The sequence below is a fragment of the Mus caroli genome, unplaced genomic scaffold (genome assembly GCF_978045245.1).
Source record: "Mus caroli unplaced genomic scaffold, Mus_caroli_1 scaffold_13, whole genome shotgun sequence".
Classification (NCBI taxonomy): Eukaryota; Metazoa; Chordata; class Mammalia; order Rodentia; family Muridae; genus Mus; species Mus caroli.
Genome location: NW_028227268.1, coordinates 7,299,772 through 7,584,306, shown reverse-complemented (window position 1 = coordinate 7,584,306; position 284,535 = coordinate 7,299,772). Strand labels below are relative to the sequence as shown.

The 284,535-nt window shown below is 50.0% G+C and overlaps 6 protein-coding genes and 1 pseudogene across 13 annotated transcripts; 6 read left to right on the top strand and 1 right to left on the bottom strand.

The window, feature by feature from the left end:
- Positions 1-102,302: 102,302 nt before the first annotated feature.
- Positions 102,303-102,683, top strand: LOC110306235 (alpha-ketoglutarate dehydrogenase component 4 pseudogene; annotated as a pseudogene).
- A 3,566-nt stretch (positions 102,684-106,249) lies between these two features.
- Positions 106,250-110,100, top strand: Rpl38 (ribosomal protein L38). The gene is made up of 5 exons (XM_021177898.3): positions 106,250-106,368; positions 106,541-106,574; positions 106,666-106,726; positions 109,496-109,618; positions 110,036-110,100. The coding sequence occupies exons 1-5, from the start codon at positions 106,250-106,252 to the stop codon at positions 110,059-110,061; spliced, it is 363 nt and encodes a 120-aa protein (XP_021033557.2). The 3' UTR covers positions 110,062-110,100.
- Positions 110,101-114,175: 4,075 nt separating this feature from the next.
- Positions 114,176-160,060, top strand: Ttyh2 (tweety family member 2). Of its 2 annotated transcripts, none has more exons than XM_021177205.2 (14): positions 114,176-114,376; positions 124,874-125,046; positions 128,824-128,935; positions 135,607-135,827; positions 140,794-140,889; positions 141,256-141,328; positions 146,086-146,155; positions 146,429-146,484; positions 147,167-147,259; positions 147,523-147,615; positions 148,812-148,954; positions 149,600-149,785; positions 150,578-150,656; positions 158,193-160,060. In XM_021177205.2, exons 1-14 carry the CDS (start codon positions 114,248-114,250, stop codon positions 158,265-158,267), a joined length of 1,599 nt encoding a protein of 532 aa, XP_021032864.1. In that variant the 5' UTR covers positions 114,176-114,247; the 3' UTR covers positions 158,268-160,060. The 2 variants fall into 2 exon arrangements, with proteins under 2 accessions (XP_021032864.1, XP_085685563.1); XM_085829437.1 differs by lacking the exon at positions 158,193-160,060 and adding an exon at positions 155,865-156,213.
- Positions 160,061-166,366: 6,306 nt separating this feature from the next.
- On the top strand, positions 166,367-199,698 carry Dnai2 (dynein axonemal intermediate chain 2). Of its 3 annotated transcripts, XM_085829436.1 has the most exons (14): positions 166,367-166,727; positions 168,191-168,411; positions 172,331-172,545; positions 173,880-174,041; positions 175,252-175,373; positions 177,821-177,963; positions 179,511-179,624; positions 184,265-184,404; positions 185,118-185,240; positions 190,540-190,763; positions 192,134-192,269; positions 193,172-193,318; positions 194,661-194,888; positions 197,517-199,698. In XM_085829436.1, the coding sequence occupies exons 3-14, from the start codon at positions 172,363-172,365 to the stop codon at positions 197,664-197,666; spliced, it is 1,872 nt and encodes a 623-aa protein (XP_085685562.1). In that variant the 5' UTR covers positions 166,367-166,727; positions 168,191-168,411; positions 172,331-172,362; the 3' UTR covers positions 197,667-199,698. The 3 variants fall into 3 exon arrangements, with proteins under 3 accessions (XP_085685562.1, XP_021032284.1, XP_021032285.1); XM_021176625.3 differs by lacking the exon at positions 168,191-168,411; XM_021176626.2 differs by lacking the exons at positions 168,191-168,411; positions 185,118-185,240.
- A 9,153-nt stretch (positions 199,699-208,851) lies between these two features.
- On the top strand, positions 208,852-234,621 carry Kif19 (kinesin family member 19). Of its 3 annotated transcripts, none has more exons than XM_085829435.1 (20): positions 208,852-209,037; positions 210,599-210,679; positions 222,407-222,517; positions 223,272-223,359; positions 223,651-223,787; positions 224,813-224,938; positions 225,212-225,406; positions 225,855-226,001; positions 227,028-227,150; positions 228,812-228,977; positions 229,504-229,678; positions 229,804-229,999; positions 230,415-230,685; positions 230,771-230,892; positions 231,510-231,643; positions 231,839-231,920; positions 232,084-232,171; positions 233,144-233,541; positions 233,759-233,918; positions 234,136-234,621. In XM_085829435.1, the coding sequence occupies exons 1-20, from the start codon at positions 208,999-209,001 to the stop codon at positions 234,264-234,266; spliced, it is 2,970 nt and encodes a 989-aa protein (XP_085685561.1). In that variant the 5' UTR covers positions 208,852-208,998; the 3' UTR covers positions 234,267-234,621. The 3 variants fall into 3 exon arrangements, with proteins under 3 accessions (XP_085685561.1, XP_085685560.1, XP_021032440.1); XM_085829434.1 differs by having other exon boundaries at positions 231,839-231,944; positions 232,096-232,171; XM_021176781.3 differs by having other exon boundaries at positions 231,839-231,944.
- Positions 234,622-235,076: 455 nt separating this feature from the next.
- Btbd17 (BTB domain containing 17) lies at positions 235,077-263,301 on the bottom strand. Of its 3 annotated transcripts, none has more exons than XM_085829433.1 (3): positions 263,267-263,301; positions 237,850-238,126; positions 235,077-236,527 (listed from the first exon to the last, which is right to left on the bottom strand). In XM_085829433.1, the coding sequence occupies exons 2-3, from the start codon at positions 238,068-238,070 to the stop codon at positions 235,453-235,455; spliced, it is 1,296 nt and encodes a 431-aa protein (XP_085685559.1). In that variant the 5' UTR covers positions 238,071-238,126; positions 263,267-263,301; the 3' UTR covers positions 235,077-235,452. The 3 variants fall into 3 exon arrangements, with proteins under 3 accessions (XP_085685559.1, XP_021033871.1, XP_085685558.1); XM_021178212.3 differs by lacking the exon at positions 263,267-263,301 and adding an exon at positions 239,823-241,946; XM_085829432.1 differs by lacking the exon at positions 263,267-263,301 and having other exon boundaries at positions 237,850-239,790.
- Positions 247,491-250,749, top strand: Gpr142 (G protein-coupled receptor 142). Its single transcript, XM_021178334.1, has 3 exons — positions 247,491-247,521; positions 248,325-248,486; positions 249,890-250,749. The coding sequence occupies exons 1-3, from the start codon at positions 247,497-247,499 to the stop codon at positions 250,747-250,749; spliced, it is 1,047 nt and encodes a 348-aa protein (XP_021033993.1). The 5' UTR covers positions 247,491-247,496.
- Positions 263,302-284,535: the final 21,234 nt, after the last annotated feature.

Genomic DNA, 284,535 nt, shown 5'->3' with positions numbered 1-284,535 from the left:
CCGCCCCCTTCCTGAGATCTTTGGAGGACACTGAACCTGTACCTGGAAGAGAATCCATCTCCTTCCCAGACCCCAGTTGTCTAAAGAAGAAGACAGATAAATAAATAAATAAATAAATAGACACACCAAAGAAAAACAAGGACAAGAGGATGGAGTTGCTTGAATGGTGTTTAGGCTCCCGGAATAATAAACATACAGGCAAATTACAGCCTCGATACAGAGTAGCTAGCTAATCTCCATGCAATGGCTTTTTTCCCCTCGCACTGGTGGGGGCTGGAGGTGGGGCGGGAGGAAGGGAGAGAGCCACGGGTAAACAGGAGCAGAGGGAATCAATTCCCAGAGCACTTTGTTTACTGAAGGAGAGAATCTCTCAGCCTGTCCTTTGCTGTCTCCTATTAACTTTGTCCATCTCTCAACCCCTGCATCTCTGTGGGAGTTGCTGGTTTTGTAGTCAGGGTTTGTGGAGGGGGAGCCAGAAGAGGCATACAGATCTTGGGACCGAGATGTAGCCCTCTGAACCCTATGATGTCGAAGTTTGCAAGTGGCTGAAGGAAACCACAGAATGGGAGGGGCTTCTTTTTGGGATACCTATTTCAACCCCCAGATTTTACAGATTAGGAAAATAAATCTCTGAGGGGTGGAGGTCTAGCCCAAGGTTTCGAGCCGTGAGTGGCAGCCCAGTCCCTAAAGGGGCTAAAGGGACGGAGAGAACAGTAAGCGGACTTCTGTTAGGCAGTGCCTCTGGATTTTGTTTGAGGTCGAATGAAGAACTCTTCAAGGGATAATGGCTCAGTAACTCAGGCGCTAAAGTAATGGAAGCGAGAGGGAAGATCGCATCCTGACTCTAAATCTCGGGGGGCTGCGGGTGTTGGGAAAGAGAGAGAAGAGATGGGGGCCTCCCAGTGTCCCTGAAGAAGCAAATGCAGGAACAGTCCTTATGAACTAATTTCATCACAAGGGGAGGGAGGAGCGCCCTTCAGATGGTAAATCGCTCCTTTACCAAGGACAGCTCTCCGAGTGGAGTGCCTGAAGGCTCTTCCCAACTACCTCTGAGACACTGGGCATCTCCTCCCTTCCAGCAGGTACAGCAGGAAGCAGCCAAAGAGCTGGCTTGCCCCTGCCACTATAGAGGGGAGTATTAAAGGGCTGAGGTTTCATGCACCTTTTTTGGAAAGTTACTGACCCATGAGCCCACAGGATTTGTTATGTTCGGGGGAGACATTTCCAATGTTCTGACAGGGTTGTCAAAGCTCAAAGGACAAAAAGAAACACAAGACATGTGTGCACCTAGTAACCCAGCCACCTTCCCACCCCAGTCACAGACGGGATCGGCCTCAGTGTGATCATCCGCCTCCTTCTCCTGAGTGAACTCCATGCATGTGGGCCTGGTGGTCTGAGTGCATTTCCTAAGTGACTTCCCCCTCCCCGGAAGTCCCTCCATCACGGTGGAATACAGCACCATAGGCTTTTCTGACTCCTTTGGCCTCTTACCCTTTTGACCCCTGAAAAACTTCCTTGTGGAGGCAGGCTGTCAGAGAGGGAGAGGAGAGTTGACTTATATGCCCCAGAACTCCGGCATCTTCAATATTTAAAGTCTGAAGCATTCTCGAGAGATCAGATGTCTAGATATGACAAAAAAAATAAAAATGATAATTTAACAACCAACCAAAGAACTGTGCAGTCGGGGCTCCACCGTCAACCCACAAGGGAGACCCAGCAAGTTCTTTGACCTCCTGCGAGTTGCTCTCTTATCTGCTCAGTGGGGCCTGGCTGAATCTGAGGATGTGGGGGCTGGGGAATGGGGGTGGGTCAGGGGAGCAGAAATCAAAATGCTTTTAGATAGTAAACTACTATTCACTGGGATACCCACTGCTAATAAAACCAGACACAATGTGGCGTTGAGCTTCGTGCACACTAAACAGCTTGTATGCTTCGTCTCAAGCTCTCGCCATTAATCTCGAACCTTCACAAGCCTGTGGGGCAAAGTCTATTACAGCTCACGTTGTAGCTGATGAAGCACCAGGGTGCTAACTGCCCAGCTCCTCATTTACTTAACGAGAGACCCTGATTCCAGACCCAACACTCATCCATCCCCCTTTCAAAGACAACTTGATGAGCGATTGCTTTTGGCAGAATGCGGGCCACTGGGGTAGAAGCCACCCACCTCTTGACCCTCAGAGAACGCTTCGGAATCATGGCCACAGGAGAAAATATCACTCGGCAAAGGCAAGGCACCAGGCACTGTGTTGGGCACCTTACATGCTATTCCCATTTCATCAGTGATGAGGACAAGGCAAAACTGAGGAGACAGATAAGTTCAGTCAGAGGGCTGGCACAAAAGCATCTCCGCTCTAACCCAGGTCGCCCAACCCTCATTCCTTATCTCTCCTAAGCTTAAAAAAGCTACCCTCACTTCCTTCCTCTTCCTCTTCCTTATCCTTTTATTCTTCCTCTTTATTTTACTCTTCTTTCTCCTCTCCTTCTTCTGCTTCCCCTTCTCTTCTCTTTCTCCTCCCAGTTTTTTTCCTCCTCCTCCTCTTCCTCCCCCCAGCCTTCTCCTCTTCCTCCTTCCCCTTCCCTTCCTTTTTCTTTTTACTGCTGTAGCCCAGGCTATCCTCAGGGCTCAAGCTCCCAACTTCCGGGACTATAAAAGGGGCGACAGGCATGCATGAGCTAAAGAAAAGACATTTGTCACCCCTGTCATCATGGTTATTAACTGCTCAACTTAAACTCAAGGATAGGGGCCTCGGTGTCAAGTTTTTTAAAGTCAGGATTGTGCAGTCCCGGATACGGACTCTAGAAAATGCTTCATGGTAAAGGTCTGACACGTTCCTTCCAGAACAAAAGGAGAACATTCTGAGGCATTCAGAGCCAACTGGGGCTTCCAGTTAAGCTCCACCACACACACAATGGTGTTGCTGGGGCCCAGGCCCCCAGGTCCTCTCGGGAGAATAAGATCTCGGTTACAGCGCCCTTGCACACACATCTATCAGATCTGTGATGCTTGGGGCTCAGCACTCTTGAGTCAAGAAGAGAAGAGGCAGCCGCCACCACCCCACCACCCTCACCTGCAGCAGACTCATACCGCCCTTGTGGCAGATCCACCCAGGAAAGGAAAAATGCCTATGTGTTAGGAAGTGTATAATTCTGCATAATAAAAAGACGCCTGGCCCTCGTGTGTATAAACACAGCTTTGACTGAGTACTCTTTCCCAAACAGCCCTTCTGGCTCACTGTGCGGCAATCTAGCATCAGAAACATATGGCTGACATTCAGGCCTTCGGGCAGATTCAGACTTGGGGAGGGGAAAGAGACCTGGGTTGGGAGAACTGGAGAGTCAGGGTGGAGGCCATTTATAATCTGGACAGGGATCCGGCCTCCACCCAAGCTCAACTGTAGTTCTCTCAGGACCTCCACTCGGCATCCATGAAGACATTAACACTTTCAGCTGCATCACTCCTAAGAGAAGAGCCCTTGAGCTGGGTGGGCCTGGATACCAAGGATATGCTCAGGCTTCTATTTGGGGATCTGATGCCACTCCCCCTCAATTACCCAGTGCTGGTTTCAGAGCAGTCAGCTGCAGAGCCCTGTGCTAGGCGGAGCGGGGGATACCCAGCCATATACAAGAGTACTTAAGAGGGCCAATATGGCAGGAGAGCCAGGCAGCACCTCGGTCAAGTCTCTAGCCTTTGGATCTCTAGCCTTAGGTCTGGCTCTATACTTCTAGATGCTCATGACCAGACCAGTGACTCCCCTAGCTGGTATCCATCTTCCAAAGCCAAGTGTCCCAAGCCCAAAGTCATGATGGCCCCATGATGCATCCTGGGAAAGCCCACTCCCCTTAGTGACAGATTGGCTCTGTTCTTAGTGCTATACCTCCCTAGTTAACGGCCACCAAGGGGAGGAGCTGGTTCTAGATCGCTGTTCTCAACTTGTGAGTTGTGACCCCTTAGGCATCAAATATAACCTTCCATGGGGGCCACATATCTGATATCCTATCTACCCAATATTTACATTATCATTCATAACAGTAGCAAAGTGATAATAACAAAGTAGCAACAGAAACAGTCTTATGGTTGGGGGTGGCCACAACAGGAGCAGCTAGCTGGATTAAAGGGTTGCAGCATTAGGAAGGCTGAGAAGCACTGCCCTGGCTGGGAAAGCTGGCAAGGTAGCTGGGAGGAACTGTGTCACACCCAGTCCTTGTCTAGTGCTCCCCTGAGCTGAGGGTGATGACAGAATTCACACTGGCAGAGATGACTCTGACACAGCATTCTTTCTCTGCACCCCAGACACGCCTTTCATATTAGCCTAAGCAGAGCCTGTCACAAGGACAGGTATGCAGGTATGTGGGAGATGACCTGATGGAGGTGGAGCAAGACCAAGAAAGGAGGAAGGCAATGAAGGGCGCCCTCCCAGGCTCAGCCCCTTGGGGCTTCTCTACAGAGCAAGTTGGCTGTGTCTCTTACTGTCCAGCTGAGAGACCACAGACTAAAGCTGTTCACCTGGGCTCTTGCCCCACTGATGGGGGTGAAGTCTTCCTCCATTCCAAACATCCCTGCAGGACACGGTGTCTCCTCTAGAGAGAGTCCCGGACAGAGATTCAGGGTGCAGTAGTGCAAGGTGAGATGGGGTTCCATTTGTATGGAGCTGCCTCAACAGCGGCAGACAGATCAGACATGGTGAGGTGACAAAGACTGAGCACAGATGGATGGATGAATGGAGGAATAAAAGAGCAACTTTACCATTTTAGGGAGAGATGACTCAGCAATTTAAAGGGCTTCCTCCTTTTCTAAAGACCTGAGTCTGGTTCCCAGTACCCAGGTTGGGTAGCTTGCAACCACCTGCTTAACTCCAACTCCAGAGAATCTGATGCCCTCTTCTGGCCGCTGTCAGTACTGCATGCAGCGGTCATGCACATAGGCATGTATCAAAATAACATTAATTTAAAAATATAAAAGGACAGGTTCTAGGCCAGGCATGGTAGCCCGGGGTTCAGGATGTGAGTCTGAGGCTATCCTGAGCTACACAGTGAGACACTGTAGTCCAGGGAGGATGGGAAAGCTACCTGCTCCCTGCCTAGGTGGGGATGAAACACGGGGCATTCCCATATGCTAGGCAAGTGCTCTGCCACCAAGCACACCCCTGCCCATGAGCGGTTTATTAAAACAAGCAGAACATCACAGATATGAGAGCAGAGACCTGCTGGGCAGGGCAGGGCAGGAGGCTTGCCCTGGAGGAAGTAGTTGCAACTCAGTCTTGCTAAGCAATGAGAACTGTTTGCTACCAACCACAGGGGATGCCTGGGATAAGACAAGCATCACAGTCTGCTGTGGGGAGAGAAGTTACCTGCAAACCCTCCTTACTGGTTAGTGAGAGCACACACACACATCCTCAAGGGGTGGGGTGGGAGGGGGGGGACAGTGAGAGGGAAATATACTAATACAATTCTGAGATCTAGAGAAGGGAGGACGGAAGTGACAGATCCTTGCTTTAGAAAAGTCATAGAGCCACGTGGGATGATGATTCTGCCTGCAGTCCCAGCCACTCAGGAAGCTGAAGCAGGAGGATCGAAAGTTGGAGGGTCAGCCTGAACCACATGGAAGGAGGGGGCGGGGGGGGGGGGAATGAAGAGGGGGAAGAAGAGGAGGAGGAGGAGGAGGAGAGGGAGGGGCAAGGGGAAGAGAGGGGGAGAAAGAAGGAAGAAAGGAATAAAGAATTTAGAGTTAAAAAGAGTGCCCCCCCCAAAAAAAAAAAAAAAAGCCGGGCGTGGTGGCGCACGCCTTTAATCCCAGCACTCGGGAGGCAGAGGCAGGCGGATTTCTGAGTTCGAGGCCAGCCTGGTCTACAGAGTGCCAGGACAGCCAGGGCTACACAGAGAAACCCTGTCTCGAAAAACCAAAAAAAAAAAAAAAAAAAAAAAAAAAGAGTGCCCCCCCCCCAAGGAAAAAGGTACCAGACAAACACACACACCCCACCCCCAACATCTGGCTGGCAGCAAGTTATTTTTCTTTGGGGCCTGTTGTGGGGATGGGGAACCTGGCGGAGGCATTGCTGCATGGAAGGGGTGAGAGAGAAACGTGTTACAGTATACAAACTGTCCCCCCAGTAACAAAGAGTTCTCTGCTGTGTAGAGGATGACAGGGGCCACTCAGTGGCCTTAAAAGGAAGACTAGCCTGTAGGAGCCACTCCTGGGGCTGAAGGACACAGAGTCAGGTAGCAGTGGCCATCTCCACGGGTGGACTGTGGGCAATGGGTTGGGACCCACTTGATCTCTGTGGGTGGTCATCACAGAAAACGGCAATTAGCTGGTCTAGGCAGAGAAGGGGAAGGAACAAACGAGTCCAAGGCTTCTCCTGGGTCTTCCTGCGGGAATAAAAATGATAGGCAGGACGGGTGGGTGGTCCCAGAACACGGGGGGGGGGGGGGGGGGGGCAGGGTCAGGAGGGAGGGGCCTATTGCCGTCCTCACAACCTCCTCAGGGTTCCACATCAGAAAGAGATGGGTTTTTTTCAAGGCACTGGTAGCCAGAGGGGGATTGGAGATGCTAATTTCATTTCATTAGATCCCAGCAGCTTTGGATTACAGCAGGCAGGAGGGAGGAAGCAGAGCTGATGTGTTTTAAAAAGCTGCAGTTTTGCGCTGTTTTTAATTTAATGCTGCCGGTAAAAGATGCCGCCTTGGAGTCGCTAATGATGCTCGTGAATTATTTTGGTTGATTTACACACCCCTCCGACTTTAAATAACGAGGGAGGAAGGAGCGTGGGGTCCCCCCTGGAGCTGTGAACCTGCAGCTGAGAGTGGATGTTGCCAAGGCTGGGGCTGGGGCCTCCTTATGCCCAGTCCTACCTCCGCCCCCTCCTGCCCCTCCCTACCCCCACCCATCACACCTCTCCTTGGTATTTCTCTTTTGGATACGAGCTTGGAACGCCATTCGCCTTCAATCTTCTCATCTCCATTTCATGTGGTACCTACTGGCCCTTGCCGAATATCGACAATGACAAGTATATTAGGAGTCCTTTCTGTGTGTCACATCTGGGGCAAGGCTCTTGACCTGCACAAACGCCAGTCGCTCTCCTGTATGCTGAGAACTGATGCGATTTTTTTCCCTTGAGTCCCCAAAAGGAAAATGAGAGGTTACGGAGCTTGCTGCAGGTCATCCAGCCAGGAAATGACATAGACACTGCAGGGCAGCAAGCCTCTCTTGTTTGGCTCAGTCTGGTACCTGCAGAAGCTGGGGGTGGGGGTGGGGAGCCGGGTACAATAAGTAAGCAAATGAGCTTAAGTGTAGAGTCAAGCTACCTCCATGAAACCCGCTACTCTGCTTCCCAAACTGCAGCTGTCTCCAGAGTGTCTGAGTTGGCCAGCAAGGCTAGGAACTAAGGCAGTCAAGACCTCTTCTGACCCCTGAATCCTAAGGCATCCAGTCAGCCACCATGGCTAACCCCAGGGCACCCGGCAGGAATGTGACCAGGAGACTGTGGTCTAGAAAACCCAAGCTTGGTGGTCAGAGCGAGGACCAGAGAAAAGCGTCCATTTATCTTGATTCCCGGCTTGTCTCCACCAGGGAAAATGTCTCCTGTCCTCCCATGCCCCTTTCCTTCTCCTTCCTTTCAAAATGAAATTAGAGGCAGCCGGTAAAAGCATTAAGCCCCGTCCGGATTTTCCTTCCCCATCCATCATACTGGGGCCTGAGCCTCAGAGCCGCAGTCTGGGATCGAGGGTCTTTCTAGCGATGGCAGCAGGTGAGGGGTGCAGGCAAGGAAGGAGACAGAGAGGCCATGTCCTTTCCATCCCCAGGGAGGCGAGGCAGCTGCATTCCAGCTCCGCACAGCAGGAGGCTGGGCCAAGACAATCAGAGCAGCAGCCTGAATCAGAAGAAGAAAACTCCAGCCCCCAGGAAGGAAGCTGTGACTGGCTTGGTAAAGGGGAGGAAAAAAAAATCAGAGTCTATGCAATAATGCAAAGATTTCCCTCTCGGGCTCTTGATCACCTGATTCTTGGGACAAGAAGGAAGTTGTGAAGGTGGAAGGTTCAAATCTCAGCTCCTATGCTAGGAGGTAGTGGCACGCCTTTAATCCCACCACTGGGGAGGCAAGACAGGCAGATCTCTGAGCTCAAGGCCCGCCTTATCTACAGAGCAAGTTCGAGGACAGCCAGGACTATACAGAGAAACTCTATCTCAAAGGGGAAAAAAATCCCAGTTCTACTTCATGTGCGACCTCAGGCAGTCCCTGGGCGGCGGCTTCTTCTTCTTCTTCTTCTTCTTCTTCTTCTTCTTCTTCTTCTTCTTCTTCTTCTTCTTCTTCTTCTAGATTTATTTATTATTATACATAAGTGCACTGTAGCTGACTTCAGACGCACCAGAAGAGGGTGTCAGATCTCATTGTGGGTGGTTGTGAGCCACTATGTGGTTGCTGGGATTTGAACTCAGGACCTTTGGAAGAGCAGTCAGTGCTCTTAACCACTGAGCCATCTCTCCAGCCCCCACTGGGCTTCTTCTAACTACATTTATTTGATGTAAAACAGACTCAGCAGAGAGCAAGCAGCATTGTCCGACAGAGTGACCAGGTCAACTGTGTGCCCCAGTACAAAACGTAAATGCAGACCCTTGCTCAGAAGTGTTATTAAGAATCCCATATGTCCTAGGGGACCCATGAAACTAACCCTGGCACCAGGGAGCTAGAAACAAAAAGATCAGAAGTTCAAGGTCATTCTCAGATGTATAGCGTGTATAATAAGGCTAGCCTGGGCTACATGAGACCTTAACTCAGTATGTAAAGAATTTCAGGGTGAGCCAAAGGAATGACAGCTCCTGCTTATATCCCCAGCTCTCAGTAGGCAGTGGACCGAGGATCACAAGTCTGAGGCCAGCCTAGTCTACCTAAAGAGTCCTAAGCTAGCCAGGGACATAGTAAGACTGTCTGGGGGCTGGGGGCTGGGGGAATAATGTCTTAGTCACTGATTTACATTTCTGAAGAGACACCAAGGACAAGACAACTCACCCCCCCCCACCCCCCCCCCACCCCCCCGCACCCCTCAGCAGGGTTTCTCTGTGTAGCTAGCCCTGGCTGTCCTGGAACTCACTTTGTAGACCAGGCTGGCCACGAACTCAGAAATCCGCCTGCCTCTGCCTCCCGAGTGCTGGGATTAAAGGTGTGTACCACCATGCCCGGCTCCCAAGGCAACTCTTATAAAAGAAATCCTTTCATTGGGGCTGGCTTACAGTTTCAGAGATTTAGTCCATTATCATCATAATGGGGAGCAGGGTGGCACACAGGCAGGCAGACAAGGTCCTGGAGAGGTACCCAAGAGCTACATCCTGATCCAGTGGCCCAGAGAGATTCTGGGCTTGGCATGGTATTTTGAAACCTCAAAGCCCACCCCTAGTGACCTCATACTTCCTCCAACATGGCCACGCCTCCTAATCCTTTTCAAGCAGTACCACTCCCTGATGATCAAGCATTCAAACCCATGAGCCTAGGAAAGCTATTCGTATTCAGATCACCACAAATAATAATTTCAGGATGGCAGTGGGAGGACACTAAGCCAAGCAGACCACCACAAGAGCTATGTGCCTGCGACACTGACCTTGGAGGGGGTGGGGGTGCTGTTTGCCAAGAAGTGAGCCGGATGAGACCACTCCTTTTGTGGTAGTGTGGAGAGAACAAAAGGCACGGCGGTTCCCTCCCTGTGGGAGAAGGCCTGAGGCACTCGTGAGAGTAGACAAGATGAGAAGCCCACCCTCTTCCGCGTCTCTGCCCTGCCTTTTCAGCTGCAGCTGAGCCAGGAGAGCTGGGTTTCTGCGAGGGTCTGCTTGCAGGCACAGGGCAGGCAGCCAGGAACTAGAGATTTGGATTCAAAAGTAGTTAAGAGAACTCTGAGGATGTTTGAGGGGTGGGGTCCTGGGATCGCCCAGTCGGGAACGTAGCAGGTACTTAGGTAACTAATGTATATGTTGAAAAGATCTTGTTACAGGTGGAAACCACCTGCTTAGGACGTGTGTGTGTGTGTGTGTGTGTGTGTGTGTGTGTGTGCGTGTGCGTGTGCGTGTGCGCGTGTGCATGTGCATGTGTGTGTGTTGGGGGGCAGGGTGCTCTCACACTTACGGAGACCAGAGAACAACCTTCAGTGTCTGCTCAAGTGCTCCTTCTTCTCCTAACCCCCTCTCACTAGCCTGGAACTCACCAACCAGGCAAAAGTGACCGTTCTTCAGGACACAGCCACCTATACCAAGTGACATGGGAGAAGACACGCAACAAAGCAAAAGGAGTGAAAACCGGAGCTGACGACATTCAGGATGAGGAGCTGGTAGAAGCTGGGGTGCTTCCAGAGCCTGACACTGTCTTCCCTTCTCCTGTAATCCCTCGGGGGAAAACACTGCAGGGGGCAGCAGAGGGCCTCAGCACTGGGTGACCATGGAGTCTGCCCTGAAGTCACACCTTCAGCGCAGGAGTGAAAAGCTTCCTCGTGTACAGAAAGCTTTCAGCTTCTCCCTGCGGTGTGAACCGCAGACCGCACCCACGTCTCTCCTGACCTTCTTTCAACCCTTCCAAGCCACCCACGTCTCTCCTGACCTTCTTTCAACCCTTCCAAGCCGGGGAGAGAAAGAGAGCTGGCTCAAAGCTTAAAGCTAAGAGCAGAGCTGCTGGACCAAAGACCACGTTGCCTGGAAAGGCTCAGCGATGCTCCAAACTTGGGTCCAGTTTTGGAAGGCCCGCTAATTGGCTCAGCTCAGGAAACCAGCTCAATCCACCCCCACGGTCTGTGCTTTTGACTCAGCCCCAAACTCTGAGTTTTGGATTTGGCTCCACGCCTCTACCCCTCCCACCCCTCCGTGTACTGTGTTTGATGGCCGCCTCTTGGGCGGTCCTATGAGCTGAAGAGTACTTTGTTTCTCCTATTATCCAAATTCTGCCTCCCTGTGGTCAAGGTCAGGCTTCCCAAAAAGCAGACCCTGAAAGAAAGATTTGAACTTGAGCTGCTTGTTTGACCGGCAAAGTTCAGTCGGGGGCAGGGACATAAGGTCAGCACAGGAAGAAAGAAGAGGGTAGTGGGAATCCCTCAACACACCCATTGCTGAAGCAGGTGGCAGAGCTTAAAGAGAATTTCACACATGCATTTTGATCAAATCCGCTCCCCACCCTTGCCCTCCAATCCCTCCCCTTCCCCCTCCACCACTTTTTTCTCCCAGCTTCATGTGCTCTTCCTAAAACCCACTGTGTCCACTTGGTGCTACCTGTATGTGCTCAGATGCAGGACCATCTACTGGAGCATACTTAGCCTCTTAGGGGCTGAAGGAAGTTTCCTTTCCCTCCCTCAGTAGGAGTGGGGCTCGGTGATATCTTTGCCTCTCCATGCTCAGCTCTACATGGTACATCTCTATCACCCCTCTCTTCAAGGTTCAGAGATTGTCTCAAAAGAGGAAAGATTGTACGAGCTGGGGGAGGGGTGGTAAATGGGTGTCCACCATGAAAGGATCTTTGCTGGACATGACACGACCATTGCACATATGAACTGGACTGTGACTCCGTGCACAAGATCAATCAGCCACAAACTCTTTTTTTTTTTAAAGATTTATTTATTTATTATATGTAAGTACACTGTAGCTGTCTTCAGACACTCCAGAAGAGGGCGCCAGATCTCATTACAGATGGTTGTGAGCCACCATGTGGTTGCTGGGATTTGAACTCTGGACCTTCGGAAGAACAGTCGGGTGCTCTTACCCACTGAGCCATCTCACCAGCCCAGCCACAAACTCTTAACAGCAACGAAAACAACACAGATTTGAAACACGGCATCCAGGGTAGACACCAATTCTGCATGCCCTTGGCTGAGAGCTGTGCCTGGAGATGCCAGGTACAGGTCCTTCCAGCTTGCTGCCTCAGAGGAGGTCCAAGAAGAGAGAAGGAAGGAGCCCTGGAGCTTGCCAGGGTCCCTCCAGCCAGGCAAAGAGGCTGTGTCCCTCAAGACACAGCTAGCAGGCAATCAGTGGTACAGAGGAAGACAGCATCCAGGTAGGATTAAAAGTCATAGATGATGACACTTTGGGAGGATCCCAAGAAGGGAGATGGGTGTATGCCCGACCCAACATGGAGACAGGAAACAGTAGAGTTCTTTTCTACCCACAGGGCTCATGATACACTCCTGCCTTCCAAAGCCAGTTAATTGTTAATTGCCTATGGTCTGTGTCAGGGTCAGAAGCAGACCCAGAAAAGATCAAGTCACCTCAGAACCTAATGGGGGACACATGGAGTGAGCAAAGCCACCATGGGAACAAGGCAGAGTGCTGTGGAGCTCAGAGGAGGGAGCAAGAAGCAGGGCGCATCTCCACAAAAAGAATATTACTCATGAGGCTAGAGAGATGGCTCAGCTATTCCCAACAATCGCAGGGTGGCTCACAACCATCTATACTAGGATTGATGCCATCTTCTGGCATGCAGGTAGGTATACATGCAAACAGAGTACTCATATGTAAAATAAATACATACATCTTTTTTTAAAAAAGGATATCATTCATGGGCTATAGTGGAGGGGAGGGGAGGCGGGGGGGACAAACAAGTAAAAGAACATGACTCTTTTTCCTCTAGAGTGGATGTGGAAGGCTCAACACCCACACTGGCACTGGTCTCCCAGGCCTCTTTTCTTCTTGTTTGACACCAGATACAGTATGTCACCTCTGGGGCTCTGTTCTGGTTCTTTTCCACACCAGGGCCCCTTTCTCGGCATTCGGACACTTGGCACTAGGTAAATTACCCTCCCCTGCCAAGTCCTCCCCAGCCTCCCACGGATCACCACGTTCCCCTTTTCAGTGTTCTGGTTTTGCCTGAGGTAGAACACATGAGCATAACACCGCGGGGCTCGGTGTGGAACTCCTGTGGTGCCTGTATGTTGCTAAATGGACATTGTTTCAAACTGCCTTCTAAATTTGTATCTCTACATCCGTCCATCCGTAGATTAATGCGGTCCTTAGTGTCCTTGTGGAGTGGACTCTGGTTAATAGTGATATTCACAAGTGGTCCATGCACAGGGAATGTGTACCTATGGAATGCTCAGCTATAGGTGAGACATATACATCACAACCCCCTCCGCCCCCAAGATTCAGGGAACGTGGAGGGAGAGAGGAGGAAAAGATTGTAAGAGCTAGAGGCCAGGGAGGACTCAGGTGAGACAGAGGCCAGGGAGGACTCAGGTGAGACAGAGGCCAGGGAGGACTCAGGTGAGACAGAGGCCAGGGAGGACTCAGGTGAGACAGAGGCCAGGGAGGACTCAGGTGAGGCAGAGGCCAGGGAGGACTCAGGTGAGGCACAGGCCAGGGAGGACTCAGGTGAGACACAGGCCAGGGAGGACTCAGGTGAGACAGAGGCCAGGGAGGACTCAGGTGAGGCACAGGCCAGGGAGGACTCAGGTGAGACAGAGGCCAGGGAGGACTCAGGTGAGACAGAGGCCAGGGAGGACTCAGGTGAGACAGAGGCCAGGGAGGACTCAGGTGAGACAGAGGCCAGGGAGGACTCAGGTGAGGCACAGGCCAGGGAGGACTCAGGTGAGACAGAGGCCAGGGAGGACTCAGGTGAGACAGAGGCCAGGGAGGACTCAGGTGAGACAGAGGCCAGGGAGGACTCAGGTGAGACAGAGGCCAGGGAGGACTCAGGTGAGACAGAGGCCAGGGAGGACTCAGGTGAGGCACAGGCCAGGGAGGACTCAGGTGAGACACAGGCCAGGGAGGACTCAGGCGAGACAAAGTCCTCTCAGGTGACAAGACCATCAAACTCATGAAATCATAGCACCTATTGTTGCCTGCACAAGACCTGTATAAGAGCAAGCCAGTCAACATTGTAGCATTAATTAATTCATCCCAAAGTTGAGGACCTATTAATACTTGAAGGTTCCCAGGGAAGGGTGAGTCAGTTCCCTTTAGGGACATGGTCCCTGGTAAGGTGACCATATTCCAACCCATGGGCCGACACCTGTACACATATGGGCACCACTGGCTGGACTCAGTGGTGCATAAGTAGATAATAATAAAAATGAGGATAGAAAATTGGGAAAAGGACATGGAAGGGGGTTATCCAAGAAGAGTTAGAGGGAGGAATCTGGAGCAAATAAGATCAAGTTACAGTGTATGCATGTGTGAGATTCTCAAAGAAACAAGAAGAATATTTTTAAAAGAGTAATCACTGCAGCAGGTGGCATTCCGACACCATCTTCACAGTACTGACTCACATTTTTATATGGCGGCCTTAACTGCTTCCCCGCACCCATCCGACATTGCCACGTGGATCTTTAATTCGGATATGTGTCAGCTATCTGATGCCTGTGTAACAAGTGGCTCAAGGGACATGGATGATTTCACACTGTTTTTGAGGGCCAGGGATCCAGGAGGGGCCCGGCTGGGTGACCCTGGCCCATATCTGTCTTATGTGACATTTAGAAATCTGAAGGTTGGACTGGGGCCAAAGCATTAGGTCTGCCCCTGCCCCTCCAAAAGCTATTGGCTAGAAGCTGCTTCTGTTTCTACCCACATAGGTCTCTCCAGAGACAGTGTTGGACATCCCAGAAGCAAGGAATCGAAGCACGAATGCCAGATGAGATGAGAGTTCCTGTCTGTGGTCGCTATTGCTTTGAGGGGGTATCACACTAACTTTGCCTATCTTGTAGCCCAGACTGGCCTTGAACTCATAACCCTCCTGGCTCAGCCCCCTGAAGGCTGGGATCACAGGCATGTGACCCCACAGGAGGTCTTGTCTTTTACAACCTAATCTCCATAATGGCATGACATCACTTCTATCAGTCATTGGTCACACTGGTCAACTGGTCCAGTGTAGGAGGGGCTACATGGGTGTGAGAATTCTGTGTGAGTGGCAGAGTCACTAGGCCAGTCTTGATCTGATGACTACAGGACCTAATATTATACTATACTATACTACACTATACTATATTTATTAGATAGTATCTATAACCTACTTAGGTCACCCTCAAACTCCTTATCTACTTGAGGTGACCTTGAATTTCAGATCCTCCTGCCTCTGCCTCCTGGATTCTGGGCTTGCAGGCAAGTACCACAACCCCCAGTTTATGAGGTGCTCAGGACCCGACCTAGGATGTTGTACACACTAGGCAAGCATCCTTCCAACTGAGGTAAAATCCCAACTCCTCCATCTAGTTTTGTTTTGGAAAAAAAAAGGAAAAAAAAAAGCTTTATTATATTGTTTTTATTGTATGTATATATGTATGGATGCACGTGCCAAGGTGTATGTGGATAGGTCAGACAGTTCTCGCCTTTTACCCAGTAGAACCTGGGTATCAAACTCTAGTCCTCAAACTTAGCAGCAAGCCCCCACTGAGCCAGCTGGAAGGCCATTTCTTCAACTCCTTATGGAGCGCCACCTGCTGGTAGAGACCTACCTCTGCTACCCTATTTATGTACTCCTGTTTTCTCTGCCTTTGCTTTTCTTCTGAGCACTCTTCACCACCAGTGCGTTATTTATGCCTCCCACTAGTCTGTTTCCGTCACTAGCTCACAGGCTCCATGAGGATTCCTGTCTGCCTTTTCAACAATCTATTCCTAGCATGTAGAGTTGTGGCGGGCTCGTGACGGGTGCTAAAAAGTATTTATTGACTGACTAGGAGGAGGGACGGTGAAGGAACGTGTTTCAGTTGCCTATGGCTTCATTACAAAGCACCTTAACCAGGATCTTAAACAGCAACACTCATTTGTAAGCCTCTTGAGTCTTTAGTGTGGGCCAGGCCTAGGAAGAAAGCACATCTCCAATCCACATGGTATTGGCTGGGAAGACTCAAGGTGGGGAGAGGTCTGGAGGCATTGAAAGCTCTCTCAGTTTTTTCTGGCAGTTGTCACCTGCCATCATCTGTGAGCTTAGCTGGGGCCAGCAGCCAGAGCACCCACACTGGTCTCTTCATGTGGCGCTTTACTTCCTTACAGTATGGTGCCTGAGTTCTTAGAGCCACTTAGCGGTCACAGAACCCATGGACAAGTTTGTTGGTGCACACCATTAATCACAACACCCAGAAAGGCAAGAGGCAGGTAGATCTCTGTGAGTCCAGGCCAGCCTGGTCTACATAGTGAGTTCCAGGCCAGCCAGGGCTACACAGTGAGACATTGTCTCAAGAATGTGGGGAGGCGACAAATATAGATTTATGTATGTGAGTACACTGTTCAGACACACCAGAAGAGGGCACTAGATCCCATTACAGATGGTTGTGAGCCACCATGTGGTTGCTGGGAATTGAACTCAGGACCTCTGGAAGAGCAGTCGGTGCTCTTAACCACTGAGCCATCTCTCCAGCCCATACATGACTTTTGCTATGAGGAACCACCAAAATTGCAGGGCATCACAAAGGAAAAGATGAAGATGTTTTCAGGGTCTGACCCTGACCCTGTGGCTGGCCCAGCAGGGGTGTGGGTGTCACGTCCATCAGTTCATGAGAAGGGGCATGCATCATGATGCATCATAGGCCAGGGGACATGACTGGTATCTGGAGGGTTCTCTGTGGACTCTGGGCTCTTCCCTTTGGATCACTTGATTTTTTTTTTTTTTAAGTGAAAGAGGGAGACATTTTTAATAGGGAGAAAGCATGTGCTGAATTGAGAGGTCAGTAAAGTATGTGGAGATTGGATGGGGTCTCCTCTTCAGCCTTCTCTGTGAACCCCAGCTCTTCTTACCTCCCCAAATTTCCCAGGGTCTGCAAATGAGCCATCCCAGCAGCCTGCTAAGGCAATGGCCACACCTGCATGCTGTGTAGACTCAAGCTGGGCTGGTACACATGACAATGGGTGGAGTCTCAGGCCTGGCCTTTCTATCCCTCCCAGCCAAGAATCGCAGAGACAGAGACTCTGCCCCTGGCTGAGCATGCACAACCTTCCCAAGGGGGCTTACTTACTTACACTTGACTGAACTGACTTGCATCAAAGGTATTACTGTGTCTCCAGCCCAAAGGGAGGGTAGAGTGAGCCTTGTCCATGAGGATTCTCATGACATGTGGAGCCAGCTATGTTATTGGGGCCATCTGTGGCACTGTAGGGAGCCTCTATACTCTGGGAGCCACTACCACCGCCCCAGATGTGACATTAAAATGTCATAGATGTTTCTAGCCTTCGCCACTGGAGGCACATTGAGCCCAGATAGAGAGCCAGTGGTTGGAGAGATGAAGGAAGTGGTGTGTGCTCTATTTCCTGTGGTCTGGAGCTGTTCCATGTTCACTTCTCCAGCTGGGTTCTAATGCTGGTCCTTTTCATCTTCTGGACTCTGTGAACCATGCTGTGTGACCCAGTCACCTTCATTATTGGAAAACAGAACCAAGCCCGATTCAGCGTCCACCCCACGCCACGTGCATTTGTAGCGTTACTTTGGCTCTGGCTCGTCTCCTCTCTTCTTTGACCAAACATTTCATTTATGTCGGCCTTCTTATATCTTATGCATTCTTTATGTCTGCTGTATATCTCTTCTAGAGGAAGGGAGGGTATGGGAAGCTAAATAAATAACTGCTGTCTGGGTAAACACCCACAGGGAAGACATCATAGAGAAAGCAGACACGTGCCTGCAGGGGGAGGGGGTTGGGGGAAGAGGATAAACCAATAATAAGGGGCTGGCGGGGATGTGGAGCCAGGCGCAGGCAAGCTTGCAAGATGGAGGGAGGGGGTAGGACCACCCGGATGATTCCTGTAGAGGCAAATGATTGAAGAGGGAGCTGGCTAGGGCTCAGCAGTAGAACACTTGCTTAACATGCACAAGGCCCTGGGTTCCAGCCCCAGCACCACCCACAAAAAATAGAGAAGGAGCTACAGAAACGGCTCAGTCAGTATAAGTGCTTGTTATCTAAGCATGAGGACCTGAAGTTGGATCCCCAGCACCCACATAAAAGCCAAGAGGTGTCCATAACCCCAGTGCTGGGGTCAGATGGATCCCTGGACTCACTGGTTAGCTGGTGAGGCTATTGGAGAGCTCCAAGGTCAATGACTCTGTATCAAAAACGGAAGGTAGAGATGGATCCATTGAGGAAAATATTGACCTTTGGTCTCCATGTGAACGCACGCGCATGTGCGCGCAAGGATACACACACACACACACACACACACATACACACACACAGGTAGAACATGGGAGTGGTGGCGAGAGACTAGAGAAGAAGATAGCCAGATATTAGGAGTCACAAATCTCTGTTGTATTAAATATTTAAATCCTGGCCCAGGGTTTCCACCCTGCCTTTGGTTACTGAGTTCCCAGATTAAACACACACACACTGCCTTTATATTTTAATAAGCCTTAAGCAACACAAGAGCTGGGCAGATACCTAACCTCCATACTATTAGAATCTGCTTTCCTATCCATAATCTTGAGTTATTAGTTACTACTTACCATGTTTCATTTGGACTCCAATTGGGCAGCCCCAGGGCCATGCTCTATTGACCCTTAACCCATGGCTGCTTCTCCTTCCTCCTCTCCTGCACCTTCTTCCTCCTCATGGTCCTCCTCTCATCCCAAGCCCTCAAAACCTAAAACCCACCTATGCCTCTTCTGCCCAACTATTGGCTGTCAGCATCTTTATTCATCCATCAGAATTAACTTGAGGGCAGGGTTACAGGAGCTATGAGCAGACTCCAGGTCTCAAGGCCCCAACTTACTTAGCACTATAATAGACAGTAAAAGATAAAACCTCAACAAACCTCTCCCTAGGAAAGGTCACAGCAACCAACTCCTGTCTCCACAGTGGTGTTCTAGTTGGTGTGTGCCCATGGTCAGTCCCAACTTACAGCCATATGAATGAGTCATCTTACAAGAGGAATCCCAGCCCCAGGCTCGGAGAATGAAGAGGGCATGGGGTGCCCAATTGCAGATCCACAAACAGAAGGGATTGTTGGCTTGAGACACCAGCTTCTCGCCTCCAGATTGACTTGTCATGACTAAGAGATAACCAGAACCTGAGCCGGCAGCGTCTTCAATAGAAAAGGGCCTCTGCCCCTGTCAAGTAATACTAGTATTGCTGCAAAGGAGTGTGGGTAATAAGCTGAAAACAGCCATTCTCCAGTTGGAGAGTAAAACTGATGTGAATCTGTGGAGTGGTCATTGATTTATTCAGACATCACTGAGGGAGCACCTATTGCAGCCTAAGGAAGAGTTAGAAGTAAGAAGAGAGCATAGGTGCTCTACCCCTGGTCACTTTGCTCTTCTCTTTCATTTATTTCTACCCTGTGGAATACATATGCACACACAAGTGCATATCAGCATATACCATGAGTCTGAAGTCTGCATGCCCAGTCTTTCTTCCTGAATGCTTCAAAGACCCTCACCTTACACACACACACACACACACACACACACACCATCCTCAGTATGGCCTTCTGCTCCCTCAGCTCCATAAGTGGCTTTATCTAGGGCCATGAATCATTGGCAGCCACCCTGCCTCCCCCTCTGTCCTCCACATCCTAAATGTCGCTGAATCCTGATGGTTTTGCTCCTAAATACCATCCAGACCGGTCCATTGCTTCCCCTCCTACAAACGTCCTCCCTCCACTGCCTCTTCCATGGACCACTGCTGTGGCCTCTTTAATGGCTCTCCCACCACCTGCCTGTCTGTTCTCCACATAGCAAGAGCGAGCTTTTCAAAACATAAGACACATCAAATCGTTTCTCAGCTTACAACTTTGTCCTGAGATGTCAGGAGGCATCTCCATTGGGAAAGTGATTGCCAAGAAAACATGAAGTACTGGGTCTGCTCTGCAGAACTTGGTGACTGACATTGTGGTGCCAGCACTTGGGAGGCAGAGACAGGAGGACACCTGGGACTCTCTGGCTAGCCAGCCTAGCCTACATAGTGAGTTCCAGGCTAGTGGGAGACCCTGTCCAAACAGAAGAACATCACTCAAGGTTGTATCCAGGCCTGCACACACATGAACACATGGTACCTGAACACACCTACACACATATATAACAATGCCAATGACAGGTGTGGCCCTACCCAGACCCTGACTCTGCCTCATGCCGTTTCTTCATCCTAGCCTCACCAGCAACTTTCAGTTTCCCTCTCAACCTTCCCATGCCCCCTCCTGCCAAAAGGCTTTTGCACACACGGCTCCCACAACCTGAGATACTCTCCTGCATACTACCTTTCACGGAGCCTTCCTTGCCATTCCTGCCCAAAGCAACCCCCTCACCCCAGCCAAGGACCACATAACATCCTCCCGGAGGCATTTATTTTCCACAGCCTCTTTTAATAAGCGTTCCATCTCCTCTCTAGCCCACCACCCACCAGAGGTAGTGGAAAAGAAAGGTTATTAGGACATGGGGGAAGTGGACCTGTTTAGAAATAGTTCTTTGGAGCGATTCCAATCTTTGTTATTCTCAGTCCAGTCCACCAGCAAACACCACACATGAACCAACAGCTGCAGTAAAGTCCAGTCAGCAGACACCACACATGAATCAGCAAGGGCTGTTCAATCCAGAAGAAACCGTGTGGCTCACCAACCCTACCTGAGTCCGCTAAGAAACCACAGGAACCTCTCGAGAAGTTCTTTGGTGAGTTTCTCTCTATGAAGTCACCCCAAGCGAAGCTCAACAAGGCAACGTAAGGCAAACCAAGACATGTGTGTTGTCAAGGCAGAGCAAGGCAAACCAAAGCTCAAGTTCCCACCGTCTGTGGGGTCATATTTATATTCATGTGTCCGCTATAACAAAACATCCTTTCACCTGTGTCTGCTTCAGCCAAACATCCTTTCACCTGTGTGCCCAGCAAAACAACATTTGACATAATTGACTTTCCAAAGAAGCCAGAAGTTCCCACGCCATCCTCCTCCCTGCCAGACACCAATCTTCATTCCTTGTTAATTTCCTTTGTAGGCTTCTTTGGTGACTTCTTCATCTAGATTTAGAGACTCTTGGAGATTTCAAGTGGGTTTGGTTATGTTATAACCCAAGGAAAGAGTCCAGTGCCCTGACACACAAGAAGCACTCAATAAATATTTATTAAGTAAACAACAAAATGAATGGGTCGGTGGGCAGTGAGACGGCTGAGCAGGTCAAGGTTGATGACCTGAGTCTGATAACCTTGGACCTACGTAGTGGAAGAAGAGTTGACTCCTGGAAATTATCCAGTAATTTCCACGTGTGTGACGTAGCATAGCATGTGTATTGTCTTAGTCAGGGTTTCTATTCCTGCACAAACATCATGACCAAGTTGGGGAGGAAAGGGTTTATTTGGCTGACACTTCCATACTGCTGTTGATCACCAAGGAAGTCAGGACTGGAACTCAAGCAGGTCAGGAAGCAGGAGCTGATGCAGAGGCCATGGAGGGATGTTCTTTACTGGCTTGCTTCCCCTGGCTTGCTCAGACTGCTCTCTTATAGAACCCAAGACTACCAGCCCAGGGATGGTCCCACCCACAAGGGGCCTTTCCCGCTTGATCACTAATTGAGAAAATGCCTTACAGTTGGATCTCATGGAGGCATTTCCTCAACTGAAGCTCCTTTCTCTGTGATAACTGTAGCGGTGTCAAGTTGACACAAAACTAGCCAGTACACAGTACATGCATGTACACACACACATAAACAAATAAGCATAGTTTTACATTTTAAAACGTGGGGAGAGACAAGACCCTCAAAAATTGCTTCATGAGACAGGTAAGATGGGCTGACCTGGAAGGAGATGTGGGTTTTATACTGAGGGAGACATGTGGAAGAGTACTTGAGGTACACGGAACAGAAGAAACTGAAAGGTAAGTAATGACAATGTGTGTGTGTATGTATATGCATGCATCATGTATGTCTCTGTGTGTGGCTGTTGAGATGACAGGAGAGGGGTGGATGGACTGAGAAGATGGCCACACACCAGGTGGGACACAAGAACCCAATGGAGGAGATGGGTTGTAATGAGTGGTAGGTGGTTAGGGAGGCTGTGGCTCCAGAGGGTTCTCAACAGAAAGATAAGACACTGAGTCTCCTGGCAGAGGAAGTGAGGACAGCCAGAGATGTCTCCATGCCTAGTCACATGCTGAAGGGAACTTGCCATGGAGGGTGTGGGGATGCAGAGGCCAAGGTCACATCAAGGACACTAGCTTAGTGACAGCTGTCCTCAGAGGGCACAGAAAGGGGCCTCCTCCACTGTGGAGCATGAGATGGAGCCAGACTGTCAGACTGAGGGCAGAAATGACCAGTGCAATGTCTAGACTCTGTCCTCATGTGACTGCCCTCTGTTCTGTCCCCTCTCAGCCCAAACACAAGGGCTGGTGCCAGGGACAAAGGACAAGGTTAGCCTTCTTCGAAGAATTCACTGGAAGCCCAGCAGGGCAGAGTTGCCTGGGTGACTTATTGCTTATTAATAATATAAATATGTAAATGCTGTGAGGGCCATATTGATCCCGACATGGGAACCATCCATCACCAGGGGCAGGAACAGGGTGTTGTAAATATTAAATAATAAGTCTGCAGCCTGAGACTTGTCAGTGTGGGTGGGCTGAGGCTGACACCAGCTTCAGGGCAGTTATACTTGAGACCAACAATCCCTGGCTACCCGACTCAGTATGGGGACTTATGCAGGAGAGGGAAGGCTCAGAGTCTGTTTAAAAGAAGAGATAGTCCTGGACAGGAATCCCAGACAGAAGCCCTCCCTATCTCCTCCTCTACAGGCAGGAGAGGCAGCCATCAGAGGTCCTGAAATTGGACTCTAACCCCTTGGTAAATCCTCCCAGGTGTACAGAGACCCAGCCACCTGGAGCCACACCCTATAGGGGTCATTTCCATGTTAGAGCTTTGCCCTTCTATGGTCCCTGAGCTATGTAGACTTCCAGCAACCTGCAGTCTGTCTCATTCCCCTCTTTCCATGGGGGCTGAAGGACTCAGTCTAGCACCCTGTGAACCATCCCTTTTGTCCCTCGGGGCCTGTCCATACTCAGTGTCTCCTCCATTACAGGCCTTCTTCGTGCTGACTTGATTTTATTATTATGCCAACACACTTGCTTAATTCTCTGCTGTCTTTCTTCTGCACTGTTGATTTACACTGTTAGTGTTTTAATTATACAATTCAGCACTCCTTAAAACATGAAAAACTGCTCAACTTTTTCAAGCAATTAAAAGGCAGCGGAGTCTATCAGCAGATCCGAGGACGAGATAAGTAAATCAAGCAATTAAAAAGCTCATTTGGTAAAAAACGTTGCTACCCACCCAAAATGAGCCAGGCCGGTGGGCCCTGCGGAAGAGAAGTTCGGAGTGAGCCCCCTCCCCTCCCCCACCCCTGCCCCACCTGCCTCACCTGCCTCCTTGCTTCCCGGCTTCCCAGCCTGCTCCTCCCTTCCTCTCCTACCTTGAACTTGCTGCTTGGCTGATCTGGGCCTAAGCTCTTGGGTTCAGAAGAGCTTTAGGGGAGTAGAGAGAGCCTGGAACTGGGGCTGCTAAGATTGGGGTTTTTGCCTGGCCAGTGAACAGCTCAAAAATTTGACTTTAACCAGCCGAGTGTGGCGGGGCATGCCTACAATCCCAGCACTGTGGGTCAAGGCAGAAAAAAGCATGCGTTCAGTCAGGGTCAGCCTGGGCTACCTAGGGAGGCTCTGTCTCAAAATGAGGCAAGCTTTTTTATCCTCCTCCCATGTTTCTCATCTCTAAATGGGACAACAACACTGGCTTGGGCAGGGGGTGCACACGTGAGTGCATGTGTGTGCTAAAATACACGGAACCCAACTTCTCTTGAGGAAAGGAGATTTATCTTTTGATCACCCGTCCTAAGCTCACACCCGAAGCCTCTGTAACAAGACAGATTAACAGGGTGAAACCAGGCACATTTGTTTAAATGGGAGTTTTACACGACACCGGAGAGTTCACAAGGAAGTGACAACGAAAGACACAGTTAAGGCTGAGTATCCCTTATGCTAGCTGTGATGGAGAAGTGGACAGGAATACCAGAATTTATATATACATATACACAAATATATGTATGTGTGTGTCCACAACTATGCACATGTATGTGTGTGTGTGTGTGTGTGTGTGTGAGAGAGAGAGAGAGAGAGAGAGAGAGAGAGAGAGAGAGAGAGAGAGAAGAGAGTGCATAAAAGCACTTGCCGAGTACCTGTGAGGACCAGTGTAAAGGTCGCTTTTATTTCCTCAGAGGACAGGATCAGATGAGAGTCATATACAAGCTGTATGAATACACGGCTTGGGCTGAGCCCAGAGCGTTTCCTTCTCCGTCCTAATTATCCCCAAGCCTAGACCTAGAAACTTCCAGCCTCCCTACAATCTAATCTTCCAAGCTGACTGATTCAATCCCGCTTCTCTCGGCTTCGGACTGAATTGCTCTGCCTGGCCTCATGCTAACTTCAGCAATCTGTTCTAATCTTCTGGCTTCTTCTCATCCTCTGGCTCATTCTGTCTTCACCTGTGTCTAGTTTGTTCTCTCTGTAACCCATCTCTGTAAAACTGTCCTGGTAAAACTGCCACACACACACACACACACACACACACACACACACATATATCCCACCCACCACCCACTACCCACCACACACACACACAGCCACACACCACACACACACCACCACCTTTTCTCTCTCATTGCTTTTAAGTAGCCTCTCTTCCTTTGCTGTTCTCATATGTGTTGTGTGCTTCCTGTCTCTGACTCATTCTGTCAAATCTGTCTGATTTGTCACTTTGTCTGCCCCTCAGTTAGACATCATTTTCAAACATGACTGCTTTCTTCTACAAACTAACTTTACCTCCATGGTTAGGGATTAAGAGTGTGTGTTAAGGATATGTCTGTACTCCTTGCCAGAGCAGCCGAGTGGCTGGATTAAAATTCTTCTACAGACCGGAGTTCGAATCCTCAGATCCCGTGTGACAAACACCAGAAGAACATTCACTCTCGCGATGCAGAGGCCAAGCGATCCCTCCACAAACTAACCAGATAGGAGTAGTGGGAATCCATGAGCTCTGCGTTCAACTGAGAGACCTTCCTCAACGAATCAAGTACAGAGCAATAGAGGGAGATGCCTGAGCTGGTCGGGTTTTTTGGCAACTTGATCGAAGTCAGAACCGGTTAGGAAGAGGGAACCTCCATTTAAAAAAATACCTCCATCCAAATTGGCTTGTAGGCAAATCTGTGGGGCATTTTCTCTACTAAGGATTAATATGGGAGGACCCAGCTCACTAGAGCAGCGCCACCCACAGGCAGGTAGTCCTGGGTTGTATGAGAAAGCAGGCCATGGAGAACCAGACAGCCGCTCTCTGCTTCAGTTCCTGCCTCCAGGTTTCTGTATTGAGTTCTGACCCTGAAGTCCTTCCGTGATAAACTGTGACAGAGCAGTGTAAAATGAAATAATCCCCCACACATCCATTCCACACCCCCACCCCACCCCAAGTTGCTTGTTCAAATGGTATTTATCACAATAGAAATCAAATTAGGGGGCTGGTGAGATGGCTCAGTGGGTAAGAGCACCCGACTGCTCTTCCAAAGGTCCAGAGTTCAAATCCCAGCAACCACATGGTGGCTAACAACCATCCGTAACGAGATCTGGCGCCCTCTTCTGGAGTGTCTGAAGACAGCTACAGTGTACTTACATATAATAAATAAATAAATCTTTAAAAAAAAAAAAAAGAAATCAAATTAGGATGATACCTGTTGTCAACTTCAGGCTTACACACACACACACACGAATATGCATACATATATCTATGCCTCATACATATACATGCAGGTTGATTTAAATTACAAATCATTATCTACTCACCATAAACTGGAGGACTTGGCAAGGCCCATGTGTTGGCATCTCATTTGGCAGCCGCATCTTCAGAGATGTTCCCAGTACCGGGAGGTCACCTCTCACTCCGGGGTCTTCAGGCTTACCTCCAGGGACGTCAGAAAGCTCTCCCAAAGTTTATAATCTGCTTCAGGGAAGAAAGTGCCAACGGCCCTGCCTCCTGCTGTTTCCTCATATACTAAGGTGCCATTCTGAAGGAAGCCCCACTGATCTATCCCTATGCCGCACAGCTTTAAATGTGCGGCTTCGTGTTATGTCGCCCACACTGCACGGGCATGCAGCCTATGCTGCTGCGACAGCGGCCATCCCATCCATCCTCTCCAAAGCCCCGTCCTGCAACAACAGCTCTTACTGGTCTCCATGGAGCAACAGGTGCTGGTCTCAGGTTCACTAGGCCACCAAGGGCAGGAGCAGGCAGGAGCAGGCAGGAGCAGGCAGGAGCAGGCAGGAGCAGGCAGGAGCAGGCAGGAGCAGGCAGGAGCAGGCAGGAGCAGGCAGGAGCAGGCAGGAGCAGGCAGGAGCCAAGGGAGAAAATGAGTCTCCATCTTGGTCGTTTCTGCTCGTGAGCACCTGGAATTAGTTTCAACTGAGCACAAAAGCCCGTTCAAGTCATTTTCTTTTCTTTTTTAAAAAAGATTTATTTATTTATTATATATAAGTATGCTGTAGCTGGTTTTTAGGGCATCCAATCTCATTACAGATGGTTGTGAGCCATCGTGTGGTTGCTGGGATTTGAAATCAGGACCTCCAGAAGAGCAGTTCAGTGCTCTTAACCACTGAGTCATCTCTCCAGCCCCGCAAGTCATTTTCTGAAGCCTGAAAGTGGGTGCTGCTGTTTGATCAGGGTCACGGTGATCTGAAACTCAAGATCCTCCAGTCTCAGCCTCCTGGGTGCTGAGATTATTATATGTGTGTATCACCTGCGCCGGGTGTCGGGCCTGCAAGGATAATCTTAAAGCCTCTGGGCTGGAAGGAGCTTGCTGGCTGCTTTTCACAAGAAGAAAGCCCAGTCCACCAGCACAGAGGGTGAGGTCCTGCTCTTCTGAGGCCAGAGCAAAGCAGAAGGATGCCATGCATAGCAACCTAGCCTACTCCTAGCCCCAACCACTTCCTTCCCCGCATCTGAGAGTTTTCATGACTCTAGAGAAACAGTTCTCAAACTTCTGAAAGACCAGACCCTTTAATAACTGTTCCTTGTGTTATGGTGACCCCAACCATAAAATTTTTTTTTCTGCTTCATAACTGTAATCTTGCTACTGTTGTGAATTGTAATGTAACTATCTGCTAGGCACAGTATCTGATATGTGACTACCACCCCCAGAGTGATCCTGACCCACAGGTTGAGAACCTCTGTTTTACTTGTTTAACTATGAAAAATCCCCCGCTAACACTCCGTTCCAGGTTTGTGGTGCTGCTGTTTGTGGAAAGTTGTGGAAGGTTTAGAAAGGTAGAGCCTTGTTGGAGGAAGTTGAGTTGCTACGGGTGAGCCTTGAGTTCTTTATAGCCCAGCCCCAATTCCCGTTCACTCTCTGCTTCCTGTCTGTAGTTGTCATGTGACCAGCCACCTCATGCTCCTGACGCTGTCTTCCTCCTCATAACGGACTTGATCCTTAAACTGTCAATCAAAATAACCCCGCCTCCTTCAAGTTGCTTCTTATCCAGCATGTGGTCCTTCCAATAAGAAAAGTAACGAATGCAGAGGGCGGGGATTAGTCGAAGCAGGGTCAGGATGTACCTGCCCACTCATCCTTCAAAGGAGCGCACAAAGCTCCAGGATTCTAGAGCCCATTCACTGGGCAGTCGGTCTGGAGAAGGGTGTCTGTGGAGGAGAGGTAGCAGGTGAACAGAAAAGGAGCTAAAAGGAGATGGAAGGCTCAAGAGGCAGCCTTCACACCCCACTGCATATGGTTTGGGGACCAGCCTCTGTAAGAGCCATAACCCCCATCCCTGTCATCCCAGGCTAATTGTAAATGCTGAGCGGCAATGCCTGGTCAGGAGGAGGCAATGCCAGTGCCCCCAGCACAAGGCTCTGGGACCAAACTTGAGTTTTGTGCAAGAAACCAAGCATATACCAGGAAGGTACCTAGGGCTCAAGTTTTCCATGCTTGGGTGAAAGGGCCTAGTACCTGCTGGCTTCCCACACCCCAGGAAATGGAAGACTTCTTTGATCCTTTCTCCCCTATAACACCTGTGGAACCAGGCAACCAGGATCTGTTAAATGGAGCCCCTTCCAGATAACAGCTCTCTTCTGCATCTCTCTCCACCAGGTCCTGTTCTGCAAAGCAGGTCCTTTCAGCCGCTGCGCAGAGTGTGAGTTGTCAAAGAACACAAGCCCTGTACAGAGAGAAGATGGCAGAGGGACACACCCAGGTCCTGCTTCTGTGATCATAGGCCAGGTCAGAACTCCTTGGGGGGTCACCTGTTGGCACACAGAAAGCCTCCCTGACCTGTCCTGTGGCCTCCTCAAGGTCACTTCCCCTGAGCAATTTCTGTTCTCAATGGTTTCTCCTGGCTGCTCTTTGTAATTCCAGGGGCCCCATTAATCATTCTTAGGCTCTCTGAATGCAATATTTTCTCTAAGAACCTAGATTTCTTCACAACTGGGCTCCCTCCTGCCACCTCCAATTACCTGCTCTCATCCGTCATTAACACAACACATTAGCATATCTATAACTTCTGTATACCTTGATTAATCTGCCGTGGGTTTTGCTCTCAATTGCATCTAATTGGCTGAAGAGTGACCAGGCTGGGAGAGAGCATGTGCGCATGAGCTGGGGCTCACAGCACAGGGAGCCTGAAGGATGGACTCAGAGGCTTGCTGCTAAGCACAAAGACCTGGGTTTGATCCCTGGAACCCACCAGGTGGAAGGTGAGAACCGAGAGTTGTCCTCTGACCCCGTCACGTACATTGTGTCTGTCTGTCTGTCTGTCTGTCTGTATCTGCGTGTATCTGTGTGTGTCTGTGTGTATGTCTATGTGTGTGTTTGTGTGTGTCTGTGTGTTTCTGTGTGCATCTCTATGTGTGTCAGTGTTTCTATGTGTATCTGTGTGTGTGTGTGTCTGTGTGTGTGTGTGTTTCTGTGTGTGTCTCTATGTGTGTCAGTGTTTCTACGCGTATCTGTGTGTGTATGTCTGTGTCTGTGTGTTTATGTGTTTATGTCTGTGTATCTGTGTCTGTGTGTGTCTATATGTCTCTGTGTGTGTCTCTGTGTGTATGTGTGTTTATGGGTATGTGTGTATATCTGTGTCTGTGTGTTTATGTGTTTGTGTGTCTGTCTATTGTGTGTGTCTGTGTATCTATATGTGTGTCTGTGTCTGTGTATCTGTGTGTGTATGTCTGTGTCTGTGTTTGTGTGTATGTCTGTGTCTGTGTTTGTATGTATGTGTGTATATCTGTGTCTGTGTGTGTATATGTTTTTGTTTCTGTGTCTGTCTGTATGTGTTTGTTTGTCTGGGTCTGTGTGTATCTGTGTGTGTTTGTGTCTGTGTGTGTCAAACACTTGACCAACTGAGCCTTACCCTACCCCAAAGCCTGATAGCTTTAATTTAAAATGAAGACAAGGAGCTAAAGAGATGGCTCAGTTAGTCAAACACTTGCCAGGCAAGGGTGAGAACATTATCCCCCAAACCTACATAAAGACAAGCATGGTGTTTGTCTGTAACCCCAGCACCACTACAGGAAGATGACAGATAACAAGCCAATATCCAGAAGCCAGCAGCCAGACAGGATCACACAGTGGCGAACAACAGAGACTCCGCTCAACAAGGTAAGAGTAAAGAGTTTTGCTCTGACTTCTACACGTGCACTGTGGCCTTCCTGTGTCCACATACACACACACAGAAATATGCACACATATACACATTACACAATACTAAAAAAAAAAAAAAAAAAAAAAAAAGCTTGTATAAACATGATCTCTTTTAGTTTGGGGTTGTTTTTGTTTGTTTGTTTGTTTGTTTTCCCCCTCTAGGTCACCTATAATGAATTAGGCATTATATTTAAACAAAATCACCCTCAGGAAAGGGGGATAGAGAGATGGCTTGGCTAGTAAGAGAGCCTGCTGCTCTTTCAGAAGACCCAAATCATGTGCGCCCCCACCCCCACCGGGCACACATCAGGTGGCTCACAACCACCGGTAACTCCAGCCCCAGGGGATCTAATGCCCTCTTCTGGCCTGCATAGATATCTGCAGGCAAATGGTGCTCCTTTATACATGCAGGCAAACACTCAAACTGTAAAATTAATTAATTGACCTAAAAAATAATACCCCCAGACTACAGCTAAAAAACAGCAGGCTTTGTTTGTGAGAATCAGGAATGTGCCTCACCTGGAGACCTGCTTCCAAGATGGCATCCTTACCTGAGACTGATTGTCACCTGGAGGTCTCAGTTCCGCTCCGTGTCAGCTTTTGCACAGGGCTGACAGGAATGACAACTGGCTTCTCCCACAGTGAGAAGGTACTTTGTGAAGCCTGAAGAAGCCATGCTTCATCTTTTCTCCGGGTAAGCCATATTCTTTTTGGGAAAGCCGACACAGGGTGTGATACCAGGAAGTGGGAACCATTGGCTCCCATTTCTGAAACTAGCTACTAGGCCTCTGTTAACTCTACACATCTAGGGAAATATTGACCTTACTGAAAATGACTCTGGAGATTTTTTTTTTTTAAAGAAAAATTCCAAGAAAAGTTGATAACCTTGAATCTGCAGTCTAAACTGTGATCTGACACCACAGATGGCCTAGCCTGGTTCCTTCCTGGGAACAGGACCCCAGCACTTCTCTCCAGCCTAAGGTTTGACTTAATCCATCTTTCCATAAGGAAAAACCTTCTCCCTCCTGGCTGATCCAGGTACATATCTGGGCCTGGTGTCTCTCATACGCCAAAGGCTTCTGATCACCAAGAGGAGGCCAGAAGGCCACCTCGGTGAAAGCAAGACTGACTCTTGTTTCAGATGCACGGAGCTCCAGCCAGGCACTTTGGATTTCCTGTGGAAAAGCAGCTTTAAATTGCTCCCACTTACATACTTAGGGTCTGCCAGGCACCAGGCCAGTGGCTTCTCGGGCACCAGATCATTTAATCCCCACGAACTTAAGAAGTACTTTCTATATGCCTACTCAATGGCTTGGAAAATTGAGGCTCCGGCCAGATGAGAAATAGACCCAACAACAGAGCTGAAAGCTGAGATGAAACCGCGACCTTTGGAGCCCATGACCCCTCCTACTGCCTCCTAAGCCATCCCAAGGCACCTGTAAGGCAGGAATGTCTGAAACAGCTGAGCCTTGTCCTGGGGGGTGGGGGGATTCTTCTGGCTCTGTTATCCCTCTCCCACTTTCCTGGGGTTCTATGACCTCTCACCGCTCCTGGAGAAAGATGGCCTATGTCCTAATTTGCTTTCTGATACTGTGATAAAACACTGACCTAAACCAACATGGAAAGAAAGGGTTGATTTCCACGTATGCGTCCGGGAAAATCAAGGTAGAAACACAAGACAAGGGCTGAAGCAGAGGCCGTGGAGTGCTGCTCTCTACCTTGCTCCCCCTGGCTTTGCTCAGTCTGCTTTGTTATAGATCCCAGGACCTCCTGCCAAGGGGTGGCATTGCCCACAGTAGACGGGGCCCTCCCATATCAATCAGGAAAATGCCCCAGACATGCCCACAGGCCAATCTGATGGAAGCAATTCTTCAGCTGAGGTTCCCTCTTCTCAGGTGATTCTAGTTATGTCAAGTTGACAAAACCAACCCGAATACCATCATATTGTGTGTGTGTGTGTGTGTGTGTGTGTGTGTGTGTGTGTGTGTGTGTGTGTGTGTGTGTGTGTGTGTTCAGGGAGCACACCTGTGTATATGTGCTCGCCCCTGTGGAGACCAGAGGTTGACACTGTCTTCTCTCGGACCCCTCCCTTGTTTTTTAAGCCAGGGTCTCTCAGTGAACCTGGAGCTCCCTCATTCAGCTAGACCAGCTGGCCAGAAAGTCTCGGGGATCCTCCTGGCTCCACTTCCCAGACACCAGGATTACCTATGCGTGCCGCCATGCTTGGCCTTCCCTGCAGGTACTGAAGAGCCAGAGACACACTCATGATTATGCAGCAGGCATTTTACCAACTGAGCCCTCTCCTGAGCCCCTGAGTCATCAGATTTTAAAAGCTGAAACTCCACGGACAGATGTTCACTCAGACAAGCTCTGCCAACAACAGGAAGCCATTTCCCCAGCTGCTCCCTCCGAACACATTCCAAAAGACCGATTTGTTGAAAGGTAACTAGCTCGCTGTTGATATGTATTATATCTGCTGTTGTAAAAAGCGTAGTAACCGAAGAACAAAGGAACAGGTAGACGTTGCTCTTGCAAGGTTCTTACATTTCAGGTTAAACCTTGCAACATTGTCTAAGCATGCTGTGATAAATTAAGGACGCAGAGAGCAAGCATTTATAAAAAATACAAAGAAATACAAAATACAAAGAGATGCAGAATACAAGGGGAAAAAAGATGAAAAGCAGCTTAGGGGCTGGGGGTGGGGGGAGATGGCTCAGCAGGTAAAAGTGCTTGTCACTCAAGCCTGACAACCCATGTTCTACCCTGCTAAAAAACAAAGCTGGATACAGTGGCAAACATTTGTAATCCCAGAACTCCTATGGTGAGATGGAAGGCAGAGACAGGAGGCTCAGCCAGAAGTTCATAGGTTGCTAGCCTGGAGTGTGTAGCATAGAAGCAGAAACAAGAGAAGCACACACACACACACACACGTACATGAACGCACTTAATTAATTTAATAATTAATTGCTTAAAACGATTCAGGCCAAGTATGGTGACATACCCCTGTAAGCCCACATTTGGGAAGCAGAGGCAGGCAGAACTCTGTGAGTTGGAGGCCAACCTGATTTACATAGAGAGTTCCAGACTAGTCAGGGCTATACAGTGAGACCCTGTCTAAAAAAAAAAAAAAAAAAAAAAAATTTACTTTTTATTGCTTTTATTTTTGTTAGTACAGAGATAGAACCCAGGGCCTTAAACATGCTAAGCAAGTATTCTACCTCTGAACCACACTCACAGTCCTCCTGACTTTTTAAACCAAAAAAGCAAGAAAAGACCATAGAACAAGTGAGACAAGAAGAAATAGCATGTACCACAGAGAGACTTTAAGGTGAGCTCCAGCAGCCCCCACATTCTGTACTCACACTTGAATTAGAAAGTCCTTTGAGCATAGACAAAACCTATGACTTGTTTTAAGTCAATAGAATATAGAAAGGGTGATGAGACACCCCTTCCTCAATTATATTTCAGAAAAAAAGTTAATTTCCATCTGGTTAGAACAATTTCTCCCTCTTTAAAGTGAGAGAGAGAGAGAGAGAGAGCACATGTAAGTGTGTGTGCATGTGTGTGTTGTACATGTGAGTGGAGGCCAGAGGTCAACCTCAAGTATCATTCTTCAGGTCCTATCCACCTTATTTGATGAGACAGGACCTGTCATTGAGACCCAGGGCTCACCAATTTGTCTAGGCTGTCTGGCCAGGGAACTCTGGGCATCTGCCTGTCTCTGTCTCCCCAGTCTTGGGATTACAAGTGCATATAACGTGGATGCTAAGGATCAAGCTAAGGTTCTCCTGCTTGTACAGCAGGCACCTCACCAGCTGAACCATCTCTCCAGACCTACAAGTCTGCCTTCTTCTGACTTGGCTGAAATGAGCTATGTTATGAGTCCTGGAGACACCTGCTTGGTAAGAAACTGAAGAGAGCAGGGACCAACAGCCAACAGGAAACTGAGCCACTGCCCAGCAAAGCACTGGATTCCACCAGCCACAAGGTGACTTTGGAAATGAATGACTCCCTTAATCAAGACCTGGAAAGTACCTTAAGTGCAGCCTTGTGAGAAATCCTAAAGCAGTTAGACCACGCCCAGCTTCTTCACCCACAGAGACCACATGATAATGAGTATCTGTTGTCCCTAAAACTAAATGTGTGGCTCTCTATTGTACAACAGTCACAACAGCACAACAGGACAAAATCAACCATCTCAACAATTACATTAAATATAAATGAACTACAAATGTTAAACTAAGAGACTGTGGGGCTGGAGGAAGCACTTCGTGGTTAATGGTTTTTACTGGTTCTTACTGCTCTTGCAGAGGACCCAGGTTTGGTTCCCAGAACCCACATAGCAGCTCACAACCACTTGTAACTCCAGTTGCAAAGGATCTGACGCCCTCTTCAGTCCTCCAAAGGCACTGCACACGTGGGCTGTACATACATGCAGGCAATTACTCAGACCTATAAATTTAAAAAATCATATTTTAAAAAGAATACAGAGTTAGGGAGGTAGGGAAGGAATGGTGGATCTGGGAGGAACTGAGGGACCCAAGAAGTGGATATGATCAAAATACATTTTATAAAATTCTCAAAAAAAAAAAAAAACCCTAAAACTAAATTTTTTTTAAAAGAGATGCCTTAAATCCAAAACACAGCTACGTCAAAAGTATTGAAAAAGCTATAGGACTGGAGAGATGACTCAGCAGTTAAGAGCACTGACTGCTCTTCCAAAGGTTCTGAGTTCAAATCCCAGCAAACACATGGTGGCTCATAACCATCTATAACAAGACTTGATTTCCTCTCCTGGTGTCTGAAGACAGCTACAGTGTACTTATATATAATAAATAAAATAAAAATCTTTTTTAAAAAATAAAAGCTATATTGTATGAAGTTTACCCATTAGAAAGACCAGGTGCCTATATATACATGAGGGGAGCAAATTAAAAGATGGAAAGTATTACCTGACATAAGAAGGAACATTCTGTGAGGATAGATTGATCTATATATCAAGGAAATGCAGTAACCTCAAAATGCATGCACCCCATAACAGGCTGTCAAAAGATATTAAGAAGAAAATGCACTGACACGCATAAAGAAATAGACCCATAATCATAGCGAGAGGCTGCAAAGCCTCTCTCTGAATAATTGATAAAAGATCTTTTTTAAAATGAACACATATAAAGGAGTTCTGAATAACCCTGTCAATCAATTTGACCTAATTGATGTTTGTAGTGTTCCATCCAGTGACTTTGGAACCCACATTCCTCCCAAGCCCTTGTGAATTCACCACCAAAATAGATTATCTTCTACAGCACGGGTTTTGATAGATTTCAGTCATTGAACTATCGCAGTGTGCTTTCTGATGAATTAGAAATATCTACGTTGGCATCTAGATATCTCCCAAATATTTATAAATTAACAGAACGCTTCTCACTCAGAGGGGAATGGAAAACATGAGTTAAATGATGATAAAAATTTATCAAAATCTGTGGAACATACTCTCTTTCTGAGAATTAACTGTTGTAAGAATTGCCTGGGGGTGGAGGAATGTGGAGGTGGCTTTGTGGATAAGAGCACTTGCTGTGTAAAGATGAGGATCTGAGTTCAAATCTCTAGAACCCTTGTAAAAGCCACACATGGCTCCAGAGACAGGTGGGCTTCAGGAACTCACTAGCCAGATAGGCCAGTAGAAATGGTGAACTTTCAGTTCAGTGAGAGACACTGTCTCAAGGGAGTAAGTCAGAGAGCAATAGAAGATACCCAGCATCCTCCTCTAGCTTCCATATGCCTACACACACACAGAGACAGTCAGAGAGACAGAGGCATACACACATACATATACACAAAGAGACAGAAAGATAGATAGAGAGACAAAGACAGACACATACACAGAGAGACAGAGACAGAAGCATACATACATCCATATACACACACAAAGAGACAGATACAGGGAGATAGAGAGACAGAGAGACAGGCAAAGACAGAGAGAGGCAGAGACAGAGATAGACAGAGACAGATACACACACGCAGAGACATACATATTCGTAGGCAGAGAAACAGAGACAGAGAGACAGATAGATAGACATATATACAAAGAGAGAAAGAAACACACACACAGAAAGGGAAATGAGACAGACAGACAGACAGACAGACAGACAGACAGACAGACAGACAGAATTATCCAGTGTTATACAACATTTATAGCCAGGCATGATGACATACACGTTTAACACTCAAGAAGAACAGGCAGGTGGATCTCTTTGCGTTTAAAGCCAGGTCTACATAGAAAGTCCCAGACCCATCTAGAGCTATGTTGTAAGACCCTGTCTCAAAATAAAGCAAATAGATAGGTGGGTGAATAGACTGACAGACAGAGATATTTGTCTCTGCCCCAAATCCCTGGTGCAGAGTCCCTAGAACTCTTGTAGATGAGGGAATCTGGGGACTTTTGTGTTCTAACATCTGTGCTGGCTGTGGCCTCTAACACACTTGTCATTTTGTGAGTGGTAGGAAAGCCAGCTGGGTCCAGCTCCCAAATCCCTTGGAAATTCCCGGTGACAGGCAGACCCTTTTGTTCTAATGAGAAGACTTTTGTTGGGCTCCTGGGTAGCCTCAGGAAGGGGTTGCCAGGGGAACCAACCATGGATCAGAAGACTGTAGCTTCAAGTCCTCCTTCTGGGGAGGAAAGATAGGGGGAAAGTTTAGCAAACCAGCGGTGGCTAATGTTGGACACAGCCATGCCTGTGTAATGAAAATCCAGAAGGACTCGGTCCAGTGAGATTCCAGACTGCTGAACACAGATGCCTGGAGGGTGGGAAGCCCAGAGACAGCATGGATCCTCACAGCTCCTCCCACGTGCTTGCCCCTCTGCATCTCTTCCATATGGCTATTCATTTGCCTCCCTTGTCAAACACTAGCAAACAAAGTGATGTACTTTCCAAGGTTCTGTGGGACACTCTAGCAAATCAGTCAGACCTAAAGGCAGGGAACGGAAGATCTCTGATCTCAAGTTCTTCCATGAGGAGTGCAGGTCACAACCTGTCTTCAACTGAAGCTGAGGATTGCCAACCTGCGGGATCTGTTGTTACCGACGGATAGCATCAGACGGAGTTGGATTAGAGGATTCTCATCTAATGTCTACCAGAGATGAGCTTGGCATTAGGAGAGAGAAATTCCTTCATGTCTTGGCAGCTAGCGGCATCAGGTTCTATTAGTGTAAAGTGTTTTTGTTTTTGCCTTGCTGCTCTACCGTAATCACCTAGGAAATACGACAAAACATAGGGGAAACTGTTCTTAGACACTGGGCAACAGGGAGGGTATAACAGTGATCCCTGCTATAAAGAAACAAACAAACTAGGCGCCCCCTGCTCACTGCCAAGACTGTCTGCAAACCTCAGCAGAGGAAATCAGGCAATCTAACAGAGCAAAGGATATGTCTGAGACAAGAAAAGACACGTTGGACTCTGCAGAGTCTGTGCGGCTGAAACTGGGGACACAAACACTGGGCAGAAAAGAACTGGGAGGAGAGGGACGACCAAGCAGAGGCCTGTGAGAAGTTCACCCTCAATCTTCGGTCAAATATTGATGTTCATGGAGGGAGAGATAAAGAACTATAACTTGGGCCAGGGAAATGGCTCAGCAGGAAAACACAGATGCAGTTGAGCCTGCTGGTAGGAGTTCTGTCTCCAGGTACCACATGGTGGGGTGACAGAACATGCTCCAGCAAGTGCTCCGGCAAGTGGTCCTCTCACCACCATATGCAAGCCAGTAAAGTATAGTTTCAGCAAAGGAACATGTCTTCAAAAATATAGTGGCGCGCCTCTGAGGACACTGGATACCAGTCTCTGGCATCCCATATACACACACCTGCAGCACACAGAGACAGACACACACAAATACACATACAGATACACAAACACACACCTGCACCACACACACATACCTGCACCACACATACACACAAATACACAAACAGATATACACATACCTGTACCACACACACACACCCCTTCAACACACAAATACACATTCACATACAGATATACATACACCTAAACCACACACACACACACACACACCCCTGCAATACACAGACACACCCAGAAATACACAGATACACACATACAGATACACAAACACACACCTATACCAAACACACACACACACAGATAAACACATACCTGTACCACACACCTTCAGCACACACAAACATACATACACACACATACAGATATACACCCACTTGCAACACACAAAGAGATAGCACACAGACACACACCAAAAATAGGTCAAAAATCTATTAAAGCAATAGAAGCTCACACAAGACAAAGAACCTTCCTCAAGATGTTCCTTCCAGACACCAGAATGACAGGGCATCATAATATACAGAGTTGCAAATAGATGCCTCAGAAAAATATTGATTTTGCGATAAGACTGAACAAACAGATTAAACGACGCTCTCGGGATGTCTTCACGAAGACTAAATGCAAGTCTCACGGGGATCAGATTTATCCAATTAAGTTCATTACACCTCCTAACAAAACCATGAAGAAACTTTGCAGCACAATTTCACAATGTCCAGCAGCTAACAACAGCAAAAGTCCCAGAAGGAGGCAGGAGGCTGGGGAGATGGCTTGGTTGAAAGGTGCTTGCCACACAATTGCAAGGACCTGAGCTCCATCCCCAGGACAGCTGTAATCTCAGCACTGGGAGGTGGAAGCGGGCAGATGCCTGGAGCTGGCTGGCTACCAGTCTGAGCAGCGGGTGAGTTCCGTGTTAGGTAGGAGAGTCAGTCTAACAATAATCCTGCGGAAAGGGACTGGCGGTGCGGTTTAACAATCAGCAGCCTGTACTGCTCTTGTGGGCGACTGGAGTTCAATCCCCAGCACCCACACTGGGCAACTTAACAACCACCTAGAGCTCCTCCAGGAGACTGATGGCCTTTTCTGGCCTTCTCAGGTACCAGGTACGCATGTGGTTCACGAAACACTCACACGCATAAAATAAGACAATGAATCTTTAAAAATAGGAAGAAATAAAGTTAAACTGTTGTGATAAAAACTTACAGAAAGTATTTATTTTTGCCAAGTGGTAGCACTCGCCTTTAATCTCAGTACGCAAGGCAGAGGCAGGCAGATCTCTGAGTTCGAGGCCAGCCTAGTCTACAGCTTTTATGATAGCCAGGACTACACAGGGAAATTCTGTCTTGAAAAACCAAAATAAAAAGTTATTTACTTGTATTATTTTGATTATATGTATGTATATGGGTGTGTGCACAGATTTCTCAGCGTGTAAAACTGCTTGCCGTGAAAGCTGCACCACAGAGATTCGATCCCCACAACACACACAAACAAGGGAAGGGATTCCACAAAGCTGTCCTCTGACCTACACACATACACACACACACACACACACACAAAATGGTATGTAACCTCACACATATACACACAGTGGCATGCACCCTCACACACATACACACACACACACAGTGACATATCCCCACACACATATACACACTATGACATTCACCCTCGCACACATCACACACATGTACATACACTGTACTAACTATAATGTTTCAATTAAAATGTATCAAGAAAACACCTCTAAATAAGGGATATTTTATAAAAGGTCTGAATATAGACCTTTCAGACATAAGATAGCCTCCCACCAGCTTGCAGGCCAGCTTGCAGAGGCCATAACAAGAGAAGTGCCAGCCGACGAAAGTCTGAATCCACTCTAAGGAGGGGAGACAGTCAGAAATGACTAATGGCGAGTTTATAAATAACACATTCTCTCAGACATGGCGTGGTGGCTTACTTCTCTAAATCTCAGGAGACTAAGGCAGGAGGGTTGCCTTAAGTTTGTGGCCATCCTGGGCTATATAGTAAATCCAGACTTACTTGGGCTACAAAATGAGAGATTCTGTCTTTAAAAAAAAATCTCCATTTTCAATTTCTTTAAAATAAAATTGACTGCTCAAATCTAAATAATGGTTCTACTTTTGGCCAAGATGGAATAACAGAAAACAGATTTACTCTGAGAATACAAAATTATACAGTCACCTTGTAAAGTTTCCTGAGAAAGTAAATATGCATTTACCAGACGACCCAGAAACTCCTGTGTGTTTATCTAGAAGAAGTAAACACGCCATGTCCACTCGAAGACTTCACAGGGATGTCTGTAGCAGCTTTGCTTATAACAGCACTAAACCCGACACAACCCCAACATCCATCAACAGGAGAATGAGAAGAAGAGGCAGCATGAGGGAATTCTGCCTAGCAACATGAACAAACTGTGTACACACAAAGCATGGATGTCCATCAAAAGGACTCTGCAGAGCGGAAGGAGCCAGAGGAAAACGTGCTATACAATGCAACTGATGCAAAATTCTATGAAGAGCAAAGTTGTAGTAATAGAAAGGAAGTCAGTGGGGCCAGTGTGATGGCTCAGAGGGTGAAGGTGACTGCAGCATTCAAAACCAACAGTGAGCCGGGTGTGGTGGCACATGCCTTTTGTCCCAGCACTCGGGAGGCAGAGGCAGGCGGATTTCTGAGTTCGAGGACAACCTGGTCTACAAAGAGAGTTCCAGGACAGCTAGGGCTATACAGAGAAACCCTGTCTCGAAAAACAAACAAACAAACTGTAGGACCTCAAATTTAGGGACCCCACTCTAGTCCAGGGACGGGAAGCACCCACGAACACAAGAATCTCTCTTGTTGCAAGACGCACGAGGCTTTATTAGCAGAGCTCTGGGTCGATACGTACCTCACACAGGAGGCAGGGGAATCAACCACAAGGCTCAGGAGTTAGGGGTTTTTAAAGAAGCAAAGGGTTAGGAATACAAAGAATTTTGACAAAGGCATGGGGTTGATTCATTAACAGAAAGATTACATATCAGCAAAAGGGGCATCAGAGCTTTGTTCCAGTGGGCTTGGGGCTTATCTTTGTACCCGGCGCCAAGGGGTAATAGAAGGGAGGTTCCGGCCAGATGGTATGGACTAGATAAGATGACCCTGCCTGTCTTCAGATTGAGGGGAGATTCCGGCCAGATGGTGTTAGCTTAGATAATATAGTCCCATTTGTCCTTGAATACCGTTTCATCTTTACGGCCAAGATGTTCTTAGGAATGCCTTAACAACAGCCCTGCCCTGGCATGCCTGGAGGCTGTTCTGCTTTGTTCTCAGTCCCAGATCAGGGCTGTGGGATCTTAAACAAGTTACAATATTCCATCTTCCTTCAAAACAAACAAACAAAAAGCAACCAACAGTGGAGGGAGAGAACTGACTCCCACAGGTTGTTGGCTCTTCCTGTGTGTGCATGTGTGCACAGCTGCACACACTGGATGGGTGGATGGGTAGATGGGTACGAGGGTGGATGGGTAGATGGATAGATGAATGGGTGAATGGATTGGTGGGTGGGTAGATGGGTGGATGGATGGATAGGTGAATGGGTGGGTGGATGGATTGATAGGTGGGGTGGGTGGGTGGATGGAGAAACAGAGGAAGGGAGGGAAGGAAGGAGGGAGGCAGGCAGGCAGTGGTAGGAGACAGGAGGATTGCTGGTCACAGGAGGATTGCTGGTCACAGCCAAAACTGAGTGGATTTCGTTCTTTGAATTAGTGAGCTTTATTGCACCCAATTTGTACTTCAATAAACTCATATTTACAGACCTCCAGGATGCCTCCAAGGCAGTGGCTATAAGGAGATTTATACTACCTTTAAATGTCTTTGTTAGAAAAGAGGGGTTTGAAATCCAACACCTTGAGGCCAAAGTATGCATGATTAAATTTAAAAGCAAAGAGAAGATGTGCATGAACTAGGAGAGGGTAAAACCGAAAGAAATTTAACAAATCTCAAATTTCAAATAACAAATCAAATTTCTTCAAATTGATTCTGAAGAGCAATAAGAAGTGATAAACCTCACCCAAAATTAATAAGGAAATAAGAGAGGACCTGATGGGGGAGATGCAGGCAGGTATAAGGATCTGAGTTCAAATCCCTAGCTCCCACATAAAAACCTGGTGCTATGGTGTATGGCCATAACCCTAGTGTTGGGGGGAGCAAAAAGAGACGAAGCACTGAAGCCTGCTGGCCAGTCAGCCTAGCCTACTTGGAAGGGGCAGTGAGAGACTCCGTCTCAAAAATATAAACAGGACACCTCCTAAGAGATGACAGTCTAGGCTGTCCTCTGGCCTCTAAATCCACATGCCCACATTACTTTTTAAATGGAAGAAAATGGACCAATATATACCAGTAAGTAAATGGTTATCTCTGTGTGTGGGGGTGGAGGTGGGGGGGGTGGGTGGGGTGGGTGTGTGTGTGGTGGTGGTTTTTTGAGACAGGAACTCTCTACATGGTTCTAGCCATCCTAGAATTCACCATGTAGATGGGGCTGGCCTTAGGCACATTGTTATTAACCTGCCTTGCCTCCCAAGTGCTGGGTTTAATGGTGTGAATCACCACACCTGGATTTCTAGATCTTAAAAGTAAGACAGAAATTGGAAAATAAAATAAGAACGAATCCTATTAGCGATAGCATCCAGAAATGCAAATTACTTGGTCGTGGATTTAGCAAAAGATTTGCCAAGCTGTTCACTACTTTAATAACATTTAACACAGCTGAAAAAAAAATCAAAGAGGAGCTAATTAATTAGAGCAGTGTGCCACGTTCATGAACTGGACAACGCTGCAGTCAAAGATGTACTTTCTTTCTATATTGATCTGTATATCATAATCCCCGTAAAAATACCTGCAGGATGTTCTGTTTAAAATAACCATATTAAAGAAGCCAAATGTGTTGATCTGTGCTTGTATTCCAGTGCCCAGGAGGCTGACAGAAGAGGATTGTGAATTCAAAACCAACCTGAACTGACAAGCAAGCTTCAGTCCAGCCTAGGCTATGAAGCTGGAACTAGCTCAAATTAAGAGTCCTTGCTGTTCTTGCAGAAGACACAGGTTCAGTTCCCAGCACACACATGTTGACTCGCACCACATGTAATTGTAGTTCCTTAAAAAATCCAGCGCCCTCTTCTGGCCTCTGAAGGCACTACACACACGTGGTGCACATAAGCACACACAGGCACACACCCTTACACATAAGTTTTTAATTAAATCTCTGATAAGGATCTTGACTTGGATGGAATTTAAAGCATCTATCACCTCGGTGTAATCTTGAGTGTACCCCGTGTTTCCTATTTTAATCAAGTCGTGGTTTAAATGAGGAGCAATCAACGCAGCAAATTCTTTTTCACCGTGCAAACTGAATTAAAATGAAGGAGCCCTTCATTATGAGGACAGAGTCTTATTGGCTACACTCACAAGAAAGAGCACTGCATATCCTAAGAGACCTTCAGGGCAGCCATCCAGCAAACTTTAGGCAAAGCCCCCTCTGCCCTGGTCATTGAGGATAATAAATGGGATACTGCAACACACAATGATTCTTTTTTTTTTTTTTTGTAATTTATTTTTGGAAAGTTTCATACATGTCTCCAATGCATACTGATCACCTTCAACTCCCCACAGCACCTCTAACACATCTCCCTGCCTATTTCATGTCCTCTCTTTTTATATAATCCACTGAGTCCTACCAGCATGGATCATACACCCATGTGTGCAGGGTCACCCACAAGAGCATGGGGAACCTGCCAGGAGGCCACATTCCCAGAGAAAAGAGGCTCTCCTTCCACCAACAGCCATCTACTGTCAAACGTTCCTCAATGAGGGGTGGGGCCTGGGCATCCCTCCCCTCCCATGCTGGAATGTTTAACTGGCTTGATCTTGTGCAGGTCTTATGTGGGTAACCACAGTTGCCGTGAGCTTCTGTTTGAAAGCCACAGAGTGTCCAGAAGACAGTGTTCACAGCCATAGTGGTAGTAGGGTTAATACGGATGTCCCGTTAAGGGCTGAGCACTGTCTCACCTACTGCTGAGCACTCACAGTTGGTCATTCTCAACGTTTTACACAGTTATGGGTCTCTGCAGCAACCACTGCCTACTGCATAAACTCTCAAAATGTAAAGGACATAGAAGACCAAAAAGGTTTTGGAAAGAGACATCAGAGGACTCAAATGATCAGATATTTAAAACAATGTTGAGTCCAGAAATAGACTCCCACATCCCTAGTTCCTTGATTTTGTATGTGTATGTACTTGTGAGATGTACGCGTATTTGCATGGGTGTGGGATGTACATACATGTGTGTGCACCTGTGTGTAGAGGCCAGAGGTTGTTGATGTCAGATGTCTTCCTTGATCACTCTTCACCTTATAAATCAAGGTATGGTCTCTCTGTTGAACCCAGGGTTAGTCTAGCTAGCCTGCTTGCTCCAGGGATCCCACCACTGCCTCCCATGTGCTGGGATGGCAGAAGGGTCATCATGCCCCATCAGCATTTGATGTGGGTGCTGGTGGTCTGAACTCGAGCGGTCTTCCCAGTCCTAATGGACAGCAACATCCTCTGGGATGAATCAGTTCATCTTGGACGGAAGCTCCTGAAGATTAGTAATGTCTTAAAGGAAGCTTCTTAAGACTCAGGATGAAAACAACTCAGAAACTTCAGGAATTTCCTGAAACTGAGCAGATGCACTAGATCCCTCCCTCCCTCTCCAGGCTTATGTAAGCAGTAAGCATACATATTGAGAGGTATGCTTTGACCAGGCAAGCTGCCTGAAAGAGACAGTCTCCAACCTGTTGAGCTGTCTGGAAGTTATGCAGTAACTCCAGGTTCCCAGCTTTTGTGAGCTGTCACCCATGCTGGGTGGGCTTTGTTGATGCTGCTGTCTTCGAGTCATTTCTGTTCCTGTAAGAAACCCCTCACCCATATTCCTGGAAGTAACCCCAATAAAACTCATTGGTTTGCCATCTTAGTTAGGGTTTCATAGGGTTGCTATGAAGAGACACCAATGACCACAAGTCTTAAAAAGGCAACCATTTAATTGGGGCTGGCTTACAGTTTCAAGGTTTAGTCCATTATCAACATGGTAGGAAGCATGGCAGCATCTAGACCGACCTGGTGCTGGAGAAGGAGCTGAGAGATCTACATATTGATCCACAGGCAGCAGAGGGAGAGCATGTGCCACACTGGGTATAGCTTGGGCATATGTAACCCCAAAGCCCACCCTACACACTTCCTCCAATAAGGCCACACCTCCTAATAGTGCCACTCCTAATGTGTTTATGGCCAAGCATCGAGTCTATGGGGGCCATACCTACTCAAACACCACATTTACCAAATTGGACACCGGATCCTTACTTGGATCTCCCTTTGGTTACCTGGCTGGGGTGAGTCGACATTTGCTCATATCTCCCCCAGAAGAAGTCAACTGCTTTTTTTTTTTTAAGTTACCAAGGCAACTCAATGGAGAAATATTTCCAACAAATATTGCTAGAAAAAAACTGAAGACCCATTTAGAAAAAGGATCCTATCCCATGCCATACACTGATCTCATTAAGAATCACAGGCTTAAGTGTGAAAGAATATACTGTAGCTTCTCAAAACATAGGAATACATATTTCTGTGACTTGGCAAAGATCTTACAGAGAAGACTAAATCCCCCTCTTTTTTTTTTTTTTTTTTTTTTTTTTTTGGTGGGTGGTTATCAGACCGGGTCTTGTCACAATACTCCTCATTCATTGACCTATTTGTCTATAGCCCAAGCTGGCCTTCAAGTCTTGGCAATCCTCCTGCCTCAGCCTCTCCAGGCTTGTTCCATCACACCAGGATACCTGGATAGATACATTTGGATATATATGGATAAATACATATATTTGTTGTTGATTGAGGTCCAGATGTGTTTTTTTTAATTTTTAAAGATTTTATTTTTATTTGTGAAGGCTTTATTTTCATTTATGGTCACATGTTTATGAATGAGTGACATATGTGCCATATGCAATTACGAGCCCTCCTGACTTGGGTGCCAGGAACTGAAATCAGGTCCACCACAGGAGTGGGAAGAGGCATCCTTAGCTGCCGAGCCATCTCTTCAGCCTGCCGTCACTTCTGTTTTTAATGATAAAATTAACTTCAGTAAAACTGAAAAGTGTTGCTGAAAGCCTCCATTAAGAAAATGAAAAGGGAAACATCGGCTGAGAGAAAAATATTTGTAATACGTGTATCTACCAAAGACATTTCAGAAACAGACAGAGGACAATGCAGTTGATAAAAGAAAAAGAAAATAAATAATAGATTAAAAAGTGTGGAACACACTCCGGGAAAGGAGACACAATAATCCTTATGTAACCCAGTGTGTTAGTCAGCGTTTCTATTCCTGCACAAAACATCATGACCAAGAAGCAAATTGGGGAGGAAAGGGTTTATTCAGCTTATACTTCCCACATTGCTGTTCAACACCAAAGGAAGTCAGGACTGGAACTCAAGCAGGTCAGGAAGCAGGAGCTGATGCAGAGGCCATGGAGGGATGTTCCTTACTGGCTTGCTTCCCCTGGCTTGCTCAGCTTACTTTCTTATAGAACCCAGGACTACCAGCCCAGGGATGGCACCACCCACAAGGGGCCCTCCCACCTTGATCACTAATTGAGAAAATGCCTTACAGCTGGATCTCATGGAGGCATTTCCTCACCTGAAGCTCCTGTCTCTGTGATAACTCCAGCCTGTGTCAAGTTGACACACAAACCCAGTACATCCAGTATAACACAGTAACCATAAAATGCACAAGGCTGGGGAGAAGGCTCTGTGGGCAAAGCACTTGATACGAGGAAGCCCCAGACTCATGTCAAAGCTGGAAGTGGCAATGTGCTACCATAATACCAGGGTTCCTACAATATGGGAGCTAGAGGCAGGAGAGTCCTGGAAGCTCGCAGGCCAGCTAGACTGGCCTATGAGTCAATAAACAAGAGACTCATGTCTCAAAGGAGGAAGACTAGCAATGGAGGTTGTCCTCTTATCCACACATATGTGTGTGCTCACATATACACACACTCACGCACACACACACACACACACACACACACTGTGGCACACATGTGCCCCCACAAAGAGAGAAATAAAGGATTTAGCAAGAAAAGAGATAGATCAGGAAGACGGTCCCGGGGCATAAAAGCACTTGCCACAAAACCCTGAGCAGCTGAGTTCATCTCAAAACTCACGTAAAACCCAGACACGATAGCACAACAGTAATCCCAGTGAGGCAACTAGAGACTCCCACAAGTTCATGTGCTCTCCCCGCCATTCTCATATTATTTGTTTAAGGTTATTTTATTTTAAATCATGCACATGTATGTATGTAGAGAGATGGGCACACGAGGGGTGCAGTACCCATGGTGGCCAGAAGATGGCGTTAGATCTGATGCTGGACTTGGAGGCAGTTGTGAGTCACCACCCAGTGTGGGTGCTGGCAACTGAACTCAGTTCCTCTGCAAGAGCAGCGCATGCTTTTAACCACTGAGCCATCTCTCCCTTTCCTTCAGAGACTATAGTTTAGTAGCTTTGCTGAAAGCCAAGAAAGTACGAGTTCTCAAACACCCTTCCTCCCTGCTTCACAGTCTTATTATTTAAACCTCAGCTGTGTGGTACATAGAGTCCCAAAGTGGATGGACCGGCACTAAAGCCCCATCACCATTGACATCAAGGCTCCAGCATCCCCGTATCACACAGTATACTTCCATTCTCCTACAAGTGCCCTGGGTTCCACCTGTCCATCCCTGCCGCTGCTCCCAATGAATCCCTGACAACCACTGGCCAATCTCATCACTACAGTTGGGTTGCTTTATGTTTTTTTGTTTCTAGAATGCTCCATAACTAAAATCATGCAAGGACTGTCTCCATCTTTTTGACCAGGTGGCCTAGCAGTACAGATGTTACAATAGAGAATCTGTATTGCAGGACTTCTTTGGGACAACTTCATTTTGCGGGGCTCAGAGCACCTTGGAATGGCTAATCCAGGCTCGGTTCTTATTTGGGACCCAAAATCTTCTTGCCGTTCTCATTTCCCCTCCCCTCCCCCTCCCCGCTCTCATTCCTCATCCCCTTTAAATTATACCGAGATTTCCTCCTATGAAAGCTAATTTAGGCGCCATAACCGAGACTATATTTAATGTAAATGGAAGAAGCAGAAGCAGAAGGATTTATGGTCATAATAACCTGCTTGTAATAACACGGAGCGGGTCACCTGCTTAAGAAACAGTGGATTAAAAGGAAAGAAATTTACCTCCCCAAAGAGCTAATGTCACCAGAAAACCGCAATAACGCCGTCTTGGATGTCCTTATTAAACCCCATAGATCTCTGGGCTTTTCAGCCACTTCTGTCCTGGTTCATGAGAATGGCCACAGACAGGCCTGAGCTGAGGGTGGGGATGGGGTTCCCAAGAAAGACCCAAAGACAGTGCCTAATGGGCCCCGGGCTCATCTACACAGAACTCAGCACAAGCTATGCGGCCACACTGGGGTCACGCTTGAGTACTGAGCAGAAAGGAGTTCCTGATTCATGCTGAAGTGGGAGAAGAAAAAGGAAAGCCGGACAGTCGGCTCAGAAATCAGTGACATGTCCCTTTGTTGGCCCATATAGCAAGAAGTCTCCATCAATAGGTCAGACAGTGGCTGTGCAGAAAATGGCATAGCCCAGATACAGGCTTAGGCTACCCAGGTAGGCTCTATATTTGAAAAGACCTTGATCTAAAGCCCCACTACTTCCTGGATGTCAAAAGCCACTGTTGCAGGGTATTTGTAAGTCCCAAGATTGTGTTATTTACTGAGGACAAAAAGCTCTGTCTCTAGTTGTGGTGTGGCTTAGCCTTTAGCACACACCTTTAATCCCCATGGCTGGAATTATAAACAGGCACTCAGTACACACCTTCACTTGCAAACAATGAAGGTAAAGTTGGTGTGTAGAAGGAAGCACCCATGTTTGAAAGTGATGTCTAATTGAGTGGCTTCCAAAGTGACGAATCAGAGAAAGACTTGACAGAATAAGATACGCCCAACTCTTACAAGAAGAGAGAGGAAAAGGGTGGTGGTGGGGGGGGTGTGACTTAAGAGGTAGATGAACAGAGGGAGAGAAAGAAGAGGCAGTTTTACTTCGAGAGCTTTACAGAGACAGGTTGAAGTGAGAGAGTAAGAGAGACATGGGTGAAGACAGAATGAGCCAGAAAATGAGAAGGAGCCAAAAGATAGATTAGAACAGAGTTAGTTTGAGGTCAAGCAGAGCAATTCAGGAGAGGGAGAGGAAGGGAGGGAGGGAGGTGGGGAGGGAGGGAGGTAGAGAGAGAGAGAGAGAGAGAGAGAGAGAGAGAGAGAGAAACCAGACTGAATCGGTCAGCTTGGAGAGGAGTTTGAGGCAGGGCAGGTGAGTTAAACCAGCCAGCCAGAGCTCAGAAAGAATTAGAAGGAATGAGCCTACTCAGAGGCAAGTCTCAGAGGCTGAAAATAGTCCAGGCCTAGATAAGATTATACAGAGGCTGGAAGCTTCCAGGACTAAGGCCTAGGTTAGCAGATGGAGGCAGTAAGCCTCAGAGATGACAGCTACCTACAGGAAAATAAAAGTTACTGTGACAATCCACTGTCAGCACGGGGTGACACTCCAAGTCACCTCGTATCTCCTGTCCTGGGCAAATGATCCAAGGACCGATTACCCTGGGCTAGGGGATAGAAGCCACCAGCATGCGGGGCAGATTCGGAGCCTGAAGGTCTTCTCAGGGGCGGCATGATGGGCGGGACACACCCTCTCCATCCCACCCAGTCTTGTCAAAGCCTCGTTAGATGCCACGCCCCCCAATTCACCTGCCCAACCCCCATGGCCACCCCGTCTCCATCATGAAGCACCCTGACTGATATTGACTACAACTCTGCACTGGGTTCTATCCTTAGCCCCTCCCCCTTGCATCCAGTAACTTCCGCCAGTCACATTCATCTTGCAGTCCACTGCTTGAACCCTCCTGCCTGATCCTAGGTTCCAACTCCCTCTAAGATACCTGTCATAGCTCCCCTTTTGTTGCTTCGACAGATACCTGGATCAGAAGCAACGGAAGCCAGGAAACAGTTATTATTAAGGTGACAAACACAGGTTATAGTCCATTATTTCTGGGAATTCGAGGAAGGAACTTAACAGCCAACCACATCCCATCCACAGTCAAGAGCAGACAGAGGCAAGCACACCCATGCTGCCTGCTTGACTTCTCATGCCTGGCTAGCTTTTTCCTCTCTTGCACTACTTAGGGCCCCAAACCAAGGAATGGCCCCACCCACACAGGACTGAGTCTGCCACATCAGTCGACAAACAGTCAAGGCCATCCCTCACAGACCCACAGACTGACCTAATCTTGGAGTTCCTCAGCAGAGACTCTCTGACGTGATTCTAGGTGGTAGCAAGTTGACATTTATAACTAACCAACACCATACCACAGCTTACCAAGTTACCACCATTCCTGTCCTGACCACCGCCCCATTAGACTGTGAGCCCCACAGAGACAGTAACTACTGGCCCCCGTTTCTCACCGCCATTGAGCTCAATGAGTATTTTCTAGAACACGGCAGACAATGAATGCTTCTAGACCGACTGTTTCATGTGAGTCCACAAAGGAAGAAATGATGTTGCCTCACCTCATTGATCCCAGCCTGTGCACTGTTCCCAAGTCTACCGGGGAATCTCCATCCAGGCATGGAGTACCCTAAAACCTGTACGGTGTCCCCCAACCTACACAGAGCAAGGCCCTTTCTGGAGCCAATGGGAAAGCTGCAGACCAGCCCAGTGCTTGGTTGATAAGATGCTCTATGACTCTCAGAGGCCATCAGGATCTCTTATGCTGTGAGGTTCCCTGGGCAGACGGAGAACAGGACAATCCCACCTGCTCCTCCCTCAGTGGCAGGTTGACCTTTCCCCCACCTGCAGCCTTCTTTACATCCCAGAAACATCTGTGCTTGCAGGCTGCAATTAACATTTGCCTTGGAAGTTCTCCATTTCATTAGAGCCTCCTAATGAAGCATTGTTCCCACACAGCCCCCAGCGCCCACACACACCTCACCTTGCCATGGAAACTGGTTTCTATTTGGAGTCTGGGGCAGGGAAGGGTCCAGAGATACGGAGGAACTAAGCCAGCCTCCGAGGCTAGGCTGGCTTCTTCTTGTCCAAAAAGTTCTCTGATCCATGCGAGAGCATCCCTTAGCTGGGGTGCTTTGGAGACTGTGAGTCTGAATTCAAAACCAGGGAAGTCCCCGGGGCTGGGGAGAAGGCACAGTCTGTAAAATGCTTGTCATACAGGGGTGAGGCCCCGAGTGTGATGCCGTATGACCCACATAAAAGCCATGTGTGGGGCTGGAAACAGCACCGGCTACTTTTCTCCAGAACCCAGCTTCCAGTCCCAGAACCCATATGGTGACCTATAACCATAACTCCAGTTCCAAGGGATCCAACACCCTCTTCTGATCTCCACAGGCACTGGGCAGAGGTGTGGTATACTTACATAAATGTGGGCAAAAACACTCATGTGATAAAAATAAGACAAAAAAAAAAAAAAAAAAAGGGACGTCGAGCACAGCTGCAACCCCAGGCCCTGAGGCCACACCCAAGCTCTGACCAACTCTGCTTTCTGGAGTCTGTCCTACCCTCTCAGGTAGGATCTCCATTTTCCATGACATTAGGAAAGCCCAACTGCTGCACACATATTCTTCAGTAACAAGGATGGAGATTTTTTTACTGACAATGCTTTCCTGGTCACAGCCCATTGAGAGCCTCCTGGGATCTCTAAGGAAAGTGATAGAAAGGATTGGTTAGCCTGGGACAAAGAGATTTCCCTGGACACAGGTCTTAAAATGCTAAAGGTGTGACAGTAACGAGCAAACGAGAATGGCAGGTGTGTTTGCTAGTTCTTATGGTTTGCTTGACACGACCCTGAGTCACCTGGGAAGAGGAGCATCAACTGAAGAATCAGATTGGCTTCTAGTGGTGTCTGGGATGAATTCTCTTGACTGATGATTCGTGTGGGAGAATCCGGCCCACTGTGGGCGGCACCACTCCTATTCGGTTGTCCTGAGCTGTATAAAAAGGCTAGCTGAGCAAGCCAGGGAGAAAACTATGAACTGTGACCTAGAAGTGTTAAGTGAAATAAGCCCTTTTCTCCCCTTAACTTGTTTTTGTTCAGAGCATTTTCTCACAGCAGTACACTGGAGTTAGAATAGCTGATTACCCTGTTTCTTTTCTTTTCTTTTTTTATGTTATGGTTCTTTACTTCCTTTTTTTTAAAAAAAAATTAGGTATTTCCTTTATTTACATTTCAAATGTTATCCCTTTCCTGGTCTCCCTCCGAAAGCCCCCTCCCCTTATTTCCTTTCCCCTCCTCCTGCTTACCAACCCACCCACTCCTGCTTCCTGGCCCTGGCATTCCCTTACACTGGAGCATGGAGCCTTCACAGGACCAAGAGCCTCTCCTTTCATTGATGACCAACTAGGCCACCCTCTGCTGCATATGAAGCTGGAGCCATGAGTCCCATCATGTGTTGTCTTTGGTTGGTGGTTTAGTCTCTGGAAGCTCTGGAGGCACTGTTTAGTTCATATTGTTGTTCCTCCTATGGAGCTGTAAACCCCTTCAACTCCTTGGGTCCTTTCTTTAGCTCCTTCATTGAGGATCCTGTGCTCAGTCCAATGGATGGCTGTAAGCATCCACTTCTGTATTTGTGAAGCACTGGCAGAGCCTCTCAGGAGACAGCTATATCAGGCTCCTGTCAGCAAGCACTTGTTGGCATCCACAATAGTGTCTGGGCTTGGTGATGGTGTATGGGATGGATCCCCAAGTGGGGCAGTCTCTGCCTGGTCATTCCTTCAGTCTCTGCTCCACACTTTGTCTCTGTAATTCCTTGCATGAGTATATTGTTCCCACTTCTAAGAAAGATTGAAGTATCCACACTTTGGTCTTCCTCCTTCTTGAGTTTCATGTGGTTTGTGAATTGCATCTTGGGTATTCCAATACCCTGTTTCTAAGAATGTTTAAAGGGGGGCTGGTGAGATGGCTCAGTGGGTAAGAGCACCCGACTGCTCTTCTGAAGGTCCAGAGTTCAAATCCCAGCAACCACATGGTGGCTCACAACCATCCGCAACGAGATCTGGCGCCCTCTTCTGGAGTGTCTGAAGACAGCTACAGTGTACTTACATATAATAAATAAATAAATCTTTAAAAAAAAAAAAAAAAAAAAAAAAGAATGTTTAAAGGGGCCTGTGAAGCCAGGGAGATAGAGATCTCAGTCAGTAACATGATTGCCACCTGGGGCCCAGGTTTGATCCCTGATGCCTACATTAAAAAGCCAGCATGGAAACATAAACTCATGTTTCTGACAAGTGTTTTTTATGATATTGATACTCTAGGAAGGGAGTTAAAGATGGTTACTGGCATTATTTTGTTTTATTTCATTGACAATGTTATAAATTTACATTCTCTTTTCCACTTTGATTTTCTTATATTTGTATCTGTGTGTGAGAGAGGGAGACAGACAAACAGGAAAGCAGACAGACAGATGAGATTGGATCTCAAGCAAGTTCAGACTGACTTCAATCAAACCCATGATTCTCCTGCCTTAGCTTGGAAGTGCTGGGAACATAGTTGTGTGCAACTACACCTGTCTGTATTTTCCATTTTAATCTCCTACATATTAGTAACTTGTATTCCAGGAAAATAAAAATTGACTAAATAATGAAAAAAAAAAAAAAAAGCTAGCATGGGGCACATGCTTGTATTCCCAGTAATTGGGAGGCAGAAACAGGCAGATTCCCGAGGTTCGCTAGCCAGCCTGGCCTATGCTGTGAGGTTCAAGCCTCTGAGAGACTCAGTTTCAAACAAAACAAAACAAAAAAATCAAAATAGATAGGTTCACCTCTACCCTTCAGAAGCATACATATGCACACACACATCCAGCTGCTCAGATGTAAACCCCAGAGCAGGCAAGGCACTGCACCCCTCCTCTCCCTCTCTTACTCCATGCTACTGCCCTGCACAGTCTGCTTGGTGTCCACTCCTCCCTCTCACGACTCCTGTGCCCCCTGTCCCCAAACTGCCATTACTATCAGCACCGAATCCAAGTGAAAAGGGGCTGATGGGTTGGGACAACCCAGCCCAGATGCCGATGTAGAAGGAACACACTAGATGTGTTCCTTAATCAAATTATGATTCCCTTCAAAAGGAGATATGATGCTGAAGTCTCAACCTCCAGTCCCATGGATGTGGCCTTATTTGGAGCTAGGGTCTTTCGCAGACGGAGCGAAGTTACAATGAGGCCGCTAGGTATCTAACGGGATGTGATCAGTGTCCTTATATAAGGGTGTAATCTGGACACAGACATAAATCCAGGGAGAAGGAGACAGTGTGTAATAAGGAAAGCAGAGATGGAAGTTATACACCTATAAGTTAAGGCCAGTGGTTGTTGGAAAGACCAGTTGACAAAGGTGGCGGCATGGTAGGCATAGCCCTGCCCTCCCTACTAACCCAGACTTCGGTGTCCTGAACAGTGAGAGCATCCATTTCTGCAGTTTTAAGTCACCCAGATTTGTTTCTTTGTTAGCTACAAAGTAATTCACCAAGCAAAGAAGTGGGCTGGGACTAAAGTCATACCAGGCAAGGGGTAGCCAGAAGAGGGGGAGATCAAGGACAGCCATGGGGTCTGGAGCTAGGAAAGCGACATGATACTCCAGTGAATGAGCCACACGCACAGGGCTTCAGCCCTGTTCTTCCAGGCCGGGCTGCGACCTTGCTCTATAGCGGTGGTTCTCAACTTGTATAGGTCACGACCCCTTTGGCAAACCTCTATCTCCAAAAAATATTCACATTACGATTAGTAACTGTAGCAAAATTACAATTATGAAATAGCAAGGGAAATAATTTTGTGTCTGGGGAGGTCACCACAACATGAGGAACTGTATTAAAGGCTCACAGAGTTAGGAAGGCTGCGAACCACTGCTCTATGGCACTACCTCATCCAAGTTCATAGTGGCCAGGTTGTGGGCCGCTCTCTGATGCCTCTGAGTCTCAGGCTGTCAATGCCCCCTCTCTACCTCCTTACATGCAACAGAGACATGATAAGTCAAATCACCTATCTTTTCAGCCTGCCCCCCCATTACCCCCTGGGAGTATCCTAATTAGGACCGGGACATCAAAACCTTGAATCATCTTATGTTTTGGGGGGAACCTATGAAATATATGTCTCTTAGACTGGGAACTCCCTAAGGCAAAAGCTGAGAAGAGAACACATGTTGAAGCCTTTTGTCACATATGGATCTTGATCTGGAGCTGGGCAGGTGACCCCAGAAAGTGGAATCAAAGAACAGGAGAGAGATATGAGTCTGGAAGGAAGTCCACACAGTGTGCTGTCAAGGCCACTGCTGTGAGCAACAAGGACTCCTCTCCTCCAGGACCGTCTCGGATTAGAACAAAGCACACCCAGGATTGTACCCTGGCAGGGTAAGGAGTGGGAGGACTCACTCATCACCCCAGGGACACCTCACCCCTGCACTTCCCAACTTCACAGTCTCGGAAATGAACAAGCGCCTGCCAGGCTCCTGCTGGCTTCTTCAAGACCCCTGGGGCAGCCACAAACGTGCGTGACTTGCCCAAAGCAAGAGGAAAAACAGAGGAAATAGTGGAGAAACCCAGAGAGAATCTTGGTCTGGCTGTGACTCAGGTACCAGCCAGCCTATTAGGTAGGTGCATCTTTCTGCAGCTCTCTGAGGCAAAACTCATCTTTCTTTGCCAGGTGGAATGAAGATGTCTTCTCTTTTCAGATGTAGGTTTGAAGTGGGAATGGCATTTCAGGAGAGAGCCCTTTTGTGCTCTGTTTGCCCATGTGACAAACCCAGGAAACCCACCGGTGGCTGGTGGGTGGCTCGGGTCCTGAGCAAGAGAACATTGGGATGTGTCCATCTTCAGAGACAACCTGGGTCAGAGAATCCACGGCAAGGAAGGTTGGAGGGAGGGAGGCAGCCAGGATGCTTCAACCCCATTCACCTCAGCCTACAGGACTTTCTGAGGCCAGTGCTGGCACCAGCTGTCCCTGCTCTGGGGACAGGTTAGGCTACAAACCTGCTTGGAAAATCTTCTGAAAGTGTTTTCTAAGAGCACAAAGAAACTGTGTTCCAGAGACAGCCAAGGTTGTACCTCATGCTGCAGCTGTATTTGGTAATGTGTAAGAGTCACCCAGGTGGTACTGGTTTTGAAGACATAAAGGAGTCATGAAGAGCAGCTGAGGCTTGGCACTGTGAAAGGTCACAGAAGACTATTGGTAAAGGTGCAGCCTCAGTTGCAGTTGATGGCCCAGGACTCAGGGGGTTGTGCAAAGGAGCTGAGGCTTGGCACCATGAAGAGAGTCTATGAGAGGCTATTGGTGACGCCTAGTTGTAGTGGAAGACCCCAGTGTATCGGAGATTCTAGTACCATGGGATGATCACCAAGTACAGCAGTGGCAGTGGAGTGGATCAACCTGAGCTTAGAGTGCTACAGAGGGCAGAACTGGAGAAGTGACAACAGCCCTTTAGAGGAGCCCAGAAGATCATGTGTGGATCCCAGACATTGAAACAAGAAGCTGTAACATTGAAGTTGCCTTGAAGAACCCAACATGTTTTAGATGCCAGAGCTGTGGGATGCCTGCTGAGGAAATCTGCTAACAGGGAGTGGAACCAGCCCAGGAGAAAGACGTTTGTTGCAGTCAGCCAACCAAAAAAAGGTGTTGGAGATCTGTAGGCCACTTAGACATCAGGCATGGAGATGCAGAGTTTGTCTTGATGGTTTCCTGTCTTGCTTTCAGGATTATAGTTAAGTGATTGGATGAATCTTAGAAGAGACTTTGAACTTTTAACATTGTTGAGACTGCTACAGACTATTAGAACTTTTGAAGTTGGACTAAATGTAATTTGCATTATGCTATGTGTAGGTATGGCCCCTGTAGACTCATATGTTTAAACAAGCCTATGGGTGCTGGGGAGTGGAATGTGATGGTTTGTATATGTTCAGCCTAGGGAGTGGCACTATTAGAAGGTGTGGCCCTGTTGGAATAGGTGTAGCCCTGTTTGAGTAGGTGTGCCACTGTGGGTATGGGCTTTAAGACCCTTATCCTAGCTGCCTGAAAGCCAGTATTCTGCTAGCAGCCTTCAGATGAAGATGTAGATGTTCAGCATCCCCTGAACCATGCCTGCCTGGATGCTGCCATGCTCCCGCTTTGATGGTAATGGACTGAACCTCTGAACCTGTGAGCCAGCCTCAAATATATGTTGTCCTTATAAAAGTTGCCTTGGGAGCTGGAGAGATGGCTCAGCGGTTAAGAGCAGGGACATCTCTTCCAGAGGTCCTGAGTTCAATTCCCAGCAACCTCATGGTGGCTCACAGCCGTCTGTAAGGGGGTCTGATGTCCTCTTCTGATGTGTGTCTGAAGACAGTGACAGCGTACTCATACACATGTATAAATAAGTCTTAAAAAAAATAAAAATGTTGCCATGGTCATGGTGTCTGTTCACAGCAGGAAAACCCTAACTAAAACCTCCCTTCCTTCCTTCCTTCCTTCCTTCCTTCCTTCCTTCCTTCCTTCCTTCCTTCCTCCCTTCTTCAGTTCTCTGTATACACCCCCAATGATGCCACTTTGCCATAACCTAAGCCCCTGAGAATGATTTCTCCATCCTAAGCAAGAACTCTAGCAAACAGGGACAGCAGGAAGTTCCTGGAGATGGACAGGCTTTGAGATTAAGACTCATCTTCAAGGGGGTTGGAGAGATGGCTCAGTGGTTAAGAGCACTGACTGCTCTTCCAAAGGTTCTGAGTTCAAATCCCAGCAACCACATGGTGGCTCACAACCATCTATAATGAGATCTGGCGCCCTCTTCTGGTATGTCTGAAGACAGCTACAGTGTACTTAGATATAATAATAAATAAATCTTTAGGCCAGAGTGAGCGGAGTCGACTGGAAAGAGCAGAGGTCCTGAATTCACATTCCCAGCAACCACATGATGGCTCACAACCATCAGTATAGCTACAGTGTACTCATATACCTAAAATAAATAAATAAATCTTAAAAAAAAAAAAAAAAAAAAAAAGGAAAGAAAAGACTCATCTCCAGGCGCTGAGGACACAGTGGACTTCTCTTTTTATTCATGCCCTGGGCTGCAGAAAGAACCAGCTGCCCACGGAGGGGAGAGAGCCTTCCACCCAGACGTGTGGCTGGAGCTGACTGATTCCCAGGCTCCTGATCTCCCAGTCCTGCCTCAGACCACAATTCCAGAAAGATTCTGTTTCCCCCACCGCACTTCTCGAAACGACCACTTTCCAGGAGGGTAAACTGAGGTCCAGAACCTCCGACAAGGCAAGATCTAAGTCAGGAAATGATTCCCATCTCCCTCAGCCAGCCAACTGCTCTCTGAGAAGAGAAAAAAAGTTCCTTTTCATAGGAACAAAAGCTGCTCAGCTACGGTGGCAGTAGGGTGCTGGCCTGGAGTGCATCTTTGGGGAAATTACAGGTATCACTTTATCTGCCAGGGGAAAAAAATAGCCCTGGGAACTGCCTGCAATTACAGCTCATCACTGCCGGCTGAGCAACTGCAGGCTAAGTACCTGGTAATCAGAGAGCCAGAGACAATGGGACTTGGGCTTTATTTAGCGCCTTGCCACTCCCCCCACCTCAAGCCAGTTTGTGTGCCGCAACAAGGGGCCTGTGTCGCCAACACCCAGAAAAGCCTCTTCCAGATCTTCCCATACGAAGACAGGGCCACTGCTGTCCACAGAAATTCCCACTTTTCTTTTCTGGGCTGAGAAAAGAAACTGAACCACATGGCAAGCTCCTCGCACGCACGAATTCCACTTTAGGGGTTGAGGTTGAGGGCTGGGGCGGGGGCGGGGGCGGGGCGGTCGTGCCCCTGCGCACATGCGCAGAGGTCAGCAGCTCGTGTCTTCTTCTCTCCGCCTGTTCCTTTGAAGTAGCGTCTCTCTCTTAGAACTGGAGCTCACGTTTTACTCCGCTAGACTGGAATCCAGCAAGCCCCAGCAATCCTCCAGTGTCTGCCCACTGGATTCAAGCTGGAGTTAACAAGCATCTGCGGGGAAACTCTTGTTCTGTGAGTGCTGGGATCGGAACTCCAGTCCTTACTTCAGGATTGTGGTTAAAACGCTCAAAGCAGCCAAGCCATCTCTCCAGCACCTACCACCCCCCCCCCCACACACACACATTTAAGTTTTCATTCAGCACTCGTTTCTTTTAAAGATTTAATTATTTTTATTTTAAGTGTATGGGTGTTTTGCCTGCAAGTATGGATGGGCGCCATTCACATGTAATGTCTACAGAGACCAGAAGGAGCCGGTGGATCCCCTGGGACTGGGTTTACAGACCCCCGTGAGCTGCCATATGTGGGTGCTGGGGATGGAACTCGTGCCCTCTGGAAGAGCAACTGGGGCTCTTAACCACTGATCCATCCCTCCAGCCTCCTGAGCACCAGTCTTTGTTGAGTGGCATCTCTTTGTTGAGCTGTCTTTCAGAGAACAGCGGGAAAAACCTGTCTTCACAGGGGTTACAGTCATCTGAGACAGGTGGCAAATGGAACAATGATGGAACCACTGCAGGTCTCGAGAGCTGTGACTCAGAATGCAGATCGACCAGGGATGGAGCCATTACCCAGCTTGCACAAGGGCCTAGGGGTAAGAAAGAGGTGCCAGGGCACCAGGCTCTAGGCCAGTGAGTAGCTGGAAGACGGGGTGGGGGGTGGGGGTGGGGTGGGGGGATGGGCAAGGGGGATGGCAGGTCATACCCATGGTCCCACTCAGGAGACACTGAGGAAGAAACGTTGCCTGAGTCAAGGAGTTCAAAACCAGCCTGAGCAACAAAGTGAGATCCCCTGCCTCAAAGTAAGAAAACACGCAGAAAAGCTCCTGGGTGGACAGGAGTTTGAATGTGAGGCAATTCACTCCTATCACAGGAGTGAAGCCATATGGTTTATATTCAGGAAATTGTGGCACTGGGTAGAGAGTGGAGGGGGCCATCCGATGGCTCAGTGGGTAACGGGGGCTTGCCACGAAGCTTGGTGACCTGAGGTCCATCCCTAAGACCCATGTGGTAGAAACAGAAAACTGACATCCGAAAGTTGTTCTCTGAGCTCCACATGAACACACACGATAGATAGATAGATAGATAGATAGATAGATAGATAGATGCATGCATGCATATATACATACATACAAACATACATATATACATAGATACATAGAAAGATTGATTGACGATAGGTAGACAAACATATAATTTTAACATTTTTGTTTGTTTGTTTGTTTTAAGACAGGGTCTCACTATGTAGCCCTGGCTGTCCTGAATCTCACTGTGGAGACCAGGCTGGCCTTGAACTCACAGAGATCTGCCTGCTCTGCCTCCCAAGTGCTGGGATTAAAGGTGTATACTACTACATCCAACTGATTTTGACATTTTTTAAAGAGTTTGTCTTCAATGTTATGAAAGAGATTGGGGGTTGGGAAAAGGGGTGACTTAGTAAGGTGGAGACTAAGGAAATGTCTAGAAGGCTAAAAATGAAATATCCTTTTGAAGACAGAGTTCACACCCTGGGCTCTTGTGGAAGAGAATGATTGATAGCCACTTCCCAGGCCCTGGCCAAGCAGCCAGGCCCATGGACAGGGAAGCCATCCCCAAAGTGCTAATCTATAGCCTCTAAGCCCTGCAAGCCATGCTTCATCTCCCTGCTAGGATCTCATTTAAATAGGTCACCAGAAAGTTTGTGAGCCACAGTCTTCCGTGTGCTGATAGTGATGTAAAACCTGTCAGGGGTGAGGCCTGGAGGGACAGTCCCTTAGGCCGCTGAGCGTGTGTGCTCACAAGGCATCATATGACTTAGTTCACTGTCTCAAGATGCCATGGTTACACATGCATTCCATCATGGGACGCAGCCGAGTGGACCCTCACCAGAACTCAGTGGATGCCCTTGGATCTCCAAAACCAGAATTAAACAAACCTCTTTTTTTATAAAAGTTAGCCAGCCTCTGGTATTTCATTACTGTAATGAAAATGGGCTGATACACCCGCCTTTCTCTGGATTACAGGGAGGCTGATCTGGCTGGCCATCAGGTTCCTCCATGGTACCTGCCCCTGAGAGGGAAACAGCAGTTAAGCCTCTGCAGCAAGCAAGTGCAAGCAGCGGCAGCAGCATCTCCTCTGAGGCCCTAGCACCCCCAGTATACTGGTATACTGTATACACCTCTCACAACTATAGTTTCCACTGGCTCCCCCAGTTCCTGGGGTTAAAGGTCACCCCCTTTGCCTTGTCCTTCCTGTCACAGATAGACACAGCTTCTTGGCTTTGCAAATCTCATCTTTCCATTTCATAGACCCCCCCTCTTCTTCCATCATCCTAGGACACAGTTCCGATAAAGAGTCCCTGTTCAGAATTTAGAAGAGCTTATGTATTCCTGACAGGACTCTTGACGGGCACATTAAAGGTTTAAGTAGGAAGTACAAAATTGGTCTGTGTGACGCTTAAAAGGTTCCTCTTCTATTGATCCCACCTCCTGGAATGCTGAGTCCCAGCTTCTTTTTTTTTTTTATTTTTAATATTTTTATTACATATTTTCCTCAATTACATTTCCAATGCTATCCCAAAAGTCCCCCATAGCGCCCCCCACTTCCCTACCCACCCATTCCCATTCTTTTGGCCCTGGCATTCCCCTATATTGGGGCATATAAAGTTTGCAAGTCCAATGGGCCTCTCTTTCCATTGATGGCCGACTAGGCCATCTTTCGATACATATGCAGCTAGAGACAAGAGCTCCGGGGTTCTGGTTAGTACATCATGTTGTTCCAACAATAGGGTTGCAGATCCCTTTAGCTCCTTGGGTACTTTCTCTAGCTTCTCCATTGGGAGCCCTGTGATACATCCAATAGCTGACTGTGAACATCCACTCCTGTGTTTGCTAGGCCCCGGCATCGTCTCACAAGAGACAGCTATATTTGGGTCCTTTCAGCAAAATCTTGCTAGTGTATGCAATGGTGTCAGCGTTTAGAAGCTGATTATGGGATGGATCCCTGGATACGGCAGTCTCTAAATGGTCCATCCTTTCATCACAGCTACGAACTTTGTCTCTGTAACTCCTTCCCTGGGTGTTTTGTTCCCAATTCTAAGAAGGTGCACAGTGTCCACACTTTGGTCTTCATTCTTCTTGAGTTTCATGCGTTTATCAAATTGTATCTTATATCTTGGGTATCCTAAGTTTTGGGCTAATATCCACTTATCAGTGAATACATATTGTGTGAGTTCTTTTGTGATTGTGTTACTTCACTCAAGATGATGCCCTCCAGGTCCATCCATTTGGCTAGGAATTTCATAAATTCATTCTTTTTAATAGCTGAGTAGTACTCCATTGTGTAAATGTACCATAATTTCTGTATCCATTCCTCTGTTGAGGGACATCTGGGTTCTTTCCAGCTTCTGGCTATGAGTCCCAGCTTCAACAAGCAGAGTTAAACACAATCCCCTTCAGGATACAAAACCACAGGACCAACAGACTGAGAAAGACCTTAAGGATGCTAACAGCTGCCCAATGCTGAAATCCCCATGCGTGTCCCATGAGATGGTTGTAACCTTCAGTTGATACCTTCATTGTTGGTATAATTGTTAGCTGTAGTAGCAATACTGCTGTGTAACAAACCACCTCAAAACTTGGCTGCTTAAAAATAACAGACATTTTCTTTCTTGCCCATAGGCTTTGTGTGGCACAACCTCTGGGTTAATGTCAGATTTTTAGTTCAAGGCTGTTCTGTGTATCTGTACAATCTAGATTCCACCTCAATGTTTTCCTAAAAGGAGACCCCAGGGTCTCAAAGTTCCTTTGCAAGTCACATGGCTAAGGGCAACATCAAGGCTAGGAAAATGACCAGCCAAGCACAGAGCTGGGCACAGCCTATGGAAGAGCTATATACGGCTACATTGCTTAGGTCTGGAGGGAGTCACAGAAAGACTAGGAGAGAGCCAGGGACTCTGTGGGACTTGTAGGGCCTACACAGACCTTAAGGGGGACCTATTAACTCTCTCCAGCAAGGCCCAGAAAACCTCATATCCAAAAGGGGCAGGAAGAGATGACTGTATCTGGGGACAGAAGGGACAGGGCTCAATCAGAGGATGGGACATCAGCCAGTAGGATTAATGGGGTACTTTTATCACATTCCCTGTGGATTAGCCCAGATGCACTATCAGCTACAAGCATGCCCCCACCCATCCCTCACCCGTGTCCAATCACAAACAAGCATCTCTCGTGGCCATGATGCACCGGCCACTCAGACCATCAGGTTCTCAGATCGTCATAGCACCTCAGAGACCCAGGTGGAAAGACTTGTCCCCGCAGAATCTTCCCAGCAACGGGGAGGGCACATAGCAAATCACCTACTGGCTCTTAACGTCGCCACCCAGATGTGGGCATAAACAAACAAGTATCTTTTATGACTATGCTGCGCCGTTTCGCCAGGATTTATCGATTATTGAGAATCACACGTGCATTCTCCACTTTAAAACAGATGAGCTCGTGCTCAGGAAGCAAAGAGCAGAAAAAACTGGAGGCAAAGCCACCCAGGGTCCCCAGTGCTCTCTGACAGTCCCAGTCGACCAGTGTCTGTCTCTGCCTCTCTCCTTGTGTCTCTGCCTCTCTCTGTCTCTCTGTCTCCCTCTTTGTCTCTCTGCCTCTCTCCTTGTGTCTGTCTATCTCTCTGTCTCTGTGTCTCTGCCTCTGTGTCTCTGCCTCCCCCCCCCCCCCACACCCTCCGTCTCCATTCATTCCTTTAATAGACGAGGATTGGATTAGAATCCTACTATACAAGAGGATTTGTGGATACACAGCCAACTTGACAAACCCGAGCTGACTCAGAAGCTCTGGGTCTGTGGAAGTCACCCCTAAGCAAAACCCAGGCCCACCCCGTTTACCTGCCCAAGCCCACATCTTCATTCACTACATCTAACCCACGAGCAGGCCCTAACTCTACTCCAAAATTATCCCGAATCTACAGCCACTCAATGAACCTGCTCACCATCACGTGTCCCCTGAGCTCCACCACAGACCCCCTAGCTGTCTGCCTTAGTTACTTTCACATAGGCCAGGGAAACCTATAGAAGAAAGAGTTCGTTTGGAGCTTATTAGAAGGGTAAGTCCCCTGCCTTTATGGCAGGAAGCATGGCAGCCAGCAAGCAGGCATGACGCTGCTGCAGACAGATCTCTGAGTTTGAGGCCAGCCTGGTCTATAGAGCTAATTCCAGGACAGCCAGGGCTATACATAAAAACTCTGTCTCAAAAAAAAAAAAAAAAAAAGTCAAGCCTTCCCTCCTCCTGAAGTCTGTCCCTAAGACAACAGCCAAACAATCTTTTCTTTGAGATACAATCTCACTATGTTTACCCTGACTGGCCTTTGACTCACGGTAAACCTCCCGTCTCAGCCTCCCAGGGGCAAGGACTGCATTTATACACATCAGGCCCAGCCAAAGAAACTTCTTTGAAAGCCTGCAGTAGGAGCTGGGGTGGCGACTCACGTATGGCTCACCTGGTAGCCACTGTGATAGCCAGCTTCCCCCTCCTTCTTTGCTTCCCACCTCTGAGCATTACATTGCTGAAGAAAAGAGCTATTCCTCACAGGATCCACCATGAGGAGAACCCAGGCTGTGGCTGAGCCCCCTGCACAGCGAGGGTGGAGCCGCGCTGAGCCACATCGATGGGCAGAAGGGTGGGAAAGGCCTCAGGACTATCAGAAGTACCACAGAGAGCAAATCCCAGGGCAGCTCAGGCAGCCCAGGGCTATGAAGCCCGAGTCTTGACAAAAGGAGAGAAGCCCACAAGGCAGGGACCAACCTTCAGGACCTTCTCCACTGAGGAAAGAGGGATGAAATGGAGACTTAAGGGTTCTTTGGAGAGTCAGTTGTGTTGGATGGTGTTTGGCTGGACCAAGTATGTGAAGGGGTGTTTTCCTGAAGTTGACACAGGTGAAAGGCTAAGACAGACGCATGAAGGAACGTTTCACTGAAGCAGACACAGGAGAGAGGATGTTCTGCCAAGGCAAGCACAGGAAAGGACATGTGATGAAGGATTCTTTGTTAACAATACACGAAGTGCCTAGGCAAGGCGCGTGGAGGTCACATGATGCTTGGAGGGTATAAATAGGACTCAATGGAGTGACAGAAACAGAGCTCGGCTTGCCGGTACAGCTAGCTGTGCAACGCTTGTGGGTTGTGCATCTTCGCTGATCTTCGCTGCCCTGAGAGAGGCACAGCTGAGAACTCCTCCTGGTGACTCAAGCCAAGGCTGAGGCCTGGCTGTCTCTGCTAGGCAGTGCCGCCACTGCTGCTAACCCAACTCTACCAAACTGGACTGCTGGTGTATCTGTGAAGTGTTTCCAAGAAGATCAAGCTGCCACTGTGGACCCGTGAACTGAACTGCCGATTTCCAGACAACACGAACCAGAGATGCTCCAAAGGACCTTTCAAAACAGGTCCATGGCCCTCCCCACCCGCCACGTCCTTTCTTTTCCACTACCTCTGGCAGGTGGTGGGCTACAAGGGAGGTTAAAGTGTTTGACAACCATTATTAAAAATAGGATTTGAAAACAATCAACGTTACAGAGGACAGCGAGAAGACGGGCGGGACAGGGCCATGGGAGAGAATCCATACAACCAGATTAAAGATGGCTGCTAATGTCCTTGCCTCAAGGAGGCTCTGTGTGCCTTGGGTCCTCCTTTCTTGACTTCTAGCTCTCTTAGCCTACATCCCCACCCCCACCCCCCAGCTCTCACTGTTTCTCCACTTCCTGAAACTCCCTTTCCTTCTTTCTGGGTCCTGCACCTCTTAACTCACCCGTCCCTGAGCCTATACCATGAAGCCCTTCGCTCTCCCTTAACGAGACAGTAACACTGGAGCCGTAACGCCAGCAGTGTGGTAATGGAGACCATATTTTCTAAGCCCATTCAGGACAAAGGTCTGAGAAATTCAAGCACACTTACAGAGGTGACGGGCCAGCGTTTGAAATTGGGGCTGTCGTGAGCTCAGAGATGTATGTGAATGGAAGCAGCAGGGGTCAGAGCAAGAAGAAATCACTGTCCCCAGAAGGAGGACTCAGATGGGCAGTGTGCGAGAGACCTTGGACTTTGTAGCTAGCACACCTGGCTTCTGTCCAAAACCCACCAGCAGTAGCTGAATGACCAGGGGCAGGTGACATCGCCTCTTTAAAATGGCGCCATCATTTGGAAAGATGGGTTAATAATACGGGATTAATTAGGACTCCTGGACACACACGACGGAACACAAAGAAACGGAGTTGAAATGAAGAGGAATTTATTGTAGTAGAATATGAGGAGACAGCTAGACGCATGTGGCCTTCTAGTGAGAATGGGACTTGGCTCATTTCCCTTCCGCGGTGACTTTCCAGCCAGGCTGGAAAAAGCCAGACACTCAGGACTCCCAAGCCACATTCTCAGCACAAAGGAGATTTATTTGCCCCAGAGGGGCAAAGGACTGGGAATAAAAGACAAAGACAGGAGATAGAGGATGAAGGAGAAGGGGAAAGGAGCAAATGGAGGAGGGGCATTTGTCCCAGAGGGACAAAGGGCTGCTTCTTGATAGAGGTTGCAGACGTGGTCCATAGGGAAATGGAGGTTTACAGAGGTAAAGGGGGAAACCCACGTTAGGATGAGGTGTTTCATTTTAATTGGGTATGTTAATTAGGTGAGCCAAAGGGGGCATTTGATTGCTAGACTTCAATACTTTGATAACTGGACCTTGGTAATCGGCCCCAGGAAGAGGAAGTGGCCAAATAAGGGAATAGACTTTGGTGGCTATCTTTAGGAATGTAATCTAATGGTTTTTAGCCAGGCAGAGGGAATGGGGGAGAATGGCAAGGCCTGCCAGAGCCACGTGGTCGGGTGAGCTAAAATGCCTTCACTAGGAGATCAAGGTTCTATGTGGGTAGGCTTAGCGCCTTGGGGCTGAGAATGGGGCTCAGGGACTGGGCGCTTCTCTAGCATGTGTGAGGAAGCCCTAGGCTCTAGCTTCTACAACCAGCTTCCTCGAATCCCAAAGAGAGAAGAGAGGAAGGGAGGGAGGGAGGAAGGGGAGAGAATGAAGGGAAGGGAAGAGTGGGAAAGGAAAAGAACAAGAAAAACCTGACTTCCTAGAACAGGATATTTAGCCTCCCCCGACCAACTCCAAATTCCCAGGAGGCGGGGAGGGGGGGCGGGGCCAGAGTGTCAGGTGATACAAAGCAACCAATCAGCTGAAGCTAAGACATCACCCATGCATAACTCGGCTCCATTCAGATTAGCCTGGACCCAGTAATTCCCGTTGTGCGTAAAGTTCTTTTCCAGAGGAGGCGAAGGTGGGCAGTTAAACAAACAAGAAGTCATAAAAAGCAAAGCAAAACAAAAACGAGTCAGTTCAGCTTGCAATAATAGTACCCACTGATGTCACCCCACGTCTATGCTACCACTCACTCCTCCATGGAAACCGTTGTCTGTAGCTGTTGTGATCACTATGGCTGCCTCTTTCCCTGGGCTCTCTGCTCCCTATTCTGGGTGAGCCAGTCATACCTCAAGGTGCCCTCTTTGCTACTCCCCTGACCCAACAGTGCCTTGGTTACCTCTCAGCGGCAAAGTTCCTGTCCCCGTTATTATTATTAATTATTATTAATTATTATTATTATTATTATTACTACTACTACTATTATTATATTAGTTTAGTTTATGTGAGTGACGGTTTTGTTTATGTGTATGGATGCAAGCCATGTGTATGCAGTACCTGTAGATGCCAGAAGAGGGCAGCATCCTACCTCTGGGTACGGGCCTGTATTTTCTGTCTCCTTCACTGTTCCCTGGACCGTGAATCTTGGCATCATACCACCAGTTCAGTCCTTACTCTGACCTCTTCTCAAATACTGTCATTCCAAGGGCCCCACTCCCTTCGGTGTCTTCCCACATGACACCCCACAGTGTCTCTAAAGTCTTGCTCCACAGCGACCTCTCCCCGGACCTCCCGACTCCCGCATCCCGCGCGGCTCCCCCTTGCAGTTGTGGCAAACACAGTAGAGAGAGTTTAGTCTTCCCCAGCCTAACTTTTCCAGAACTCAATAAATGGCTTCCACCCTTGCAACCGGACACCTGCAACAGCGACTTTCAGGCGCTATTAGAACAGCATCCAGTAGCGTAACCTTGCATGGCAGCCAGAACGGCAAGGAGCTAGCCGAGATTCCTCTTTCCTCGTCCCTTGCATCCAATCCATCAGCAGGCATGCAGACTCTGCTCATCAATCAAAGGCGAATTCATACACTTCCCTCCATCCATCTCCACCACACCTGAGCTGCCTGCTCTTCCCCAGCCGCCCTTAACTGGCTTCTCTGTTGCCCGTCCACCTGCTCTCTCTTCGGCAGCAGACTGGGGATGTTAAACCGATAAATCAGAGAAAGTTACATCCCTGATTAAATGGCCTCCTTTAACACTCAAGATAATGGCCAACTCCTCGCCCTGAACTCTCAAGCCCCAAATGACCAGGCAGCTGTCTGCACGCCATTTTCCCCTGATGCAATCTACTCCAGGCATGGCAGGCTTCCCCCCTGATTCTGAAATCTGTTTCCTCTTCCTGGACCACCCCCCTCCATCACACTCCCATGGCACCTTCAGTCCCCACCTTCATATGTCCAGCTCTACTTGTCTTAGGAAAGCCATCTCCTCCAGGAAGCCTTCCCCAAGTGCTCTATGTAAAAAATAAGGACTCAGACCAAGTACTAGTTGATAGCTCAGCAGAGAACATATCAACATTGGTGCTATTCAATTTGATTTATGGTGTACTTCTCATCAAAAAAAAAAAAAAAGTCACTTTGGTCAGCATAAGAATCTCATTTCTGGTACAGAGTAGAAAGGAGGGATGAGGGAGGGAGGGAGAGGGAGAGGAGAGGGAGGGAGAGGGAGAGGGAGAGGGAGAGGGAGAGGGAGAGGGAGAGGGAGAGGGAGAGGGAGAGGGAGAGGGAGAGGGAGAGGGAGAGGGAGAGGGAGAGGGAGAGGGAGAGGGAGAGGGAGAGGGAGAGGGAGAGGGAGAGGGAGAGGGAGAGGGAGAGCCTGATGTAAGTGAAGCTGGCTTCCAACTCATCATATAGCCCAGTATGACTCTGAACTGCTGAGTCTCCTGCCTCTGCCTTCCTCTTGCAGACAGGCACCACCACCTCTGGTTTATACATTGATAGGGATGGAACTTGTGGCCAGGCTCCATCCCCAACCCCTTTGGATGCTTTTTCTTTTATACTCTGTATGTAAAACAGTGCCCACCACATAGTGAACACTTCATAGTCAAGGGGCAAACAAGCTAATGACTGTAGAAGGAAAAGTGGCTGATGGATGGGCAAACAGACAAATATCTGAACGGAGAGAGAGATAGGAGAGCACCGATGAAGAGAATGGAGCAGAGAAGGCTGCAGGGGACTCACAGGGGCAGTGGCAAGTGCTATAATCCCAACACTCCTGGGCAGAGTACAAGGCCAGTCTAGGCAGCATAATGTGGCTTTGTCTCAAAAGACTAGGCCTGGGTTGGGGAGCTGAAGAGAGGCTCAGCAGTAGTCAGGAGCACCCGCTGCCCTTGCAGAGGACTGGGTTCAGTTCCCAGTGCCCATGTTGGACAGCTCACAATTGCCTGTAACTCCAGCTCCAAATGACCTGGCGCCCTCTTCTGGCCTCTGCTGGCACTGTACACATGTGATGCTCATATATACATACATACATACATACATACATACATACATACATACATGAAGCATACATACATGAAGAAGAATGCACATACATCACAAAACGAAAATAAGTAAGTCTTTGGTTAAAAGTGACAAAGGACAACGACTGGTTTGAGGCAGCTGCTGAACCTCCAGAGAGAACACTGGGAAGATCAGAGCCCAGCACTATAAATTATGGCTTATGGTGGGAGGTGGTACCACAAGCCAGAGGTTAATTGAAAGTCTATGGAACAAATCCACCATTCATCACCCTCCAGTCCCGCTCCTACATGAGCAGCCTGCCGCTCGGAAGAACCAGAAAGACCTCCATGCTAGGGCAGCCCAGTGGATCTTCATGTGGACTGGAGCTGCCAGTATGAGCAACTGTTCTGCAGGGACTTCTTGCCCTCGGTCATGTGTTCCTCCCATGTCTCAGCTGCATAGCCAGCACCCGGCCAGTCCTGCTGGAACAGACCAGATGAGGAGCAAGTTCTGCATGGGACCCCGTAGCTCTTGGCAACATTTCCATTCAGTGGGAAAACCAAACATCACAGTATAATACAAGAAACCCAAATGAGCTTCCAAGAATAGCGACACTGCTCCAGCTTGGATACCATTCACGTGTGTCCCCCAAAGGGTCATATGATGGAAATTCGGTCTTCAGTGCTGTGATGCTGAGGGACACTGGGACCTCCGGGAGGCAGGGGGCCATTGTGGGGCACCACCCTCAGAAGAGGTTAGTGTGCTGCTCACAGATTCCTGTGACTGAGTTGTTACAAAGCCAGAAAGATGGGCATGGTAACATATGCCTGCCATCCCAGCACTCAGAAGGAAGGCTGAGGCAGGAGGATGGCAGATTAAGGCACAATTTGAAGCACATAGCAAGATTCTGTCCCGCACTCCTCAAAGGAAGAAAAAGTCACAGGTATTTTGTTACAGAAACAGAAAAGACACCAAGAATATTCCTCATTCCTTTAATTTTTTAAAAATTTTATTTATTTATTTATTTATTTATTTGAGACAGAGTCTCACTGTGTGGCTCTGACTGACCTGGAACTTGCTATGTAAACTAGGCTGTCCTTGAACTCACAGAGATCCACCTGCCTCTGCCTTCTGAGTGCTGGGATTGAAAACTGTAGGCCACTGTACCTGGCAGGTCCTTCATTCTTAAACAGAAATTGAAAAAAAAATGAAATTCATTAGACAAATTCCAAGATTTAAAAAGAAAGTAAGGGACTTGGGAGTGGTTCAGTGGTTCAAGCAGTTGCCACACAAGCACAAGGATGGGAGTTCGGAGCCCCAGAATCCATGTGAAATGCATGGTGGGCTGGGTAGCCTGTCTATAATTCCAACCCAGGAAGGTGGAGACAGAGCATCCCCAGAGCAAGCTGGCCAGCAACCTCTGGGTTTGGTTGACAGATCTTTGCCTCAGTAAGACTGACAGAGGAGTGATCCCCAGCTTCAGCTCCAGGCCTCCATGTGCACATGCACAAATATGCATATGCAAACATGTATACATGCATACCCATGTATGCATACAACACACATTTACATGTCAGGCCACTGCATTCACCACCACACCAATCAATGCAGCCTCACACACATGAAAATGGGGGGTGGGGGGGGAGGGGCTAGAGAGATGGCTCAGTGGTTAAGAGCACTGGCTGCTCTTCCAGAGGTCCTGAGTTCAATTCCCAGCAACCTTGTGGTGGCTCACAACCATCTGTAATGAGATCTGATGCCCTCTTCTGGTGTGTCTGGAGACAGCTACAGTATACTTATATATAATAATAAGAAAGAAAGAAAAGAAAGAAAGAAAGAAAGAGAGAGAGAAAGAAAGAAAGAGAGAGAGAGAGAAAGAAAGAGAGAGAGAAAAAAGAGAGAGAGAAAGAGGAAAAGACAGAAAACTGGGCAGGGATCTGGTTTAGTGATTAGCATCTATGAGGTTCTGGATTCAAACCTTGGAAGGGAGAATGAGAAAGGATGAGCAATGAACAGCAACCCAATCTTAGCATCAAAGAAGGATGGGAAACCATTGCACCCATGGGAAAAAAAATGAGTTTTCTAGCCATAGAGAATGGTTAGAAAACAACAACAAGGTATTAGAATACAAATCTTGGGGCGGGAGAGATGGCTCAGCCGTTGAGAGCACTGGCTGCTCTTCCAGAAGACCACGGTTTAATTCTCAGCACGCAAACGGCAGCTCACAACTGTCTGTAACTCTAGTTTCAGGGGTTCTGACACCTTTGTGCAAACAGCCATGCAGGTAAAAACATCAATGCACATAAAAATGAATAAATCTTTAAAAAGCAAAGAATTTAAATTTTATCATAAAGCTGCTGAAATACACAGGCCATGGATGAGATGTGTAAGGTACAGTTAAGATTAAGATAAAGCTAAGGAAATCTCTGGGACAAAGAGTAAAAAGGGAAAAATAAAAGCTATGTTTAAATATGAAAGAGAAGAGACTCAGACGAATTCAGGGGATCCATCATGTGGCTAAGAGGCTTTTCAGAAAGAGACACTAGGCAAGACAGAAGAATAAACTACTGAAGAATACATACTGTTATGGAAGCTTGGCGTGGTGGCGCACGCCTTTAATCCCAGCACTTGGGAGGAAGAGGTAGGTGGATCTCTGTGAGTTCTAGGCCAGCCTGGTCTACAGAGTGAGTTCCTGGCCAGTCAGAGCTATACAGAGAAACCCTGTCTCAAAAAAGGCCAGTGGGACTGGGGAGGTGCTAGAGAGATGGCTCAGTAGTTAACAGCACAGGCTGCTCTTACCAATGATCCAGGTTCAGCACCCAGCACCCACACAGTTGCTCAAAGCCCTGCATCTCCGTTCCAGGGGGTGGGTCTGGCTCCTCTTAGCATCTTCAAAGGCTCCTGCACATGTGTGGTACACAAACTCACACAGGCAACACACACATCAAAATAAAACATAAATACATTTTGTTTAATGTGGTGTTCCCAAAGTCAAAGTCAAATGAAACATTCAGCCAACAGAGGGAACTTCTAAGTAAAATTAATTAAAAACAACCACGAGCAGAATTCACCCTCAGAAAACATGAATCCGACCAGGATTTCTCAGATTCTCTAGAGAAAGAAAAGAAACTTGCTACAAAGAAGGAAAAAATAAAGTCAGCTTCCCAGCAACAAATCCGGGTCCCAGAAGATGGCAGACATGCCAGGAAGAGGCTCTGCTGGAAAAGTGCCAGGCAAAGGACCACTGAAGAAAAAAACAAAGTCTCGGGCATCCAAAAATGTAAAAAAAAAATCTATGTATCCTCCTATGCACTCTTTCTAAAGAGGTTACTGGGGGGTGGGGGTATTAAAAAAGGATGCCGGAAAAGAAATCCCAGCACCCACATAGCAGCTTACACCTGTCTGCAATGCCAGCTCCAAGGGGTCTCAACCTTCTACCGGCCTGTGTGGGCACCAAGCTCAGGTGTACATACATTCGTGCAGGCAAAACACTCATGCACATAAAATAAAAAATCGTCTTTTGGCTGCCGCAGCCATCTTCCAATAACTCGCCAAAATGACGAACACAAAGGGAAAGAGGAGAGGCACCCGGTATATGTTCTCTAGGCCTTTTAGGAAACATGGCATTGTTCCTTTGGCCACATACATGTGAATCTACAAGAAGGGTGCTATTGTAGACATCAAGGGAATGGGCACTGTTCAAAAAGGAATGCCCCATAAGTGCTACCACGGCAAAACCGGAAGAGTCTACAATGTCACCCAGCATGCTGTGGGCATCATTGTCAACAAGCAGGTTAAGGGCAAAATTCTGGCCAAGAGGATCAATGTACAGATTGAGCACATCAAGCACTCAAAGAGCAGAGACAGTTTCCTGAAGCGGGTGAAGGAGAACGACCAGAAGAAAAAGGAAGCCAAAGAGAAGGGCACCTGGGTGCAGCTGAAGCGCCAGCCTGCGCCACCCAGAGAAGCACACTTTGTGAGGACTAACGGAAAAGAGCCTGAGCTGTTGGAGCCCATTCCATACGAATTCATGGCCTAACGTACACAGAGAAATCAAATACCAGCACCAGGAAAAATAAAATAAAATAAAATCATTTTTAAAGGGAAGAAAGAAAGAAAGAAAGAAAGAAAGAAAGGAAGGAAGGAAGGAAGGAAGAAAGGAAGAAAGGAAGAAAGGAAGAAGAATGGAAGAAAGAAAGAAAGAAAGAAAGAAAGAAAGAAAGAAAGAAAGAAAGAAAGAAAGAAAGAAAGAAAGAAAGATCCAAGAAAGGAACTGTCGCTTTAGAGACCAGGGTTTTTATCAGAGACCAAAGGATGGCTGCTCTAAATTGGAGGTTGAGACTTACCCAGGACGTTTTAGACTCTTTAGACTAGGTAAACAAAGAGAATAAGAACTCTTCTATTACAGAGAAGAAGCGAGGTCGTTGCTACGTGTGGGACCAACGAGTTCAGAATCATTTCCGATGAACCACTAGCATGCCCATGTCCAGGACAGCCAGGGATGCAGGAGAAATCCTGTCTCAAACAAACAAACAAACAAACAAAAAACCCCAGAGACTTGAGTTGAAATGCATATAACCACATAAAAGCCAGATGCACAGCACAAACGTGTAATCCCAGCAATCCTACAGGGAAGTAGGGCTGGAAATGAAAGAGAACCCGAAAGCTCGTGGGCCAGCTAGCTTGGCATACATAGCCGTACAAACAGCATAGAAATCCTGTCATAAGCATGGCAGGGACCAGCACCCAGCACTGTCCTCTGATCTCCACAGGACATCATGCCATAGGCATGCCCACATCCACACCCATGAATGTGCACGCATGTGCGCACACACACCATACATACACAGGAAAGAACCTCTGACTCCCCTCTTCCTGGTTTATGTATACATATTTATACTTCTATATGTTAACTAATTTCTGGCTCTTTTTCCTTTTTACTTTATACCAAGATTATTGGCACTGGCTCATTTTCCAGTTTGGTCTTGGAGTTACAGAGAATTCCTACAGGGCTGCAGATAAACTTGGGAGGTATCCAACGCCACAGAGACCTCAGTGCCATGGCTGTCACTCAAAGGTAAATGGAATGGCTGCTAGGAGACATGACGTCTCCCTTACAAAGTGTCCCGGTGTCTTAGTTAGGGTTAGTATTGCCATGATAAAACACCATGACCAAAGCAAAACTAGGGGAGGAAAGAGATTATTTGGCTTACTGGCTTGCTCCCCATGGCTTGCTCAGCTGCTTTCTTATAGAACCCAGGACCAGCAGCCCAGGGATGGCACCACCCACAATGGGCTGGGACCTCCCGCATCGATCACTTGACATAAAACTGCCCAACACTTCTACTTACCTTTAACTGTAAACACAGCCTAGAGTCACCTGAGAAGGGAGTCTCAACTGATGGATTTCCAGGATTATGTCTGTGGGGATTTGTCTTGATTATTAACTAATGCTGAAGTTAGAATTAATTAATTAGAATGGTGGGCAGCACCATTCTCTATGTAGGTGGTCCTGGGCTGTGTAAGAGAGCCAGCCAGTGCTGGCTGAAAAAAGCATTTAATCCCAGCACTGGGGAAGCAGAGGCAGGTGGATCTCTATGAGTTTGAGGCCAGCTGATCTATATAGTGAGTTCCAGGCCAGCCAAGGGCTGCATAATGAAACCCTGTCTCATAAGTAGATAGATAGATGGATGGGTGGATGGATGGGTAGGTGGGTGGATGGGTGGGTGGATGGATGGATGGATAGATAGATAGATAGATAGATAGATAGATAGATAGATAGATAGAATAAAGTACTAAAGTAGAGAAAGCCAATTAAGCAGGAGCTTGGAAGTCAGCAAGCCAGCAAGCAGCTTTCCTCTGTGAGTCCTGCCTTCAGGATCCTGTCCTGAGTTCCCACCTTGGCTTCCCTCAGTGATGGATTGTGACCTGGAATTGGGAGCCAAATAAACCCTTTACTCTTAACGTGGCTTTTGGTCGTGTTCTGTTACAGCAATGAGATAAAGTTAGAACATAGGTGAAGTCATGCATGTGTTGTTGCTTTCATTAGACAAGGTCCAAATGTGTGTGAGCAGATGCTGGGTCACCCTGGGGAGGTTAGAATGATGCCAGTCCCATCTCCCCTTCACCACAGGCTCCCTGGTAGGTCCATTCAAGGGGAATAACTCATCAGCATTAACCTAGCAAACATGTGGGCTGGGGCTGGGGCTGGGGCAAAGGTGAAGCTGGTGGCTTAATTAACGTGACTTCACTATTAGGTTTCAAGGAACAGTCAGGCTGAAGTATCCAAGGGTCCAGACCTGGGACTGGGGTGTCGAGAGTTGCCCAGAGCAGAAAACAGTTCCATACCCATCCTTGGAGAGGACTTAGACTCTCTCCCAGGGAAATCACTTGAGAGTCTCCAGAGGGAAGAGCTATCCTTATCACCAGCAGCAAGCACTCCAATGTCCTTGTGTTGACCTTCAGCACAGCTGCCCTCGCTCCCAATCAGGTCCCATCTTCCCCCTAGACATTTGCCCAGACTAGGCCTCTCTCCCTGCCTGAGAACTTCCCATTGGAACTACCGGCCCTCAGAAACCTCTTTAGGACACTAGTTAGTGTGATCAGCTAATTCACAGCGAAGTGTTAGCAAAGGAAAATGGTTTACCCATCCTCAGGGTATTTTATTTTAATGGAGTCTTTGGTTGACAAATATTTACTGAACAGTCTATTACATGCAAGAAACTATGTAAAATTCCTAGGGGGAGCCAGGGCCTGACCTAAATAAATCACAGTCTCTAATGACGGAACTTGAGACTCTGTGGGGAAGCAACCAAGGGAGGCAAGAAGATAACCTCTCTTATCTCTGTGTAAAGCCTGAAGCCTGTGATCTCCGGCCACCATACTGCAATAGGGGCCGGTAGCCAGCCTCACCACCCTGAGTGGAGACATTTCTAGGACCGCCCTTGGGGGCTCAAGAGCCAATCCCTGTCTTACATTTGAAGATCCCTAGCTCCTGCACTGGAGAGCCGGGAGGGAAGTAAGTGTTGGGGGTCGGGGTGGGGTGGGGAGTGGGCTCTGTTCCTCATCCTTTGATGAGTATACTGGGGGGGCTCCATCATTCTTCTTACTCCAATGTCCCTCTTCTGCCTCCATCTCTACAACCTCCATTTGGTACATTTTCCGGGAGCCTCTGGAACCCATAAAGCTCTGCCAGGAGTGAAGCTTGGGGCACACAGAAGCATGGGAGTGTGCGTTCCAGGGCGTCCATGGATGTGGTCCATGCTGTGAGGCTATGTGAGGTGGGTTCTCCCCAGCTTTTGGCTGTCTTTCTCTTCTCCCCTCCCTCCACATCTGACATTGTCTTTCCTTTCTCTCAGCCAGGAAGCAAAGAACAGGTTCCTAAAGCCTGATTACCCAGCTCCACCCTCTCCTTGCTGACAATGTCATGTACACACACACACACACACACACACACAGTTGTCTGCAGTTGGACTGGATGGAGTGGTTCTGAACTCCAGGGATCCTCAGACGACTCACTACATAAAATATAAGGAAACTCTTAAATAGACAGACAGTGGCATCCACACTCACCCCGCAGGCACTTACCACCAGCTAGAACCTCCCTTGCGGGAGGCCGTCTCCAGCTCCATCTGTTAAGAAACACTGACATCTAGTGGCTGAATGTGGGACCTGCAGCAACGACTTGCCTTCCAAGAATAGGGTCCGTGGGAGCAAGAGCTGACCCCTCCCATGCCTCAGGACTTTCTAAACAGAGAAGAAACCCCACCTCATGCTTCTCTTTGATGTTTTCATCCCTCCCCCTTCTGAAAAGCCCCCAGGCTCCCCAAGTACTATGAGAGTCACGAACCCCTGTTAAAATGGTCACGTATGCCTGGTTCTTGCTAAATGTATCCTAGCAGCTTACTGTTGAAAAGAGAGATGTCATAAATGAAACAGGCCGTGGATAATCCACAAAGTGAGTCATTAGGTGCTGAGTCTAAGCCCATGTGCCAGAAGCCACGCAGCGCTTCCAACTCAGCACCACCGCGGGGGGATGGGGAGCAGACAGTAAAGTGAGCAGGCTGTTTTCCCCACCAGCTGCCAATCATCCATCTGACAGCCTTGCAGGCATGTGGACCACAGCTGCTTACTCAGCGCTCCAGGTGCCAGGCATGGCACTGGGCAATCGACAGTGTACAGTGCGTATGTGTGTGTGTGTGTGCGCACGCGCGCACGTGTACATGTGCTTTCGTGTGTGTGTGTGTGTGTGCACGTGCGCGTGTGCATGTGTGTACATATGTGTGTGTGAGTGTGCATGCATTCGTGCATGTGTGAGTGTGTGTGTGTACGTGTGTGCCTGTGTATCTGTGTATCTGTGTGCTGGGGAAGGCTGCACAAAAGGAAGGATGTGCACAGCGTGAGTCACTGGCAGACATAAGCAAGTGAACCATAAAATAATCTAAATTCATTTATTCAACAAATGCTTCCAAGCACCTGCTGTGTAAGCGTGAGGAGCTGCCTCCCTCGCTGCATTGGGCTTCCTTCCACCCTCCCGCCCAGCATCTCTGGAGCAAAGTCCACCTCTTGAGCCTCCTTGCCTCCAACTGACCTACATTACCTCAATATTGTCTTTTCTCTACACAGCCCTACAACCCTGGGACCCAGCACACAGGAGGGGCCTGGTGTGTGTTTATTGGAGTCATTAATCTAGTACAGTACCTACCCAGAGTGGAAACTCTTCGAATAATGTTCCCCATGGCTGGACACCCCAGCCCTCCTCATACACGCCCACTGATGGGCACTCATCATTCCCTAGGTGGTTAGCCAGACCTGGCCTCTGAGGCAAGAAACACAAGTACACGTTGGATTTCCCTTCATGACTCTTCAGGTTCCCCGCCCCCTCCCATTCTTCTGCTCCTATCTGCCCACTGCAATGACCACAGATGACCTCTTCCTACACCCCAAGCTTGCTTTCTTGTTAAATTTGGTTTTGGTTTCATTCGGTTTCAAGACAAGGTCTCTCACCATATAGCCTTGGCTGTCCTGGAACTCACTATGTAAACTAGGCTGGCCTTGAACTCACAGAGATCTCCCTGCCTCTGTGCTGGAATTAAAGGCATGCACCACTACATCCAGCCCCAGTTTCTTTCTTGAGGCAGTAGGGGAGGTGGCCACAGATCCTACAGCGAGACCCTACAGCAAGATCCCTCAAGGCTCTCTGCTCACTGGAGTGATGTTGCCCCACCTCCTAGTCCCCTTTTGCTTCAACTCTCCTGGGAAATATCCAAAGCCCTGGGGTGAGCCTGCCTGGCCAGTTCAGACCCCATTCCCCTCAGAGCCACTCCTACAGCCTGGGATGACATATGTGAGTATTCAGAGAGGTTACAAGTCTTACCCTGTGGCCAGGGGGACAGCAGAACACCCACTACAATTACCAGCCCACCTGCCTCATGTGGATTGGGGGAGGGATAGTTTCCCAACGGAGAGAGGGTATGTGACCAGGAAGAGAGGAAAGATGTAGAAGGGAGCAGGTGACTGTGTCCCCCAAAATGCATGTTCACTCAGATCCTCAGATGAACTCCCATTTGAGAGGAGAGTTTGTGGGTGTTCTGTGGATATGGGGCAGGAGGAGCTCGTCAGTGTGGCACTAGATCCAGCCACAGTCCTTATACCAGGGCAGCGGGAGGGAAGGTGGCCATGTTTCCCTGGAGGCAGAGAACTGAGCAACAAGTCAGGGCCACCAAAAGCTCAGAGAATCAAGGAAGGGTCCCCACCCCACCCCCACCCTCACTATCCCCCCACCCCCACCCCCCAGCCCCATCAGGAAGCTCAGACCTACTGACAGCTGAATCTCAGACCTCAGGCCTCTAGGAGAGAGAGAAAATCCACTTCTGATTTTGCAGGCCAACTTAGCGGTGGTTATTTTCTGGCAGCACTGGGAGGGGCACAAGGACACCTGGCCAGTGGCCCAAAAGGCAGGCAGAGCTTGGGCTGGAAGACAGCTGGTGGGGACTCCTGGTGGCTTCCAGAGTGGCATTTTGCAGCAAGCAAGTTTGCAGCCTTCAGCTCAGCCACTGGGGTTGCCTACCGGGGAGATTTTTTTAAACTCCTAGCCCATTCGGATAATGTCTAAATAAGTAGAGGAATCTTGTGAGCATGGTACCTCAAGCCTATAATTTCAGCATGGGTGAGGCGAAGGCAGGAAGACTACAGGTTGTTCAAGGCCATCCTAGGCTACAGGGTGGATTCCAGGGCAGCCTTGACAACAAGGACTCTCTCTGTCTCACAAGTAAATGATAAATTCCTCGGTGGAATTGACCTATGACCATCTCTCTCCCCTTCACCTTTGATAAATTAGGAAAACCTGGAGTGTGTTGTAGTCACTCGGGGGACCTAGAAACTGTCAAGGAGCCAGACCTCCTGGGCCATGGGGAAAGCACACAAGAGCAGGCTGGGTTTGTTTTTTTGTTTTTGTTTTGTTTTGTTGTTTTTGTTGTTGTTGGGTTTTTTGTTTGTTTGTTTGTTTGGTTGGTTGGTTGTTTGGTTGGTTGGTTTGGGTTTTTGCCTAAGACTATGACAGGGTCAGGAAGACAGGGTCCCCTGGCTGGGTCTTCACTCTCCTTGTCTAATTTAATTGTCTGAAGTTTGAAAAGCGCAGACTTTTCTCCCAGTCTTTTCTCCTGCCTCCTGAACCCTTCACTCTCTGAGACATCGTCTCTTCTCTATTATGGTTTTCAGGACAGGGCCACACTGGCAGTCGATCTGCCACCTCCCGCTGACTTGACTGTGTAGAAGAGGGAGCAGAAGACAAAGTCATGTGCATCAGGCCCGGAGTGCCTGCCGTAGACAGACAACCGGGAGCCCAGCTGCTTGCTCCACTGGCCCTGCCGCGGCCCACCCTGGATCCCCTTTAATAGCAAATGTCCCGCAGCCCCTCTAGCGGCCGGCCGCAGGTCGGGTTCGTGCGACTTTGATGTTCTGACTCTTGCCTACCACCTGGGGAAGCCCACCCCCACCTCGGTTCACAGAGCTGACAGAGTCCAGCTTGCTTTTCCTGGAAACTCTTTGAAGCCCCCTTCAAAGCCAGTAGCGTGGTGAGCGCTACCTTGTGGCAGCGCGACCGGACGCCCTGAGTCTTGTCTCCAATTACCCAGTTCCGCAGAGGGGCAGCCCTGTCCCTCATCCTCTATAGCCTGGGTGGTTGCGCAGCAGGGCTGGGGTCCAGGCTTGAGCAGAGCTGCAAAGCCACTATTGTACACCGCACAGTGTGGGCTCAGTGTGGGCCCTTCTTCGGCAGCTGGCAGCTGAGCGCCCCTAGACAATCCCAGCCGTTACCCAGCTTCAAGCCAGACAGATGTGGAAATGGCAAGGAACTTTCTCCAAATAACTGGAGTTTCAAAAGGAAAGGTTGTGGTGGAGCTGCCATCCAGAACATTCCCCAGGCTTGAAGCTAAGAGTGCCTGGGCTCTCTGCACCTCCCTGGTATTTATTTAGCAACAGGTAACTGAGCCACCTGCTGCCCTAGGCCAGGGAGAAAAGAGGGAAGGCAGGTTTTGGTTTGGTTGACTTGGGGGTTGACATATACATACATACATACACACACACACACACATATATATATATATATACACACACACACATACATGAGTGTTTTGCCTTCATGTATATATGTACATCATGTGCAGGCCTGTGTCCTTGAAGGCCAAAAAAGGACCTTTGATCCTCTGGAACTACTGGAGTTACAGACAATTCTCTTAACCACTAAGCCATTTCTGCAGGTTCTAGACACAGTTTTCACACACACACACACACACACACTACACACACACACACACACACACTACACACACGCACACACACACACACACTACACACACGCACACACACACACACACACACACACACCACGCACGAGCACACACACACCCCTAGCAGCCTTTCTGCACTTGGGTTTCAGGCTTGAGCCTCTCCCTGAGTTGTCTCAATTCAGAGTCCGTTTCCACCTCCTTGCCCACCCTCTTTCCCTGCCTCAACCTGCCAGATTCTTAAGAGCAAACAAATCTCCTTCCCCATTAGCAAGACCATCAAGACAGCTGGGGGCAGCGGAGCCCCAAGCTCCTCCTGCTGCCTGCACACCCTGCTGCCTGCACACCCTGCTGCCTGCACACCCTGCCGATTCTACTTCCATGCCAAATACCTCAGCCCGGGCCCCAAAGGCTGGGAGGCTTCTGGGTCAGCTGAGGAGACCCCAGCAGGAGCAAGGGGCCCCAGAAGTGGGCCATGCCCACCTGCCCCGATGAGAACCTGAGCCCAGTCTCCACCCCGTGGCCTGTGACTTCACATCATGAGTCAGAATCTCATCAACAAGAAATTTGAAGCCATTAAAATACAATAAAAGAGAAATTAAATGTAATCACTCCGTAAATTATAACTAATTGAAACATCAATTGTAATTTTTATGATCTGCATTCAAGTGAGTGATACCACCAGTCGAAAAATACAAGTTAAATGATGGAGAGGAGCCATCCTGGTCGGCCCAGTAGGCCCAGCCTCCACTGGGCCCCTGCCAACAGCTTCCTTCTCTTCCCTCCCAGACTCTCTCCAAAGCCCGGTCTCTTCTGGAAGTTTCTAGCAAGGGTTTTTCTCTTTATGCCACTAGACCACCATCCTTCTCAACACCTCTGTACACCTTGTCATGTCTCTCCTCAAACGTTTCTTAGCTATCCAGGAGAGAGCTCTGCTTTACTTTCTGTTTCTCCACCTCAGATCCTGAGCTGGGCCCCACCCATCATCTCAGGCCCAGGAGCCAAATACTGAACTTAGAAACTGCAGGAGCCAAGGCCTGAAGGACTCCAGTTCTCCCACACTGGCTCTTTTATTTATCTACACAATAGCCAACCAATAGGACCTGAAGACACAGGTCAGCTGACCATGCCACCTCCTCCAGGCTGGCTCCAGCAGTTCTGGCCTAGGTAGTGGGGCCTCACCAGTGCAAGGAGGTCATTAGCAGAGAGGACCCTGAAGGTTGTACCCAGCAGTGGTCCCATCCTGCTCTGCTGTCTCACCCAACAGAATGTGAGCATCTGCTCTGCCCCGCCTCCCGCCACGATGCCGGCCATGATGAACTACCACAATCCCTCTGAAACCCTGAGCCGCAATAAACCTTTCCTTCTCTTAAGCTGTCCCTGCTGGGTGTTTTGTCACATCTCTGAGAAAAGTAGCTAACCTAGATGTGATAGCAACAAGGTGAGAGATCCATCACTGTCACCCCACGTTCCCGGCTGAACTCAGGCATCTCCTTCCTACGGCGCCTGTTCAGAGGCTGTGAGAGCTTGGGTCTGGGAGGCAAAGAGCCCTAAGTCTGGAAGCCACACCACAAAGAAGCTGTCTCCAGGACACTCGCTTTCCCTGGGTGGATACAAGAGGCTACAAATACGTCCAGGATTATGGTAGCTGCGTTCGTAAAGCTCTCAGATGACCGCCAAGCAGAGTGTATGTTCCCACTCTGCTTGGTTCCCTTTAAGTTCCCAGAGACAACGGTTGTGACGAAAGTACAGCATTCACCCTAGTGCCAGTCAGAGGCAGACAGCCCAGGATGTTGGGACTGCTAGCCCCTGTCGGAGGTTCAGTCCCCTCTGGGTTCCTTTGTATGCCCTCCCGATCCATCTCCTCTCCTATTGGCAGAGGCCGGTGGAGCACCGCCCTTCTATCCTCCCAGAGGGCAGGCACACCGTTGATGGACAGATACACTGGGGTCTCTGGAACGGAAGGGCAGCGGGTGCACTCCCACAGATGGCTTTGCTTTGAGTTTGAGGTTACAGACTTCTAGAGTCATCGTTTCTCAGAGGCTCATCTTGAACCAGACTTTACCCCCTCCCCCCAGCAGTCCCTTCCCTAACCCCCCTTTCCCCCCTCACCTCTCCACCCCTCCCCACCCCTCCCCCACCTCCCTGGAGAAAAACTGCAGTTTTCCCAAGTCCCTGTGCAGTGGGATGGCTGGGAGTAGGGAGAGACCCCAGACATCCTCCCACTCACCCACAGCACCAGGGTAAGCTGCCCCTCCCCTTGCCTGGCCCAGCATCCTCACTTGAACGATGACCTGTGTCCATACTTCTTTGGCTTCCTCGGGTAGCAGACAGTGGAGTCTTCGCTTCTGATTCATGGCAGATCAATACTTTAATTTCTTTTTTTTCAGTGCTGAGGATCGAACCCAGGACTTCGTGCATGCTCGGGGAGTCCTTCTCCATTGACCTGTATCCTCGACTGAATTCTTTTGTCATGATTCAGAGGCTGAGACTCTAGCTGAGTTGCTGGCATACTTTCTTTGTATGCACAGGACTGAGATTCCATTCCCAGAATTTTATAAGCCAGGTGCCAGTAATCACCGCACACCAGACTCCCACGAAGGCAGGAGGTTCAAGGTCATCCTTGGCTACATAGTGAGTCTCAGTCCAACCTGGGCTATACGACACTATTTGAAAAAAAAAAAAAAAAAAAAAGACAACTGGCCAGCAAGCTTGCTTGTCTCAGTCTCCTGCATGCTAGCATTACAAAGCATGAGCCATTGTGTCTGACCTTATTTCCACTTATTCTAAATATCTTTAAAGGGTTTTTTGTTTGGTTGGTTTGTGTGTGTGTGTGTGTGTGTGTGTGTGTGTGTGTGTGTGTGTATGCCCATAGAACCAGAAGAGGGCATCAGATCCCTTGGAACTGGAGTTACAGATGTTGTGAGCTGCAGTGTGCATGCTGGGAATTGAACTCTGATTCTTCCAGGAGCAGCCAGTATTGTTAAATGTGGAGCCATCTCTAGTCTCCCCACCCTTTAACTAAGACAAGGTCTTCTGTAGCCCAGCTGTGTGGTGTCAGGTCATGGGAGGGAACTCTCCATTTAATATTTTTCAGAAATAAACTTCCCAAAACTACACTATGGAAACTTTCATAAGAATAAATTGCTAAAGAAAGACGAACTCTAAGCCAGACCTGATGGCTTACACCTGCAATCCCAGCACGTAGGAGGCTGAGACAGGAAAATTGCTAGTTCAGAAGTGAGCCCGCGGTCCGTCGTGAGCCGCTGTCTCAAGAACACAGGAAGCACGGCCTGCTTTGCATCCTTATTCAATGAACAGACATGAGATTGCTTTGTGAAGTTATATGAACCGCTGAATACACCCCCTCTGCTTAGTCAGCAGACGATGAGCAGTGCTCAGACTGGCACCAGCTCTGGGACACACTCTGAGCACCCTGTGTGTGTCCCTGTCTCTGTCACCTCTAGAATAGAACACAGCCATATTTCTAATAGAGCATGATCCACAAGCCCCTCTGTCTCAATCCCAGGCTTTACAGCCTCACCATCCCCAGCCACAGAGGGTCCATGCTGCCTCCTAGTGTCCTCATGGTCTCTCCTTGACCTGTTGATGTCTTATTTGAAGTCTCTGCCCTAGCTCCCTCCTCCAGGAAGCCTCTGACATTCTGTGTCAGGACCTGGGGCCCAGGAGTCTTCCAGTCAGGTGACCAGTGTCTCACTCTTCCTGCTTCTCTCTTCACTGCTGTGGTGGCCTTTAGTCAGGGGCTTTTCTGGGGCATAGAAATGCCCAGGTCACTGGGTCACTATATAGCCTAGGATTCAGTCTGGGACAGCTTCCAAGTGTGAGAGGAACTCGTGAACTCTCGGGCTGGGCACCAGACATAAACTATAGCTCTGCTGGACCAAGAGGATATACATTCACTGCCAAGAACCCTCAGCCTCAGCAGCAGGTCTATGGAAAGAGGAAGGGAAGGGATCAGAAAGTAAGCAGGGGGCTGGGGTGGCAGCTCAGTGTGAGGGCTCACCTGTCATGCATGAAGGCCTGGGTTCGAACCCCCCCACCCCTGTACCACATTAAGCTGAGCATAATCCCAGGACTAAAGAAATTGAGACAGATGAGAGAAGGAGAGAGAGAGAGAGAGAGAGAGAGAGAGAGAGAGAGAGAGCGCTTACCTACAGGCCAATGGGTCCCCTCACCAAGGCCTATGCGTCTTCTGTAGTCCCTTAATCAAGCCACCCTCCTTAAACACTATCACCTTCTCTAGTGTGAGCAGAGCTACCCCTCCTGAGCATCCTCACTAATACACACACACACACACACACACACACACACACACACTCATCAGAGGACTCCTTTCTGTCTCATCTATACAGTGGCTTTGGTTTGATAAATTGCCCCCTAGATTCAGACAGTCAGGTTTTCAGAGCCCCTCAAATCACTCTGTGAGAAGAGGGAGTCCCTGTGGTCCCTCACTTCAGAGAGGAGCATCAGTGGGCCAGGCTCTCTAGTGTCTAGCAGGCTGTCTACTGCAGCACCCTGACATCCAATCTAGTCAGCAGTACATATGTGATGGGGTGGGGTGAGTGGAATGAAAGAGCAGATGAACAGGAAGATTCACTGATGGGTGTGGAGATGTAAATGGGGGGGGGTGAGTAGACAGACAGACAGACAGATAGATATCTGGATGGCGAATGGGTGGGTGGGTAAGTGGATTGATAGATCAATGGAAAGATAGGGGGTAGATAGATGTGTAGATTGCCATGGACAGGCAGATAAAAGATGGGCAGGTGGAGAGATGTGGAGACTTAAGGGTTCTTTGGAGAGTCAGTTGTGTTGAGTAGTGTTTTGCTGGGGCAAACACTTGAAAGAATGTTTTCCTGAAGTGGACACAGGTAAAAGGCTAAGGCAGACTCATGAAGGAATGTTTCGCTGAAGCAGACGCAGGAGAGAGGATGTTCTGCTAAAGCAAGCATGTGAAAGGACACATGATGGATCCTTTGCTAACAACGCACGTGTATTGGTCTGCCTTATACAGTGTAGTTGAACTGCATTTGCCAGGACCCCGAGGACTTGGGCTGATTGGATGCATGTACTGAGGCAAAATACGTGGAGGATACGTGATGTTTGGAGGGTGTGATGGTTTGTATATGCTCAACCCAGGGTGTGGCACTAGCTGAAGGTGTGGCCCCGCTGGAGCAGGTGTGCCACTGTGGGTGTGGGCTTTAAGACCCTCATCCTAGCTACCTGGAAGCCAGGATTCTGTTAGCAGCCTTCAGATGAAGATGAAGGACTTTCAGGTCTTCCTTCACTATGCCTGCCTGGATGCTGCCATGTTCCTGCCTTGATGATAATGGACTGAACCTCTGAACCTGTAAGCCAGCTCCAATTAAAGGTTGTCCTTGTAAGAGTTGCCTTGGTCGTGGTGTCTGTTCACAGCAGTAAAACCCTAAGGGTGTGTGCTAGATGAAAGAATATGAATGGAGGGACATATTGGTGGATGGGTTTGTGGGAGGAGAGGTGACTGGGTAGACAGGCAATAGGTTGATTGATGCATGAATAGATGGGGGATAAGGGATGGATGGGCAAATGGGAAGACTAGGTTATATAGGTAAATAGAAGGGTGGATGTGTAGATGGGAGGGTGGATGGATGGAAGGATCAAAGGATGGGTGAACAGGTAGGCAGGTGACAGATGAATGGCTGGATAGGAGATGGATGGATAGTGGTCAGGTGTCTTAATTAGTTTTCTATTGGGCAGGTGTCTTAATTAGTTATCTATTACTGTGGCAAAACGCCATGACCAAGGCAATGTATAAAAGAAAGAGTTCAATTGGGCTTATGGTTTCAGAGAGTTAGAGTCCATGATGAGAGAGAGGAGGCACAGCAGCAGGAACAGCTGAGAGAACACAGCTCGACTCACAGGTAGGAGGCAGAGAGAGCCAGGTGGACAGGCATGGGTTTCTGAAACCACAGAGCCCGCCCCCAGTGACGACACACTTCCTCCTGAAAGACCACGCCTCCTAATCCTTCTCAAACAGTTCCACCAACCAAAGGCTAAATGTATAAACCTGTAGGAATCATTTTCATTCAAATTCCCACAGCGAGTGATGGATGGGGGGGTGGGGGTGGGACACTGGATGCAAGCTGCAGACAAGAGATTTCCTAAATCCAAACATCCCTGGTCCTGTCACAGGCCAAAATCAGCCATCTGTGAAGTTGCCTTTCCCTGCTAAAACCTGGAGAGAGTAATAATGAAAGGTAACTCAGCAGGAGCCCAGGGCTCCCTTCGATCCCTGGTTACAAAGTGCTGGGGTCTCCCCAGGGCTGAGATTTGTAGTTCCTGGTTAAATGCTGGAGTTTAATGGGCATGCTGAGGAAATACTCTTTGGCAAGAGGTAAACGTCTCCCCTGCTCCCACAGCAGTCATTACTTCCATGAAACAATCTCTCTTGAACGTGCTCCAGGCTGGCAGGTAGGGAGGAGGCTCTGGACAGGGAAGACAGCCTGGGAAGCCAAGGCCACGGCAACCTGAAGAAGGCCAAGGGCAGTTCTTGTAGGAATCTGAGGAAGAAGAATGGAGAGCTATGGGTCAGCTAGGATGGCAGAGACCCACCGTGAAAGGGTGCTGAAGGCAAGAAGATTACAGTGTTCAAAGCCAGCCTGGACTACCTAAAGAGACCTGTTTCAAAATCAACAACAGTAATAGATAAAGGACTTAGGTTAGCTTTGATGTTTCTGAGCCCACCACATTATTATTAATTATTATTATTAATAATTGACTATTTCTGATTTTGTTCATAGTTGGCTGTGTTTTTATTATATTTTTAAAGACTTATTTGTGTGTGTATTTCTACATATGCCATATTATGCAGTCAGTCTTTTACCATCTGGAACCTGTGGATCAAACTTGAGTTGTCAGATGTGGCAGCAAACAGCTTTACTCGAGAGCTGTGTGACCAGCCCAGTTGTTTGATTTTGAGAAAGTCTCTCTATGCAACTCTGGCTGGTTTATAACTCACTGTGTAGACTAGACTAACCTCAAACTTTGGGGCAGACTCCTGCCTTGGCCTCTCCATAGCTGGAATTACAGACACATCACCAAGCCCATCTTTCTTGACATTTGGAGTCAGATCATTTTTCATTTGGAGGCCTGTCCTATATTTTTTTTATAGTTTTTAAACATTAGTTAGTGTGTGTGTGTATACATGCATGTGCGTGTGTGTGTTGTGTGTGTGTGCGTGCGTGCGTGGGCTCTGTGGTTTCAGAAGCCCATGCCTGTCCACCTGGCTCTCTCTGCCTCCTACACACACACACACACACACACATACACACACACACACACACACACACACACACACACACACACGCACACGCTATGACACGCATGTGGAGAACAGAGGCTAACTCTCTCAGGAGGCAATGCTTGCCTTCCAGCCTGGCTGTCAGCTTAGTGGCAGGTACCTTTCTTTACCCTCTGAGCCACCTCGGCAGCCCTGCCCTGGATCTTGCAGCATCCTGAGCAGCTCCCCCGGCCTCTCCCCACCAGACACTCATATGAAACCCCCTCCCCTGCTACATCAATCAGAATCTCTACCAGTGGTCTGGAGGGTCAGGCACAAAAATATCCACCACCCCAACCGGTTCAAGCGTGAGAACAGTCCCGACTCTTTAAAAGGGCAAATTGGAGGACTCATCTTGGCTCTCAGGAGCTCACTGACCCATATGTGACCGGCAGCTCCAAGGCCACCCTGACCCAGCCTAGCACAGGTCCATTGTCAGTGGTCCAGCATCAAGTGAACCTGAGGTGCTGCAGGTGGAGGTGATCTGTTCAGAAAACCTTAGAGAGCTGTCCCCCTGCTCCAAAAAGATGAGAGGGAGTACCTCCCCGCCACTGAGATCGGGTTTCAATTAAAATGACTAGCACTGTTTACTTAGACTCTGCAGATGTATAGGATCTATGCTAGCGTGACGTTAAAGAAATAAAGCGGGGGAGGGGAGACAATTCAGCCCAAATTGAAAAAGTCCCCCTGTAATTACGAGACTGGAGCATATTCACCGAGGAGATCAATAATGGGAAATCTAAGCACCACTGTTTGCTGAGATTACAGTCTGGAATCACTCCATCTCGGATTTTAATTTTCTTTCTCTTTGGCTCATCACCACAAGATCCCAGCATGAGAGGGGTGGGTCGTGGAGCTGGGTCACAGCAAGAAAGCACATGTGTGCATGTGCCAGAGTGCATGCGATCGCACACACACACACACACACACACACACACACACACTCACATCTGACCCTCTGTAAGAAATATTTATTGCTAAGTAACTGATTGCCATGCATTTAGCAACTTAAAATGACCCATATTTATTAGATGAGAAGTTCTCCCCAGTCTGAGGGCTGTGGAGAGTTGAGCAGTGTCTCTCTCCCTAGGGTTCCCCCACCCAAGGCTGAGTTCATGCACCAGGCTGGATCTTGCCTCAGACTTCTCCCCTTAGAGCTGTAGAGCTCTTTGAAAGACCTCACCTGATTGGATGTGGCCCACCCAGATAACATCCCTTCTGACTCACTGCTTAGAACTTTAAATAGCACCTACACAATCCCTTTCCCTTAGCTATATTTTATTTACTAGATTCAGGGCACAGGCTTTCTGTGGCAATAACACGATGCCGCCAACTGGGTAAACTATAAACAAGAGAAGGTTATTTAATTCTTAGCTCTGGAGGCTGGGAAGTCCAAGAACATGGTGCCAGCCTCTAGAGAGAGAGTCCTTCTGCTACATCCTGACCCAGCAGAAGAGCAAGTGGAGATGGAGAGGGGTCAGGGCTGGATCCATCCTGATTTCAACATGGGTATTATTAATCCATTAAGAATGCCAAGTCCGGCCGGTCGTGGTGGCGCACGCCTTTAATCCCAGCACTCGGGAGGCCAGCCTGGTCTACAAAGTGAGTTCCAGGACAGCCAGGGCTATACGGAGAAACCCTGTCTCGAAAAACCAAAAAAGAAAAAAAAAAGAATGCCAAGTCCGGGGCTGGAGAGATGGCTCAGCGGTTAAGAGCACTGGCTGCTCTTCCAGAGGCCCTGAGTTCAATTCCCAGCAACCACATGGTGGCTCACAACCATCTGTAATGGGATCTGATGTCATGTCTGAAGACAGCAACAATGTACTCACACATAAAATAAATAAAAAATCTTAAAAAAAAAAAAAAAAAAGAATGCCAAGCCCTTGTGGTCAAAATCACCAAAATGTACTAATTCTTAACCTCACCACATTGGTGTGTGTGTGTGTGTGTGTGTGTGTGTGTTATGTGTTAGATTTATTTATTTTTATCTTATGTGTATGCCTGAGTCTATGTATATGCAGCACATGGGAGCAGTACCCACAGAGGCCAGAAGAGGGCGGCAGAGTTCCCCTGAAACTGGAACTACAGAGGGTTGTGAGCCGCTTTGTCCGTGTTAGGAACCAAACCTGGGTCCTCTGCAGGAGTATCCAGTGCTCTTAACCCCTAGGCCATCTCACCAGCCTCATGCCTGTTGCTTCTGAGACAGGGGGTTATGGAGCTCAGGTTGTCCTTGGCCTCCTGCTCCTCCTGCCTCGGCCTCCCAAGTGCTGGGATGATAGGTGTGTGTTCCACCATGCCCCGTGACTCAGCAGTGACATCTCAAAGCGAGGTGCAGTCCATTATCATCAAGGTGGGAGCATGGCAGTGTCCAGGCAAACATGGTGCTTGAGGAGCTGAAAGTTGTGTATCTTGTTCCGAGAACAAACAGGAGAAGATTGAACCTCTGAACCTGTAAGCCGGCCCCAATTAAGTGCTGTTTTTGTAAGGATTGCCTTGGCCATGGTGTCTCTTCACAGCAGTGGAACCCCTGACTAAGACATGGGGCCTGTCCAGCAGGTTTGGGCTAGGGGCTTGTGGGTTTGAGGATGGCTTAGGAAAGCTCATCTTCTTATGGCTCAGCTCTGGGAATCTGGGAACTGAGCTTGGGAAGGGATCTGGGAGAGGGTGAGGTTTGCAGTACATGCCCCTTGGCATCTATCCTCTGAGTGTGGAGGGGACACTGTTGTGTTTGAATGTCCCCTCCAAAACCCCATCACATCCACAGACCGACCAACAGAAAGGAAGAGAGAACAGAAAAGCCACACCCCTTCCTTTACCCCACTCATCCTCGCACCCCATTGACTGTGAGTAATTCACACAGCCACAGATAAGCACAGAGAATTCTGGGCCATGTAGTTTTTTACTCCAGATAATAGTCTACAATGGGAAAAAAATGACCTCATGAACACAGGAATGTCTGGAGTCCCCTGTCTTAATTAATTCCCCTCTCTATCTTAGGTATGCAACCTCAGGACAGGAGGTGTCTTGGGCTATTTCCTGTTGCTGAGATTTTCAAGTCCTGGTCTCCCACAGCAGGGCAGTTGCAGCAGCAGAAGCTTGAGGGATCAGGTCATACCCACAATCAAGGAGTAGGGAGCACCTGGAGCACCAGCTGGTCACACCCACAGTCAAGGAGTAGGGAGCACCTGGAGCACCAGCTGGTCACACCCACAGTCAAGGAGCAGGGAGCACCTGGAGCACCAGCTGGTCACACCCACAGTCAAGGAGCAGGGAGCACCTGGAGCACCAGCTGGTCACACCCACAGTCAAGGAGTAGGGAGCACCTGGAGCACCAGCTGGTCACACCCACAATCAAGGAGCAGGGAGCACCTGGAGCACCAGCTGGTCACACCCACAGTCAAGGAGCAGGGAGCACCTGGAGCACCAGCTGGTCATACCCACAGTCAAGGAGCAGGGAGCACCTGGAGCACCAGCTGGTCACACCCACAGTCAAGGAGTAGGGAGCACCTGGAGCACCAGCTGGTCACACCCACAGTCAAGGAGCAGGGAGCACCTGGAGCACCAGCTGGTCACACCCACAGTCAAGGAGCAGGGAGCACCTGGAGCACCAGCTGGTCACACCCACAGTCAAGGAGCAGGGAGCACCTGGAGCACCAGCTGGTCATACCCACAGTCAAGGAGCAGGGAGCACCAGCTTGTGCTCTTAACACCGGCACTTAGGCAGATCTCTAAGTTCAGAGCTAGGCTGCTCTGTTATATTATTAACACACACACAACACAGAGTCTGATGTGTGTCCCTGCATATGTGTGTTTAGGGCTGAGCACTTTGGATTTGATAACCTGTCAGGGAGCTTTTCCCTGGAGAAAACTGATTCATATTCTCTCTCTCTCTCTCTCTCTCTCTCTCTCTCTCTCTCTCTCTCTCTCCCTCCCTCCCTCCCTCCCTCCCCCCTCCCCCAGCCACTGACTGCCTTTAGCTCTTCCTATAGAGGTGACCTTGTGATATTTGCTTCATCCACGCTGGCATGGACTCTGCATTTTACACAATCCAGAATCCCTGCCCAGGGAAGGGTCTCACTCACAATGAGACATCACTGATTACATCAGCCGTAATCTAGATAACTCCTCACACGCATCCTCAGAGGCTAACGTTAATCTAGAGAGCCACTCACAGGTCTGCCTGGAGGCTTGCCTTCTACAGGAGCCTAGATGCTGCCAGGTTGATAACACTAAACGCCATATGGGATTTCTTTTGTATAAGGCTTGATTTCTCTTTCAGTCGCTGGACTGTCCTTCTATAGCCTTTGATTGCTTCGTCAACCCAGTATTTGGGGCTAAGAAGGTAGATTAGTTGGCAAAATGTCTGTGTAGGTATATTCAAAACCCTAGGTTTGATTCTCAGCATCATATAGACTGGGAGTGGTGGCCCATGCCCTTAGCCCCAGAACTTAGAAGAAAGAGATAGGAGTATCAGGAGTTCAAGGTCACCCTTAGCTACATCAAGGCCAGCCTGAGATACACAAGACCACATCTCAAAACAAACTAACAAACAAACAAAACCCCAGGATATATGCATCTCCCCTCTCACTGTTCCATTTATTTGCTACTTCCTTCATTTGTTCATTTATCCCACAGAAATTCTCTTCTGTCTCTTGTACCACAAGCCCTGGGCTTGTGGTCAGCATTCAAATTTTATGAAGAAAGACACAGATGCTATAAGCAAGGTGCCTATAAACCATCAGGGAGGTCCCAAGGAAATGTGTCTAGTAGCTGTGAGCACAGTGCCAGCGGTGGGCCCCACCCTTCCTGGGACTGTGCTAGTGGGTGGGTGGGGAGGGGGCACCCACCTGAGTCAAGAAAAAACAAACTTCAGGAGCAAATGAAGAGCAGGGGATACTGGAGTTGTAGAAAATAGGAAGGCTTGGGGGCTTTGCCCTGTCCATGGTGCTGACGCCCTCGTAGCTCGTGATCCGCTGTGGGCTGACACTCAGGGGCGGGCGCGCGGGATGGCGGTGGCGTGGCGCTTAGCTACACATTTCATTTTTGTAACGACCTTCCTGTTTCCCCTCTCAGTCTCGCTTGTCAGTCTGTGACCATTAAATTCCTCATTAGCAAACGAGATTTGGATGGGCTCATTAAGATGAGGGATGGCCCCGAGGTGCAGCTGGCTGGGGGTGAGCCGGAATGCGCCTTTGCCTTCTTTAGCTTTCTGCCTCCTTTATTAAAAAATAATGCGTCCTGCATTCTGAGCACCGGGCTCCATGTCTACTGCCAGGCTGAGACAGTCTCCCAGTTCTCCAGAGAACCAGCTTAAGGGAGAGGCAGGGCAGCAAACGGCAATGGGGCTGCTGACCCACGTGGATCCCCAAAGTCACCCACCCAGAGCTCAATCCAGGAGGTGATGTTTCAGGGACTCTTCAGCTTCTTTTCCTCCTCTTCTCCTGTCTCTCCCACATAGCCCCAACCTTACACTGTGGCACTCTGCAAGTGGCTTCCACTGGCTCCTCAGAGCATCTCTATACTGCGTGTTTACACAACAGGAATCCTCTAGTGTTGTGGGTAAAGGCTTCCATCAGAAAACAGACTCGGGGCTGGGGATGTAGCTCAGTTGGTAGAGTGCTTGCCTTAGCATGCATGAAGCCCTGGGTTCGATCCCCAGCACTGCATAAACTTGGCTTAATGGTACACACCTGTAATCACAGTACTTAGGAGGTAGAGGCAGGCAGATCAGAGGATCAAGATCACCTTTGGTTATGTGGGAAGTTTCAGGCCAGCCTGAGATCCATGCAGCCTTGTCTCAAAAAGATGAGGAAGGAGAGGAAGAGGAAGCAGAAGTCACCACAGCAGGCCTCAGGCAACTGCCAATACCCACTGAAGTGGGTCCCTGAGGGTGTCAAACACTTCCATACTTCCATCTCTCAGGACCACGCTTCCATATGCTTGCTGTGTGCTTCCTCGTGGTTCCTCTTTCTGTCAGGAGGGCCTCCAGCCACCTGTTGAGCCCAGTTCCTATTCCCACCTGCCTACAATTCAGGATTCTACGCCTAACCAGGACCCCTTGGCTTTCTGTCAATCAAAAACATGCAGTTCTCTCCTCAAAGGAAATAAGAGAAAGTTTGTTCTGGAACCAAATATGTGTGGCCACGAGCACAGAAATCAAGACACCTGGGGAGATGGGGAGATGGCTCTGTGGTTCAGAGAGCTTGTGTCCATGAGGGCTTGAGTTCAGATCCTAGCACCTACATGGGACAGACCACAATGCCTGTTACTCCAGCCACAAGGGATCTGATGACCTCATCTTCCATGGGCACACACACAGACACAAGCAGACACACACAGACACAAGCAGACACTCACACAAATGCAGGCATACCCTTACACAGGCACAGGCACACACTCAGACACATAAGTAAAATAAAATAAGTTTCCATCTTTGTTTATGCCTAAAACACTATCTGGTGACATTCTTGGCCTTTGGCTTGGGGGAAGTGAGGGTCATACATTCTGAAATGGCTTACCAGGTAGTCACAATCAAATCAAAGCCACACAGAGGTGGGCTCAGTAGAAAATCAAAGATAGCCCAAGATGCATCTGGCTCCAGACCTATAGCCTTCCAGTTCTCCACAGCCCACAGCTTTGGACGATCTTTACCACACGTGGGGTTGTCTTTCTGGAAACTTCTGCTCATATTCCTCTTCTACCTTCGGGGTCATTTACTCTTCTTTTTTTTTTAATCACTTCACAACAGCTAGGGGGAGCTGTGAGACTGTGTGGAGAGGGAGGAAGAGGCCCCCCTGCAAGTACACAGGAATGGGGCAGAGAGCCCTTCTCATTTCATGGGACTAGGAAGTCAGCCACAGCCTCTCTGACTTGCCTATACACGCTCCGCTGAAGTGCCACATGGGCTGAGCTGCTGTCCCTGCTGTCCCAGCAAGCTCTCTCCCAAGGTCGGCTGCGACTCCAGGAAGAGGCATACTCATCCCCTCTTCAAACCCTACCTAGGCCGAGTCTCCAAAGCCCAGGCCAAGTGGACAACTGAAGGCAGCTCTTCCTCTACAGGAGCCTGGCTGAAGCCTTCACCCAAGCTCATAACCAGACTACTACAGCAGTCTTGATCCTTTTAACAGCAGAGCGGCCTGTCAGGCAGAGGCTTCTGGGAAAGAGGCTCAGGGCAGGAACATAGGGAGGAAGCAGACAGGAAGTTGGCTCACCTGGCCAGCATCTAGCATACTTCCTTTTATCCATCCTCCCCTCATCCCCAAGGCTGAATCTCCCTGAAATCAGAGGCTCCAGGGAGCACTAAGAGCCATGTAGGTTTGAGTCCTTCTGGAGGCAGGAAGAGTGGAAGGTGGGGACTCTGGGGAACAGGTCAGGGTCGCCCTTGTCTCTTTCCTTCCTGCTCCAAAAGTTTTGTAATCTCTATCCCTAGGAAGAGGCATAAGGAGGTATCAATGATGCCTGCTTACCATGGAGACCTCTGACAATGAGCTTCAACCTGGTGGGACCTTCATTCCCACCCCACATCCCCTCAAGACACAGGGGTTGTTTTTCCATTCCCGGGAACACCAGAGAAGAAACAGGAAGAGAGAGGCCACCGAAACCACACAAAGCCTTGGTTTGCTGGGCTCTGTTCCTGCTGTGCCTCCCTCTCCCGAGTCTGGGCTCTCCTTGTTGCTGCAAGCCTGCACAGAGTCAGGTCTCTGCATGGGCCTGCGCTGCCTTTTTTTATGCTGCCCACACACCCCGGAACCTCCGTTTCCAGCCAGGTACCCCAGCTCTCTCTCTCAGTTCCACACCTTGGAGGCATTGCGGTGCTCTGGTAATTGCTTTTGGAAACTCGGTCACCGGTGGTAATTGGAAGAACCTGTCTTGGGCACTGCCGCGCAAGGAAGCAACACTGAGTCGTTCTCTGGATGCAGAGGGCAGCATAGCTATTTGGGAGGCGGGTGGCAGCAGGTTGGGCTGTGCCAACTGGAGCTAGCAAGCCAGCCAGAGCTTTTTTCCATCTTTGAAGCCTTCCTAGAGCCAAAGACCCTCTTGGAAAGAGGGAGAGGGAGAAGGGGATGGGAAAATAGGTGGAGATACCACAAGAGCTGATACAAACTCAAAGAAGTACAAACCTTAGAGAGCCAGCTTGACCCCAGAGGTGTTCTCTGCCCTGGGATCATGATAGGGAGAGCAACACTTTATTCTAGCCTAAGCCAGCACTCCATGATCCCGTTAGGTTCCATTAAGGGAACTCTGCTAAGGGGAAGTGATGTGAGCAGAGAACACTCACTCCCAGCTGCCTCCCTGGGGACTAGCTAGGCTGAGGGTCAGCTCTCCTTGCAGCCTGGGCTGTCTTGAGGTTCTGGTGACAATGTTCCGCTGATAATTTATTATCTGCCTATCTCTGTCAGTCCCCTGGGGTCCTGCACCCCTGCTCCTGGCTCCCTGAGCCTACCCCAAACACCTCTGGCATAGTCTGTTTCCTTATGAAACCTCAAAGGCCCACAAGCTGTTGGGGACAGCAGGTCTGGGGGACCCAGGAAGCTTCTGCCTTCACTCTGGGTCATTCATCCCTTCTCCCAAGGAGCCTTAGGATGAAGGGATGGCAAAAAAAAAAAAAAAAAAAAAAGGTGACTCAGTGCTTCACTTTCCTACTTACCCACTCAGGGTCTCCCCAGGACTATGCCCCCCATGACACCCCCAGGTGGAGGAACAACAGGGTGAGAAGCCAGGACCACCCTGCCCCCACACAGTGGTCATTAGGGAGAGCCGAAGGCAGAGCCGGGCTCTGCTCACAGGTGGACCGTCTCTAGGGCTAAAGAGCAGCAGCCAGCCAGCAGGCCTGCCTGATACATGGACTGAGGTAAATGAGGCAGAGTGGAGAAATGGATCGGGGTGACCTAGGCCAAAGGATTCAGTCAAACCTTGGGGAACTAGAGCTCTCCAGGAGCAGTCGTCAGCGAGCAATATGGCCCCCCATCCCCATACAGGCAGAGATCCTGCCCATCCATTCTTCCATCCTGGCACACACGCGCGCACACACACACACACACACATACACTCACACACGGCAGGAAGCCTGAACTATCCTCTCACCCCCTCCTCCTAAGGATCCGATCAGCGAATGACAAGCCACTGGCCCAGTCACCCGCCTCCCCAGGGACTCCCGCCAAGCAGAGGGACCCGTAACCTGCAACCAATCGGACACTACCGTTGGTGCTGGGCATCTTCCTGTCATTCGTGCTGGAGGATGCTCTCTACGCCTGTGATTGATGGACCTTAATTTCCTCAGCCCCTCAGTTGTGCCTCCACTTTCCTCCGGCCTGTCAGGGTGTATGTCTCCTGGCCTCCCGTGCCCCTCTCCCTCCCCTCTTGTTTAATTTGAAGCATCCGTCTGGAGCATCCCAGGGTGGGGACGGTGGCAGGGCTGAATGCATTAACCGCTGACAGCTCTATTGATTTTCTCTCCCACGCTGCATAATGTAAGATATATACACACCGACAGGCTGGCCCTTGCCCTGCTCTCTGAAGGGACGGTGCCCTTCCTCTTTCCTCTCCAACGTCACCTCACCCTGGCACGTGTTGATATATAGGAAGGTGTCCTGTCCCTTGCACTCAAGATGGATTTTCCTCGGCCTCGATATTACTTTCCTCACTGCTGGGAGACTGGTCCAATCTGTCCTTTTTTACAGGAGCAGATTGGATGCTAGGAATGCCGCTAGGAAGAGAGAAAGAGGCCTGTGCTGGGGGGGTTGAAGGAATGTCATCTGTCAATACCGACTCTGCACCCTTATGGAGGAGACTCCTGGGGCTTTCCAGGGTCTCTGCTGCCTCACCGAGGCTGACCAAGGGAGGGTGTTCATTCTGTAGCCCACCTCCTCCAGGACTCATTCTCCCTGTCAACATCCACAGCGCCACCTGCTGGGCAGAGCCGGCCTGTGTCCTGGGCTGGCGAGATGGCGGGTAAGAGCACTGACTGCTCTTCCAAAGGTCCTGAGTTCAAATCCCAGCAACCACATGTTGGCTCACAACCACCTGTAATGGTGTCTGAAGACAGAAACAGTGTACTTATTTATAATAATAATAAATAAATCTTTTTTTTAAAACAACAACAAAAAACAACAAAAACAAAAAAACAAAAACAAAAAACAGTGCCCTAAGAGGGTACCTGGATTAAAACCACCCAAATTGGGGCTGGAGAGATGTCAGGAAGCCTGACATCTTAACCATCAGTTGTTAAGAGCATTGACTGCTCTTCTGGAGGTCCTGAGTTCAAATCCCAGCAACCACATGGTGGTTCACAACCACGTTAAGATCTGATGCCCTCTTCTGGAGTGTCTGAAGACAGCTACAGTGTACTCACATTAAATAAATAAATAAATAAATAAATAAATAAATAAATAAATAAATCTTCGGGCTGGAGTGAGATCAAAAGTTCTTGTACTCCTGGACACTTACATAGGAAGAAGCTGGGTGGATCCCTCCCAGACCTGACCCATCCCCAGCTTGGGTGATCGATCTATCCCACAGCACACCGTATCGGGTCCATGAAACACTTCTCCCATGTGCTGACCTCCTTCATCTCTGCCTTCACTATTAGTCTTTGGGTTCCCTGTGGGGGGAACAGAGCCAGAGACACACAATTGTGGGCTAAATACGTGTCATCCCAGCAGGGAAGTGTGACACAGGACCTGGCCAGCAATGGGACCTAGGGACTGGTTGTCTCTCTTGGGCATCTTTTTTTTTTTTTTGGTTTTTCGAGACAGGGTTTCTCTGTGTAGCTCTGGCTGTCCTGGAACTCACTTTGTAGACCAGGCTGTCCTCGAACTCAGAAATCCGCCTGCCTCTGCCTCCCGAGTGCTGGGATCAAAGGCGTGCGCCACCACGCCCGGCTTCTCTTGGGCATCTTTTTTTTTTTTTTTTAAGATTTATTTATTATTTATTATATGTAATTACACTGTAGCTGTCTTTAGACACTCCAGAAGAGGGAGTCAGATCTTGTTACGGATGGTTGTGAGCCACCATGTGGTTGCTGGGATTTGAACTCTGGACCTTCAGAAGAGCAGTTGGGTGCTCTTACCTGCTGAGCCATCTCGCCAGCCCTCTCTTGGGCATCTTAACAGTGAACTTGGTGTGTATGCTCCTTCCTCCTCTCATCCACACAGACGCAAGGCTTCCTGATGGAAAAGGTATTCTAACCATGCTCTGCAGCCCTCAGGAGGAGACCAAAGGAGGTGTAGCAACCCTGACTGCCTGCAGAAAGACTTTGAACATGAGGCTATATATAAATATAATAAAGTGTGTGGGGTGCAAAGACCTGGCTTGAAGTCAGGCACGGTGGTTATTCCAGCACCCACGATGCTAAGGCAGGAGGATCGCTGTGGGTTTGAGAATCAGTTTGAATTACATAGGAAATACCAGGTTAAGTTAGGGATATAAAACCAGATCCTGATTGAAACACAAAGCGAAGAGATATCAGTGGTCTGGGCTCTGGGACTGGGGATCACTAACAGAGCTCAGGAGCAGTGTCTGCCTCGTACGTGTGTGGCTCTGGATCCCAGCCCCAGGAGCAAAAGGTGGGGGTGAGTGGGCCAGGATGGAGTATAACACCCTGTTATGAAAATAACAACGGAAATATTTATTTGGCTTTGTTCTGCTAGCCCAGGGGACTTCCAACTGTGCAGGGACATCTAGCCATGGGCATGGGCGTTTTTATTCTCCAGGACTGTGGAGATAGAGCCTCAAGTGCAGAAAAACCAGGATGCGACCCGAATTTCACAGCATTCTACAGAGCCTCAGCCCCAGCCTGAGGCAAGGATCCGGTCTGGAAAAGACCATCAGTCATGCTGAGTTCCTGGCCAAGGATGTGGCTCAACTGGTAGAGTGCTTGCTTCGAATGCATACAGACCTGGGTTCAATCCCCAGCGCTGCATAAACCCAGTATGGTGTGGTTGGTTTGTCCCAGTTCTCAGGAGGTGTAGGTGGGAGGATGAGAAGGTCACCCTCTGCTACATAGGACAACCTGGGCTGCAAGAGCCGCTATCTGAGGAGGAGGGGGGGAGGGGGAGGAAGAGTTCAAGAGACATCATTACTGTCTGATCAGCCATGCTTTGTGACACTTGGTTGTGTGTCATCCTTTTCATGACCATTTATGAGTCTTGAAGATTCTGTGGGGGCTTGAAGATTCTACCCAGACCTCATTTAGACTTCCCACCTTAGATTTCAAAAAAGCACAACTCCTCTCTCCTCCGTCTCTCCTATCCACTCTTCCAGATAGCTATGTAGAACCCCAGGCTCTCCCTGCGCTGAGCCTCTGGGAGGTTTATGGACAGCTCCCAGAGGACAGGTTTAAAGGCCAGCTATGCTGGCAGCAGAAGGCATGGTCCCCTTGGGGGCTTCCTGGAGACCAAGTGCGTCGGGAACTAAGAAAGCACTCCTGTAGGTATGAAATACTACACCAATCGTATCCACAATTTATAAGCCTGAGATTTGGGATTTAAACCAGAAGGCAGGTTCCTTGCCGTTCAGTCTCCAGTCTCAGCACCCCCGTGTGGTCACAAGTGGACACTGCACCCACATCCCAGACAGCCAGAGAGGAAGCCAGAATGGCTGGTAACCTGCCTCCCATCCTATCTGTCCCCTCATCCCCCGTCGCCCTAGCCCCCCAAAAGACAGCCTTAGACACAGAAACCCAGAGCTCAAGAGATTACTCTAGCATGAGAGGGAATCTGTTTTGAAGCCACAGAACTTTCATTCCCAGAGAACCCCAAGTTCTCTCAACTCTAGGCTAACATTGGGAGCCCGTCCATCAACCATTTGTCCGAGTCAGATGCCAGGCTGACTTCTCAGCTCCTCTAGAGCACGCTGTATCCTGACACTACCTCTCTGCCTGCCTGTGAGCAGAGTGCCAGGTCTCTGCCTCATTCTGGTGCCTCTGACCACTGAAGAGAGAAACCCAAATGGATGGGTCTTCAGGGTTACCATTGGAGGGGAAGGGAAGGGAGAGGGTACCTCTCCGACCCTGTTTGCTCTGCCACAGACCCTGCCAGAGACAGCCCCAAGGCCAGCGGGTAGATGAAAGCAAGAAAAGCGTAAGACCAGAAGATAGTCCCTAGACCAGACTTAAGCCCAGCTCCAACCTCCATCAGCCCTGCCTACAAGCCCCCTCCCAGACCAGTGTCTTCTGTCTCTTCATGGTACCTCAGCTTGCCACCTGGGATGCTTTAGCTCCCCCGCCCTCCAGGCTTCACAGACACGGTAGCCCTGACAGGTAATGTGGATCCCGTTCTGGCCAGAGGAGAGTCCCCCTCTCCTGCAGGATCCCCCTTTGGCAGCTCCTATCGTGTGCATGTTTGAGAGTCCTAGGGAAGCTATGGTACAGATCTCTCCCAGCTGCTTCTTGTCTGAGTCTGAAGTCAGATCCCGACACTGAGATTCCCCCTGGGAGCCTGAGACACCCTCCCTCTGCACACCATACTTTGCCCTGTATGCCAGTGTATCTTGTTATTTGTTGTTTTCTGTTCCCCTTGGGGAGCTGGAGAAGACCTTGGTCCTTGAACAAATGAGCCTTCATGGTTTTACTCTTTGTCTACGCTCTCTTAAATCATGCAACTCAAGTGGGCCAGCATCTGTCTCCCCAGGGCGGCTGTCAATGGTAGGTGCAGCTCATCTTTCTTACCCACCTCCTGACTGGTGCAGCAGGAAGGAGCACGGGCGCCAGTTATCACTTATATATGTTGTGCACCTACTATGTGCTGGGGACTGCTTGGAGTACCTGACCTGAGTCTCTCTTCTTTTAGCTCCCTGTTTGTTTTTTTCCTCTTCCTGTCCCTTCTCATAATGAGTGCTTTCAAAGGTCACATCCAGCTTGAGAGTCCCCCAAAGTCAGCATTAAGCGCCTACTGTATACGTAAGCATCATATCCAAGAGCTGCCTACAGAAAGTTCCACCGCCCCTGCTCAGGGGTCACGATGGGCAGCAAGATGGCTTCCGCCACCAGGGTTGTGCAGGTAGTGAAACCACATGCTCCATTAATAAAGTTCCCTAACAGAAGAGACAAACCTAAACTCAGTGCCTCAGAAGCTCTGGGGTCTGCTGTGCTTCCTCCCCTCCCACTCCTCTCTCATTTCATAGCATCCTAAAGGAAGTACGATTTACTGATGTGCCAGGGGCCACCAGACACTGCAGAAATGATAAAATCATTACCTCAGAAATACAGAAGGAAACCTGTGTCTCAAGAGGAAATGGAGTTTATCCAGCGTGGGGGTCCAGAGTGATCGTCGTGGCTGCTGCTTGTCACCAGACAGAAGGATTCGCTTTGCAATCGAGGACTTCCACAAAGTCAAATGAAAGTCATATATTAAACAGCCTTAATAAATATTCTGTAAGCAGAATGAAGTATAGAAACTCCAGGTGGTCACTTGTATTTCCTACGTTATGTATCTTGGTCAGCTGCCCCACAAGCTGACCTGTACACTTATTAAAGTCTACATTTAAAAAAGAAGGAGGAGGAGGAGGAGGAGGGGAGGAGGAGGAGGAGGAGGAGGAGGAGGAGGAGGAGGAAGAAGAAGAAGAAGAAGAAGAAGAAGAAGAAGAAGAAGAAGAAGAAGAAGAAGAAGAAGAAGAAGAAGAAGAAGAAGAAGAAGGGGAAGGGGAAGGGGAAGGGGAAGGGGGGAAGAAGGGGAAGAAGGGGAAGAAGGGGAAGAAGGGGAAGAAGAAAGTTCTACCTTAGCCGGGCGTGGTGGCGTACACCTTTAATCCCAGCACTCAGGAGGCAGGGGCAGGCAGATTTCTGAGTTCGAGGCCAGCCTGGTCTACAGAGTGAGTTCCAGGACAGCCAGGGCTACACTGAGAAACCCTGTCTCGAGAAAACAAAAACAAAAACAAACAAACAAACAAAAACAAAAAACAACAAAAAAAAAAAGAAGAAGAAAGTTCTACGTTGTCCTTGCCCTCAAAGTCAGTACAAACACAGGAAGAGTTTATCCCCAAAGGACCAAAGGACATAGCTCAGTTGGTAGGGTGTTTGCCTAACATGCACAAGTCCTGGGTCAAGTCATCAGCACCAGGCATGGTGGCTCATATCTGTAATGCCAGCACTCGGGAAGTGGTGACAGGAGGTTTGGAAGCTCAAGGAGGCCACCCTCAGCCTCACAGGGAGGTCAGCCTGGGCTATAAAATATCCTGTCCTGCCGGGCGTGGTGGTGCACACCTTTGATCCCAGCACTCGGGAGGCAGAGGCAGGCGGATTTCTGAGTTCGAGGCCAGCCTGGTCTACAAAGTGAGCTCCAGGACAGCCAGGGCTATACAGAGAAACCCTGTCTCAAAAAAACAAAAAAACAAAAAAAAAAACAAAAAACAAACAAACAAACAAACAACCCCCCCCAAAAGATATCCTGTCCAAAAAAAAAAAAAGCCGGTGTGGTGGTCCACACCTTTAATCCCAGCACTTGGAAGGTGGAGTCATGAGATATCTGTGAGTTCAAGGCCAGCCTGATCTACAAAGCAAGTTCCAGGATAGCTAGATCAACACAAGGAGACCCTCTCTTTAAAAAACAGAGCTTACCCCACCATTGCCACACAGCCTATATGGAAGGTGTTACCATTTCCTTTAGACTCTGTCCAACAGTTACTTAGCCAGGAGCCAGGCATATAAGGGTTGTCTGGGCTTTCTCCCTCCCTCCCTCCCTCCCTCCCTCCCTCCCTCCCTCCCTCCCTCCCTCCCTCCCTCCCTCTCCTTTTTCTCCCTCTTTCCACATGTTCCCAGCCTGCCTCTTCCCTATTTTCTCTCTGCTCTTTGTGTCCTTCTTGGTCCCCTTCTTCTGCCTCTTCTCCAGACCCCCTTTCCAAGTCCCAAATAAAACTTCCTTTTATTCTGGGCCCACTAAGGCATCACCTCCCACCGCACTATACCATGCTTTATAAAACATACCAGGAGGGACAAAGGGGAGGGGGTGGGGCATCGGAGCTGAAGGTCTGCCCCCAAGTAGAAAATGGGATGGGTTATGAAGGGACACTGTAATACAGCAAAGACGTCCCCGCAGACCAGAAGCACCAGCAAGAGGCTCTCGGTTTGGCCAAAAGGACAGTTACTTGAGGCGACAGGAGACAGAAAAGACCCGAAAGGCATTTGCCTGAGTCACTATAAAAGGGGCTGCTCGCCTTCTCCCCTCTCTCTTGTCCTTTTGTTCCTGCTCTGTCTTTTTGTCCCTTACCCTCTCTCTCCCCACTCCCCATTCCCTTCCCCCCTCTCCCTCCAAATGCTCATGGCCAGCCTCTTCTCTCTCTCTCTCCCTCTCTCTCTGTCTCTCTGTCTCTGTGTGTGTGTGTGTCTCTCTCTGTCTCTCTCTGTCTCTGTCTCTCTCTGTCTCTCTCTGTCTCTCTCTGTCTCTCTCTCTCTCTCTCTCTGTCTCTCTCTCTCTCTCTCTCTCTCTCTCTCTCTCGTCTCAACTCCCCTCTCCACCCCACACCCCCACCAAACATATTCCTTCTCTGTTGTGGACAGCCCGTGGACCTAAAAGTTTAGGGTTGGGAAAAGGGTCTGCCAGGTAGGGACTGAGGGATGCTGGGAAAAGCTGGAGGCCAGGCCTGCTTTGGTGTGTAAAATACACCTCAGCTGCTTGTTCTGGGGTCTGAAACCCAACAGTTACCAGCAGTCGCCGAAGCACAGCTCTGTTCTTGAAAAAGACTCCTGCACAATTAGTTTTTCTGCCCTGTATCACCGGGAGGCAGGAGCTCAGCGAAGGGAGTGGGGAGGAGAGAAAGAGGTGAGTTTCAAAACCTCACGGCCAAGCGCTCATCCTCCGGGGTGGGGGTGGGGGTCGGGGAGGGAAGGCTCTCCACAGTAATAAGTACAAGGCAATTACATTCTGTTGTGAGTTATTAAATTGGGGGAGGGGGGAGACAAACATAATAAAATGGAGACATTTGTAGGGCGGTTGAAATAAAATAAAAGTGGTTGGAAATAAAATCACTACCTAAAGTTTCCTGGAGCCTAACCTTCAAGGCATTATCATAAAGACTAACAAGGTGCTAAGGAAGTTAGAGCCGGGTGGGAACCCAGTGGGCAGACGGAAGCAATGCTGCCTTCCCAAAGCTGTCACTTCTTACAAGTCTAAAGAAGCGACGTGTGGTGGGAGCTGGCCTGAGGAGTCTGGCCAGGGGAGGCTCAATTCTTGACCTGGATAATGGGTCTCAAGATACAATAAAGGAGCCATTTCTGATTACCCAGGTGGTAATCATAAATTACTGCGCCGCACGCAAGGGAGGCACACAGTGGCTCTTTGGACTATCATCATATCTGCTGGGCCTGTTATAAGCATGAAGAAGGTAGGTGACCCAACCCCGTCTCAAATAAACAAATACATAAATAGCCAATCACTTCTGGACCTGGAGCTATCGCTCAGTCCTAAGAGCACTGGCTGCTCCCCCAGAACACCTGGGTTCCGATCCCAGCACCTACGAGGCATTTTTCACAGCTGTTTGTAATTCCAGTTCCCCTGGATCCGATGCCCTCTTCTGGCCTCCATGAGCATTGCATTCATTTAATGCACAGATATACAAGCAAACTAAATATACACGCAAAAAAAATAAAATGTAGCCGGGCGTGGTGGCGCACGCCTTTAATCCCAGCACTCGGGAGGTAGAGGCAGGCGGATTTCTGAGTTCGAGGCCAGCCTGGTCTACAAAGTGAGTTCCAGGACAGCCAGGGCTATACAGAGAAACCCTGTCACGAAAAACAAAACATAAAATAAAATGTAAAAAATAATAATAATAAGATGAGTGACAGAAAGAGGGGACAATAGGGGAAAGGATAAGAAGGGAGGTGAGGGTGATGCTGGCAGCCAAACGCCATTGCTATAAGAAGCTGCACTACTAATCTGAACCAGAAGAGGGCAGGACTGCTGAAATTGAAATGATGAACGCACCCTTTCTGGCCCTTTGCAGACACCGTACTCAGTTTCCTTTGTTGGGCGGGTTTAACCGTCCGGAAGCGGAAGCCTCGTTCTTTTCCCGTTCTCTTCGGTTCTCCTCGCTGTGAGTGTGCTGGGCAGGTGGGGAAGGGCGTTCAATCCGGGGCGATCCGCAGCCGGGGAGGGCGCAGGGAGCACGGGTGTGCGGGGAGCGAGGGAGGGAGGAGGGAGGGGTGCGGCGGGGCGGATCGGGGAAGCAGGATCGCGGCCGGTTAACTCGGGATTGTCCCCCGCAGGTACGGACGCCAGAGCCGAGCCCGCGTCGCCATGGTGAGTGCGGGACGAGGGATCGGGGCGGGCTTGGGCGTCCCCGGGACGCGCACGTCTCCCGGGCTCATCTTCTGTCCCTCCTGTGTTGCAGCCTAGGAAAATTGAGGAGATCAAGGACTTCCTGCTGACAGCCCGGCGGAAGGATGCCAAGTGTGAGTGCGGGCTCCCGGAAGGCTCAGGGCGAGCCCGTGGGACGGGCGGAGGGAGGCATCGGGCGGCTCGGAACAGCAGGTTAGGGCGAGCTTGGCGACCCAGTGTGTCACACTCACTGAGGTCGGTCGGCATTGCCGCGTGTGCACACCCCGATCACAGCGCGCCTTGTAATTCAGTACGGTGCCTGCCTGTGTGGTGGAGGCCGGAGGATTGCTGGGATTTAGAAGCCCTCCGGGGCTGCGTAGCGAGACCCTGTCCTAAAAAAGAAAAAAAGTGTCATTTACCAGTAACCTTCAGCTTCCAAATAAACGAGTGCGAGGTGACGAGAGAAAGCAGAGCCAGTGTGCTGGCCCAGGTCTGCCTGCTTAATCTCAGGCCGAGGCAAGAGAACTGAGCATCCAACGCCATCCTTGGCCTACATAGCAAGGCGCTTCTTCCTGCGCTGGGTTCGCGCCTGCTCGGCATGAGCTGGGATTCAGAGCCAGGCCTGGTGCTCAGAGGGTAGTCCCCGAATTCCGGAGGCAGGGACAAAGGGATGGGGAAATGCTAGGCTCTCCTTGGCTACATTGTCTCAAAAATAGATTAAAACCAGCAGGTTCAAAGTTGTTTGTCGGCTCCTGCTGCTTTCTGTATTGTTCTTTCATACACGAAGAGGGAATTGTCTGCTACTTAAAGGATGTTTGGGAGGATGTGTCTAGCGAGAGACCTTGGGTGATGTTATCATCCCATGGCAGCTAAAAAGAGGTCTGGTCTTCCGCTGTGTGAGATAGCCCTGCTGTGTGAGATAGCCCTGTGGGCCTTCCTTTTCCTTCCAGGTCGGACTTTATAAACACCAGATAATGAGCGGAAGTAGACCTAGGTGGGCAGGAAGAGCCTTTGCAAGGTCCTGAGGTGTACTCTGTCACGTCAGACAGGCTGTTGCCTCTGATCTCAGGTTGTCTGTGGGCCAGCGGACACCAGCCTGGCGAATGTCTCCTGCTGGTGGGCTCAGTGGGGTTTGCTGGTGTTTTCCATCCGGCCTGTAACATTTGGCACTGCCTTCCCAAGTCTCAGCTCGGCCACGGGCCACAGTTCTTTTCTCCTGTTTAACTTTAGAGTGTGGAACCAGAGGTCGTGCGTGCCTCCAGATTGCTGAGGTCAGCCTAACAGGCCTGTCAGTTCCTTAACTAGTTAAAGAAAACGAATCAAGCCTATGGGTTAGGAGAAATGCCTTTGGACCCAATTTCTGGTGGGTTTGTTTTGTTTTGTTTTAGAAATAGGCTCTATGGATCCCGAATAACAGTGGCACTCATATTGTAGCCCAAGCTGGCCTCAGATCGAGAGCTCAGGGAGTCTTCTCTCCGCTTCCCAAGTGTTCGGATTGTAGACCTGGGCCGCCATTTCTGACTTGTTTTCCCCGTTATGTTTTTGTTTATTGTATGTGTGCACACGTGGAGGCCCGAGAGGATCTTGAGGGTGTTGGCTCTCCTATGGGGCAGATCTCAGGAACCAGACTGGGGTCATTGGGTTTGACACTGGCTGCCTTTACCCACCCAACTATTACACTGGCTTCTCTCTAACCTTGAACTGCCTGGGTCTCTCGGGTGCTGGTATTACAGATGTGTGAGAAGCCCTAGTCAGCGCCTCTTCTGTGTGGGGGCACCACATTGAGTTGGTGGACACTGGGCTGCTTGCACATTTTCTGTCAGCCTGGCGCAGCATTTATTTCTTCATATTGGATACTTACCAATATGGATACTTACCCAGAAGTGGAATCACTATATGGTAGTTAGACAATGCCCAGAGGCTGAGACTGTGAGGGCCCCTACCTAGCATTCCTCGAGCTCTGGGCCGTTTCCCAGCACTGACCTAACTGGACAGGGAAGGGCACCACTTTAACCCCTGTGCATTTGGTTGGAGGCAGAAGGATCAGAGAAGTTCAAAGTCCTCTGCCACACAGTGAGTTCAGGACCTGTCCGGATACGTGGGACCCGGTCTCAGACCTCACTCACCTCCAGAGAGGAGAGTTAGTATTCAGGAGTGCGATAGTGGCTGGGGCAGCATGGGGTGCTGCCATCCATGTTTGGACTTGATAAGATGGAAGCCAGAGTGACCAGTGCCTTGAGCACCAGTGCCTGGTGAAGGCTGTGCACGCCGATCACACGCAGCTGTTCTGTGGGGTTAAGACCAAATGCCTGTCTGGTTGGCTGCTGGAGTCTGAAGCATTAGGCTCTTTGCTGCTTTAGAGAGAGAGCCCTTACTACTGCTGCAGAGTTGGGTTCCCAGCATCCCTCCGCTCTAATCTGCCCGTAGCAGTGACGACCTCTTCTGGACTCCAGGCATCTGCACCCACGTGCCAGTGCCCACACACAGGCATGCATTTACACATAACTATAAAATAAGAGCCGGGTTCCACAAAAGTGTAAGAGGCGCTTCCCTGCACGCTGGAATGGAGCATCCTAAAAGCCATCCTGTACATCCAGCGCCCTTGTATGGAGAATCGGTTGCCAGAAGTGGAAGGCTGGAAAATTATTAACCAGAGAAGATAACTCACTTCTTTCCTCTATAGGCTGTCCTTTTAGAAAGGTCATGGGTCATTCTAGAATGTTCTGCGGTGCTGTGTTTAGTGTTCAGGTTTTGTGTGCATGTGCAAATGAATTGAGTAACCCCAAGACTCACTGAGCAGAGGGAAGTCTGAGGTGGCGGTGACTGAAAATTCCGGCCACTTAAGAACATGACCCGTGTGATTCTGCACTGGTTCTCATCCTTAATTGTGGTTTCCTTGGCAGCTGTCAAGATCAAGAAGAACAAGGATAATGTGAAGTTCAAGGTTCGCTGCAGCAGGTACCTTTACACCCTGGTTATCACAGACAAGGAGAAGGCAGAGAAACTGAAGCAGTCCCTACCCCCAGGTGAGTACGCCTGAGGGAGACTAGTGTCACGGGCAGCATTAGGAGAGCCACTTTGTGGTGACTGAGGTGTCTGCCATGGCTGAGATTCTCAGGTTCTATCTGATCCCAGAAATGGCTTCCTTGGTCCCAGGCCGATTATGGTCCATTTAATTCTCAAAAGTACCTACTCTGAGTCGGGCGGTGGTGGCACACACCTGTAATCCCAGCACCTGGGAGGCAGAGGCAGGTGGATTTCTGAGTTCAAGGACAGCCAGGGCTACACACAGAAACCCTGTCTCGAAAAACCAAAACAAAAAAAAAGAACCTTCTCTGATTGATCTGATTGATAATCCTGGGTTTGCGGAGGGAAGGGCCTTGTAATGCCTCCGGGTAGCTCCAGAGGGAGTCGTGTCAACCATCAATCTTTTCTTTCCCCAGGTTTGGCAGTGAAGGATCTGAAATGAAGCAGACCTGCGTGTGACTATTAAAAGCCCTGAAAAGTCTTTTGTGTGTCCTCAGTCTCTGGTGGGAAGTGGTAGTGCTTTTGAGATAGTGCCCCCTCCTGCAGCCCACATCTTGAACTGGGATCTCAGTGGTTGAATTGCCTTCCTTTTAGCCTACGTATGGGGAAACTTTAATACCCTGGGAAGGCAATTGGAAGAGCTTGTTCTTCATGGAGGGGAGCTGGTGTATACTCCCAAAGCTTGGAAGTGGGCCTTGAGATGGGTCACCTTCTGAGATGAAGGTGGGGGAGGGAGAAGCTGTAGGATGAGCCCGTCCTTGGACCCCCTGGATACAAGTGTTCCATTCTGTAAGACTGGAATGTGAAGCCAAGAAAGGATGGTTTCTGTGGGGTTGCCTTGCCATGGACTACAGGGAGTGGGTAGGGGTGGGGGATCCGAGCCTCTGGGCACTGCATCACACCCGCTACACATGCATGCATGCAAGCAAACAACATAATTTTCAAGAATTAAAAAGGGACAGGCAAAGTCAAAGCCACTGGGCCTGCCACCAGGTGGCACTCTACTGCAGTAAGTAAACCCCATAACTGAGGAGGGGGTTGTTTTGAGGTAGCACATGCATCCCAGGTGCTGGCTTTGAGTCTGTCCTGCCCCCACCACCTGAGTGCTGGGACCATAGGTGTGCAGTGCCCAATTTAATGCACTGCCACTGGGAGTGCTTTCTGCTTTTAGGAAATTACTGCAGCAGGCTGAGCTAAGTGCTTAAACAAGCAGGTTGTAACCGGAAGTAAAGATCTTGCTGGAAGAGGTCATTTTTGCATATGCTATGAGCTTTTTGGGGAGGCATGGGTTTTGTTTACCCCGGGGAGTGGGTGGGATGAGAGTGTGGTTGCCTGGAATTCCCAAGGGAGACAGTTTACAGCTTTGGGTGTTTTGTTTTTGTCCCCAGTTCATTTCTCAAAGGCTCGCTCTGGCTCCTAGGAGACTGGCTTTGGCCTTGTGGTCTGCTGAAGGCACTTTCATGCAGCGCCTCCTACCCTGGCAATCCTGAGTCACTTAGGGTGTGCTTCTGCGGTCCAGGCTGGCTCCAGAGACTGAATAATGTCTTTGTGCCTTCAGGTGATGGGTTTACCAAGGCTGAGGGCCCAGCCTGCTCTTCAGTAGTACACTCCTGGTTGGCTTCCCTCACCTCTGTGTCAGCACACCAGGAACATCTGGAATGCCCTGGCACTGAGCTCTCCCTTGGTGGCCATGTATTTATTACTACTCCCTCAGGCTCTATACCAGGTTCAAAATTAACACGGAAGTGAGCAGAGGCATCCTGGGGCCGCTGAGGGCAGGTGTGCAGGGACACCCAGGCAGCACCTCCCTGCCCTCGGGGGTTCTGACTAAGGCTGTATCTCTTGCCTGTGACTGAGGTTCAAAAGTGGCCTCTGGGAAGTTGCTTCACATTTCTCTGCTTGGCTACAGGGGTCTACATCAGAGGTCCTAAGGCTGAGGGCACTTAAGTCAGCCCTGTGCTTCAACTGCCCTCACTTCTCTTACAAGGTTCAGGCCAGCCTGGGCTACATAGTTCCAGGAAATCATGACTATCTAGCAAGACCCTGTCTTACTAGAAAAGACTGGGTGTAGGCCTACAAGTCTTAGCTGTACAGGGATGCGGGCTTTTCAAGTCCACAGAACATTTCCATCAACTCAGAAGCCGCTCCCCGACCCTGGCCACTAGGAAGCAGCCACAGCCCAGCCCGGCCCTTGCACTGCAGATCTTGGGGTTTCCTGACTGGATTCCCTTTCTCCCCTGCCCATTAGTCCCTCACCCCACAAGATTTCCACCCACCATGGAATCCTCTGGAGACATCAGCCTAACTGTTCCCTGTGGAGGCACCCCCAAGCTAGCCACCCTCATGCCAGCTCAGGACAAAAGCACTGGACATGTTTTATGATCACCGAGGTTTAGAGCCTCCCCTCCCTACTAAACAACTGGAAAGACAGGAAACTGGAAAGAGACTTTTCTCATCACTAGGTGTCCTAGGGTAGGGAGGATTCCTAGACAATGCTGGACTAGTGAGACATCTGTGCGAGAACAAGGTGGGTTAGGGGGTTGATTGTGCCTCGGCTGTCCAGGGCAGATGTAGCAGCCAGGCTCTAGCAACTATAGAACAGAGCTGACTGTGAGAAGTCCTAGTGGCCAGGGAGCAGGGAAGCACTCCTAGCAAGGTTCTTTGATAGAGCAAGAGTGTCTGTTTTAGGGGCACCACAGCACCTAGTTAGAAATTCTCCCTGCCCTCTCTGGGGTCTCCTTTCCTTCCTCTGCCTGCAGTACCAAGCATCCTCCTCCAGCTGGCTCCCCAGCACTGTTCCCAACCAAGCCTGGCCCTGAGTTTGCCACCTAACGTGTTGACTGGTACCTGCCCACCTACCTCCTGCTTAAGACCCTTGTGCTCCCAGCACTTGGGGTGGGAGCTCTGCACTTGATTCTAACCAAAAGGCAGAGACGTGATGGGCTGGGTTCTGAGGTAGGCAGAGGGCTGAAGGCCAAGGCCTGCAGGGGTCTGCCAAAGTGACGACTCCTGGTGTGGCTGCACCCCCTGTTTTACTTGCCCCACCAAAATACCCCCTAACCTAGCACACGATGACGTCACATGTGTTCTGCCAACCACACTCACACCTTGGGGCTTTAGTCTGCACTGAAACTTAGGTGGTTGTCTTAGTCAGGGTTTCTATTCCTGCACAAACATCATGACCAAGAAGCAAGTTGGGGTGGAAAGGGTTATTCATCTTACACTTCCATGCTGCTGTTCATCACCAAAGGAAGTCAGGACTGGAACTCAGACAGGTCAGGGAGCAGGAGCTGATACAGAGGCCATGGAGGGATATTCTTTACTGGCTTGCCTCCTCTGGCTTGCTCAGCCTACTCTCTTATAGAACCCAAGACTACCAGCCCAGGGATGGTCCCACCCACAAGGGGCCTTTCCCCCTTGATCACTAATTGAGAAAATGCCTTACAGTTGGATCTCATGGAGGCATTTCCTCAACTGAAGCTCCTTTCTCTGTGATAACTCCAGCTGTGTCAAGTTGACACAAAAATAGCCAGTACAGTGGTCCTCCTTCCCTGTGTTCTTTCTGTCCACCCCTCCCCTCTAGGAGCCCAAAGGAACATGAGTTCACATGATTCATACAGTAGATTCCAGTATAAGTGATCTAGAGTGAATCTCATCATTCGTGACGTCATAGCCCATTATTCCAACCCTCAGAAGCTCACAGCAGGATGACCCTGGGTTCAAAGCCAATCTAGACAACTTAGTCTCTATCTCCTCTGCCCCAACTTGGGTTTTTCAAGACAAGGTTTATTTGTTTAGCTCTGGCTGTTGTGGAACTCACTCTGGAGACCAGGCTGACCTCATATCCACAGAGATTTGCTTGCCTCTGTCTTCCAAATACTGGGACTAAAAACATGCACCACCACCTCCCATTTTAGACTCTGTCTTTAAAGGGCTCAGCCTTGTCTAGCATGCTTGAGGCCATGGGTTCTAATCCAAACACTGGGATAAACAAATAAACCGGGTGTGGTGGAGCAGGAAGGAAGGGAAGGAGATCACTATGAGTTCAAGGCCAGGCTGCTCTACATAATGAGTTCCAGGACAGAAAGCATAGTGAGACCCAGTCTGGGGAATAATTAATAATAATAATAATAATAGAAGAATGAATTAGGGACTAGCCCAGCCTCCTAGGTAATGATTACTAATTATCCACTGGCACTTTAGTCTTTTTTTCAAAATCTTGCCTTTTTTTAAGATCAGGTCTCACATAGCCCAGGCTGGCCTTCCAACTCATAACAGACCTGAGGATGACCTTTGAATTCTTGATCCTTCTGCCTTACAATCCTAAGGCATGCACCATCAGACCTGGGCCACTATTCTGATGTGATAGCAAGGATCAGGGCATGTTTTTGAGGCCAATTTTTGGAGTGGGTGTGTGTGTCCAGGAAGAGGCTCAAGAGGAGAGGTGGGGCAGGGCCCGAGGTTGGGGCGGGACCTGGGCAGAGCCTCTTGCATGGTGGGGCGTGTCCTCGCCTAGGGCTGGACATGGGGCGGGGTTTAGGCGAGGCGGGGCCGGGTCGCTTCCGAGCCGGGTAGTGGTGGTAGCGGCGCTGGCAGTGGCAGTGGACCCGCTGCAGCTTGTGCAAGCCATGCCGGCGGCGCGCGTGGAGTACATCGCGCCCTGGTGGGTCGTGTGGCTGCACAGCGTTCCGCACCTCGGCCTGCGCCTGCAGCGAGTAGACAGCACCTTCAGCCCCGGCGACGAAACTTACCAGGAGGTAAGCCCATGATCCGAGCCACGGAGAGGGACCCTCAGAGTGAGAGCCAGAGCCGGCCTGCGCTCGTCCAGGTCTCACTCTTTTCTCTCTTGCCTCGGCATCCCGCGCTCTCCGCGCTTCTCAGACCCCCTTGGTCCCCATTTGGGCCCTCTCGGCTCTCCCGGGTTCTTTGGCCGGGACGCTCGACCTAGCTGGAAATCTCGGAGTTCGTAAAGCTGGAAAGGTCGGAGTAGAGTACACTGGGGAAGAAGAGGAAGGACGCGGAGGCAGCGCTCCGGTGACGGGGGCTGAGCCTTCCAAAGACTTATAGTGGGGGTGGGGCATCTGAATTGGGGTGACTGGCGGCCGAGGTGTGTGGGTGCGTAGAGGTGCTGCAAAGTTCCCCTTCTGAGACTCTGACACCAGACGTTTTCTCTCCCGGCCCTGATGGCCTGAGAAAAGTTTAGGCAGAAACCGACTTGAGTCTCTGGAGTCCTTTGCACTCCTTTCCCCAGCCTGCAGGGTAGCAGCCACTGCCAATACCTCTGCCTTGGCTTCTTCACAAAGGCTGCGGGGCTGAAAGAAGCGGCGTGGGTGACTAACCTCTTGGATGCCAAAACCCCACAGCTGTTGGAGTTCAGGATGGAAGGTGACTTCAGATCCACCCCGTCTCGCACCATGTCCAGCATCTGCCCTGTCTGTTCTGGCGTCCCTTCCCTATAAACTTCTAGGCCCTGAAATTCTGAGGTCTTGGTTCCCGGGCCAGCTACCCTCCTTATCTTTATACTTCTTAATTGTCCCTGATGAAGGGGGACGTTCCCTTGCGGGTTTGGTGGGCAGGTCCAGGCTTCTGACCTCCTTTCCAGACCCTGCTACGGTCTCTCAGCAGATCTCAGCCGTGGTTAAACCCACGGCGGCCTCTGCGGGCCCGGCTGAGTCAGTTCCCTCTGCTGGGTCAAAGATTCAGGGGCTGCGGCGACTTGGGAGGAGGCCCATTATTAGTTCAGAGCACTGTGCTCATGTTGGACTTTGACCTGCAGTGGTTGGCACGGTGTCCTAATCTCCATAGTGGGGCATCTGGCTGAACAGGGCTTCTCTAGACTGCTCAGGAGTGGCTTCTTGTCCTCCCAGATTGTCCTCATTCTGAGGCCAGGGGCTCCTGATCCGTGTGCTGTGCTCTGCCCAAGAAGAGCCAGTACCCCGGAGTCTAATTATAACTTTCAATGGCTCTACTACTTGCGGGCTTGGGCTGTTGGTTTCTGTTCTTCTGGGAGGATGGGACCCCCTTTGGGCTACTGGAGGCACTGTCAGCCTTAGGCACTGCAGCTGACCCCCCCCCCCCAAGTCTTGTCTGGCCCTGGAAGGAAGACTTGTTCCCTGAGGCCTGGTGGCTACGGGCAAAGCACCAGGGAGTCTTCCTTCAGCCAGTGCTTAAAAGGGGACGGATATGGTTTCCGAACAGCTGTGTTGGGGGTGTGGAGAGAGCCCAGATCCTGCGCTCTGGGTCCCAACCATATTTTCTCCTCTCTCCTGGAAACAATCTAGCCCCTCAGCTGGGTCAAGGGACCTCTGGCTTGGAAAGGGTTGACAGGGCTCTCCCTCACCCCCACAGCCTGAGCCTGACCCCACCCACCCCAGTCTAGGGATAGGCAGGTGTGTGGTGCTGGTGAGTCCCACTCATGGTCCTTGCTCCCAGGGTCCTGACCCCCAAACCTTTTGCTCCAGTTCTTTCCCAGGACAACTGCGCCTGCCCCGCCCCTGCCCCCATCCTAGTTCAGCTAGTTGTAGCAAAGTCCCTGGAGATGAATGTGGTGGGCCTTAATGGCTGTCTAGCATTGGGTGTTATTTAATTAAGGCTACTCCTAGTTCCTTAAGTTCCCGAGTTGTCTGACCAGGGGTCTCTTTCCTCCTGAGCAGCTGGTTAGTTCACAAGGTCACCTTCTGTTGTAAGTGGTCTTGGTCCTCTGCAAACTTAATTTGGGGCTGAGTGTTGTGCTAGGGCCTGAGTGGCATACAACAAGGGTTAGCAGTGGCTGAGGTGTCTCTGAGGTGAGGATTGTCTGAGGCAGGGGCATTGCCCTTCCTATGGGTGTGTGGCCACAGGCAGATGGAAGTTTTTCTCTCATCCCATGAGTTATTCTACTGAGTATTCACAGTAAGGACATCACAGGACCCATTGATGCAGTCATTAGACAAATGACCCTGAGGTGATGGGTGTCTAACTAAGGACAGTGCCCTGTAAAATAGAGAGGAAGAGAGCCGAAGACCCTGAGCAGGGGGAAAACTGAAAAATGCATTCGAAAGTCACAATGTGGACTTTAAGGCGCGCGCGCGTGCGTGCGTGCGTGTGTGTGTGTGTGTGTGTGTGTGTGTGTGTGTGTGCCGGGCAGTGGTGGCGCACACCTTTAATCCCAGCACTTAGGAGGCAGAGGCAGGCAGAGTTCTGAGCTCGAGGCCAGCCTGGTCTACAGAGTGAGTTCCAGGACAGCCAGGGCTACACAGAAAAACCCTATCTCTGGAAAAAAAAAAAAAAAAGTGTGTGTGTGTGTGTGTGTGTGTATGTGTGAATGCATGTGTGTATGTATGTGTACATTTGCACGGATGAGTGTACTCCCGTGTGTGTGTGTGTGTGTGTGTGTGTGTGTGTGTGCCCGCACAGCCACATGCACAGGTGTAGATATGCACCTACAGCCTTGTAAATAGGCAGTCAGGCTCCAGGAATTGTGGGACTGTGAAAGGCACCTTAGCTCAACTGGGAACCAGGGTGCCTTTCAAGGTCCCACAAAGAATGACAGCTCTGTGCTTGGGCTTAGAAGAGCTGACTACCTGGTAAGCACCCACTGTGATCCAGAACTTTCCTGAGTAAGAAGGACCTAGATTGCTTCCTGAGATTTTCTTTGGCCAGTGGAGGCCAGAAGAGGAGGTTGGATGCCCTGGAATTGGAGTTACAGACGAGATTGTGAGCCACCCTGTAGGTTTTAGACACTGATCCCTAGTCCTGGGCTAGAGCAGGAAGTCTTTTTAATTGTAGAGCCATCTTGCCAGCCCTTAAGTTTGAGGTTTTGTTTTTTTGTTTTTGTTGTTTGTCTGAGACAGGGTTTTATGTAGCCCAGGCTGCCCTCGAACTCACCACACAGCCACGATGATTTTTGTTTGTTTGTTTGTTTTTGTTTTTTTGAGACAGGGTTTCTATGTAGCCCTGGCTGTCCTGGAACTCACTTTGTAGACCAGGCTGGCCTCAAACTCAGAAATCCGCCTGCCTCTGCCTCCCGAGTGCTGGGATTACAGGCGTGCGCCACCACCGGCCGGCGATATTGAACTTCTTGATGATAATGATATTGAACCCCTACCTCTACCTTCAACGTGCTAGGATTACAGGTGTGTGCGTCCATGCCTTGTTTACAAGATGCTGGGGGTGGAACCCTGGGTTTCCTACTTGTGGGACAGGTACTTTACCAACTGAGCTACATCTGCATTGAGCCCTCCTTTTTATTTTATTTATTCACTTATTTATTTTTGAGTCAGAGTCTCCCTGTGTATTTGAGGCTAGCTTCCACCTGGCAATCCATTTGCCTTCGTACCCTACAGTATGGAACTACAGCTGTGTGTCACCTTTCCTGCCCTCTGCCTGGTGTCCTTGGGCACAGTGGAAGTTCCTAGTTTCCTGTAGTTGGTCTTCCTCATCCTCCCCCTCATTGAACTTGAGCCTGAGTTCTCAGGGAGCCTCTACATTCCCAGCCATTTGCAGGAAGTGGCTGTGGGCCCGTCAGGGGCAAGCAGGGCAGTAGACCCGGAATTCTGCTGGGCTGGGTGTCTGTAGCAGGGAGCAGCCTGGATCCCCATCCCGCATCTCATCGCCTTTGTCAGGAGAGCAAGCCTGGAAGTCGGAGATGACCTCTGCTTCAGAGATCTAGCAAAAGGGCTCTGGAGTTCACAGGAGGGAAGCAGGTGGCCAATGCTGTAATCCCTGCCTGAGAAGGAGGCCCTAGTTGGCTAGGTGCCCATTCGGCAGCCCTGAGGACAGTTAGAAAGTTACAAAGTTGAGCTGTGTCTCTCAGAGAAGCCACTTCAGTTCCGTCCTTATCTGGGGAATTATTGTTACCCTCACTGTCCACCAGCTTCTCAGGAGAGGCCAGACTCTGATGATGTCATGTCCGTAGGACTTCCTGTTGGATCTGAGGACAGCACACCCATCTCGGGCCTTCTGCGGGCCATGTGAGAGGAGATACAGGAGGAGTTCGTTGTCGTGGTTTGGCTTGGATTTCCTCGAGTCTCAGTGTCCTGAGAGTCCCCGGTGAGAAGCCGAGGATGTAGCTCACTTGTGAGTGCTTGCTTGTCTAGCACGCACAAAGCCCGAGTCCCATCCCCAGTACCCTATGAAACTGTGGTGACACACGTCTGGAATCCCAGCACTTGAGAGGCAGAGTCCAGTGGGATCTTTGTGAGTTCTAGACCAGCCTGGTCTACATAGTGAGTTCCAGGCTAGCCAGGGCTATAGAGAGAACCTCTCTATATTAATAAATTGAAATTAATAAATGAAATAATAAATTAATAAAATGAAATAACCACAAACAAAAAGTCACTCTTGGCTTCATAAGAGTTTGAGGCCAGCGTGGGCTATAGACTCCCATCTTTTTGACCCAACTGAGTGCGTTGAGGACAGAGTATGGAATTCTGGGAGAAGACCAGCATGCTCAGCTGGAGGCAGATCGGAGGAAAAAGCAGGCTTTAGAAAGCACAGCCTCGTGGGAAAAGAGCCAAGGTCAGGATGAGGAAGCCTGTTCATTACATCTGAACTTGGGAGTCATGGTCATCGGGCTGTCACGCCAGTTCCCCAAGGAGTTAACCCTTCCCAGGCTTTAAGGTTGTGTTCTCCCTATAGAGCATGCGGATACTCCCCCTGCCTCAGCCAGAGGCTGGCACACCACTGAAACTGCCATCTGTACTCCCGGGGGTCTGTCTACAGTGGTCGCTGCTGTCCCCTTAGCCTGAGTACCAGGGTGGCCTGGACTGCAAATGATAAACCAGAAATAATGGAAGAACCTTTGATGTCAGAGAGGCTAAGTTTGGCCATGGTGCTGGGACAGGCAGGGGTGGGGTGGGGCAGTAGGAGGCTAGGGGTGATGTGAGACTGGCCTTTCTAAGCTCTGGCAATTGCTTGAGGGTGTATGAGCGGAATTCTCCACTCCTTCTCCCCCTCTCCCACTCCCACTCTCCCTCCCATCCCATCCATGTGTACTGGTTAGGAATGGAGGCCTGTTGAGAGCAGTAGGTGACACCGAGTGACAGGAGCCCCTCTTGTGTTTCCCCCACTCTCTCTCTTCCTACTTTCCTTCCCCTTTCTGTCCCCTTGGCCCTTGGCCCACTGACCACCAAGCTACTAGCTCTAATCTTTTAGTTGCTTAAGGCTCTTGGAGTGAGCAGCTAACAAGCCCCACCCCCACCTGCATTTGGGCTTCCTACCCAGGGCACTAGCCTGTGTTACCAGTACCTAATTGAGGCTAACTGCCTGGAGAGGGCTCAGACCCAGGGCTGTCCAGGAGACCTGGGGTGCAGGAGTTCTGGGGACTCCACAGGAAACCTAGGCTCACAGATTCTCCGAATCAGAAATCTGGAATCCAGCTACAGAGAGCAGTTGGAGCCAGTTTGCAGAGACTGGAAAGGCAATCCTTGTGTCATCTCCCTCCTGAGTGGGGACACCTGTTAGGGTTAGTGGTTCCCTCTGCTTGGGGTGAAACACAGAGGAGACCATCCTGGGAATGAAGGTAGCTGCACCGTTCATTTGGCAGCATAGGTCATTATTGAAAATATGTTCAGGGGCTGGTGAAATGGCTCAGAGGGTAAAGGCACTTGCGGTCAAGCCTGAATTCAATACCCAGGACCCACACTGCATAAGGAGGGAATTGACTCCCTAAAGCTGTCCTCTGACCCCAGTGCTAGAGCCGTGGCATGTGTGTGAACTTCACACATAAGATTAACAAATAAGCCAGGCAGTGGCGGCGCATGCCTTTAATCGCAGCACTTGGGAGGCAGAGGCAGGCAGATTTCTGAGTTCAAGGCCAGTCTGGTCTATAGAATGAGTTCCAGGACACCCAGGGCTATACAGAGAAATCCTGTCTTGAAAATCAAACAAACAAAAAAGATTAACAAATAATAAAAATGTAAAATATATATTTATGTGTTCAAAATAACTTACTGGAACATGTCCATTCTTAACTCTTCAGCTGAGTCAGTTTTTATTTTTAGAAAGGTGTGTGTGTGTGTGTGTGTGTGTGTGTTATACACATATGTGTGTGCAGGTGTACATGCCGGCTCATACATGGAAGACAGAAGAAGATACCAGGTGTCTGGCTGTATTATGCTCGTCCCTATTCTGTTCAGACAGGGTCTCTCACTGTGCTTGCTTGGAAATAGACTGGGGGCCAACAAACCTCCTTCTTGCCTCCCCTCCACAGTTCTGGGGTTACTGAGGTTTGTGTGTATGAGAAAGAGAGAGACGGGGGGTGGGGTGGGAGAGCAGAGAGAGCCAATGCAGCCTTTTATACAGGAAGTGGGATCCACTCTCAAGTCCTCATGCTTGACAGCAAATATCTTTGCTTCTGAGCCATCCCCATAGCCCTCAGCGCTAATGTGACACCTCATCCTGAAGTTGAGCATGGCAGTGCATGCCCAGCCCGAACACAGCATCCCAGTCAGGGTGACCCTTGACCACCCAAGGCATGGCTGCACTGGCCTTAGTGGCTTCGTCTCCACTGGCACGGATGGTCACTTCCGACTGCACTGCATGTACACTCAACCTGTCGCTACTAATCCATGGCCCCACCATTCCTTGTTAGATTTACCCACATTATATATAGCTGCTGTTGCCCTCTGGTGCCTGTGTGGCGTCGTGTCACATGACCACTGCGCACGGTGTGTGTTTTTGATGAACATCTGCACGGTTTCCAGTGTTTGGTGACTGCCACTGGACTGAGTGACCGTGGATCTAAGTGTATGTGGACCTGGTAGGGGGACACATACCCTCCTTTCCGTGACGTGGAACTGCTGGCTCACAGTGTATCTGGAAGCACAGCGCCTTACAAATCATCAAGGGCAGAGACCTGCTTCTTAGTGGTGGGAATTCAGAGCCTGTGAGGAGAGAGGGGGGCTTATTTTTAGGTTTTGGAAACAGGATCTGGTTCTGAAGTCCAAGCTGGCTTGACCTTACCTTCTTGATCGCTAGGATCATGAACACGGATGTGTGCCACTATGCCCAGCCACAGAGTGTCATTTCTAGAGCTGGGTGTGGTGGGACACACTTGATATCCCAGCACTTACAGCAGGGGAATACCAAGAGTGTAAGGAAAACCTGGGCTACATCGTGAGCTCAAGGGCACCATGGGGACCCAACCATGGCCTTTGCACCCACAAGGCTCTGTGTGTTGGCCCCGCTGAGTGGGTCAGTTTAAAGAAGTTAACCTACTGGGAGAAGATTGTTAACCTCTGCTGACATTAACCTGTTGCTTCTGCACTTGAAAACACTAGGATGAGTTAAGTTGGCATGGGGCCAGCTCTAGCCTTGTATGGTTCTTTGGGATTCTGCTGTCATTTGCCCTCGTCAGGATTTCCATGCTGTGAAGAGACACCATGACCAAGACAACTCTTATAAAAGGAAAACATTTCATCGGGACTGGCTTACAGTTCAGATGTTTAGTCCATTATCATCGTGGTGGGAAGCATGGCAGCACGCAGGCCAACATGGTGCTGGAAGAGCTGGGAGTTCTATTATCTCAGGGAGCAGGGAGGAGAGAGGGAGGGGGGAGAGAGAGCGTGCCCCTGAGTTGAGCTTCTGCAGCCTCAAAGCCTACACACACCAGTGACACACTTCCTCCAACAAGGCCACACCCACTCCAAGGCCACACCTCCTAATAGCTCCACTTCCTATGGGCACATGGTGGGGCCATTTTCTTTTTCTTTTTCTTTCTTTCTTTTTTTTTCTTTTTTCTTTTGTTTTTTCGAGACAGGGTTTCTCTGTATGGCCCTGGCTGTCCTGGAACTCACTCTGTAGACCAGGCTGGCCTCGAACTCAGAAATCCACCTGCCTCTGCCTCCCGAGTGCTGGGATTAAAGGCATGCGCCACCACGCCCGGCTAGTGGGGCCATTTTCATTCAGATCATCACACCGTTGCTTATTGTTGATTTTTGAGACAGGGTCTCACATGGCTCAGACTAAGATGACATTGAGCTTCTGATCCTCCAGCCTCTTCAGGCCCACCCACCAGCTCAGGGTTCTCAAAGGGAACATCATCTGTCAGGCCTATGTGTTCCCTCCAAGTGGGGACCACTTAGATGCGCACCACCATGCCCAGTCTTCCGTGATGTGGGGAGGGAAACCTGGCCTTCCAGCTTACCGAGCAAGCACACCGCCTTCTCTACCGAGGCCTCAGCTCCTCCTAGTTCCGGCTGTGATGGCCTTGGCCCAGGGTGGGCTTTTTGGGTCTGACTTGTTCTCCAGCTCCAAGGAGGTATCCCTCTTTTGTCAGAGGCCAGTGTGTAGTATGGTGACTTTGTGTAGTGAGCCTCTAAAGCTCCCCTCCCCCACCCCCAGCCTCCTTTGCAGTGAAAGATACCTTCCAGGGAGGTAGGCAGTGACTTCCCACTGCGTTATTGGACAAGAGCCTCTTGAGGTCAATCTGAGGGACAGGTGTGCTAGGGAGTAGTCCAGGCCTCCTGCCTCAGCTGGGGACTGTGGGGATGCTGTGCTCAGAGCTGCTGCCCCACCTTCTACCTCCCTAGAGAAGGAAGAAGGGGAGGAGGAGGAAGAGGAAAAAGAGGTCCCTTCCATGCTTGAGTGTTGCTGGGGTGGAAGTGGAAGCCCTGTGCTAAGTGACATGAGACATCTCACATGTCCTCTCAGCTGACCTGTCACTTCCAGATTTGTCCCTAAGACTGAGACGCCTGTCCAATCAGGGTTCGCATCAGGACAGCCCATGTCAGAGGCCCCACAGGCTGCCTGCATCCTCACATAGATAGGCAGCTGAACAGCCACCCACAGGGGTCATCTGCATACAGTCCACCTAGCCCACAGCCACCAGCCTCTGCACAGCAAGTCACCACTCTGCGCTCGCCCTGCAGAGTATTCTCTCTCAGACCTTGGTGTCCTGTGGCCATCACCAGATCACTACCACCCACACAGGTTCCCTAACCAAAGAACCAGCTAGAGCTACCCCCTCCCCCATCCCCTGGGACACTGGACTTTGGGTGAGGGCAACACTGAGGCCTCATGGGAAGCCAGGAGGCTGTCAGCTCAGGAGCCTGACGTAGAGCCAGGTCCAGCCCTGGCTGACGGCCACTGATCCCGGGGCCATCTGGTGTCCATCTGGCCAAATCAAGGGATTTGAAGATACAGTGGAGGGGGACACCTGGGCCTCCCGACAGACAACAGCTCCCTTTGAAAACTCTGACCTACTAGGAGGGCCTAACAAGGTATACGCATGCATGCGCACGTACACACATACATATACACATACACACACCCTCAACAGTCTGCCCTGCCTGCTACCAATGGCATTGTGGGTCAGCTTTCCCTGGCATGATGCAGCAAGGAGGACACCAAAGATTATCCACCCTGTCTACTCTCTACCCATCCTTGAGCACAGAACTGGCTTCTAAGGACTCCAGAGAGCCCCAGCACCCAGAAAAGACATTCCGTTTTGGCATAACAAGATTGCTCTGGTATGGTGAGACCTAGGTATGGCAGTACCCATGATCCTCTGCAGCCTTAGCTTAGTGTCACCTGGTCCCTAAGTTTCATCTCACTGCCCAGGCTCTGTCTCTTTCCAGCCCAGTGTACCAGAGGTCCACAGCCCTGTTTGCAGCCAGCTGGTCTTCCTCACTCTCCTGAGTGGCTCAGGGCTTGTCATCATCAGGCCTGGCCTGGACCGCATCTTCAGCCAGAAACCTGGGCTTAGCCATGCTACGTCGCTGGATTAGTTATTTTTGTCGTGGCTGCCATAAGATTCCTAGCAAAAGAAGCTTGAAGAGGGAAGCGACCGTTTCGGCTTGCAGTCTTAGGGGACACCGTCCATCATGGTGACGGAGTGTGAAGTCATTGGTCACACAGCACCTGCAGTCGGGAAAACAGGGCTGAGTGCTGTTACTCCGCCACCACGGCCGCCTGTCTCTTTTGTATAGAACTCTAGCCAGCGATGATCCCTCCTACATTTCCGGTGGATCTCCTCGCTTTTGTTAAACTAGAGTCTCTCACACATGGTGGTGTCTGGGGATTTGTCTTCTAGCAGATTCTAGATCCTGCTAAGCTTGATAAGGCGAATTACCCCCTCAGCTGTCCCTCCCCCTTCCCCCTACCCCTACCGACCCTTCTCCTGCTGAGCTTGTCTGCTTCGCCACCCTGGCATCCAAATGTAGGGCAGGCTGTCTGTCTAGAGGGCTGGGCATAAGGATGCTGTATGATTCTGAGGACCCCATCCCCCCACCCCTTGCTGGGCCCGAAGCTGACACAGCCTGTCTCTCTTACAGTCGCTGCTCTTCCTGGGGGTGTTGGCTGCCATTGGCCTGGGCCTGAATCTCATCTTCCTCGCCGTTTACCTGGTGTGCACATGCTGCTGCCGGCGGGACCACACGGTGCAGACCAAGCAGCAGGAATCATGCTGCGTGACCTGGACGGCGGTGGTGGCTGGGCTCCTCTGCTGGTGAGTGTCCTATGTACAGGGAAAGCTAGCCTATGGCCAGGAAACCCCTCATGTCTGTGCGTCTCATCAGTGTCTAGCCACATTCACTCCAAGCTAACACCTGGATGAGCAACCTGTCTGTCGCCCAAGCATGGGGAATCTGTCTCTAGTGTGGTGATGTGGGTCAGCATAGTGGACCCCCAACCCTTCTATGAGGCCAGGGCCAGGCCTGGACAGCCAAATGGGTCTCTCTTCAATTGACCAGGTGGATATGGGCATTTCTTTTCTCTACACCACTATCCCCTTCCACTGCCACCCTGGGTCTGCGAGATCAGAAGTTGGCCCCAGAAGTTGGCTTCCACATCTTGTGGGATCAGGAGCTTTAGGTAGATCTTCCCCTGCACTCTGACTGAGGGATGAGGGTTCACAGCACTGTGTGAGAGCCCCACCCACCCAGCACCCAGCCATGAGCATGCTAGCTCTGTGTGCTGCAGTTAGTGCCCCCTGGAAGTGTTGAAGGGTGTGACTCTAGGGTAAGAGTCCCTTGCTACTTGTCTGAAGGACTGGTCCTTGGTTCTAGTCTACCTTACTCTTTTTTTTTTTTAAAGATTTATTTAGCCGGGCATGGTGGCGCACGCCTTTAATCCCAGCACTCGGGAGGCAGAGGCAGGCGGATTTCTGAGTTCAAGGCCAGCCTGGTCTACATTCTAAGACAGTCAGGGCTACACAGAGAAACCCTGTCTCAGAAAAAAGAACAAAACAACAACAAAAAAAAAGCACGCTTTTCCTGAGTTAATGCTTTGTCACATGACACCTCCAGTGACACTCTGGAGAGGGATGGGCGGAGTGATGGTATGGCAGAGTGACTCAGAATGTGGGTGCTGATATTGCTTGAACGCTAACAATACTGACTGGAACTGAGCATGGTGAGTTCCAGGACAACCAAGCTACAACTGTCTCAAGGAGGAAGGGAGGGAGGGAGGAAGGAAGGAATGTGGTGTGTGTGTGTGTGTGTGTGTGTGTGTGTGTGTGTTAGTGTGCCCTCTCATACTTGCCTATTCCTGAGTTAGTGTTGTGGATGAGAACTCGGGAAGCTGGTTGATTGGCCTCGTGATCGCCGGAGGGGTGGACCACTTAGGCTATGAGGGATGACAGAGTCAAGGTTGCAGATGATTTACCCAGGCTGGAATGTTGGAGTCAAGCCAAGCATGAAATTTTACACAGATGGATTTCAAGTTTGGCTTTTGGTTAGAATCAATAGGAAAAAGGATAGACTGAGCTTGACGGTTGACAGTTTCCGAGGAGAAAAACCTGGGAGGGGATGTTTACTGACCATGACGTCAGTCAGGGCACGAGGGCAGGCCAGTGGGGTAATGGTCTGAGAGAGAGAGAGAGAGAGAGAGAGAGAGAGAGAGAGAGAGAACGAGAACACACACAGCACAGCACAGCTCCACGCACTGCTCAGTCCCAACTAAAGAGTAACATTGGAAACCAGGCATGGTGCCGCAGGCCTGCAATCCCAGGGAGATGTGGAGTCAGGGTCATCCTTAGCTATATGGGGAGCATCAGGCCCATCTGGGGATACATGAGACCCTGTCTCATGTGTCTGTCTCAAGAACAGAAGGCAGGCCGGGCGTGGTGGCGCACGCCTTTAATCCCAGCACTCGGGAGGCAGAGGCAGGCGGATTTCTGAGTTCGAGGCCAGCCTGGTCTACAAAGTGAGTGCCAGGACAGCCAGGGCTACACAGAGAAACCCTGTCTCGAAAAACCAAAAAAAAAAAAAAAAAAAAAAGAACAGAAGGCAGGAAGTGACAAAGGGGACACTTAGGGCTATCAGATGCAGTTTGTGGCAGAATTGGAGACTTGTTCCAGTCACCTGAAAGCTGAATCAGGACCCAGCAGGTTCTAGGTTAAATGAGGCAGGCAGGTGTCCTTTCAGCTCCGTAAGAGGGAACTTGCCCGAAGCTAAAACTTCACAGTAGAGGACTAGATCAGGAATATTTAGAGAAAATGGTGTGATAGTCTGAGGTTAATTTTTTAAGATTTATTTATTTTATGTATATGAGTACACTGTAGCTGTCTTCAGACACACCAGAAGAGGGCATCAGATCCCATTACAGATGGTTGTGAGCCACCATGTGGTTGCGGGGAATTGAACTCAGGACCTTTGGAAGAGCAGTCAGTGCTCTTAACCATTGGGCCATCTCTCCAGCCCTAGTCTGGGGTTCTTGACCATGTCAGGAGGGCCCTGGAGGTTGGCACCGACTGTGTCAAATCAGATTTCAGGGCTCCACCAGAGCCACCGAATCAAAATACATTCTAGAAAAGGCCATGGAGATGTAAGGCCTAGGGCCAGAGAAGGGGGGGGGGTAGGCACAGTACTGGGGGTTTTAGGGCAGGGTCTGCTGTGATGGTAAATATCAGACACTGTATGTCCAAACCTCTAGAATTTTAACCAAGAGTGACCCCTGTGCACACTGGGCCTTGGACGGTACCCATGTTCCTACTGGGTTACCAGTCATAGCCAGGAGTCTGCTTCATAAAGGAGGTCATACTGAGGACTGTACACAAATAGAGGAATTCTGTATCTGCTTTGAGCCCAAAACCACTCTAAAATTTATTTTTTCAATTTATTTATCTTTTTGTTTGTTTGTTAAAGATTTGTTTATTTATTTATTTTATGTATATGAGTATACTGTAGCTGTACATATGGTTGTGAGCCTTCATGTGGTTGTTGGGAACTGAATTGAGGACCTCTGCTCGCTCTGGTCGGCCCAAAGGTTTATTATATACATATGTACACTGTAGCTGTCTTCAGACGTGCCAGAAGAGGGTGTCAGATCTCATTGCGGGTGGTTGTGAGCCACCATGTGGTTGCTGGGAATTGAACTCAGGACCTTCAGAAGAGCAGTCGGTGCTCTTACCTGCTGAGCCATCTCGCCAGCCCCAGATTTATTTATCTTTATTTTATGCATATGGGTGGTTTGTCTGTATGCATGTCTAGGCACTATGTGTATACAGTGCCTTTAGAGACCAGAAGAGGAAGGCAGATCCCTCTGGAACCAGTTTATGATGGTTGTAGACTGCGGTCTGTGCTAGAAACAACCAGGGACCTCTGAAAGAGCAGCTGGTGCCCTTAACCACTGAGCCATCCCTACAACCCTGAAAACATATTTGTTTGTCTGTCTGTGTAACAACCCTGGCTGTCTCCTTCGAACTCACTATGTATACCAGGCTGGCCTCGAACTCCCAAGTGCTGGGACTAAAGGTATCCACCACCACCTGGGTATAGAAACTTTTTTTTTTTGAAGATAAATGCAAGGTTGGGGCTGGATCTCAGGAGCAGATGGTTTGCCTAGCAGCCCTGTAGATCTAGGTTCAGTCCTCAGCACATAGAATGATTGACAGTGCTTACGGGAAATCCAGAAGAAAGTGTTTGCTGGACAGACATGAGGACCTATGTGAGTTTGGATTCCCAGAACCCACGGACAAAGCCCACACATCTGTAATCCCAGTGCTAGGGATGGAGACCAGAGCCAGGCATATAGCTGAGGTCTCCTTGCCAGACTAACCATTTCACTGAACTCCAGGTTCACTGAAGACTTTGTCCCAAGGGAATAGCACAGAGCGACAGATGAAAGCACCCAGCATCATCTTCTGTCCTCCTTGTGCACATGCACACGTGCACATGTGCATATACACATGTGAGCACATGCTACACATCTCCCACACACAGAGCATTAAGTGTATTCTCTTCTGGGTATCACCCCTAACCTTTCTTTGGGGTTTTGCCCGTAGTGCTGCGGTGGGCGTTGGTTTCTATGGAAACAGCGAGACCAACGATGGGGTGCACCAGCTGATCTACTCCCTGGACAACGCGAACCACACCTTCTCTGGAATGGATGAGCTGGTAAGGATTGTGGGCAGGTGGCTGGGCATAGGCACAGCCCATGAGATCAGCGAGGCCGGAACAAGGGTACCAGTCAGATCTCAGGAGCCCAGCTGCACCCAGTCGGGTTGTGTGATGGACGCTGTGGGCCGGGCCGCCTTCTGAGCCGTTGCCCTGCCAAAGGCAAACACAGTTTCTATGTCCCAGACCTAGGGAGGTTTCAGGGCAGCTCAGCCCCATCAGACCGACCCCTGTTGGTCTTCGGAACATCTGAGACCTTACCCATCCCTGAAGCAGACCTCGGACATGGGTTCTGGAGTTGTTCTGTTGTGATTGTGTTTAAAGAGAGAGGTCTTGCTGTGTAGCCCTGACTAGCCCGGCACCCACTGTGTAGACCAGACTCACCTGGAGCTTTCCATGATGTTCCTGCCTCTGTGTACCCAGGGTGGAAACACTGCTACCCTAGCGTGCTGGGCATGGGTTGGTTGAGACAGGGTCTGTATGTCTTGAGCCCTCTATTACTTCGAGGACGACCTGATGCTTATGTGCGTGTGTGCACCCCTATGCCTTGTATATGTTTGAACCCCAAGCTTTATACATACTAGGCAATCGCTCTACCAATTGAGCTATATCCTCAATCCTGAACATGGATTTTTTTTGTTTGTTTGTTTTGTTTTTCGAGACAGGGTTTCTCTGTGTAGCCCTGGCTGTCCTGGAACTCACTCTGTAGACCAGGCTGGCCTCGAACTCAGAAATCCGCCTGCCTCTGCCTCCCGAGTGCTGGGATTAAAGGCGTGCGCCACCACGCCCGGCTTTTTTTTTTTAATGTTAGTTCTAAGTGCTTTGAATAGAGTTCTGATCCATATATCGAAAGGAGAAGAGAACCTAGAGACCAAGCATGGTGGTTACAGGGCGCCTGCCAAAAAATAATTTTGTAAGTGATTTTAAAAAGTCTGAGCCGGGCGTGGTGGCGCACGCCTTTAATCCCAGCACTCGGGAGGCAGAGGCAGGCGGATTTCTGAGTTCGAGGCCAGCCTGGTCTACAAAGTGAGTGCCAGGACAGCCAGGACTACACAGAGAAACCCTGTCTCGAAAAACCAAAAAAAAAAAAAAAAAAGTCTGTAGAGCCGGGCGTGGTGGTGCACGCCTTTAATCCCAGCACTTGGGAGGCAGAGGCAGGTGAATTTCTGAGTTCAAGGCCAGCCTGGTCTACAGAGTGAGTTCCAGGACAGCCAGGGCTACACAGAGAAACCCTGTCTGAAAAAACCAAAAAAAAAAAAAAAAAAGTCTGTAGAAAGAGTAGAAGAGCCCCTCAGCCCTGCCCCCACACCTACACCCCCACACATACAGGGCTGGGAAGAAGCCTCATAAACCCTGCGGTGTGTCGGGACTGTGGGACCAGTGGCACTGTCTCTGGGCTCATCTCTTCACCCCTGGCCCCTACCTGCTTGTCACCTTTGCAGAGTGCTAGCTAGTCTTTCATGCTGATTTTTAAGGTGCTCCCGTGACAGCTTCTGGTGCCTCCTGAGGACTCTGGTGGTGGAAGACCAAATGCATGTTTCAGGGAAACGAGTCCTTGGGCATCTGACCCTCTCTGGACCAGGTCCCTCCAGAATAGCACAGCAAAAGGCACATTTGATTTGTCAGCCCTAACTCGAGGAACTGGTGACCTGGCGTCCTCCCAGGGAGGACTCAACATCTTCTGACCCCCCCCACCCCCAACATGCTCCTTTGAGCTCCTCTGGGGATCTAATCCTTCCATCAGCTCCTGGGGGTGGGGCAGGGACAGGAACTCTCACCTAAAAAAAAATAATAAAATAAATAAACAGGCTGTGGTGCTTCAGATGTGCACTGCTCAGGATTTGTGGGAGCTGGTCCCTGGGAACTCTGTCCTGATGGGGGCCAAGTCCCCAAGGACACCTTCTGTTTATTTGGTATTACCCTGTCTCTCTGTCCCTAGCCACCATCGGCCTTGGAAGTGAGAGAAGCCCGCATGCAGGAGCCCCAAAGCTGTGACCTTCACTGTTGGGAAAACTCAGTCTTTATCTCTGAGGAGGAACTTGCTGGTATCTAGGAACAAGCTCTAGGCTCCCTGCCCTTCTGAGCCAGGTTTGAACACTTGGTTGTGTGACCTCACCCTCACCCTGTCCCTGGAGACAGCCCCTTACCATCTGGCTGTTGCTGCAATGTAAGATAATTGTCCTGGGGCTCCTTGGTGGGGCTGCCAGCTCTGGTAGCATCTCCCCTTTTTATCTAAGAGGGTGGGGAAGGCCTCAAGATGGGTACCTGACAGTCTCTGGCCTGAGGCCTGCAGGAAGATGATAGATCCTTTATAGGGCCTTCCCCCTCATCCAAGGGGTGGGGTCCAAATTGCAGGTAAATGGCTAAATGGCATCAGGTGAATTACCACCAGAGAAAGTAAACTATAGAGTGCTCTCTCCCTCGGGAATTAAGATAATGGCGTCATTATAATAATTACTGCAATCTTGGTGAAGTGGAGGTGCTCAGGTTGTGGGAGGCTGTGGGTGGCAGAGTCAGGATAGAGACTCATCCAGCAGCCCAGATCATAAAGCCGGGCCCTGATGGAGCCCAGATGTAGCAGCCATGGTCAACTAAGAGACCCTTCCAGGGCTGCCCCTAAACACAAAGGCCGAGGACTTTCTGTATGCTCCTCTCTTAGCTAGAGACCCCCACCATCCTGAGCCCATAGTAGGCCTGTGGGAAACTGCTGGGTGGGGAAACTGAGGGAGGAAGAACACAAAGCCCAGTCCTAGGGTCCTTTTCCTCCCCGCTACCTCCCTGAATCCTCTTGACCCGGTCCACACACACCCAGGACCTGGTGATCCCTCCCAGAGGTCAGAATCTCCCTGAGAGCTTGTTAGCCCCAGGGCGCCAGGCCCGCCCTCCTGGGCTCCAGTTCATCTTCTGAGGCAAGCTGAAAATTTGCATTTGTAATGAGATCCTTAGCGATGCTGCTTGCCTGGGGACCACAATTTGGAAGCTACACCCTTGTCCTTAAAGACCTTCTCTCTGGCCTGGGTGCCCACCTGGTGGAAGAGCTGAGCTGTTTCTTTCATCTTCAGCTCCCAAGAGAAAGCCACAGCCCATCTCCGGGGCATCACACCTGTCTTCTTGAAGGGTAAAGACTGGGACCCATGTGAGTAAGCACAGAGCTACAGGGAGGTCCTTGTTGTGATATGCTCTATCACCTGTCTGTCTGTCTGTCTGTCTACCTAGCATGTATCTATCATCTCTTCCCATGAAACAATACCAGGAAAAAAATGGACTTGACAGATGTTTTTTGTCTTGTGGCTTTGTTTCCTCTTCTTTTTTTTCTCTAGTTCAATGTTCTACGATGTGGCCCAGACTATCTTAGAACTCCTGGTCCTCTTGCCTCAACCTCCTGAGCCTTGGACACCATGCTTGGCCTGTTCTTCTCTAATTTTTGTTGTTTTGTTTTTTTTAGCACAGGGTCTCTCTACGAACTCTGGCTGTCCTAGAATTCTAAGTGTAGCGCAGCCTGTGTTGTGTAGCCCAGGCTGTGAGCTGCCACACCTGACTATTCCTTACAAACTTAAATTCTCTGTGTTTTTTCCTTGGGGTTTTGTTTGTTTGTTTGTGGGAGGCACTTATTTTCTTCATGTTTGTTTTTTGAGTCACAGATAGCTCAGGCTGGCTCCCCGTATAGCTAAGGGATGGCCTTGAACTCTTGGTGGTTCTGCTGAGCGCTGGGACTACAGTGTTCAATACAATGCCCAATCTGTTGGATGCCTTGGCTCTAAGTCAGGACCTCCTGCAGGCTGGGCAGGCATTCTATCAAATGAGCTACATGCTCATTCTCGGCTCCTCTTTTCGCTTTGTTTTGTTGGTTTTCGTTTTTTGAGACATTTTTTTTTCTGTGTAGTCCTAGCTGTCCTAGAACTCATTCTGCAGAGATCCACCTGCCTCTGCCTCCCAAAGCTGTGTGCCCCTCCACCTCCAGGAAAGGGAGGACTTTTATTTTTGTTTGTTTTGGGTTTTGGGTTTTTGGGTTTTTGGGTTTTTTGTTTTTTGTTTTGGTTTGGTTTTTTTTTTTTTTTTTTTTTTTTTTTGAGACAAGAGCTCATCTGTGGCCCAGTCTGGTCTTGACTTTTCAAGGTAATCCTCCTGCCTCAGCCTCCCAATTATTAGGATTCTACAGGCACGAGCCAGCAAGCCCAGTCATATCTGTCTCTATCTTGGTGTCTCTGAATCTGTCACCATCTCCTAAGAACCCAACAAAAGCCAGAAAACGGAAGAGGTGCTGACACACAAGGAAACAGAGAACCATGGTCTGTTCTAGGATCAGGAAGTCACACTGTAGGGAAGGCATGAAAAGCCGCAAGATTGATGTGAAGTTCCCATGATTCCCCGAGCTCAGACCCCTCTCCTATGGGCTCCATTGCTGTGCCCTCCTCCTCTGCCCCTCTGCAGGGATTTTCTCTTGCAGGCTGTGGGAGCCAATGTTGTAGAAATTTTTAATCCCTATCCAGGGTTTCTACCCTGCCTTTGACCATTTAGTATCTGGATAAAAGACACCATCTTTATATTTACAATAAGCCTTAATCAGCATAAGAGCTGGGCAGATATCTACCCTCTATACTATTAGAAACTACTTTCCTATTGATGACTTAATAACTGGCTTATTACTTTCTATGTCTCATCTGGGCAGCTCTTCACTCCAATTGGCCCACCCTCAGGGCCTTGTTTTCATGACTAACCTAACCCGTGGCTTCTGGCTCCTCCTAAGCCAAGGCTATTGGGGAAGGATTAACAAGGCATTCTGTCCTTCTTCCAGCTGTTTGTTTATAACAGTGTCAAAGCAGCAAAGCCAGACCCTGGTAGCATAGTCCTGTTGGCCCAGCTATTCCAGAGGCTGAGGCAGGGTGATCTCAGATTCAAGGTCTACCAGGACTACAGAGCCATTTCCAGGCTAGCCTGGGCAATTAGTAAGACCCTGACTGCAAACAAAATAAACAAAGAAACAAAGCCATTATTCTCTCAACTGCCGACATGATGCAGGCTCTGTGTGGCCAGGTGAGAGTGACCTTTGTAGGTTAAGCTGCCCCTTGCCCCTTGTTTAGGAGCTGTCAAGGACACCCTCAGCCACTTCCTTTCATTTCTGTCTGCACAGACAGATGTTGTTTTGGTTCAAGCAAAGGACAGGTGCCTCTCTACCCACCTCGCAGGACAGACATCATGCAGGGTGGAGGACATGAGCCCAAGATAAAACACTGGTTTCCTCCTGTCCCAGGGCCAGGCTGGGAGAAGAAGACATTTGTTCTCTGTTTTCAAGGCCCCGTTGTTCTGCATGGACTTGTGGTTGGGACACTACAAGCTGATTCTAGCTGGGAGACAAACCCCCCTCTCTTGTAGGGCGCCTGGGACTAAAGCACGAGGCAGCAGCCCGGGGCTCTGAGTCTTTGATGTTATGATCCCAAGGGATTCAAACCCTGGGAGAAGGTTCAGGGAAGAAAAATGGATTCTTTCGGTTCCCTATTTGGAGTCCAGGTTGAGCCTTCCTCTCTGAAATCCAGGAGGCTCGAGGTGTTTGGGATTTCAGAGTTTGGCGCTTTGGGGTTTATATTTGGAATTATTTGTGTTGTTTCCTGCTAGGTTGTTAAAAAGAGTTGGGTTTCCAGGTAAGAGAAACTCAGGCTGCAGTAAGGCTTGGAGAGCCAAAGCCGGATGAGAGCCAGAACAGGGCCGAATGTGACTGGGCTGTGTGTGTGTCTGTGGGTCAGCTTTCCCCACACTATAACACTATAACAAACCCCCTGAGAGCATCAAACTTATAAAGAAAAAAGGTTCCTACTCCTGAAACCTCAGCACTTGGGAAATGGATACCCGAGAATCAAGAGCTCAAGGCTGTTCTCAACTTCATAGCAAGTCCGAGTCCAGCCTGGGCTGCCCATCTCAAAAATAAGACAGTTTTTAAAATGAAAGTGAGAGGGAAAGGGAAAGAAAAAGGCGTGTTTTGGTTCAACCTGGAAGGTTTCTGCTCATGCTGGTTGGTCTCATTGGTTTGGAGCCTTTGAATTGAGAGGCCATGGTGAACCCACAGGACAGGCAGGGCTGCTCACTGCGCTGTATACAGAAACAAAGAAAGAAAGAATTCCAGTGTTAGCCCCGTAGGCAGGGCAGTGCCTGCCTTTAATCCCAGCACTAGGGAGGCAGAGGCAGGTGAATTTCTGAGTTCGAGGCCAGCCAGGTCTACAGAGTGAGTTCTAGGACAGCCAGGGCTACACAGAGAAACCCTGCCTAAAAAAAAAAAAAAAAAAAAAAAAAACCAAACAAAACCCTGTCCCAAAAAACCAAGAAAGAAAGGAGGGAAAGAAAAAGAAAAGCCTTCTTTGAGGAAGGACACTCCTCGATGACCTGAAGTCCTGGTACAGCCCTAGGTACCTCTTAAACATTCTACCATTTCCCAGCATCACCAAGCTTGTGCCTATGCCTTTGACATTACTCTTTTGGGAACATTCCAGATCCACATGATGGCAGAAGGCGACAAGATCTCTATCCTTAGCCACTCCTCTGGGAGTCTCATGAGTTCCTGGGTCTGTGTCAGTATGACCATCTCTTCAAGCCCAGCTGGCCAATTGCCACTTCTTCCTCCTGAGATTTTCCAGGGCTATCCCAAGGCCAGGCTCCTAGCCTCTTCCTTACCTCCCCAGGTGTCTGCAAACACCCAGAGGATGAAGGTAGACCTAGAACAGCACCTGGCCCGGCTCAGCGAGATCTTTGCTGCCCGGGGTGACTACATCCAGACCCTGAAGTTTATGCAACAGATGGCAGGCAATATCGTCAGCCAGCTCTCAGGGCTGCCCGTGTGGAGGGAGGTCACCACGCAGCTGACCGAGCTGTCCCACCAGACTGCCTATGTGGAATACTACAGGTGAGGAACCGGGAGAGGCATGTGGGGCTACAGATGCAGACCCATCCAACCCTCCACTCTCCAGCCTCACTGTAACCTCATAGGACAATGAGGTGCTGAGGGGCTCCACCTCACCTTTATCCCATCTACTGTGTACTTTCTTCGGTGCTGTGACTAAATATCTCGGCACAGATTTAAGGAAGAAATAGGAGTTTATTCTGGCTTACAGTTTGAGAGCGTGGTCCATCCTGGCGGGGAAGATGTAGCAGCAGGCGCGTGAGGTCCCTGGTCCCATCGCATCTATAGTCAGAGAGTGAATGAGGAATTCTAGTGTCCAGCTTCCTCCTTCCTATCCAGTAGTTCTTCCCGCCTGGCTTAGTGTCCTAGTTAGTGTTTCTGTTTGCTTCCATGAAACACCATGACCAAATAGCAACTTGGGGAGGAAAGGGTTTCTTTGGCTCACACTTCCACACCACATCGTTGAAGGAAGGCAAGACAGGAACTCAAGAAGGGCAGGAAGCTGATGCAGAGGCCACGGAGGGATGCTGCTTACTGGCTTGCACCCCGTGACTTGTTTAGCTTGCTTTCTTACAGAACCTTGGACCACCAACCCAAGGGTGGTACCATCCCCAAAGAGCTGGGACCTCCTGTATTGATTGTTAAGAAAATGCCCTAAAATAGGGGTTCTCAACACTTCCTAACACTGCAACCTTTTTTCTTTTGTTTTTGTTTTTGTTTTGTTTGTTTTGTTTTGTTTTTTTGAGACAGGGTTTCTCTGTATAGCCCTGGCTGTCCTGGAGCTCACTTTGTAGACCAGGCTGGCCTTGAACTCAGAAATCTGCCTGCCTCTGCCTCCCAAGTGCTGGGATTAAAGGTGTGCGCCACCACTCCTGGCACACTGAAACCTTTTAATACATTTCCTTCATGTTGTGGTGACCCCAACCATAAGATGATTTCTTTGCTACTTCATAACTGGAATGTTGCTACTGTTGCAAATCTTAATGTAAATATCTGATATGCAGGATATCTGCTACGAGACACCCCCCCCCCCAAAGGAATCGAGACCCACGGGTTGAGAACCACTGCCCTATGGGCTTGCCTACTGCCCAGCCTTATTGATGTGTTTTCTCAACTGAAGCTCCCTCTTCTCTGATGATTCTGGCTTGTGTGAAGTGGACATAAAACCAGCCAGAGTACCACCTCAATTAACACCACCTAGAAAATCTTGAACTGCTGAAATAATTAAGCTGATAAAGGCCACTGGTGCTAAGCTTGACAACCTGAGTTCAATTCCAAGACCCCACATGACAGAAGGAGAAAATTGACTTCTGCAAGCTGTTCCTGTGATCTACACATTGTATGACATGCATCTGCACACACACACACACACACACACACATAATTTTCTTAAACCTTTCTCAGACGTGTGCAGAGATTTGTTTCTGAGGTGATTCTAAGTCTCATAAGTTGACAGGATTGGTCCCCACTCCACCTCACTTAGGTATCCAAATTCATCTCTGTCTTATCTGGCCTGTGGCATCTGTTTCTGTCCCTCTGTAACCCCATCCCTGGTAAAGTCACTAAACTCAAATCATAGACCCCAGACTGGATGAATATAGGGTCTCCTGAATATAGGATTTCAGAAGGAATGCTCTTGAGAGCCAAGGAAGGCAACTCTCTCTGTCCTAGGTTGACCTTCATCCAAATGGTAACGTGCACGCATGTAGTATGCGTGCATCATGTGTGACACAAACGTCATTGTACTCAAAGGGTCAGGCATCCAGCATCGTAGACACAGGATGGAACACATAAGCAAGTCTTGCCTGACAAGCTTCAGCTCTTTGAATCCCTTCCTCCCCCAAATAACTTGGCCCCTCTTCAGAGACTCTGCCCCAACATTGCACAATATACTCTTGGTTTTCTGGATTAGTAGTATTCTATTATATCATAAACTCCTACCCAGGAGGCCACTGCTGGGCTGAGTCAAGAGGAAATGCGCAGGCCTCTTCCCTCAAACTCCCTTTCTCCCAAAGGGAGATGCTCACTCAGTCCTGAGCTCTCTGGGTGGTGCTCTGGGATCCAGGTGGTGCTCCCATCCCTCATCAAATTTCCTTCATGTCATAGATATTCTAAATGGACAGGGCCCTTGGTGTTACTTCTCTCAGATCCTCAGGGACAAAATGCCACCCTCCCAGGGGACCCAAAGGAACTGCCAGCTCTGAGGAGATGGTCTGCCATCACCCGGGACCCTCAACAGCAGGATCTGACGAGCCCCTCGATGTGTGGGCTGTCCACTTCCTGAGCCCTTGAAATCACATCAGGCCGAGTGGAATATCCATAGAGGGGGTGTCCTTGTTGACCTGGCTTTTTTTTGTTGTTTGGTTTTGTTTTTGTTTTTTTTCGAGACAGGGTTTCTCTGTGTAGCCCTGGCTGTCCTGGAACTCACTTTGTAGACCAGGCTGGCCAGGAACTCAGAAATCCGCCTGCCTCTGCCTCCCAAGTGCTGGGATTAAAGGCGTGCGCCATAACACCCGGCTGGCTTTTTTTCTTTTCTTGAGTGCATCTGGCTGACCCGGTGGGCATTGTAGTAAAGACTATGGTAGAAATGGGTAAGGATCTTACATATCGGAAGACGCTTCGTAATCCAGGTCACTTTAAGGAGCAAGAATCATCTGAGCAGGTCCCTGAAACTGCCGAATGCCGAGGGCCACGCCCCCATCTCTGCCAGTGTTTGTAGCTCACAGGCTTCTTGGAGAACCTTCCCAGAAAGGCTTTCCAGCAGTTGTTAATGCTGGCCATCCACTCCCATCAGAACACTTTACCGGGGAGACACATCTAGCTCAGAGGAGAGAAGAAGCCGAGGCTTACCGCCGCCGGGGGCTGAGATGTGAATACTGGCTTATAGATGCCGGATGTGGTGGGGTTGGGGTGGGGTGAACCGACAGCATTAGCTCAGCAGACAAGAGCCAAGTTCATGGTGAGAACTCCCTCCCCCCAGTTCCCAGGGGCTCCTCTGGGAGAACACATCCGCCCAGGAGCTGTTTCTAGGAACAGTTTACACACGGAGCCATGGCTGCAGGAATTGCGAAAGCGCGCGGCTGTGGAGGGGTCAGGGGCTCTTCTGCGTCTGGATTTCCTACAGATGGGAGAGAAGACAGAAGGAGCACCTGATCTTTAGGTTGGAAGCTCGGAACCCATGTTTTAGACAGTAACTGGGGTAGGAGGCACCTATGTCTCTGGAAGGAAGGAAAACATAGGGTTCCTATGCAACTTCCAGAAATCTTAGCCACCATAGGTCTCCACCTTCCAATCTGTAGCATGGGACGCAACACTAGATGCATCCCAAAGTTCTTTCAGCTCTGACTTTTTAAGAAAACTGGCTCCTGGGTGACCTCCAGCAAGTGACAAGCCAGCTCTATCCATGTCCCAAAGCTGCAGCCCCATTTCTGGGACCCCAGAGACCTGCCGTGGAGTAGCCGCTGCTCTGGTTGGGGTTGAGGCTTTCGATTAAGCCCCTGCTTTTAAGCAGCAGACCTCCATTCACAAAGACAGCATCTTATTTGGCTTCTGGGAATCTCCAGCCTGCTCCATCTTCCTCAGAGCTTCTTGTCACTTCCTACCAGTTCCATCTTGGCCTACTTATACCCCAAGGCCCAGTCCTTAGTACCACATGAGACGTGTGCATGTCCCTAGTCACAGCACTTGGAAGCCGAAGGCAGAAGAAGAACCACAAGTTAAAGCGATAGCGAGTTTGAAGCCATCCTGGAATATGTAAGACCCTGTCTTTTTAAAAAGTGACAGAAGGTATATGCCAGTCCCTAGCTGGCATAGGACAGGCTTTTTCTAGAAGCTCTGTAGGTAGCCTAGAGGTTAGATGGGACCCCAGGATATCCCAACCCCTGTTCCCATCTGAATTCCCTGATGGTCAAGAGCGAGCTCTCTCACACAGGCACCCTGATACCAAGCTCAGCTCTTGGCACAAATGTTGGTTGAAGAAACCTCTGCATACTACACTGTCTGTTGCCCACAGGCTAGATGGGCAAGATGGGAGGCCTTGGGGAAGACAGACAGGCATCCATCAAAGAAGGGGGCCTTTCTGATCCGTAATGTTGGGCCTTACTACATCTGTTCTCTGAGGGTTCTAGAAACAAAGCAGAGGAGATGGGAGCTGCCTGACTGGTGGGAGGGAGCTGCAGAAACAGAGCTGTGTGGTCTACTGTGAGGCCTTCAGCCACATATGTCAGAGTTTATTAAAATGTGGGTATGGGCTGGCAAGATGGTTCAGTGGTTAAGAGCACTGACCACTCTTCCACAGGTCCCCAGTTCAATTCCAAACAACCACATGGTGGCTCACAACCATCTGTAATGGTATCAGATGCCGGCTTCTGCTGTGTCTGAAGAGAGTGGCAGGCAGTGACAGTGTACTCCTATACATAAAATAAATCTTAAAAAAAAAAAAAAACTTGGACGGAAGGATTGGGATGTAGCTCAGTTAGCATGTATGAGGTCCTGGACTTGTTCCTGAATGTTATAAAAATTAGTAGTATTAAATAAACCTAAATATTCATATCCTTTGGGCCACAGGTGAGTTTGCTATTAAATAGCACAGGCTACCCTGGAATTCGCAAGAACTGGGATTCCAGGTGTGGCTTCATTTTTCTCTCTTGCATAATTTACATCTCAGGCTCTTAGTAGACCTGTTTTTCCTTAGGTTCTTAGGTGGCTGTGAGTAGTGGCAGACAGACAATATAGGTATAGATATTTTCCACCGTGATGGAAAGTTCTAGTGCCTTGTACTGGCCTAGGTACATTCCACCAGATGGTTAAGGCACAGGGTGGGAGAGTTCAGCCTCCTCCAGGTATAACTGAAGGTGTGGTTACTCCAGCCCCTGAGGACCCTTAACCTGGCGACTGTTCTGATCTCCCAAGAGCAGCAGGTGGGCATTTCTACTCTGCCCACCCTCATGTTGTCTTTGCCTCTGCTCAGGTGGCTGTCCTACCTCCTGCTTTTCATCCTGGACCTGGTCATCTGCCTTGTCACCTGCCTGGGACTGGCCAGGCGGTCCAAGTGTCTCCTAGCCTCGTGAGTAGCCCTGTTTATTATGCTCCTGAAGCAGAGTCGGGCTGGGGGCCACCTACAGAGGGAGATGAGGGCATGGCCAGACCCTGAGAGTGGTCGTAGCCAGGTTGCCCCTCCTCAGCACCCAGCTCCCCTGCAGGAAGGGCTCCTTGTGTGTCTTTGTGCTGTCACAGCTGGTCTTTTCAACCAAAGCATTGAGATCCATAGCTCTCCTAGGATTTAGCAGAGAGGGGGTAGGGGTTGGGGTCTGCACATGGCAGGATAGAGCTGTGTCTGGGAGGATGGGTGTTGAATTTAGGTCGGATGACTGCTGTCCAAAAGACCCTTTCCTGTCGCCTTGCAATCCCAGAGTGTCTGCCTCTCTCCTAGCATGCTGTGCTGTGGAATACTGACCCTGATCCTCAGCTGGGCGTCTCTGGCTGCTGATGCTGCAGCAGCAGTGGTAAGTGAGAAGGGGATTGTGGGTGACTGGTCTGATCAGGACAATCTGCCTGTCCCCTCCTCTTCATAGACCCCATACGGGCAGGCTTTGGCTCAGTCCCTTACCCACTATTCCAGTCTCAGGACTAAAGAGGCTTGGATCACTTTGTCCAGGCTCAGAGACAGGAAGGTGTTTGTCCAACGTTGCAGGGCTTTGGGGACAGAGCCAAGACGAGACATACTGCGTGTTTGGGCATGCAGAGAACTTGAGGGTGGCCAGATAGCTTCTGTGTGGGCTTGAAGTGTTGAATTCTCTGAATGGGTTCTGAAGCTCTGTCCTTTACCTGCTTGCTGCCTGGCACAGGTACATAGAAGGTGGCATCTTTTACCTTCTGTTCCTGCAGCCCAGTCACCCTCATATGTGTGTGCGCTTCTGAATGTGGTTCCTCAATGTTATGCAAAAGCGAGGGATTTCCTATGTAAGAACGTAAAAACAAAACAGCAACAACAAAAACAAAACCCACTGAAAACTATTTGCTCTTGGAGCTGAGCTGCCTGAGTACCCATTCATTTAGTGCGTGTGTGTGTGTGTGTGTGTGTGTGTGTGTGTGTGTTGGTGTGTTTTTTATGTGCCTCAATCTGCAGAACCCAGGAGGACTTGGTGTTCCCTGGGGACAGTCACTAGGGGGAGGAAGACATGGTGTGAATCCCTAGTTATAGGTGCTTGCTCTGTGAGTGTGTGTTGCTGTGTGCCTGTGTGAAGACGCATGCTTATACAACTGCACGTGTGCTGGGGAGGACTCATTTTACTAGGCGATACCAAGGTACCACGCTGATTCGAGGGCTGTAGCCAACCCCGAGGTCTGCACCTGCTCCTCCCTACCCACACCAGGCCTGGTGTCCCTGGGGATGACTTGGGCATTTTTTCAAGCCCACAGAATAAATGGCTTCTGGTGCCACCTGACTCTGCCACTCTTGGAGGTTTATTCAGAAGTGCTAAAGAGCTTGTTCTGGTGATGCATACCTATGGGCCCAGTTCCTCTGGAAACTGAGGCAGGAGGATTGCAAATTAAAGACCCATCTGAACTACAGTTTAAGTATAGCCTGATCAACTTAGTAAGGCCCTGTCTTTAAACAGGAGCTGGAGAGCTGGCTCAGCTGTTAAGAACACTTGTTGCTCTTACAGAGGATCCTGGTTCCCATCCTAGTACCCACATGGTGGCTTACAACCATCCAAAACTCCACTTCCAGGGCATCTGATGCCCTCTTCTGACTTCCAAGGACACCAGACACACACACAGGTGGTGCACACATGCATGCGCATACATACACATACAAACACATGCATTTTACCTCATACACATAAAATAAATCTACCTCTGGGAGAGTGGGGCTGGGAACGTAGCTCAGTGGCAGAACGCTTACCTGGTATGTAAGAAGCTGTAGGCTTGAGTACTCTAGTACTATAGCAGGGGCTAGAGAAGGCTGGGGTGCTCAGTTAGGAAGGTGCTTGCTGACACAGACCCAGCCCTGGGCTTAGTCCTCAGCACTGCATCAACTGGCTGAGAGACTACCCATTATCCTCCCAGCACTTGGGGGCATTAGAAACACGGGTTGTCAGTTTAAGGGTTACCTGAGCCCCTGTCCCAAAGCAAATAAAAACAAAAGGAGATGGGTATTTCTCATTTTTGTGCTGTGGTCACATACAAGGACTGGTGCAGAAAAAACAGTGCTGAAGTCCAGGCTGTGCTCAAAGCATCCTGGTAGCCTTTGGAGGTTGTAAACACTATGGGGGGGCGGGCTCCGCTCCCCAGAGTGATGGGCACAGCTGCCTGGCTGGCAGCCTCTTCTCCAGAGACAACTGCAGGCGCAGGGAAGCTTTCTGTACTATGGGGTGGGTTCGCTTTTGGCAGCCTTTGCCATTTGAAGAAGCAATAGGGTCCAGCTTGCTACCGTGAGCTGCCCCTTGGGAGCTGGCTTCCTCCCAGTGGGGGCTTCTCCCACCGAGCATCTTGCGTTCAAGGAACCAAGAACCGATAGGCAGCCGTTTTATCTGCAACCGGGTACTGTGGAATGCCAGGGAGCTGGGAGCCATGCCAGTTCCCTAATTCCTTTACTCTGGGCCCTTGTGCGGGAGATGGGGGGTGTGTGAGGGCACTGAATGGGCCTTTGACAGAGCCGAGGCTGCTGTAGCATTTTAATAGGAAGAGGGGTATGGAGGAGCTGCGTGGGGGAGGGCACCAGCTGTCCAAGGGGTCATTGTGTAAAGCTCTTGCGTTCCTCCCCTGCCACCCTGCCCTCTGAGGCCAATTCGGAGGGCAGTGGGGGCCAGATTCACACCGTCACCCCTCCCCCAACCTGCCCATCAGGCAGGGCATCCACAGGACAGAGTATGGCCTCTGAGACCGTTCCAGGGCATGCTGAGTGGAGGGAAGGTGAGCACTGGGGAACGGAGCTCAGAGCCTCCTGACCTGTGACCTGTGCCCTCTCTGCTGACCATCCTGGCCATCCTCATGTAGTCAGTAATGAGCCACAGACATGCTTTCGGAGCTGGGAGCTCTTCCCAGCCGAGGAGAGGCAATACCAAGAAGGAAGAGGGCAGGAGGTTGGTCAGGAGCCTCTATGGGTGCTTTGGCTACAGCAGACATGACAGAACACTCCCAGAACATTCAGGTCTGATGGACAGCAGGCCCACCTCCTGGGCCACAGGCAGGGGCATAGCTGCTATAGCTCCCAGCCTTGGCTGTGCCATCCTTTCATTCCTTCCTAGCAGCAGAACCTCTGGAAAGCCACCAGTGTTCTCCATGCCTCAGTTTTCTCCTGGGTAAAATGGGGAGAATAGTCCCTGGTGCCTCAAAGGGCACACAGTGGTTGGCTGTTCAATGTGTAGTAGCCATCTTGGCTTCTGATCCAGTTCTCACCATGTGAGAGTCACAGGGATGACCCCTTCAGACAATCAGGAACTTCCTGTAGGCTCAATCTGGGCCAGGCTCTGGGCAACTTCTCCTGCCCACTTCACTTGCGCCAGGTGCTCTCTTCCCCATCTCTGCCCTTCTTCCATCCCATTCGAAATCGAACTTCTAATGTATGGACAAATACTTGCATGCATGCACGGATGTATACGTACCTACAGGCTGCACGTGCACATACATATGCCACCCTCATTGATAGATTTGGCTTCTCACAGCAAGCCATGTACCCCACAATATCTTAACCCCCTTTCTCTCCTGGCCTTAGCAGAGAAAGAAGAGAAGCCTCAGCTATGGTAAAGCTTCCTGAAGAAGTTCCCTAGTTCCCCCTCTTTGGAGCCCAGTCTTCCTGAGGTGTGACTCAAACACAGTGGTCTTATTCCGTTTACCGAGGCAACCCTAGCCTGGCTCCAGCCAAGGGATGCGGGTGTGCAGCCGGGCCTGCTGGCGCTGCATCTCTATTGATAATAATAGGCCAGCTGATTTATTATGTATGGTGGTGGTTTGTATATAAAACCCTTCTCCGTGGTCTTGAGTGCCTGTGGGTGATTGCATATGTTGGGGGTGGTGATCGTGTTTGTGTGGGAGAGGAGATGAATGTTGGGGTACTCTGGAGAAGTTTGGAATCCAGAGGAGCCTATTGCTCTCCAACACTCCCCCCCCCCCACACACACATTTTCTACTCTTAGTCTCACGATGCAGACACACACCCCTGACAAGTACCAATCCTAGAACTGCGCCTGTACCTAGTAAGAGCTCAAAACCTATCAATTTGATGCCTGAGGTGATGCTTCTGGTGGACAGAGTACCCCTCGTGGTACAGCACCACCTGAAGGAGTCCCGTGCTCAGGGATCAGGCATCGGAGAAGCAGGGTGACTCCTTAGTATATGGCATAGGAGGAAGAGCTTGCTCTGGCTGCTCTGAAAGATGGGGCACCCCATTTCTCCCTCCGTGTCACCGGTGTCAGATCTGGGTTCAGAACTTCCTCAGCCACTTCTCTTTCCTGTTGTCATACTGACCTCAGGAGTCCCTTAGCCGGGCTGGGAGCCAATCCTACCCCTCTGACTCCTTGCCACTGGTCACAGCAACGAAAACCTGCTTCAAAAGCTCCAAGATGAACTCTGCGCCAGCCTCACCCTTCAGAAGACAAGTCAGAACCGTGTGTGTGTGTGTGTGTGTGTGTGTGTGTGTATGTGTTACACACCTTTAATCCCAACACATATGAGGCAGAGGGCAAGTGGATCTCTGTGAGTTCAAGGCCAGCCTGATGTACATAGTGAGCTCTGAGACAACCAGAACTACATAGTTAGACCCTGCTTTTTGCGGGGTGAGTCGGGGCAGGGAGAACAGATGACAAGTTAGGGACTTTCCATAGTTTGACCACCAGAGTGTGCAGAGCTTGATAGTTGTAAGAATACAGTTAAAAAGAACAAATAAGCCTGAGAGCAAAGGCATCCTAATCCCAGACACACCCAGCCTGCCGCTGTCCCGCCCCCAGCAGAGATTCCCAGCCTCCTGGGTATCCGGCACTGAAAAAGAATTCAGAAATAAGAGGTCCCAGTCCAGAAAACCGTACATACAGTCATATATAAGGTGGATAGTGTCATTATGTCATCACCACAGATAAGACCACTCAAGTACAAAAAGAATAAGTAAACTGTCCAAGGTGACAGAAGCAGGATTCAAACCCAGAAATCTGGCTCCCAGTCTAGGGCTTCTGCCCTAGAATGAGTTAGAGATCAAGGTGACCAGGGCAGCAGTGCCTGAGGCTCTGACCTTCCTCTATCCAATCCTGTCTCCATGACTCAGGGCACCAGTGACTTCTGCATGGCTCCTGACATCTACATCCTGAACAACACACGGAGCCAGATCAACTCCGGTAATGTCCTCTGGGACCGCTGTCCCTAGAGCCATTCATTCCCTCAGCTCAGGCTAAGCCCATATGACCCAACTAGCTACACTTTATCTCTAACTTTAGTCACCCAGCATCTCGCTACCCCAGACTTGGGATTCTCTAGACCATGGGCCACTTGCTGAAAAACTGCCTCCATTAGGTGTTTGAGAGAAGGAGGAGTGGGCGGGACCACTGAGCAGGCGGAGGGTCTGGTCTGTTTCCTATGATCTTCCTGACACTGATGCTATTGCCTTGCAGAGGTGACCCGGTACTACCTCCATTGCAGTCAGAGCCTAATCAGCCCGTTCCAGCAGGTACAGCCACCCACACCTCCCCTTGCCCATTCCACAGCCCCTCATCTCTGGGTCTCCCTCTCTCTGTACTCTCAGCCACACCATGTACCAAGATGGTGGACAGCCGGGCCTTGCTTTCACTGTGGTCCTCTTTTGGCCACTCTCTGAAGGGGACTTTGCTCTTGGTTACTCCACTCTTTCCCTTTTCTACGCTTACAAGTGTGCGCCTTCCTGGAGAGCTGGTTACTCTGTGGGTGTTAGGCAAGAGATGGGGGCAAGCCTCAAGGCTCTGCATTTCTCACAAGCTCCCTGGCAAGGTCCATGGTGTTTGTCTGAGGACCACATCTGAGAAGTAAGAAGCATGGCTCTCAAAAGCTAAAGGGGTGTGGGAAAGACATCTTATGAGGAAGGAGCATATTCATGCCATAGTGGTTGGGTTGACCAGATGGTTAAAAGTCTGAATGCTGGGGAATAAGTTCCCTCTCTGAGTCCAGGTTCTCCAGTGTTCCAAACCAATAGGATCCAATTTATTATGCCTGTCCCCATCAGAGTCCAAGAAACTCTTTACAGTGGGTACGGCCTGCCCAGATCCTCCTGTATATTTGCCTGGTTGGTAATGTGAGTACAGGAGGACCAGCCTCCTGGTAACTATGGGACTTCTGGGAAATGGATCCTCACAGAAAGCTGTGTTCTCTCCACCCAGTCACTGACCACCTTCCAGCGCTCATTGACCACCATGCAGATCCAGGTTGGAGGCCTGCTGCAGTTTGCCGTGCCCCTCTTCCCTACAGCAGAGGTAAGAGAGCTGCCACTTGTAGCAGCTGTATCGGGAGGAAGGGAGCCCTAGTTGAGCTCTCCCCACTCCTACAGCCACCCTTGCACTTGTGTACTCCAGCAGGTTTGGGTGAGCACCCTGCCAGCTATGCATCCCTCACTTCTCTGTGGCTCAGCTCTTCCCTTCTAGGGAAAGGCCTCTCTGCACAGCAGCTCTCTCTAATCTTGTGTGCACGCCCTCCCCAGCTGCTCACTCTGCCTTCTCTCTCCCTCTTCCTACTTCAGAAAGACCTTCTTGGCATCCAGCTTCTGCTAAACAACTCGGAGATCAGCCTGCACCAGTTGACCGCCATGTTGGATTGCCGAGGGCTGCACAAGGTACTGGGTGACCGACTGTGGAGGGTGTGGGGTACACCTGCAAGGTACATTTTCCCAGAGAGAAGCCAGCCAAGACCTAGGGAAAGACTACCCAAGCCTCCTTCAGGCCCAGACATGAGGCTGAAGCCAAGCAGTGGGAAGTGAAAGGAGGTGCCTTGTTTCTTGGTTTCTCTGATGGCTGCTGAGGGGCACCCTATGAAAGGAACTTAGGGTAGGAACCTAGGAGGTTGGCTTTAGAACATTGGAAGACCCTGATTAAATGCTGACTACATAGTTGTTCACTGCCTAGACTCCCAGCCATCTGGTCAACCCATCCTTCTCCCCATCTTACAAGCCAATGTTTGAATCTTATTGCCAGGATGTAATGTGCCAGACATGTTGATGCATGCTTGTACTTAGATGTGGATGTAGGAGGATCATGCATTTAAGACCATCTGCACTGTATAGTGAAGTTGTGTCTCGGAGAGAGAGAGACTGAGAGGGGCAGGAGCCAGATAGAGTGACACATGCTTTTAATACCCAGATCTTGGGAGGCAAAGCCAGGTGGAGCTTGTGTGAGTTCCAGGCTAGCTAGGGCTACATAGTTAGGTCCTGTATAAAAACAAACAAACTAAATGTGTGTGTGTGTGTGTGTGTGTGTGTGTATGTATATATGTATATGTATATACATATATACATACACACATATGTGTGTGTATTATGTAACATATATACACATATATTATATATTATATAGTAATGCAAGGGACACTGAGGGTATGTGAGCACCTCACCCCCAAGCAGTGAGCCATTGTATTTCAACATCTTCCACAACCCATATAGACTTAGAATAAGCACATATGTTTATCCGTGATGTATACCCATACTCACACACAAATCATATACACTTACACATACTTACACATGAAATAATAAACATTTTTAAAAATGAAAGAGTTTTGGATATAACCTGTTTCCAGTCCTACAACTAGCTGCCCCCTCATCCATTTAGTTTGAAGTCAGCCTCCAGTGTCCGGCACACAGTAGGAGGTCAGCAAATTCTTGTCCCAAGGAGTCTGTCAGGTACCTCCGGGGAGAGGAAGGTGCTTTGGGTGGGAAGCTGCCAGGAGATGTTCGGTACAGGCAGAGAGGAGAAGGGCTGCCAAAGAAGGGTTCAGACCCCAGCCCTCTGCAATGACATGTCCCTGTTTCCCCAGGACTACCTGGACGCCCTCACTGGCATCTGCTATGATGGCATTGAGGGCCTGCTCTTCCTTGGTCTCTTCTCCCTCTTGGCTGCCCTGGCTTTCTCCACCCTGACCTGTGCCGGACCTCGTGCCTGGAAATACTTCATCAACAGGTAGGGTACCAGAAAGGCAGAGCCCACCCCATCCCAGCAGTAAGGAGGATTTCTGCAGGGGACATCACCATCTGGTCACCTGAGACAAAAGAGGGCCGCAGAGGTGGCTGGATGTCCCTGAGAGTTAAAATAGATCCCCACAAAAGTAACTGAGCCAAAGATGGCGATAACCCACCTGACCCCACCCAGTAGCCCTTGCTTTTCTTCCTGGGCAACAATTTGCAAGGTGACATAATGAGGGTGAAAGGCCCCAAGAAAGAGCAGGGAGGATCAAAGATATTACTGTCAAGATGGGATTTTCAGGCTCCTTGGGGGCAGAGAGAGAGAGAGAGAGAGAGAGAGAGAGAGAGAGAGAGAGAGAAAGATAGGAATGGATTTCAGGACCTCATGGACGGACAAGAGGGAAGGAGTGGACCGCCTTCCCACCCCATGTGCAGCCAGTAAGGGGCTCTGCCTGGAAGAGGTGGGCGTGGAGTTGGGGTCCAGTGCAGTAAGTCGTGCCTCTGAGGACCTTGCTTTTGTAGATGCTGAAGGAGATGCATATGGCCTGAGAGTATCCTAGGAAGAGAGATTGGAAGCACAGTAGGACCCCATGGCCTTGAGGCTCACCCCTAATGGCTGGCCGGTTTCTACATCTCCTTCTAGGGACAGAGATTATGATGACATCGACGATGATGACCCTTTCAACCCCCAAGCTCGGCGCATCGCGGCCCATAACCCCACAAGGGGGCAACTGCACAGTTTCTGCAGCTACAGCAGCGGCCTTGGCAGCCAGTGCAGCCTTCAGCCTCCCTCCCAGACCATCTCCAATGCCCCAGTCTCTGAGTACATGTACGCACAGTAGGGCCGCTGAGTCTATCACACCCAGGCTGGGCGGCATAGCCCTCCCAGCCCTGCAGTGAGGCTGGATTGATAGACAGAGTATTTGGTCTCCAGAAACACATGGGGAAGGGAGGGTACCAGAGGCCAAACCTGATCTTCCCGACTGTAGCCCAGAATGCCTGACAGGAGCGTATAGTCACCCTCCCACAGCTGTGTGTGCTGGGCAAAAGCACGCCGCAGGCGTCAAGCCTGACCCTTTGTCACATGCCCCCAGGTCAATCCCAAGTCTGAGAAGCTGCACTTCTCCAAGCCATGCTCCCCCTGGCATCTCTCTCTCCTTAGCTGCCTCCTCCCTGGTCCCCCTAGAGCAGTGGTTCCCACCCTGTGGGTCAGGACTGCCACACAGGTCACCTCTCAGATACCCTGCGTATCAAATGTTTACGTTATGATCCCTAACAATAGCAAAATTACAGTTACGAAGTAGCAACAAAAATAACTTTATAGCTCTGGGTCACCACAGCATGAGGGTATGAAAGGTTGGAAGCATCAGGAAGGTTGAGAACCACTGCCCTAGAGTGTTCGTTCCTTTTGACTCCTCCTGCACCTTGAGGGTCTCACACTATAAACCAAGCTGTCCTCACTCAACCTCCCCTGTGCTTGGATGACAGGTGTGAGCCACCACGCCCAGGTCTCTTTCCTTTATTGTCCTACCCACAATCCCTCCATCATACCCACAACCCTCAACTCCCATGATTGATCAAGAGTTCCTGCACACATATCTGATCTCCTCTTGGCCCACAGGAACCAGGCCATACTCTTTGGTGGGAACCCACGATACGAGAATGTGCCGCTCATCGGGAGAGGTTCCCCTCCGCCCACAGTAAGTATCCTTTTGTGGCCCGTCCCTGTCGGGGACATAATCAAAGATAAAAGCTGTCAGTGCAATGTGTGGTCCCCACAGAGACGCGAAAGAATGTGATATGATAGCTCTGTTACCAAATACGTATTAAAGCAGACTGCCACACGTCACGGGCCATCCACTACCCGGACCGTAAAGACGCCAATCGATCTCGCCCTGTTAGATGGCCTCTTGGGCATGGCCCATTGCACAACTGTCCTTGAGATAAATGGCCTCTGTCTTCAAGCTAGAGGACCAGGGACTGCATTTGTCACACTGGCACTTCACAAATCCACATGGTACTTAGCGTAGCCATGCTCGGTTGGCCATTGATTTAACTCAAGGGGAAAGACAAATTTCTCACATCACGTGACAGCCAGTAGGCTCCAGCTTAGAGCCAGGCACCTAAGCAGTCACAGGAGATTGTGGGACACACACACACACACACACACACACACACACACACAACTGTCTGACTGTCTGGGATAATGACCTTTATACAGCCTTCAAGAAACTCTCCTGGGGCCAGAGATGTGGATTCAGGGATGTGGGGTCCCTGCCCAGCACCAAGTATAACTGGGTGTGGTGGTTTAGGAAATTCTAGGTCACACAGAGCAAGTTCAAGACCTACTTCAAAAAAATGAAAGAGAAAAATATTCTTCCTGCATTCTAAGGTTAGGGGGAAGTTGCCTTGGCGTTGGTTTGTTTGTTTGTTTCATGTGCATGGTTTTGTTGTTGTCGTTGTCGTCGTCGTCGTCATCATCGTCGTTGTTTTGGCTGCTGGTATGTCTGTGCACCACAGGCGTGCCTGGCACCTGTGGAGGCCAGCGGAGGATATCAGATCCCTCTGGAACTGAAGTTACAGACAATTGTAAACCATCATGTGGCCGGGCGTGGTGGCGCACGCCTTTAATCCCAGCACTTGGGAGGCAGAGGCAAGCGGATTTCTGAGTTCGAGGCCAGCCTGGTCTACAAAGTGAGTGCCAGGACAGCCAGGGCTACACAGAGAAACCCTGTCTCGAAAAACCAAAAAAAAAAAAAAAAAAAAAAAAAAACCATCATGTGGGTGCTAGGAATTGAACCCCGGTCCTCTCAAAGAGCATCCGGTGTTTTTAACCTCTGAGCCATTTCTCCAGCTCCTCTTCCACCTTTAAAACAGGTTAAGACTGAGCTAGCTCACTGGTGGGGCACTTGCCTAGCATGTCAGAGGCCCTGGGTTTGCCCCTCAGGAGAAGAGAGAGTCCTTTATAGCTAGTTTCCTAAAGAGGATAAATACATGAGGAAAAGAGAGTCTCTTGTCCATCTGTCTGTCATTCCTTTCCATCCTAGTTTCCTTTCCACTGCCGTGATAAACAACAGGTAACAGGGAGGGGAAGATCTTACTTGTCATCCAGTCCATCACTGAGGGAGCTCAAGGCAGAAACTGAAACAGAGGCCACGGATGACCACTGCTCATTGGCTTGCACCCTTTAAACATTTATTTATTTTATGTATATGAGTACACTGCCGCTGTCTTCAGACACACCAGAAGAGGGCATCGGATCCCATTACAGATGGTTGTGAGCCACCATGTGGTTGCTGGGAATTGAACTCAGGATCTCTAGGAGAGCAGTCAGTGCCCTTAACCACTGAGCCATCTCTCCAGCCTCCAGCCTGCTTTCTTTTTTGGTTTTTTTGAGACAGGGTTTCTCTTTATAGCTCTGGCTGTCCTGGAGCTCACTTTGTAGACCAGGCTGGCCTCGAACTCAGAAATCCGCCTGCCTCTGCCTCCCGAGTGCTGGGATTAAAGGCGTGCGCCACCACGCCCGGCTTCCCAGCCTGCTTTCTTATACAAGCCAGGCTCACCTGCCCAGGGATGGCGCCACACATAGTGGGCTGAGCCCTCCTATGGCAATCACCAGTCAAGAAACTGAGCCGGGCATGGTGGCGCACGCCTTTAATCCCAGCACTCGGGAGGCAGAGGCAGGCTGATTTCTGAGTTTGAGGACAGCCTGGTCTACAAAGTGAGTTCCAGGACAGCCAGGGCTACACAGAGAAACCCTGTCTCAAAAGAAAAAGAAAAAGAAGAAAAAGAAACTGGCCCACAGACATGCCCACAGGCAGTATGATGGAGTCATTTCTCAACTGAGCTTCCCTCTTTCTGAGATGGCTCCTACTAAAGTTGCCAGAAAACTAAATGCACGCTTCCCTTTCCAGATGTGTGTGTGTGTGGTTTGAGACACGGTGTTATATAGCTGAAGATGACCTTGAACTCCTGACCCTCCTGCCTCCTCTTTCCAGGGAACACTTAAGGGATTCCCTTGGATTCTGGTGCTAGGGGTTGAGCCAGGACCTTATATGAGTTATTGCTAAGTTACCTAGCTGGATCCCTGGCTCCTCTCTTTACCATTTGTGTTTCCCCTCAATCCTGGGACCTAACTGTAGCAGGTTGGCTTGGTATTATAGTGGCCTATCCAGGACAACTGCCACCAGTCACAGCCTTCCTCCACCACCCCAGCAAAACTCAAAGCCCCCAGGACCACGCCCATGTGAGGTCTGTGCCTCTTGCGTTCTCTATCACTTCCAATCCTGGGTGGAGCCCAGGGTGTGCTGGGTAGGTGGGAAATTGGAGAAACTGCCATACTGTCTGTTCCCAGAGTAGCATCCACAGAGCCCAGGATTATTGCTAAGGTAGGAACAGCCTGGACTTTGGTACCCACATGCCTGGGTTCAAATCCCAGCTTATACCATGTGGCCTCTGTGACCTGGGACATGGCCTCTGCCTCTCTGGTCCCAGTTCTCCTGTATGTAGAATGGGGACGGTGAAGACACATGCCTGAGCACTGAAAGGGATGGCTCATTAGATGACCATATGCAGCATACAGGAAGTGCCATACACAGCAGTCTGGTTCTCTTCTCTCTCTCTCTCTCTCTCTCTCTCTCTCTCTCTCTCTCTCTCTCTCTCTCTCTCTCTCTCTCTCTCTCTCTCTCTCTCTCCCCACCCTCTCTCTCTTTAAAAAACTTCACGGATGTGTGGCATTCCTAAGAAGAGGCCAGAGTGGAAGTCTCTGGGGAGAGTAGGTAGACTTCTTGTCCAGCGTCTGCTCCCATGGAGGCGTTCCATCTGCCCATCCCTGTAGTTTCAGGGGAACCACCGGTACAATAGAAATGCTGGGTACCCTGGACCAGTGAGTGGAGCTGGGCCCTGGGAACCCCGCAAGTGCACAGATGGGCTGTAAGCAGCACCCTGGCCTGCCCACTGCAAAGCCTACTGCAACAAATCCTTATTTTCCATGCCACGATTCCCCTGGCGTTTTATCCCGAAAACTTTGTTTCTTTCATTACTATTATTTTAAGATTTGTGTGTGTGTGTGTGTGTATGTGTGTGTGTGTGTGTAGCATGTAGTGTGGGGTGCACACAGAGGACTAAGGGAGTCGTATTCCTTGGAACTGGGGTTACAAGCTTCCTGAGATGGATCCTAGGAGCTGAACTTGGGTCATCTGGAAGAGCAGCAAATGCTCTTAATTGCTTTGCCATCTCCCCAGCCCCCTTATTATTTTTTAAAACAGAGTTTCCCGTAGCCTGAGCTGACCTCTAACTCATAACTCACAACTCACTGTATAGCAGAGGCTGATTTTGAACTTATGACACTCCCGCCTCTGTTTCCCAAGAGCTGGGAAAGAGCATCACAGGGCTGCTGTTCATGGACTAGTGAGTCGCAGGCTGCACCTTTAAAATCCTACCCTGCCTTCCCTGCTAATCAAAGCTTCCTAGATCCCTTTGCCTCCAGCTGCCTGGCCCCAGGGACCGACTTCATTATTAATCCAAGCCAAACACAATTTGGGAAAATCTGCTACTGTGACAAAGAAATTAATCACTATGCTGTGATTGTGAGTAAAAGGGATTTTTAGATTACCTTCTGCTGGAGACAGTCAGGCCACTCTCCGTGTCCTGAGGTAAACTGCAGCTGACCCTATTTGCAAGGCTGTGGAAGACAGAAAAACCCTCATTGCTTTGGCAAAGGTGACTAACTACCAGTTACCTCCATCTTGGCCAACTCTGGGGGAAGATTCCCACCCTCTGCCCCTGCTAGGGACATCTGGAAAGATCGGTGCTGATGATGTCGTCATAGAAACAGGTGGGATGAGGGTGTGGGCATCTGCCTCCCTCCACAAAAGTGTTAGTGGGCGAATGAGAGGAAGCAAGGCCACCAAAGGGTCAGCCTGTTCCTTGGCCGGAAAAGTATCTTCCCATGGCTCGGACTTCAGGGGATCTCTCTTGTGTTTCCAGACCTGTTCCTAGACACTAACAAAAATCGCTCTGGGCGTTGTGAAAATCCCTGAGTTGAAGGTCTTGTCTGGCCTTATTTTCCATGCCATAAAACAAGCATTATTGCCCTGAAAAAGATCGGAAAGTTTTATTTGGCTTTTCTTTGTTTGTGTTGGTACTGAGAACTAGAACTAGGACCTCACACACCAAGCTATATCCTTAGCCCCAAGAGACAGAAACTCTCTTGGAAAGCAGGAACAAGCGACAAAATGAGGCCTTCTCTTTTCAGAGTTCTTTCTTGTAAAAGAAAAGTGACATTTTTTAATCCTTTTGGATAAGGATTGAAAAAGAGGGACCATGTGATCACCCTTTTAAAAAACTGACCCATTTCAGAGGCTGTTCTCACTCTATGTGGAGCTGTCTCTTGAGTGGCACCATTTTGATTTTTCAGTCTGGCCCAGTGCAGGACTCAGGTTCAATTCCCAGTCCAAAGCAGTGGACCTTTGTCATGTTCCTGTAATAATGGCAGCACAGGGGTTCTCAGACTCACAGAAACAGACTTTCCCAGGGAAGCAGCCTGGGAGATTTACAGTCTAACAAACTCACCAGGCAAGTCTGGGAAACACTGCCTTCATTGGGAAGGTTTGCTACTTGTGTGTACCCCAGAATCTGTTAAAGGGCCTGAGGGATCTGAACTGGGCCCCAGGGATTGGCATGTCTAGCCTATTCCTGGGCAAAGCTGCCTCTGCTGGCCTAGGAGTCAAACTAGAGAACCACCACTCTCAGGCTGCCTTGTTCCGAAGCCGTAGAGCTTTGATGGACAGGATGGTCCTGTATGTTGAAGCTGGCCCATGCATTGTGGGATGTTTACCTGGCTTCGTAGTATTCCATCCCCAATCCTGCTGCAGCTCTGACAATTGGATCACCATTCGATATTGTAGGTATATCTGACAGACTCTCATCGAGATGCACATGGCTACCTAAAGTGCCTCCTGCCCGCTTCATCTCATCCTACCCTGAGGTGACCTCGACTTGGGAAATGTCCCTGGGGTGAGGAGGCTCACTGGAGTCAGCGTCCGTCAGCAGCCACGAGCTTGTTAGGAAATGCAGGGTCTTGCGGCTGGTGGGGTCAATGAATGGCTAAGAGCACTGGCTGCGCTTGCAGAAGTCTCAGGTTTAATTCCCACATGTAGCATCACAACCAGGAGTTGTGATGCCCTCTTCTGACCTTGGCAGGCCAGGGATAACACACATACATACATGCAAAACATTCCGACACATAAAAGAAATCTAAAAACATTTTTTTAGAGGGAAATGTTAAGGGTCCCTGGTATTTTGGGCACAGGAGGAGATGGAAGACTTCCTGTGTTTTCACCTGGGACAGTGGTTCTCAACTTGTGGGTCTCAACTCCTTCGGGTTAGCATAGTAGGTATCATACATGTCAGGTATTTACATTGTGACTCATAACCATAGCAACATCACAGTTACGAAGTATCAACAAAAATAATGGTATGGTCAGGGTCACCACAGCATAAGGAACTACATGTATTAAAGAGTCAAAAGAGTCCAAGTTTTAGGAAGGTTGTGTGTGACTGAATCTGCTGATCTTGTGCACAGCTTCTTCGACTCTGGAATTGTCAAAGCAACACTTTAAAACTATTGGTGACACATTTAAAAACTTGTTTTTGTTTTGTTTTGTTTTGTCTATCTTACCTCAAAACAGAAAAAGAAATCTTGGTGGATGTGACCTGGTTGGGTTTTTTTAAACTCCCTAGATATATAAAGACCCTGATAGAAAGGATGGGGCTGAATTTTTTTCTAGGTATTTTTCAAGTGGGAAAAGGGAGACTAGGAGGATGTCAGTCAGCCAGCCAGGCAGTGGTGGTGCAACCCTTTAATCCCAGTATTCAGCAGCAGAGGCAGGCAGTTTTTTGTGAGTTCAAGGCCAACCTAGTCTGCAGAGCTAGTTCTGGAACAGCCCGGGCTACACAGGGAAACCCAGTCTTGGAAAAACAAACAAAACAAAAACAGACTCAGCCGAAGAAGAAGTGACGGGACTGATAAAGTGTAGAGAGTAGAGATAAGGACAGTGTAAGCATCCACTCAGTAAAGCACCTGAGAAGAGGAGAGGTGTGAACCCCTGGGGCTCGCTGGCCAGCCAGCCTCATCTACTGGGTAAGCTTCAGGCCAGTGAAACACCTTGTCTCAAAAAGCATAGAGTAGGGGGCTGGAGAGATGGCTCAATGGTTAAGAGCACTGAGTGCTCTTCCAAACGACCAGAGTTCAAATCCCAGCAACCACATGGTGGCTCACAACCATCAGTAATGGGATCTGATGCCCTTTTCTGGTGTCTGAAGACAGCTACAGTGTACTCTTACATACATTTTTTTTTAAACTAATTAAACACACACACACACACACACACACACGGTAGATAGCAGCCACACACATAGGACACATACACGGGATTCAAAGCTGGCTTCTAGGATCTGTGTGACTTGTGTGACCTAGCTGGCTGTTAACTACCCGCTCCAAACTTCCCTGGTACACCTGATATGGTCCAGCGCTAGGCCTCCTGAGAGCCTGGGTGTGGAGGAAGGAGGATCCCTGCTCTGGGTTTGCATGCTGTGCTAGAGGCTAAAGCTGGTGCCCCAGGGATGTGAGACTGGAGGCGTCAGTGGACACGAAACTTCCCAAACCTCACTGGTATTCCCCTGAGCTGTGTGATGGCTTGTGATAAAGTCACTGTCTGGCTGCTTTGCCTGGCCAGCTTATCACCCTCTGAGAAGTTCCCAGCACGTTTGCTGGTCCCAGGAATCCCAAGAGTGCCACACTCTGAGGATGCTCCAGCCTGTCATGTGCAACGATGTGCTGTTCTTCATGCACACATCCTCCTCTATGTTCAGGATCTCGGTTGGGTTCATTGCCCCTGGGTGTGGTGGCAGGAACATACAACCCCAGTTCTCTGAAGGCTGAGACCCAAAGGTCCTTTTGAGTCGGAGTCCAGCCTGGCTACATAGGGAACCTTGGACTACAAAGTAAGACCCTGTCTAAATAGATAACAGAAACAAAAGAAGAAAACACACACACACACACAAGAACATAATGCAATACAGGCATTTTTTTTAGTACCTTTGATCCAAAGTTAGTTGAATTTATGGGTGTGGAACCAGCTTACCCAGAGGGAAAAGTGGGCTGTGTAATGTCAGGGTGACCAGGTAGCAAACTGTGCCCTCTTGAGACTGTCCCTCCTCCTCTCTCCTCACAGTACTCTCCCAGCATGAGACCTACCTACATGTCCGTGGCGGATGAACACCTGAGACACTACGAGTTCCCGTCCTAGGGGCTTTCAAGGTACCTGCCTCTTCTGCCAGCTCGGTTCTCAGCAGATGCAGAACCCAGCTGTGTTTCTGGAATAGAAACCGAAGGTTCCTGGACATGAACAGGCTCCTGTGGCTGCAGAGACACAGCTGTGACTCCTGACCAAAGCCACAGGTGGATGTGAGGCCCGTGACTGGACCAGCCTCTCCGGCCTTAACTCCCCCAGGACTCAGCTGTTGTCCCTGAGGCAGCTGCCCGGTTCAGCCCACCTTAAGTCCCACCCTCAGCAGATGAAAAAATGGTAGTTGAGGAGGGGGACCACCAGCCTGAGATCCCTTTTCTCTAAAGGCCCTGCCACTGGGCTCCTGCCTCTTGTTAGTGTGGCCCTAACTAAGTCCAGGCCACACCCTCCAGTTACTTGGTCCTCCGTTTCTAGGCAGTGGCAATTGGAGGTGTGTTAGGAGAACACCTGGTCCAGGATCCACATTCTGGGACCACAGGGACTCTGCCTAGATGCCAGAAGGACAGCATCAAGAGATCTCCCCAGAGGGGATGGGTGGCTTCAAGCTGGGCACTGCAGCCTGGCAGCCATGGGCACACGTATGGAAGAAAGCCTGCAATTCTCTAACCTCCACCAGCCACCCCCATTCTGGAACCAGGTGTCAGCTGCATGTGGGGACAGTCTCAGGTATGAACAGACACTTGGAAAGCACCTGAACTCGTTCCCAGTGTTTTAAAACAGGTTGATGATCCAAAGACTCACGCCTCCCTCAGGCACGGCCAGTGCTTGCAATAGACGCAGGCTCGGTTGGGTTTTATACCTGATGTTCTACTGTGGCTCTCACACAGATCTTACAGATCTGGAGGAGAGGCCAAGGAGTGAGCTGTGGGGTTTTTGGGGTTTTGTTTTGCTGCGGTCTCCTTATATACCCTGACTGGCCCTGGCCTAGAACTCACAGAGATCTGCCTGCCTCTGCCTGCAGAGTACTGGGCTCAAAGGCATGTGCTACCACACCAGGCCAGGAGCAGATTTGCTTTGCTTTTTTTTTTTTTTTTTTTTTGAGACAGGGTTTCTCTGTGTAGCCCTGGCTTGTCCTTGAACTCATTCTATAGACCAGACTAACCTCAAATTCAGAGATCACCTGCCTCTGCCTTGAGATTGCCGGGATTAAAGGGTTCGCCATGATGCCACATCCTGGTCTTCTGGCTTTTTTTTTTTTTTTTTTTTAAATAAGATATCAGTGAGACATTCTACCCCACACGGCTAGAGAAGGACATCTGGAGCCTTGTAAAGGGAAAGACATGATAGCTAAGAAGGCCGAGGGACTTTATTCTGAGGAACAGCCACTTCTGGCCAGGAGAAAATAATAACCCCTGTCCTGCCTGCCAAGGGACAGGTTAGGGGTCTTTGGTGCTTCCAACCTCTGACCAACCCAGAGTACACTACACACCGAATCCCCGTGGCCTTGTGCAGCCAAGCGAGACCCTACTGATGGTGCGGGACAGGGATGTGTCCATTTCAGAAGAGCCACATTGTCATTGTACTGGCAGCTCCCGGCCAAGCCACCGGCGTCACTGTGTCTCATATTAACCTGTGCATACTGTGAGCGACCTTTGTATGCCTGGGTCCTGTGCAGACTCGGAGCTTTGACCTCAGGCCTTGCTCCTGATGTCTCCTCTGCAGCAGCTGAAGGACTTTTTTAATGCATGTACATTAAACTAAAACTCCTCCGGGTTCTACAAGAGTCGGGTGGGCAAACCTCTTCTTGATCCATGTTCGCCCTCCCCCTGAAATAAACCACTTCCCTTAAGGTGTGCAGCTGAGTCACTTTAACTTGGTAACCTCTGAGGACTAGCCACAGTGCATGTCCCCTCCGAGGAGGTCTTGTGGGGGGCGAGGGGGGCGGGAGGGGGATTCCAAGAGGCTCCTCCAAAAGCTGTGTTGGATTTCAGTGAGAAATGAGCTAGGGGTTATGAGGCAGATGGCAAGGTAGCTCAGCAGGTGAGTGCTTGCTGCTCTTCTAGAGGACCTAAGCTCTGTTCAGAGCTCTTCATAGTCACCTGCAGCTCCATCGCGGGGGGGGGGGGGTGGGGGGGGTTGTAATTGCCCTTCTGATCTTCGAGGACAACCACATGTGCATGATATACACACAGAGAGACAGAGAGAGAAACTAAAAAGCAGTTGTCGAGATGGCTCAGTAGTCTAGAGCACTTAGTGCTTTTGCTGAGGATCTGGGTTCGATTCCCAGCCCTTGCATGGTGGCTCACAAGCATCTGGCATTTCAGTTCCACGATTCTGATGCTCTCTTCTGGCCACCATGTATGATGCACACACACACAAAGGAAAACACACACTCACAGATCTCATTATGTGGCCTTGGCTGACCTCCCAAGTTGTAGACCAGGTTAGCCTAGGGCTCATTGAGATCTGCCTGCCTCTATATTCCAAGCGCTGGGACTAAAAGCCACCATGCTGAGCATAATTTTTTTTTTCATTCTTTTGGTTCTTTTGAGACAGGGTTTCTCTGTATAACCCTGGCTGTCCTGGAACTCACTCTGTAGACTAGGCTGGCCTTGAACTCAAATCTGCCTGCCTCTGCCTCCCAAGTGCTGGGATTAAAGGCGTGTGCCACCACACCCGGCAGAACATATTTTAAAATTGTTTTTGTTTGTTTGAGACAGACATCCCCAACTGTCTTAGAACTTTCTCTATATACTCTGCCTTCTTTTAAAGATTTATTTATTATATGTAAGTACACCATAGCTGTCTTCAGACACACCAGAAGAGGGCATCAGATCTCATTACAGATGGTTGTGAGCCACCATGTGGTTGCTGGGAATTGAACTCAGGACCTTCGGAAGAGCAGCCAGTGCTCTTAATCACTTAAGCCATCTCTCCTGCCTAACCTTTGCCTTCTTAATGCTGAGACTAAAGGTGTGTGCTATCACACCTGGCTATAAATCTTTTTTTAAAAGAGGGAGCTATTAGGCTGGAGAGATACTCATTTACATAAAATAAATCTCTCTCTCTTTTTTTTAAAGAGGAAGCTCTGAATGAAAGTCTCAGGTTACAGGTACCTGCAGCCTTTACCTACTTTGTTTTTTGTTTATTGGTGGTGATGGCATGCGTGTGCGTGTGTGTTATATGCACATAGGCTAGAGGACAAAGGACATTGGCTCTTCAACTCTACCAACCCCTCCACCTTATTCCCCTGAGATGAGGCTGCAACCAGCAACCCCCAGAAATAATCCTGTCTCCCCCACTGAAGAACTGAGGCTACAGGCGTGTGCCTGTCACACTCAGCTTTTTATGTCCGTGCTGGGCATTTGAACTCAGCTCCCATGCTTCTGCGGTCAAAGCTCTGATCTGTGGAGCCACCGCTCACCTCTGCTGGGAGCTCCTCTCACAGAACCCGAGCTGGACCCCATTTCTACTCTGGACTTTCCCCAAAGTTCCCTCTGAAGGTCATTCATTGCTCATCAGGCTGCTAAGAAGTAAGTAGCCTTGATTAAGTGTTCACAGGAGCCAGCAATTCTGCCTGATATGGGTATTAATTTTGTATTAACCCTCAGAAGAAATCGATAAGGCCATTTGGTTTGTAGATTAACAGGTGCATCAAGGGTCAGGGCTTGGCTGGTATGAAGACAGCACGGGGTATTTCACATAGAGCCCCAGGCCCTGAACTGGGTGCCTCTGGGTGGGCATGGGTAGCACAATGGTCAGGTGGGAGGGGCCCAGGTACACTCCTCCAACAGCCAGTCATGGGTTCATGCTGTATTCCCGAGTACCCTGCTGCTTGGGGCAGGGATGCCTGAACACAGTGTCTCTGGGGCAGCCCCTCACTCCCCACCCCATTGCCTAGTCTCCAGCTCTGGTGCCTCTGCACAAGCCAAGTGACTGTTTACACCCCTGTGCAGCTGAGCTCCCAGAAAGTCGTGGAGCTCCTGGGTAAGCTGCTGTTTCCCTTGGGAGTGCTGGAGGGGAGAAGCTTGGGCAGATGACCTCACTGGCTCACAAGTGGGCACGTGCTCTTGTGGCTTTTCCTGGGCTCTGCCTGCCCTAAGGGAACCCGCAGCCTTGGGGAGATGAGTAAGAACACTGTGGGAACTCCCATAATTAGGCTGACTTTCAGAGAAAACTGCCACTCAGCAACGAGGTGACTTGGGCTGTGGGGCTTTTACCACCGTTAATGCAAGCTAGATGAAACCTAAGTTGCAAAAGGTCTAGAAGAAGCAGGAAGGTGAAGACTGGAGAGATGGCTCTGTGGTTAAGAGCACTGGCTGCTCTTCCAGAAGACCCTGGGGTTGGTTCCCAGCACCCACAAGGGCAATCACAAGGGTCTGTAGCTCTAGTTCCAAGAGATCTGAGATATGATGTTCTCTCCTGGCCTCCCTGGGCACTGCATGCCCAGAGTGTAAAGACAGCAATGCAAACAGTACATCCAGACACGAAAGATAAACCTTAGACAGGTGACTGTGAGCAGCCTGATGCACCTCTGCTTCACTCGGTTCCTGCAGCCCCCATTTGCTTCGGACTGAACCAGGTCCTTGTTCATGCAAGGTGGCTACTGTACCACCGAGCTACACTCCCACTCAGCACTATCTCTTAGTCACTCCATACAATGAGTGACTCAAGAGGTCTGCCATGGTCACTGACCAATGCACTCAGGTAAGAACTGTCCTTACCAGCCCCCACAAGAGCTTTGATTTGTGCCTCCTGACACACAAAGTCTAAATATTTGACGGCCCTCTACTTTCTCTGAGTTCTAGCATAGCAGAGGTATCTGGGTAGTCTTGGTCGTGGTCTTGGAATGGGAGTTTACAAAGTATCATGTAACAGCTCCTATTGTTTGGATAGGGGGGGTTAGTGTTGTGGGCAAGATTCCCATGCTCTTGTACTTCCTGTTTAGTCTGTTTTGTGTGCATGTGTGTGTGTGTGTACGCACACACTCGTGTGAAAGAGAGAAGGGGAGAGGGGGTGGGGAGAGAGAGAGAGAGGGAGAGAGAATGAGAGAGAGGGGGAGGAGATGGGGGAGAGAAAGACTTGCGCTTGGTGGTTTTGGTTTTGGTTTTGCTTTGAGACAAGGTTTCACTATTGAAACTAACCTGGAACTCTTCATTTAGACCAGGCTAGCCTGGAAATCAGAGGTCTGTCTACCTCTACCTTAGGAGTGCTGGGATCAAAAAGTACCCAGCCTGGTCTAGTTCTGTTTGTTTTGAGATGGTCTCCTGCAGCCCACGCTGGCTTCTTGTAAGCCAGGGCTGACCCTGAACACCTGATTGTCTTCTTTCCATCTCAGAGACTTAGGGATCCGTTTTCACTCGATTTCAAAATTAGAAAAACAAAAACCAAACCACCACCAACAAAGACATGAAAGCAGAAGGAAATGGGGAATAGATATGATCAGAGTATATTTTATGAATATATGCAAACACCATAAGAAAAGCCCTTACCCTGTACTATTGATTAGCACTAATAAAAAAAAATCACTAGTTTGAAAAATCACAAGTTCAAAGCTAGCCTGATTACATGAGAAGAAGGGACTGGGGGGTGGAAAGGAAGCCAATGGTGCAATGGACTAGGGACCTGCCTGGAGTTTGTCCAGGGCGGAGGCTGATCTAAGCAAAGAGTTTCTGTTGTCAGTTACGCAGTGATTGGGTGGAAATCTGAGAAGCTGGGGGGTGGGGGGGAACCAAACTAGGACCTTATGAATGCTCCTAATTATATGACTTCATGCTACCTCTCAGGGCGGCTGAGCTGAATCTGCCAAGAGCGTAAGAGCTAAAAGCCAGCGAGTGAGTAGATGAGCCAGTGGAGGTCGGAGTGAAGGGAGGGGAGGGTGGGGCAGGAAGCCAGGGATAAAAATCATTGTGACTGCAGTTTCCTTTCCAGCTCCCCACTTCTCCCTTTCTATCTGCACACGCAGTGCACGCTCACACATATACCTCACTTTCTCTACCCATGTGTCATCAGAAAGTCCCCCAGCGTGCAACCCCAGCCAGCCACATCGCTCCATCCTGGAACTAACTGATCTGCTGAGTGCCCCACCCCCACTCTGGGAGTCATCCCCCACTCCTTCCCCTGCATCTCAAAACCATTTCCTAGGGCCCGGTTCCAGCCCCAAATCCCACATCTCAGTGACTCATTCTTTGCCTGACTCTATCCAAATTTCCAGTGCCCACGCCTGGCCTGGGATTCACCTCATTCTCCGGAGCCTGTAGCGACAAGCACCGTGCTGGTGGGGGCTCACAATGGGCTGGATTATTCATCTGTGTCTGATTGCATGTTCTCCCCCATTATCCTGAAGATCTGCCAATGTTCAACGTGAAGATGGAGAAAGTTAAGTCTCAGAAATGGAAAGTAAGGCTGGGATGTAGTTCAGTGGTAGAGCTCCAGCCTATCCGATGCAAGGCCCTGTTCAATCCCAATACTGAAAGATTATCTTAAGACACCACCATTCGATTGCTGTGAAGAGACGCCACAGCCAAGGCAACTCTTATACAAGAAAGCTTTTAATTGGGGGTTTGCTTATAGTTTCAGAGGGTTAGTCCATTATCATCACGGAGGGAAACATGGGCAGACACGATGCTGGAAAAGTAGCTGAGGGCTACATCCTGATCCACAGGCAGCAGAAAGAGAGAGAGAGACACTGGGCCTGGTGTGAGCTTTTAAAGCCTCCAAGCCCACTCCCAGTGACATACCTCCTCCAACAAGGTTCTAATCTTTCCCAGAAAGCTTATCCATCTGGGAACTAAGCATACAAATATATGAGCTATGAGGGTGATCTCATTCAAACCTCACAGGGGATGGCAGAGAGAGTGCCTTGCTAAAATCCCATGATAAATAAAGAACCAACCTCGGGTCCCAAATGCTCTTAAGAGACACCTCTGGGAAAGTATATACGGTTCTGTAGTTTTCTTTCTCTTTAAAAAATCATATTGTGGGCTGGAGATGTGGCTCAGAGGTTGAATGCACTGACTGTGCTTCCAGAGGTCCTGAGGTCAATTCCCAGCAACCACACGGTGGCTCACAACCATCTGTAATGGGATCTTGGCACCCTCTTCTGGCATGCAGACAGAACACGGTACATAATAAATAAATAAATAAATAAATAAATAAATAAATAAATAAATAAATAAATAAATAAGTCTTTTTTAAAAATCATATTGTGTATGTGTGTGTTTGTGTGTGTCTTACATAGCACAAGTATGGAGGTCAGAGGAAAACTTAGAGAATTCAGTTCTCTCCTTCACCATGTGTGTCTGGGGCTCAACCCTAGGTCATAGAAGTGGTGGCAAGCCCCTTTCTCCACTGAGCCATCTCACCAGTCCTAGATATAGGACTCTACTTCCCTTCTTTAATTCTTTTTAAATTATTGATGATGATGATGATGATTGTGGGTGTGCTATATGACACAGATCAGAGGACAACTTTGTGGAATCCATTCTTTTTCCCCCCATTTTAATGTTCCCCCCACCCCCCATTTTTATGTGGGTTCTAGGATGTGAACTCAGCTTGTCAGGCTTACGCAACAAGTGCCTTGTACTCAGCCTGTCCATCAATCCCTCCCACATTTTCTCACTTCCTTGCCTCAAGCTCATGAGAAACACATCTCTCTTTGTGTCATTCATGTGTCCATCAGCTCATTCATTCATGCAATGAAGCCATATTTACAACGTGCCGGCTGCATAGCTAAGCCATGCATGCATTGAGCCTGACCCTCAAGGAATTTCCATTCCGGAGATGAAATCAGAAGGGTGGTGGTGCAGGGGATAAGTTAGCAGAAGAGACCCGGACATTGTAGCAGTGACAAATCAGAGGTGATCCGAACTGACCCAGGTGCGGGGCTTCCCACGCTCTGGTCACTTTGATTGCGTTTTTCGGGGGGATACGGGGGTGGGGGAGGGACTTTGCTGGATATAGACTGTAGACTTGGGTAAGCATTTTGGCAAAGCTTTGGTTAACTTTCCTCCACCTCTTCCGCAGACCTCCTCCAGAGAAGGGAGGAGAGAAGGGGGTGCTTCCGACTAGAGGGACCAGTGTCACGTGCTCCAGATCACCTTCGAACGGCCGGCGTCTCGGCCCGGCCAGGGTTGCTAGGCAACCGGTAAACTCCGCAGCTCCCAGCCGTTTGAGCTGCGCTGGAGCTGGGACGGGTCTTGGGCGCTTCTCCTGGGCTGTGTGGCAGGAGGTGAGCCAGGATAAGGGGCGGGCGTCCTAGAGGACGTCCAAGCCCGAAAGAAAACCTGGCAAAAAGAGGGGAAAGCCCTCGAAGGTAATTAACACCAACAGTGCAAGAAATCTCGGAGAACTGTCAGGTGCTGGAATCAGCTCTTCCCGCTGCATTAATCCTCGCTGCCCTGAATATTCTTCAAGCTCCAGGACCTCCTCAGCCTCCAAGCACCTTGCCCTCTGCACTTCTCCACCAGGCCCTGACCCGGTTGTGACCCGGAGTGGGCGGGACCTCTTTCTGGCTTTCAGGTGAATGGAACAAAATTTCAAGCCCAGGAAGGATGGGCTGTTAAGAAGAGAGCTTTCAGTTAGGGAGCGGGAAAGGGATAGGCCGGTAAACCCTGCACTCCGGTAAACTGATGCAGGAGGATTACCAAGAGTCAGAGACCAACCTAGACTACTCAGTGCGCTCTAGGCCAGTGGACTCAGAGTGAGAGCCTGTCTCAAAGACTAAGAGAGGGGGGCTGGAGGACTGTCTCCGCTGCTAAGAGTGAGTGCGCTCTTGCAAAGAACCGGGAGTTTGATTTCCAGCACCCACATCAGGGGACTCAAAACCCATGAAACTCCAACTCCAGGGGATCTGGCACTTCTGGCTTCCACCCCACCTGCACTTGTGTGCACTTACACACACACACACACACACACACACACACACACACACACACACGATTAAAAATAAAGTGAAATTAAGAAAAACAAAATGGAGGGCGTAAAATGGGAGATCACAAGAGTCTTGTGGACTGGGCACAGGTACTGTATGTAAATGCATCTTTTCCTTTGCCCCTCCATCTGAGAGTTGGCCTTTCATCTACATTAGGGTCAGGAGACCATTTTCCTAAGCTTGTCCAGAAGGTTCACAAAGACATTGGAGAGACACAGGAGCCCTTCCTTTCCTCTGCATTCTTCCCTCAAGCACGGCTCTACAATTCCAGGCACACAAGGGACAAAGGGTGACCCTCCTCCTGGCCCTCTTCCCACACTGACACCTCTGTTGCCTGCTATTTCCTGGCCTTTCCTCCCAGCTGTGTACCGTGCTTTCTGCTCAACCACAAGGGGTTCTCTCTAGGAACGGCTTTGCTCATTATCCTCGCCTGAGGCAAGTCTTGTTGTTTCTATTGAGCTAGGGTGCAGGAAATGATCACATATTTTGGTGTTTGGACCAGGGTATAGCGGTTCTTTGTGACCCTGGATTTGAGACTTAGTGGGGCTGGGTGTAGCTCAATGGTAGAGTACTGGCTGATATGTGTAAGAGTCTAAGAGTCCATATTTAGCTCTCTCTCTCTCTCTCTCTCTCTCTTTCTGCGTGTGTGTGTGTGTGTGTGTGTGTGTGTGTAAGAGAGGGGAGGGAGAGGGAGAGAAAGGGAGAGAGAGAGAGAGAGAGAGAGAGAGAGAGAGAGAGAGAGAGAGAATGATTCTGCATGCTTCTGGGAGTCTAGGTTCCCACGGGGGCAATGTTCCCCTGAAACTCCCAAGCAACAATACTCCTGATGTCTCCTTGAAGACACCCTGCTCAGACCCTCTTTGGGGAAGCCTCACCCTGGAGCACTTGTCTTCTAAAGGAAGAGAAAGATCACTATGACACTCTTGGCTGACCTAGCCATTTATCTTTGCACCCTGTTAGCTTGTGAGAAAAGAGCCTGCTCTGGGGCTTTGACTGTGCTGTCTTCTTGTCACCAGGCTAGCCTTTAAATGTCCCCTCTGTCTGCCTCCAGACACAAGACAATGCCTCCGTTCTCCACGAGGGCTTGGCCTTGGGAAACACCAAGTAAGAAAGCAGAGCTGTTAGAATCGGAGCGGGACTGAGGAGGCTGGTGTTTTTCTTTCCGGAATTTTCTCATTCTCTTAAGTGTCCCTGTGTCCTTGGGAGCCAGCTGTACCACAGCAATTGGAGATGGAGAGAGACGGCCCCTAATTGCCTGCATCCAACTGCCAGGTCTGTGGTGGAAGACAGAGAGAACTTAATTGACTTTGCATTCTTTCTTCCAAGGCCTCAATTCTGTCCATACAGAATGAAGACACGGGGCGGGGGGCACCCTTATGCAGACTGCTTCTTTGCCAACCCCTCTGCTCTCTGAGCCATCTCTCCCAACCATAAAGGAGACTTTCCAAACCACATATGATTTGGGTTGGCTTGGGGGATGGCTGGAAGCATGCTTTTATTGTTTTCATTGTTTTGTTTTTTGAGACAGGGTGTTCTGTAGCTCAATCTAGCCTTGAACTATGTAGCCGGAGCTAGCCTTAATTTATCTCAGTCTTTTTGCCTCTACCTCCCAAGGACTGGGATTACAGGCATAGGTAGCCATGCCTAGCAGGTCATGCTGCCCTGAAGGAGCAATGTATTGATGCTGAGAGCCTGGGGAGTTAACCTCACCTCCCCCCTTCTCAATCACTGCTGTTCCAGCTATCCCCCTTTACACACACACACACACACACACACACACACACACAGACCTGCCACCGGCTTCTTAATGGACACGCCCAGCTCTCAGCCCTTCAGCTGGGCGGAGCCATGGCTCAGACTCCTTAAGGCCATGAAGCCTTGGGATGCCCAGTGATCCCAGCACCACTTGCTCAAGAGACCAGTCCCTCCCTCCCTACTGCATCCTTTGGTGGTTTGTCAAAGATCAGATGACCATAAGTATGCAAGTTTATGCCCATTGATCACATGACTCTTTGCATCAGGAACCACTGCCTTCATTACTCGTGGTTTGATTGACTGATTGATTATTGATTGATTGATTGTTTAAAGACATTTTTTTGAGTTCAGGTTTCACCGTGCAGCTCTGACTAGTCTGACACTCATTCTGTGGATGAGGCCGGCCTAGAATTTGCAGTGATCTTCCTGCCTCTGCTTCTTCGATGCTGAGATTATAGACACCACTGTGTCTAGCTCGTACTTGGGTTCAACTGTCTGTCTTCCCTCTCTTCCTTTTCTGTATGTGTGTCTGTCTGTCTTTGGAATGGGATCTTTTCATTTAAAAAAAAAAGGTTCTTAATAGTCTTAAATGTTTATCTTATGTGTATGAATGTTTTGCCTGCATGTATGTCTGGTACCCTCAGAGGCCAGAAGATGGCATCAGATCAGCTGGAACTGGAGTTACAGACAGTTGAGAGCTGCCACGTGGGTGCTGGGAACCAAACTCCTCTCTGAAAGAGCAGTCAGTGCGTGCTGTTCACCTCCCAGCCATCTCTTCAGCACCAGACAGGATCTGTGTAGCTCAGGCTGAATTCCATAGACCATAGTATAGTGCCCTAGATGGCCAGACCCTGTATTCAGTCTCCTAATGTGTGGGGTCAGAAGGATCAAGGCCCCTTTGTGGGAGGTGAAAGGCAGTAGGTCTTCTTAGGTTCTTAGGACTTTGATAAGGAGCCCCTTTCTCACAGTGCGTTTGCACGCTAACCCCTTTACAGAATTTTTGTAGCTGCAGGTCAGCTCTGGAAAGTAAATGACCAGGCCAGGGGCACACTGATGGTGAAGGCAGGCCAGATCCCAGGGTCTTACCACACTTTCTTACAATTATTATTTTTTTAACTTGAGAGAGAGAGAGAGAGAGAGAGAGAGAGAGAGAGAGAGAGAGAGAGAGAGAGATGTGCATATGTGGAGGTTAGAGGACAACTTGTTGGAGACATTTCTCTCCCTTCCAAGCAAATGCGCTCCGGGGATTGAACTCAGGTCATGAGGACTGTGCTATAAGCATCTTTACCTGCTGAGCCATCTCGCTGGCCACAATTCTTGATGCTCGTGGCTAAGTGGCACAGACTAGTGAATTTCCAGTTCTGTTCTGTATATTGAAGAAGCCACTTGGCTTTGCCCCCTTCTCAAAGTGGCTCACGAGTAGGTCGAGCGATCCCGGAGGCAGGGATTCACTGTGTGGCCGCCAGAGGTGGGTTAAAGCCTGGTAACCTGGCACTCTGGCATGGATGGGTGAGCCTTCTGAACAGTCACGTGAGCAGTTTGGTGGCTTTTAAGAGATCCAGGTCTCTCTCATCTGGGTCCCACGTGGTTTAAATTTTGAGCGTGCTGGTGGATTTAGCTCAACCGTCATCAAGATTGCCTCCTGCCTCCACTAAGTGTATTGATTCTGTAGAAAGTGTGCAATTTTGTGGGTAAGAGTTTTGAAGCCAGGCAGCCCAGCTGGCCTGCTTGTCAGCTGTGTGACGCCTGGCAAGCCACCTAAAGAGAGGAATGTTCCTCAAGTAAAATGGTGATCTCATTGCCCGCCTGAGAGGGTACGAGCAAGAACCAAACCGTATAATTTGCACTTAGCATGCACTCGGCACTTAGGTGAATTCAGTGATTCTTGTCTGAGGAGATTTTTGTTCTTTCTGTTTCTTTAAAGACTTATTTTCTTTTTCTGGCCATGGCGGCTCATGCAGAGGCAGGTGGATCTCCAAGTTTGAAGGCAGCCTGGTGTACATGGTTAGTTCCAGGCCGGCTAGTGAGACCCTGTCTCAGAATTAGATTTATCTAGCTGCATGTGTGTGTGTGTGTGTGTGTGTGTGTGAGAGAGAGAGAGAGAGAGAGAGAGAGAGAGAGAGAGAGAGAGAGAGAGAGAGAGAGAGCGAGCATATACTACGCATTCTCACAGAGGCCAGAAGGTGGCGCCAGATTCCCTGGAGCTAGAGTTACAAACATCTGGAGATGCCCAACTCAGGTCCTCTGCAAGAGCAGCAAGCGCTCTTAGCCACTGAGCCATCTCTCCAGGCCATTTTAGATAACGTCTCATTATATATCACAAGCCGCTTGCAAAGCATAGAATGGCCTTGAACTCATGGCAGTCCTCCTGCTTCAGTCTTCCAAGGGCTGGGAGTACAAGTGAGCCTGGTGAGGGGTTTTTGGTTTTATTGTTTGTTTTTCTTTTTTGTTTTGTTTGTTTTTCTTTTTTTTTTAATATTTTTTTATTACGTATTTTCCTCAATTATATTTCCAATGCTATCCCAAAAGTCCCCCCCCTCCCCCCCCCCACTTCCCTACCCACCCATTCCCATTTTTTGGCCCTGGCGTTCCCCTGTACTGGGGCATATAAAGTTTGCGTGTCCAATGGCCCTCTCTTTCCAGTGATGGCCAACTAGGCCATCTTTTGATACATATGCAACTAGAGTCAATTGTTTGTTTTTCGAGACAGGGTTTCTCTGTATATATAGCCTTGGCTGTCCTGGAACTCACTCTGTAGACCTGGCTGGCCTCGAACTCAGAAACCCACCTGCCTCTGCCTCCCAAGTGCTGGGATTAAAGGCGTGCTCGAGCCACCACTGTCCAGCCATTCGTTTTGCTTTTGTGTTTTATGTTCTGTGTTTTGTGTTTTGAGACAGGGTATTATGTGGCTCAGCATGGCTTAGAACTTTCTGTGTAGCCTAGGATGATTTTAAACTCTGGATTCTCCTGTCTCCACCTTCAGAGTGCTGGGATCACAGATGTGTACCCAGCTAAATGGGACTATTTTTTTAAAGATTTTATTTGTGTGTGTGTGTGTGTGTGTGTGTGTGTGTGTGTTACCTGCATCTGTATATATGTCTATGCACCATACAAGTACAGTTCGGTGGAGGCCAGAAGAGGGTGAAGTCAGATGTCCTGAAACTGGAGTCATAGGTGCTTGTGAGCTGCCCAGTGGGGGGCTGGGAACCCCAAGGTCCTCTGGAAAAGCAGCCAGCGCTCTTAACTGCTGAGCCATTTCTCCAGCCCTCCCCACCACAGATAATTTACAGAAAGTAAAAACAAAACAAAACAAAACATAGGTGTAGCTTCTGGAGAGATCCCCTAACCTGGCCCTGCCTCTGGTGGGACCCGAGGAGATGAGCAATATCTGGGTGGGACCCTCACTAGTCTGTCGCTCTGCTCCATCCTGCCACAGCCGCGGTTGCCACCACAGCCACGGTCACCGCCATGGAGATCGTCTACGTGTACCTGAAGAAGCGCAGCGAGTTCGGGAAGCAATGCAACTTCTCAGATCGCCAGGCTGAGCTGAACATCGACATCTCACCCAACCCCGAGCTGGCCGCACTGTATGTGGAGCGGAACCCAGTAGACACAGGCATCCAGTGCTCCGCCAGTATGTCGGAACACGAGGTGGGTTCCTGCCCTGAAGGCTAAGCAGGGTGGCTTACCAGGAAACTAGGTAGAGTGGGCGAGAGCAGGTGCTGGAGGCGTGTGGGCCGAATCAACCCAAGACTCGCCCAGTGCCAGGATCAGGAGTAGACAACACCAGCTCTTCTTGGACCGAAGCAGATGTGTCCAACCTCTGTGTGTCCCACAGAATGCACAAGGCAACGTCCGAGCTCTGAGTTGCTATTGATGTGCATTCTCTGTGATGTTGATGGATGATTACTCAGTGTTAATATGCTATCATGTTGGTGGATTCTGGGCCTCATCAACTTCAGATATGGCTGAGGAGATCTGTGAATGTGGTCCCACACAATCCGGTGAATCTTCTTAATGCATTAGGAGAATTTTTTGTATGCGTGATTTTTTCTTTTTCTCTTCTTTTTAAATGTGTGGCCAAGTGGTCATGTATTCCAGCTTGGCCTTGAACTTGCCAAGAGAAGAGTGACCTTGAGGTTCTGCTCCTCCCACCTCCATCTCCCAAGTCTGTTTGTTTGTTTGTTTTTTTATTACATCTACTGTTTTCAGCTCTGTGTGTGTGTGTATGTGTGTTGACCATATGCCTACTGAATATGAACTTTGTAGATGATTGTGTTGGGTCATATTGCACTATCAAAAAGATTGGCCATACCTAGAACCAAAACGCTCCTCCCAAGGGCTCTGGGGCCTTTGAGATGTTACTGGAGTCAGTCTGGGCATTTGGGCCTTCTGAGAGAACTATCCAAACGGGCTTAAGAAAAAGCAAGTGTTATATACGCAATTCCCACTGGAATGGGTTGGGGTCCCAGGGACATGGAGTCCCCACGAGATAAAGGATCAACCGGTGTTTCTGTCAGGCACACTGAAAATCATGTGACATGGGCTAACCCATCTTACCATGCCCAGGAGCAACCGGTATCACTTGATTCAGCCAAAACACACCTTTCACAGTATCATGGGCATGAATGATCCTGATGAGCATGGCATAAAGAGCTGAATCGCTGTTGATTTCCTATCTCTGTAATGCTGAGGGACAGAACTTTAAGCGCTGTTGATATATCTCCCAGGATGGATGGGTGGACGCCTGGGCCTATTTAAGGTAAAGATGGAACTAGGTTTCCCATGACCACCACTGTCCCCTGTAAGGCTTCCCAGATAGTGCTGTTGGGAACTGGATAGGGCCTCTTCACTTTGTGGCTGTGGTCAGGGCACCCCTTCTTCAGTACCCCCGTAAGAGCTTAGAGTCCCAAGACCCAGGTTTGCAGAAATGGCTGAATGCTTAGCCCAGAGACAAATGTCTTCTCCCCTGTGCTTCTGTTTAGGCCAACACCGAGCGGTTCGAGATGGAGAGCTGTGGCGTTAATCATGTCGAGGGGGGCTGGCCTAAGGATGTGAACCCCCAGGAGCTGGAGCAGACCATCCGTTTCCGGAAGAAAGTGGAGAAGGACGAGAACTACATCAACGCCGTCATGCAGCTGGGCTCGGTTAGCCTCCCTCCAGCGCCCGCTGTCCCACGCCACTACCCCAGCTCGGACTGTACTCTGCAGGCTGTGTGCACCCCCGTGTAGGCTCCCGTAGCTCTCAGCCAGGGAGGGAGAGACTCACTGCTGACCATAGGGACCTATAGGCGAACGAATTTAAGCAGGAGTCTAAAATGCTTGGAAGAGGGCTGGCAAGATGGCTGTGCTGGTAAAGGCCCATGACCTCAAGGCTGGTCACTTGAAGTTCTAGAATCCTCATGATAGTAGGAGAGAGCTCACTCCTGTAAGTTGTCCTCTGACCTCCACACATGTGCAGTGGTGAACATGTCCCCCTCCCCCCATTAAACCCCAAGGCACACACACACAACAACAATATGAGAAGCCTCTTGGGTAAAAGGCACCCTAGAAGAGCCCTGCCAATCAGCCAGCAATGCTCCTTCATGCACTGAACTGAATTTCAATTCAGAGGCTACAAACTCAATCTTACATGCCTCCTGCTCCCAAAATGTTTGCAACTCACGCCATAAATCCAAGACAGACAGACACACCAACTTCACCAGATACCGTTAAGAGACACTGTCAGAGACAGGAACACTCCCATTTGCCCTGTAAGGAGGAAATTTCCTGTTGAAGGGATTAAAGAAGGCTCCCGGTGTAAGGGTCTGAGAATCCCTGAAAGAAGACCCCAGACTCCATAGTATGCGAAGAGAAAGAGCATTTATTCTGCAGGAACATCCAGCATGCGGGGTCAACCATCCAAGCAAAATGGTGACCATGAGGGAAGCAGGCCCCTTTTAAAGCCAGTTAGGGGTTCTCCAGTTGCGGTTGGGTCACCTTCCTCAGGATTGGTGGAGCTTATGGTATGAGATATTTGTACACTGTTGATTGGTTTGTACGATGAGGGAGAGAGGGTTACTTTATAGGGACTTTTTTTTTTAATCTGTTGTAAGCTCCTGGCCAGATGTCGGGGCAGTTGCTGATTGGCTGCCCCCTTTTACTGTGGTTTTCCCAAGAAGCCTGGGCTGTCCCTCTGTGGAACTGAAGCATAGGGATAGCATGGAGGCCTGTTCTAATGTGCAGTGAGTTCGATCCTCTCACTGGAAGAGTGTTGGGCTTGGGCCAGACCTTGCTAAACATCAGAGATGACACAGACGGGGTGGGGGTGGGACAGCTCTCTTCACGGCTAAGGTTTTGTGGCTCGGCGTCTCCTCAGATCATGGAGCACTGCATCAAGCAGAACAACGCCATCGACATCTACGAGGAATACTTTGATGACGAGGAGGCCGTGGAGGTGACTGAAGAGGCCCCTTCAGCCAAGACCATCAATGTCTTCAGGTATCACTAGAGAGAGGTGGCAGGTCCCCTAGACTGGAGTGACAGGTAACCTGCCAGGGGAGGATGCTGGGAACTCCTCTACAGGAATCTGATACCCTCTTCTGGCCTACATAGGCACCAGGCATGCATGTGAACCCCCACCCCCGTACATACATACATGCATACATATATACACGCAGGCAACACACTCATACACATAAATAATCAAGCAAACAAACAAACCTCTTCAAAATTAATTGACTTTACGGGCTGGTGAGATGACTCAGTGGTTAAGAACACTGGCTGCTCTCCCAGAGGTCCTGAATTCAATTCCCAGAACCCATCTATAAATGGGTCTGATGCCCTCTTCTGGCATGCAGGTGTATATATACATACAGAGTACTACATGAAAAAAATACATCCATGAAAAATTATTTTTAAAAAATTGACTTTAGTTTTTCATATAGCTTTAGGCTTTCAGCAAAGTTGAGTAGAGAGAGCTGAGAGTTCTCAGATCCCTTGCTCCCTCCCTCCCACCCTGAGCACACAGGTCACACATCAGCACACATCAGGCCAGTGTGATATTTCACACACCTATGGTCCTAGAACTGTTAGGCTGATTCAGGAGGATTGAAAGTTCTAGGCCAGTCTGGGTTACTTAGTGAAACTTTGGAGAGAGAGAGAGAGAGAGAGAGAGAGAGAGAGAGAGAGAGAGAGAGAGAGAAATCAAACATGGTGGCACACACCTATAATCTTAATCTCAGCACTTGAGAAGCTGAGGCAGGCCAGATCAGGGGTTCAAGGCCATTCTTAGACTCAGATACATAAGTAGTTTGAGCTTCTAAGACCCTGTCTTTAAAAAGGAAAGACAGACAGACAGACAGACAGACAGACAGACAGACAGACAGACAAAGTGAGGTAGGAAGGAAGGAAGGAAGGAAGGAAGGAAGGAAGGAAGGAAGGAAGGAAGGAAGGAAGGAAGGAAGGAAGGGAAAGGAAGGAAGACATGCAGAGGCCATGGTTTCCACTAGAGGGCACCCTTGGGCCTCATAATCTGTGGATTTGGACCAACAACGCAGAGCCGGTTTTCACTGCCTTCTCTTTCCATTCTCCTGCCCTTCCAACTCCTGGTTCCCACTGGCCTTTTTATCATCACCACCTCCTACGATCCGCACAGTGCCATACACTCTGTAGTGCCCCCTTCCGTCTGGCTTCCTTCACTCACTCATGGGTTTGTGTCTTTGAATCATTTCTTCCCCTCCCTCCCCTCCTCCCTCTCCTCCCTCTCCTCCCTCCCTAATTCTCTTTCTTTCTGAGACAGGCTGTCCGGAAGTTCAGGCTGGCCTAGGCTCACTATGGAGCTAACACTAGTCCCGAGTTCCTGATCCTTCTGTCTCTACCTCCCAAGTGCTGGGATCACAGCCCTTGTTTTACATAGGGCTTGGGATCAAACTCAGGGCTTCATGCACGGAGGCAAAGAGTCTAGCAAGAGAACTACATCCCCATCCCTCCCTTTTGTTTGGATTGGGGTCAGGGCAATAGGGGTGTGACAGGAATTTTGAGCTCCTTTTGTGGAGTAGTAACGAGGGGGTTGGATGTTCACCTCTTCTGTGCTGACCGTCATGGACTCAGGCTCCCAGTCAAAACTTTCACCAGGTAAAAGTGTTTAAACCAGGCCAGCACGGTAGCGCATGCTCTTTGATCCCAGCTCTAGAGAAAGAGAGGCAGGCAGGTTTTTGTGAGTCCAAGTCCAGCCTGCTCTGCAGAGTGAGTTTCAGACTAGCCGGAGCTACACGATGAGACCCTTCTTTAAAAGGGGGAGGGGGTGACTGTTAAACTAAAGCTCTTCAGGGTGACATGAAGTAGTTTCAGCCAAATACACAGACACTGTCTCGGAGTAGCCTGAGTTGGCAGTGTGGATGTGTGCCCGACATGTACGTAGCCTTGGGTTCCATCCCAGTACCTTATGTGGTGGTGGTGGATGCCTATAATCTGGAGGCAGACGGATCAGAAGGCCAGCCTGGGGTACATGAGGCCTTGCCTCAAAATAAATAAATAAATAAATAAATAAAATAAAATAAAATTTAAAAAAAGTTATCTTATATATCTCACTCATTTGCCTCCTGGCTAATTCCTTGTACAGGCTAAGTCGAGTTAGAGACTGATTTTCTGTCTAAGGGAGTCTTGTCAACCTTGAGGTTTCTGTGGGGTTGGGGTTTGTTTTGTTTGTTTGAGACAGGGTCTCTATAGCCTAAGCTGGCCTCTGGAGTGGTGCTGCGGCACAGGCAGGAGCCCACTCCCACCCCCACTCCCCACTGTCCAGTTTCAACCTTGTAAAATCAATTTCTAAGTGAACGCAGTCACATAGACTGTATTTGGATTTTTTTTTTTTTGAAAAGGAATCTGATAAACACCAACTTGGGGGACCCTCCCCTCCATCCCCTGCTTTCCCCGCCTTTCCCCTCCAGGGACCCTCAGGAGATCAAGCGGACAGCTACACACCTCTCCTGGCACCCTGATGGCAACAGGAAGCTGGCAGTAGCCTATTCCTGCTTGAAGTTCCAGCGCGCACCCATGAGCATGAACTACGACTCCTACATCTGGGACCTGGGTGAGAAACGGGTGGTTCCACCCGCCAGAGAGGACTGAGGGAGGGCCAGGTCAGAGGCTAGCCAAACTTGGGGAGCTGAGTGTAGAAATAAGGGGTCAAAGACACCCTGTGGAGTGGGGCACCAGGGATAAGAGGAAAGCTCTTGTCTCTTCCCCATGTGGGAACAGGCAGGCACACCTCCACAGAGCCGAACCAGATCCAGAAAGTTCCTGTCCACTCTGTGTTTGCCTCCAACACTGGGGATAGACTCCACAGCCTTGTGAGTATGGTCACATCCCACATCCCAGCCCAACTCCAACATCTGAGGCATTGAGAGCAGGATGTTTGGGATCTCAGATCCATGGATCCCCACACTTGGAGGATTCCTACTTGACCATGAGAGGGCCCAAGCAGGGAAGAAACCATCCCACCTTTCCTGACACTTGCCTTGCATTCACGCAGACAGTGACAGGCCATTTTCTACAGGGAGCAATGGTAGGGACACTCGGTGTAGAGACACCACCACTCAGAACTGACAGTCTGCTCCTTTCTACAGCTCATTAAATTCTGACAGGAGGCTACCTTCACCCAGAGTGACTCCAGTTTCAGCCATGGTCCACAGACCTGATACTTCCACCTGGGTAGAAGAAATTGAGAGAGAATTAAAAAAAAAAAGATGATACTGCTTATGAGGAGGGCATGTGTGTTGTGGTGCACGTGTGGAGGTCAGGGGACAACTTTGTGGGGTCATTTCTCTTCTTCCACCTTTATGTGGGCTCTGAGGACTGAACTCAGGGTCACACGGGGCTTGGGCAGCAAGAGCTTTCACCTGTTGGGCCAGCAAGATGGCTCCAAGAACAGACTTTACGTAAAACCTCTGTGGGTCCACAGACTTGGATCTGGTGGAAGCAGGGAAGGAATCAAGAAAAGACAAACACAGTTGCACACCGAAAAGCAGAGGTGGGGCGGTCTGGGTGCTCTGCCGGAGAAATCTCAGTATCCTGGAAGCTCAGCAGGTTGTGTTTGAATTGAACTGGATACAGCTGAGCAAGGACACAGGGTTATCACTAATCTCTGTAGGAGTGATCTCTGCAGGGGAGCGGTCTTCAGACCACAGGTATCTGGTAGGCATTCTCTGCACAGTTAACACTCCCTCTCAGTCCACAGAGGATGGCTTTACCATTTCCCTCTGAGCCTCACCCCAAAATGTCTGCAGGGGATGTGGGGGTGGGGTGAGGCTTTGCCTGTTCCTCTAGGGCTCTGAGAATCTAGGGTCCTTGTCATGGATGCACCTATGTCAACAGCACACAAATACACATCCACTCAGGGCTTCACCACTCCCTCTACACCTTAGGATCAAAATTTCACTTCACACAGAACCTGGGGAATGGTCTAGAGCTGAAATTCAGTATGTGAGTACGTATTCCAATCTCGATCTCCTCCGCCCCCCCAATAAAACCACTAGCCAAGATTCAGGCACAAGAGGCCAGAGGGAGGGGAAGGACCCTCTGCCGTTTCTCTCATTCTTTGCTTAATGAACTGGAACTGACTGACCCTCTTCATTCTAGAAAACCCCAACCGACCTGAGATTGCCCTGAAGCCGTCGTCTCCTCTTGTCACCCTGGAGTACAACCCCAAGGATTCCCACGTGCTCCTAGGGGGCTGCTACAATGGGCAGATAGGTAAGGAGGACCCCACGCCCCCCTACCCCCCGGCAGCAGCTGGGGACACTGCTGACCAGCCCACTCCATCAGGGCTAACTAAGCCTGGACTTAGCAGGCAGATGAACCGTTTAGGAAGCTAATCACTGCAGTCGCCTAGGAGTCAGGATTAATGCTGGTAGTTTGGGCTGGCCTCCAGTCATAATCACTGAGGTAAGTCTAACAACAGGAAACAAGAAAGTTCTAAAAATAACGCAGGCCGGGGGGCCGGTTCGGTGGGTAAGGGTGCCTGTCACCAAGCCTGATGACCTGAGTTGACCTGTGGGACCACCCACATAGTGGGCAGAGAGAACAGTCGTCCTCTGGCCCTCACATGTGTGACACATGCATGCGTGCAGCTACACAAGCACCCATGCATGATAAATAAATAAATGTAGAGTTTTTGTTTTTTGGTTTTTTTCTTTTTTTTTTTGCGATAGTTAGAATAAAGTCGAGCACCAGGGCCCGCGATAGACGAATGGGGGCCCGCTGTGGAGTCCCCGTCTTGGGAGAGGTGTCTGGACAAAGTATACGGGATGATTGTGTGTGTGTGTGTGTGTGTGTGTGTGTGTGTGTGTGTGTGATGGGTACTGGTGTGTGACCATGAATACCTGAATCAGAGGAATTGATTGTGGGTGATGCTGGGTTTGCACACAACGCAGTTGGGAAGTGTCGCCTCTTGTGTGCCCATTGCTGTGCCATGCACATGCAATGTCTGAGAGGAGGGACTTCAGGGAGCACTCCATCACGGTGGGGAAAGCACGGCAGCTGGAGGGAGTTGGTCCCTGGTGGGGGAAAGAGCTTCTCAAGCCAGGCGCGCCAGGAAGCAGAGGGTTCAGGCAGAAAGTAAGGCTGCCCCCCCCCCCCAGCAGCATACTCAGGAGAGGGTCTCCTGGCTCTCCCTTTGTCTATGAGAGTACACAGTCAACAGGTCCAGCTGGAATAATCCTTTTGTAAGGGGGCACATCTTAATTCCCCACGATGGCTAAGAGGATGCAATGGGCTGGGTTACACACAACGGGCAGGATGTGTGTGTGTGTGTGTGTATGTGTGTGTGTATATGTGTGTGTATGTGTGTGTTGTGTATGTATGTGTGTATGTGTGTGTGTGCATGTGTGTGTATGTGTGTGTACATATATGTGTGTGTATATGTGTGTGCATGTGTGTGTATGTGTGTGTGTATGTGTGTGTGCATGTGTGCGTGTGTGTGTGTGTATGTGTGTGTGTAGCCCAGACTGCTGCTGCTTCTGCTGCTTCTGCCTCTCATATGCTGGGCTTGCTTTCCACATCCAGCTTTTATTTTTGTTTGAGACAGGGTCTCACTCTGCAGCTCTTGCTGACCTGGAACTTGCTATATAAACCAGGCTGAGATCTCACTGCTTCTGCCTCCTGAGTGCTGAGATTAAAAGCATGTGCCACCCCATTCCTACCTCTTTTTTTTTTTTAAAGTTATTTGTATTTTTATTTTAGCATTTTATTTTGTGATGTAGGGTCTCCATACAGGACTTGAACACACGGTGTAGCCTAGGCTGATCTCAAACTTGCATTAATCCTCCTGTCTCAGCTTCCGAGCTCTGGGATTATAAGTCTGAGCCACTGTGCTCAGCTTTGCTTTGGGTTTAATTACTCTAGTTTTTCTGATTTACTTTTGTCTTAGCTTTTGTTACTTGATTATGTGTAAGTGTGGGTATGTGTACCTGGTGTGGGTATGTGTAACGGCCAGAATCAGACAGTTTGTGAGCCTCCCAATCAACTTACATGCTGGGAAAACCAACTCAGGTCAGTGTACACTAATAACCACTAGGCCACCTCTCCAGCCTTCTAATATGTATGTATGTATGTATGTATGTATGTATGTATGTATGTATGTATTAGGACATCAGATCTCATTACAGATGGTTGTGAGCCATCATGCGGTTGCTGGGATTTGAACTCAGGACCTTTGGAAGAACAGTCGGTGCTCTTAACCGCTGAGCCATCTCACCAGCCCTATATTTTTGTCTTAAAGACTGGGTCTTACTTTACAGCCCAGGCTGTCCTTAAACTCTCGATTCCCTGAGGAAAAGGCCTTCTCTCTCTCTCTCTCTCTCTCTCTCTCTCTCTCTCTCTCTCTCTCTCTCTTAGACTTAACACCTCCCCGGGGAGCAGCCGGGCTATGTCACAACTGGGGGCCCCATAAATTTCCCTGCCATATTATTCATTGTCTGAGCCATAAAGACTGCAGCGAAGCTAATGCCATGACTTATTCAGTAGCCCTCCTCACTCATTATTCATGAGCCCTGTCAGTGGCTTTTCAAACTGGCTCAGAACAGCTCAGCTCAGGGACCCTGTGACCATAGGACATCTGTGATCACAGGAACCACCTGGAGTGCTGCTTTGCAGAGAAATGACTCAGATAAACACATCTGTGGACCCGGCCTGGCCAGGAGTAAAGGTCCCCTGCTTAGGGACTACTAGGTCAAAACTTAGGAGCAAGTAAGTACGTTGGGTGGTTTATAAAGCCGTCTTTCCTGGAAATGGCTCTGTGGCCCTCCGGATGATGTGAAAGCCAGATACCTCGGGACAGGAAACAGGCAGGCTTTACCCCTCTGTTGGCAAAGCACAAAGACGGGTCACAGTAGAGACTTAAATGTGCCCGTGAGTTTTTCTTTTTAAAATTTTCTTTTAGTTACATGTGTGTGTGTGTGTGTGTGTGTGTGTGTGTGTGTGTAGGGATATGCGTGAGGAAGCTAGAAAATGCCAACAGATCCCTTGTAGCTGGATAGATGTAGGCATTGCGAGCTGTCCACTCTGGAGGCTGAGAACCAAACTCCGACACTCTGCTAGAGTGGCAAGCGCTCTTAACCACGGGGCCACCTTCCAGCCCCCCTCTTTACTCTATCATTTAAAATGTCATACAGGTGGTTTGTCTGTGTGTGGGTATCTTTAGCAGCTGGAGTTACAGGGAGCTCCGAGCCACCCAGGGTGGGTGCTGGGAACAGAACTCTAGCCCTCTGAAGGGTAGCGAGGGTTCTGAACCGATACGCCATCTCTCCCACCCTCTTTTTTATTTTTAATTCACATTTTTAAAATGTATTGTATGGGAGGGGATACACACACACACACACACACACATACACATAGCACAGCGAGCACATAGAGGTCAGAGGACAACTTGAAGGAGGAGTTGGTTCTTTATTACCAAGTGGATCTCAGGGGTTAAACTCAGGTTGTCAGGCTGTGAGAGGCACCCTTACCTGATGAGCCGTCTCACTGGCTCTCTTTTTATTAGCATTGCTATTCTAATTGTAGACGTATTTATCTTATTCTGTGCATGAGCATACCCGCGTGTATGTGTGCACCACATTATGTGTGTCTAGTTAAAGGTACGGGGTCCGTGGGAAGTGGACTGACAGATGGTTGGGAGCTACTAGGTAGGTTTCAGGAATCAAACCCAGGTCGTCTGGCTAGATGACACGAAGCGTAACCCACTGAGTTACCTTTCCAGCTGCCCCACCGGGAGTTGCTTACAGCAGCATGCTCATACAGCAGGGAGAGCTGCCCGTGCGTGCGTGACCTTACCTTGGAGGACCTGGGCCTGTGATTCCCCTGCCTTGGATCCTGGCCTCACCCCTTTTGCTTGGCTAGCTCTGCCTTCAACCTTAGTTCCCAGCCACTTTCCCTTCAGACCTTCCCCGACCAGAGCAGCCTCTCCACCTCCTGCCCTCACTCCTGCCTCTCCCGGTACTGAGCCTGGGCCCACGCGCTTCACCAGGGGGTGGGGTGTTGCTGGGCATGGTGGAGCACGTGGAGCCTGCAGCCCAGGAGTCTTTGCAGTAGATTGTATGGTAGAAAATATAGGGTGGTTTGAACGTAGCCCTGATTCTAAAAATCCGGATGATTTCCTAACTTGGAAGCGTTGTCCCCTCCAACTCGACTCCTTTTCCAGACAACAAACAGTGCCTCCTTCATAGACACATGAGCAACGACCCCCAAACACAGCTCTCATCTCAAAGGGAAATGAGAGACAGCTGATTCTAGAGTCAAATATGGATGTCCAGGATCCAGAAGCACGGACAGTTTACCCCAGACACTAAGTTCCAACCTGAAAACAGTTTCACAAAGTTCTTAGAGTAGCACAAGAGAAAAACCACTCACCAAGGGCCTTTCAGGTAGCAAGGTGGAGCCATAAATGTAGCACAAGTCTTTAAACCCAGCACCTTGGAGGTGGAGGCCGGAGAGTTAGTAGTTCAAGGCCATCCTTTGCTATAAAGCAAGTTGGAGGCTAGCCTGGGCTACATGAGACCCTGTCTCAAGAATCCAAAACAAATCAAATGAATGCCCACCCACCTCCCATGGCCAAATATTGGTGGTAAGAATAACAGGCAGGTAGGTTAGAACATTTGAGAACTAGTCTCAGGTCTCACACGTGTTATCTGATGACTCTCTTCTTGTTTCCTATTTTTGTGTATTTTGAGACAGGGTCTCACTATGTAGCCCTGGCTGGCCTGGAACTCACTATGTAGACCAGGCTAGCCTCCAACTCAGGGTGTCAACTCTCCCCAGTCACAAACCTTTAATACAGGTTTGATCGGTTTGCGTTTCTGGGACCTTGAGTTCACAGCCTCGTTTTCTCCCATCAGCCTGCTGGGATACCCGGAAGGGCAGCCTGGTGGCAGAGCTGTCCACCATCGAGTTCAGCCACCGAGACCCAGTGTATGGCACCATCTGGCTGCAGTCAAAGACAGGCACCGAGTGCTTCTCAGCGTCCACGGATGGGCAGGTACCATCCGGCAGACCCTGGAAAGGAGGGGAGGGGAGGGGAGGGGAGGGGAGGGGAGGGGAGGGGAGGGGAGGGGAGGGGAGGGGAGGGGAGGGGAGGGGAGGGGAGGGGAGGGGAGGGGAGGGGAGGGGAGGGGAGGGGAGGGGAGGGGAGGGGAGGGGAGGGGAGGGGAGGAGAGAGCCCGTCCAGAGACCAGTGCCTTATGCTCTGCCTTCCAGTACTTACTGTATTGTATTGTGCAGTGCTGGAGCTGGAACCCAGGGCTTCATGCATGGGGGGCAAGGGTTCTACCACTGAGCTATACCTCCAGCCCCCTCTTTCTTGTTTTTTTGTTTTTGTTTTTGTTTTTGTTTTTGTTTTTGTTTTTGAGACAAGGTTTCTCTGTGTAGTCCTGGCTGTCCTGGAACTCACTGTGTAGACCAGGCTGGCCTGGAACTCAGAAATCTGCTTGCCTCTGCCTCTCAAGTGCTGGGATTAAAGGCGTTTGCCACCATCTCCTGGTGGCCCCCTCTTTCTTAAACAACAACAAAAAAAAAAAGGAAGGAAGAAAAGAAAGAAAGAAAGAAAGAAAGAAAGAAAAGAAAAGAAAAGAAAAGAAAAGAAAAGAAAAGAAAAGAAAAGAAAAGAAAAGAAAGAAAGAAAGAAAGAAAGAAAGAAAGAAAGAAAGAAAGAAAGTCAGGGTATTCACAGTCTCAATCGCCCTTCCCTGCCAGGTCATGTGGTGGGACATCCGCAAGATCAGCGAGCCCACCGAAGTTGTCATTATGGACATTTCCAGAAAGGAGCAGCTGGAGAACGCCCTGGGCGCCATCTCCTTGGAGTTCGAGTCTACCTTGGTGGGTGTTTTTTGTTCTCCCTTCCTCAACCTCGCTTGAGGACAGCAGGCATGGGACCGCGTCGGGCAACCTTACTCCTTGTGAAGGCTTTACCGCGATCTTCCAGCAGGGGTCAGCAGAGCACCTCCAGGAAGGCTGCCGTTGACACCAGTTTGAGGCCCGCCTTTCTGAGCAGAGGGGAGCTTTAAAACCAGAGAAGCCCAGTTTTAGGAGAAGATCCTGTCCAGAACCAAAGTCCTCACTGCTTTGGCTTCATTTGGGGCCCTAGGCTGGTCACTTCTCTTCCTCGGGGTGTGTGTGTGTGTGTGTGTGTGTGTGTGTGTGTGTGTGTGTGAATAAATGGGAATTGAGGAAGGAATGAAGAACAGAGGAGCCAGGTGGAAAAGCGGAGCACAGACCCCATTAGAACCAAGTCTCAACAGACAGGGAATGATAAAGAAACTCCCAAAGCCAGGAATGCAGATGCAGGCCTGTAATCCCAGCACATCTGAGCTGGAGGCAGGAAGATCAGGAGTTCAAAGTCATATGTAACAAGTTTGAGGTCCTGTTTTGTTTGTTTGTTTTTTTTTAAAGTCAAAACAAACAACAAAACAGAAAACAAAAAGCCAGAGAGAGCCTTTGCATTTGTACACAAATTTGACCTGAGTTTAATTCCTGGATCGGGCTATGGAAGGAAACTGACTTCGGGAAATTGTCCTCTGACCTCTACTTATATATAGTGTGTCATAGTATTCATGGACACACACACACACACACACACACACACACACACACACACACACACACACACACAGAGGGGGGATTATGATGATCGTGATGATGTTGATAATAAATAAAAATTTAATAACTCAAAATTGAAGCCAGAAGCAGAAAAATCACTGAAAATTCAAAACCGGCTGAGATCACAGAGAATTCCAGGCCAGCCAGCAGTACATAGCAAGACCATGTCTCAAACATAAAAAACCAAAGACCTATAAAAATAAAATAAGCTTAGAGTTTATCAGAGCAGTCTCAAGAGTGCATCAGAAGCAGAAAACGGACACTCTCCCCAAATCATGGCAAGAAAATCTCTTTGCAGATGGGTGGTGGCTTAGGCTGGTTCCTCCTCTAAATAACTGAGGCTCAAGCTTGGTGGCCCCACTCCTATGTCCTTGGCGGTGTCACTTATTTGGCTCACGGTCACATCATTCGTAGGACCTGGGGAGGCTTTGCCCTCACACCTGCCCCCAGCTTCCCCAGCCACAGGCCAGAGTTCACATGCAGGAATGATGAGTGGGAAGGGAGCCACTCACCCTGAACTCGGCCTATCTGGGGGCGTTCAAGAAGACATTGTGCCCTGATGCTGTGATTTCTAGGCCACGTGCTAAATGTAATGTCTCCTTTTCTCCACAACGGTCTGTGAGTACACAACAGTCCGTGAGTACACAACGGTCCCTGAGTACACAGCCTTTGCCAGATGTCGGCAGCTGCCATGCTCCTGTTAGGCTGGGGTTTTGTCCCCACCTCCCCACAAACAAGAAGAGTCTTGGTGACAGTAAGCCAAGGGCCCTGGCACGTGGCAAAGCTGGGACTTGAGCCCCAAGCTCTGATTCTGTGTCTACCCCATATGTCTGAGGCAAGCAGGCAGGGGGCTCTTCCCGGACCATTTATAGGTACACCGTGGCTGGCCTAATGGCTTGCTTCTCAGGTCCCCCCAAATTTGGTCTTTTTACTTCATACCCAACCTTAGTAGCTCAGTTTGTATTCTCTCTCTCTCTCTCTCTCTCTCTCTCTCTCTCTCTCTCTCTCCTCTTTCCTCTGTCTCTGTCTCTGTCTCTGTCTCTGTCTTTCTCTGTCTCTGTGTGATTCTCTCTTGTTACTGAATGCTGAACCTGGGGTCAACCTTTCAACACTAAGACACATCTCTAGGCTATAAATGTTTGAAAGCTCATAAAATTATCACCTACTCCCTTAACCATCATTATTCATTGATTTTAAAGATCTCTCTCTCTCTCTCTCTCTCGTGTGTGTGTGTGTGTGTGTGTGTGTGTGTGTGTGTGTATTCTGCCTGCATTTGTGTGTGCCACATGGCAATCCTGGTACCTGGAGAGATCAGAAGAGAGCACCCAGGAACTAGAGTTACAGATGTTTGTGAGTCACCATGTAGATATCACGAGTCAAACCTGGCTCCTTGGCCAGAGCAACAAGTGCCATCTCTATAGGCCTGCCAAACTGTTTGTTTGTTTGTTTGCTTGTTTAAGACAGGGTTTCTCTGTGTAGCCCTGGATATCCTGGAGCTTGCTCTGTAGACCAGGCTGGCCTCAAACTCAGAGATCCAACTTGCTTCTGTCTCCCAAGTGCTGGGACTAAAGGTGTGCGCCGCCACCACCCAGCTTCCCTCTTAACTTTTTATTCTGGACAAGTCCTTTGTATCCCAGGCTGGCCTTGAATTTACTATTTTACCCAAAACAACCTCGATTTTTTAAAAATTACATTTTACATATTTATTTTTGATGTGTGTGGTTGGAGACATGCTTGTCAAAGGACAACTTGTCAGTTCTCTCCTTCCTCTGTGGGAGTCTTCGGGATTGATCTCAGGCTGTCAAGCTTGACAGTTAGGGCCTTTACCCACTGAGCCACCTCCTAGACCCATGACCTTGAACTTCTGATCCCCCTGCCCCCACCATTTTTTGCGTGCCAGGTCACAGGTGTGCGCCACCGAGTCTGGGCTAACCACTTTGAAGGGCCAGTTCCACAGTGCCCTGCCCACTCGTAGCATTCTGTAGCTATCCCCACCACCTGGCTCTGGAATTTCCCCATCTTTCAAAGCTCTTTATTAAGACATGACATTTTATTTACCTTCTGGACAGAATAGAAAGAGCCTGGGAGGGAAGGAGCCCTGCCTCCCGTGTTACTGGCGAATATAATTTTACTTCCTCATAGCTGTGTGGGTTCTGCTGACTCGTGCTTTGACACGGTTCTTCCTCAAAGGATTCTGGTCATTCTTATGATTTCCAGAAAAGCTGGGCTTGGTGGTTTATGCCTTAATCCCAGCACTTCAGGCAGAGGCAAGCCTGTGAGTTGAAGGCTAGCCTGGTCTACAGAGCAAGTCTACAGGGCAGCCAAGGCTACATAGTGAGACCCTGTATCAAAAAGTAACCAAACCAAACCAAACCAACCAGCCAACCAACCAACCAACCAAACAAACAAAACCCCATCAAACCCCTTTGTCTAGCCCTCATTGTAACTGATTTTTCAAATGTTCAAAATGAACCTTAGGATCTCCTCCTCAAAAACTAGTTCTCTTGCCAAAACAAATATTATTCAAATTGAAACACTGTACCTATGAGAAAAACAGGTCGGTGTCTTTCTCCCTGAGATCTTAGCAATTCTCATCATTCTCTCTAACTCTATGACCTTGCCTCCTCCAGGGACCTGTAAGGAGAAGGGTCATAGAGCAATCGTCTTCCTTCCTTCCTTCCTTCCTTCCTTCCTTCCTTCCTTCCTTCCTTCCTTCCTTCCTTCCTTCCTTCCTTCCTTCCCTCCCTCCCTCCCTCCCTCCCTCCCTCCCTTCCTCCCTGTTTCCCTTCTCTCTCTCTCCCTCTCCCTCTTCCCCCCTTCTCTCTCTTCCTTTTTGAAACAGGTCTCAGATAGCCTGGGGTGTCCTCAAACTCGCTAAGTATTCAAGGGTAACCTTGAACTTCTAATCCTGCCTCCCCTTCCCCTCCTGACAACAGAATTTCAGCAATGCACGGCCATGCCTGTTTGTGTAGGGTTTGAACCCCAGTTTCCATGTCTACTAGACAAGCACCCTACCAACTGAGCTGAGGTCCTGCCCCTTCCTTTATTTTGTTTTCACACTCTTATTTCTTTTTATAATTTATCTTTGTGTGTGCATATGTGTGTGTGCATATGTACATGTGCATGAGCATGCATGTGTAGTGTACATGTGTATGTGTGTGCATGCACACAAGCATGCATGAGTGTGTGCTGTACTCTATGTATGTGTGCATGTGTGTATATGTGTGTGCCTGCAGGTGCAAGCATGCATGTGGTGTGTGTGTGTGTGTGTGTGTGTGTGTGATGAACCTGTGGAAGGCTCAGAGAGAACCTAGCGTACAGAAGCTGGCTCTCTCCTTCCTCCTGGGTTCTGGGTACCAAGCTTAGGTTGTCAGTTTTGGTAGCAAGTGCTGTTGAGTCAGGTCTCCGGCCTTGCCACAGATGCTCACAGGAAGGTTTCCAAGCTAGGCGGCAGGAGGAAGCACAACTGTAGTTCCCAGACCTGGAGGAGACAACTTGTGTCACTGGCCACCAGGTGGCTTCCTGAGTTCTGGCTGACCACCTGTTCTAAATTCACAGTGACAGCTTGAGTCAATTTCATTCTCCTGCCGGATATAGTTTCTGCACACTCAGGGAAACACTGTGTCCACTCTGGGCCTTGTTTATTCAATGTATAAACAAATATTTAAAATCCTTATGACAGCATTACCGGGGCTAGAGTGGTGGCTCAGTGTTTAAAGCACTTGCTATCCTTTAACTCCGGTGCTGTGGGAGAATGGAGACAAGAGGAGGATTGGGGCTTGCTGGCCGCCAGCCTATCAGAAAAGCAAGAATCCAAGTTCAGTGAGAGACCCCGTTTCAAAGGATAGCGGGAGACACCCAGTTTCTTCTAACTTCTGCGCACAAATGCACGCACACACGCACACACACAAACACACACCGCATACACACACATGAACACACACAAATTACATATACACACTGCCTACACACACTATACATACACCGCATGCACACATATGGACACACACACAAACAAACACTGTACATATAAACTGTATACACACACATGGACACACCAAACACATACATACACATACACATGGACACACACACACACACTGCACACACACATGGGCATACGCCCAAACACACACTGTTCACACAAACTGTGTACACACACTGCACACACACATACTACACATACACACACACACACACACACACACACACACACTGTACATATAAACTGCACACACACACATGGACACACCAAACACACACACATAGACACAGACACTGCATAGTATATATAGTAACACCTGTAGTAGGGTCCCCTGATGATCCTCTAGGGACCAGGAAAGCCAAGGATACCTTTATAAAGTGTGCCGGCCTCAAGAAAATTCCCAATGAGGCTGTGGAGTGGGATAGGACTCAGCCTGGACACAGCTGAAACAGAGGTTCCCAGGCAGCCTGCTGGTCACGTGGGTCCAGCCTAGAGATGATAGCCCATGGACCTTCTTCTTCTTCCTCTCCACAGCCAACCAAGTTCATGGTGGGCACCGAACAGGGCATCGTCATCTCCTGCAACCGCAAGGCCAAGACGCAAGCAGAGAAGATTGTTTGCACCTTTTATGGCCACCACGGCCCCATCTATGCCCTCCAGAGAAACCCCTTCTACCCAAAGAACTTTCTGACTGTTGGCGACTGGACAGCCCGCATCTGGTCTGAGGACAGTCGGGAGTCATCGATCATGTGGACCAAGTAAGGGGAGGGTTGCAGAGGAGCAGAATGTATGCAGGGGCCCACATCAGAGGTGGACGTGGTGGGGGCTGCCAGATGCTTTCCACTCAGCCCCAGGTGGGCATCTGGCTGTGTGAAACCACTGACCCCACACAGCAGGGGGTGGACAAGGGGCAGCCCCGATACCAGGTTCTCAGTCTCCAGCGTCCCATGCTGGATACGGCAGAGGAGCATATATTCCAGGGGGCATAATATTTCACCTACTTTTGACCAACCTTGAGAGATAAATCTACCTCTCTCTCAGACAGGGTTTCTCTTTGTAGCCCTGGCTAGGCTCGAACTCAATCTATAGACTAGGCTGGCCTCGAACTCTCAGCAATCCGCTTGCCTCTGCCTTCCAAGTGCTGGGATTAGAGGCAGGCATCACCCTACCAAATAATTATTTATTATTTTATATAAGTACACTGTATCTGCCTTCAGACACACCAGAAGAAGGCATCAGATCTCATTATGGATGGTTGTGAACCACCATGTGGGTGCTGGGATTTGATCTCAGGACCCCTGGAAGAACAGTCAGTGCTCTTAACCACTGAGCCATCTCTCCAGCCCCAAGGGATGACTTTTTGTTTGGGCTGGTAAGATGCCTCACTGGGAGAAGGCACTTGCTGCCTGGTGAGACAATCTGTGTTTGATCCCCAGAACTCTCTTGGGAGAAGGAGAGGACTGACACCTCCAAGTTAGCCTCTGACCTGGTCCACATGTGTGCTGTGGCATGCACGCACCCCCCCCCCCACAACACACACACACAAAAATGCATTTTAAAAATTATTAAACCAAGTTGTCCACCAAACCAATCTTTGGAAATCCAAATGAAGGCCAGGAGGAATTATAGCAAACGTCCATCTCAGAAAAAAAAGAAAGAAAGAAAGAAAGAAAGAAAGAAAGAAAGAAAGAAAGAAAGAAAGAAAGAAAGAAAAGAAAGAAAGAGGGAGAGAGAGAGAGAGAGAGAAAGAAAGAAAGAAAGAAAGAAAGAAAGAAAGAAAGAAAGAAAGAAAGAAAGAAAGAAAGAAAGAAAAGAAAGAATCTCTGGGCACATCCTTCCTGGGACCCCACAGTGGATCCCAGTTCCATCAGGTCTGACACTTCGAGAAATACCAATGCCCAGCCCATGGGGAGAGCCACACCCTCAGATCCCTGTTAAGCTCAGCCTGGAAACCATCAGTGAGTGAGGCTAACTAGCAGACTAGCAGTCAGACCCAAGAAAGCTTCCTGTCCTGAAAGATTCAGAGACCTTGCCCCCTAGGAGAGCCTCGGTGAGAAGAGCCGTGGTGGGCCCCCAAGCCTTCTCCCTCCACCCCAGGATCCCTGATTCACCACCCTGGCTCCTACAGGTACCACATGGCTTACCTCTCCGATGGAGCCTGGAGTCCTGTGAGACCAGCCGTTTTCTTCACCACCAAGATGGATGGGACCCTGGACATCTGGGACTTGGTGTTCAAGCAGTGTGACCCTGCCCTCAGCCTAAAGGTCATATGTGTGGTCCCCCCACCCCACCCATACACCCTGGCCCTTGTGATCTGGGGTCCTTCCTGGATGGGCCCAGGTGTGTGTGTGTGTGTGTGTGTGTGTGTGTGTGTGTGTGACTGCTGCTCTTGGCTCTTAATATATGCACCTGAATGGGGCCTCTCTGAATAGGCCTCTCTGCGTTTCTAGCAAGCTGTGCTCTGGCCTCGGGAACATGGGTTTCTGTAGGAGCGAGGGACCTGGGGACCTGCAGCTGTGATGACTATAAGAATCACTTTAGGGAGTGTAAACAGAAGGGAAGGTCTGGGGGTTCCAGGCAGTGGTAGAGTTCTGGCTTAGCTTTCAAGTCTGAGCTCCACACCCAGCACCACGAGAAACAAGTTTTATCAGCTGGTAGGACACTTGCCTAGCATGCACAAGGCCCTGGGTCCTATCACCACAACTGTATATACCAGTGGTGGTGCTGCAGCAGCAGGATCAGAAGTTCAAGGTCACCCGTGTCTAGGTAGTAAGTTCAAGACCAACCTGGGCTACATGAGACCCAGACCCAAACAACAACAAAACAGGAGGGAATTTAAAAGAAGTAAACATTCTCTCCCCTCTCCAACTGTATATTTCTCAGATCCCTATATTCAGGTTCTCTGTGGCTACCCCATCAGCCGATATTAGCAACTTGTAGCTGAGAAACGCTGGCTGGGGACATGGGAGACCAGGGAGTCAGAGATCCGTAAGATGATGCAGCTAGGTCAACATTAGGGCTAGGGACCAAGGGTGACCTTCATCCACTGTGGAAGGGTGTGTCACTGGGGGATGGGGTGGGGTGTTCCAATAGGGCCAGATAATAGGATATGTGTGACTCCGGTTTTTATCCCCACTCTACCTGGTTCTGCTGGCTCCTTCAACAGGTGTGTGATGACCCACTCTTCTGCCTCCGGGTTCAGGACAATGGGTGTCTCATCGCCTGTGGCTCCGAGCTCGGGACGACCACTCTGCTGGAGGTCTCCAGCAGTCTCTCCACTCTGCAGAGGAATGAGAAGAACATAGCTTCTTCCGTGAGTGCCAGGGAGAGGCCTACTATGTACACGACCTGACCCGCGCCAGCTGGTCATATAGAGACCGAGTTAGGGAAAATGGGTTGCCATTACAGGGGAGGGCAGTGTGGGGTCCCTAAGCTGTCAGATCTGCCCTTGCTCACTTGCTTACATCCAGTAGCGCTGGCAGGGTCGGCTCAGCACGCCCAGGCTGTAAATCAGTTTGATGGAGTAAAAAAGTAAGACTTTTTGGCAGCAGAGCCTCTCAGTTGAAAGCTTAGCAGTCGCCCATAGAGAAGTCACATGGAAGTGATAAGAGGGGCACTGAGAGCCACCACTACCCCTCTCCTCACCCTGGAACACAGTCCCCAGCAGCACAGAGGCTGGGGGGTGGGGGGAACACACTGGCACTGAAGTTCCTAGTACTGAGGGTGGGATAGCATCCTGGCTGTTCCTGAGGCTGGGGTCTCACAACCAAGCTGGGGTCCAGGATCACCACATTGTCTTAGCCCCAGAGGGCATTGTCCACTGTAGCCTGTGTCCAGGGCTCTTTGGAATGGAGTAACTCAGTGGCCCTGCTCTGGGTTGGCCTTGATTAATGCACGGTCAGTGAGCACCTTGGATTTCAGATTCCCAGTCTTTGCCTGGGGCGCGCTGGGTTGTTGGCTTGTGCTACCATGCCCGATTTACATTTGGGGATCTCTGCTAGGCAGGCACTCCAATAGCTGTCCTGGATCTCTAGCCCTGTGTGCAGTGTGTATCTGTTTGTTTTGAGGCAGGATCTTACTTTGCAGTCTTGGTCTGTCCTATGTGGAACAGATTGGCCTTGAAATCACAAGAGCTCCACCCATCTCTGCCTCCTGAGTACTGGACTTAAAGGCCTAATGCCACCATATCTGGCTTAGATGTCTCCCCCCCCCCCCCCATGCATGACAATTTATTTCAGTTAGGTTCATTTGCATACAAATACCTGAAGGCAAATGTTAAAAGTTTACATCATTGGAGATGTACTTTCAGAGATAAATTTACTTTGGATGTACAAGTATGTGCTGACTTACTTTTAATTTCATAGAAAATTGTTTAATACACAATGAATCTCTCATCTCTGGCATAGATTCTCCTAGACAGGTATTGCTAAGTAGTCCAGGCTGGCCTCAAACTTGCAACAGTCCTTCCTGCCTCAGTCTCCTGAGCACTGGGATCATAAGTATGCACCCGCCCACACTCCTGGTGTAGCCTTCCTCTCTTGATACAATCCCCAACAGACCTACCAGGGACCCGTGTCCATAGAAGCCCAGACCATGCTGGGGTTTCTAGCTATGCCCCACTTCCCCTGCCACCAGCTTGTCCCTGTCTGCTCCAGATATTTGAACGTGAGACCCGGCGGGAAAAGATCCTGGAGGCCAGGCACCGTGAGATGCGACTGAAGGAGAAAGGCAAGGCAGAGGGCAAAGAGGATGACCAGAAGGAGGAGGAGGCAGTCCTGGACCTTGACGAGCTAGTTGGCAAAGCAGAGGAGGAGTTCTTTGAAGTCATCTTCTCAGAGCTGAAGAGGAAGGAGGCAGAGGCCTTGAAGAAGAAACCAAAACCTGTAAGCACCTCGGCAGGGGCATGGGGACTGGGGTCTGGGAAGCAGCCACGAGGCCTGAGTTCTGCCCAACATCTGACCTCCTGGGTAACCTTGAGCCAATAGTTTTCTGGGATGGATCTTGACTGTCCACTGATAAGAGGAAAGACTCACTGCTGTCTCCTGAAGAAATGTGTCTCCCATGAGGCATCAGGTTCCTTGAGGGCCTATGCTCCATGCCTTGTGGTATGTTCCTCCCCACCATGGTAGGCTCATCTTCAACATGTATGGAGCCCTGCCCTCCCCACCCCCACCCCCATCCCCCCGCCACTGCCGACATTAGGAATGTGGCCTTTGACTGCTCCTCTGCCCCTGGCCTCTGTTCACAAGCATGTTCTACCTGGGACAAGCATTTTCTGCCTGTGCCACCCTGCCTCTCGCTCTTCTCAGCTCCTCAGCTGCCACCTGGAAAGTAAAGCACAGGCTGTAAAGATGGTGCCTGGTTCCCTTCTGGGGAGAAAAAGTATCTTCCCCATCATTTGCAACATTGTCCTTAGGGGTCCATCTGCAACATTGTCCTTAGGGGTCCATCTGCAACATTGTCCTTAGGGGTCCATCTGCAACATTGTCCTTAGGGGTCCATCTGCAACATTGTCCTTAGGGCTCCATCTGCAACATTGTCCTTAGGGCTCCATCTGCAACATTGTCCTTAGGGCTCCATCTGCAACATTGTCCTTAGGGCTCCATCTGCAACATTGTCCTTAGGGGTCCATCTGCAGCATTGTCCTTAGGGGTCCATCTGCAGCATTGTCCTTAGGGGTCAGGTCAGACGAACCATGAAGCCAGGCTATGTTCTGCTGAGCAAGACTGGTTGTGTCATGGGGTCCAAGGCCAGAATGAAAGTGTGGGACCCTTGCTTAAAAAGCATTTGGAGGAGGGGGTGGAGAGATAGCTTGGAGGTTAAAGCACTGGCTGCTCTTCTAAAGGACCCCAGACAATTTTGATAACTCCACTCAAGTTCCAGGGGATCGAATGCTTTCTTCAGGCCTCTGTGAGTACCAGGCATGCATATGGTATTCTGACATACCTGCAAGCAAAATACACATACATATTTTAAAACAAACAAACAAACAAATAGAAAGGTTTTAATGGAGACAACAAGACAGCTTACTGCGTAAAGGCACTTAATACCAAACCTGATAGGCTTTTAATTGCTGGGGACCCATGTGGTGGAGGAAGGAGAGAACCAACTCTCGCAAGTTGTCTTCTGACCACCACTCTCAGGTCCTGTGCCTTGATCACATATGTGCACACACACACACACACACACACACACACACACACACACACACACACACACACACAACTATTTAGAGGGGCTTGGGATATAGTTCAGTTGATAGACTGCTTGCTGCTTGCCTTGCGTTCATAAAACCTAGGTTTCATTTTCAACATCAAACCATGAACCAGGTGGGCTCATGCACACCTGTCATAGATCCAGGCAGAAGGGGTGATGTATACACGAGGAAGTGTCAGATCCCCTCTGGAGGATGGAGTTAGAGGTGTTTATGAGCCATCTAACATGGGTGCTAGGAACGGAATACAGACTCTACAAAAGGACAGTGAGTGATTTAACCACCAGCTCTCCGGGCCTTCCCCGCCCCCTTCTGCCTAGTGATACTTTGTTTCCCTTCTGTTGCTTGCGGACAGGGAGTGATTTTGTGATATAGTTTGTATTTGGGGAGCACTTGACCGAGACCCACTTTTGTGAGGGGGAAGGGTAGCCCCTATTCATAGCACAGGCTGGACTAGAGTTCTGCTGTCTGGCCTGAATCCCCAGGCTTTTTCCATCTGTCACTCCCAACCCAGCAGTCCTGCAGAAGGCAAAGATTAAAGTACCATGTGGCCGACAGGCATGCGCTTGGCAGTGTCCTAAACCCTGAAGTCCTCCCCTTGCAAAATATAAATGTCCTAGAAGAAGCTGAGCTGCAGAGACTATTCAAGTTCACGATCCTCTCAGTCCCCTCGCCTGCCTACCCCATACCTTCTCTTCTCTTATTCCTTGTAGTTAGCCTGAAATTTGGGGGTAGGGAGTGGGGGTGGGGGAGGATCATAGAACATCACTCCAAAGCCAGAAAGAGTAATCCATGCTATAAGAACCTAAGCACTGTGTAGCATCCAGGCAGAAAAGTCTAGAATTTGAGGCCAGCCTCTGTTATATTGCAAGAGTCAGTCTCATAAGAAGGAAAGAAATGGAAAGATGAGGAGAAAGGGAGGGAAGGAGGGAGGAAGGATGACAGGCCACTCCTCAGGATGAAGGTTGTCCTCTACACACTATCTCCCTTCACCCTTCTCTCTGAGCCCCACCCCTCAAGCTGTCATGCAAGGTGCCCCAGATGAAGCAGGCTCAAGGTCACCCACTCCAACAATGGCAGAAACCTGGCTATTAGATCCCCAACATCTTGTTGCTTTCCCCATCCCGTGACTCTGAAAACATGCCGGGCCAGCTTAGAATGGACACTCTAGGCTCCCAGCAGCTCCCTGCCGTTCGTTGGCCTTGGTTGGGGGTGGGGGACAGGTTGGGGGGGGGAGATGGTACCTCTGGGAAATAGGGAGGGCCTCCCCTCACCAGCATTTCTGTTTTTGCTCCAGAGGAAAAAATCAAGTATCAAGGTGGAAGCCGAAGAGGAGGTAGAAGAAAATGTTGGAGAGGAGGAAGAAGCGGGTGGCATTATAGGTGTAGATGCAGTTGAAGACATGAGTGAAGAAGCGGGTGAAGAGCAAGAGGCCGTGCCCACCTAGGGCAGCCTCTGCCCACGGCACTGTCCCTTCGTGCTCACGGCTTGGTCTTCCACTTGATACCGTCTCATCTGAAAAGCGAAAAGTTGAGTTTCCTTCTTCAATAATTATTGGTGGGGACAAGTCACTGGCCCACACTGGGCCAAGCCCCGAATCCACCCTTCTTTAGCGCGGGAAGGGGTAGGGCTTGTCTCTATGCTAACTCCCCCGGCCTCGGCAACCCTGAGGCGAACTCAGATTCCGGGCACACACACAGCCTTAAGTCAGACTTTAGATGGGACCCTAGATTCTGCTTATCATGGGTTATCCAATGAGTAGTTACCAATGCCTTTTTCCAGAAGCTTCCAGAGCTCAGCTGAGTTCGCCTCTGCCGCACAGGGGCCTCCAGAGCGCCTGCACAGGGGCAAGCTTCTCTCCCTCTCTCTGTCCATCTGTAAAACCTTCCCAAGCAAACCCCCAGGGGGCGTCTTGGCATGCGGTCACACGGTGGGGGCGGGGCGCCCCCAAGTGTGGAGAGTAGGTAGGTAGGATGAACCCGACTCTCCCTGTACACACGTGGTTTTTATTGCTATGCTTCCTGTAACATTAAATCAGTGATAACACCCATCAGTACTTGTCATGTGTGCCATGCTCAGGGCTTCTCACTGATCTTGTATCATCTTTGCAAAGTCCCTGGACCGTTTGTGCTTGAGAAGGCCTTCTTTCACTGCCGGGGGAAGTCGAGGTTCTGGGAGAGTTACCTGGTTGCAGCTGGTGAGGCATGGGGTAGGGGCAGGAGCTTCAGGCAGTTGAAGGTGGGCTGGGGGACTACGTAGAGTCCTTTCTGAGTAGGCACCGGGTTGGGCCCCAAAGCTGTGGCTCCATACAGTAGTAGGGTAGGGTGGAGGGACCTCAGACACAACTCTGTACACCTACAAGTCCCGGAGTGTCATGGATTCTGTGGCTGTCAGCAGAGACTTAATGTGCCTGCCAGGAATGGTGGTGTTTCAATCCCAGCATGGAGGAGGCAGAGGCAGGTGGATCTCTGTGAGTTTGAGGCCAGCCTGGTCTACAAAGTAGACCTAGGACAGTCAGGGCTACACAGAGAAACCCTGTTTTAAAAGGAGGAGGAGGAAGAGAAAGGAGAGAGAGGGGAAGAGGAAGAGGAGGAGAAAAAGGAGGAGTTAGAAAAAGAGGAGTAGAATAACAGCAGCAAACAACAAGGGGGCAAAGAGCTAGCTAGCTCAGTCAGTACAGTTCTTGCTGTGCAAGCATGAGGACCTCGGTTGATCCCCCCAGAGCCCATGCACAAAAGCCTGGCGTGAGACCAAGGTACTTGTAATCCCAGCACTAGGAAGATGGAGACAGGGACTCACTGCCTAGCCAGCCTAGATGGATCGGTGAGCTCCAGGCTCAGTGAGAGACCCCGTTTCATCATAGACGAATGCCATCCTAAGGAATGACACTAAAGTTGACCTCTGACCTCCACACACTCAAGTTTGGGTATTTTGTGGAAGAAAAGCACTGGCCGGCCGTTCCTTTCGCCCAGAGCAGTGAGGGGTCATGAGTGGCTGCGTTTGGCTAGACTTTGATGTTAGTCACCATGAGTCATGTTGTTAAATCTTAGTGGGGATCCAGGAAGGGCCACATCACCAATGTGGCAGGTGACAGAGAGCAGGAGGAGCTGCTGGGTCTCATAAGAGCAGATGACCTGAGCTGAGTGTTGAACTCAGGGCAGTTCAGGAGGATCCTTAGGCATACATCACACTCTCAGCATACAAAGCTCCTCTGGGCTTGTGATGGTTTGTATATCCTTGGACCAGGGAGTGGCACCATCTGAAGGTGTGGCCTTGTTGGAATAGGTGTGACCTGGTTGGAATGGGTGTGTCACTGTGGGTGTGGGTATAAGATCCTCACCCTAGTTGCCTGGAAGTCAGTCTTCCACTAGCAGCCTTTGGATGAAGACATAGAACTCTCAGCTCCTCCTGCGCCATGCCTGCCTGGATACTGCCATGCTCCCACCTTGATGATAATGGACTGAACCTCTGAACCTGTAAGCCAGACCCAATTAAATGTTGTTTTTTTATAAGACTTGCCTTGGTCATAGTGTCTGTTCACAGCAGTAAAACCCTAACTAATACAGAAGTTGGTACCAGGAGTGGGGTATTGCTGTGATAGGCCTGACCATGCTTTTATTTGAAAGAATGTGGATTTTGGGACTTTGGATTTGGAAAGCAGTGGAATGCTTTAAATGGGGCTTAATGGGTCATCCTAGTAGGAATATGGAAGACTTTGTTGCTGGGAGTAATTTGAACTGTGTTGACCTGGCCCAAGAGATTTCAAAGGAGAAGACTTTCAGAATGTGGCATAAAGACTGGTTTTGTGGTATTTTGGTGAAGAATGTGGCTACTTTTTGCCCTTGTCTGAAAAGTTTGCCTGAGGCTAAGGTGAAGAGACTTGGATTAATTGCATTGACAAAAGAAGTTTCAAAAAAGCCCAGCAGAGACTTTGTTCTCTGGTTAAGTCTTATGAAGAAAAGTTTGAACAAGCATAGCAAGCTTAGAAAGGAAAAATATAAAATATATGGTTTGAGTATTAAAGGAGTACCAGGAAGTGAAATGGAGCAAAATCTTGTGTTCTAGGAGATAAAGATTAAGGGAGTGGGACCTTGGGGCAAGATCCTACCCAGCTAAATTAGATCCAGGCATGGTGGTACACACCTTTAATCCCATGAGACAAGCATGCTGGTACACACCTTTAATCCCATGAGACAAGCATGCTGATCTCTACATTCAAGGTCAATGTACAGAGCAAGAACCAGGATAGCCAAGCTTAGGCAGTGAAGGATTTAGAAAACATAAAGCTAGTGATAATGTAATAATACAAGGGGATCATGTTCTAGTTCCTGTAAGCAGCAGAACTCGGCAGCTTCAGCCATGTGGCTCTGGCTCTAGAGTTAAGAATGGAAGGAACTACTGGGAAAATTGATGCTGGTTAGCTGGAGCTAAGGAATTAGCGGTGATTAAGAAGAGACCAGCATTGTTGAGGTGAAATCTTCTGGAAACTGTTTTCTGGGAGCACAAAGAAGCTGTGTTCCAGAGATACCCAAGGTTGTACCTCATGCTGCGGCTGGACTTGGTAATGTGTAAGAGTCACTCAGGTGGTACTGCTTGTGAAGGAATGAAGGGATCATGGAGAGAAGCTGAGGCTTAGCACTGTGAGAGGCCAGGGAAGCCCATTGGAGAAGGTGAAGCCTCAGCTGTAGTTGATGGCCCAGGATTGAAGGGGTCATGCAAAGGATTTGAGGCTTGGCACCCTGAAGAGAGCCTATGAGAGGCTATTGGTGAAGCCTAGTTGGAGTGGAACACCCCAGTGTATTGGAGATGTCAGTACCATGGGATGATCACCAAGAACAGCAGCCGTAATGGAGTGGATCAACCTGAGCATAGAGTGCTACAGAGGACAGAGATGGAGAAGTGATGCCAGTCCTTAGGAGGAGTCCAAAAGATCAAGTAGAATCCCAGACACTGAAAGAAGAAGCTGTAACATTGAAATTGCCTTGGAGACTCAAAGATGTTAAAGATGCCAGAGCCATGGGATACATGCTGAGGAAAGCTGCTAACAGGGAGTGGAACCAGCCCAGGAGGAAGCAGTTTGTTGCAGTCAAAAAAGATGAAAAAGGAGTGGAGATATGAAGACCACTTTGACATCAGCCATGGAGATGCAGAGTTTGGAGTTTGCCCAGCTGGTTTCCTGCCTTGCTTTGGGGATTACAGTTAATTAAGTTGAATGAATCTCAGAAGAGACCTTGAACTTTGGACTTTTAACATTGTTGCAACTGCTATAGACTATGAGGACTTTGAAAGTTGCACTAAATGCATTTTGCATTATGCTATGTTTAAGTATGGCCCCCATAGACTCATGTTTTTGAACAAGTCTATGGGGACCAGGGAGTGGAATGTGATGGTTTGTATATCCTTGGACCAGGGAGTGGCACCATCTGAAGGTGTGGCCTTGTTGGAATAGGTGTGACCTGGTTGGAATGGGTGTGTCACTGTGGGTGTGGGTATAAGATCCTCACCCTAGTTGCCTGGAAGTCAGTCTTCCACTAGCAGCCTTTGGATGAAGACATAGAACTCTCAGCTCCTCCTGCGCCATGCCTGCCTGGATACTGCCATGCTCCCACCTTGATGATAATGGACTGAACCTCTGAACCTGTAAGCCAGACCCAATTAAATGTTGTTTTTTTATAAGACTTGCCTTGGTCATAGTGTCTGTTCACAGCAGTAAAACCCTAACTAATACAGGGCTCAAGTGGGCTCAGCTGGGGCCCTGCTCCCTACCTGCTGCTGCATCCAGGCAAAGGGTACTGGAGGAAGCTGTCCTCGCTGTAAGAGGACAGAAGGAGTCGCAGAGACCACCCTTGCTGCCCTAAAGGATTCTCCTCTCAAAGGTGTGATTCCCTATGGGATGGATTTTGCCCCACTGGGACATCTAGCAACATCTGGGACATTACGCATTAATGTCACTGCTAAGTGAATTACTCCTGGCATTTTAAGCAGAAAGGCCTGGGTGCTAATGGCTCAGCATTCCAGGATTCCTGAGATCCTAGGCCCCTACTACAAGGAATGGTCTTTTGTCCGAAATGTCAGTTTTGGTGTTGGTTTTGCGAGGCAGGCACTATGCTCTGCTTTGGGTCCCCTGTACTGCAGAACCTGGGGACCGAGTGGCACACCAGCAAGTCTGACTCTCAGAAGAGTTGGGAGAATCAGACGTTCATCCTCAGCTACACATCAAGTTCAAGGCTACCCAGGGCTACATGAGACTCTCTCACACAAACAAGCAAAATGAGGTAGAGCTGGGGCGCAGAAACCTAATTTGGAGAGCAAAATCAATCAGATGGAGTGGTCTGGGGTTTGGGGGTGGGGGTGGGTGCAGCTACTTGTTGACTTGGGCACTGACAAACCCCTGTGAGGGCTCTCCCACTGTGAACTCAAGGCAGGAGAACACCCTCTTACTGTTCTGGGATTGTGGTCTCCCTTCCCCCACTATGGAACCTGCTTGCTCAAGGGTGGAGTTTCCTGCTCATTCGTCCTGCCACGCCCACTGCTGGACCCTGTCGGCTTTGCTGCTTGGAGGCACACACGTGTTCGTCCTGCTACTGGACCCCGAGTTACTTGGTGGGAAATTGGGTTCCCTCCCCCTTCCTTTATAACTGAATGTTGGAATTAGTAAAGGTGGGCCTTGAACATGGAATCGTCTTGGCCCCATTCTTTCTCCCGCCCCGTCTAGCTTCCTCTCTTTTCAGCTTGAACTGCCATTCTCAGTTGAACCGTTCGCGTTGCGGACTGCGGGCGGGCCGCAACATGGGATGTTACTGGTCTTTGATTTGTGTTTGCAAAGGTGGGCCACCTGCTGGAGCCTGAAAATACTTTCCCATGGGTACAGAGGGTGTCACTGGGATAGCATGACATTCCAGAATGGACCGTGGGAGAGCCTGCAGACAGGGCTGGGCAAGGGGCTGCAGCACTCTGTACGTGGCGTCTCTGCTGCCAGCTTTACTGCAATGACCTTCACTGGTCCCAACCCCCTGCACCTATTGCCCGCTGTGATTGTGAATCTTCACTGTCACCTAGGAGAACATATCCAAGAAGGTGTTCCCAAGAAGGCTTAACCGAGAGAAGAGCCACCACCTTGAATGTGGTGAGTCCCACTTGAATCGCTTCCTGGTCTATCCAAACGTGAGCCAGCAGCTTGACACACCTGCTGATGCAGCCACAAGCCACCGGTGTTGCCATCAGCCTAAAGGAACTGTACCCCCCCTTTTCTCTTTTTTCTCTTTTAAAGATGTATGTGTTTGTTTTATTTATATGAGTACACTGTAGTTGTCTTCAGACACACCAGAAGAGGGCATCAAATCCCACCACAGATGGTTGTGAGCCACCACATGATTGCTGGGAATTGAACTCAGGACCTCTGGCAGAGCAGCCAGTGCTCTTAACCTCTGAGCCATCTCACTAGCCACCCCCCTGCCCTCTTTTTCAAGAAAATGTATTGTTTTTATTTTATGGCATGAGTGTTGTTGCCTATGGATACACATACCATATGCAATGCCTGGTGCCCACAGAGGTCAAAAGTGGGCCTGGAAATGGCAACACCAGGCTAGGTGTGAAACTGAAAAGCTCAGCAAGCTGCATGGAGTTGTATGTCCCCATCCTATGCCATTTAACCTGTGATCCCATTTCTGCACTCTGTGGGTACCAGGACAAGCTGCCAATCATTTTGTCCATGACGCCACTGGGTGCTGGAGCCTCAGAGCAAAGTGCTGAGGGAAGCCCCTGTCACCCTTCAACCTTAACCAAATGAAGTGGTCCCTGGGCTTGATGGAATGGCCACAGGGCTGCCGCAGCAGATGACTGCTCACGAGCTCCCAGGGTGAGATAGTCATGCCCATCCAAGGTAAGAGGAAGGAAGCATCCCAGAGTGCTGGAGTCTGTGGATGAGCTGAGAGACTGCGCTGAGAGCCAAGGACAACAGGGAGCCTCCAAATGGGGCACAGATAAATCCAAGTCAGGTGCTCACTGAGAGACTCTGCTCAGCTCTGAGCCAGGTCCCAGCCACGTGATGTCAGGAAAACAGATGTGGACCTATCCTCCCAGGGCATGAACTCACGCAGTGCTGGGAACAGAATAGTACACACAGACAGAATTGGGCAGAGTGGCATTTTGTTTTGCTTTGAGATAGGGTCTCATATAGCCCAGGCTGGCCTTGACCTCACTACATAGCCTTGAACTCTTATTCTTCCTGAGTGCTAGAGATACAGGTGCATACCACCATGAGTGTTTATGCTGTACTTTGGATGGAAGCCAGGGATTTGTGTATGCTCTTTCAACTGAGCCATATCCCCAGCCTCTACAGGGTGATGTTATAAGGAATAAAACAGGGCACTATAAGGATAACGGGAGAATGTGTCCTGGATTCTCGGGGATAGAGGAGAAAGCTGTCAGATGCCCTCCATGAAAAACTGATGACAGACTGAGCTCTTGAGAGAGACTGTGAGGCAGCCAGGTGGTGTAGAACATATTTCATTGCACATTTGCACACATGAACCTGTTCACCTGTGTACACATGCAATCGTACGTCAGCAATGGTGACTTTTCCATCAGCGAAGGCAGGCCTTGTACTTAAGTGGGAGAAGATGTCAATGAACTCAGAAAGGCTGAGCCCGTGGGCTTATGGAGACTGGCCTTTGATACCCATGGCTTCCCAGCATTCCCTAGTCGAGGACTCTCGTGAGAAGCAGGAGGGGGCGTTTTCATGAGCTTCATCCACATCCACTGGAGGGGAAGACAGAGGGCAGTGATGGGTGAGATGAGTTTAGCATCACAATCAGCATGGGCACCCATCTCTGAGTCGGAAGATGTTTCTAGAAGGTTTAACAGAGCAAGGAGGAGCCACCATGACCATAGGTGGCACCATCCCCAAGGGCTGGAATCCAGGACCAAATAAGGAGAAAATGAGCTAAGTTCCACATTTCCTTTACCTTCCTCTTCCCATTCCCCCCTCCCCTGTCCTCCTCCTCCCTCCCCTCCTCCTCTTCTTCCTGACTGTGGACGTAATTGCTGCCTCTTGTTCCTGCCGCTGTGTCGTGTTTGCCATGTTGGCTTGTACTCCCAAACTATGAGGCAAAATAAACTCTTCCTCAAGTTTCTCTCATCAGGAATTTTGTCATAACAACCAAAAAATTAACAAATACAACCCAAAGGCAAGCTGAAGAGAATGAGAGTAGACATGAACTCGAGGTGGGTTTCCACGTCAATCAAACTAGGACCTCTGGTTTTGAGGTTATTCATTTTGAGACTAGGTTTCCCGATACAAGCCAGGCTGGCTTCAAATTCACCACAATCCTCCTGCCTCGGCTTCCCAAGTACTGGGATTACAGGTACACACATCCATACCTCCAAAGATGCTTATTTTTACCCATCAGTCAAGACCGGTTGTGAGGTTCATGTATACAGAAGAGTAATAAAGGGGCTGGAGAGATGGCTCAGTGGGTAAGAGCACCGACTGCTCTTCCAAAGGTCCTGAGTTCAAATCCCAGCAACCACATGGTAGCTCACAAACATCCATGATGATATCTAATGCCCTCTTCTGGTGTGTCTGAAGTCAGCTACAGTGTACTTATGGACCGGAGTGAACAGAGGTCCTAAAAATTCAGTTCTCAACAACCACATGAAAGCTCACAACCATCTCTACAGCTACAGTGTACTCACATACATAAAATAAATAGGGAGCTGGAGAGATGGCTCAGTGGTTAAGAGCACGACTGCTTTTCCGAAGGTCCTGAGTTCAAATCTCAGCAACCACATGGTGGCTCACAACCATCCGCAACAAGATCTGACTCCCTCTTCTGGAGTGTCTGAAGATAGCTACAGTGTACTTACATAGAATAAATAAATCTTAAAAAAAAATAAAGTAAAATAAAATAAATAAATCTTTAAAACTACAACAACAAAATAAAAAAGAAGAAGAACAACAACAACAGAGAAAAAAAGAGAACTAGCCAAAGCCCAAGCCAATTGACCAGGGACATGGCATTCTTGGTGACACACGCCTTTAATCCCAGCACTCAGGAGGCAGAGGCAGGCAGATTTCTGAGTTCGAGGCCAGCCTGGTCTACAAAGTGAGTTCCAGGACAGCCAGGGCTATACAGAAAAACCCTGTCTCAAAACACCAAACCAAAAAAAAAAAAAAAAAAAAGTAAATTCAAGGGTCTAAAATGCCACCAGAGTGGAAAGTACTGGCATCTATTTATAATTGTATCAGTTGGGGAGTTGAGACAGGAAGGCTGTGAGTTTGAGGCTAGCCTGGGCTAACAGTCTCAATCCCCATCTCAAAATAAAATAAACAGGCAGGAAACCCTCTGGGCTCATGGCCCCATTCTCTTTGCAGAATGGCCCATTTGCAAACTGGCCAGCCTCAGAGAGTCAGGGGCAGTACCTGGGACACCCTGCAGGAGACTTTGGTTTGCAGACTTGGCTTGGTTTATATATTTATCAAACCCGGCGCTGCGAGCTGCTTCCTGCTACTGTTTATTAATAACTATGCCCAACACTAGCTCCTGGGGGAAGCTGGGGAAACCAGTCCCAAGGCACAGGCTGACATTGGGCTCTATCTCTGGGGACCTGCCAGGTGTCTGAGACAGCCCTAAGGGATGTGGGTACTTGCTTTTCCAGCTTCTTTCCTGGATTCCAACCCCATGGAGTCTCCTTCTCTGGTCTGTGCAAGAGCTCTGGGCTCTCAGCTTCAGTGGGACAGACAATGCAAAGGACAGATCACTACATTCAGGAAGAGTTCCAACACCATCCAGGTGACAGGCAGACAGGACAGGAAAGCCAGGCTCTCAGTGGCTAGGCAGGTTTAAGGCAGAGCTAGGACTAGAATCCTGTTTTGCCCAGGCCTCCTGAGAAGAGGAAAATTTCCACTGGGCTCCCTGAGTGTGTAATTGTTGTTACTGTTACCAAGAAAGGAAATTGCAACTGTGTATCCATTGTTCCACCTGGCCACCTGGCCTCCTGTCCGGCCTTTTGACATTGCAAAGTGATCTCACCTGTGAAACTCAAAATGGAGAACTGTGTAACCCACTTTTGGTTTTGTTTAATTTTCAAGAAACTCCCCCAACCCAGAAAAAACAAACAAACAAAAAAGCCAGGCAACGGTAGCACAGGCCTTTAATCCCAGCACTTGGGAGACAGAGTCAGGGGGATCTTGTGAGTCGGAAGCCAGGATGTTCTTTCAGAACAGCCAGGGCTACACAGAGAAAAAAACTGTCTTAAAAAAAAATTCAAGAGGGCTGGTGAGATGGCTCAGTGGGTAAGAGCACCCGATTGCTCTTCCAAAGGTCCGGAGTTCAAATCCCAGCAACCACATGGTGGCTCACAACCATCCGTAATGAGATCTGACTCCCTCTTCTGGAGTGTCTGAAGACAACTACAGTGTACTTACATATAATCAGTAAATAAATCTTTTTTAAAAATTCAAGAAACTTGTCATAAAAGAGTTATTTTTAATGGTGTGTGTGTGTGTGTGTGTGAGAGAGAGAGAGAGAGAGAGAATGAAAGAGAGAGAGAGAGAGAGAGAGTACCTGCTGAGGCCAGAGGCAACAATTCACTGGTGCTAGTGACAGGCAGTTGTGAGCTGCCTGATATCAATGCTGGGAACTGAACTCAGTCCTCTGCCAAAGTAGTGTGTGCTCTTACCTCATGAGCTGTCTCTCCAGCATTGCCGCCCCCATTCATACTTTTAAAATTTTACATTTATATATTATGCACATGTACTAGGGAGTCCATGTGGTGATCAGAGGACAACATTTGGGTGTCAGGTCTGGCCTTTTACACATGTGGGTCTCAGGTAGTAAGCTTGCAAGCTCCCTGACAGGGCAAGCCATCTGGCGGATCCTCAGATTATTTTAAGTAAGCTTATGATTTTGTGTCCAGCCACATCCATAGCTAACCTAGGCCAAATGCAACCTGAGGGGACAGGTGGACTCTCCTGGGTGGTGCTACTCTGGCAGGCAGGCTAAATCCATCCATTCTGACTTCAGGCTTGGTTTGCTCGTGTGTCTACACACTTTACTTAGCCAGGTGCCAAAAGGGTGCAGGCCAGCTTTTCACCCACCCTCTCACTCCCTCATCCTCTCTTCCTCTGGACAATGGGTGCAGATACCCACACCCTAGGCACTGGCCTCCACCGCTGTGAAGCCAGCATTGCTCCTGGAAACTTGAGGCTGCTAGGCGCGCCCTGGAGACGCCCAGTAACAGTCAAGAGAGCAGCGGAAGATCGTGGCCACAGGCAAGGTTGCTTCTGCCCAGCTAGTCGCGTGCCAGGCGGGTGTCGGGAGCGCAGAAGACACAGTCAGGAGCCTCGAGCCTGGGCACGGGTGTGTGCGGAGGGGCCACCAAACGGACGCCGCTAGGCCGGGAGGAGGTCGAGACGCTCAGACCGGTGACCACTCGTACTGACAGAAAACCTCGGGACAAGCAGCAATAGCTGCAACAGAAGCACAAGGGGGCCGGGAGTGTCCTGCGTGGAGGCGTCCTGCTCACCCAAGTTCAGGGGGCAGAGCGCAGAAGGCGGAGCGAGCACAGGGGGCGGGGCAGCACAGGGGGCGGGGCGGAGCCGGACGGGCCCTCCTGGCCCCGCCTCCTGGTCAGCGCTCGGGCGGCAGGCGCGTTGTTGGTTTCGGGTTGTCAGGCAGCAGCGGAGGCGGAAGAGCGATCCGAGGAGGTGACCATAGTGGAGGTGCGTCTCGGCCATGCCAGCTGTCGCGGCCTGAGGCCCTTTACCTACCGCAATCATGAAGGACAGCGGTGACTCAAAGGACCAGCAACTCATGGTGAGACCCCTTATCAAGCTCCTGCTTGGTTCCCCTACACCAAACCTGAGACTTGACAGCCTCAAACATAGTGATCACTGAGAGCAAGAGATGGGAGTCTGGGACTGTGCAGAACAACTACCCAAGTTCTCAGTGGCCAGAAGGAATGGTGGCACTTCCTGAGGTTAGTAAGTTCAGCCACTTTGGGCCAAGACTCGGAGGTCAAGACCCAAGAGAGGTCTCAACTATTGCCTGAGAAGGAAGCTGGGATTCGCTAGTGAACCAGAGGGCTTAAATCCAGCCAAGTCTTGCTTTAAAGGGAGATGGAGCCACAGATAGAAAGACAAAAGCCCCCGAAGTAGGGGGAGCCAGCACCAAGTCTGGGGAGCAGTTAGTTATGGGCTGTGCCTCAGGCTCTGTCCAAATCAGGACTCCAGATACTTCAGAGAAATGCTAGAAGCCACCTGGATAGTCCCAGGGTCTACTGGCCTGGGAAGAATAGCCACATGGGAAGGAGTAAGGGTAGGTAGAGACCAAAGAGAGATTCTTGACTATCAGTGGTGGAAGCTGGAGCCACAAAGAGAAGCCTTGGTGCTACTCAGGTTGTAGGATAGGCGGAGATCTCTCCTCTCTCTTTCACAGCCTTCTTCCCAGTCCCTAGCCTTAACCTATGATCTGTGGAAATGGTCCTTCAGCCCTAGCAGGCAGAGCATCACTACCACAATGCCCGAGAACCTGTTTCTGCAAAGGGAAGCTTGGAGTCAGCCCTAGGAGCCAGTTCCAGACTCGGTGGCACCCTCTCTGACAGTGAGAATGGCCTCTTTGAAAGAGTTTGCTCCAAGAATATTCATTGTCATTAGGGCAGGAACAAAGGCCCTCCTTTCACCAAGGAGGCGTATCCAGGAAGGAGGCTGATAAAGGCAATAGGATGAAAGGAACTGAGGGTCCTTGAGGTCCACTCAGTATTCAGGCACCTCCTTTTGCTCAGCAGAAGAAATTCTCCCCAATCCCTGACTCTGGTTTTATTTTGGAGGAAGACATATCTATCTCTCACTGGCCAGGAAATAACAGAGAAGCCCTTGGTAACACTTCCTGGGAGTGTTAGGATGCAGCCACAAGTTGCTGGAAGGACAAGGGGAAGATCCTCATCCTATCCTCATTTCTACACCATTCTGTCCACAGTCCCCCCCCCCCCCCTTCCCAACAGTACCTCACTCTCAGATGCAGACAGGTGGCTCTAGTCCCCAAGGCTCCGGATTTCAGCCCAAGGGAGTGGCAAGTGTTTAATTTGGGCATGTGACTGATGCAGCCTGTGTAGACAGTTCTTCCCCTTGGGGCTCCCCCTGAGGTATAAAGACTTTTGAAAAGAGACACTCAGACTCATCCAGACACCCTGTGGACCAGCTGCCCTCTGGCTCAGGCAATGCCCTAGACCCACAATGTTCTTCAGGACCAAGGAGATGCAGATGGTTGGATGCTGGAGAACACAACCCTGTTGGGAAAGGAATTCAAAGACCTTGTCATCCCTCCCTCCATGGTTACATATGGTCCTCTTAACCCAGGGCTCTGGTCTTTCTCCCAGGTGGCACTTAGGGTCCGGCCCATCAGCGTGGCTGAGCTGGAGGAGGGAGCTACCCTCATCGCTCACAAGATGGATGAGCAGGTACTTGGGGCTGCAACCAGGAGCTGCAGGGTGGAGGCTGGCTCACCTTGCTCTGCATACATACCTGGGTGGGCTCTCCACAGCATCACCAAGAAAGAGGCTTTCTTCTCTCAGGAAGACTTCCTAGAGCAGACCAGGAAAAGCTATGAGCTTTTGGAGCCTGGGTGGGCCCAGACCATAAGATACATTTTGATCCACATGCTTTCAACATCCCCATATGACAGCCAGCTATCCACAGAGCACACATTTAGCTGGTCTAGCAGAAACCCACCACTAGAGCAGGCAAGTTTGGCAGAGCTCTTCACTGTCTACTCTCTTGGTCTTCACATCAGCACGGTGAGAGAGAGCATCTGAGATAATAATTATTCATAACGAACCTAGAACATGCTGGAAGCTGTGCTAAAAATTAGAAAAAAAAAAAAAACACTCCAATATGAAAAGCCCCATGCTCCCTCTGTTGCTGGAGTTTACTGTGGGGAGAGAAGACAAGGCATTGATCAAAGAATTAAAACATATATAAGAATGTGCAGCCTAGAAGGGCTAGAAAAACAGAGTCTGTTGTTCAGAGAGTAAATAAGGGTCTTGGGCCTAGGCTCCCTTAAGAGATGGTGACAAAGATATCTCAGTGGCTAAAACATTTGCCTCATGGGCATGAGGCCTGGGGTGTGACCTCTGGAACCCCCATAATGCTATAAAATGTTTGTGAGTGTATTGGTCTACCTGTAACTCCAGCCTTGGAAGGCAGAGACTGGGAACTCCCAGACTGAGCTAGCTGACAAGAGTAGTCATATTCATGAGCTCTGAGTTTGATTGAGAGACCCTGCCTCAATGCACGGGGTGATAGAGTGATCACAAAGGTTGCAGAACAACTCAGGATGATTTTTAGCATCAATGTTAGGGTTCCACATGTACACATATAAATGCCAACAAACATACAAACACACAAGGAAAAAAGGGGAGAAATGAGAGAGAGAGAGACTGGATACGATAGCACACGTGTGTAATCCAGTACTCATGAGGCTGCGGCTAGAGGATCGGGAATCCCATGCTATCCTGAGCTGCAAATTGAGACCCTGTCTTAACTGGCACTGGGGTGGATTATAAAGATAAGCTCTCGCCAGGTGGTGGTGGTGCACTGGACTCTGGAAGCAGAGGCAGGTAGATCTTTGAGTCTAAGACCAGCCTGGTCTGTGGAGTGAGATCCAGGATAGTCAGGGCAACACAGAGAAACCCTGTCGATGATGGTGATAGTGATGGTAATGGTAATGGTGATGGTGATGGTGATGGTGATGGTGATGATGATGATGATGATAAGAGATCTTTAGCAGGGTACCCAAGAGGGAAAATTGCAATCAGAAGGACTTGTTATGTGCAAACCCCTTGAGATGGGGCCACAGTGCAACTACATCACTAAGAAAAAGCTAGCGTGGCTCAAGGAGAGGGGAAAGAGGTATGAGGTGAGGTGATACAGATAGGACCTGAACCAAACTCTTTGCCAACGTGGCCACAATGCTTGATTGGGTAGGTACTTCAAGACCGAGGTACCAGAGTTGTTCTGGGCACAGTGGTGGGGACAGGAGCATATTGGTGTGACAGCCTGACAGTGCCCCTCCCTGTGCTTTGGAGCTGTGTGGCTGGCTACTCTGAGCATGGGGGCTCACTGGCTGTGCTGTGGGATGGGTTCTAGGGTCAGGAAGCATGAAGCAGAAGCTACAGAGCTTAGGAAGGCTGTGGACGGACGCTTCCCCTGAGCCAGGCCCTCTAGGCTGGCCTCAGGAAGCCCCAAATGATTTATTTCCTTTTGCCTCTTTCCTCAAAGTCCTTGGGGAAAGTGGAGGTGTCTGGAAGAACCCCATATGGTGGGCAGGGGCAGAGAATGTATGGAGACAGTGTAGTAGCCTCATCTTTAAGTGGGGGAGCACAGCCTACTGTCCTCCTTTTTCAATGGTTTGTGAGTTTTGATGTTGTTTGTTTGAGGCAGGGTCTCATATAACCCAGACAGGCCTTGAACTTACTATGTAGCCAGAGATGGCCTGATCTCCATGCCTCTCCTTCCCAAGTGCTAATATTGTAGGTGTGCTGGTGCACCATGTCTCTGGGTGATGAAATGCTGGAGATTCAACCCAAGGTGTTGTGTGTGCCAGGCAAACACTCTACAACGGAACTACATCCTTACAAACCAGCCCCCCCCCCATTAGCTTTTATTTTTTATTCTATGGTGGACCTAGCAAACACACACACACACACACACACACACACACACACACACACACATCTTGGTGCATGTTTGGGGCAGTTGATTCTCTTGTGGTTGCGGCTCTCTGGGATTAAATTCAGAGTATCAGCTTCACCGGCTGACCCATCTTTCTAGTCCCACAAGAAAATCTCTTTGGAGCCGGGCGTGGTGGTGCACGCCTTTAATCCCAGCACTCGGGAGGCAGAGGCAGGCGGATTTCTGAGTTCGAGGCCAGCCTGGTCTACAAAGTGAGCTCCAGGACAGCCAGGGCTATACAGAGAAACCCTGTCTCGAAAAACCAAAAAAAAAAAAAAAAGAAAATCTCTTTGGAAAGTCTTTGCTGTGCCTGCCCAGTGCCTGGTGCACAGGAAGAGCTCTATAGATGTCAGTTCTAGTCTGTAGAGAAGGAGGTTCCCCCAAAGCTGCTGTTAGCCACTGAGAGGGGTCAGCTAGAACAGTCAAAGCCCTTGGGAGAAGAAACCTCCTTCTAGACAAGGCCACTCCCTATTTCTGCTTCCAAGGATATCAGGTTCGCAGTCTGAGACAATGGGGGCTCTCTCAGCTGCTACTGGCTCCGGGCCACCTTGGGGGTTGATCAACATGAAGTGAAGGGAACAGCCCCTGTTCAGGACCCACGCCTGTCGGACACTGGCTCCCTCTGTCTATGAGGGCAAAGAGAGTGTCTCCCAGCCTGGCCCTGGCCTACCCCAGCGAGCTACACCTCCCACCAGGCCAGAGCTGGGCCAGCCCAACAGGCAGCTCCTTTGTCAGCAGAGACTCTGAGAGCGCTGTCTAAGCATTATGGGCACAGGGCTCTTCACACCGCCCCCTGCACGCTGTCCTCAGCTCCCCAGTGGCTTCAAAACTGGGCTTGTACAGGAGAGCCTAGCCTAGCCCCTCTCACTGCTGCCTGGGAGTGGCTACAACAAAGGCCTGGTTGACAGCCCAAGTGAGCTGTCTCTTGGCACATAGGCCCTGGCAACTAGGTGTTTAGGACACAGGAACCCAAGAACCAACATGGCAGAGAGACTTCCTTGTCTCCTATTCTAACCAACCTCCTGGCCCTGGCCCTCTCCCAGAATCTTGCTGTTCATCTCTTCCTCTCCAGGGATGCCTAGCCCAGAGGAAGGCTCAGGATTTTGGCTTGGTCAAGCCAGTTGTCCCCCTGTTCTCTTCTCTGAAGTCATAGGGCATGGTGGCTGGGCCGTGGGGCAAGCTGGTGAGCTAGCCCAGGTGGCAATGGTTATATGGCTAGGCCCATGTGGTCAGCACAATGCCCTGCCCCTTCTGAAGAAGAGGTCAGTAGGGTGGTAACTTGCTTTCCATTGCTCCCTGGGGCTGGGGCTGTCATGGCCTCTGTGTCCTGGCCCCTCTGAGGGACTCACTAAGTCAACTCACTAGGGCCTTGGGTGGTAGGTCCTGCCTCTTGCTTCCTGTCTCTCCTCAGAGTTGAATGGGTTCCTCTGCGGGTATCCTATCAAGGTAAGGTAATCCAATGCTATCAGTATGGCCTGGAACCCTTCCCTGAGCTCAGCCAGCCCACTGGTCATTGGCAGCTAGTAGGTACAGCTATAGCTCACTTGTCAGTGGGTCCTAAGTGGAGACAGTGGGAGGCTACTCATTTACTCACTGACTTCAGTCACTCTGTGAGGCGTCCCAAGCCTGCCTTAGGACTGAGCATCATCTTTCTAGGGATATCTGGAGCCTAGCAGCCTGTAGCAATGAGGTTTAGCAGAAGAGGTACACCAACGGGCAGAGTTCCCAAGCATCGAGAGGCCAGTGTGAGTCCAGGGCTACAGCTAAGTTGCTAGACTGCTTCCTTTCCTAGCTCACACTAAGCCCTAGATTTAATCCTCATTGCCATAGAAACTTGACATGGCGGCACAGGCCTGTACTCCTGACACTTAAGAGGCAGAGGCAGGAGGATCCGAAGTTCATGGTCATCCTTGACCACATAGCAAATGTGAGCCCAGCCTGGGCTACATGATGAGACCCTGTCTCATTAATTAAAATGGTGGAGGGAGAGAAAGAGGGAGGGAGGGAGAGAGAGAGAGCAGGCCAATGTATGTCTAGATTCTGGGAACATTGAAGTGGGTCTTGGATTTGTCAAGGGGCTAGTTCTGATAGCTTCCAGGGACCTAGAATCACAGAGCTCTCGTTCATATGAGAACCGTGATCTTCATGCCTGTCGGAAGAGTCTTCATCAGAGGGTCTGTACACAATTCGCCCAGAGGAAGGGGGCATGGGAGTTTCCTCTCTCAAAGGCTGCCCTGTAGGGTGGCCTCTGGCCCCAGGACTAAGTAAACCCCTGCCTGCTGCCCCATTGACTTTACACCTGAGCTCTCTGCAGCCCCCTGTGGTTGCTTCCCAGTGATCGGTGCCTGGAGGGGTCTGGTAGGATCTCCTGCCTTAACAGCAGCTGGGGTGTGATGGATCCAGAAGCCAGACCTTTCAAAAGAGCCAAGAAACCAGAAGGGTTGCCTGGAAAGTATCCCAGGTAGGGGTGGGGCTCAGGACAAACAGTGGCCTTCTCCTCCCACCCACCCCTCCCAAAGGCCCCGCCCAGCCTTCCAGGCTGTGTTTATCTGCAGGATTTAAGCCAAGCAGTTATTCGTATAATCCCATAATTAGCACTTGTCCAACTGTCCATCTATGGGGCCTGGTGGAACCACACAAGGTCTCTAAGAGGCCCGCAGGAGGGCCAGAAAAAGTGAGGGGAGGAAGTTCAAGGCAGGGAGGTGACAAGAGGCAGAATGGCTACAAGGGTGGACCAGTGGCCCAGCCCTGGCATGCCCTGGCTGGGTGCCTCAGGGCTGCTAATGACTACCTGGGCCCCTGTTTCCTGTCAGAGGACTGAAGAGTAGCACCTGTTTCACACACCCCGAGAGGTATGGAGAGGATTATAGACGGGGCAAGGCAGCCATTGCGAAAGAAAACGTGGTATAAGGTAACAGATGCGAAAGGTGCAGCTGGAGTTAGCCTGCTTGCTGCCTAGGGCACAGCAGCCTGTGAGGCTCTCTGGGCCAGCCATATAAAAGGCCCTAGGCCCCATTGTTCCCCAAATGCTAAGCATAGTGGGATATGACCAGGGCATAGCCCGATCTTAACTATATCCCCCCTCCTCCTCCCGACAACCACCAAGCTGGTTTCCATCTCTCTATCCCATTGGTATGCCCAAGTGATTGGATCCTACTCTCTCTGTGGTCCTTCATATCTGGCTTCCATTGCCTTAGTGTACTGTTTTCAAGGTTCATGAATATTATAGCTTGTATCAGAATGTCACCATTTTTCACGACCAAGAAATATTTTAGAATATAGACGTATCAAGGGCATTTGAATTGTTTCTGATTTTATTTACCTATTTATTTATTTATTTATTGGCTCTTGTGGACAATGCTACAAGTATCCAGGGATTTCTCCCCTTAGCCGATGGCTGGGTACAAGGAGGGAGTGCTTCTTCATGCAGACGTGTAGGCTCACCTCTCCAGAGATTTTTATGTGATTCTGCAAGGCACCTAGGGAATCTGTGGTTTGCAAGCAGCATTCCTTGGAGACCTTGTGATAAAAGACTCAGCAGACTCCCTGAGAGACACCACATTAGACAACCGCTAAGTCATACCTCCCACCACCTCAGGGTCCCTAGAGTCCCGTAGTCAGGTGAGGTCCTAACTGGGACATCGGCCAGATGTAACTGTGCCCACAGCAGCTGGCTGGGCTGGGCTTTGGTGAGCTTTTTATGAGACCAGTGGGCTCTGCTTTTCCTGGTATCAACGACTCTCTCTCTCTGTCTATAGATCAAAATATGACCAGTAACAGATGTTCTTATTAACCAACAGAACCCTAGACCCAGCCTTTCAGGACTGATAGCCACTTGGAATTCGGGTTTCATTCTGCTTCTGCCTATGGGTATAAAGTGACTGAGCCTGGCTCTCTGGACTGAGGACGAGTCAGCGTGGCTCTTTGAGTCATGGCTTCTTCCTGTTCGTCCTCCTTTACCTCCAACTGGGCCAGACTCATGCCCCTCCCAAAGTGATTCCTTAGCTCCATTGTCTCTGAGCCCCCTCTGAGGTTCTTTGTCTTTGGGGATCTTCTCTACCAGGCTTTGAGGCCAGGGGAGAAGAGCACGGGCTGCTGGGTTTTATACCCCGGAGCCATTTGGCAGTGTCAAATCTGGGGGAAGACTTTCCCAGCACCCAGTGGGTAGGGATCAGGGATTCTCCTGGATATATATAGGACAGTCACAGTGAGGAATGATCAATGGTAAGACACTGGGTTAGGCACCATCACCACCAGAAGGCCAGAGGAACCCCACTAATGCTGCAGTGTTGAACAAGGCACCCACAGCTCAGCAGAAGAAAAGCCTGGTGTGCTCTGTGCAAATATTCCTCACCTGGGAGATATCAAGAGAGAGAGCCCGGTCCCTACTGAGACACCTTGCAGGGGCTAGACAGCCTCTCCCCGGGGTAAGGACCCACTTCCCTGCAGTAGTTCAAGGTTCTAAGTGACTCTAGCACTGACCTAAGAGCCAGGCCAGAGCGAAGACCAGGAGGGGAGACCCACAGCTGCTGGGTCCTCTGCTGAGTTAGGCCCAAGGGCTTCATATGTTGGAGACCTAATCCCAGGACCCTAAACAAGGGCTATTTTTAGATATGCATGCTCATGGACTTAGTTACTTAGGTAAGAATGAGGGCATAGTAAGAGGAAGATGGACCCTTAAGACAGCAGGTTTGACACCATTGCATACACTAGCAAGATTTTGCTGAAAGGACCCACATAGAGCTGTCTCTTACGAGATTATGCCGGGGCCTAGCAAACACAGAAGTGGATGCTCACAGTCAGCTATTGGATGGATCACAGGGCCCCCAATGGAGGAGCTAGAGAAAGTACCCAAGGAGCTAAAGGGATCTGCAACCCTATAGGTGGAACAACATTATGAACTAACCAGTACCCCGGAGCTCTTGTCTCTAGCTGCATATGTATCAAAAGATGGCCTAGTCGGCCATCACTGGAAAGAGAGGCCCATTGGACTTGCAAACTTTATATGCCCCAGTACAGGGGAAAGCCAGGGCCAAAAAGTGGGGTTGGGTGAGAGGGAGGGTATGGGGGACTTTTGGGATAGCATTGGAAATGTAAATGAGGAAAATACCTAACAAAAAAAGAAAAAAAAAAAAAAAGACAGCAGGTTTGTGTCAGGCTGGGCATGTACCTCGGTTGGTAGAGTGCTTGTCTGTCATGCATGAAACTCTGAGTTCGGTTCCCCAGCACTGAATAAAACGGGGTGTGGCGACACACTCCTATAATTTCAGCACTTAGAAACAAAGGTCATCCTTCAGCTATAGAGTGAGGCTGAGGCCAGCCTGGGCTAAATGAGATGCCAGCCCAGCATGGTGGCACATGCCTTTAATCCCAGTATTTAGGAGCAAAGTGCAGGGAGATCTCTTGAGTTCGAGGTCATCCTGGTCTACATAGTAAGTTCCACAACAGATGGTACTACACAGAGAAAGATGGGAGAGGGGAGAGGGGGTAGGGGAAGGGGAGAGGGGGAGGGGAGAGGAACGAGGGGCAAGGGGAGGGGGGGAGGAGGAGGAAGAAGAAGAGGAGGAGGAGGAGGGGGAGGAGGAGGAGGAAGAGGAGGAGGAGGGGAGGAGGAGGAGGAGGAAGAGGGGGGGAGGAGGGGGAGGGGGGAGGAGGAAGAGGGGGAGGAGGAGGGGGAGGAAGAGGAGGAGGAGGAGGGGGAGGAGGAGGAGACAAAGTCTGGTGCACCAGCCAAGGGGACATTCAGAGGGTCCCAAAGCTACGGCCATCAGGAGCTTACAGCAGGCCCTGGGTCTACACTGTGAGGATACCCAGGAAGCAGAACCACAGCAAAACTCCAGGCTTTCTTTCCAACCTGCGTTTCACCCCAGAGACCATGTCCAGCCTTTTACCTCTCATGTTTTTCTCTTGAGTGTCCTTCCACCCCACCTCTCTTGGCTGCCTCCTGCTCAACCTTGAAGATACCGTACCAACGTCATCTCTTCTTCCAGGTTGCCTCTCTGTCCTGTCAGGGCTGGACTTGGGGACCTCTCCTCTAAACACCAGCTCTCTCCTGGTTATGAATCTGAGTGTTTCAGAAAGCAGGACACCAGGCTTCATTTTTCTATTTCTTGAAGGCCTTTCCCATGTTTGGGGCACACTGTAGATGCTTCACAGGTGAATTGCCCTGGCCTGAGCACCCCAAGCCAAGTCTCCCATGACAGCCCAGGCTCCCTTCCCAATCCTTTCTGGCTCAGCTATGATTCACCTGGTCAAGGGGCACAAGGGCTCCCTTGTGTTCTGTGACAGTCAGAAACAACACTGATATTCTGGGGTCCTGACAGATGGATCCCAGACAAAGCCCTCATTAAGTGGGGTGGTGGCAGGTGGGATGACAGTCCTCTGATGCGGGACCATTTGGTCATCAAAGAAACTGGGTGTCCAGGTGGACTTGGCAGTGCCTGAAAGGGATAGAAAAGCTGTCTGTTAGAGTAGATGATAATGCATGTTGTTCGCCCCCTTCACCAAGGCCCCGTGAGGCTCCTAGTCCACAGGAACCTCAGGACTCAAAATGAGAGTTGTTCTAGCTGGCCCTGCTCCTGGTGCAGCCCTCAGGAACCCATGCCAGGGCCCTCAAAGCCAGGTTTTGTCTTCATCTAGGTCTGAAATCTGAGCAGGCGCAGGCTGCTGAGAGCCTGGGATAAGGATCAAACCCTAGGGAAGGCTGGGAGGGCTGTAGGGCTGATGCTCTGAGGAGGGGACAGTGACTAAGGACTGGTGACCTAGGGAGCAGTGCAAGCCCAATCATCCTACACTGAGATCACCATGGCTGCTAACCTTTGGGGTGGGGCAGAGTTGGTGGCCTTTCCCTGCACAGGACCATTGCTCAGCACCCAGCCTGTCTGTGACTTTTCTCTCTAGCTGAAGCCTCATCTGATTGACAAAAACCCACCCCTAGAGAATCACCAAGGGGGTCCTGCTGCTGTCTGGGGTTAGGTGGATACAGGAAGCCTAGGTGCAGGCCTGCTCCAATTATTCCGTGGGAGAAGGGAAGGTGTTGACCCTAGACAGACATGAGATATGGAGAGGAATCTGCCTGGAATCCCTAGGCCATGGTCCTCCTAAATCTTCAGGCATGAGTAAGGGACTCAAAGGGACCCACTGAGGACCCCTCCCAAGCTCCTGAGTTCAGCTGAGCATGTAAACTGTTGTCCTGCTGCCTCGCCTTCACGGCCAACCTCTGCTGCCTTTGATGGCTCTCCATGCCTGGCCCATTATTCACAAGACCTTTGGGACAGTCATAAGTCCTGGCTCTCCTCTGATCCCTGGGAGGGGTGAAGTTGGGGCACAGCTACTGTCTTTGCCTTCCTGTAACAGCCAATCCCCTTCCTCCTTGGTCCTCTGTGAGGACTCAGTTTACCCATGTGTACTGCATCATATTCCCTAGGGCCAAATGAACACATAGGGCTAATGTGAACAGTGGTGGGTGAGGGCTTGGGATGGGGCTACTCAGACATGAAAATGGCTAAAGTACCCCACAAGCCCTGTGGCAACAGAGGGAGAAGGGGATGTAGGGGGAGGGTTCAGAGGGTGAGCAGGGTCCAGCCTGAAAGCCAAGTGGCCAGAATCCCTAACTAACTCTGGATCTACCATTTCCAAGCAACTAGATGCTAGGCTCTGACCAGCCTGTCTGAGAGTAATGATGAGAAATCTATGTTGAAGTTCTCAGTAAAGATCTGGTATTGGCTGGGTGTGATGGTGCATGCCTGTAACCCCAGCATGTAGGAGGCCGAGGGAGGAGGATTGTCCTAAGCTCAAAGCTAGCAGGGCTACAGGGCAAGACTCTGTCTTGAAGAAAAGAAAACAGAACAAAGAAACAGTGCTTGTTAGTGTGCCCCACGATCGACTGTTAGTGTGCCCCAGGAGTGAGTGGCAGCATGCACTGGGAGTGGAGGTCCCCCCTGCCCTCCTTCTCCTTCCCCTCCCTAGTAGAGGATCTAAGACTACCATCTGGCTCCCTGGGAGCAGCCCCACCTCATTAGGACGGCTTATTTCCCCTGGCTGTCTGGCAGAGCCTGGTGTCTAGGGAACTGTGCCTCCCCAGGGACACCTATATTGTGCAAGGGAGCCGCTGATGTTGCCACTCCACCCGTCTTCTGTCTGTTTTTGGTTCTGCCATGCTTTATTCGATAACAGAGTCTTGGGTGAGGGCAGTTAGTGAAGTCCCTTCCCCTGCCTCCACACACTCTCCCTCTTCATGGCTCCTTGAAAGAGGATCGCTGAGATCCACCATGTGTCTGTCACACACTGTCCTGTGGGCTTGTCATAGCCCTGGGGAAGATGACAGCACCATTTCCTCCATTGGGGAGGAGACTGAGGCTCAGGCAGGTCCCCATGGAAGGATGAGGCCACTCCGCTAATTAGAGGCAGGGCTAGGATTCAAAGCGCATCCCTGTGTCTCTTGGTCCTCTCTGAAATTCAGACCACGCCCCCCCCCCATGCCCCAGGAGTAGCTGAGTGTTTTCTGATGTTTCCCATCTTGCATCCTACCCTAGACCAGGAACCCAGCAAGGACCCAGCCACCTGCTCTGTGTTCCTGCTCAGAGCCCTGGGCAAAGCTCAGCCCATGGGGACCTGGGCAGAATGGAGTGGGCTCAGCGAGTATTCTTAAAATAGGGGAGGGACCCAGCCAGTCCATTCCACATCTTAATGTATGTATGTGCCTTCACATGTATATGCACAGAGTAGAGCTGACCCCACCCTGCAGGGGTGGAATGCCAGCCTAGGGTCCTGTAGACTCTCTAATCACAGGTCTTGGCTAGAGATGCAGTTATTTTAAGTTCATGTAGGAGGGACCCAAGCCCACCTGCTTTCTTCAGTAGAGTCACCCAACTGTCAGCAGCTCTTTGCCTGCCTTGTTCTTCAGAGGCTGGGCGTGGAGGGCCAGGCAGGGTCTTGAGAGCCACGGGGCTGCAGAGATGCAGTTAAGAGCCTTCTAGTTTGGGGTCAGGGTCCTGGGTTCTGAGTTCTGTCCCTCCACAGGCTAGGGTTTAGCTTGAAATTCTTCATCTGTCAGGTGGAAGTACACACTTTCCCGTTACTGAAATGGGACGAAGTGAGGCTGTGGTGGAGATGGAGGTGGAGTGGGCAAAATGGATCTCGTCACAAACAATGTGTTATGACAACTAGCAATGTTGCAGTCTTTCCTCCAGGAAAAGCAGCAGGGGGGTGGAACTGTGGCTAGGGGAAGAAGCCTTGGATCTGGGGTTCATTGTAGCTGTTACCCCACCACTTCCCCCCCCCCCACAGTGTTCTCTGCTGCCTTGGGATGGTGTGTCTCCAAGGGGTGGTCATTCATCATCACTAGAGAGGTTTTATCTCCTAAGCACCCAGACCTGAAGCTCAGAGAGCAGATAGGTCTGCAGGCTGTAGGAATTCCAGGTGACAGTGGTCTCCCATCTCGGGAACATTTGCAGATGGTGGTTCTCATGGACCCGATGGAGGACCCTGACGACATTCTGCGGGCACACCGGTCCCGGGAGAAGTCATACCTCTTTGACGTGGCCTTTGACTTCACTGCCACCCAGGTGAGGGGAGAATGTGAACCTGGTCTGGAAACACACACACACACACACACACACACACACACACACACACACACCTCTCCACACTTCGCCCTGCAAGGATGGTTCTCAGGGGATCCTGCTCACATTTTCTTCAGAACTTGCTCCAGCACCCACTTCCTGGAGCTTTGCCTGTTTGTGAACAGTTTACCCACAATGCCTCTCCCACCTGTACTTGTGCACAGCCTGATGTCACGTGACTGCTTGCCTGTATACCCGAGGGGCCGCACGGCGGGCTTTCCGAAGAAACACACTTGGTTAGTTAGCACTCAAATCTCACTCTGCATAGAGTAGTCACATGAGACACCCCCACAGCTGGCCTACTACCTACACAGGCCAGGAGAAGGAAGAACTGTGAAGCCCATCTGGTGTGGGGAGGGCAGGTGGTGGGCAGACACAAGAAAACCTGACACCTTCCTAGGGATCCCATCTTGCCCATCTTCTGGATGCTCAGATGCGCCCAGGAGCTGACTGCATCCTCGGGGCAGGGGTGTGGTGGGGGAGCCAGCTGTAGAGGAGGCGTCTCAGGTGACCTGAGCCCTCTTTGCAGGCTGGTGTCCTCCCTGAGGGGTGTAAGCAGAGACTACCTCCTTCCATTTTCCAAACCCTCTTATCTCTGGCTTAGGGCTCCTGGGACAGACACTCCATCTGTTCTCTGCGAGAACCTGCCTGTAGGCACTGGTGTCTGACCTCTGGGTCCCTTCCTCCTCCCCTGCAGGAGATGGTATATCAGGCCACCACCAAGAGCCTCATCGAGGGTGTCATCTCAGGATACAATGCCACTGTGTTTGCCTATGGCCCTACAGGTGAGGGGGAAGCCCAGACGTAGGCAAGAACTGCAGCCTCCTCCTAGGCTCCCTGGGAAACGAAGCCCTTCACCCTTCATCAGAGAACCAGCCTGGCCCAGGGATGGTCAGGGATAGAGGGAATGATCCAAATCTTGCCTCACCCAGGTCCCCTGTCCCCCAAACACCCCATTCCTCAGCCATCTGGGAGGGAACAGCCTCACGGACAGCTCAAGGTTGCCAGAACACTCTCCCAGTAAGGCTTCTTACCCTTGGCCCCTGCCCTGCTCACCGCCAGTCTGTCCTGTCCAGGCTGTGGGAAGACCTACACCATGCTGGGCACTGACCACGAGCCAGGCATCTATGTTCGGACCCTCAATGACCTGTTCCGAGCCATCGAGGAGACCAGCAATGACATGGAATATGAGGTGTCCATGTCCTACCTGGAGGCAAGTTCCTACTGGGCTTGGATAGGAGGCACATACGATAGGGCAGTCCACCTCCCTAGAGCCAGTTGCTGGCAGTTCCTGGGCTATCCCACAACCCACATGTAGAGCACTGGCCCCACTTGATTAAAAATTGAGACTTGAGAGCTAGGCATGGTGGTGCATGCCTTTAATCCCAGAACTCAGAGGAGCAGAGAACTCTTGAACTAGATCTCTGAGTTCAAGGCCATCCTGGTCTACAGAGCAAGTTCCAGGACAGCCAGAAACCCTGTGTCAAAAAATTAATTTTGTTTTTGAAACACGGAGAACTTAGGCCACTGTGTTCTTAGTGCACGGTGGTGACCCACGTGAGAGCCTGTGGCTCTAATGTGGCGTTGCACGTCACAGTAGCCTGGGCAGCGAGCAGTTTGGGTAGCAGCCTTTGAAAGCACCTCCTTTTTGAGCCTATCCCTTAAGCAAACATCTTCCCATTCTGGACTTCGTGGGTTGAGAGGTCAGGGGCTTATCTAAGACAGCTGGCCAGCCTCCATCTGGCTCCTCTGGGAGTTGATTATCTCCAGGGTGATGTCTCAGAAAGAGGATCGAGGGTAAGAACAAGCAGGTCTTGGCTCAGCCAGCTGGGCTTGTTTTAAAGCCGGCTGGGGGACAGAGTGGAAGCAGGGGGTGGGACAGGGAGGGGGTGACGGCACACAACCTAAGAGAAGTAGTCTGAAGGTTGCCTAGCAACAATCTGAGCTCCCTCTTCGGGCCAAGGGTCCTGCATAGGTCAGTGTGTCCAGCCCAGGGCTGGCCTCTCTGTGGAGGGAGCCCCAGTTGATTCTGAAGCCTCCTGCAACATTGTCTTTGAAACCTCTACCATTGTGTAAAGGCAGTGCTTCCCCAAGTTGGGACTTCCCTCATGGGACCTGGGGACCAGCAAACAGAAGCACACGGTCGTTCCTTTCTTAGGGAGAAGGGGACCACTCAACTGCTCCAGGCCTGGACCTCTTATCTCTCATCTTCCTCCTCCTTTCGCACTGTCCCATCAGATCTACAATGAGATGATCCGGGACCTACTGAACCCGGCCCTGGGGTACCTGGAGCTGAGGGAAGACTCCAAAGGGGTGATCCAGGTGGCCGGGATCACAGAAGTGTCTACCATCAATGCGAAGGAGGCAAGTCTCCAGTACCATGGACAGGACAATCGCTCTCAGGGGAGCAGGAAAAAGGGATCAAGGCCAGGGTGACACTGGGACAGAGGTCACATCATGCCTTAACACGCTCATCCTTGTACAGAGCCTCTCCATTTACAGAGAGACCTGCTTGCAGAGAAATGCCCAGGCCTCTTAGCCCACCCTGGGAAGCTAATAGGCTGGATCTCTCCCACCACCAAGCCCTGGCTCTTCTCTGCAGGGTCCTCACCAGTCATTTCCCTCTCCCATTCCCAGATCATGCAGCTGCTGATGAAGGGGAACCGGCAGAGGACGCAAGAGCCCACAGCTGCCAACCAGACATCCTCCCGCTCCCACGCTGTGCTCCAGGTGGCTGTGCGCCAGCGCAGCCGGGTCAAGAACATCCTCCAGGAGGTGCGGCAGGGCCGCCTGTTCATGATTGACCTAGCTGGCTCTGAGCGTGCCTCTCAGGTAAGGCCTGCTCAGAGGGCACAGTGAAGGGATGGCTTCCCAGAGGAAAGCAATGGGGTAGGGTGGGGCACGGGTGTGCAGGGGTGATGGCTCTCCTGGGTAAGGCCAGTTTTCAGAGGAGGAGGGAGCTCAGGGAGAGGCTGACAGGGAGAGGGTGGTTGGGAAGGAAAGATGTCTCGAGGACGTGTATGTGGGATGGGGAGTGGGGTGATAAGTGGAGTCCCCAGAGAGAAGGGTAAGCAACAGGCCTGATGTCTTGAAGGGTCGTGCTGCTCAGGAATGAGAGGGCACAGCAAAGCCTCCATCTGTACCATGCCTCCTCCATCTCCAGGGACCTCAGAAGAGAGGCCATGCTCTATAACCAGGATCACTGGGGTGTTTGTTGTTGGGCGACTGAATGACGCTTCAGTAGGTTACCCTACTGGGTTATCCCTTACCATCTCCCCAGACACAGAACCGGGGGCAGCGCATGAAGGAAGGAGCCCACATCAACCGCTCTCTGCTGGCCCTGGGCAACTGCATCAATGCGCTGAGTGACAAGGGCAGTAATAAATACATCAACTATCGGGACAGCAAACTCACCCGGCTCCTGAAGGTACCAGAGCAAGCTAGACCTGGGCACTCACTGGTGTTAAGAGGGGGCCCGACAGGCCACACCCAGGCAAAGCTCAGTTATCCCCACTTGGATTTCATCAAGTTCATTCTGTATCGGTATGCCTCATGCAATATTTGAGACAACCTTAAGCCATACCGTTCTATTTACCGTACAACTTGTTGCAAGCAGACGTTCTCTGTGTTTCTGGCAACTCTAACCAAAGCACAGGTAGAGAAAAATGAACATGGGCTGTATCAGGACCTCCTTCTGGAGCTGTGAGCCAGTCAGAGAGAACCAAGAGTCACCTAGATTTGGGGCTTTGTGATGGTCAGCCTTGTGGCCTCCGGAGCTGCTCTTTTGGAGCCAATTACTCATGGCGGAGTCACCTGTGGCCTTCATGTGGGATCCATGGGCACCCAGACTTTGCTGGGTTCAAGGGATTCTCCCCAGCTCTAAAGTCTCCCAGTGTCTCTGTAAGTTAGGAGGGCTAAAGTTACAGATAAGGAAACTGAGGCACAGAAAGGTCAAGGAACCTCCCTGTAGGCTCATACTTTGTAAGCACTGAAAACAGGACCCCAGCAGAGGCCTGTGGGTTCTGAAAGCTTGTATCAGCCTGCCATGAAGACTGCAGCCACAAGCCAGGGGAGTGGGGCTATATGGAAAGGACCACCATTGTATGCATGTGTTTATGTTGTATGAGCGTGGGTGTGTGTGTATGTGTGTATGCACATGTGTACATACGTGTACATATGTGCCTCTGTGTGTGCATGTGTATGTGCACAAGTGCATGTGTACATGTGTGTACGTGAGTGTGCATATGTGCATGTGTGTGCATGTGTGTGTAGGAGCGAATGTGTGTAAACAAGTATGGGTGAGTGTGAATATGTGTGTGTGTGTGTGTGTGCATGCAGTGTATACATGTGTATGTGTGATATACATGTGTGTGCACCCAGGGTGTGGTAAACAGTCTCAGGAAACCTCTGGGGGGGTGTCCTCCAGCTAGCCAGCTCCCCATCCCCCCACCAGGATTCACTAGGCGGGAACAGCCGCACTGTGATGATTGCCCACATCAGTCCAGCGAGCACTGCCTTTGAAGAGTCCCGGAACACCCTGACCTACGCCGGCCGAGCCAAGAATATTAGGACTCGGGTGAGGGCCCTTGGACTACCCCCTAGACACACCCTCCTGGACTGAGATTTGAGGTCCTGAGAGGAGCCTTGCCAGCCGCTCCACTCTTCCAGCAGTGACCTCGTTACCCAGGCCGACATCACTTCAAGGCCCTTCCCTGGACTCCCAGCCACTGCCTGCCTGCCTGGAGCCCTTGGCTCCCAAAGACTCTCTTCTGCCTCTCACTCCAGGCTCGGCTCCCACCCTCCATTCCATCCCTCTCCTGTCCCTTCCTCCTCAGAGGATTACCCAGTCCTCTATATGTCCAAAGCATCTCACCACCACAGTGACAGTCAAAGGCTGCCTTACCCAGTGCCACCCTGAACCGTAACACACTGCCCCATCTGACCTCAGAACCAGGCAGGAGTTACAGCTCCCCTACCGTACAGTTTAGGATGATGAACGTTAAGGACGTAAAGTGACGTCACAGCTAGTGGAGGATAGGGCAGAGACTGCCTGGCTTTCAAGTTCATGATCAAACTATGTTCTCTGGTAAGAAAGTAAGTCTTAGCCTGTGAGGCTGTGGAGGGGAGAATGGCTAACTTTGAAGTGGTTTTAGTGAGCCTTCTTTCAATATCTACAACTCCCCCAACATTGCCATGTAGCCTCCAGGAACTTCACGGGGACAGGTCACATGATCGTGACGAGTTAGTCAGAAGCAGCTTATCCCGATATCGTAGTGAACGCTGCAGCCCAACATTGGGAGGCAGAGGGAGAGGAATCAGAAGTTCAGGGTCATCCTTGGTTACACAATGAGTTCAAAGCTAGCCTGGGCCACATGAGCCCCTAGTAGTAGATTCGTTTTTAATGGATGCTAATAGTAGGAGTTGAGGCAAGCCAGGGAAAGATGAGCTGTCTGTTGTGGGCATGGGGAAACCAGGAGACTTGCCTAACTAAAACAAGACACTCATACAGAAACAGAGTCCAAGCATGGAAGAAATCATGGGGCTAGAATGATGGCTAATGATTCAGAGTACTTGCGGCTCTTCCAGAGGACCTGAGTTCGGGTCCCAGCATCCATATTAAGCACACAACTGCCTGTAACTCCAGCTCCAGGGGGGTCTTACATCTTCTTTTTGCACCCACAGTCAGAGGTACACAGTCCCACACAGACACATACACATAAACTAAAAATGAAATTAAAATCAAAAGAAAGAAAGAAAAGAATCTGAGTAGCAAGACCTCAATACCCGGTGAAGAAATGCGCTCTGTAGGAAATAGGGGACCAGTGAGTAACAGTAGCACTTTAGGATTTAGAGCTAGCAGAGACATGGGGATGTGACAGGAGGCTGTGGGGACGGAGGCAAGGAGACCCTTGCTGTCGTTGAAAAGAACTGGCAAAGGGAAAGAATGAGAGGGGCTGGAGAGATGGCTCAGCAGTTAGGAGCACTGGCTATTCTTCCAGAGGACCTGGGTTCAATTCCCAGCACCCACATGGCAGCTCACAACTGTCTCTTAATTCCAGTTCCATGGGATCTATGGCACCAGACATGCACAGGGCATGTATATATAACGCATGGAAGCAAAATGCTCATACAAATAAAATAAGTCCTTTTAAAAGAGGGGCAGTGGAAGAAAGAGAAAGGGAGGCTGGTTCCTGGGGTGACTGTACCCCTTCATGCCTCATCCTGGGCTCCCTGTAGGTGAAGCAGAACCTGCTTAATGTCTCCTACCACATCGCTCAGTACACCAGCATCATCGCTGACCTGAGAGGCGAGATCCAGAGACTCAAGTGCAAGATCGACCAGCAGGCTGGGCGGGGTCAGCCCCGGGGCAAACTGGACAGAGGTGACATCCGCCACATCCAAGGTATGTAGAGAGGCCTGTGTCTCTGGAGGCCTGAGCTGGTCTCAGCAGCTCTCTCCAAGTGACCTTATGGGGTTATAGGACGAGGTAGCATTAACCCTGGCTCCTCTTGGCTGAGTGGCCTCTGCTAGTTATCCTGGAGCCTTCCCCTGTAAAATGGGACCACACTGTTTGCTTGGCAGAGCTGGAGATGGGGTGGGATGATGTGAGGATATTATATAGGAGCCGCCCGACAGGCTTACCACTCACTGAGACTTGCGTGTTCACTGCGATGGTTTTCTAAAAGATGCCAGAGAAACGGGCATTCTAAAAGATGATAGGGAAAAAAAAAAAAAATCCTTGACACAAGGGTTCTGTGAGGGCTAGCAGAAGAGCCAGAGTCACTGCAGTCAGATGTGATGTGGGCGTGGGAGGAGAGGAATCTGAGAATTTGGAAGGAGAAGCACTGGTCTAGGACTAAGCTGAGGGCCAGAGCCTCAGGTGGGCCTGAGCTGGTGGCCCCTCTGCCCATACCACTCTCACCCGGCAGCTGAGGTTCAGCTACACAGCGGGCAGGAAGGGCCCGCGGAGATGGGACAGCTTCGGGAACAACTCATCAGCGCCTTCCACGAGCAGATGGATGTGCGCCGGCGCCTGCTGGAGCTGGAGAACCAGGCCATGGAAGTCCAGATTGACACCTCCCGTCACCTCCTCACCATCGCCGGGTATGCTCGCCCCTATCCCGGGACCCTTTAGACCCTCCCAGGTTCAGGTTTGGCATGGAGGAGCCTGGAGCATAGAAACACAAATGAGCTGAATCTTGTGTCTCTCGTGGGGGAAATGCTGGCAGCTGGGAGCACGAGAAGTCACGCAGGGCTCTCAAGTGGCGGGAGGAGCGAAGGAAGGAGTCCTACACCAAAGAGGACAGTGAGAAAGACTCGGACACAGGCGATGAGCCAGATAACCTGGAGCCACCTGAAGTGGCATCAGCCCGGGAAAACATCGCCGCCCTGGTGGGCGAACAGAAGAAGTTGCGCAAAGAAAAGGTGTACGGGGCTTGGGGGCGGAGGGCTGGGGAAGAGGGAGACCCAGAGAGCTCAGGCCACAAATCTTGGGTGTCCGGGTCTCTGTGTACTCATACTTCTCATCTCTAAAATGGGAGCAGCCGTGGTGATGTCCAAAAGGGGTCGCTAGAGACCGTTAAACTAATACTTGGCATAAAGCAAGAACTAAGAACATGGTAACCAATATAATAATAGATTTTCACCTTCTGAGTTGGAATTAGGGATGTCACAGGGAATGGTTGAGTCAAGTGGGCACAAAGGCGCCAACTACTTGCAACATCCAGAATAAGCTTAGAAGGCTAGCCTGTGCTTGGAGCATCAGCCAGAAGGCCTGAGACCGGGGCCTGTCTGGACTGGTGGGACTGGTCTGGTGCTGACCCGTGCCGCCCTCCCGCAGCTGGCGCTGGAGCAGCGCTGCCGAGAGCTGCGCGCGCGTGGCCGGCGCCTGGAAGAGACGCTGCCGCGCCGCATCGGCTCGGAGGAGCAGCGCGAGGTGCTCAGCCTGCTGTGCCGCGTGCACGAGCTGGAGGTGGAAAACACCGAGATGCAGTCGCACGCTCTGCTCCGCGACAGCGCCCTGCGCCACCGCCGCGAGGCCGTGCGCCGCCTGGAGCAGCACCGCAGCCTCTGCGATGAGATCATCCAGGGCCAGCGGCAGATCATCGACGGTAGGGCCCAACCGCGAGGGCCTGGGACTTTGTCGTTGGGGCTGAGAGCCCACACCAAGCTCTCATCTCCCCTTTCCCCGGACAGACTACAATCTGGAGGTTCCCCGGCACCTGGAGGAACTCTACGAAGTCTACCTTCGGGAACTGGAAGAGGGCAGCCTGGAGCGGGCCACCATCATGGACCGAGTGGCCTCCAGAGCCCTGCAGGTGGGCGTGTGGGCCGACCTAAATTCGCTGACATGGGGATCCTGCGAGTTCAGTCAAGTTCCAAGAGGAGTTGGTCTTCCTCCCTCCCCTCCCTCCTTCTTTCTCCTTCCCTTCCCCCTCCCTCCTCCTCTCCCACCTTCCCAAGCCTAGATGAGATTCCCCCATTCCTGGGCATTACTACCTGGCCTGGCTATTTTCCCAACCTAGAGTCACAAGGTCAAGACTGTCATCTGAGATGTCACCAAGTGACTACTTGTCAACTAGTCTATCCCAACAGTTGTGAGGCTGAGGCAGGAGGTTAGAAAGATCAGCCACCACTGTACAACAAGATTCTATCTCAAACAATACATGAATGGATGGATGGATGGCTTAATTCATGAATTAATTTCTAAATATCAAGGAAACGATGGATGCTCTAAAGGACCAGGCCATTGAGCTGTGTCACTGAGGCTGCCTAATGGTCCCAGCTTGCTGGGGACCCAGAGCACAGGCCCAGTGCCCTTCACTCCCACCCCCCATCTTAGAGCCCTTATGGCTGTGTTGTTCCTGGTTCAAGGCCTAGTCTTCTGACTCTTCACTCTTGTCGTTACCCCTCTGCCTTCCCATCACACACACAGGACAGCTCCTTGCCCAAAATCACTCCAGCAGGGGCCACACTGACCCCGGACTCTGACCTGGAGAGTGTGAAGACGCTAAGTTCTGATGCCCAGCGCCCCCAAAACAACACCCTACCCCCACTTGGCACAGACAGGTGAGGGCTTAGAGTGGGGAAGATGGAGCCAGAAGCACTTAAAGCTGTGGCATGGGTCTGCAGCCAGGATTTGTGGGTTCTCCTCCCCCCCCCCCGTTGGCACCAACAGGTTCTTCTCTAGGGTGGGGGTGGGTGAACTTTAGTGTGACTAGCCTGGTCGACAGCTGCCTCCTCCTGTTCCTGTGCCAACTGCAGTGAGTCCTACCATGTGTTCAAGGCCAGTCCCAGGGCCTGGCAGGTGAAGAGCTCCTCTGTGCCTACTCCACCCCCCATCCAGGTGGGCAGCCTGGTGACCCAGGAGGTGAGATCTGGGTGCCCAGCAGTGGGTTTGAATCCTTCCAAAAGGCCTAGCACCTCAAAAGGCCACACAGCCTCTGCAGACTGCAGTGCAGTCCCTGGGGTCTTCAAGGTCTTTCCCTTTCCAAACAACTCACCCCTAGGCCCCACCACAGGACAGCCTGGGCAGCCAGATCAACTCTTCCCCGGACAGCAGTGAGAACCTGTCAGAGATCCTTCTGTCCCATAAAGGTGAGTGTGCCTGCCCTGCCCTGCCCTGCCCGCCCCCCGCCTGACAACGTGTAGACTGCTCAGATTACAAAACTAGAAGTCCTTCCTGCTCCCTGGCCCTGCTGAAGGTCCCCCATTCACTGGCTTTATCAGAAGGACTAGCCACCTGTTCAGGGACACGCAGAAGATGGGGTACAATTAGAAATTAAAATGGTGATGCCTACCCCCCTCCCCACTAGATAATGCAGTAGCAAATTCTAAAATCTAATCCATCCCTGACCCCTAGACAGACAGATAGACTAAACCCACTGTCTAAAATATGTGAGGGTTTTTTGGAGGGGGTACTAGGAATTGACCCTAGGACCTCACACACAATAGACTGGGATTAAAGGCAGGTGCCACCGCCACCACCTGGCTCACTTTTAATCTTGTTGCTCACTTTTAGATCTAAGTTGCATGGGTTGGCAGGCCTCCTCTTCCTTCTCCTCCTGCCCCCTCCTCCTCTGCTCCCACCTCCTCTCCCTCCTCCTCCTCCTTCACCTCTACCTTCTCTTCCTCCTCCTCCTCTTCTCCTGAGACAGGGTCTAACTATGTAGCTTAGGCTAACCTGGAACTCACTATGGTCAAATTCACAGAGACCCCCTGCTTCTGCCTTCCAAGTGCTGGGATTAAAGGTTTGCACCACCATGGCCAGCCAGCCTTAAGCTTTTGATCTTCCTGCCTCAGTTTCTGAAGGAGCTAAGATTACAGGCCTATGACACCAGTCCAGACTCCCAGTGTCTCAGTTCATCTTTGAAGGAGCCCCAGAGTATTCATTTTGCAATCCCATTTACAAATGAAATTAAGATCCCCAGGGTTCGCCCAAAGCTTCTCAGAATTAGTGAGTTAGAGTTCTGGAAGTGAATTCTGTGAGTCCTGGCTTTTGCTCACTTTTGTCCTGTGAGGAAGAGGTGTGGGAGGTGGCCTTGACCCTGTATTTGGTATCTGCTTTAGAGAGGAAAGAGATCCTGACGCGGACCAAGTGTATCTCCGTGAAGGCCGCCCAGCGGCGCTCCCGGGCCCTGGGAACGGAAGGGCGCCACCTGCTGGCACCTGCCACAGAGCGCAGCAGCCTATCCCTGCACTCGTTGAGCGAAGCTGATGATGCTCGCCCACCCGGGCAACTGGCCTGCAAGCGGCCGCCCAGCCCGACACTGCAGCATGCCATCAGCGAGGACAATCTATCTAGCAGCACGGGCGAGGGCCCCTCCAGGACGGTAGGACCTCGAGGTGATGGCACTGGGTCCTGGGTGCGTGGCCAGAAGAAATGCCTCAGCAAAAAAAGGGAGGAGTCACTGGAAGCGAAGAGGAGGAAGCGGAGGTCTCGGTCCTTCGAGGTCACAGGACAAGGGGTGAGGCAAAGGGCAGGGTTGAAATGTTTGCACCCGTTACTAATGTGTGGGCGTCTGCGGGCTAGCACCCTCCAGAAGCAACAGGACACTTCCAGCCCTTCACTACGCTTTGAGCCCTGACACAACTATCACCCCCAAATAAAGTAGCTAGGACTGGGTTCTGTAGCTGAGCTCTGGACATCTCTCTGCTCCATTCCGCTATTTTCCATCTGTACAGCTGTCCCGTCCCAAGACACACCTACTAGGACCTCGTCCCTCCGAGGGCCTTTCAGATCGCCGGATGCAGGCGTGTGGGCGGCCATCTCCTGGTGTCAGGCATCTGGGAAAAGTCTCTCTGCCTCTGGGCAAGGTCAAATTTCCTCCAAACCAGAACACAGGTCAGTACTAACCAAAAAGGGACTGAGGTGGGAGAGGCCTTGACCAGCTGAGAGGGGAAACACACAGGCCTCCTGGCCGGATCTAGAAGCATGATTCAAGGAGCAGTACTGGGTGGGGTTTGCAAACTGGGATTGGTCCCCTTAGGAGTTCAAGACCTCTGGGAGGTAGGGGAGGAAAGAAATTCCTCAACTAGTGCTGCCTTTTCTCCTGTCATAGGGTCTGGAAACCCTTCACCCCTTCTTGTCGCCCCCAACCAAGTCGGTGTTTCCCGTAGAGCTACACGTGGGCCCAGCCTACCCCATGGCTCAAGCACCTTTGGCAAAGATGGACGCCTCCAGCATAACTGAGGGATCCAGGCACCTACTATTCTGAACCCCAAGACTGAACGGGGTGTAGCAGGGACTGGGAGGTGGAAGCTGGGCAGATGGGGATCCCATAGAGCAAGAGCTTAGAGGACTGGGCTCCCATGACCCGGAAACGGTAGGGTTGTCTGCAGAACTCTGCCGTGTTCACCCTGCCACTAGAGAGGGAGGTGAGTCCCAGAGGCCCGGCTTCCCAGCCTGGGACAGAGCATTATTGCCAAAAACTTGTACAGACCTGGGGCCAGTCTCGGCTTCGGCAATGGGGGAGAGGAGCTGTTGGTGAGAGGGATTCCTGGGCCCACCCCTGGGCCTGGCTGAAGATAGGGGATGGGGGAGGAGCCCACAGGACTTCACGTAGGGAGGGGAGGGGTGGGGAGGGAATCTGGTTTTGTAACTTCTCTGTTGGCTTTTTTTTTTTTTTTCTTTTTGCCTTTCTTTCAAATAAAGTCCTACTGGGGTTTTGATGGCTGTGTTGGGAGCTGTGGAATGTGCAACGTTGGGACTCAGACTGGTCCAGATCCTGGCCCTTTCTCTCCCAGAGCCTCATCTCCCATGGCCCAAACCTACACACAACTGGGGAATGTTTTTTCTTCAAGTTGCCAAAACTCTCCTTCTCCAGAAAAAAATGGGGCTAGAGCTAGGTCTAGTTTTCGGCCCTCACTCAAGGGCCTTTTCACTACCCTGGACCCTTCACAAAGGCCAGAGACTTGAAGGGCAGTGGCAAAAAGTCCCACAAGCCACAGGGGCGGCTGCCCCCTGGAGATTGCAGCTCAGAGAGCACCTCAGCTCGAATGTGGAAGTTCCTATCCAAGAGGGAGATTGCCAGGACCAAACCCTTGGCAATCAATCTTCCCCGCCCTAATTCATGTCCAGGTGGGGTGTCTGGCAGGGAGGAGCCAGTGGAGGGTATGTGAACCCCAGACATTTTGAGACCCGGAAGTTGCTTCAGAACCTGGCCCCTCTGAGCATCGGTTTATTCTGTACCAAGAATGCTGCCTTCAAATTAGCTGGAAAAGGCACTCCTGAAACCACAGCCATTTTGTCTACCACATTCACCTGCCTTCCACCCTAGTCCCAACCGGCTGCACCTGATCACCCAAGGCCCAGGGCAACAGTCACTTTGACACCCTGGTACGCCATCCAGGCCTGGCCTTATTTCTCAATCCAGAGGTTAACTGGGAGTCCGGATGAGGGTGTGGTACACCGGCTTGACAATGAGATGGAGATGCAGCGCGTTCTCCACCAGGTATTCCGAGTTGCGCCTCTGCAGATCGGCGTGGGCCAGGAAGTCGCCAGCTTCTTCGCTGCTTTGATGGAAGCTGTAGGCGTGGCGCACCAGGAGGCGGCCCTGATGGCGCGCACCCACCAGCACTGTCTTCTGGAAGCTCACGCCCGCCGCATCGCCACCGCTGCTAGCTGGCGTGACCACCAGTCGCGGCCTCCCGTCCTCGGGGCGCGCGGCAGGCAGCGCGGTGCCCGCGGCGTCCGCGTAGACGGGCCGCAAGCTGACGGGCAGCCAGCGCGGGGAGAAGAGCACGTTCCAGGTAATCCGGCGACCCGCGTCGTGACCACTGGGTCCCAACTGCGTCTGGAAGCTGGTGCTGCGATCGTCGCGAGCCGGGTTGTTGATGACCCACGGGGCGCCCCAGGCTGGGGCGAGGTAGTTGCGCGGCAGAAAGGCGCTGCCGTTCACGTGAAAGAACTTGGCGTAATGCAACGGCGAGGCGGCGTGGAACTGGTAAGCCTGCAGCAAGAGATCTGCCACCGCCGGGCCGTGGCGCGCCAGGGCGGCCGAGCGCGCCTGCAGCTGGAAAAGCTGTGCAGGCGGGATCATCGGGTAGCGGATGGCGCGCAGCGCTCGCTCGGCCACGGTAGGGGGCGGCCGCGCGCGGCCCAGCCACGCCTCCAGCGCGTGGAACAGCTCCAGCTCATCCTGCAGCACCAGGTCCGAGCGCTGCAGGAGCTGCGCCAGCAACTCGGGGCTCACGGCGCCCCACTCCGCGCTCCCCGCCACGGCAGAAAGGTTCCAAGCCAGGAACTGCAGGCAGCTCTCACGCAGAGCCTCATCCCCGGTGCTCACAGCATAGTGGTACCAGCCCACAGCGGGGCCCACGCCTCCCGCCAGGTGTGCGCGCATGTAGTCGGCCACGCCTCGCTGCAAGGATGCTACTCGGTACTTGGTGGCCAGCCTGTGTAGCGGGATAGCCTGGGCCAGCAGTACAGTCAGCTCACCACAGTACAAATACCTGGAAGGGAATTGGAGAGGGGCCCGCTGAGAGGGCACAGCAGTTAAGAGCACTTGTCCAGAGCACCGGAGTTCGGTCTCCAGCGTCCACATTGGGTGTCTCGGAAACCATCTGTAACTCCAGCCTTCTTCTAGCTAGAGCAGGGTACCCATTTACATGTGGCATACACTTATACAGACACACATGCTAATAATATGATTTAAAAAAAATAAAAATAGAGATAGGAAGGTCGGCGGGACTGAGTATTGTCAAGGCCACCTACACTACCCTCGCAAGTTTCCCCAGAACCCAGAGGGGACACAGCCATTTTTGTAAGGAACAAACAGGATGAATGGACCTTGAGGCTTTCTATGTTTTCTTCTTAAGTTCCCTCCTGGCCTGTTCAGACATCTTTAGCTTCTGGTGCTGTGAAAATCACATGCATTTACTAAGCATCCACTTCATATCTAACTCTAAGCTCAAACGAGAAGAGGTTGCCAGTAACCTTGGTGTCCACACAATCTGGATTTAGATGCCCATCTGACTTCCTCCTTGCTGCTAGAGAAGGCAAGTCCTTTAACTTAGGAATCCCAAGATGCCTAAGAAAGGGGAAGAGCCCACCTCCGGAATGTTGTCACCGTGAGAGGCTGAGAAAAATCTCACTACACACAGCACACAGCCAACCCAGGCTACTTCCTGTTCCCTGTCGGCTTCTCTTTGGTCAGGCTTTTCAGCTGTCTGGATTCCCTCTCCCTCTCAGCCATTTTACTGTCCCTGGCTCTCTTACAGTGCTGCCCACCCCCTTGCCTCATTCTTCCTGACAGTCCCACTGGCACACAGCACCCCGCTTGGCTCTATGTGAAACCCTTCTGTTTTATCCCTCTTCCTGTTGCCTGGAACTTGGGGGTGTTGTCTGGAATCCTGCAGCCACCTTGTTTGAGCCCTTAGAGCAGGGTTACCTCCTTAGAGCATTTTACAGTCTTTCCCTGTGCAGGAAGGAGAGAGGTGACCGAGCCTGTTGACCTTTCTGCTCCTTAGCCCTGTGGTTTCAAAGCCTTGTGGCATTGAAGGCACTTGGAACCAACCAAGAATCTGTTGATTCTATCAGTGTTCTTGACCGGGTTTGGAAGTAGCTCAGAAGGGACTCCCAAAGGCCAGAAAGGGACACAGGCCACAACAGGGAGGGCATCGGAAGGAGGGATAAAGGAAGCCTGTGTTGTATGTCATGCTAGGACTTTTGAAAGTCGATATAATAACCAGTAAGGCCAGACTTCTGCACCCCTGAAGGTGGAGAGACAGGGAGCCACGGACTGGGTGCAGGATGGTGCCCTCCCCCTATGTACCTGATGAACTTGTCAAAGACAGCGGCACAGTCCCGGGACTCCCGCAGCATAACCTCACTCTGGTTGCTCAGCAGCTCCCGGAACAGCTCACTGTGCAGCCCCAGCAACAGGCGATGGGTGTGGAAGGCTCGGACCTCGTCAGTGCCCACAGCCTGGACCCGCAGGATGACATCACTGGCATTGCCCTGGCGCAGCAGGTCCTGCAGTCGCTGGAGCAGCATGTGGGAGTGGTTGATGGTGGTGCCTGCTGCCTCCCCACCCACATCGGCTCTCTGAGCTGCAGCAGGAAGGGACATGGCAGAGCCTGAGAGGGCAACCGGCCTGGTGTTTCCAACTAAGACTGCAGAGGGACCGACTGGTGGCATGGTGGCAGCGTGTGGGAGAAGGGTGGGGAGCCTACATGAGTGTCCACAAACTAGCTCATGATGAGTTGGCCCCAGGCAGACTTGGAGGTATGTTCTTAGCAGAATATGTTCTGGTCAGGCAGAAGTCGTGGACCAGTTAATGTTTCTGTGAACTGATTGATGTCCATGGTACTTGGTCCCCAGGGGGAGGGTGAAGAAACCAGTCAGAGGTGGCACAGCCTTGGGTACTGAGAACTTACGTGGCTGTCATGCGGCAGTGAATGAACCTAACCCAGTTCTCACACTCAGGAAAGTTCAAGGGGGCAGAACAGACACATAGTAAGTACACACAGGAAAGGGTGGGGAGTTCAAGGCCAGCCTGGACTCCATAGCCAGTAGTAGATCAAGTGTTAAGCACACACATACACACACACACACACACACACACAAATCAATTTTAAAAATAAATAAATGCACAAGTGAGCAGCCTGGAACCAGCCAGAGACAAAGGAATACAGCCAACCCTATAGACCTGGGCAGGAATGAGCAGGTGGAGCTCAGGGCCAGGGCCAGGGTTAGGGAGACCAAACTGAGACCAAAGCTGGGACAGCAGGCATAGCGTTTCTTTCTGTCTTTCTTTTCTTTCTTTCTTTCTTTTTTTTTTTTGTTTGTTCTCTTTTTAGTTTTTTGAGATGGGGTCTCTTGTAGCTCAGGCTAGCCTTGAATTCATGATTAACTGAGGTTGGGCTTGAACTCTTGATCCTTCTCCCTCCTTCATCCTTTGTGCTGGGATTACAGGATTGCATCACCACTCCACAATGAGGAGCACTGCCCCAGCCCTACTCGGTGAGACAGTAAGGGACCCAATGAAGTACCATGGGTGAACAATGAAGGAATAGGATTCCAGGGGTAACAGTGTTGAAGCTAGCATCTCCCTTCCAGGGAGGCCTGTTTCTTGTGTTCTCAGGGCAGCTCTGGGGTCAGATAGGGACACATGCTGAGTTATAGAAAAGACACCCCCCCCCCCCAGCCTGAGCAGTGCAGTGAGCCTTGCAAACTGGGAAAAGCAGGCGGTTAATGGTCTGACAATTGCAGAAGGGCACCAGCAGGCAGCTCTTGTGTACACACACACAGAGTGGGCACAGGGCCTATGTGTGGATCGTTGAAAGGAAGGCTCCTAAGAGTGAGCATCTGTGTGTGGGAGAGGGAGACCCAGCAGGGGAGAGAGGGAGCAGCCGCTGGTGGTTAATTCCCCAGACCCGCCTCCTAGCCCCGCCTCCCCAGCTGTCACTCCAGACCCGCCTCCTAGCCCCGCCTCCGCAGCTGTCACTCCGAAAGACCTAAATGCTGATGACGTTCCCTTGCAGCCTCTGCCTGGACCCAGCTGCCGGAGACAATGAACAATAGAGGGTCTTTTTGCCATTAAGACTTCTGCCTGCTGCCCAGCCTCTTTCCCTGGAAGGCTATGTGCCCTCTGTCCTTGGAGAGGTCCAGTCTCTCCGTGTTCTCTGGGGCTGGCTGGCTGGTTCCACCTCCTGGCCAGCTCTATGTAGCTCCTAGCAGAAGTTCCTGCCCCCAACCCTTACCTTTTTCCTTACCAGGCACCTGATCCCCGTACTTTCGACTCACCTGCACGAGTGACCAGTCCCACCAAGGCCAGGATAGCCCAGAAGCTGCCCCAGGACCCAGGCTTGCAGGAACCTTTTCTAAGCATCTTTGTGCTCTGTCCCTAAGTCCACAGGAGGGACAGTCAAGTCCAGAGCACTCCGATCCCATCCCTCCTCCTTATATAGGATCCAGCAAGGGGACAGTACCCGCTTCTCTCCTAATCTCCCTCCCCCTACCAGTCTCTGCCATGGATTGGTTGAAGCTGGTCCCTGCTGTTGCCTAGGCAACTACTTAAGCCAGAGTGTGGCAGCCCCAGGGGCTATTGTGTTGGCCTGGGCCCCCAAGGGGAACAGATCCGGACACCCTCCTCCCCCACCTCTTCAGACAACCCAGCAAGGCTAGCTGTTCCTCTCCCGGGAAGTTTTAAGCTCTCTGAAGGGCAAGCAAAGGGCTTCAGGACCCCTGGCAGTCACTAACCCTTAGGGCCCCAGCCCCCAGGCCCAGCCTCCATCCTGGCACAGAGCATACTTGGCAGTGTCCTGGTGAGCTGGCTGCAAAGAGAGAGCCTGGAAGAGGCAGGGAAGAGCTGGCTCAGGGCTCTATCCCTCCCCCACCCCCATTTTAGGGTGGGCCAGTCATCCAGAGGGGAGGATAAGGACCTTGAATAGGGGTATGGGGTAATGAGGATTAGTCTCATGCCGTTTGTTTCAGAAAGTTCCCGTCATGCTCTGGGGAGGGTGACAGGCCTTTAGAAAAGCTGCAGAGGGACCAACCATCTTACACCAGGGACACTGTACTATGGCCCTTGCTCTAGGAACACAGCCTGTTTCTCTACCAAGATAGCCCAAGTCTTTAGTTCAAGCCTATGCATGGCCCATCATTTCAAGGTTCCCCTCCCTGGAAGGTGCCTTCCACCAGCTTCTACCTAAATTCCAGCCTTCCCCTTCCCAAAGTTCCAAAAAGGCATGTAACAAACCTAGCACCATAGTCCATGAGTAGGGAAATTGAGGCAGGGAGCTAGATTGCAGTCTCAGTTAGATAGTACAGAGAAATGTCCTAAAACCAAAGGCAATGGAGAAGGAGAAGGTGGGCTGTGGAGTCCTGTATATGTATGTTCATGTCTGTGTGGGTGATGCATATGTCTGTGTGTACATGTATTTATATGCATGCGTCTTTGCATTCGTGTGTATGTGTGCATGTGTGTATACACGTGTGTACATGTATATGTGTATGTGTACACACATGGGGGGCATTGTGGTGTATGTGTGTGTATGCATGTGTGTGTTGAGACCTCACCTTTACATAGAATCAACAGGAATTTTTTTCCCACTTCCTTAAGAGAGGGACCCCCTTAAGACTGAAACATGGAAGTCAGAGGATCCTGGGAAATCTGAGTTTCTTAGAGGCCAGACCCTGCTCTGGAGATGGGTTGGAACTTCTTGCCCTGGCTCTTTGGATCCCAGGAACTAGCTTCATGTGTTGAGTTCCACCTCTTTCCAGTGCAAAGACCCAACAGCTTCACCTCCTCCTGGAGCCACAGAGAAAGCAAAAACTGGGTCTGGCACCAACGTTGTCTGGGTTGGCAGAATCAGCTTGTCCGGCTTAGCAGAAACACCTCCCAGCTGACTGAACTCTCACGCCCGCTCTTCCTTCTTCAGAGGCACCATGGTCCTCCCAGTGGCTGTCCATCTACCCATCCCTTAAACTGTACAACACCTAGGCTCAATTGAGGCAGACAGAGCCTATGTGGGACAGGGCTGTCCAGCCAAGGAGGCAGTGTTACTCCTAGGCACAATGCCCATCAACAGGAATGATTGTTGCTCAGTAAGCGTGCATCATCCCTGTTCTTGGAGACCCCCATTAGACTCTCTTAATGCCTGGTCTATCTGTACTGGCATCTCCCATGTTCCACTAAGGAACTAGAATTCCAAAGGGCAGGACTGAACATTCTGTTTCCTAAGCAAACCAACAGATTGTTATGGATACTCAGAACTATGATCTATGATTGACATTTCAAGTGTGATGGACCAGGAGGTCTCAGGCTACCAAGAAGACCTCCCACTCCCCATCTCTGACAGACTCTTCCCATGATTCTAAATTCCCTCATCCCTGCCTCTTTTCTAATGATTTAAAAACTGACTTACTGAATAAAGTTCCCATTGATACAGTGGGTGCAAGCATGTGCTATATGTGTGCATGTGTGTGCTATATATTCATACATATCTGTGGTAGGGGGTGTCTTGAGACCGGATATGTACAGAAGAGTGCTCAGCCTGCACAGTCTTCAAGGTGACAGAAGGACAATACCACATTTTATTCCCTGCCATCCATCCCACCACCCCATGGTCTAGAAGCTCTATCACTCCTTGAGCACAAGTCTAAAGATCTTGCAAGCAAGAACAGTCCCCAGAGAGGAGCCAGCGGAGTGTGACTTCCTGCCCAGGGTGCATATGCACTGTCTAAGGAACTTGTTTATGCTCAGCCAGAACAGGCACAGCATGGGCATAAATGTCCATATACTCAGGGTAGCTCTTCTTGGAAGCTAGGTCAACCCCAATAAATGATCTCCATGTAACAAGGTATCTCAAGAGGGTCTAGAAGCAACTGTAAACTTCCATAGTCATGGGTAGGAAGGGAGAGCTTCTGAATCACAAAGGCAAAGAGCAGACGCTAGACACTGACCTTGAAGGAACATGGAGGAGAGGTGGACCTAAGACCCAGCCTGCCCCTACCTAGCAGCCTCCTTACACTCATAAAGTCTTCTGTCCAGTCATTAAAGGCTCACTTCACTGGGGAAGTGGTTCCAGGCTCAACACATCCAGTGGACCCACTAAAGATTAAAGAAAGATCCGGTGAGACGGAAGCAGGAGGAGCAGGAATTCAGGGTCAGCCTCTGCTACACAGAGAGCTTAGGGCCAGCCTGGGCTATAAGAGATCAGGCTCAAAATGGTAGAGGATCACCCTAAAGTTGCTCACATGCTGTGGATGGCTCACAGTGGCACCACTTCTCTCCTGTTCACCCTTGATCACGCCCTTCCCCATCCAACACAGCCAGCCACCTGATCCACAGACCTCTCTCCCATGGAGCTGCAGCTTACAGTGGCCTCTATTCCCAAGAACATTGTGTGAAGGAGTGAAATAGAACAGTCCTGGGGGAGACAACAGGAGGAATGCACCTGAATTCAAATGCCAAACAGCTACATCTGTGACTCCTACCAACATGCTGATCTTCTATGGTCCTTGTCTCCTCATGTGTTAACAAAAGGTAGGCAGTTAGATAAATGGGCCTGCCATAATTTAAGGATGAGCAATGGAGGGACAAGGCCCGTGGATGCTTCCTCCAGGTAGTGCTGGATGGATGAACTGGTGATAGCAAAAGATGTTGAGGACCAGAAAGATCAAGGCATGTTGCTGTTGGATGACAACATCTTTCACAGCCAGGTCATTAGCTGCATGCCTATGGGCACAGTCCCTTCCTTTGGGCTATCAATGGCCCATCCTGGCCACTGACATAGATACAATGTAGGAAGAAACTCCCCTCTCCAAGAACAGGAAACATTGTAGCTGGATTTGGCTACTTTGTGGATTCTTGTTTCTTCTACCCTTTGAATCCCCACCCAAGACCAGATAAGAGAGAAAAAAGGATAGAGGAAAGAGATCCATGAACAAAGTCAGAGGTTAGAGAGGGGCAACATAATTGTTAGACTACTTCCTGTTGATTAGGGGCATCAAGTTCCTTGGGGTAAGTTTGATCTTTGCTGTCAGGATATCTAATTTCTTCTTGTTGTTTCTTCTTTGTACACAACTACTGAACACACCAAGAACAACATCCACCAACAACCCTCTACCTCTCAGGGCCCTAGCTTTTATATACCCTCTGAAAAGTCCTCAGAATCCCAAACATCACACAATTGCAGAAACTATCTGCTGCTGGCAAATTCATGCCTCTGCTAGAGCACGAGGCAAATCATAGTCAGCTGATGTGAACAATCTGAAGCAGCCTCATATCCCACACCTGGGATTAAAACAAAAACATGTAATAGTTCTACACAGGATATGTACCTACTGATGACGTGGTGGCCCTAACTCTGCCACCACCTATGCCCAGTCAGGTACTGCTATTCCCTGGCATGTCAGTGTTGACATTGCTGTCCCCATGATTATAGATCTTGTAGACCCCAACTCTTGTTGTGTGTAGCTCAATGCTAGGACAAGCATGACATCTCCTGTGGGGTATGAAGGGTCCTGGAATCCACACATCCCTGAATTATAGCATTTTCTGTCTAGAAAGCTACATCTTCACCTTGAAGACTCCAAGGCAATGAAAAAAAATTTTTCTTATTTATATGTATGGATCTTTGCCTACATGTATGTCCATGCACCCTGTATTAGCGTTTCTGCTAGGCTCCGCCCAACAGTTCCCTAGCAACAGCCAGGTATGAGCCTGGCTTGCTATAAAAGGACTGGCTTCTCTCTCTCCTTTTCTCTTTCTCTCTCTCCCTCCCTCCCTCTCTGGCCCCTCCCCCAATGTGTTCCTAGCCAACTACTTCTTTTTATCTCTCCTCTCTCATGCCCCAAATAAACTTCATTTTATCCTAGACCAGTTGTACAGCTGGTACCTGGGGGGCGGGGGGGGGGGTGTGCCTCAGCATGGGCCCGTGTACTGGCTGGTTTTGTGTGTCAACTTGACACAGCTGGAGTTATCACAGAGAAAGGAGCTTCAGTTGAGGAAATGCCTCCATGAGATCCAACTGTAAGGCATTTTCTCAATTAGTGATCAAGGGGGAAAGGCCCCTTGTGGGTGGGACTATCCCTGGGCTGGTAGTCTTGGGTTCTATAAGAGAGTAGGCTGAGCAAGCCAGGGGAGGCAAGCCAGTAAAGAACATCCCTCCATGGCCTCTGTATCAGCTCCTGCTCCCTGACCTGAGTTCCAGTCCTGACTTCCTTTGGTGATGAACAGCAGCATGGAAGTATAAGCCGAATAAACCCTTTCCTCCCCAACTTGCTTCTTGGTCATGATGTTTGTGCAGGAATAGAAACCCTGACTAAGACAGCCCGCTAAAGCACCCCCTCCCAGCACATCATGCCACTGCATTACAAAACATACCACCACGTGCATACAGTACCCACAGGAGACAGGACATTGGATCCCCTGAAAGGGAGTTTACAGATGTTTGTGAGTGGCTATGTAAGTTCTGGGAATTGAACCCTTGCCTTCCAGAAGAGCCACCAGCACTCTTAACTGCTGAGGCATCTCTCCAGTTCCTTCCAAGGCAATTTTTAAATTTTTCACTTGTGTTTGTGTGTGTGTGTGTGTGAGAGAGAGAGAGAGAGAGACAGAGTGAGAGAGACAGAGAGAAACACACACACATACACACACACAGACACCCAAGCTGTATGCTTGGAGGCCAGAAGACAGTGTGGATCCCCTGGAGCTATAGTTACACAGAAGCTGCTATCAGATATGGGTGTTGGGAAAAAAAACTCATCCCATGGCAATGCTGGGAACTGAACTTGGGTCTTCTGTAAAAGATGAATCAAGCTAACTACGCCCCCCCCGACACCTCCCCCAAATACGATGGATAGGTAGATAGGCAGACAGACAGACAGACAGATGTAAAGATCCCTTTCATGGGGAGGGACCCACAGGTGAAGACTGTTGAAGGCACAGATGAAAAGGTGTCCTTTTTTAGCAAATGTAGCTTCCCTCCTCTATTCTGTCTTTGCCTCACTCCTGATCCAGGGCTCTGGTTATCTGTGTGGGTCACGGGAGAGCAGTAGCGGAGAACGCTGGGCTCTGCCTGAAGAGCATCAAAGTGTCCCTATAATGCTTACATCCCACAAAATAAAAATAAAAATGGAGGTGTACAGGGGAGTAGGTAGTCCTCCTTGCCCTCAGCCATAACTGACCCTTCCAGCCCCAGTCTCTGACTCACTCCGGCCTCATGGTGCAGGGAGGTGAAGTCTGCAGGGTCTGTCTGTGACACTTGTTTTTTCTGAGCTGAATTTCCAACACTATACCTGGGGACCTGTCCTGAGCAGATAGCACCTACCTCAGCCTCATTGCCGCCAAGGAGGCCTGGTGAAATCCTCTCAGGATCCCTGTGTGGCCACCAGGGGCAGGCAGCAAGCCTCTACTGTGAGAATAAAATTGAGCCTTAGGATCAGGTGGGTTGACTCCAGCCCAGGCATGGGATTTACCTCAGGAAACCAGAAAATGCCTGTCATTCCCACCACAGTTGCTAGCACATTTCCAGAAACTAGATCACTGTGGTAGCCTGCATGAAAATGGCCCTCATAGGCTCATATGTTTGCATGCTTAGCCCACAGGGAATGGAATTGTTTGGGAAGAATTAGGAGGCGTGGCCTTGCAGGAGGAGGCGTGGCCTTGCAGGAGGAGGTGTATCCTTGGGAGTGGGGCTTTGAGGCTTCCAAAGCCCAGCCCAGGCCCAGTCTCACTCTCTGCCTGCTACCTGATGATCAGAATATAAAGTTCTCAGCTACTTTGACATCGTGCCTGTCTGCACTGCCCACCATAATGATCATGGACTAATCCTCTGAAAATGTAAGCCATCCCCACTTAAATGCTTTCTTTTATAAGAGTTACGTTGGTCCTGGTGTCTGCTCACAGCCATAGAAAAGTGACTAAGACAACCATGGAAAATGACTCCAGGGTAGACTTCAGTTGTGCACCCCAGGCAGTACCACTGGAGTCTGTCCTGATGCCCACGGTAGGCCGACCTGGTTACTCCTCACCCAGGTGCAGGGAGCTGCTCGCCTCGGATTCCAGCTCCTTTGCAGCGTTGCCGGCACCGGCTGGTGTTTATTTACCAGAGAATGGTGTTCCTGAGTGCTGCTTGGCTGCGCCACATCCAGGGGAAAAACAGCTTTGAGGGACCACAGGGTTCTGTGCTCCTCGCCCCTCAGGCAGCCTGGGCAGCCTTCTCGGGGCAGCAGGGCACATGGCTTCTTGCTGGCCTTTGTTCTAACATCTCCTGTCCTCTGGATAGCCTGGACCTCACCCCATCCTTCCACTGTGGCGTCTACAGGTGAGAGACTCCTTTGAACCTCGCTCCTGAGACCACTCTGGAGATCTAAGCCCTGCCTGCAGCTGCCTTCCTCTAAGGCTTTGTGCTAAATCTTTCAGTTCCTGGACACAAATGTCCTCCTTTCTGGCAAGCATGAGTCATTCATTACCTGGGAACCCATGGAATTGGCCCCTCGTATTGGTTAGCCTCCCACAAGAGCCTCAGCTTCCGGGTGTGGCTGCTCCTACTGAGTGAGCTAGTTTACCATAGACCCTTGCACAGGAGCAGCAGCTATGGCACTAGGCCTTTTCACCTTCCTGCCATTTCACCTCCCTCCCCTTCCCCCTAAGCACAGACATACCTTACCCTCAGCCTTTCTCTCCTGAAGCCCTCTGCCCAGCAAACCTTCCCTGCCAGTGCTGTTTGTTCCTACTGGATCTAGTTCCTAGCTGGATGGCTGGGGCCCTCCCCCTTCTTTCCCTCTCTCCCCACCCCCACTCTCCCACTCTCTGTATCAACAGACTCAGAGCTACAGGGAGAACCGTGAGGCAAATAACTCTTCCTTACAGAGCCAGTGTGAGGGACACAGCTGGTGATGTTGCAAGGGGCTGTGAAGATCCCAAGGAAAAGCTGCTGGTGACCCGGGTGGGACCCAGGACCCAGAACTATGGGACTTGAGGGAGCAGAGACAGGTAAAGTCTTTTTCAAATGGGAGGAGTAAGTAGTAAGATAGAGGTCAGGTGTGGGAGGTGAGGCTGGGGGAGGAGAGGGTGATGGAGAGGACAGGGAGGTGGGAGAGAGCCCTCCCCAGCTTCCTACCCCCCCAGCTCCTCTTATCTTCAGCAGGAAAGAAAAAGCTGTATGTTAAATTCTAAAAAGATTCAAAATGTATCTGAGGCGACTAGAGGCCAGCACAGATGTGTAGGGGTCCTGGTTTCAGACTAGCTCCTAGACAACTGCACCATCTTACTCTGGGACTCAGTTTCTACATGGAGCAATCTGGGTCCTTGGAGCATCAGTTGTGGTAACCTGTGAGGATGGACGCTCTTGGGCTTAGGAAGCAAGGGAATCCTATTAGTCTTTCCTGAGAGAGGCTGGCTGTGACATGGAACTGAGCAGTGCCTGGGAGCCACAGCCAGGTCAGACTTGGCCCAGTTTCTTCATTAAAGGCGCAGCTGCTCCTGTTCCATTCCAGCCCCTGTCTGTCCACAACTACCACTGGGTAGCCGGTTTCGGTGGTGGCGGGATGATGATGTGGGGGAAGAGTTGTCGCCACTGCCAATGATTCTCCCCTTTGATAAGAGAGCGGAGGGCGGGTGGAGGGGGTGAGATCCCATAGAGTTAGGGACTGCATTTGTCTGGGTCTGTCCTAGGGCTCTGCTCAGAGCAGCACTGAATAGAAGTTGCCTTGGGGGGGTCAGGCAGGGGCTGCTGTCAATCAAACCCCAGTGAAAAGAAAGCAATTGCTGTCCCTCTGCCTTTCCATCCTTCCTAGCTGTGCAGCCACAAGTGACCCTGCTGCCTACAGTCAATGGGAGTAACCCAAGATACGATGGTGTGGATGGCCACTGGCCAGAGAGCCCAGAGAGGTCACCCTGTGTGGCTGGTATCATACCTGTCATCTATTACAGTGTCCTGCTGAGCCTAGGGCTGCCTGGTGAGTGGGGACCTCAGGCTGAGCCAGAATTAGGGCTATCCATCAGCCGTTCCCGATTCTCTCAAGATAGCTAAATCACAGAGGATCCATGTGGCACTGTCCGAGATCCTGTGTAGCCGCTGTGCAGAGTGGAACCTGAATGGGGTGGGGTGGGGGATGTACACTGATGTAGGAAAGGCCAAGTGAATTTTTTTGGGAGGTACCCCCTGAGTCTAGTAAATACACCCATTCCTGAGAGGATCCCAGGACACCTCTGCTCTGAAGGACATAGAACACCTGAGAAAGACTAGGCTGGAAAGCCAGCATAGATGCTCACTGCAGATGAGGCCATCCAGTATTACCAAGTTGGTCCATAGCCTCTGGTGCGTTTTATATAAAAAGAAAAAGAAGCCAGGGATATGTCTGGTGGAGGTGCGGTATGGTGTGGGGTAAGAGGGGGCCTCTGGGGGCCTGTGCTGAAGCATCCCTTCCCCCTGAAAGACCAGCCACATGATAAATGTAATATAGAGTTTCTTGGGGGTGTGGGGAAGGGATTTGTGTGGGTAGTAGAGACAGAGAAAGAGAGGGGGAAAGAGAGTGTAGAAGAGAGGCTGGCCATGAACATATGAAGTGGGGGGGGGGTGGGGAGAGAAGGGACAGAGGGGAAGAGGGCAAGAGAGAGCAAGAGAAGCCAAGCAGTGGTGGCGCACACCTTTAATCCCAGCACTTGGGAGGCAGAGGCAGGCGGATTTCTGAGTTCGAGGCCCCCTAGTCTACAGAGTGAGTTCCAGGACAGCCAGGGCTACACCGAGAAACCCTGTCTGGGAGGGAGGGTTGGGGGGAAGTGGGGACCTGCGGCATGCTAGGCGAGTGATCTGCCACTCAAACTATACTTGCAAGCAGGTGAAGGGCTTGGCTGTGGCTCATTTGGCTGAGTATTTGTCTAGCACGCCCAAAGCCCTGGGTTTCATCCCCGGCACAACATAAACTGGGCATAGCAGTGCACACTTGTAATCGTAGCACTTGGGAGATACAGGCAGAAGATCAGAGGTTCAAGGTCATCTTCGACTCTATAGGGAGTTTGAGGCCAGCTGGATCTAGGAAGGAAGAAATAGGAAATACAGGGCCTACCAGGCTACCATGTGAGTTCTGGGCCAGCCAGGGCAACTTAGACCCTGACTCAAAATACAAAGTGAAAAAGAAGGCTAATGCACTAGGGCATACTGGAGTAGTATAGCGCTTGCCTGGCCCTGGGTTCAGTTCCCAGTACTGCAGGAAGGAGTAAGAGGGAACTAGAAACAGAAGGCAGCACTGTCCCTTGCAGTGACAGGTAGGAGGGACCACACAAACATCTCAAGGATCCCATTACTAACACCCCTCTGACCCTTCTGACCTCTCTGTCCTGTGACATGGATCTCCATCAGTCAATGTCCTGACTTCAGTGGCACTGGCCCGCCTTGCTGCCAGGACCAGGAAACCCTCCTACCACTATCTCCTGGCACTCACGGCTTCAGATATCGTCACCCAAGTGATCATCGTCTTCGTAGGCTTCCTCCTGCAGGGAGCCGTGCTGGCCCGCCAGGTGCCCCAGGCCGTGGTGCGCACAGCTAACATCCTGGAGTTTGCTGCCAATCACGCCTCGGTCTGGATTGCAGTCTTGTTCACAGTGGATCGCTACAACGCCCTGTGCCGCCCCCTACGCCATCGGGCCACCTCGTCCCCAGGCCGGACCCACCGCGCTATTGCAGCCGTCATTGGCGTTACCCTCCTGACCGGCATCCCATTCTACTGGTGGCTGGATGTGTGGAGGGATGCAGACCCTCCTAGCACTATGGACAAACTCCTCAAGTGGGCTCACTGCCTCATCGTCTACTTCATTCCCTGCAATGTTTTCCTGGTCACCAACTCTGCCATCATCCTTCGGCTACGGAAGAGAGGCCAGAGAGGGCTGCGGCCATTGGTGAGCAAGAGCACAGCCATCCTCCTGGGTGTCACCTCCCTCTTCGCCCTCCTCTGGGCACCACGCATTATTGTCATGCTGTACCATCTGTATGTGGCCCCTGTTCACCGGGATTGGAGGGTCCACCTGGCCTTGGACATAGCCAACATGTTGGCCATGCTCAACACAGAGGTCAACTTTGGCCTCTATTGCTTCATCAGCAAGACTTTCAGAGCCACTGTCCGACAGGTCATCCGTGATGTCCACATGGCTTGCGCCTTAAAGTCACAGCCAAAGCGAACGGTGGTGGAACTCGTGCTGAAGTCCGTAGGGACAGAGCTGTAGAGGTAAAAGGGCCAGGCTAGACATCCTCAGGGCCGCCTGCACAGAGACCTTTGCAATTGTTTGGTTTTGGCTTTGGTTTCCCTGTGTAGACTTGGCTGTCCTCCAACTCAGAGGCCTCTCTGCCTCTGAGGCACCTACCTCTGCCTCCGGAGTGCTAGGGTTAAAGATGTGAGCCACCACTGCCTGAGGAGACCTTAGCAATTGCATTCATCAAGATGTTACCAACTTTGCAATCTGGGGGAAAGGAAAAGGCTCTCGCTTTGGGCAACTCCGGGTAAAAAGAAAAAAAAAAAAAAACTAGTCAGCCTATTGGTTAGCTTCATCTCAGTTGCTGGTTTTGGGGGAAAAGAGAGGTCTCTCCTGGCCCACAAGGCATAACAGCTGTTGAGGGTACCCCTTTGTAAGGGGCCTTCCACCTGGCACATATGGGGCAAATGCTAATGTAAGCTGAAGGGATGAATGGAATGATGGATGGATGGATGGATGGATGGATGGATAGGCAGACAGATGGACAGACAGCTGCACATATTCATGTGAACTTGGCCTGCCTCCCACTCCCTAAACTGGTGACCTCTTTGCCTTCCAGTGGTAAAGTTGGAATCTGAAAAGGAAGCTATGGACCAGCATTGATGTCCTTTTCTGGGCTGGGGGTGCTGATGGTTTTGGCTGAGCAATGGGAGGTGTCTAGTTAAGAAACAGAGGTCCCAGTGTATTGATGTACATTGGGCACCCCCAGGCCTGTCCCAGACAGGGAGAAACAATCCTTTTGATTTTGGACACCCTAATTTAATTCTGAATTTCTCCTTGCACCAGCAGCACAGAGGGTCTGTGAGTCTTGCTTGCCATTTTTTAGCCCAGGGTACTAGAAACTAAAACACCATGCCACCCACACCTCCCCACTGCTGCCCCAGCCTTGGAGGAAGGTCTTTTGCACTGCAGGAGGGAGGGGGGGGAACCCAGAGTGGCTGAGTGGGTGGGGTTGAAAAATCTGACCCCTGCTAGTCTCCTCTTGGCGCTGCCTACCCCCACACCAACCTGGGGCTCAGCTTGAAGAGCTCAGCAGATGGACCGCCCACCTGCTGCAGGCCTTGGGTAAACACATTAGTTGCCAGCTGGGGCCCTTTTCTGTTTCCTATTCAGGGTGAGCTGACCTCTCTCCTCAATAGGAGCTCTGAACTGAGCCCCCACCTACCTTCGTTGCCACTGGCTGAATGACACAAGCTAAAGAGCTGATGTAAACCAGGTACACAATTGGTGCAGAATAAATGCTCCCCCACCCCCGCACCGCACCGTCCCTGCACTTCCTCTCTTACTCCAGAGAGTTAAGGCACTCAGACATGAGCCTTCAACCACACCCAGAACCCAGAAAGGATAACTGCTGCCATTCTTCACCCGTGGCCACCGTTCCCAATTCCATTAAGCTCTGAAAAAGCAAAATGTCCCCAAGTGTGTCACAAACACGAAGAGGCAGAATTGCTCGAAGTGAAAGTTGATTTCTAGTTTTGATGTGGCTTTGGTGTGCTGGTGTGTGTTGGCTGCTGCTCTCTAGGCCTTTGGGGATGGGGCGGCATGCTTCTGACTGTACCCAGTGATGGTAGCTACACGTGTGCTCTAAGCCACCAGGTCTGAGATGAGGGAAAAAGCTGGGACTCTGGGAACTGACTCAACTCCTGCACGAGGTGGCCAGGTACTGCCACCGGGGGGCGCTGAGCAGCGGTGTCTCCACTGCACATCCACAGATGTGTGCAGGGCAGGGTGTTAGGTTATTTCTCCACTGGTGAAGTGAGCCAATTTAAGCCAGATAACATTATATTAAAGGCAGGTTTATTGGGAAGCTACTCTAGGGTGGGCGAATTCACTGGTCTCAAAGACCGAGGCCAGGGAAGTCACCACAGGGTGGGGGGGAATAGGGGAGGGAGAGAGAAAGGGCACATCTCAGAGAGAAGAAAGGGGGGGGGGACCAAAATGTCTGGATTATATAGGGAGGAGCCCCTGGGGAAGGGCATCCCAGCCCTAGGACTGGAAAATTTCAGGGTTGGGGGCAGGGTATGCCAGGTAGAGAGTAAGGGATGCTGGGAGAACCTGGAAGCCAGGACTGCTTTGATATGTAACGTATTGTCTTAGTCAGGGTTTCTATTCCTGCACAAACATCATGACCAAGAAGCAAGCTGGGGAGGAAAGAGTTTATTCAGCTTACACTTCCACATGGCTGTTCATCACCAAAGGAAGTCAGGACAGGAACTCAAGCAGGTCAGGAAGCAGGAGTTGATGCAGAGGCCATGGAGGGATGTTCCTTACTGGCTTGCTTCCCCTGGCTTGCTCAGCTTGCTCTCTTCTAGAACCTAGGACTACCAGTGCCCAGGGATGGCCCTCCCACCCTCTATCACTAATTGAGAAAATGCCTTACAGCTGGATCTCATGGAGGCATTTCCTCACCTGAAACTCCTTTCTCCGTGATAACTCCAGCTTGTGTCAAGTTGACACAAACCCAGCCTGTACAAGTATGCACCTCAGTTCCTGGCCCCAAGTCTGACAGCAAACAGGGTGGGCCTCTTTTTCTGCTTAGGGTAGAGGGGGTGCAAGGCCAGGCAACCAGGGAAGAGGGAGCCCCATAAGGGATGAATGGTGTCTGTCTCAGCTCAGACCAGTCCATCCATACCCCACATGGAGTCTCTGGGAGGAAAGCAGAAGTTAACTTTGATTTTCAGGATATACTGAGTTTTTTTGCTTTTTTTGTTTGTTTGTTTGTTTTTAAAGATTTATTTATTTTATGTATATGAGAGTTGCATGTATACCAGTGTGCCAGAAGAGGGCGCCAGATCCCATTACAGATGGTTGTGAGCCACCATGTGGTTGTGGGGATTTGAACTCAGGACTTCTGGAAGAGCAGTCAGTGCTCTTAACTGCTGAGCCATCTCTCCAGCCCAGTACTGAGTTTCTTACTTTCTGGTGGGAAACCCTTGAGACACTCCAAGAGAGTGCATGGAATCAGGGGCAAGCAGCTGTCTTTCGTAGTCAACAATGAGAACCAAACCAGGGGGCTGGGCTTAGCCACAAGCGCTTCTTCCAAATGTCAGGTGCTCCCATCCCCAGAGAAACCAGAGAAGGCAGTGTTCTCACCTAATCCCCACCCCGACCCCAAGCACTGGCAAAACCAGGAACTTCCCCCAGATGGTTGGAGAGGCGCTGTTGAGGCTGGTCGAGATCGGCACAGACAGCAGAAATCGGTGTCTTAAAGATGACCCCATTCATCCTCACAGGCTGGGTAACATGTGTTTTCAAACAGCCTGTACATTGAAGTACCGTGACCACTTAATATACTGTAGCATAGGTAGCATAGGACAGTTAACTGCCATGCCCATCGGCCACAGCTGACCCAGAGCAATGCTAAGACTCAAGCCAGCAAACTCTTGCAAGCTCCTGTCCAGAGACAGCCAGGTATTCTGCTGTGCAGAGTCCTGGGCTTAACACACTTGGGATCTAGTATCATGTTTTCCTAATAAACCATGTAAGACACTAGGCACCATGGAGCACACGGGTGGTCTCAGCTTCTTAGAAGGAGTTCATGAGTCCAGGAAATGAAGACAGACTGAGTAGCCTATCCAGACCCTGTCTAAAAATAAGTAAAACAAACAAACAAACAAACAAAAAACATGAGGCTGAGGAGATGTCTCAGTGGGGAAAGTGCTCAGCACACAAGTGTAAGGAATGGAGTTTGGATGGCCTGAAGGAAGAGTAATCTGAACTCACAGGAAATGGGAACAGGAAATCCTCAGGGCAAGGTGGCTCAAGGTGGCTCGCTAGACTAGCCAAACTGCTGAGCTCTAAATTCAAGAGACCCTGCGTCTCTGGAGATGGAGGTGGAGCAAGCCTTTAATCCCAGCACTAGGGAGGGGGCAGGAAGAGGCAGGCATGTCTCTGTGAGTTCCAGGATGGCCAGGGAGTCACAAAGAAGCTCTGTCTCAAAAAATAGGGAGAGAAAGAGAGGGAGCGTCAGAGAGAGAGAGAGAGAGAGACTATATAAGGTGGAGAGTGGCTATGGGAAACACACGGTGCACATACGTTCACACATGGATACACACATGTATTCAGGACTGCACACACATGACTGCACAACACACACAGATACAAAACAAGTTTTTAAAAAGAGTTTTCAAAATCAGAAGATGCATTGGGTCACAACTTTCAACATTTTTGTAGGCGGGCATGATGCACCTGTAATTTCAATACTAGTGAGGTGGAGGCAAGCGCGTGGGGGGTTCAGGGTCACCCTCTGCTAGGTAAGGAGTGCGAGGCCATCTCGAGCTACGTGAGACCCTGTCTCAAAAAAAAAAAAAAAAAGAAATCTAAAAATGAGATCATTTTGTGAGGTGCATCACTGACATGTAAATGACAAGGGCTGTCTTGTATCTGCTCTTAGCTGGGCGTGTTGACACACACCTGTAATCCTAGTTTGTGAGAGGCTGAGGCAGGAGGATCATGAGTTTGAGACCAGCCTGAGTTATATAGAAAAAAAAAATTCAATCCCACCCCACCAAAAGATCTGTTCTTGTCTCTTTGTGCGATTTTGACTAAGGATTGGGGGGAGGGGTATAGAACCCAGAACCCACCACATAGCTCAGGATGACCTAGACCTGGCAGGAGAATAGAGAGATTTTCATACCAGAGCTGCTGAGATCACCATGTGAACCTCCGCACCTTCTTTTAAGCATTTTTTCCCTCTTGGTTTTTCAAACCAGGCTTTCTCTGTGTGACCCCGGCTGTCCAGGAATTCACTCTGTAGACCAGGCTGGCCTCAAAATCAGAGATCCACCTACCTCTGCCTCCTGAGTGTTGGGACTAAGGGGATGTGCCACCACCTCCCAGCTGTCTTTTATTTCTTTTGTTTTTGTTTTTCGAGATAGGGTTTCTCTGTATAGCCTTGACTGTCCTGGAACTCACTCTGTAGACCAGGCTGGCCTTGAACTCAGAAATCCAGAAATCCTCCAGCCTATGCCTCCCAAGTGCTGGGATTAAAGGCATGCGCCACCATGCCTGGCTCCAGATATCTTTTCTTATTGATAAAGTCTCAAGTGGTTTTCTTGGTGGTGGGGACTGGGGGGGGGGGCGGGTCCCCTCCCTGTCATTTTGTCCTTCCCCTTCTCTCCCACCCCTAATCCTCCTGAAATACCCTGACTTATGAAAAACCCACTTTGGAACCATCAAGTCTTTCCTTATGGTCCTGGCTTCCTAGGGACCACGTGGCAGTCCGCCACACTCTCACTTAGCTACATTAACTTTGGGGGATGGTTACTTGTTTTTTTTTTTTAAGATTTATTTATTTATTTATTATATGTAAGTACACTGTAGCTGTCTTCAGACACTCCAGAAGAGGGCGCCAGATCTTGTTACGGATGGTTGTTAGCCACCATGTGGTTGCTGGGATTTGAACTCTTGACCTTTGGAAGAGCAGTCGGGTGCTCTTACCCACTGAGCCATCTCACCAGCCCCGGATGGTTACTTGTTAAGGGTCTCCCATTTCTTCCCAATTCTTTTTTTTTCCTGAGGGGGTAGGATGCTTTGAGACAGAGTTTCTCTGTGTAGCCCTGGCAGTCCTGTAATTTACTTTGTAGACCAGGCTAGCCTGGAACCCAGGGATCTGCCTATCTCTGCCTCCCCAGTGCTGCGACTAAAAGTGTGAACCACCGCTGGCTGGCTCTTCTCAAGTCTTTATATGGTTTTACTGGTTTGATTGGAAGTTGGCTGAAGAACGGTTTTCTGGACCCATCTCATTCATTTTCTAAGACTAGCATCACAACATTGGACAGACTGAGGCTCGAACAACAGAAGTGAATTGTCCCTCAACTCTGAAGTGCAGGGTCAGGGTGCTGACAGACTCACCTTTTTGTTTTGCTCTTGAGAAAGGGTCTCATGTAGCCCAGGCTGGCCCCAAACTCACTGTGTAGTTAGTTGACTGACCTTTTTGAACCACCCAGCATACTCCAAATTAGTGTTGGTGAACACGTTCACCCATGAGCACGCACACACACACACACACACACACACACACACACACACACACACACTACTCCCACTGAAGCTGAGATTTGGAGCCTCGTGCTTGCTAGGCAAGCACTCCACTGCTGAACTATATTCCCAGTCCTAACTTCTGAACTGAGACCCTTAGCTGTCCCAGCTGCTGTGCTGAACCGACCATAGGATAGTCTTTGGTATGGGGGTATCTTCGGATTCTAATCACCTATTAGGCCAGAGCATGTACTCTTTAGTCTCAATACCCGACACCCCTGTTGGATTATCCAGCAGGGGGCGCTGCAGGACTGTCTGGCTGACCCAGCAGGCACAAGAGTCAGAGGCTTTCAACTGGCTTTTATAAGGAAATCCAAGTGACTGGCTCAGGGCCCACAGCCAGAGGGGAGTTAGAGGGTGGGAGGGTCAGCTGTCCCCTGTCTTTGCATCCATCCTGAAGTCACACCCCTCCACCACCCTTTTCACACTCATGCACGTGCTCATGCACACACACACACACACACACACACACACACACACACACACACACACAGTGGTTTCCTGAGCACAGCTGTTTGAAGCTCCCTTGCATCCCCACCAGCAGGGTCCAGGTCCTCTTGCTGACCTCAGCAATGGTAGTTTCCCTTTCCACTACAGGGAGTTTAGTCCATCTGGGCTCATTTGGTCCGGTCTGGGTCTCTGGGGTCTCACTTGCTCTGCCCCAACTCATCTCCATGAGGACACTTGCCCCACCCCATGAGAATGGTTTCTGTCCTGGACAACACTTGGGCATCCTGCTCTTCAAGGGAGTGGCACACAATGTGTCAGGAACAGAGGTAGAAAAGAGCAGGCTCTCTGCATCCCAACCCCAACCACTGTTATCCCTGAGAGGCCCCAGAGTCTCTGCAGACTCTGCTTCCTCCTCTTCCTCCTCCTCCTCTTCCTCTTCCTCTTCCTCCTCCTCCTCCTCCTTCTCCTTCTTCTTCTTTTTTTTTTTTTTTTTTTGGGGGGGGGTTTCGAGACAAGGTTTCTCTGTATAGCCCTGGCTGTCCTGGAACTCACTTTGTAGACCAGGCTGGCCTCAAACTCAGAAATCTGCCTGTCTCGCCTCCCAAGTGCTGGGATTAAAGGTGTGTGCCACCACCGCCTGGCGAGGGCCCTTCTTCTTGACCCAAAGCAGGAAAGGAGTCTTTTACCCCTTCTGACGATAGGCTACCGAATGAATTCATGTAGTTTAGTTCCTTATGTGGGCAAGCTTGTAGGCAGACTGAAGCAGAAGGAAAGGTAGTCCATTGGGGACCTGGTGATGGCATATACATCCCCTCTGGCTGAGACCTCTCCCCGGAGTCCCCAGATTCTATTCAAAGAGCCTAGAAGGCTGTAGATGGTGCGTGCCTATAAGCTTAGGACTGGGGTGGGGGTGGGGGGTGGGTCTGAGACAGAGTTTGAGAACTGCACGGGCTATGGAATGAGTTTGAAGCCAGCCTGAACAATACACAAAGGCCTTGGCTCAGACAATAGGTAGATAGATAAGACAGACAGATGGACAGACAGACCAAACTCAAGATTTAGCAAGTGGGTAGAGTGCCTGCCCAGCACTGAATTAAAAATGATGAGACAGAGCCAGGCAGTGGTGGCGCACGCCTTTGATCCCAGCACTTGGGAGGCAGAGGCAGGCGGATTTCTGAGTTCGAGGCCAGCCTGGGCTACAGAGTGAGTTCCAGGACAGCCAAGGCTACACAGAGAAACCCTGTCTCAAAAGAAAAAAAAAAAATGGTGGCACATGAGCCTGTGCCTATAATCCCAGCATTTGGAAGGTAAAGGAAAAAGAGGAGTCCAGGCTAGCCTCAGCTACATAGCAAGTTCAAAGTTGGCCTGAGATAAAAAGACACACTGTGTCACAATAACATTAAATATATAGATAAATATATACGAGCCAGAAAAAAAATAAACTTTTTTGGGGGGGTGGGTCATTTGACATAAGCTAGGGTCATCTGGAAAGAGGAAACCTCAACTGAGAGAATGCCTCTATCTGACTGGCCTGTAGGCAAGTTGTGGGGTCATTTTCTTGATGAATGGCTGGTGTGGGAGAGCTTAGCCACTCTGGACAGTCCATTGCTAGGCAGATGGTCCTGAGCTGTTTAAGAAAGCAGGCTGAACAAGCCATGGAGAAAAAGTCAGTGAGCAGAGGCCCTAGGTGACCTCTGCTTTAGTTCCTGTCTCCAGGTTTCAGGTTCCCGCCTCAGCTTCCCTCAGTGATAGACTATGATGTAGAAGTATTAGCCAAATAAACCCAAAGGGGGCCATCCCACTCTTTCTAGCATAACTGGTTTAGATAGTTGATTAATAGAGCCCCCACCTGTTTTTTTTTTGTTTTTGTTTTTTTTTTTTTTGACTCAGTTTCCTTCATTGGGTGCAGGAGAGGCAATGAGGTGCATCTTGTCTCCTTCCTACAGGCCTGGCCTACTCTGCAACCCCCAAGGCCCCATTTCCCTTCCCTGGTGTGAGGAGCCTGGACCCCCATCTCCCCAGCTGTTTTTGAGACCTCTCTGCGAATAACCCTGGGATCCTTCCAGCCAGCCCAGCTGCCCCCATGGCCATTGGCCAGTAGAAGACTTAATCCTGTCTGTGGTAGCTCCTTCCCAGATTCCTCCTTGATGTATATTTAGCAGGCCAGGGAGGGTGAGCATCACAGGAATGCCAGCCAGGATGTCATGCCTCCTAGAGGGTGGGAGCAGGCCAAGTGCTATTGAGGCTAGCCAGATGCTGCAGGGTAGGTTAGCACTACCAGGTACTGATCTGGCTTCAAGCATAGGCTGGGCTCTCAGACCCTCAGGGTCTCATGGAGAAGCACTTGCTCTTTACCCAGTTCCTCAGGGACATGGAAGGATTGTGGGAAAGAAGACTAGCATCAAAGCATGCCGCAGTGCATGTGACCAGCCTGGGCTGATTGTGGGCGCTCCTGCTGCTGGGAAAGGCAGCTGAGACCGCAGGCTGGGGGGACTGGAATCATACAGAACACCTGCTTTGAGAGTCTCTTCCGGTCTGGGCGCCCACACTCTCAGACCTATGCTTTCACTTTGGGAAGTAACCAAGTCATGGTGGCCAATGGGGACAGAGAAGGAAGTTTTATGGCCTTCACTGAGAGTACTCCAGGGGTCCTGCCCTACGTGACCTAACTGCCAGGTGGACCTGTAGGTAGACAGTGTGGACACTGATGGACCACCTAAATTCACCCAGGGCCTCCAGGTACAGAGGCAGCTGGCTATTCACCTCACAAGGAGGATCCCTCCCCAGAACCCACATATAAGATACATCTTAGCCTCAGAGACTAGGACAAAGGACTTGGTCCAGGTAGCTGATCACCATCCCCATGGCTTTCTTCTTCCTCTTTCCGAGCGAAAGGAACACAGCAGGCAGATCCAGACAACGCCCCACTGCTCTGGGGTGCTTTCCCCTGACCAGTGGCCTTGGCCCTAGGATACCTGAACCGTTAGGAGGCAGAGATTTTATTTGCCAGGGTGAGCAATGGGCCCATCCAGAAATGATTCAGGAATCATCAGCCATGAATCCAGGCCTGGCCCAGCCTGGATCGAGTCTCTGTTGGCTTCCCTGATGAGGGAGCATTGCTTCCTTAGTTTTAATAGTGTGGTAGCACACATCTGTGATCCCAGTCCTCGTGAGGCTGAAATTTGAGGTCAGCCTGGTCTGTATAGAAAATTCCAGTCTAGCTAGGACTACCTATTAAGACCATTTGTGAAACAAATACAAGGGAGCCTGGGAGATAGCTCAGTTGATGAGGAGCTCAACTGGCAAGAGCAAGGGCCACAGTTTGGTCCCCAGAATCCAGGTTAGAAAAGTCTGGGTGTGGTGACTTATTCCTGCAATCTCTGTGCTAGGGAAGCAGAAACAGGCAGATCCCTGGATCTCTGTGGCCAGTCAGACAGTCAGACTGCCCTGCTTGGTGGAGCCCAGGCCTTATTAGGAAGGAAGGAAGGAAGGAAGGGAGGGAGGGAGAGAGGGAGAGAGGGAGGGAGGGAGGGAGGGAGGAAGGAAGGAAGGAAGGAAGGAAGGAAGGAAGGAAGGAAGGAAGGAAGGAAGGAAAAAGAAAGAATGAAAAAGGAGGAAAGAAAGAGAAGGATGGACAGACAGACAGACAGACAGAGGGGTGAGGGGAGCCAGGGATGTCTCAGTGGGTAAAGGTACAACACTGACATCATTAGTTTGATTCCTGAAACCCACATAAGGTGAAAGGCGAGAACCAACCTGGGTTCCACACAAGCTGGGGCATGCATACTTGCTCCCACATCCTTCAAATACGTGCTAACAATAAACAAAAAGTTTACACCTGTTCAGGGAGCGTGTGAATGTCACAGCTTGCTCGTGGGCTCAGAGGACAATTCTGTGGAGTCAGCTCTCTCCTGTCCTTACAAAGAGGGTTCAAGGCACTGAATTGACATTGTCAGTTTGTGGGGTAGGCACCTTCACCCACTGAGCCACCTCACCGACCCATTAAAATCAGCAAACATGGCTGATGCCTGAGGAACAAATGAGATCCATGGTCATCCCCTGGCTTCTGCACTGACAATCACATGTGTGCATGTTTATGTGATCACCCATGCACATGCACACACTTGCACTTGCACATGCATGCACATGGGCACACACACACATACTTGCACACATGCATGTGTGCACACAAGCACACTCACACATACATGCATGCACACAGGCACACACAGGCACACTTGCACATGCATGCACACAGGCACACACAGGCACATTTGCACATGCATGCACACAGGCACACACATGCACACTTGCACATGCATACACACACACGTTGTGGGGGGTAGAGCCCCACCCCCAGGGTTTTGAGTTTGTCAATCCTTTTAAACCAATCTCCAGGCTTTGGAAAGTGAGTCCTTTTGTGTCTTGCCCTCAGCTTCTGCTTCAGGGCTTGGCCGGAGACTCAACAGCTGACTTTCAGGATCCCTATGAGAGAACCTCACAGAGATGCAAACAGAATGAGGGCCCTGGGATTAAAACAGCTATGCTTTCTGCTCACTCACCCTGTGGCTTCCTGGACCAATCACAGTGAGACTGAAAAGTATAAATCCCTTCAGTGGCAAGGAGCTTGGCCTCTGGGAGAGAGAGAGCAAGTATCTGCTATAGGCCTGTCCACTAGACTGACTCAGACAGTACAGGAGGACGCATCCTGCTAGACACTGACCCGGGTTCTGGCAGAAGACACCCTCCTTTCCTCGTAGCTCCAAACTTTGTCTCTGTAACTCCTTCTATGGGTGTTTTGTTCCCAATTCTAAGAAGGGGCATCATTGGGAAGAGAGACCCCTTGGTCTTGCAAACATTGTATGCCTCAGTACAGGAGAACGCCAGGACCAAGAAGTGGGAGTGGGTGGGTAGGAGAATGGGAGGGGGGAGGGTATGGGGGACTTTTGGGATAGCATTTGAAATGTAAATGAAGAAAATACCTAATTTAAAAAGAAAGAAGGAGGAGGAGGAGGAGGAGGAGAAGGAGGAGAAGGAGAAGAAGAAGAAGAAGAAGAAGAAGAAGAAGAAGAAGAAGAAGAAGAAGAAGAAGAAGAAGAAGAAGAAGAAGAAGAAGAAGAAGAAGACACCCTAGAGCAGTAGAGCTCACCCTTCCTAATGCAACCCCTTAATACACCTCTTCATGCTGTGGTGACCCCCCAATCGTAAAGTTATTTTTGTTACTGCCTCATATCTGTAAATATCTGTGTTTCCCAATGGACTTAGGAGACTCCCCTGAAAGGGCTGCTTAGCGCCTTTCCCTGCAACTACCAAAGCTCTGGTTTCCTGAGAACTTGGAATTTCCCGGAGAATCCAGTGCCAGGCAGAGGAGGAACAATGTCTCCCAGGAAGAGACTTCACACAGCTCTGATAACTTGTAGAAGAGACTGGGGACCAGGCGATGATGCTATATGAGGCACCTTACCCAGGATTGCTAGCCAGACACATCTCTTGCCCTCATTAACCCTAAACCTGAGAGAAGAAAGGGAAGGGGAAATGGTCTATTGATGTGATGATATTATGATCTCAAATGAGCCAGGTGGTGATGGCTCGTCCCAGCACTCAGGAAGCAGAGACAGAGGGATCTCTGAGTTTGAGGCCAGCCTGGTCTACAGAATGACTTCCTGGATAGCCAGGGCTACACAGAGAAACCCTGGAGGTGAGTGGGGGGGGGGGAGATAGCACAATCCCCCTTGTTAATCTCCCTGTTGTAGCCACATTGAATAAATCAACTTTCTCTGCTATGGCTTTTCTTACTGGCCTGGTAAAGATGGCAGATAGAGACTAGTCTATGAGAGCTGACAGGGACCAGGCTCAGATATTCATAACTTCACTAATGAGGAACTCAGCCTCATATATGGGTGGACAGAACTCCATGACACCCCCACAGTCTCTATCCCTTGGCCCATATGACTCCTGAGACCTCCTTTCATCTGTGGTTACAAGGGTAAAGGAGACTTACCCAGTAGGCATCAGTCATGGGAAACCGGTGGTGCCTGGCCATTAGGTGACCTCGGGGCTAGGTGACCTGGCTTGTCCTAGGCCACCACCCCTCCTCAAGGCCCAGTTTCTGCATCTGGGAAGCAGAAGTAGGCACTGACCCAAGAAATCTAACCCAACCTTTTGTCATCTGGATTCTTTAGAGGCCAAGAAAAGCCAGGATTAAGGCCGGCTCCCCTGGGCTCCCCTGGTCAGGTGCACATAGGCGGTGCCTTGGTTCTGTGAACACAAACCAGAAACCACTTCCTGTGTGACTGCAGTGTGAGTGGCCTGTAAGATTCCCACTACTCCAACCTCCCTCCCCCCTTAGTTCCCCTAAGTATGACCTCAGGGGGAAGGACAACTCCTACAAAGGGAAAAGGGAACAGGTTCAGGCTCTTGTGTTCTGAAGCTTGGTTCGGCTTGCCCCTGGCTGCATACTTCCCCAAGCTATGCAGAAGGGCTGCGGTGGCAATCTGAGGACGACTTCTCCAATCCCAGAGCCTGAGGACACTCAGCCAGCCTCCATGTTATACAGGATGCAGCTCATCACCCGAGTGATTCCAGGCAAGGGTAGTGCCCACACATCCTATCACAGCCTTGCTGACTATCACACGGGTGGGGACAGGGATTGGGGTGAGCAGGGAGTTTGTATACAGCCTTAGGAATCCAAAGTTCCCTGTAAGGCTGTTGTAGGTAGTCTCTGTCTAGATCAGCTATTCTCAGTGTGTGTGTGTGTGTGTGTGTGTGTGTGTGTGTGTGTGTGTGTGTTGGTTAATGCCAACTTAATAGAATTCTGGACTCACCTGGGAAGGGAGTCTCACTGAGGGATTATCTGTATTAGGTTGGCCTGTGGGTGAATCTGAGGGATTGTCTCTGTTAGGTTAAAGGAAGTGGGAGCTGCCCTGAACGTGGGTTACATGGTTTCATAGCCTGGATCCTGGATGCAGTGAAAAGGGAAACCAGGCATAGTGGCGCACGCCTTTAATCCAGCACTCAGGAGGCAGAGGCAGGGGGACCTCTGAGTTTTATCCTGAGATCGAGTTCCAGGACAGTCAGAGCTACACAGAGAAACACCCCCCACCCCCCCCACCCCCCCCACACCCCCACCCCCCCTCTTGAAAAACCAAATAGGAAAAAGAAAAAGAAAAGGGAAGGGGGAGAGGGAGCTAAACTCCAGCAGTCTTTACAATCTGCTGCTTGCCAATGGATACAATGTGACTGATGGATACAATGTGACTAATTGTCTCCAGCCATTGTGACTTCCCTTCAGTGATGGGCTGTAACCTGGAAGTGTGAGCCTGGAGTGGGGGTGGGGGTTGTAGGGGTCAGGACCTCTTTTCTTTAAGTTGCTTTGTTCAGGGTATTTTATCACAGCAGCAGAAATGAAACAGCATCCTGGTTACTAAGTGCTTAGTTGGGAAAGGGACCTGTGTGGAGCTCAAAGCAGGGAGGTGAAAGCTCCCCCCTCTCTCCTGGCTCACCTTACAGACATCACAGCCTCCCTTTCTCTCCTTTTCTGCAGAAAGCCCACCAGGGGCTAAAGAGGGGGGGTGGGGAATGCCATGTGACCAGGCAGGCAGAGGCAGGAGAGACAATGCAGAGGTTTAAGGGTACCCAGAGGGTAGAGTCGCAGGAAGACCGGGTGGATGTTTGTCTAAAAGCCAGAAGGCTTAGTGGAGACAGGATGACAAAATGCTATAACAGCACACTTGACTGGCGAACCAGTTGCTCGGTGCCGAGTCAGACTGGCAAAGGGCATACGCTGTTTCCATTATGAATAGCTAGTGGATTAGGGGTGTTGATGGGGAGATCTTTGCCAGTGGGCCATTGTCACACCAGCAGGATTTTGGTAGCAGATCGCCTCCTCTCTGTGGTCTGTCATCTTTCCTGAAGCAGTCCTGACTCTGTAACGGCATAAAGTCTTCTCGTTGTTTCCTCGGCCTCCAGGATGAACCCTGTAACTCAGCATGGCCTGGTTTCTGATTTCCCCGTGTTCCTCAGCCCCATCTAACCCTAAAGCCAGCTCCCAACAGACTCCAGATGAGCCTGAGGGTTGCCCATACAATTCTCAACACCTAACACAGCACCTGACCAACATACGAGGGTGGGGGTAGCAGGGTAGTAAGCCATCTGGTATAAAGGCATCTTGTCTTTGAAAGGAAGCAAAGGGGCAGAGACAAACATCTCACTGCCGGCATTGCGTGGCCTCCTGTCCATCCTGTACTCCATTCTGTAGTCCCTGTATAAACCCTTCAGAATTTTGGGGTCTCCCTGGGTTCTTCAACCACCTGTGGCCCTATTGCCTTCCGAGAATCCTGCCATACCTCTTTTTTCTCTCCATGGCTTCCAGGAGAAAGGGAAGGTCGAAGGTCACACAGGTGTCTCACGGGAAGCCAAGCATCTGGTGTTTGATGCAAACAAAGGGACCTTATTGAAATTCCTCAAGACCCAAAAGTCCTCAGGGAGGAGAAGAGACTAAGATCAATGTGGGCTAGGACGGTAGCTCCTAGCAGGGAGGAAGGAAAGTCACAAAAGGGTCCTTTTGCTCTCAGGCACCCCAGGATCCTCCACGCCCCCTGCAGCTAAGAAAACATTCCAAGAGCTTGTTGCTACAGGTGCCCACATTCTTTTGTAACTGGGGGAGGTGGGGAGCCCAGTGGGAGAGCAGAGGCTGGCCCTTAAGCTTTGCTACAAAGAGCAAGCTGGGGAAGGAGCTTTTTAAAAAACCCTGGAGATACAATAGGGACCGTTAAGGAACCTGGAAGCCTAGAGTCTGGCAAGAGGCCATGTTGAGGTGATTGTGAGGTGGTCTTGGGGAGCCCCACAAGCAGATTCATCCAGCCCCCCCCCCGCCCCCAACCCTTCTAGTGTTAGACCATCTATGGAAACAAATCAGTTGCTACCACTTATTTATTTGTTTATTTATTTATTTATTTATTTATTTATTTATTTTTGGTTTTTCGAGACAGAGTTTCTCTGTATAGCCCTGGCTGTCCTGGAACTCACTTTGTAGACCAGGCTGGCCTCGAACTCAGAAATCCGTCTGCCTCTGCCTCCCAAGTGCTGGGATTAAAGGTGTATGCCACCATGCCCGGCTGCTACCACTTTAAAAAAAAAGATTTATATATTTATTTTAATGAGTACACTGTAGCTGTCTAAAGACACACCAGAAGAGGGCATAGGAGAAGAAGCCACCATGTGGTTGCTAGGAATTGAACTCATGACCTCTGGAAGAACAGTCAGTGCTCTTAACCACTGAGCCATCTCCCCAGCCCCAGGAGCTGCCACTTTGGACCAGGCTAAAAGTGGGCCAGGTCCTGTAGCTTGAAGTCACTGGGTCCAGGCCTGCCTAAGGTGGAAGGAGGGTTCAGTAAGATCCCCAATAGCAAGGTCGGGAGTGTCTCTCTGGGGTCAACATGCTTTAGTCCATCTTGAGCCTATTCCTGAGGGAGTGCAGTCTCGATGAGGCTTTGAGAGAGGAGCTTGCAGGAGAAAGGGCATTTCCTCTCTGTTCCCAGATGGCCCCTGTTGAAGGCAAAGGCTGTGGGCAGGCCCAGCTGCACCCCAGTGAGTAGCCAGCCCTTCAGGCAGAAAGCAGAAGTCGCTTTTGCTTCAGTGAACGCCATCCTGGGGCAGGAGCAATGGCCCTGAGGTTATGAGTACTTGGTGTTCTCCCAGAGGACCTGGGTTTGAATCCCAACACTTACATGACAGCTTATAGTCATCTGAAACTCCAGTGTCAGGGCATCTGGCCTCCAGGAACACGCTTGGCAAGCATTCATACCTGCAGGCAAAACACTCATACTCACAAAATAAACAAATCCTTATATAGGATAGTTATTTGGGTGGGCCTAATCATAAGAGATCGTTAGCAGCAGAGAATTAGCAGCCTTTCAGGGGGCCCTAAGAACAATAAAGATCTAGGCACCCAAAGTGTGAACTTCTTGGAACCCCACCTGTCCGATTACTTCAGCCAATAGTCAACATAGAACCAGAGACCTTAGTCCTCCCATCACAAGGAACTGAATGCTAATGCCTAAGAGACCTCGAAAGCCAAACCTACACCTTAATCTTGACCTTGGGACATTCTGAGAATCCTTTGGAACTTCTTGGGGACTCATAAATACTTTTTTCTTTCTTCTTTCCTCCTTCCCTCCCTCCCTCCCTCCCTCCCTCCCTCCCTCCCTCCATCCATCCATCCCTCCCTCCCTCCCTCCCTCCATCCATCCCTCCCTCTTTCTTTCCTTCTTTCTTTCTTTCTTTCTTTCTTTCTTTCTTTCTTTCTTTCTTTCTTTCTTTCTTTCTTTCTTCCTTTCTTTCTTTCCTTCTTTCTTGTTTTTCTTTTTCTTTTTTTTTTTTTTTTTTGGTTTTTCGAGACAGGGTTTCTCTGTATAGCTCTGGCTGTCCTGGAACTCACTTTGTAGACCAGGCTGGCCTCGAACTCAGAAATCCGCCTGCCTCTGCCTCCCAAGTGCTGGGATTAAAGGCGTGCGCCACCACGCCCGGCCTTCTTGTTTTTCAAGACAGGGTTTCTCTGTATAGCCCTGGCTGTCCTGGAACTCACTTTGTAGACCTGGCTGGCCTTGATCTCAGAAATCTGCCTGCCTCTGCCTCCCAAGTGCTGGGATTAAAGGCATGCACCACCATGTCCGGCTTTTTTTTTTTTTTCCTTTTCTTTCTTTTTTGTTATTTTGAGACAGGATTCTCTGTGTAGCCCTGGCTGTCCTGGAACTCACTCTGTAGACCAGGCTGGACTCAAAGTCAGAAATCCACCTGCCTCTGCCTCCCAAGTGCTGGGATTAAAGGCGAATGCCACCACTGCCCAGCTGTGATTGGGTGTTTTGTTAGCATATGTGTACTTGGTACCCACAGAGGTCAGGAGAGGATACTGGATCCCCTAGAACTGTAATGGGGTAGGTTCTGGGAACAGAAGAGCAAGCAGTCAGTGCTCTTACCTGCTGAGCCACCAGAAATACATTCTAAGGTATCTGAACTCGCAGTCTGTGGTCTCTTTGTGATTTTCTTCAGCATGCCTTTCCTAAGGCACATTCCTCTGAGTGGCTTTCAACTACGTCAAGCCACAAGAGATGCTGACAAAGCTCTTGGGATGCAAACCTCCAACCGTCCTGGTTTTTGCTTTCCTAGGCCGGCTCCATCCCCCATCCTGGTTCACACCGTCTGCTTGCACTGAAGTCTGGCCCACTCAGCCAGTCTGGGCCACCATCCATCTGCTGTCGATGAGCGAGCGCCTGGCTCCTAGCAAAATGCACATTTATTCCCCCAAACATAGGGTTCTTTTTTTCAGCAGAGGTGGCGCGGCAGCGATGTATTTGGAGAGGCAAGCTGCTGTTCCGCACATAGCTGCTGGTTACTTTGGGAGGCAGCCAAGGATCTCTGAGCCTGAGGTTAGGCTCCCTGGGCAAGAGCCCTCAGAGGTTGGGGGCAGGGATAGGGAGGGCAGTGGTGTGTGGGAGGGGTGGAGAGAAGGTGACAGGTCTCTCAGAAAGCAATTAAGCCTTTCAAGGGAGTCCCCAGGGACCACTTAACTTTGTGCTTTTCCCCCCAGGGAGGTGAGGGGTGGGGGATGTCTCTGCCTGCGGTTCTAAGAAAAGTCTACTTTGAACTGTGGCTTTGGGAAGCTGGTTATAGAATAGAGCCTCACCCTGCCGGCTTTGCCCCTCCCTCCACGGGGTACAGTGGGCCAAGCTTAGAATCCAGCCCCTTGCCACAGCTACTACCCATTCCTGATGTCTGGCTGGCTCTGGACCTGACAGAGGGCTGGCTTAACTGACCCAGCTTCTCCATAGAGTGAAATGCCCCAAGGGTTAGAAAGTGACAGGGCCCATCCTTTAAGGGGCTCCGGCAGGCCTCTCTGCCTCAGCAATTTCCAGAGTAAATTTGCCGTTTGTTTGAGTCAGGAAATAACAGGCTACAGACTCCCCAGGGGCCCAGGAATCTAGCCGCTGGCTCCTCCTGTCCATTCTCACATCGAAAGGACTCAGCCAGATGTATAGGACAGCACCAGGGTCGAATTACACGGGCCTGACCTGGGCTGCCCCACAGACACTGAGACCCACTCAGAGAGGGTCAGTGGGTACCCGGGCTTCTCACTGGGCTAATCTGTTTGCACAAAGATCTCCCTCCCCTACACAGCTGGGAAGCATCTCAATCCACCTAGGGCAGGGCGGCTCTGTGCATTCACCCTGCATCCGTGATGGGCAGCAGAGCAGGCATGGTAACTGCATCTCCTGCGATTTCCAGGGAAGGTGTTCATTGAGGCTCCACCTTCTCCACCCACTCACCGCTCTCTATCCTGCCCGGGGTACGGAAGGACAATGAATGCCAGAGTTGAAGATCTTCCCCAAACTGGAAACCTAAGTGGTTCCCAGGGTAGAAATCACCTGAGCTCCATGGCCCTTTTCCTCTTGGGAGTGACTCAGCAAGAAGCTGGGAGATGGCTAGTCCTGCATCTTGAAGCCAGAGTAGGCCATATGGCCTTATGCTGTGTACAGGAGGTGCTTAATGGGCTGGTGGGAGGGACAAGCGCTGAAAAGACTGTCATTCTGGGTCAAAGAAGTGCAAGACAACTTCATCTAGGGCCCATTTTCCACAGACAAGATCGACAAGCGCTTTGAAAGGTTCGGCAACACATTCAGATATTGACGATGGGAAAGGGCGCTCTCCCCCTTTACCAGTGGGATTGTGAACCAATTCAACTTCCGTGGAGGGCAGCGTGGCACATTCTGCCCAATGTACACAGATTCTAGAAGCAAGGCACGGACTTCCGTGCATGTGTTTGGGGACCGGGCTGGGTGGTGTTTTCTTACAAGAATGGTAAAGGGTGGCAGGTTCCTCTCTTGGGCTGCGGAATCCCATGAGGGAATGCAATTGACAGGCAGTCAAAGGAATTAGAACTGTCGGGGTCTGAACATAGAACCAAGTTCTAGAAATGTAATGAAGCAGGAAAGCAAACGAGTGAGATACTGAAGGAGAACTGAGCTGTCAGGCTTCAGGTTCCAGAGAATGGAGGAGATGGGACTCTCCTGCAGGGTCCAAGAGGAAGGATGCACACACTTACCTGCTGAAAGGGTACTCAAGAAACTGGTTGCATTGGTTTTTCAAGAGTCAGTATTTTGGCGACTTAACAGACGTTGTTATAACCTTAAAATGTTGAAATTGTAACCTGTAAGTTCCTCACTGAGTTGGTCTGGGCCATGGTGTTTGTCACAGCAACAGAGAAGCAGACTAACTGTTGAAAAACTAGTTTGATGGGCCGGGGGAGAAGAGAGGGCCCAATAGGTAACGAATTTGCAGTGCAAGTGTGGGGACCCATTTGGACCCTCAGAGCTCAGTGGGCTCCTACCCGAGTGACTTTGGGCAAATTTGTCTAGCGAACTGTGCTACAGTCTGAATGCTATGGCTCCCCCAAGTCACACACTGAAACCTAACCCCTAACGAGATAGTATTAAGGGGTAGAGTATTTGAGAGGCGGCAGTGCCCTTGTAAAGGAGCCCTGAGGTCTGAGGGTGTAGCGTAGTCGCTAGAGTGTTTGCCTGCTGTGCACAAAGCTCTGGGTTCAATCCCCGGCCCTGTAAAAACCAGGTGTGATGATGATGATGAATACCTGAGATCCCCACACTGCAGAGGTAGAAGCAGGAAGATCACTGAGATCGGAAGTTCAAGGTCTTCCTAGGCTTCATGTTGAGTTCAAGGCCCTGATTTGTCTCATAGGCCTGGTGACCCAAGTTCAACCCTCAGAATCCATGTAAAGGAGAAAACTGACTCTTCAGAGTGTGCCCTGACCTCCATACATGTGGCATGGTACACACAGACAATACACTAATAATATACTAGTAATAGTATAATAGTAAGAAGAATAGTTTTTTGTTTGTTTGTTTGTTTGTTTGTTTTTAAAAGGAGCTGGGCAGTGGTGGTACACGCCTTTAATCCCAGCACTTGGGAGGCAAAGGCAGGCAGATTTCTGATTTCAAGTCCAGCCTGGTCTACAGAGTGAGTTCCAGAACAGCCAGGGCTATACAGAGAAACCCTGTCTCAGAAAACCAAAAACCAAAATCCAAGCCAAAACAAAACAAAAAAGCAAAAAAGAGGTAGGCAGGAGAAATGGCTTCTCAGTTAAATGCACTTACTGCTCTTGTAGAACGCAGGTTCTGATCCCAGAACTCACACGGTGACTCACAACCACCTGAAGCTTCAATTCCAGGGGGTTTAACACTCTGCTGGCCTGCATGGGCACCTACATGCACTTGGTGCATATACCATTCACACAGGCACACCTACATACACATAAATAAATGATAAAAAAAAATAGTTTTAAAGACCTTTAGGCCTGAGGGATACCTGTTCCTCTTTCCATACGGAGATGTGTGAAGGCACCATCTATAAAATGGAAAGTCCTTGTAAGCTACTAAACCAGTGGGCACCTTGATCAGGGACTTCTGGCCCCCAGAAGCTGTCCCTTTACCTTCATGTTACTTATAAATTGTCTGAGCAGAGGTGTTTTGTCCTGGTATCCTGAATGGGCAAACCCAGGCTTTCCATAGCTCTAGCTGTAAGATAGAAATAGTAATGACAGACATTTGCCTCAGAAGGTGACAATGGGAAGCAGTGGCCCAGAGGTGCTCAGAGCCCAGGCTTCCTGGTTGGCTGCAGGCTGTTGTGGATTGAGAGGAAATTCTGTGCACTCGGTGGAGCGTGGTTTTTGCATTGTCAGCCTGCTGGGGCACCCGCACGTACCCTTATCTCCTGTTTCTGCTTTTCCTGTTTCTTCTTGCCCTGAGCTGGGTCTAAGCAGTCTGAGGACTCAGGCATCCAAGTTCATGTTTGTATTGCTTTGAGTCTCTCTCCTTCATATCATGTGTGTGTGTGTATGTGTGTGTGTGTGTGTGTGTGTATGTGTGTGTGTGTGTGTGTGTGTGGTGTAGCTGTGAATGCATACATACAACATGCTATGGAAGCCTAAGGTTGACAGGAATCATTCTCAAACATGCGTCCTCCTTATTTAATTAAGGCAGGGAGGGTCTCTCCATCAAACCCAGCGCTCCCTGTATGCCTACTCTTACTCCGGTGGGATCTCCTGTCTCCACCTCCCAAAACTGGAGTCACAGGCTTGCTGCTCTGCTCACCACACATGGTGATCCAAACCCCTTGGGTCCTGGTGCTTGTACACTTTAAAGCACTTTAAGCACCAAGATTTCGCCTCTGTCATAATTTTAAAAAAAAGATTTATTTACTGTATGCATATGAGTGCACTGTAGCTGTCTTCAGACACACCAGGAGAGGGCATCAGATCTCATTACAGATGGTTGTGAGCCACCTTGTGGTTGCTGGGAATTAAACTCAGGACCTCTGGAAGAGCAGTCAGTGCTCTAAACTGCTGAGCCATCATCTCTCCAGCTGGGCCATCTCTCTGGTCTAAGAACTTCAATTTTTAATTTTCATTAAACTCGGCACTACAACTTAGATGATCCATGGTAAACTATATAAAGCCACTTATACCAAAAAAAAGAAGAAGAAAAAAAGTCAGAAAAACTAAATTTCCATTAAAAAAATGATTGTTTTAGCCAGGTGGTAGTGGCGCACGCCTTTAATCCCAGCACTTGGGAGGCCAGCCTGGTCTACAAAGTGAGTTCCAGGACAGCCAGGGCTACACAGAGAAACCCTGTCTGGAAAAAAACAAAACAAAACAAAATTTTATTGTTTTGCTCTATGTGTATGTTGTGTTGCCTGCACATATGTCTGTGTGAAGGTGTCAGATCCCCTGGAACCAGAGTCACAATTGGCGATTTTTCTAGAAAGTTCAGGAATGGTCATTCGCCTGCTTCTGGTAGGGCCATGAAAAACGCAAATTTGCTTTCTTCTACTTATTTGGTGTTGGTCTGTGTTTATAACGAGACTTGGGCTAATAGACACTCTGCTAATTTGTCATGCAAAGTTAGCATTTGGGTTTTGACAGCAAAATTGGTGGCAGTCCTTTGCCAAGTCCAGCAGGATATCAGTGAGCTGCTGTAAAGGCGCCTTTTCTCGGGTCCAGCGACTCGTCTGAAACTGCTTCCCCCACAGATGCTGTGGAGTAAAACCTGTCTTGTGGTTGTCAGGCTAGAAGGCAATGCCGCCAATGCTCTGTTGAGAGGAGTCTTTAAGGGGGAATAGGAACAGCGGGTGCTTCCAGGCCTGCTAGAGGTCCCACCAGAGGTCCCACCAGCTTTATTACCAACACTGAACCCAATGTCCTTGCCCCTTGCTTTGGGACGACTCTTCAGCTCTGGCCATCCTTGCAAGCTGAAGCCTCCTTGGAGGTTGTCACACTGTGTCAATGTAACATTGGTAACCTGGATTCTGCGGCGGCGGCGGCGGCGGCGGCGGCGGCGGCAGCAGCAGCGGCAGGCAGGCAGCGGCAGCACTTGCACAGTTTAGGAAGCAGAGGCCTGTGGATCGTGAGATCAAGCGTATCCTACAGATCAAGTCCATGGCCCAGCTGGGCTATGAGAGAGATGCCTGAGAGAGGGTCTCCGCGTTTTGTACTTGTGGGGCCAGGTCATCCATTGGGGGAGATGAAGACATTCCAGGCCGATCTCGGGGGTCATCGGCAGCAGGCAAGGTTTGGGGTGACAGACTTGCTCCTGGTAGCTTACTCTTAGGTCTGGACAAAGATCCTGACTTCCTTGGGCCCTTTTTGCTTCCTGACTGGTTGTTGTTGGTGGTGAGATTTTGTTTGGTTGTTTTTGGTTTATTTTTGTTTATCGATAGTATCTTTTTTTTTTTTTTTTTTTTTTTGGTTTTTCGAGACAGGGTTTCTCTGTGTAGCCCTGGCTGTCCTGGCACTCACTTTGTAGACCAGGCTGGCCTCGAACTCAGAAATCCGCCTGCCTCTGCCTCCCGAGTGCTGGGATTAAAGGCGTGCGCCACCACGCCCAGCTATCGATAGTATCTTAAACTTGCTATATCAATAAATTGTGATCCTTCCACCTCCACTTCCTGAGTGGCTAGGTGAGTGTTTATGCAACCCCGGGGAACGGATCCCAGGGTTTCATGCATGCCAGGCCACCAGGACCTAGGCTATGAGTCTTAACTTAAATATCTAATATGCAGGGTATATGATATGCAGTCCCCAAAGGGGTTGAGACCCACAGGTTGAGAACTGCTGGCCCAAACCAAACGGGGAGCTCCAACAGGAGAGAAGAATGAGTGAGTTGGGAGTGGCTGCTTTCACCTTCAATAAATTCTAATTGGGTCTCAAACTTTAAAACAGGTATGAATTCCTTTTACGATTTAAAAGTAGTGTAGAGCTAGGGATGTGTCTTCTGTGCCTTGTAGGCTGGAGGCCCTGGGATCCAGCCCCAGTTCCGAAAACAAAACACACACGCCATGACACCAGTTTGTAAGTACTCATGAGCTGCCAGACCTCTGAGTTTCCAGCACTCTAAAGCTGTACCTTATTCTTCTAAGCCTGCTTGGCTCAGGATTTATCAAACTGCTTTTACAGCAGATTCCCCAGGTCCTGGAGATCAGAGGGTGCCAGAGAACAGGGATGAGGGCCTGGGTGGGGGGAGGAGCCATAGGGCTCAAGTGGGACTCCTTGTTGGGGAGGGGCAATGGCTCTGCTCTCCCCGCTCCTGGCCTCGCAGGTATGAACATATGCCGCTTCCTGGCAAACTGGCCAGACCAGCCAGCCGGCCGTCCTTGTGGTGCCAGAGAGAGCGACGGGGCAGAACAGAGTACTCAGCTCAGAACGCATTTAAAAAATACATATATTAATAATCAATGGCTAGGGCAGTAACTCAGGACAGTAAGGGGGCTGGGCGCCATGACATCCTCCCCAGGAGCCAGCTGCAGCCGGGGTTCTGGGGACGTTGATGGCTCAGCAGGAGCTGTAGCCAGCCCGCACCAGCAGCTTTCTGCACCCAAAGGCACTGCCAGAGCTGGCACACTTCACTGGGCAGGGAGGAGTGGGGCCTCGTGCCTAAGCACTTGTTTATTTGGTGACTGAAGCCAGAAGCAGGTAAGCTGGATGCTCAGATTATCCAGTGAAGAGCAGGCCCTCCCCTTCCTCAGAACCCCTGCCAGCTCTGGAAAGCGGCAGGAGTCACAACCCACAGAGAACCCAGGACACCCCGGAAGCAGGAAAAGGAACCAAGTAAGGAGAACGCTGTGGCTCCTAAGCAGGCAACCCTAGCCCGCTGTCTTTGACCAATTACAGGAGAGCGGCCTCCTCCGTAGACCTTCCTCTTCCTGGAGTGGGAAGAGAGGACTGGGATGGGGGAGGGGAGTGCCAGACAGCCACTTCAACCAGGTCACACAAAATACAGAGGAGATCGGGTTACAGCCCGGCTCCGTCTCAGGCAGGGGAATTCAACTTCTGTGGGGAGGCTCTGAGCTCAGTTTGGGGCAGCGGTGGGAGGTGGGGAATTCCTGTGTGATGATTGTGAACAAGTCTCCTCCTGTCTTCATGGGCAGTGGGATTGGGGGAAACAGTTGCTTTGTGCTAGTTGCTGCCCGGAGGACAAGAGGGCACTTTGGCTGCCCGGGTACCTAGTGGCAGGCTCAGGGCAGGGGTGAAGTCAGGGACACCTTGGCCCCTAGCTGGGCTCTAGTCCTGAATAAATCCTGACACCAAAACATATCCTTCCCTGGCAGACCGACTGTAAACAGGAATCTCTTGCATTCGTCTTTCTGCCCAACAGAAATCCACGCTGGAACCATCTGACACAGAGGGCAGCCTGAAAGCCTGGCAAATGCCCTAATTCAGGGTGGTCAAACTTTCTGTAAAGGGTCAGATAGCAAATCATGTGATCTCCATCATTGCTGTAGCATGTATCCTGAAAGCAGAGGGAGTCAATAGTCAATAAACCCACAGGGCTGTGCTAAGAAAACTTTGTAAGGATAAAGGGTTGGGGCTGGAGGGTTGGCTCAGTGATTAGAAGTACTTACTGGGGGCTGGAGGGATGGCTCAGGGGTTAAGAGCACACTGACTGCTCTTCAATTCCCAGCAACCACAAAGTGGCTCACAACCATCTATAATGGGACCTGATGCCCTCTTCTGGTGTGTCTCATCTGCGTAAAAAAATAACTAAATCACACACACACACACACACACACACACACACACATATATATATATATATATATATATTTTTTTTTTTTTAAAGAGTACTTACTGACTGCTCTTCCAGAAAACCTGGGTTCAATTCCCAGCACCCCCATAGCAGATTACAACCATCTGTAACTCTAGTTTCAGGGGATCCAACACAGACATACATACAGGCAAAATACCAATGCTCATTAAAGAAATACATACATACATACATACATACATACATACATACATCTTCTTTTTTTTTAATGCCCATCCCTATGACCACAAAAACCAGGGACAGGATTTGAACTGGGCTCTGGGAGTCCAGAGGTTGAGAACATAGTATCTCAAAAGCACATACCTCTATACCTGATACACAGGAACGCAGGGCCAACCTGTGGTTATGACTAGTAGCTTGCTCAGTGGGCCCATCCCACATACTAGGAAGGGCTTTTTTTTCTCTCTCTCTCTCTCTTTTTTTTTTTTTTTTTTTTTTTTGTGATGTAAGGAATCTTGAATCCAGGGCCTCACTCATGCTAGACAAATATTCCACTGTTTTGTTTGGTTTGGTTTGGTTTGGTTTTTCAAGAACAGTGGTTTTCTGTAGCCCTGGCTATCCTGGAACTCACTTTGTAGACCAGGCTGGCCTCGAACTCAGAAATCCGCCTGCCTCTGCCTCCCAAGTGCTGGGATTAAAGGTGTGTGCCACCACACCCGGCTCCACATTTGTTTTTAACTGAAATAATGCTTCGCTTTTTAGCCTAGCCTGGACTCAACTTCATAATGATATGTCCTTGGAGTGGCTGGAATTTAAGACATAGAAATAAAGGCATGCTGTCTCTGCCCTGTATTGTTTGAGACAGGGCTATGTAGCCCTAGCTGGCCTAGAAGTCACCATGTAGACCAGGCTGACTCTAAACTCACAGAGATCTGCCTGCCTCTGCCTTCTGAGTCCTGGAATTAAAGGCCCTAATACTAGGCTGGAGAGATGGCTCAGCAGTTGAGAGTGAAAGAACCTAGTGGGGAAACCCACACTCAACTCCCGATTCTGCGTGCACCCAAGAACCACGAATAGAACACAATGCCTTGATGTAACAACACGAGGTATTTTAATGGCGGAGCTCCAGGTCTAAACCTATCTCACACAGGAGACAGTGGATTTGACCACGAGGCTTGGAAGCTAGGGGTTTTTATAGAAAAGGAGTGGGGTTGGGGAGGAATTGGCACGGTTTCACATGATTGGTCCATTTAAACATCAGCAGCCTGAGGTCAGAGGGGTGGGAGATAGGGAGGCGATGGGCCTGCCCGGGCATGTCCTGGCCTGTTCTGCTATGTTCTCAGCCCCAGGTTTCAAAGCTCACAAACAACTCTTTGGGCTATTTGGCATACATTACATGAATCACAGGTCTCAAGTTTTATTTCCTTTCAAGAGCACTAACTGCTCTTCCTAGAGGTCCTGCGTTCAATTCCCAGCACCCACATGGTATCTCACAACCATCTGTAATGGGATTGGATGCCCTCTTCTGCTGTGTCTGAAGACAGCGGACAGTGCACTCATAAGTAAATCTTTTTTTTTTTTAAAGGCATAGCACCTAGCAATATTATTTATAAATATTTCTATTTGTTTATTTACTTCTTTGTGTGTGTCAAACGTAAATTCATGCAGTGCCACAGAGTATGTGCGGAGGCCAGAGAACAGCTTAGCTGGCTCTCTTCTTTCATCATGGTGATCTTGCAGATCGAACTCAGATCATCAGGCTTGGCAGCAAGCCCCTTTTCCCTGCTGAACCATCTCACTAGCCCCAGCATTTCATTTAATATGCATGACTATGTCATAAGGCAGCGGTCTTAGTTCTGACTTACAGAGGAGGAAATTCAGGCTTAGGGAAGTGGTTTGTTGTCCAAAGGGACACAGAGTTAACACTAATCAAAGGGGAGCCTCAAATGATAAAGAAGAGTAGGGCAGAGTGAGGAACCTGGGGCCCTGCCGCAAACAATAGGCAAACTGGTAGCTTGCAGGGGCCAAGAGTTCAGCTGTCTTTAAGGCACCATGTGCTCAGTGGGGAGGAGGGGATCCAGCTAGTCTCTCCTGGGTGGAAAGACCTTTGGGCATCAGTTGGATGAACACCCTGAGGCTGTGTATAAAGGGTCGCCCTGTGATCCTTGCTGTGTTTGAGTGTCTGCTGTTCCTTCTGGGAGATGGGGCCTTGTTATTTAGGCCAGACTGCCATAGTCCTATACCACCACGCCCTTACTAGAATCTGGCTCTTGATAAATGTGACTATTAAGGTAAGATTTTGCTGGACACTGTGGTATGGTAGCACACACCTGTAATCCTAGCACCTGGGGACTGAGGCCAGATGGATCATGAGTTCGAGGCCAGCCTGCACCACACAGGGAGGCCTTACCTGACAAAATCGTGGTTAGCCACAGAACTTAGGCCTACACAGCTGTCCAGTGGAGAAAAGGGATGTCCAGGGGTTTCTCTGTACAGTCACTGAAACAGCCTATCCCCATGTCCTCCACCAAAGCCAGGGCTTCCTTGTTGCCATAACAACAGCCCTGATAAGCTGGGCAGCTCAGGAGCCTTGGGAAGGGCTTGGGCGGTGCTTATCTCTTAAGGCATCAGACTCCACTTCCCTCTGGCACTGATCCATGGAGATAGGAAGTCCCTTCCAATGCCCCCTTCAACATGGACTGACGTGGGTGCCTTCCAGCAGAGTGTGGCAGTGCCAACCCAAGGCACATCGGTACCTCCTTGAAGACTAACGATATCTAGTTGTTCTTGTAACTGAGACCTTGAGCTGCCATTTAGAAGTCTGGACTATACTGTTGGGCAGAGGACCCAAGCTAGCATCTTGTCCATCCAAATGAGCTGGGCCTTCAGCTGATCACAGCCTGCAAATGCATAGGGACTTAAGGAAGAGCCTATCCGTTGAGCCCTGCCAACATATACAACAGTCAGACAGAAGTAAATCAATGGGGCTGGAGTCTTAGCTCAGGCGCAGGTTATTTGCCCTGGCTCTGACCCTCAGGGTTATAAAACCCAGGCACCATGCTGAGCACTTTGTCAAGCCAGCCCTGGAGAAGCAGAGGCAGGAGATCAAGGTCATCTTCAACTATATATGGATCTGGAGGCCAGCCTGGGCTGCATATGCATCTGTCTCACTAAATACATAAATAATATTGGTTAAAGGCACTAAGGTTGGGGTGGCTTGGCTTGTTTATATGTCGATTGCCGGAATCATGTGGAAGATTTATCATCTATCTCTTTGCCATCCTTGCTCACTGATCTCTTGGGAGCAAGGAGGGATGACAATGCACTCAAGTGACTCCTTAGACATTGGACCCAGTGCTGTTCTCCCAAACTCTGTTGACCAGCTGTGGCTGTAGGGAAGAGTGGCTGGGTGGCCTTGCTCCTCCTGGCCTTCGCAGGAAGCTCATTGAAACCCACAAATATTTGTAAAGCAGCTAGCTACTCACGGCCCTCTGTGGAGTCCAAGAGGCTGACAATACCTTTTATTTGAAGAGCATTAAACAGCTTTCCAAGCCCTCTTAACATGGCTAAGCTCACTCCACCCTTGACAACCAGTGCAGGGGGCAGGCAGCAAATCCACTTTGTTACCAGGCAGGAAATGATATCACAGGCTCCGCAGTCAAAGGATGGCAGAGCCAGGCTGTGAGTTGCTGTTTGTTGTTGTCTCTTTTGTGCCATATCCTAGTGATCCCCAAGCCATCCTGGAGAGCAGTTTCAGACTTGGTCAGGCCTGTTTTTATCAGCTCAAGGAGGCAAAAGCACAGATTTGAGCAGCAGTGAGTGACGGTCTGGGTACCGGCATCACATCCAGGACTCCGTAGTGGCTCAGGCAATGCTTGTAATTGGTGGTAGTTACTGGACTCTTCCAGGCCTCAGTTTTTTCATCTGCAAAATGGAGGTTGTAATGGCTATTCCTGGTTGTCAACTTGACTATATTTGGAATGAACTACAATCCAGAATTGGAGGGCATACCTGAGGTCAGATCTTGAGACTGGAAGGCACAAGTTTCTGACCTGGATCTTGGCATGGAGATCTTGAGGCACAGTGGCCATGAAAAGTTTAGGCCCAGGTAAAGTAGTATAGGACTTTAATCCCAGGAGACTATGGCAAAGAGAGTTCAAGGTCAGCCTGGGACAAAACAAGTCCCAGATCCAGGTGTGGTGGCACACACCCTTAATCTGGGCCACATCTTTTGCTGGAGATTTACATGAGGACATTGGAAGAAGGAAGATTCGCTCTTCCTCGCTGCTTGCTTCTACCTGCCAGCGCATCTGTTGGAACCTACTTCTACAGAAGACCTGCTGAAACAACTAGCCTCGTGGGACTGAGCAACTACTAGATCCTTGGACTTCTAGTTCACAGTTGACCATTGTTGGAGAGTTGGACCACAGACTATAAGTGATCACGATAAATTCCCACACTGCAGAAAGATGTTCCATACGTTCTGTGACGCTAGAGAACCCTGACTAATACAGAGGTAAACTGTTGAGAGTTCTTGGCAACTCTGGGATTGGACTGACTGCATAGAAGAAGTGGCCCTCTGCAAGGACAGAATATATGCTGTGCATAGATAATGAAATCATGATCTGGAGTGGGGGGTGGGGAGGTAGGGAGGGGACAACATGACCTAACCTGTGCTCCCCAAGCCCACTGGCACCAGAAGCTGCTTTCTGCTTCTGCATTGCCACACATGGCCAGGCAGGTAGGTACTGCATTTGAAGAGGACTTACCAAACATCAGAAACAAGGGTCTGGGCAGTGTGCCTTGGAGGGAAGCTCCAGACAGAACTTTTAGAAAACTACTGGTTTCAGAAACCCATAGGGAGGCATGGGCCGGAGAGATGTTAGCCAGACCAGGCCACAGAGTAAGAGCTAATCTCCAAGGGTACCCTTTCCCCAGAAACAGGGGCCATTAGAAGGGGTTGTCTAACATCTAATGGGGTCTGGAAGTATAGCTCAGTTGGTAGAAAGTGTGCCTAGAATGTAAGAAGCCTTGGGTTGGAATCCTAGCATTGCATAAAAAACTCAGGTGCTGAGCCTACAGAGACAGCTCAGTGGTTAAGAGCACTTGCTGAGGACCCAGGTTTAGTACCCAGCACTTACCTGGTGGCTCACAACTATCTGTAACTCAAGTTACAGTGTATTGGATGCCCTCTTCTGGAATCTATGGATACTGCATACAAATGGGGCACGTGTATACACACACATACACACATAAAACTAACATAAGTAAATTTTTTTTTTTTTTTTTTTGGTTTTTTGAGACAGGGTTTCTCTGTGTAGTCCTGGCTGTCCTGGAACTTACTCTGTAGACCAGGCTGTCCTAGAACTCAGAAATTTGCCTACCTCTGCCTCCCAAGTGCTGGGATTAAAAGCGTGCACCACCACCACGCACTGCCAAAATAAGTAAATCTTAAGAAAAAGAAAAAGAAAGAAAGAAAAGGAAAAAGAAAGAAAGACAAATAGAGAAATTCAACTGGGTATAGTGGCACACACCTATCATACCAGCATTCAAGAGGTGGAGGCAGAGACCTGGCAGTGGTGCCAAACGCCTTTAACTCCAGTTCTCAGGAGGCAGAGTCAGTTACAGAGTAACTAGGGCTCCACAGAGAAACCCTGCCTTCAAAAACCAAAGACCAAAGATCAAAGATCAAAGACCAAAAACCAAAACACAAAACAAACAAACAAACAAACAAACAAAAAAAGCCAGGCGGTGGTAGCACACACCTTTAATCCCAGCACGTGGGAGGCAGAGGCAGGCAGATTTCTGAGTTTGAGGACAGCTTGGTCTACAAAGTGATTTCCAGGACAGCCAGGGCAACACAGAGAAACCCTGTCTCGAAGAAAAAAAAAAGTATGTTGGGGGCGGGGGGGGGGGGGGAGGGAGTCAGTAAGATTAGAAGTTCAATATCATTTTTTGGCTGCATGTCAAGTTCAAGGCCAGTGTGGGCTACGTGAGATCCCATGTGCTGCTGGAAATAGAGCCCTGAGATGGAGAGTAGGCCGAGAGCTGAGGAGAGTAGGCCGAGAGCTGACTGCACACGCTCTCCCAAGGCCAAGAGGGTCTCTCCTGGATCACATTTCATCCCCAAAGCAGGTCCAAGGACAGGGAAGTTGCTGAGCTGCTGCTTGCAGGCCTGGTTAGGAAATGGCCCAGGGAGCAAGACAACTGTTTTGAAATGCAATCTGGTATTAGGGCGAAAGGGCTGTTGGGAGTAAATCTCTCCTGCTCAACCGCTCTGTGCTGGCTGCTTTCGGTAAGCATAAATGTGACCTTCAACAAGCCACGCTTCATTCTCTTCTGCATCTGAGGCTCCTGCCTGCCGCTTAAGAGCTGGAAAGAGTAAATGGCTGAGTGACTGACTGAGGCCAAGGTGGCAGGGTTGGGGCAGAGGCAGGAAACTCATAGGCAAGTGGCATTTGTCTCTGAGATCCCTAACAAAAACTGGATGCAGAGAGCCTCCGGCTGTGCTCCCAGCTTTCCGGTGACTCCTCCCAGCCAGGTATGCCTGGAAAATGAAGAAAGGTTACTGGGAATGGCTGTCCCTGAATTGTCATTAGGGAGCTAAATCAGTGATTCTCAATCTTCCTAATGCTGCGACCCGTTAACACAGGTCCTCATGTTGTGGTCGCCCCCAACCATAAGTTATTTTCATTGCTTCTTCATAACTGTAATTTTGCTACTGTTATGAATCATAACGTAAATATCCGTGTTTTCCGATGGTCCTCAGAGACTGTGTGAAAGATCCTTAGACCCCACCAAAGGGGCTGTGTGACCCATGGCTCGGGAACTGCTGGTGTGAATTGTCCCCAGCCCCTGGCGTGTGTCTGTGTGTGCCATGGTGTACATGTGGAGGTCAGAGGATCATTTTGTGCAGTTAGTTCTCTCTCTGCTTGTACATCAGCTCCAGGAAACAAACTCAGGTTGTGAGGCATTCAAAGCAGTACCCTTATCCACTGGTCCATGTCCCAGGCCTGATAACAGCTTTGGATAACTAGAAACATGTTTATGAAGATTTGCATGGGTGCCCAACCCCCCACTCCTGCTTCCTGCCCTGCTCATGAGTACATGATGAGATGTCAGAAGGAAAAAAAAAATGCTAGGTGCATTCGTGTCTCTCCACAGTGTCAGAATTTATTAAATAAATGTAGAAACTATGTATTAATTCAGATCACAGATTACATGTACACAGTAATGATATTCATATACAGACAGTGTGTGTGTGTGTTACACAATGGCTATAGAAGGGCAGAGCTCCTAAAGAATTCAAAGCTGCTGTAAGAGAGGCAAGGAGCTGCTATAGATAAGAGGCAGGCGCCTGTGTAGATGGGAGATAAGTGGAGAAACTCAGAGCCTAGCTTCTGGGTCATGGGTTAAGGCAGCCCTGGAGGTTGGGCTGAGTCAGAGAGGCAAAGTGAAGAACTTTGTCCAGGCAGATGGATGGACAGGCAGATGCACAGCCACTTGATTAGGTTGCATCTACAGTAGGGACTGAGCTGAACTGCCCAGGGACAGTTGTGTCTGTACCTGTCGATTCCTTCATGCGCACCTGGTGTCCAGATGACCTGTTGGTGGGAGCCATTAGCACTGAAGTGTTCGATGTCTTCTTCCTCCTTCTGGCTCCCCGTGAGAGCTGTGGCCCTCCTGGGTCAGGAGTGTTTGGGAAGTTCTTACCCTGCTTATTCTGATTTCTCAAATGTCGCATGTAAGTGTGTATGTATGTGTGTATGTATGTATGTATGTATGTGTGTATGTATGTGTGTGTATGTATGTATGTATGTATGTATGTATGTATGTATGTATGCGTGTGTGTATGTATGTATGCGTGTGTGTATGTATGTATGTGTGTATTTATGTATGTATGTGTGTATGTATTTATGTATGTATGTGTGTATGTATTTATGTATGTATGTGTATGTATTCATGTATGTATGTGTGTATGTATGTATGTGTGTGTATTTATGTATGTATGTATTTATGTATGCATGTGTGTATGTGTGTATGTATGTGTGTATATGTATGTATGTATGTTTGTATGAATGTGTGTGTATGTATGTATGTCTGTATGTATGTATGAGTGACTGAATCTCAAGTGTGTGGCTGCCCATAGAGGCCAGAA

Bases quoted from the DNA above. Each gene is read 5' to 3' on its own strand.
- Rpl38 (XM_021177898.3), top strand. From the start codon at position 106,250: ATGAACGCACCCTTTCTGGCCCTTTGCAGACACCGTACTCAGTTTCCT. The intron at 106,369-106,540 runs GTGAGTGTGCTG...TGTCCCCCGCAG, and splicing joins TCTCTTCGGTTCTCCTCGCT to GTACGGACGCCAGAGCCGAG. The intron at 106,575-106,665 runs GTGAGTGCGGGA...CCTGTGTTGCAG, and splicing joins GCCGAGCCCGCGTCGCCATG to CCTAGGAAAATTGAGGAGAT.
- Ttyh2 (XM_085829437.1), top strand. From the start codon at position 114,248: ATGCCGGCGGCGCGCGTGGAGTACATCGCGCCCTGGTGGGTCGTGTGG. The intron at 128,936-135,606 runs GTAAGGATTGTG...TTACCTCCCCAG, and splicing joins TCTCTGGAATGGATGAGCTG to GTGTCTGCAAACACCCAGAG. The intron at 135,828-140,793 runs GTGAGGAACCGG...GCCTCTGCTCAG, and splicing joins GCCTATGTGGAATACTACAG to GTGGCTGTCCTACCTCCTGC.
- Dnai2 (XM_021176625.3), top strand. From the start codon at position 172,363: ATGGAGATCGTCTACGTGTACCTGAAGAAGCGCAGCGAGTTCGGGAAG. The intron at 175,374-177,820 runs GTATCACTAGAG...TTTCCCCTCCAG, and splicing joins AAGACCATCAATGTCTTCAG to GGACCCTCAGGAGATCAAGC. The intron at 192,270-193,171 runs GTCATATGTGTG...CTCCTTCAACAG, and splicing joins ACCCTGCCCTCAGCCTAAAG to GTGTGTGATGACCCACTCTT.
- Kif19 (XM_021176781.3), top strand. From the start codon at position 208,999: ATGAAGGACAGCGGTGACTCAAAGGACCAGCAACTCATG. The intron at 231,945-232,083 runs GTGAGATCTGGG...ACTCACCCCTAG, and splicing joins GCAGCCTGGTGACCCAGGAG to GCCCCACCACAGGACAGCCT. The intron at 232,172-233,143 runs GTGAGTGTGCCT...TATCTGCTTTAG, and splicing joins GATCCTTCTGTCCCATAAAG to AGAGGAAAGAGATCCTGACG.
- Btbd17 (XM_085829432.1), bottom strand. From the start codon at position 238,214: ATGCCACCAGTCGGTCCCTCTGCAGTCTTAGTTGGAAACACCAGGCCG. The intron at 236,528-237,849 runs GTACATAGGGGG...ATTCCCTTCCAG, and splicing joins GTCTTTGACAAGTTCATCAG to GTATTTGTACTGTGGTGAGC.
- Gpr142 (XM_021178334.1), top strand. From the start codon at position 247,497: ATGGGACTTGAGGGAGCAGAGACAG. The intron at 247,522-248,324 runs GTAAAGTCTTTT...CATCCTTCCTAG, and splicing joins ACTTGAGGGAGCAGAGACAG to CTGTGCAGCCACAAGTGACC. The intron at 248,487-249,889 runs GTGAGTGGGGAC...GATCTCCATCAG, and splicing joins GCTGAGCCTAGGGCTGCCTG to TCAATGTCCTGACTTCAGTG.